The 243,793-nt window shown below is 43.8% G+C and overlaps 1 protein-coding gene and 4 long non-coding RNA genes across 8 annotated transcripts in view; 3 read left to right on the top strand and 2 right to left on the bottom strand.

Annotated features, from left to right (window-relative positions):
* Positions 1–18,814: 18,814 nt before the first annotated feature.
* Positions 18,815–34,970, bottom strand: LOC119873018. Its single transcript, XR_005362937.1, has 3 exons — positions 34,829–34,970; positions 34,006–34,163; positions 18,815–20,459 (listed from the first exon to the last, which is right to left on the bottom strand). It is a non-coding gene; the product is annotated as an uncharacterized LOC119873018 (long non-coding RNA).
* Positions 34,971–35,105: 135 nt separating this feature from the next.
* KCNK10 (potassium two pore domain channel subfamily K member 10) lies at positions 35,106–168,695 on the top strand. 2 transcript variants are annotated; one of them, XM_038545496.1, is made up of 7 exons: positions 35,106–35,338; positions 96,053–96,387; positions 114,946–115,063; positions 126,704–126,864; positions 155,465–155,651; positions 160,295–160,437; positions 162,527–168,695. In XM_038545496.1, the coding sequence occupies exons 1-7, from the start codon at positions 35,296–35,298 to the stop codon at positions 163,145–163,147; spliced, it is 1,608 nt and encodes a 535-aa protein (XP_038401424.1). In that variant the 5' UTR covers positions 35,106–35,295; the 3' UTR covers positions 163,148–168,695. The 2 variants fall into 2 exon arrangements, with proteins under 2 accessions (XP_038401424.1, XP_038401423.1); XM_038545495.1 differs by lacking the exon at positions 35,106–35,338 and adding an exon at positions 38,509–38,886.
* LOC111097134 lies at positions 157,571–175,637 on the bottom strand. 2 transcript variants are annotated; one of them, XR_005363657.1, is made up of 2 exons: positions 163,606–175,637; positions 157,571–159,514 (listed from the first exon to the last, which is right to left on the bottom strand). It is a non-coding gene; the product is annotated as an uncharacterized LOC111097134 (long non-coding RNA). The 2 variants fall into 2 exon arrangements; XR_005363658.1 differs by lacking the exon at positions 163,606–175,637 and adding an exon at positions 160,580–163,215.
* A 4,851-nt stretch (positions 175,638–180,488) lies between these two features.
* Positions 180,489–195,555, top strand: LOC111097132. Its single transcript, XR_005363654.1, has 4 exons — positions 180,489–180,557; positions 187,408–187,509; positions 190,340–190,384; positions 191,586–195,555. It is a non-coding gene; the product is annotated as an uncharacterized LOC111097132 (long non-coding RNA).
* Positions 195,556–228,316: 32,761 nt separating this feature from the next.
* The window catches only part of LOC111097133, a 19,667-nt gene continuing 4,190 nt past the window's right edge, over positions 228,317–243,793 (top strand). For both annotated transcript variants that reach the window (XR_005363656.1, XR_005363655.1), the window contains exon 1: positions 228,317–228,899. This is a non-coding gene — a long non-coding RNA (uncharacterized LOC111097133). The remainder of the gene's footprint in view (positions 228,900–243,793) is intronic.

Raw genomic sequence — 243,793 nt, 5'->3', positions numbered from 1 at the left:
TCTACCTTGTCTTCCTGTGGGAAAGGCATCCCTTGTCCTTTGGGTGATATTCTCCATCTTCCCTCCTTCTCAGACCTCTCTCTTCTCTTGCCCTTTATCACAGGAAGGGGGACTGTGACTCTGACCCGGCCAGAATTGGTCCAGCCAGCTGGCTATGGGGACTGGTTCAAAGATGGGTGCAGAAACCTAGTCAGCATCCCATCCTTTCAGTATCCTCACTGGGACCTAGCAGCTAGAGCTATTAGCACTGACTCCGTCTGCTGGGTTTGCTGAGCTGGGAGAGAGAGGTCTTGCTGCTGAACAGGTATCTTGCTCTCAGTGGAAAGCACATGTACAACAGATAAGGGGAAACAGAGAGAGAGAGAAAGAGAGAGAGAAGAAGGGAGAGGGAGAGATGGAAAGAGAGGGAAACACCCTGAAGACATTATTTGAGTCCCCCACTACAGCTCTGGTGGAAGTATTTGAACCAGACCTACCAGTTATAGGAGCCAATAAATTCTTTGCTCTCACTTGGAAGGAAAGAGTCCTAAAGGGCACATTCATAGCATTTCATGCTATAAAATTCTGGGACATCTTCTAACATCTCATCTTCTAGTATAAATTCCCAAGTAGTTATAAAAACTGCTAGCAGGATGGCAGAGGCAGGTATGTACTGATGGCATTTTTAAAAAAGACTTTATTTATTTTAAAGAGAGAAAGCAGAAGTGGTGGTGGTGGGGCAGTGGCAGAGGGAGAGGGTGAAGCAGACTGCTCACTGAGCAGGGAGCCAGACACAGGACTCCATCGCAGGACCTTGAGATCATGACCTGAGTTGAAGGCAGACACCCAACCAACTGAGCCACCCAGGTGCCCCTGACGGTATCTTTATATTCTGGAATGGCCTTCCTCTCATTTGAGGTTTTGGAATTTCATACCTTATTGCTCAGTCACAGTGTTGAATAAATTCTGATTACCCCAGAGAAAGTTATTCCTTTTGCAATTCTTTCACTCCTAATTACATCAAGAAGAAAGTCTCAGTGTGATCCTGGTATGGCTTTAGCCCATCACCTTTGCTAATCTTCCTTTTTAAACAAAGACTGACATGTAGAAGAAGGAAACTGGACCGTTTTGTTACATCATACACTAAAATAAACCAAGAATGGATGAAAGGCCTAAATGTGAGACAGGAATTCATCAAAATCCTAGAGGAGAACACAGGCAGCAACCCCTTCGATCTTGGCCACAGCAATTTCTTGCTAGACATGTCTTCAAAGGCAAGGGAAACAAAAGCAAAAATGAACTATTGTGACTTTTTTAAAAAAGATTTTATTTATTTATTCATAGACAGAGAGAGAGAGAGGCAGAGACACAGACAGAGGGAGAAGCAGACTCCATGCAGGGAGCCCGATGCGGGACTCGATCCCGGGTCTCCAGGATCACACCCCAGGCTGCAAGCTGCGCCAAACCGCTGCACCACCAGGGCTGCCCACTATTGTGACTTCATCAAGATAAAAAGCTCAGAAAAGGAAACAGGCAACAAAACTAAAAGGGAACCTACAGAATGGGAGAAGATATATGCAAATGACATATCAGATAAAGGGCTAGTATCTAAGATCTACAGAGAACTTATCAAACTCAACACCCAAAAACCAAATAATCTAGTCAAGAAATGGGCAGAAGACATAAACAGACATATCTCCAAAGAAGACATACACATGGCAACATGAAAAAGTGCTCCATAGCACTTGGCATCAGGGAAATACAATCAAAACTACAATGAGATATCACCAGACACCAGTGAGAATAGCTAAAATTAAGAAGATGGGATACAAGAAATGTTGGTGAGGATGCTAAGAAAAAGGGAACCCTCTTACAATGTTGGTGGGGATGTAAACTGGTGCAGCCATTCTGGAAAACAGTATAGAGGTTCCTCAAGGAGTTAAAAATAGAGCTACCCTATGACACCCAGCAATTGCACTACTAGGTATTTACCCCAAAGATACCAATGTAGTGAAACGATAGGACACCTGTACCCCAATGTTCACAGCAGCAATGTCCACAATAGCCAAACAGTGGAAGGAGCCCAGATGTCCATGGAGAGATGAATGGATAAAGAAGATGTGGTCTATATATACAATGGAATATTACTCAGACATCAGGAAGGTTGAATGCCTACCATTTACATCAACATGGATGGAACGTGCTGAGTGAAATAAGTCAATCAGAGAAAGACACTTATATGGTTTCATTCATATGTGGAATATAAGAAACAGTGCAGAGGGTCATAGGCTAAGGGAAGAAAAACTGAATGCAAAGACATCAGAGAACAAGACAAACCATGAGAGACTCTTAACTCTGGGAAACAAAATGAAGGTTGCTGGAGGGGAGGTGGGTGGGGGGATGGGGTAACTGGGTGACGGGCATTAAGGAGGGCACGTGATGTGATGAGCACCGGGTGTTATACACAAGTGATGAATTATTGAACACTACAATATAAACGAAATATGTACTAGGTTGGCTAACTGAATTAAAAAAAAAAGACTGAAGCTTAATCTCAGGCCATAGTATTTGAGGGCATCTTTATTTGCCTTGGTTGTGCTTATTTATGGCAATTACTACCTTCTTCCAATTATAGTTTGAGGTATAGTTTTTTTGAAAATAGTTAAAAAGTGAGTAAATTCAAAGGAAAACTATAAAGGAAACAGTCATGTTTACTGGTAACAGAATATGGCAGGAGTCGTGCAGGTGACACTTAAAAGACTGGAGTTTGGAAATCACCTGTTTAGTATAATGGTATCCCGGCTTCCACTGGGTGGGGGGAAAGGAGGGACTTGGTAGACAAGGTGGCACTCAGATTTATAGAGGCCGATGCTCTGGTGTGATTTTGATTGAGAGACAAAATGGGTTTATTAGGAAGTTTCAATTTCAAGTGGGGGTAAACACACAGAACACTTTTATTTTTCCAAGTCACTGCTTTCACTTGTGCTCTACTGAAGTCCCTTCAGTCTACTGAAGTCTACTGAAGTCACTGCTTTTCACTTGTGCTCTACTGAAGTCCCTTCCCAGTGGGATGGAAAGCTCTTCTCTTCCCCTCCTGTAGCACTGACCAGACTAGCGGGTTCTGCTGGCTGGTCATGGAGGTGCCTGGGATCAGCTTTCACACTCCCCCTCTCCCCACCTCCTTGCCCTGGCTCCTCTGTTGCTAAGGTGGAGAGGAAAAAGGAATAAGATAGACCAAGCTCTTCTTTGGTTGGATGTCTTTACTGATCTCTCCATGGATGGTCGACGTTGTTCTTCTAGCTCTTTGCCTATGAACTCAATGTGGAGGAGTGGTGGCTCCAACGGGCTATTCTGACGGTGTCTCAGTTCTAAGCAGCTTCCCTGGATGTTGGTAATATGTTGAATATTCGACTCCTAATGAACCCCACTGGCTGCGTTGGTCCCTACAGCTTTAATGCACCTGCCTCTTTGGCCCGTGCATCAGCAATTCCCAACCAGACTGTAGACCCTAGACTTACTGACTTGCAGGTGTGTGAGAAATCCTTTCTGTGCTTTTCGGGAACTGGAACCATTGAGAATGGTCCAAGGAAGGGGAGTGGCCCCTCTCTATCCGACTACCCCCGACCTTGCATTGTCTCCTTAATTTATTCCTCTCTGCATGGATCCTAGGTGCAGGTGAGCAGAGCCACTGGCTGACATAGACATGTATGTAACCAGGGAGTGGAATCAGAATTCCCCTTTTCGTAGGCACTTATAAATCCACCAATGAATTATTCTCTTGGCATCTACCTCCCTTGGTTTCCAGGAGGGGAAGCAGCACTCCTTTTCCCGATGACAGAGGAGAGGCAAGAAATGGCTTCTCTTTATAGGAAATGCCCTTCACCGAAAGGTGATGACTTCATTTTTCCCAATCTTCGTATTTTCTTATTGGTAGATGTAGTATGCTGAGTGATGGCCACTCAAAGATATCAGCTCCTAATCTCTGGATCCCATCAATGCTATTTTATAAGGAAAAGGGGTCTCTGTAGAGGTGGTGGAATGAAAGGTCTTCAGATGGGACAGTGATCCTGGATTATCCAAATGGGCCCTAAATACAATCACAAATGTCCTTATAAAAGAGAAGCAGAGAGCGGTCACACAGGTGAAGAGAAAATTATGAATATAGAAGCAGAGTTTGGAGTATGTGGTCACAAGCCAAGTGATTGTCAGCACCCACCAGAGAAGCCAGAAGGGGCAAGGAATGGGTTGTCCTCTGGAACTGCCAGGGGGAGTTGAGACCCTGCTGACACTTTGATTTTAGCTCAGTGATATTGATTTCAGACTTGAGGCCTCCAGAGCTGTCAGAGAATAAACTTTTGTTGTTTTAAACTATCAGAATTTGTTACAGCAGCCCTGGGAAACTAATACAGTGGAGTAGGACACTTTTTGCTAAAATTATGTCTCTCAATGACTATGTCCAAGACAAGCATTTCTCAGAAATAACAGTGCAAGTGTCCATCTATTTTCATTCTGATTTTGGCTCTTGATTACAATTTAGGGAGCCCAGGAAAAAAAATCCCACTAAACACTTAACATCATCCTGTTCCAAAAAGGAATATCACCATTAACTCCTAGAATGGTCATTAAAAAATAATCTTGCTTTCCAGACAACTGAAAATGTTGGTTTTCATTTATATATAACAAACAAAAGATTCTCTCACAAGTTACGAGAGAGACGACTACTTGCCTCAATGTCTGTTTTCCCTTAAAAAATAATTGCACTCCCAATTTTTGGCTGGGTCATAGGGGATCAAAATATTTCTCATCCTCCTTTGCAAGAAGCATTCATCTGTGACAACATTCTTAATGTGTAAAATAGAAGAGATGTATACATTATGCATGTGCCTGTAAAGGAGGGAGTGTGCCCTCGTCCTCTTTTTCTTTTCTTCTTCCTATTGGCTGGAATGTGGATATGATAGCAGGATCTGGGGCTGCCATCTCAGCCCATGAACTGGTCCTGGGAATGAAGTTAATGCTCACTGTAGAACATGCTAGAAAGAGCATATGTCTCTGACACTATGGAGTTTCGTACAGATCCTGGAATAGATCTCCAACCCTGGAGTTAGACCTTTATAAAAGAGAAAACTAAACTTTTGGATTTTCTCTTACTCACTGATATACGTAATCCTTTTTTTTTTTTTTTTTTCATCTCAAGTGCCCTCTTTATTTATTTATTTTTTTTTTAATTTATTTTTTTATTGGTGTTCAATTTACTAACATACAGAATAACACCCAGTGCCCGTCACCCATTCACTCCCACCCCCCGCCCTCCTCCCCTTCTACCACCCCTAGTTCGTTTCCCAGAGTTAGCAGTCTTTATGTTCTGTCTCCCTTTCTGATATTTCCCACACATTTCTTCTCCCTTCCCTTATTTTCAATCATAGTGAGGATGTTTATCATCTTCAAACTGGACTATGGGAATGGATCCTCCTAAAAGTAACTTTATTGACCACTTGGAATAGTCAGTCAATTCAGAAATGCCTACCAGAATGGCCAGAATAAAAATATAGCAGTACTTTTAGTGTAATGTATGGATGTTTTCATAATTTCTCTCTTTTTAAAAAAGATTTTATTTATTTATTCATTAGAGAGAGAGAGAGAGAGAGAGAGGCAGGCATAGACAGGGGCAGAGAGAGAAGCAGGCTCCAAGCAGGGAGCCTGATGAGGGACTTGATCCTGGGATAATTTCATAATTTCTAATCAGGGCAACTTGGGAACTCACTTTAAATAAATCAAACCTATATTCAAATTTTATATAAAGGTTACCATTTCCTCACTGTATTCTCTACTCTTGGGGTTATCCAGAATAACTGTTTTAACACTTCTGAATGCTTAGCTTATGAGAGCATGGAAACATTAGAGAATGAATATTTACGAGATCAGAATCTTTAGGCTGCACGGTCCAATTTTGTGAACTTGAACAAAGCACTTTTCTGAGCTTTGGTTTCCTAACCTTTATTTTACATTTTTTTAAAAAAGATTTTATTATTTGAGGGAAAGAGAGAGAGAATGAGAGCGTACAAGCAGGGGGAGAGTCAGAGGGAGAAGCAGACTCCTCACTGAGCAGGGAGCCCCACGAGGTGCTTGATCTTGGGACTCCAGGATCATGGCCTGAGTCAAGGGCAGATGCTTAACCGACTGAGCCACCCAGGCACCCCCCAACCTTTACTTTTTAATTTTTTTTGAAAGATTTTATTTCCTAAAGAGAGAGACAGAGAGATAGAGATAGAGATAGAGATAGAGATAGAGATAGAGATAGAGATAGAGATAAAGAGAGAGCAAGTGCATGCATGCAAGCAAGGGAAAGAGCAGAGGGAGAGAATCTTAGGCAGACTTCCTGCTGAGTGTGGAGCCCGACTTGGGGGTTCGATCTCATCACCCATGAGATCATGACCTGAGCTGAAATCAAGAGTCAGTGCTTAACCAACTGAGCTACCTGGGTGCCTCTGTTCCTAACCTTAAAGATAAAAAAGTAAAAGTGCAATAAATATTGCTTCTAGTCTTCTATGAAAAACTGAGTATTTTTAAAGTTAGCCTTTTCCTACTGTTCTGACAAAGGCCAAAACTCTAAACTTTGGAGTTATTTTAGGGCTTATGTTATCAAGCTGCTTATGGAAAATGACAGATTTAGTGTTAGTGCTTTCACTGATATTTTGTTCTTAGAAAATTATTCATGGCCTTAAATCACATTCAGGCTCTCGGATTGTTGACATTACCATCTATAAAACTTGAAGAGTTTCCAGATGAGGAAGTAAATTATTCTGCCTGGAACTTCCTTGATGGATTGGAGTGAGGCATGTTATATCAAACCTATAAGAAATTGATTTCTTTTACCCATTTCCATTAAACATGCTTTTACACATTCCTTATACCATAATTCAGTGTCTTCTAATGGTTACAGTCTAAAGTAGAAATCACAACAGCCTGCAGGGGGTGGACCGTTGACATAAATGTATGAGGACAATAGGTGCTCAGTCACTGATACTGCTACCGGGTGTAAGCACTGCTCATGCACTTTGCCTTCTCAATGACAGATATAATCAAACTCATCCCCAGGTTATGCATCATACATAAGCACTAAGTGGTAACACATGATCTTTAAGGATTGGTGGTCCATTCTGGCTGCTTATTAAGAATCTCCTGGGAAGTTTGGGAAAATACTGATGCCTTACAATCCCCCCTCAGGCCTCCACCCCAGATTCTGATTAAATTAATTTTTGGTGGGGGGCACCTGGGTAGCTCAGTTCATTGAGTGTCCACATCTTGGTCTCGGCTCAGGTCTTGATCTCAGGGTCGTGGGTTCAGGTCCTGTGTTGGGTTCCATGCTGGTCATGGAGCCATTTATTTATTTATTTATTTATTTATTTATTTATTTATTTATAATTTTTAATTTAAATTCAATTTGTCAACATATAGTATAACACCCAGTGCTCATCCCATCAAGTGCCCTCCTTAGTGCCCATCAACCAGTCACCCCATCCCTCCACCCACCTCCCCTTCTGCAACCCTTTGTTTGTTTCCCAGAGTTAGGAGTCTCTCATGGTTTGTCTTCCTCTCTGATTTTTCCTCACTCAGTTTCCCTCCTTTCCCTTAGTCTCTTTCACTATTTCTTATATTCCATGAATGAGTGAAACCATATGATGATTGACCTTCTCCTATTGACTTACTTCACTCAGCATAACTTCTGAGTTCTTCTTTATCCATTCATCTGTTGAATAATTATTTTCAGTTAAGCTTGGGCATTGGTATATTTTTCTACGTTTCCTATGGTGATTCTCAGGTGCTATAGTTCTTTATACTACGAGTAGGGTGGTATAATACATTTGCAAGTAGACTCTCACTAACTAAAGATACATATTGTAAACCTAGGGTATCCACTAAACATTTTATTTTATTTATTTATTTTTTAACTAGGTTCCATGCCCAACATGGGGCTTGAACTCACAATCTGGAGATCATGAGTCAGATGTCCTACTGACTGAGCTAGCCAGGTGTCTCACCACTAGACATTAAAAAAAAAAACAGACATAAGTAATGTCTATAGAAGTGATCAAATGGAATTCTAAGAAATAGTTAATGAACTTGACAGTAGACAGTGAAAAAGGAAAAAGAGACAAATGATGGAACAAATAGAAAAAACTAATAAGAAGGTAGATTTTAATTTTTATATCTTTTTAAAGATTTATTTATTTGAGAGAGAGAGAGAGAGAGGGAGAGAGAGAGAATATAAGCGGGAGGGGCAGAGGAAGAGGGAGAGAGGGAGTCTCAAGCAGACTCCTCACTGAATGTGGAGCCTGATGCAGGGCTCAATCCCAGGACCCTGAGATCATGACCTGAGCTGAAATCAAGAGTTGGGGGCTTAACCAACTGCACCACCCAGGCACCCCAAAAGGTAGATTTTAATCCATTTTACATGTGAGTGATCTAAACACTTAAAAGACAGATTATCAGACTGGTTAAAAAATAAGACCCAACTATATGCTTCTTTTCTGATTTCAACAAGCTGATTCTGAAATTTATATGGAAAAGTGAAGGAAATAAAATGGCTAAAAGAATTTTGTAAAATACAAAGTTGGAAGTCTCATATTACCTTATTTTATGACTTACTATAAATCTACTGTAATTAAGACAAAGTGGTGTTGGCGAAAATTTAGAACACAGATAAATGCAACAGGAGAGAGTCCAGAAATAGACTCATTCAAATATAATCACTGTATTTTTTATGAAGTTGCAAAGGCAATTCAATGTAGAAAGAATCATGTCATCTTTTCAACAAATGGTGCTGAAACAATTGATGGTTCATCTGTAAAAAAATTAACCTAGACATTTATCTCAGACCTTTTACAAAAATTAATTCAAAATAGGGATCCCTGGGTGGCGCAGTGGTTTAGCGCCTGTCTTTGGCCCAGGGTGCTATCCTGGAGACCCAGGATCGAATCCCACATCGGGCTTCCAGTGCATGGAGCCTGCTTCTCCCTCTGCCTGTATCTCTGCCTCTCTCTCTCTCTGTGTGACTATCATGAATAAATAAAAAATTAAAAAAAAAACCCAAAATGGATGATAGACCTGAGTGTAAAACCCAAAGCTATAGAACCTGTAGAAGAAAACAAAGGAGGAAACTTGCCTGATGTGGGGTTTGAGAGCATGACACCAAAAGTATGGTCCATAAAAGGAAAAATCTTGATGGATTACAATTTATTAAAATTAAAGATATTTGGTCTATAAGAGACACTTAGGAGAATGAAAAGATAAGCCACAAACTTGAAAAAAATGTTTCAAGTCACATATCTGATAATCTTTTTATATATATATATAAGTTTATTTTTTATTGGTGTTCAATTTGCCAACATACAGAATAACACCCAGTGCTCATCCCGCCAAGTGCCCACCTCAGTGCCCGTCACCCAGTCACCCCCACCCCCCGCCCAACTCCCCTTCCACCACCCCTGGTTCGTTTCCCAGAGTTACGAGTCTCTCATGTTCTGTCTCCCTTTCTGATATTTCCCACTCATCTTTCTCCTTTCCCCTTTATTCCCTTTCACTATTATTTATATTCCCCCAATGAATGAGACCATATAATGTTTGTCCTTCTCCGATTCACTTATTTCACTCAGCATAATACCCTCCAGTTCCCTCCACGTCGAAGCAAATGGTGGGTATTTGTCATTTCTAATGGCTGAGGAATATTCCATTGTATACATAGACCACATCTTCTTTATCCATTCATCTTTCGATGGACACCGAGGCTCCTTCCACAGTTTGGCTATTGTGGACATTGCTGCTATCAACATCGGGGTGCAGGTGTCCCGGCATTTCACTTTATCAGTATCTTTGGGGTAAATCCCCAGCAGTGCAATTGCTGTGTCATAGGGCAATTCTATTTTTAACTCTTTGAGGAACCTCCACACAGTTTTCCAGAGTGGCTGCACCAGTTCACATTCCCACCAACTTAATCAAGATAAAAAACAGAAACAATCAACAAAACTAAAAGACAACCTACAGAATGGGAGAAGATATTTGCAAATGACCTATCAGAAAAAGGGCTAGTATCCAAGATCTATAAAGAACTTACTAAACTCAACAGCAAAGAAACAAACAATCCAATCATGAAACGGGCAAAAGACATGAACAGAAATTTCGCAGAGAAAGACATAGACATGAGAAATGCTCCACATCACTTGCCATCAGGGAAATACAAATCAAAACCACAATGAGATACCACCTCACACCAGTGAGAATGGGGAAAATTAACAAGACAGGAAACAATAAATGTTGGGGAGGATGTAGAGAAGAGAACCCTCTTAACTCTGTTTAATAGGTATTATCCCAGTTCAAAGATGAGAATACAGAGGCACAGAGTGATTAAATGACTTTCCATAATTTAATAAGTTCCATATCTAGTGTTCTGGTCTAATGGTAAAGCATGTCTTCTTTCATTAATTAACTACCTTCTTTTTTTTAAAAAAAGATTATTTATTTGAGAGAGAGAGAGAGAGTGCACAGGGTGTAGGGGCAGAGGGAGAGGGAGAAAGAATCTCCAATAGACTCTGTGCTGAGCACAGAACTGATGTGGATCTCAAACTCATGACCGTAAGATCACAACTTGAGCTGAAACCAAGAGTTGGACACTTAACCGACTGCACCGCCCAAGCCCCACCCCAACTATCTTTTAAATCATGTTTCCCCAAACAGTTTGCAAGCTTGTTGATGGGAGTGTAAATTTCTTTTTTTTTTTTAATTCCAAGGTAGAGGTGAAGTTTGGCATCTTTGAATTCCCAGAACCTAGAAAAATGATTTCTTTAGCAAAAGTGTCCAATAAACATTCATTGATTGGGATAGCATTTCTTTCCTCAAGAATGAGAGTTCTTCATTCTCTTCACAGAGTCTTTCCCAAAGTTACAGCCATATGCTTGTGTCAAATGATCCAGTATGTTTTCCTCCATCATTCTCCAGTTCAGGGTCAGTTTTTAGGGAGCAAGCAAGGGGGAAGACAAAGGAAAGGTGATCCTTTCTATGAGAGACACACAGAAAGGCAGCCACAGCTAGCATATCCAGAATGAGCATCATCCATTCTTTCTCTGGGCTCTTAGCAAACTCTATCGGTAGGGTAGGCTCGCTGCTGTAACAGACCTCCCTCAACTCCCCACCTACATTTCAGGAGCCTGATATTATAGAGTTTATATTTTCTTTTCATAAATTCCAATCAATAGATATCGGCAGGCTTAGCTTTACACAATCATTCAAGGATCTAGCTATGGGCAGCACCATTATCCTTCAAACATGACTTCATGGTTACCTGGTCATGGACATCCAACTGGAAGATGAGGGAAATGAGAGGAGAATGACCTAAGGATATCTTCAAGGGTCAGATGCAGAAGTGGCCTACATCACTTCTGGTTATATTCCATTAGCTCTTTCTCAAGGGAGGTTGAGAAGTCTAGTTCTGGGCACAAGAAAAAGGTTATGAGTTTGGTTGTTCACATGGCTGTTGATGCCCAAACATGAAGTCATTTGTAGGGACAGGCTGGACTCAGTACTCAGCACCATAGCGGCAACTACTAAAAATAGACTTGTGACAGCCAATCCCTCCTCTTCAGCATTAGTGGAGAAAATCTCCCACTTCTTTGCTGTGCTCTGTTGTGTCATCTTCTGCTCTGCCCCGTGCATGAGCAGCTACTGACAACAAATGCATGGGAACAAATGGACATAAAAGAGAACAAAGCCGCCCTTGTTCCAACAAACCCCAGCTGTCAGGGCACATCTCTAATACCTCAAGTACTGATTCCAAGTGTTTCTTGGAAGTGATCTCTTTAAATCAAATCAAGCCAGAATGCACTTAACATTCATCATCTCCTGCTTTTATGTAGCTCAATAGTAGGAGGTCTGTGGCATCTTGTCAGGTCCTTTGTTGTTGAGCAATAACACATTTGTTTGAAAAGAAAAAAAAAGGTGGCACGTCAGAAGGAAGGGCATGATTCTATGGCAGCAAATATAATAGGCCCACTCTTCTTTCTGAGAATGGGCTGTCATTGTAGGCCCAAATATCCTTGCCCATAGCCATTGTCTCTTCTACAGAGAGGCTAGTCTTAGTGACGTAGGCCACAGTGGAGGGCTTGTCATATTCAAGAGCCTGGAAAAATCATAGGCATTGATCAAAATACATATTTTCTTGTTATATTTTAGGAGATAATTCTTCTTTTGGAGGGAACTGGATGTTCATCCACCTACCAAGTAGATGATTTGGACAAGTTACTTTATCTCTCTGCTTCAATCCCTTTAACTATAAAGTGGTATATGAATACTATCTATCATAAAAAACCACGTTATAGAACAGCTTGGATAATCTTTATAAAACACTTAGAAAAGTGTCGGGCATATTATGAACATTCAGTAATTATTAATAATATTTATTACTACTACTGTCATATTTGTTGGTAGTGGCATTGGGAGTATTTTAAAAATGCAGAGCTAAGAAGAATAGTTAGAACACTATTTGAGAAGTTTAATAACAAAGTCATAAAATTAAATGTAGGGGTACCTGGGTGGCTCAGTTGGTTAGGTGTCCAACTCTTGATCTCAGCTCAGATCTTGATCTCTGGGCCACAAATTCGAGTCCCACGTTGGGCTCCATGCTGGTTATGGAGGCTACTTAAAAAAAAAGGTAAAAAAAATTAAATGTAAAGTTGTAGTGGTGACATAAAATAATAAAGATGTTTGTTTTTTTACACTTAAATTCAATTGATTAATTGAATTCAGAGTTAGTTGTTAGGAAGTAAGAAGAAAAAAAATTAATTCAATTTTTAAAAATTTAAATTCAATTAATTAACATGTAATGCATTATTAGTTTCAGAGGTAGAGATCAGTGATTCATCAGTTTTTTTTCCCGATTTTCTTTATTTATTCATGAGAGACACACAGAAAGAGGCAGAGACATAGGCAGAGGGAGAAATATTCTCTCTGTGGGGAGCCCGATGTGGGACTCAATCCTAGACCCTGGAATCATGATCTGAGCCAAAGACAGAGATCAACCACTGAGCCACCCAGGTGCCCCCATCGGTCTTATATAATACCCAGTAAAGATGTATTGTTTGAATATAAGAAAAAATAAACATTTTCTTAGCTTAACCAAAGCACCTGAAACATTCAGTTATTACAGACATGTAGCCCAGCTTCATATACCAGATAAGGTTTACATGAATTTTACAGTGTAAATGTACACAGCTTTCCAGCTTTTTTTTTTTTTGAGGATATTTCATCTACAGAAAGCATTGAATTGCAGTTTGAATATACTTACACAAACCAAATTAAAGAGCTAAGTGAAATATAAAATGCACATTATGTGATTTCTTTGCAAGAGTGGTTATGTGGAGTCTAGGTCCTAGATGTCGTGAATGCACATCAGCACCAACTTTTGGATCTATTGGCCACAAGTGTTGACCTGTTGACCACAACCAGTCTGAATTCAGTTACCTTTTGGGTGCTGAGCTTTGGCTCACACCATACACTAGCTCTCAGAACTCAGTAACTAAGCTAGAACAGTAGTAGTTGAGAAGTCCCATTTTAAACCAACATTGAACCATAGAAAATACGAGTTACCATGTTTAGTGATTGATATCAGTAACACTAATGATGATGATAATATTTAAAACTTTTTAATTGTAATATGTATGTAAGCATCATTTTAAGATTTTTAGTTTAATTCCATTTAGTTAACATATAGTGTTTCTTGGCTTTCTTCTTTTTCTCCCCCTATGATCATTTATTTTGTTTCTTAAATTCCAAAATATGAGTGAAATCGTATGATATTTGTCTTCTGCTGACTGATTTTATTTCACTTAGCATAATACTCTCTAGTTTCATCCACATCATTACAAATGGCAAGATCTCATTCTTTTTCATGGCAAAATAATAGTTCATTGTAAATATATACCATTTTTCTTTATCCGTTTATCAGTTGATGAACATTTGGGCTAGTTCCATAATCTGGCTATTGTTGATAATGCTACTATAAACATCACCATCCCTTCAAATTCCAAAGAAGACATCCAATATGGTCAACAGACACATGAAAAGATGTTCAACATCACTCATCGTCAAGGAAATAAATGTCAAAACTACAACGAGATATCACCTCACACCAGTCAGAATGGCTAAAATTAACACAGAAAATAACAAGGGTTGGTGAAGATGCATTACACTGTTGGTGGGAATGCAAACTGATGCAGCCACTGTAGAAAACAGTATAAAGGTACCTCAAAAAGTTAAAAATAGAAGTTCCCTATGATGCAGCAACTGCACTACTAGAATGTTAAAACTGGAAGAACCTTTCAAAATCATGTAGTTCAACTGTCTCATTCAGTTTAATTATATTGCTCCTTTTCTTGGAGTTATGAATTGATGGGAGAAGACCTGCTACCATCGAAACATAATGACAACTTGTCTGCTTGACAGAAAAAGATAAAAAATAATGAGATACCAAATATTGGTAGGAGTGTGGGGAAACTATGCACATCTCTAATAAGCGTGTATTTAGATTGGCTCAAGCTCAACTTTTCCAGGGTGCAGTCCAGATGATAAGGACCCAAAATTTAAATATATATACCCGTTGACTTAGCAATCTTACATCTAGGTATTTATCCTATGGAGGTAAATGCCCAATTAAACAAAGATAAATTTGTAAAAGGATTTTCACTATAGTGTTGTTTATAAGAGCGAGATACTGGAAACACTCTTATTATTCCTAAATAGTTAATTAATAATTAAATAATTGCAGTACTTCTATGTATCAGAACTATATTAATTGATATGGAAATATTTTTGCAATGAGTTGAATGGGAAAAGCAGGTCAGAGGACATTATGTAGCATACACCTGCATTAATATGCATTTATTAAAGCATGCACATGTCTATACACAGAGATGGGAGGATGGTCACCATGATTGTAACCATTGCTCCTGGGTGATCTGGGCTGATTTTTACTTCCTTCTTAATAATCTTAAAACGTATGGATTGTGGGGCGTCTGGGTGGCTCGGTGGTTGACACCTGCCTTTGGCTCAGGGCATGATCCTGGTCCTGGGATTGTGTCCCTCATCAGGACTCCCTGCATGGAGCCTGCTTCTCCCTCTGCCTATGTCTCTGCCTCTCTCTCTGTGTGTCTCATCAATAAATAAATGAATAAAATCTTTTAAAAATGTGTGGATTGTTTACTTGAGCATGTACTGACTTTATTATCAGAAGAAAATCATAAAACTATTTTTAGTTTGAAATAAGTTAGAAAAATAAGGATCCCACCATATTTGATACTTGGGTACTTGGGTGATACTTAGGTAGTGTCACTGTGCAGAATCCAATTTTACTTTTATTATTTAACCTCACTGCCAAACCAGTTGTGCACATGGTCATAAATACAGAAGGCCCACACTCTAGTTATTTTTCCCACTTTGGTTGTATTCCCTTTTGGCGGTTTTGGGAGTTATCACTGGTCTCTTTTTGAAATAAGTCGGTGGATATATAAATACATAAATAAATAATGAAAATTATTCCTGTCTTTCCCTAATTATAAACCTTACAGCATCATGAATCCATTTTTTTCTTAAATAAAAGCAAATGGTTAGCTATCCTATAGTGTAAATATGTCCTTAAATGACAACCAAACAAAACAGATTTCCTGTCTTGTGATGAAAGAATGTTAAGGACTACCGGGCAAGATGTAGGATGTGTACTGTGTACTGGTTGCCATGGTTTTGGCTGAGGATGGGCTATTTAAGCTTATTCTTAATTTGGATAGGCATGAGTCTCAGCTTTGCAGGGTTAAAAATGGTGCAGAAGGCATGGCTGTTTTTAGATTGAATGGGAGTCTGGCTATAGTAACAGCTAAAAATAGAGGGGCTTTCTCTTTAATTAACCCCTTAGCTACCAAATTGGATAAAAAAATTAATTGCAGTGTATTCTTTTCAGAAAATACAGCTGGCAGGACACAGGGAAAGCTGACATCTAATTATATAGCATTTCTGAGCAAACATCTCAATATTTTAAAAAACTCTGATGTATGTATATGTATATGTATATGTATATGTATATGTATATGTAAAAGGCCTGTTTTAAGTTTTAAATTCAGCTAGTCAGTTCCCATGGCAGCTTTACTCTGTTGAAGGATTTCAGATTTTAACCAAAGAAACATTTTTAGCAGCTAATTTCTTTTTCCATTTGCAAATAGCACTTTGGAGTAAACAGTGGACACTTTATCCTTGTTTCTGGTGTCCGCATTATTTCATGTGGCATGTTATGCATTATTAAGAAAATGCAGATGGACTCTGCATGAAGGGCTTTGACACTGAAAATAGAAGAATTTATAAAGTCTCGATAAATAAGTGTATGCTAATTTCCACTCAAGATTTCCAACCCCTCTTTTTAGAAACCCTGGAAGCTCTTTGATGGACGCTTGGTGGTTTGGAAAGTTCATTCAAACTAGAATCAGAAAACAAAAGGCCTAGTTCCAGTCCTGTCCCTGACTTGGTTCTGGGATCTGGGGCAAATTACTTAATCTGCTTGGGCCTCACTTGCCTTTTTGTAAACTCTTCAGTTTTGAGGATACTGGGACCAGATGAATTGTCTACTTTAACAGTTTATTTCCTATTTTTAAATAGTTGAATGCATTCTTCAAATAAAACCCAGGGGCACCTGCGTGGCTTAGTTTGTTGGGTGGCCAGCTCTTGATTTCAGCTCAGGTCATGATCTCAGGGTCCTGAGATGGAGCTCTGTGTCAGCCTCTGTGCTCAGCAGGAAGCCTGCTTCAGGATTCTCTCTTCACTTTTATTATTTTCAACATTATGTGTTAGAAAAACTGTTGCCTTGGGGCACCTGGTTGGCTCAGTCCAAGTGGCTCAGAAGTCCAAGCCCCACTTTGGGCATAGAGCTTAAGAAAAAAAAAATCTGTTACCTTGATTTTCCTGTTATTTGACCTCAGTGGATACTGATGTGAGTCCTCTTCCACTGCCTATTTGTTATGAGACCTCACAGTAAAGTGATTTACTGCTCAATGCATCTCTTGCTATTTTGTCCATTTACAAATGTTTATCACTTAACTCATTGTTTCATAATTAAAAATAGTTTATATTCTTTTTGAAATTTTTTATGGCACTAGATAGCCCACGAACTCCATTATCCTGAGTAATATAGAATGTTGCTTATAAGGATCATTTGTTTGTTGTCAATGTTAATCCAGCCTCTACCTGTATTTATGCAGAATGCTTCTGCTTTTATTTACAGAGGAAGTTGCAACAGTGAGAAGAACTCTGGTTGGATCAATGACTTTTGGGCTCATGTGGAGAAAGCTGGGGAAATGAATTTTTTAAAAAGAGTTTATTTATTTATTCATGAGTGACACAGAGAGGGAGGTAGAGACACAGGCAGAGGGAGAAGCGGGCTCCCTGTGGGGAACCTGATATGGGACTCAATCCCTGGACCCCGGGATCACGACCTGAGCCGAAGGCATATGCTCAACCACTGAGCCACCCAGGCATCCCCAAATAATATTTAAAAAAATATGTATTTATTTTAGAGAGATAGAGAGCATGAGCTGGGGGAATGGCAGAGGGGGAGACAGAGAGAGAATTTCAAGCAGATTCCACACTAAATGTGGAGTCCAGTGGCAGAAGAAGGGGGAGGGGCTCAATCTCATGACCCTGAGTTCATGATCCAAACAGAAGTCAAGAGTTGGAAGCTCTAGGCGCCTGGAGAAATGAAGATTTTGTTGAAAACCTGATCATTATTCTTTTTTTTTCTGATCATTATTCTATGTGTACTAGATATGGGGCCACTGATGAGAAGTAGGAATAGAATGAAGAGGGCAGCAAATCTCAGACTTTCATTATCTCAAACAAGATTCAACAGGATCAACAATGAAGGCTTTCTCTGACTCTTGCCTTGATTTCATGTCTCTAATAGCTGTGATCTGAGTAGGAATGAAGTGTGGTGTCATCTGCAGCTAGAAATCATGAGGGGTTATGGGTGCTCTGCTGCAAAGGTAAAATAAAACCCAGTAAAAGTACTATAACTTAATAATGTGATTTTTATGAGAACAAAATATTGTGTACATCCCCAGATGCTTAAAACTAACATTTATATTGTACTTCCCAAACCATTATCGTGGTTATAAATAGTTTCTCTACAAACTATTTATAGAGACATCACATCAACCACCCACCACACGTTAAAACAGAGCACTATTTTAACACAAAGGCAACTTTACAGAACAGCAAGGGAATTGGTAGTGGAAAGAAAGGATAGGCTGGGAATGACAGGCTAGAGACTTAACTGATTTCTTCCTTTTCTATTTTTAACCTTTAAAGTGGAATATATATTCAGAGAAATGTAGGTAAGTGTCAGCTAGCTGAATTTTCAGAAACTTAACACATTCATGTAGGTTGCAGCCATATCAAGAAACAGAGTATTTAAAACCCCCAAGTCTTCTGGGCACTGTCCTCTCAAGGTTACCTGGTGTCTTGTCTTCTAATTGCACAGGTTAGTTTAGTTTGTTCTTAATTTTTGTATCAATGGAATGCTGCAGTATGCACTTTTTTGTGGCTGGTTTCTTTTCTTTCTTTTTTTTTTTTAAAGATTTTATTTATTTATTCATGAGACACACACACACACACACACACACACACAGAGAAAGAGAGAGGCAGAGACACAGGCAGAGAGAGAAGCAGGCTCCATGCAGGGAGCCCGATGTGGGATTCTATCCCGGGACTCGAGGATCACGCCCCGGGCCGAAGGCAGGCGCCAAACCATTGAGCCACCCAGGGATCCCTTGTGGCTGGTTTCTTATATTTAATTTTATGTTTGTGAGGACTCATCTGTGCTGTCTGTTCATTCTGCTACACAGATTCAAATTGTGCCACTGTAACACAATTTATTGATCCATCCCACTGCTGATGGGCCTTTTGGGAGTTTTTGGTATTTGACTGCTATGAATTGTGCTTCTAATGAACATCCTTGGTCATGTCTTTTGGGTATACTTTTAGGAGTGAAATTACTGGTATAGAAGAAGCACATGTCCACGTGAATAGGTTCTGGCACTTTTCAAAAAGGTTGTATCAAGTTATACTCTCAACAGTGGTGGGTGAGGATCCTGGTTGCTGTATATACTTTCCAACATTTGTTATTTTTCTAGTGGGTGTGTGGTGCTATTACATTATGCTTTTAATTTGCATTTTCTTGATGACAAAGAAAGTTGAGCACCTTTTCATACGTGTATTGGTTATTTGGATAGCTCCTTTGTGAGGCATGTCCGTTCAGGATCTTTGCCCAATTTTCTGCTGGTTGTTTATCTTTTTCTTATTGATTTGTGAGTGTTCTTTATATATATTGGATGATTTCTTAATTTTCTTACATACAACGTGCTTTTAAGTGTTTCGGTTTATGCTAGGTATGTTTTTCATGTTTTCAGGTATTCTTTTAAGATTTATTTATTTATTCATGAGAGACACTGGGAGAGAGGCAGAGACATAGGCAGAGGGAGAAGCAGGCTCCTTGTGGGGAGCCCGATGTGGGACTCAATCCCAGGACCCTGGGATTACAACCTGAGCTGAAGGCAGATGCTCAACCACTGAACCACCCAGGCGTTTCATCATGTTTTCAGGTATTGCTTATGCAGAATATGCATCTATACGCATCTTAGATCACTGTATATTCAGTTCTGAAAAGCTTCTAATGACACTTAGGTAGAAAAATAACCTTATTCCAGAATGAAAGTGCTGAATGCAATCAGCTACCACAAAATGCATCATCATTATTTAATGACATTTTACATTCATGATCTATTTTTTATTTTCAGCTTTTTCATATTGTTTGATTCATTGCTTAAAATTGAATATGAAGATAAGAAAGACAACCTTGTCTAATTTGCTTTGAATTTGTTAGAATAGATCATGATGTCTCATTTGGGGACGTATCTATGATGAAGTTCATAAAAAGATGAAAAATTCTGGTTTGGGTTTAAGTTTTGCAACCTACTAGTTTTTCCTATATTAGTCAAAATAGGCTTGAAATCATGATATACTTGGAAGGACATTTGCCATTTTTAGCTGTCCAGTATCCTTTTGGTGACAGCACCCAGTATCTTTTTTGGAGGGCTATCCCGATCACAGTTGGTACATATGTGTTGATTCTACCAATGGCTTCAACAGAGAGCAGTGACTCAGACTTGACCAAATGAGTACCACATTCCTCAGAGCATAGTCCGTGGTTCAAGGATGGCTATGTGACTCATTAGATCCAATGACATGTAATGAGATCAGTTCTGGGACTATGGAGGGAAAGGAAGCCTCTTCCCTGCTGGCCTTGACTTCAGGAGGATGTGAAGTAGAACTGCTGTGACCATCTTGCAACCTTGAGAAAATATTCTGTTGAGATCAGAGCCAGACCAGAAGAAGGAGAGCTAAGAGATAAAGAGAAATGGAATTGAAATACTATTTTGAGTCCCCGGATCAAGCCATGAGTGAAGTCAATAATATCTGGACTTCTCAGTAAGATGAACCAGTAAATTCCTTTTTTTTTTTTTTTGAACCAGTAAATTCCTTGTCTGCTTAAGATGGGTTGGATTTTTTTTTTTTTTTTACACTTGAGATTGAAAGAGCCTTTGCTGATGCAAATATCTTGCCCAGATGGGGTTTTCAACCTTGCGTGTACTATACAAAGTAAGGTGATGATATAGTCTTAAGCAAAGCCTTCTCTCTGAAAGGAAAACACTGTTTCAAATGATAGTTTTAAAATTTAGGTACTGGGATTTTAATATTCTTATAGGGTTTGCGTATAGAATTAAAAGTTTATTATAGTGGTAATGTTTGGTTAGGGTATATTGGGTAGAGGGAGATGGGAAAAGACAAATGTGTGTCCTGTCTATGGTGATGAAAAATCACTCTGCTTCATGAGACTGGTTCCCAGACACCTGTCCTTAGGCCTGTTCTATCAGAATTCTGGGAGAAGCTTGATGCAAATATACATTTTGGTACTCTATCCCTGGAGACCTGGATCACTACATATGGGATGATGCCTAGAACCCATCTTTTTAAACTCCAAGATTGGGGAACCAACAGGATTTCCCTCACTAATCCTGGGGCACAGATGCCCAGTCTTCTTCCAAGAATTCTGAACCAAACAAGGGAAGACACTGGGCAGAAGAAAGAGACAGGAGAGAGAGAGATGCAGAGAGGCTGTTAGAGAAACATAACTGCTAAAGGATTGAAGATTGCTGGGGTGGAGTTAGTGGAGAGAAGTGAGTACTTATGTTAATATGGTTTTTTATTATTTTATTTTTTAAAAAAGATTTTTATTTTATTCATGATAGACAGAGACAGAGACATAGGCAGAGGGAGAAGCAGGCTCCATGCAGGGAGCCTGACGTGGGACTCGATCCCGGGTCTCCAGGATCACCCCCTGGGCCGAAGGCAGGCGCCAAACCGCTGAGCCACCCAGGGATCCCCTAATATTGTTTTTTAAAATCAGAGTTTTCTATAAATGAAATAAACTGATCCGGAAATGTGAAGGTACTTGTGTATTCTTCCCTTCTTGGATACTTCACTTATAGGGAAGAGAATGAAGAGAGGTCGTTCTAGCTCTCTTTCCTGTGACATTGCTGGATCAAAATATGTCATTGTATTTTGTACACATTGCTCTTTGTATGGAGCCACAAAGAAGACATCAATTCCACTTTTATTTAGCTGTTGATACAATAGATAAGAAAACACTGATTTTTAGTCTTCTCCAGGAATTTTCTAATTCTATCGTCTATTGCCATACACATCATATATACTAAATATAATAAATAATGTAAATATAAAGGGTTTCTTCAAGGATACATGCTGATTTCAAATACAGTTTTTAAAAATATTTTATTTATTTATTTGACAGAGTGTGTGCGCACACGTAGGCAGAGCAACAGGCAGAGGGAGAGGGAGAAGCAGACTCCTCGCTGAGTGGGTGGAGGGCTCAGTGCAGAGCTCCATCCTAGGACCCTGGTATCATGACCTGAGTCAAAGGCAGACGCTTAACCAACTGAACCACCCAGGTGCCCCAAAGAGCTAACCCTTTTCTTACAGCCCTGAGAGTATTACATTATACTTGACTGTTATCACTTACATTTTAGGAAGGAGGGAAACAGAATTTGAACTATGTTTTATCTGAATCCACGTCGTAAAGATCTGTGAATATTTTTTATTTTTATTTTTTTATTTAATTCAATTTGAAAAAAAGTATTTTTTAAATTAAAATAAAGTTAAGTAAAGACAAAGTGGGGTAGAACACACTGTGGGAACTGTCTTTCTGGTGTTGCTTTTTTATATTCTGTCTCAGAATTTAAGCAAAATATGATTCTTTCCAATGTCAAAATAGAAGAGCATTTTTCTCCTAATCAAGCTCAAGTCCTTTGAACAATTGGCTTGAATCTCTCTTTGTGTGTGTGTGTGTGTGTGTGTGTGTGTGTGTGTGTACATTGCCATTTACTGACCTTCTTGATCAAACTACAATAAGAAGACTTGCACATAACCACAAGATGTGTAAATTTGACTTCCTTATCTGGCACATGAATGTATTTATTATTGTGATAATTGTGGCTACTCTGCATCTGGCAGCACAGTATTTAGCAATCTAAATAGCTATCTTAGTTACCTTACAATGGAAAAAGCATGGATTTGGAATCTCATTTGGATCCTGCTACTAATTAGCTGTTATGTTAGCAAATTGCCAAGCTACTCTGGCCCTCTGTGTCCTCCTCTATTATTAGAGGAGCTGAAATCAGTGATGCATATATAGGCATAAAAGTGAATGGGTCTGGGATTCACTTATAGACATTGACTCCCAGGAGACACAGACAAGGAAATAGTACCTTTATCTTCTGATCAGAACCCCCCAAATAAGAAAACAACTAGAGGAAAATTTATTATTTCCTAAAGACACAAGGCAAAATAAATCCTATTGGTCATCCTTGGAGAGTGCTAGGGAATCAACATCTTATTGTGAAAATTGGTACATACAGAGAAAGAGTTGAGCATCTATCCTGTCTCTCCTGTACAGTCTCTACATCAAGGTGGTCAAATAGTTTATGAGGGAAAGTTCTTTTTACAATAGTTCCAGCTAGGGGCGTCTGGATGGCTCAGTCAGTTGAGCGTCTGCCTTCGGCTCAGGTCATGATCCCAGCGTCCTGAGATTGAGCCCTATGTCTGGCTTCTTGCTCATTGAGGAGTCTGCTTCTCCCTCTCCCTATGCCCCTTTCCCCTGTTCATGCTTTCTCTCATGTGTGCTCTCTCTCTCAAATACATAAATAAAATCTTTAACCCCCCCAAATAATAGTTCCAGCTAATAAATGCAAAAAGAGAGGTAGAATTAAGATATCATAATTTTGCAACCTCAAATGGAGATTCTGGGCAATGATCATTAATTAACATAAAACAGTTGGGGGTCAAGCGAACAGGGAAGTTCATAATGGGTAGATCAGGTCAATAACTCCTGAAACCATTGGCTGATCTTTGTGTTGCACAAGAAGACATCCAGGCATTAGTGCCATGCAGTGCCATCCCAAACCCCACCTAGGAAGTATTCTCACCCAAACTATTGAAGCTGAATCTGCTCGAGATCTAATTTCTAGCTTACAGGAAACATGGGAAATACGAGCATATTGAAGACACTCAGGGATGGATTAAAATCCTGGAAGTTCTACCATGCAAATGACCTGAGCTGGTTTCTTCAATGAACAAACTAGAAGGAAAAAGAAAAGGAGAGGGAACTCATAGGTGATGAGAATTAAGATAGGTAGGAACCAAATATAGAATGCACATTTTGTTTGGATCCTGTTTCAAACAGCCAACTGAAGAAAGAAGTTGCATATGAGAAAATCAGGGGAAATTTGAATACTGACTAGATATCTGATATTATCAAGGATATGTTGTTAAGATGAAAAATGGCATTTTCTTATGTTAAATACTTTTCAAGTATTTTTGATGGAAAATATGGTGATTAGGATCTGCTTTGAAATAATCGAGTGCCAGGGTGATGGGCGAAACTAGAAATGAAAAAAAAAAGAAACTAGAAATGAAACCAATTGATTATGTGTTGATGGTTATTGAAACTGAGTTTGGGAAACATGAAGGTTCATTATATTATTCTCTCTGCTTTCATGTGTGGTTGAGGATTTCCCTGAATTAAACTTTTTTTTTTTAATAGGAAAGAGTAATGAACACTGATTAAATCGTATACTTATCATTCATACTGGTTTACAGGTTTTTGGATCTACATTTTTATAAGTTCCATGTGGCTGCCACAACACATTGACACAGCTGGGTGGATTAAAATAATAGAAAAGTATGCTCTCACACTGCTGGAGTTTAGAAGTCTAAAATCCAGCAAGGTTGTGCTCCCTCCATGGGCTCTAGGGGAGAATCCCAATTTTTGCCTCTTCCAGCTTCTAGTGGTGCTAGCATTGCTTGACTTGTAGGTGCATCACTCCAGTTCCTGCTTCCAGGGTCACATTATCTTCTTTTCTTCTTGTAATCTCCCTCTGTCTCACTCTTTTTTTTTTTAATTTTTTAAAATTTATTCATGATAATCACAGAGAGAGAGACAGAGGCAGAGACACAGGCAGAGGGAGAAGCAGGCTCCATGCACCAGGAGCCCGACGTGGGATTCGATTCCGGGTCTCCAGGATCGCGCCCTGGGCCAAAGGCAGGCGCCAAACCGCTGCGCCACCCAGGGATCCCCTCCCTCTGTCTCACTCTTATAAGGATATTTATCATTAGATTTAGGGCCCATTCAGATAGTCTTGGTTGATCCTTAATTAATTAATTATTAAAGTTTTAATTTAAATTCCAGTTAGTGAATGTACAGAGTAATATTAGTTTCATGTGTGCAATATAATGATTCAACAGTTCCGTATAACACCTGGTGTTCATCACAAGAAGTGCCCTCCTCAATCCTCATCACCTATTAAACTCATTTCCCCCACCTACCTCCCTGCAGTAACCATCAGTTTGTTCTCTATAGTTAACAGTATGTTTCTTGTTTTGCCTCTCCCATTCTCTCTCTCTCTCTGTCCCCCTTTGTTCATTTGTTTGGTTTCTTAAATTCCACATAAGAGTGAAATCCTATGGTATTTAATTATATCCGCAAACACCCTTTTCCTAAATAAGGTAATATTCACAAATTACTAAGATTAGGACGTGGATATATCTTTTTGGAGGTCACCATTCAACCCCCAACAATGATAGACTTCCATAAGAAGATTTGAGAACTGATACCCAAAAGGAGTGGTTTAGTCTTTCTTAATTTGATATTAAAGAATAATTGTCAGATGGCACCTGGCTGGCTCACTCAATATAGAGCATGTGACTCTTGATCTCGGGGTTGTAAGTTTGAGCCACATGTTAGGTATAGGGATTACTTTAAAAAATACTGTCAAAGTTATCTCTAATTCCAAAGATGTGAAGTATCCCTGATTTCTTCATTTCTACCTTAAATAGAAACTATTTTATTTTTTCATTGATTTCTATACTCTCATCTGCCATATTCTACAGTGGTCTTCTTACTATAGAAATGGATCCCTAAGAGGATAGCCTTTACTGTGGTCTTCTTACTGATGTTGCTGGCTTTCAATCTTATCTCACTTCATTCCATTCTCTATGAAAAAGCTGGAGTAAAAAAAAAAAAAAAGAAAAAAGAAAAAGCTGGAGTAATTAAAACAAAAGAAAACAAAAACTTCACAGATTTAATCATTGCTCCTTCCTTGCTCAGTACATGAAATGGTGGTCTATTGCTTCCAGAATAAAATCCAAACTCTGAACCATAGCTTCAAAGCTTGGAGTAATTCAGACCCCAACTCTTTGTTTACAATTATTTGGGGACATTCACTTTCTTGCTAATGACTGTTCACCCCCCTGACCTCCCTTAAACACGCCAAGTCAATCCACCAAATGTAATTCCTAAACTAGGTAATTTTTACCACTGGAATTCTGTTGATAATGGGGTAAATTATTGTTTCATAAATTCACTTTTTAAAAAAAAAGATTTATTTATTTATTATTTTAGAGAGAGAGAGAGGTAGAGAGCATGAGTGGAGGAGAAGAGGAGAGAGAGAATCCCAAGCAGACTCTGTGCTGAGCACAGAGCCCATGTGGGGCTCCATCTTACCACACTTGGAGCACGACCTGAGCCGAAACTAAGAGACGCTCAGCTGACTGTGCTACCAAGGTGTCCCAAATTGTTGTTTTATAACAGACACAGTAATTTATGTTGAATACAGATACATTAGAAAACATGTAAACAAAATGTAAATGATCTCCTCCCCTCCCTCATCTAAGTTTCTAAGAAGATGACATTTTGGGCTATATCCTTTCGGAATCTATGTTTAATTATCATAAGTAAAAAAAAAACAAAAAAAAAAAACAAAAAAAAACAACAAAAAAAAATTATCATAAGTAAATTACTGTATCAATTGATAACCTGCTTTTTCTATTTAACAATGAATTGGAAATCTATTTTCATGTTATATATATATAGCTTTATCATTATTTAGGCTTTTGATCCATATTTCTGCATCACCTTAAACAAAGACTTGTACCAATTTGCATTCACATCAGCAGTGCATGAACGTGCTTATTTCCCTACATCCTTGGAAATTTTTGTAATCTCTGCCAATCTGAAAGATGAAACACAGCACCCTATTTTTTCAATTTGCATTTCTTGAATGGTAGTGAGGTTGAACTTTTTTGTTTCTGATATTGCTCACCTCTAGTTCTTCATAATTGTGTAATTAAAAGTGTTCGCTTACATTAAAAAAACGAAACAGCAAACTATCTAAGGAAGAGTCATGTAAGCCACTCCGCACTGCTTTGTAGAGATCCTACCACCCTGCCCTGTGTTAGCATTCCATCAATGCTTTGAAACTGTTCATGCTTGTCTATTTGAGTGTATAGTCTGAGTTTTATTGTTTTCATTAGGGAAGTCTTTATTTTCTTCTTGTAAGATATGAGTTATGAAAAACCATTCATAGTATTTCAAGGTACGGTGTCTGATACGGTGCTGTGGATTTTCCAATGTACCGCACGCTTGCGGATTCAGTGATGCCAGAGATTGCAGCAGGACTATGTTTAACTGTCCAAGGTCCTGAAGTCTCACATATTTTTATTCTACAATCTTGTGTATTATTTTGAACTCTGAGTGACTTTCTATTACCTCATACTTCTTTTTGTCCTCTTTCAAGTATGTTTTTCTAAGGTTAGTAAATTTGGGTGTGGATCACTTGACTGAATAGAGAAATTTTACATGTGATAGAGTGCCAAATGTTTTAAGAGCTACCTAAAAAAATCACCAAAACAAATAAATGGGCTTATGGTTCTGATTGTGAAACCAAGTATCTTCAAACATAAACAAACATGACCCAAGCCACAGCTGAATAGAGACCTAATTATGAATGGAGGTTTTAAAGAAAGAGGTGAGTAGACCAGGTCCTCAGGAATATGAATAAATAGTATGGAAAAAACTAAAAAATCAGGAGTGTTATACTTATACTTAAAATTAAAAAGAACCTGTAAGATAAAAGGGAAAGGAGGAAACAACGTTTTGTTTTAATGGAAAATATGGAGAGTCAAGGAACAGGATGTGCCATTTCATGAAAAGGAATGGTGGCACTGGAAAGACATACAGTTTGTACTATTTTTAAAAAATCCAGTTCTTACCAAATACAAAGGTCAGCTGTGATCAGATATGTAGCTCATACACCATCTGTGATGGGAGGAGGAAAGTCAAACTAGACCAAGGAAGGAAGTGTCAGCATTTATTGAATGAGTGAGCACTCTATGTGGCTTTATAAAAATAGGCCCAGTACAAAGGGAAAAATAAATGAGAAAAGATAGTTCCTTTCTTCCTTAAAGAGATAGGGCAGACTCAGAAAGACAGGACTCAGAATCTGAGACTTTAACTCTTTCATTGAACAACAGCTCAGAAAGGCTAAGTGACTTGCTCAAGGTCACACAGCTTATAAATGACAGAGCTGGGAGTAGGAATTAGGAGTTCCAATCTCTATCATGGTGGTTTTTCCACTCTGACAGCTGTCAAAAGTGTAACATTCATATGAATGAGCATGCACTAATGTTAGATGCAGAAATAGGTAATAAAACGGAAGGATGATAGAGTTAATGGTATGGAAAGGAACTTTGTGTGAATTGGGGGAGACATGTCTGGTTTGATAAAAGTTTTAAGGAGGGCAATGAAGAAGACAGATGTGATGATAGATCCAAAGTTACTGAGGAGAGCCCCATAAACCATATGCAGGCATATGGGTCCAATCAGAGCAAAGGCTGGAGGAATGTGTTCAGGAAATAAAGGACAAGAGAGTCATCAGTGCTCAATTAGCTAGAATGCATCTGAAGTAAGGAGTTTCAGACAATTGAAATTTCTGATTATGTATCTTTGGTTTTCCCCCCCACAAGCTACAACCTCTTCCATGGTTGAAAATGTCTCTCAAACACATTCCATTTTCTGAAGACTTGAGGCCTGTCAGGATATCTGTGTTCCTGTCCTGACTCTGTCATGGACCAGCTGTTTGCCCTTGGGAAAATCATCTTACCTCTCAGGACTTCACTGCTGAATCTGTAAAAACAAAGGGCTCCAGTGCTAGGAGGTTTCCACTTTGCATGAAAGAATCATCTGGGTCCCTTGTTAAAGAAGTAAATCCCCAGACAACCATCTTAGATCCATTGAAACAGGACTTCCAGAAGCACTTGGACCATGGAAGCACCAGGAAAGTTTGGAAAGCTCTCACTACATGATCTCTGAAGTTGCTGCTACTAATGATTATACTCTATGATTCAGCTTTCTCACTGGAGTAAGCTCAGAATTTCTAAAGTAACTACATCTCTGTTTGATGGACTGGAGATCACTACCAATATAAACAGTGTAAGGATCTGTAGCTATGCATGAAGAAAGGGCAGAAAAATGGATAAATACACTAACCTCCAGTTACCTCTTTTGAATATAAAATTTAATAAATGAGGTCTCTGATGTTAGCTTTTAAAATTCTATTTGCCAGAAAAAATACTCTATATCCAATGTGCCTGCATTACAAATAAAAGTCTCAGCATCAAAGACAGAATATAGTAGGTGACGCTATCTCCTAAGGATTAAGTAGAAGAAAGTAAACCATCTCTGTGAATTTCACATCCTCTCAGTAGCTTTTCTAATATAATAAGTTTCCTAGCTGGTCAGAGTTAGAAGGTGATACTTTAGAATTCAGTAATATTTAATATTAATATTTTAGAATTAAATTTATTGTTTCCATCATTCATGACTCAAAAGCAATGGATATATCACTACAAAATTAAGTTAAGCTAAATGTTATGGATTTCATAAAAGAACACAGCTAGAATGTTGCAGAGCTATGATAGTTTGATCTTCTATTACTGAGAAAAATAATGAAAACAAGAGAAACTGAACACGTCCAGAAATGACAAACATAATAATAAGATAATAAATAATAATGATAGACTGCTTTAAAATTAATTTGGGGGCCCCTGGGTGGCTCAGTTGGTTAAGCATCCAACTCTTGATTTCAGTTCAGATCATGATCTCAGGGTTGTGAGATTGAGCTCCAAGTCGGGTTCCACACTCTGCCCCTCCCCTTGCTTGTGCTCACTCTTACTCTCTCATGAATAAATAAATAAATAAATAAATAAATAAATAAATAAATAAATTAAAAAATTAAGTTGAATTAATGTATGGTATAAAGTACTAAATATTTGTTTTACAAAAATTGACCTTGAATAATTGGAACCCACCATGTACTCCTCCTGCTCAATGTATCCCATCTATATATTTTATATAAGGGGCCAGAGCATGCAGTTATGAAGTTTCTGCATTGCATCAAGCTGAAGGAATGAACAGGGACTAAAGGCCAAGCCAAGTTTTGGACACACTCCTATGTTTTCTTGTATCAGTATGTCCTCCTTCACCCCACCCTCCAGCCCCAGGGGGTATCTTCTGGTTTGAACAAAGGCAGTGTCTACAAATCAAGCCGTGCCATGGTGCTTTTTCCACTGGAGGGAGTGCCATTCTCTAATTGCCATATTGACTGGCAGGAACTTTGCTTATATTATCATATAGGATAGCAGTGGCCATTTAGACTTGCAGTGACCTTGTTTATATCCTAGCAAATACAGGATTTGACCCTTCTAAGATGTTGCTGAGGGCAGATTTAATTCGGTGAGTTCTGATGAGCCAGGGTTTTAGTACGGTGCAATGAATGATGGGGTAATAATTGATGATGGCTTTCTAAAAATGTTGGATTCTTTCTAACTGAAGGTTATGGTCACAACTTTTGGAATCCAAGGATATGGCTCTTTAGAGACTCTTCGTGAAAAAATAATTCCCCATATTTGGAAAGAAATGAAAAAGCATTATCTTCCATAAAAGATACAATAATACTCCTAGAAATTACAGTTGTCAGCTTAACTTTGATTCCTGATGGAAAGAATGGTTCATATCAGTAATTATTTTTCAGGTCAGAATAGATCCATATTTCAATATGTATCAGTAACATTATATGACTATTTTAAAAATGCAATATCAGACTCTAAATATAGAAGTATTACATAAACTGGACGGAGGTCCTCTTTCTATAATCAGCATTATTAATCGACCACTGAAAGAGTAGAGCAGACCTAGCAACATAATGTGGTTGTGCAGAAGTGAGTAAGACCTGGAAAAGTCAAAGTAATTCCAACAAGACTGCTTATCTGACTACTGTAAGATGACTGCACATTTGGTTTGGTGTGACTTTAGGAACAATTATAAAGGCTTTCCCACTGCCTTTCCTGCTCACCTCTTCCCCAGTACTTCTTTTATTTGTTTGATGATGCCTGATGGTCTAAGATTAATATTCACTTTGACAGGGGGGAAGAATATAAGGAATTTCAGAAGGTGGGGAGATGCCAATGCAATGGGAAAAGGATACAGATGGTTTAGGCTGCAATTTCCAGTGAAACTGACTACTCCAGAGATCAAGATAATTTTATGTAATTTGCTCTGGGTAAGAAATGGTAATTTGATCTAGAGATGAGTGAGGGCCTGGTGTGATTTCTTGATTTCTTTCTTTCTTTCTTTCTTTCTTTCTTTCTTTCTTTCTTTCTTTCTTTCTTTCTTTCTTTCTCTTTCTTTCTTCTTTCTTTCCTTTTTTTTTTTTTTAGGATTTTATTTATTCATTTGAAAAAGAGAGAGACTGAGCAAGTGTGAGAGGGTGAGAGAGCATGAGCAGAGGGAAAGGGAGAAGGAGAAGCAAGCAGACTCCCCACTGAGCAGGGAGCTTGACATTGGGCTCAATTCCAGGACCCTAGAATTCATGACCTGAGCTGAAGGCAGTCCCTTAACCAACTAAGCCACCCAGGTGCCCCTCCTGGTTTGATTTCTACTTTCATTCCTAACTAGCCATGTTTACTTAGACAAACCATTGGCCTTTCCAAGCTCCAATTTCCCCCTTAACAAATATTTAGGTGCCTAGATTATGTCAGGCATTGTTTTAAATGAAATCATGATGATAAGTGTGCCCATCTGCTACGATTGCTATGAGGAATAAGTGACGTATTCTTAAAACATGCTTGCTATGTGCTGGCAGAGTAAGAAAAATCTGATGGCTTAAGTAATAAGAATGATCCCTTAAATCTGCAAATGCCTGCACAGTTTACAAAGCACTTTCACATCTATTGTCTCCTTAAGCAACTCTGGAGTTACAACTAGCCAGATATTTAGTACCCCATTTTGTAGATGGAAGAAACTGAGTAAAGGTTGGCACAATTCTCCTGCTTGGTTGCACTTTCTACTCAGGAGGATAGGATGACTGGCTAAAATATGCATAAGTTGGTCAAATATTTTGTACTTCTTGCTTATCTTTATTTTATAGATGGAGAAGATCAGTAAGGTTTGGAGAGATTTTGACCTTATCTTTTGGAAATTTGTAGTAAAAAAGGTGCTTTGAAGTGAGGGCACCTGGCTGGCTGGTAGAGCATGTGACTCTTGATCTTGGGGTTGTGAGTTTGAGCTCCACGTTGGGTGTACAGATTACTTAAAAATAAAATCTTTAAAATTAAAAAAGAGATGCTTTTAAGAAAAGTATGAGTTGGCCAAATTCGTGTATATATTGGTAAAGGGGTACAAAAAGTTACCTGATATGAAGAAGGTGTTGGACAATTTAATCTCTAATAGGTAAGGGTATTGTTGTTCTTCATCTTCATATAAATATTGAATATTTTTTAAAAAATTTTATTTATTTATTCACAAGAGACACAGACAGAGGGAGGCAGAGACATAGAGGGAGAAGCAGACTCCACACAGGAAGCCCAACGGGGGACTCGATCCTGGGACTCCAGGATCATACCCTGAGCCAAAGGCAGACGCTCAACGGCTGAGCCACCCAGGCGTCCCAGTATTGAATAATTTAAGGAAGGAAAAGATTTAGACCAGAAGTGAGAAAAACTCTGGCCTAAGCTAAGTATCTTAAATTTTGAAAAAGCCCATCAATACAGAGTTTGCAATCTCTTTCACTAGATCTATTTAGTATTCTTTTTTTGTATTTAGTATCTTTTCTTTAAAAAAAAATCTTTAAATTCATTTTAGTTAACATATATTGTTTTATTAGTTCCAGGGGTAGAATTTAGTGGTTTCTCATTTGCATATAGCAGTACCCGGTGCCCATTACATCAAGTGCCCTCCTTAATGCCCATCACCCAACAACTCCTCCCCACCTCCCCTCCAGCAACTCTCAGTTTGTTTCCTAGAGTTGAGAGTCTCTTGTATTTAGTATTCCTGAATGGTCATATAAATTGGAATCCTATTCAGAGGTGGAAAATTGAACCAGGAAGTATCTTGAGCTGACTTCTTCCAAATCTCGTTCTATGATTCAGCAAACATCTAGATGATTTAATGGTAGGAAAGTTCTGACACTACATTTGTTCTAACCATTTTCGACCAAACAAATATTTGCTTGACGGAAGCAAAAATGAAATGAATCTATTTCAAACATTCCCATTGGATGCGGAGACTATGTCCCACCCCATACTGAGCAAAACCTTTTCTATTGGCCAGATTGTCCCAAGCCTTTCATTGGTTGCTTGAGAGAAGCATCTGTCAATATGCTGAGACAGTAGATCCCCCTTGCAAAGAGATTTTCAACTCTTTTCAAGCTGAAAGACTTTGGGAAAAAGACTCACCCATAAATAAGTAGGTTATTGAAAACAGGCATGACTTCTACGTGCCTTAAAAGTTTGGTTCACGTTAAAACCTTCCTAGAATGACATGAAAATCTGAGCTCATTCATAATGGTGTGTACCTTACTGAATTCTTCTCCTAAAATTTAGTAAAATAATTTATGTGCTTCTCCAATCGGTGTACATATGTAAAAACACTCATTTATCCCTGAAACATGGCCTTTTGGGGGACAAGAAACAAAGAAATGTTCTTTGACTAAGGCTAGGACTAAGTCTGGGGAGAAACTTGAGTGAGCAGGGATACAACTGCCTTCTGTTCCATGGATATTGTCATTGATGCTGAATTTATAGAAGGTATTGAGTTCTTTTAATGATCTGCTGTGGTCAGGAATCAATAGAATACACTAGAATAAAATGCACTAGATAGAAATAACAAACAAATGCAATCTCTGACCGCATTTTGGTTATTACCAAACAGCACTAACTTTTCTGTGTGATTGAAAATTTTAAAAGTAAAAAAGTTCAAGGGGAAAAACAAAAATAATTCAGCTCCATCTCTTAAAAAAAAGAGTTACCTGGGATTATGTTCTGGTGGTAACTGAGAGTGAGGGAATCACCTTAAAATGTGTTTCATAAGAAGCAAGATTACAGCTTTGTATATATTTGGTAAAATGTTGGGCACGGTGCCTTACGGAAGCATAAATAATATTTTCTTAAGGACTAAAATGTAACAGAGAAACTTACAAGGGAAGAGGAATGCAGCTCCTCATTAGGAAGCACCCTCATCAGCCTGATGACGCTTTAAGTACAACTTCTTTGGAGTTCATAATACGTGGTCTTCATTCATCCGCAGAGGTTTGAGTCACCAAAATAAATCTTCAGGGTTCAGTTCACGGAGTTTGCTATTGAGCAGTAAGACATAGAACACCCTCTGCCCTTTAGCTACTGATGTGTCTCCAGCTTTTCCAAGCCCAAAGCAGAACCCGAGATTAGAGCAACATATACTTAAGGGTGTGTTTTGCAGATGCTGGTTGGGACATGAAGCCAAATGGAGGAGTGATTAAATGCGGAGAACAAAGTGGGAACTTCACTGGGGAAAACATTTCTGGGGAGGAGAAATTTTAAGTTAACTTGAATGCATAAGCTTGTCGGTCCTACCACAGAGTGGGCGCGTAAGGGGTGTGTGTGTGTGTGTGTGTGTGTGTGTGAGTGTGTGATATCTGCACAAAAGGACACGGAAACCTCTTTGCAGGTCTTTGGAAGAAAAAGACCCGGAGGTGTCCTGCGCGCGGGGGGGGGGGGGGGGCAGGGGTAATTGGAGAACATCTCAGAAGGTGGGGATTTCTTCTGGCTTTAGGGAGAAATGATGAGAGCAAAGGGAAACGTTCAAAGCAGGTTAATGAATTCATTCTGGTATCCGCGAATTCAGAGTTGAGGCTCCCCCTGCTCCGTCCTCCCGCTTCTGTTTGCCCAACCAGCTCTAAGCAGGGCTCCCCAAGCTGCTTCATCACTCCCCGCTACCCTCCGTCCAGGACCTCCCCGGCCTCCCGCCCGACTCCGCGCTCACCTCTCCGCGGGCTCAGTGGTTCGGTGCCAGCCCCCGCCCCGCGCGCCCCTGGAGAGACCGGCTCCCCGCGCCCGGGGCCCCCCTCGCCTCTCGCGCTCATCCCGGACTGCGGCGCGGGGAGGGCGCTGGGGAGCCGCCAACTCGCCGCAAACTTCCTCCCGGGAGGAGCCTGGGGCTCGCCGGCTTCCCCGAGCGCTCCCGCGCGGGGCCACCGGGCGATCGCAGAGACCCGGGCCCCCGCCGCACGCTGGCCCGCCGAGGCCCTGCGCCCTGTGCCCCCGAGCGCGCCCGGGGCTGCTGGCGGGGCTCGGCCGGTGCGGGCGGACTCGGCGCCACGACGCTTTGTTTTCCTGCCGCAGGAGCCCGGGGCGCCCCCTCTCCCCGGACTGACCCGCCCGCGGCGATAGCCATGGAAGTTGCGGCGGCACAGACGCTCCGGGAACCGCTCGGCGCGGCTTCGGGCTTGGATGTTGTGTCTCGACGCGGTCCGCTTCGTTCCTCCTCCTTGGGGTAAGTGGACTCGAGTGCGTAATAGCGAAGGGGAGGCATGACGGCGGTCACACAAAGGGCTAATGTGCTACGTTGTTTTTCTTGGGGTGGTTGGGGTGCGGGGGTGACTGTCCCTTGACACCTCTCCCCCCCCCGCACCCCCAAACCCCGCAGTGCATTCCACATACGCAGTTTAGGAGTTGGACTTGATTTCAGGCACATTAGGGGACGGGGGGCTGGGATTACTTACTTACTTAATTTTTGGTGGCTTCCAACCCCACTTGTGCTGTCCCGAGGCTGGGCAGGGAGTAAGGAAGTGGGGGAAAGAGAGAGCCCCAGGGGGTGAGGGTGGGGGATGGGGCGAGTGATTTAGCAGAGAGATCCTAAGGGCCTATGACTAGGGCAAGTCCTAAACTACCTATATCAGGTGCTCCAGACCCCTGATCCCCCTTCCTCACCCTGGTAGGTCCCTCCTCAGCCTCCCTAAGCCCCCAAATAACCATCCTGCTGATGCTTTTCTGGGGAAAGGTTCTCAATAGGGCCCAATATAACTTCTGAGGAAAACTTCCTATCTTGTCTCACAAGACCTGCTTGATACATGTTTGTTGATTGACTGAATGATGCACCCTAAGGCTACATTTCGTGCCATGGGAATTTGCCTTTGATAGTGAACTAATTCCCTGGTGGAGGCCTCAGGGCACCAGGGTAGTCCAATTTATTTTGCAAAACAGGAAGGGCTGGCATCCAGGCTAATATAGTATATACATCTTTATGACCCCAAAGAACCCATCTGACAGCTTCAGGGGCAGGTTAATGGGTTCAGGGACCAGATGAGCTCCCTTGGGTTTGACATTCTGTGTTGTGACCTTGGGTGTGTTCCTTTACCTGTCTGAGCCTTGATCTTTCCATCTGTAAAATGAGGCCACTTACAGCCTCTTCAGCATGACACAGGGAAGATAAATGGAGAGAAGGATGAGGCTGTGAGGGGCCATTTGATACATGTCAGTCTTGCTCTCCTATCCCCGGAGGCTTCGGGAGACAGGCTATCTTTCTCAGGGAGCACTTCTCTCTGACTCAGATGCAGGTAAAAACATTGCATTGCAGTGACTGGGCTGGAACCCTCCTGCCTGTGAGTGGGGGCAGAGTGTTGAGGAGAGGGCAGAGTGAAGCTTTGAAGCCTATCTTAGGAGCTTTAGGAGCAGCTCCCTTTGGGTTTTGGGGCAGAATTTGCACACATATTAGTGTCTCTGGGGACATTGCTGGAGAAGCAGAAATTCCTTGTTTGTCTCATTTCCATGTGTCATCATCCTCTCAGCCTTTTAGTAGAGGGAAACAAAGTGTGGAAATGGAGTCCCAGGGAGGGTGGCGGTCAAGTTCCTTGGGAACCTGTGTCTCCCCAAAGGGCCGAGGAGTCCAAGTAGTGCCAGGTGTGCCTGAATGGGGTCTGCAGAGAACTCAGGGTTCTAGTCCCATCAGTCTGTAGGATCAGTGACAAAGCACTTACCAACCCTTTCCACAGATGACCGTGGACCTCTGTGGGTCTTGCCCTGGGACTCAGAAACCTGGATGTGACAATGGGGGGAGGATGATGAGAAAGATGCTGCTGTAACAGGGCTCCCAGAAGACTCAAGGTGCCCTAGAGTGGCATGCATCCAGAGAACAACTGCCAGTGTAGGGCGATTAGGACCACAGAGGGCAGGCTTGGTGATGAGCCAGGTAGTCACTTCCTCCTTCCTAAGTAAGGCAATGACAAATCTAGCCGGACCTCCTGGGCGCTAGACATAAGACTCATGAAAGCAAGGTCTATATCTGTGTGGTTCTTTGCCCTATCAGCAGCACCTGGCACAGCAATGGCACTTAGAAGGGGTTCAAGAAATCCGTCGAGTGGACAGTGACTGGACAGTAATTTAAACTACTTTCTGTCCAACACTGCCTCATGCAGCTTATGCCTTCCTTTAGCAAGTATTTCTTGAACATCTACTATGTGCAAGTCTCCGTTGCTAGGAGCCCGAGTAATTTGTAAGCATCATGCATATCAGTACTTCGAGGGGCCCATTCAAGGGCATCTCAGCACCCCCTGGCTCTTCTGGAGGTCGAGGCCTCAGTGGGGGTAGGGGAAATGCGCCAGGTTCAGCGTCTCCCCGGGAACAGGTGCGGGGTCCCTTCGCACTGGCGCCTGCTGGGCCCCCGGGCTGCCGGGCTCCCGGGGCCGCTGGGTCTTGGCAACTCCTCTTCCCTCTGGAGCCGCGGCGTCTCTCCGCAGCGGCCTCCCCCACCGCGCGGCGGGTAGCCGGGGAAGGGACCGGGCTGCGCCTGGGGAGCCAGCTTCCCGGGGCGGGGAGAGCTCAGCCGACGCCGAGCGGCCCAGAACAAAAGGCTCATGGCTGGCACCGGCCTCCTCCGGGTGCGCTGGGGACGCGGGTTCGGGGCGCGGGCTGGAGTGGGAATATGAAGTGAGGGAAGCAGGGGGTGCGCGTGTGCGCCCAGGGTGGGCGCGGCGACCGGCGGGCAGCTCCGAGGCCGGGGTCTGCGGCGGGGCCGCGGCGGCCCTTCCTCCGCCTCCCGCAGCGCCTTCCAGGCAGCCAAGCGTGTCTCCGGCTGCAACTCCACCGAGCGCGCCGCGGCCGCCTCCACGCGCGCCTCCACGCCCGCCGGCCGGCCGAGCCAGTAAGTAGCGCGGCGCCCGGCTCCCGGCGCCCGGCTCCCGGCTCCCCGCCCCGGCTTCCGGCCGCCGCGCCCCGCCCCCCGCCGCCCCCCGCCGCCGCCCCGCGGGCCAGTCCGCCGCCCCGCGCCCCGCGCCCCGCGCGCCTCCGGGCCCCGCGCCCCCGCGCCCCGCGCGCTCTCCCGCCGTGGCCCCGCGTCTGCGGCGCGCCGCGGGGAGGGTCGCCCCGGCCGCGCGCTCCCCGGGTGCCGCGCCACCCCGACGTCCAATGGCTTTCGGGGGGTGGGGAGTGGGGGGCGTCGCCCGGGGCCGAGGAGCCGCGGCCGGGGTGGGGCGTGTGCGCTGTGCGCGGCCGAGCGCGGCTGACGTGCCCGCCGGAGCGCGCGCCCGGGCAGTGTGTGTGCGGGAGTGTGTGCGCACACGCCTTCGGGGGCTGGGGTGACACCGCAGTGGGTTCTCCCTCGCGCCGGCCCTCCGGCTGCTCGGCCCCCCCCGCCGGCCCTCCGGCTGCTCGGCCCCCCCCGCCGCCGCCGCGTTCGGGGAGCAGCTTGGCGCTTCGATCCTCCCGAGCTTCGCTCTGCATCCGCCCCTCGCCAGTCTTACTTTTCCTTGCACCCGGGGAGGGGGCCCGCAGCTGACCACCCCCCGCCGGCGCCGACCCCTGAGCCGTTTCCAGTCCCTCCTTAGCCAGTCCTCCCCACTCATCCTCCTCTGGGGTGCCTCCGCGAGCCGGTCCAAGGCTCCCCCATCCTTGGAAATTGTTTTGTTGGACTGCTGGACCGAGGCGTGTAAAGCTCGAGGACTTTATTATTCTTTTGATTCTTTCTATTTCCTCCCCTTCTGGGCAACGGAGCAATGAAATTTCCAATCGAGACTCCAAGAAAACAGGTGAACTGGGATCCTAAAGGTTGGTATTTCCTACTTTTGGCGGCCCTCGCCCTGCCTCCATCCCCTGCGTGCGCGCGCCTCCGTGAGTGGAAGGAGGCACTCTGGCTCCCGGCAGCGTGTGTCCTGAGGCTGGAAAATGCGCCCGGGAACCGCAGCGCGGGTGGGAGGAGGGCGGAGGCAGCGTGGGTTCCTAACCCAGATAGTGCCTGTCATTACCACATAATCATTGTCCCTCCTGGATTGTTTCAAAACCTATTTAAAGATACACCAAGCCGGCTGTTTGGCTTGAAATCACACCAAGTGTCGGTATTTGCTTTTGACTTCATGCGTGCGAGTGTGTGCGTGTGTGTATGTGTGTGTGTGTGTGTGTGTGCGTGTGTGTGTCCTTTGTTTCTGGTGATCTTTGTCTCTCTGGCAGATGGGTGGGGTGCCTCCCCCTGGACCTGGAGCTGCGCCGCCTGCCCAGGGTGTCCTCAGTGGGGAAGGTTTCCTGGCAGCAAGTGGAGAGCTCAGGATCTGCAGCCACGGTCCCTGGAGGGGGCCCTTCTTGGAGGGCATGTGGGATAATGGAGCCCACGGGGCCTTGGGAGTCTTCCCTCAGTCTTATTACCAAAGCAGGCAGCTAGTTTGGCTCAGATCGGAGTAGAAGTGGGGGGGAGGGAGGGGCTTGCGAGAAGGGTGGGGTCGGCAGGGGCTGGGGAGGGGGCGCGCAGTGTGTCCGCCTGAGCCGTGCTGTGGTTCGCAAGCTCTTATCAATGTTGGACAGTGTCCCCTTGGCGCAAGAGACAGAGCGGCTGAGGCGGATTTGTTGGAGCCGAGCTCCACCACCGTCTCCGTAATTAGCATACAGATGTTACGGTCCCTCCTGAGTGACTGGTACAGGAGCTGAACAAGTTGAAACCAAGTGTCCAGTTTTGACAAGAATGCGCTTTATCCTTGCTCTCAGCTCCTCATAAGCTGGGTCGGTCTAGGCAATACCTCTGTGTGGTATTGGGTTGAAATTTGTTTGATGTATGCTTAATGTGTGTGTGTGTGTGTGTGTGTGTGTGTGTGTTTTTACGAGTGCATTTATCCTTTTCTCCAGACCAGAAAAGATGAAACCCACTTATTTGTTGAGTAAATGTCTTATAAACTGGCTATTACATAGCATGAGTGAAGATGCGTGTTGTTACACTTTACTACAGCCCAAACCCAATCCAGTTTTGTCTGTTCATCTCTGGAAAGTGTGCCTTAGTATTTTATCTTATTTTACTTTATTTTATTTTTTATTTGATCCTTATAAAAACATATTTATTGAATACCTACTACTTAGCAAATGCTATCCCTGGAGATAGAGTCAGAACAGTATAGACAAAGCCTTCTTGGAGTTTTGTTATTATTTATTTATTTATTTATTTATTTATTTATTTATTTATTTATTTATTTATTTATTTATTTATTTATTTTTTCAGGCGCGGGGTCCACTTCTTGGAGTTTATAGTGAGGGAAACAGACCTAAATCAGTCAATGCACGGAAGAGTGCATAATTACATGTTTATGTACATTTCCCAAAAGAAAGCATCAGGGTTTTAAGAAAGTGATAGAAGAGATTGACAAGGATCAGTGAAGGTGGGTCGTCAGGGAAGGTAGTCAGACACTTGTATCAAGACCTGGAGGATATATAGCGATGATGCAGCTACTGAGGAGGTGAACTGATGCAGAAAAGGGAACAGCAAGTGCAAAGGCCCCGAGACAGAAGGAACATGTGTGTTTGAGGACCTGAAAGGCAGTTTCCATGGCTAGAATGGGAGTAAGGGAGCAGGTGTGGCTGGTGGATCCAGAGGGTCAGACCCCCAAAGCCTCCTGTTGTTGCAGGTAGGGCAGGGTTGTGCAGGTGGGGGTAGGAGTGTTGCCTTTAGCTTAAGCCACCGAAAGGTTTCAAGCTGAGGAGTGACCTGACCTGAACTCAGTTTCAAAACAAGTGCTGTTGTAGCTCTTGTGGATGTGAGGGACCAGACACCATGGTGACGTATGTAGACCAGGGCGGTGGCTGTGGGGATTCACATTGGGATCTTCGAGGGACTCTGGTCGGGAGGGAGGGCTGTGAGGCATGCCTTGGCTTTGAGAATACATTTCTGTATGATCATCATTGTGTATATTTATATCACAGGGATAAACACAGATGAATCCAACATTTTACAGCCTGACACAGTGGAGAAGTACACAAGTAGTGTCTCCAGTCATAACTGATGGTGCTAAAAATGAAAAGATTCCCGTGGAAGGACCAACATTTAATGAGAAATCATTGCATGCCAGGTGTTTTAGGCACATTATTTCATCCACTTATTTTCATGATGCTTATCCAGTGGTGTATGTGCTTGCCCCCCCCCCCCCACCTGATTGCCATCAGGATACCACTAAGCTACCTCCCGGTGAGATGCTCTGACTTCATGCACAACTGTTCTTGTAGGTGGGGGCCATGGTAGTCTTTCCTAGACCCGGGGGTGGAGGTAGGAGGAGAGTAGGGCGTGAGGGAGGAGTATCTCACACCTGTATAGAACTCTGTAAAGTGCTTTACACACATTAAAAAGCAAACGACTTATTGTTTTTTTCCTTTTTTTTTTTCAAACGGCTTATTGTTAGCTAATTCATTGCACTTTGACTAGAAGAATACATTATTTAATATTCTTTATTTAATCTTAGGAGGAAGATGCTGTCCTGATTTTACAGGTGAGGGAACTAAAGAACAAAGAGGTTGAGTAACTTGTGCAAGGTGACGCAGCTAGCAGATGGAGGGGAGGAGTGTTGGACTAGAACAGGGGTGCTTATATATTCTTTGAGTCTATCTCTTAAGTCTGTCTCTTAAGTTATTGAGATCTCTGACTCTTGTCTGGTGAGGCTCCTAGAGCTCAGGGACTGGGGAAGCTTGTTGCAAAGAGAGAGAAAAGAATAAAGAGGGGTTGGGGGGGGGAGGATGGGAGGGTGGGAATGGAGGAAGGGAAATTGAAAGAGGAGAAGGAGAGGAAGGATGCCTTTCCCACCCATTCCTTTCTCCATTAGCCCATCTGGCCAAATAGCATCTCCGCCCGTCCCTCGGGTGGCCCAGTCACTGGCCACTGGACAGACTTTAGGTCTGTTCTTTGGAGCTTTGGGTTTATACAGATCGAGTATGGTTAGCAGGGCAGAGAGGAAAGGGAGCCTAGCATGATAGTAGGAAAGGGGACTGACGGTTCTAGGGACTGGAGTAGTAACAGATTTGAACCTTCAGGTGGAGGTGCTCACACATTGTAGAAGGAAGTTGCAATTAGGATGTTTTGCTTACATCCCCATTACCTGACAATTTAGTGGCACAGAATGAAGGTGGATTGAGAGCAGATTGGTTTTGATTGCACTTGCGTGAATTAAGCGAAGCACTGTCAAGGGGTTTAGGTGCAAAAATAAGACCTAACTGTAAAATGATTATTCTCTGCTGAGCTGTGGCCTTTTTCCATATTTGTAATGCTGAGCCGGCAACAAGTAGAGTTACTGCTTCTGTAGGACCTACAGAGAAGGAGACTGGCTATGTCTTGGCTTTCATAGATGAACTTACGTGCCTTTTGAATCACTGGGATCACTTGTCCATGATTTTTTTTTTTTTTTGCTGAAAATTGGGATTGGCTTGCTGTTTTTAGATATCTTAAGGGCTTTTAAAGATTTTATATGTTCTTTAATTATTTTTTGAGAAAAAGAGAGAGTGAAGGAGGAGGAGGAGGAGAGGGAGAGGGACAAGCAGACTCCGTACTGAGCATGGAGCCCAACATGGGGCTTGGTCCCCTGATGCCAAGATCAGTACCCAGGCCAAAATCAAGAGTCAGACGCTCAACCAAATGAGCCACCCAGGTGCCCCTCCTGAGAGCTTTTAAAAATCATTAAGATCAGCAAGCAATATTCCCACACATCAAGGCAAGCAGATAAACGTGGTATCGAAAACTCTGGATTTGGAGGCGAAAGAATTAGTTTCTAGAGTGAGCCATAGCAATAATTAGCTGTGTGACTTGGGGCTGCCCATTTAACGTTTCACCTTCCTCCCAGTGACATGGCCTCTTTGACCCTATCTCTCCAACCCTCTTTCTTGGTTTGACCTTCGGGCCACTTGTCTTCCTTTTGTTCTTTCAATAGATCAAACTTGCTCCTGTCTCAGGGACTTGCACTTGTGCTTTCCACTGCTTGTGATGCGTGTCATGTGACTGGCTCCTTTCTGCCTTTGGATCTCAGCTCACATGTCACCTTTTTAGCAAGGGCTTCCTCGTCCTATCTGAAGACCTCTCCTCTTGTTACCCAGCCCTGTCACTTTCTATCATGTCACCTGCTCAGTTGTCTTCCTGCCACTTGTCGTCATCTGAAAACATCTTATTCGTGTGTCTCATGTGATGCCAGCCTCCCTCACTGGCGTGTGAACTTCATGAACAGGAGCCTTTCCTGTCTCATTGACTCTTACATACCCAGTGCTCCAGGGAGCGCCTGGCACACGGTAGGCATTCGGTAACTTTTGCTGAATGGATGGATGGGTGAGGGGTTGGAATGGTGAGGATCTCTAAGTCTTCATGTGTGAAGGAAATTCCAGCACTCCTCCACACTACAAATGGCGAAGTATAACAAAGGAGAAAGGAAGGGTATCTCTAAATAATGGGGTATTGGAAAGGACGTGGATATTCCCACTTCTTGCAAGCTCCCATCTCTCTCAAGTCTCCAACAGGCTTTTGTTTCTATTCTCCCTTTCACCAGGAGTAAAAAAGGCTGAGAGGGGTGGGTGAGGTGGGTCCTGGGGCAGGGAGGTGCTTTAGCCTGACAAAGATATGGTAGGTGTCCAGTTAGTAGTTTGGCACATATTGGCCATTGACACATAGCTCTTTGTAGGTATTTAAATTCACTTAAGAAAGAGGCAAAGCTTCAGAGTTGGAGCTGTTTTTTTTTTTAAAAGATTTTATTAAAAAAAAGATTTTGTTTATTCATGAGAGACACACAGAGAGAGGCAGAGACACAGGCAGAGTGAGAAGGAGGCTCTCTGTAGGGAGCCTGATGTGGGACTTGATCGTACAACCCTGGGATCACACCCTAAGCTGAAGGCAGATGCTCAACTGCTGAGCCACCCAGGCACTCCTGGATTTTTTTTTTAAGCTGCATTTTCAGTGCATAATTTAATGCAAAATTCCAGAGAGACCTACATTGTACATGTATAGCATCTTCCAGTTTACAGAACGCTTTTTACAAATTATCTCATTTGATCTTTAAACAGCCCTATTTTTGTTGGTATTGGAACGTTCGGTTTACTGATGGGAATAGAGAGGGGAAGTGAGTGATTTGGAGGCTCAAGGGCTGCAGACAACGGCGGGGTGGGGAGGGGGGGGCAATTCAGTCCTTTTGATGCTTCTGTCCAGGATAATTTCCCTCTCGCTTTTCACCCTTCCAGGGGCTTTGTTTATCCTGCACGCTCTCCTTGCCTCTTATCCAAAAGTGGATTCAGAAGTTTCTCTGAGAGATGTAGAGGAAAAAGGCTCTCAGTCGATCCGTGGGACCTTCACGGATGGCTGTTTTTAGCAGGTCATCCACAGACTGACACTCTAACTCAGGAGTTCAGTAGAAGACCCTTGGATTTCACTTTCGCTCTCCTGGCTAAAGAGAGATGTCTGTGTGTTGTGAATGTGAGTCGTGCTCAATGTGCAAGGTCGTTTGAGCGCTGTCTTTATTAATGTGTTTCCAAACACACATTTGTACAGCTTAGATTTTCTGGAAAGAAGATCATCTATTTTTGATTTAATATCCAACTTTCAGGAGATCAGCATTCCAAATGGGATTAATCATGTGCCAAAATCACCACAATTATCCTAGAAAGTAAAAAGGAAAGATCGTTCCAAAGATCGTCTGGGCCAAGATTTGGTTCAGGGTTCTTTTCCAGCAGTGTCTGAGGGAAGTTCACCAGCCTCTTGCCAATCCCAGCGATTGCTGGGTAGAATTAAGATGGGGGCAGGTTGAGGGGACGCCTGGGTGGCCCAGTGACTGAGCCTCTGCTTTTGGCTCGGGGCATGGTCCCGGGGTCCTGGGATCTAGTCCTGCTTTGGGCTCCCCGCAGGGAGTCTGCTTCTCCCTCTGCCTATGTCTCTGCCTCTCTCTCTGTGTCTCTCATGAATAAATAAATAAAATCTTAAAAAAAAAAAGATGCGGCAGGTTGATTTTGCTATTTTGCCCCATTTCCAAAACATCTGTGCTTTGACTCTGTATTAGTTGACTCAAGCTGTCATAACAAAATACCATAGACTGGGAGGCTTATACAAGGGAAATTTATTTTCTCAAGGATGTAGAGACTAGAAGTCCAAGATCAAGGTGAAGGTGGGGTCAGTGTCTGATGAGAGCTCTTCCCTTGGGTTCCAGATGGCCACCTTCTCGCTGCACCCTCACAGTGGGAAGAGAGAACACTCTGGTGGCTTCCCCTTCTTATGAGGGCACCAGTGCTATTGAATTAGAGTCCCACCCTCATAACCTCATTTAACCTTAATTACCCCCTTAGGGTTCTATCTTCAATACAGCCATGCTGGTAGGGAAGGTTTCAACATATGAATTTTGCAGGGGACACAATTCAGTCCCTAACAGGCTCTATATTAGCATCATAAATCAAGGCACATTCAAAAAATACAGTGTGCACTTTGCAGGAAATTGGGACACTTCTGCCAACAACAGAGATGCCGTATGAAGGGTTATGTACTATAGACACAGAGCTAGGAACCCACTGTTGGCAAGAAAAAGGTTATGGAGACAGTGGAGGCTTTTTTCACTTTTAGTCCATAGAGAACTAGAAGAGTTTAATGAAACAGAATAAAGCCATTTACTGATAGCCAATTAGGAGCTTTCCGTTTGGATAGCTTCCTTGACCGCAGCCAGGAGGTGAATTAAAGGAAGAATCTTCTGCTCTACTCTGATTCTGTTCTAAAGGGCACTTCCAAGATAATGCAGACAAATGGCTTTGGTTATGGAATCTACCTAAATGTGGCACCAGCACCACGTCAGGCAGGCGTTTTCATGGTGGTCAGCAGGGCCATCCACTTTTTAAACAAAAATTTTTTAAAAATATTTTATTTATTTGACAGAGAAAGAGGAAGAGAGATCACAAGCAGGGGGAGAGGCAGGCAGAGGGAGACGGAGAAGCAGGCTCCTCACTGAGCAGAGAGCCTGGTGTGAGGCTCAATCCCAGGACTCTAGGACCAAGACTCGAGCCGAAGGCAGACACGTAACTGACTGAGCCACCCAGGCACGCTGCGGGGCCATACACTTTTGGGTTCTGGTCCTGGGGAAATTCTTGGTGGGGACTTTACTGTTTATCTAGGTCAGGCTCATGCGTGTTACCCAGAATGGAGAAACAAAAACCTCCTACTTAATTTTGAGAGCATTTATTTGTGGTTTGCAGACAGTTTGAGATTTTTCCCCCCTCCCCTTCCTAAGTGTTTGGGACTGAGTGCTATGAATTGAAAAATGAGACCTGACGTTTGAATCCTCTGTTTAGGATTGGGGTGGTGGCAGTGACGAGTGCCAGAACCCTTGGCAAGGGGGAGCTAGTGGTCATGAGGGGAATTATGTTCTCTTTCTCCTCCATTCTCAGAGCCAGGGAGGTGGGAGAGATGGGCATAAGAAGTGGAGTGGAGGGGTAGGTAGGTAGGCAGGATTTCAGGGGATTCCATTTCCTATACTACCACTAATTTTGGTCCCATGACTTCCCCCTGCCATGGAGGGGACTTTGAAACAGAGTATAATGGTGTCGAAACTTAGGCTTTGGAGAGTTCACTGCTGCAGTACATAAATCACATCATCATAGGGAACTTTACCTCTCTCATTCCTCTCTCTCTTCCTTGTTCCTTCCTTCCTTCATCTTCCTCCCCCGCCCCCGCCTTCCTACAGACTTCTCATTTCAATCACTATCTCTTGCGCAAAGGATCCTAATTTTTTGTTGTTGTTGTTCAGCTACCCAATGTAGGGGTGGTGGTAGTTTCAGTTTAAGAAGAGATGCTCAAAGAGAGTGCAGATTTACTCAAGTGTTAGGAATCTGGAAGTCATGGTGACCTTTGCAGAATGGGATATCCCCCCCACCCCCCTTTAAAAAAATTTCTTTGTATATTTTAGAGAGAGGGAGAGAGACAGCAAACAGAGGGAGGGGCAGAGGAAGAGGGGGAGAGAGAATCTTAAGCAGGTTCCACACCCAGCATGGAGCCCAATGCATGATCTTCGGACCTTGAGATCATGACCTGAGCTGAAATCAAGAGTCAGCTGCTCAACTGACTGAGTCACCTAGGTGCACCTCTGTTTGTGTTTCTAAAACAATTTAATACCAGGAAATGGGTTTCTTTTTTCTTTTTCTTTTTTAAAGATTTTATTTATTTAAGAGAGGCACACAGAGAGAGAGAGAGAGGCAGAGATACAGGCAGAGGGAGAAGGCTCCATGTGGGGAGCCTGACGTGGGACTCCATCCTGGGTCTCCAGGATCACGCCCTGGGCTGAAGGTGGCGCTAAACCGCTGAGCCACCTGGGCTGCCCAGAAATGAGTTTCTTATGTGTAAGGATACATGTAGGTCCCCAAATATAAAATATTTTAGCGGGATAAAGACAAATAGCATAACTTATCAAATTTAATGTAGTATGAACTTGACAGTCTGAATAGAGATGTTTGGTATCAGGTGTGATATTTGACAATTTAACATTTACTCACTTTTATCATATGAGATAAGAAACCAGTATCCAAATGTTTAAGAAAAGCTGATGGGAGAAAAAGCTTAGAGATGAAAGGATTCTATCCATTGACTTATATTTTCTGTCTGCAAATTTGAGGTAATCTAATGTTATTCATTTTAACCATGAACCAACCTGAGTCAGCAACCAGATTCTACTGGTTGTGAATGCCACTTTAGGCCAAAGGCATTCATTTTTCATGTTGGAATGTGAGGCCATATGGGAAGTAGTTATGGTAGATCCGGTTCCCCATATACAACCTTAAAACTTGGTAGAAGTAAATGTATATTATATTCATTTAACTTATCTTCTGGTTAGATGCTCTTGTCTCTAACAGCGATCTTAAGGTGGAAGGATCTGGATTCTAGGGCTGGCTCTACTACTCTTATGGGAAAGGAGAGAGTTGAGATGGTGATGGCTCAGTTACCTTCATGCCTTGATATTCTTAGATATCCTGGGTTCTAATTTGAACTTGTATCACTTACTAGTGGTTGATTTTGGCAAGTAGCTTCATTTCTCCATGACTTAGTCTCATCTGTAAAGTGGAGATGATGATACCCCATACATCCTTTTTAAATTTTTTTTAATTTTTATTTATTTATTCATAGAGACACACACACACACACACAGAGGCAGAGACACAGGCAGAGGGAGAAGCAGGCTCCATGTAGGGAGCCCGACATGGGACTCGATCCCGGGCCTTCCAGGATCACACCCCAGGCTGCAGGCGGTGCTAAACTGCTGCACCAACAGGAGCTGCCCTCCTTTTTTTTTTTTTTTTTTTTTTAAAGATATTTATGTATTTATCTGAGAGAGTGAGAGTACGAGCAGGATGAGAGGGGGAGAAGGGGAGGGAGAGAGAGAAAAAATCATCAAGCAGACTCCCAATTGAACATAGAGCCTGACCATGGGGCTCGATCCCAGGACCCTGAGATCATGACCTGAGCTGAAATCAAGAGCCGGCCACTTAATCAACTGCACCACCTAAGTGCCCCAACCTGTACTTCCTTGATTCGTTATGTGAATTAAATAAAGTAATATAGGGATGCGTGGGTGGTTCAACGGTTGAGCGCCTGCCTTTTGCCCAGGGTGTGATCCTGGAGTCCTGGGATCAAGTCCCACATCAGGCTCCCTGCACGGAGCCTGCTTCCCCCTCTGCCTATATCTCTGCCTCTGTCTCTCTCTGACTCTCATAAATAAAATCTTAAAAAAAATAAAGTAATATATGCCAACTTTCAAAACATCTTGGAGCACTGCAAAGGCTCCATGAGTGTTACCTGCATTATGTTCTTTTTTTTTTTCTTGTTTTTTTTTTTTTTTTGTTTTTTTTGCATTATGTTCTTATCACGGTTTAAGGGGTCCCTTGATCTGTGAAGTTAGGAAAGACTCCAGCTCCAGCCACTTGAGAAGCATGTTTCATTTTCCAGATTGTCTGGGAGGGCAGCCTATTGCACAGTCCCCCTTCCTGGGACTCTCTTCGATTGTCAGTATTCTTACCCCAGGTTTAAGAAACCTAAGTTTGGGTCAAACCAGAGAAAAGAGTAGAGAAAAAATATATAGTTTGGAGTCATAATACTTGAGTCTGAGTTCTTGTTCTACCAATGTTATTAGTAGACAATAAATTGGGCAAGTCATTTAACCTCTTTGAGCCTAAGTTTTCTCCTGGGTAAAATAAAGATTGCAGTCAGCACCTGTTTCACAGTTGCTGAGATGATTAAATGAGTTAATAAATGTGAACGAGTTTTATAAACTGTTAAGTTCTAGACCAGCATTTCCCAAAGTGTGTTCCATAAGATACAGATTAATCTCACTAGATGCTCTGAGAAAAAATGGTTTCATGGTTGGTTTACAGAATGATGTGTGCTCTCTCATTCTTTCCTGGAGAGTGGATATTGTTGTGTAACAAAAACTTTAACATTTGGTGGCTTAAACCAATGACAAATATTATCTCATAGTTTCTGTGGATCAGGAATTTGGGAACAGCTTAGCTGGGTGGTCTGGCTCAGGAGTCATTCAGTGGTTGTGGTCGGATGTCAGCTGGGGCTGCTGTCATCCGATGGCTTGATTGGGGTTGGAGGATCAACTTCTGAGATGATGTGCTTATGTGACTTGCAGATCGCTGTCAGTTGTTGAGGGAGAGGCCACACTTCCTGCCAATATGACCCTCTATACAGGCTGTTTGAACGTCCTCCCAACATGGTGGCTGGCTTCCTCCAGACCAAGCCATTTGAGAGAGAACAAGGTAGAACTGGTGATGCCTCTTACGACCCAATCTCAGAAATTACATACTGTTACTACAACCACAGTCTTTTCATTAGATGTGAGTGACTAAATTCAGTTTATACTTGGGGTGATTAAGCTCACTTTGGAAGGGAGGAGCGCTACAGAATTTGAGGACATATTTTAAAATTACCATAAGCATTTCCCCTTCTTATTCATTGGATATATACTGAGTTCCAGGTATTCTGCTAAGTGCTTTATAGCCATTATCTCATAAAATCCTCTTTATGGTCCAAAAAAAAAACAGATGAAATTATTATCCATTTTCTGAATGAGGGGACTTAGTCCTACAGAGCTTGAGTGCACAGAGTTACATTATAGTTCTCTGGCTTGAACTAGGTCTTTCTCTTAATGCTGGAGCTCTCATGTCTACCTGTACAACTCCTCTGATAATCCTGTAGTACAGAAACCTGGTTGGTCTTGTTTAACTCTGCATTTCCCACTTACCACAGAACAGTGATCCACTGAACTCCATTTAGTCCTGTTACTCCCCACTACTCAAAATGGTGTTTTAGAAAGACAGTATGATGATGATTTATATAAAATATGAATAGATGGTCTTGTAATAGATCCCAGTATATCTACGAGTCCAAGGAGATTATTCAAATACAAAAAGCATGTATCGAGCCTGTCTTGTGTGGGCATCATGCTACATGTACATCTGTAGAACATTCACCAGGAAATGACCCGCATGATAAACTCTATTTCTTCCGAAACCAGAGGCTGTGTGACAACTCATGGGCCCGCTTCTTTTCCAGATTCCACTTCTATGACAATCCCCTTCCTTTACAGATTCAGTGCCTGAAAACCCAGCCTCCTTGGATAAAGCCAAAAGAACAGGACATCCATCCTTCAGGCTGAGCAGCAGAAATATCAGGGAATGGATGTTGGGTGTGTTTCTGGAGCAGACCTTGTGTCGGAGTGGTGTGACTGAAACAGAAGTCAGAATGTAGCTAGCATGGCAGGGAGAGCGTGCTGGGGGGCAGTGGGCCCAGCCAGCACATGGAAAAAGCCACCAGGTAGAGGGTTATTAGCACTCCCTGTCGTATTTTGAGTGAACTTTTTTTGACTACCTCATTGCTTTTCCTGCACATTCTTAAAGAGAGAACTTTCATTTCCAGGAAGCAGGATGTATTTGATGCCTTAGAGGTTCTCACATTTCCAAACACTGCATGCCTGGCTCCTTCCTGAGGCAGTTTTACATTCTGAGGAAAGTTTTAGAGCTTCTGTGCCCTGGGCAGAGGAGAGTGAATACAGTTTCTTTTGAGTGCCACCATGGGCTTTGTTGAATGTGTCACTTCCCGCACAAAATGAAAAAGAGGCCCTAGGACAGAGAGAGTGGCCCCCTCCCCCTCATCACATTCTGGAGCCGACTCTCAGGCGTCTGTAACCATAGTAACCACAGGCTGAGAATTTCTCAGGGTACCGATATGCCATTGTACTCACCTTCTGGTCCTGTGATTTTCCCCTCTATTCCTTCATCTAGGAATGACCCTCACCTCCCGCCTCCACTTACCCCTGCCAAGAGAAAGACTTTTAGAGTGATTTTATCTTCTGATTCTTGTATTTTCTGAAGCCCCATTTTCACTTCCTGGACCTACAGCTGATTCATTATGATCCAGACTGAGCCACATGCACATCATTTCCTCAGCATTTCCACTTTTACTGTGAAAGACTGATCATAAGTCATCTAGTACACATACTGTGATTATACATAGATGTGATTGTAACTGTGTGTAAGGATGGTGGCTCCTGGCACTCTTGTTTCAGATAACGCTCCTGCAGTTAGGGTGGTTTAGAACTTGGGAGTGTTTGGGTTTGTTATAAAAGGAGAGAGAAAGCCAGTGAGGCACAGTAAGGAGAGTACTGGTCTCAGGAGACCCGCAGTTTGGTGCTGGCTGGATAGGGAGGTAGGTATGGAGGCATGAGAGGGTGTGGGTGCTGGCCATGTTGTGCAGGGTATAGTGGGTTATATGAAAGACTTTGTGCTTTCTTAGAATGAGGAGAAGGCGCTGAATGGCTTGAAGTGGGAGGATGACACAATCAGGTTTGCATTTTAAAGATAATTTCAGTCACTCATACATTGAATGATTGATTCAGCAAGTCTTTATGGCGGATGCTTACTATGTCCCAGGCATGGTCTGGGGGACTCACCTGGGGGACTTTGCATCTCCTTTTAAGAATCATACGGATTTTTTTAAAGAAAGATTTTATTTATTTATTCATGAGACACACACACACAGAGGCAGAGACACAGGCAGAGGGAGAAGCAGGCTTTCTGTGGGGAGCCCGATGTGGAACTTGATTCCAGGGCCTCGGGATCACACCCTGAGCCGAAGGCAGACGCTCAACCACTGAGCCACCCAGGGGCTCCAGAATTGTAGGGATTTTTAAAAAAACATCTAGGCAGGAAAAAAAGCTTCCCTTGGTATCTTTGTTTTGTGATAACCAATTCTAAACTTCTGGCTGCAAGTGGGAGGTGTATCGTAAAACGACGGCCACTGCATTTTCAATTTCTGTTAATTAAAATAATCTTTTCCCTGGCTTTGTGACATGGCCCTTGAATCTGTCATAATTTACATATCTGAAGTCAAAGAATCAATAAACCAAAAACTATGGAATGCCTGTATTTTGTGTTTCAGACGCCTTTCAGAAGCATTTGTCTATGAATCCAGCATAATGGGCCTGAGAAAAATTGCCAGCATCCCCTCTATCCCCACTGTCACTGTGTCTGGAGTGTTGAGATGCATTGTGACATTGGGGTATTTCTCCTTTGACTATAATGGGAACCCCTGTGTCTCTGTGGCTTCAGCTCAGAAGGCTTCCCAAAAGCCTGAATTAATGAGACGCTATGATTTGCAGGTCCCTTTCTCTGGCAGGGTGAGAACACAGCTTCTATAGGAGCATGAATGCCTGCTGTCAGGCAATAATGTCTGCATTCAGACTCAGTTCTAAAGACAGGCGGAGCCGACAGCCATGGGGGGTGGGGGAGTGGGATTTGAGAAGCCCCCTAAGTCCTTGTGTACTGCTGACCTATATCAATCCTTCCCGTGATCATCAGATCGCCTGAAATCTATCAGTTAACTCTCCATCAGCAGCCTTTCGCTCATCTGCATGCTTATCCATAAACATTTATTGAGTGAGCGCCCAGAGAAACAGGGCCAGGAACCAGACACAGAAAGGGGAAAAAGACCTGAGGCTTTATATCCAGAAAAGTCAGAGTCCAGCTGCTGAGCCAGGTGCATAATCAAGTTTCGTGATATGTCACGATAAATGCACTGATAGAAATGTGGATTTAAATATCATCTCCAGGGGCACTTGGGGGGCTCAGTGGTTGAGTGTCTGCCTTCAGCTCAGGATGTGATCCTGGGGTCCCGGGATCGAGTCCTGCATCGGGCTCCCCACAGGGAGCCTGCTTCTCCCTCTGCCTGTGTCTCTGCCTCTCTCTCTGTGTCTCTCATGATGAATAAGTAAATAAAATCTATAAAAACAAAATAAAAAATCATTTCCAGAACACATCTTGTTAAAATGCAAATGTATTTCTTTGGGTAACATACGAACTCTCAATTACACATCAGGGCGGCCCAGTTAATCAAGTTTCTAAGTTTCCTCCTTTCCCAAGAAGGAATGGGACACAGGACCCAAACCCATTGATGGAGGTTGGTTTAAATTGGGGAAGGGAAAAATCAGGAGCAGGGAGGTCAGGCCTTGGGAAGGAACCACTGGGAAGTGCCTGGAGGACCCTGGAACCAAAGGCTGTGTGATGGAGGTGGGTGGGGGGGAGGCTGGGGGAGAGTAATGAAGGTGCAGAGAGGATAGGATAGGATGAGGACGCTGAAGGCAAACTTTCCCTTGTGTTAATGTTAACCACTTCACGTGAAACTCACTTCAGAGATTGGAAGGGACTTTGGTGACACATAAAGGAAAACACTGGGGTCTTTGAGAGGCCAAGTGACTTGCCTTTGACCAGACAGCAAAGAAGGACAAAGCACATCTTCGCATCCTTTTTTTTTTTTTTTTTTTTAAGATTTTATTTTTTTGTTCATGAGAGACACAGAGAGAGGCAGAGACACAGTCAGAGGGAGAAGCGGGCTCCGATGCAGCACTCGATCCCAGGACCCTGGGATCATACCCTGAGCCGAAGGGAGATGCTCAACCACTGAGCCCCGCAGGTGCCCCTACATCTTTGCATCCTTATCTGCTAACCTCCATTGTTCAACATTGCTTCTTAAGGGAATGCCAAGAGGTGCTGGGACCTGTTTTGAAACCCTTTCCCTTCCTTTGGGGAAGAATTAATGCAGAGCTAGAGCTCTGTAGAGCTTATGGCATATTAGTTCTGAGATTCCAAACTAAATATTGTAATAGTATGGGTGTGAGTGTATATTCAGCCCCCTGGGGAAGACATCCAATCATTTATTCAGTGAATATTTACTGCATGACTTCTTTGTACTCACTGCTATTCCAGGCCTGGGGGTGCAGGGGCCAGTGACACAAAATCCCTGCCCTCCCGAAACATAGCACCGGGCCCGACCTCTCAGCCTGTCTTGTAGACACTCAGGTCAACTTCCCCTGCATTGTAGAAATCTTTTTTCAGATACACATTTGACACATAAAGGCGTTTAAGCAATCTTAGGATAGGATGGAAATGAGGCCATTCTGGTGTTACACTGCTTTGCAAAAATTATTTAGTTTGATAATTTCGTAGGGAATGAATATTGATCCTGCTGAAGGAAGCAACGTCCTGTTAGAGAACTCAGTGATTTCGTTGAAGGTCTCAGATCTGCCTAATGTGTGCTGAACTTTTTTTTTTTTTAAGATTTATTTATTTTATTTTAGAAAGACAAAGAGAGGGAGAGGGGAGAGGGGCAGAGAGAGAAAGAGAGAGAGAGAGAGGGAGAGGGAGAATCGTAAGCAGGCTCCCCCTGAGCGTGGAGCCCGACACCGGGCCGGATCCCAAGACCCCAATATTAGACTCGCACTGAAATCAAGAGCCAGACACCCAAATGACTCTTGACGAAGCCATCCAGGTGCCCCTGAATGTCCATTAAGAGTCTTTGTTCACTAGGACAGTGTGGGCTGTGCATGTATCACTAGAAAATGAGGAGAGTGGGAGTCTCCCCACCCTTGATGGTGACGTGTGAGTTATCTCCGAGGAATCTCAAGAGGTCGAAATGTTAGCACCCTCTTGAGCACCCTCTCTTTCTCGTTCTCTCTCTCTCTGGCAGATGGGAACTTCTTGCTATACGTGATTTCCAAAGTGTCTAAATTTATGGATCTTCTGAATAGGGGGAAATTGGAGCTTGTGCTGGTTCTGAGCCTGGCAGTCTCTGCTACATCTGGCATGCTGGGCCGGACTGAGGCCAACAGTCAAGGACGCTGGCCTGGGTCACGAAAGCTTAAGAGGCAGCGGCCCGTTGGCCTGGCCGGGTGTCCACTGTGAACCCCGGGGCGCTGCAGGAGTCTCACTTGGGCTTAAAGGCGGGGTTGTGGCGAGGCCACGCTTGCCGTGCCAGGATTCTCAGCTGAGTAGCTGGGGGAGACCTGTACGAGCCATTTTGCCAGCAGCTACCAGAAGTTTCTATTCTATTTTAAACCGGTGCTGGTGATCGAGGGGCCCCTGCCCCATGGTACTGAGTGCTGATGAGGGTACTGAGGGCGCTCGCTGCCGCTGCTGCTGCTGGAGGTGAGGGCTGTGTGATGAGAAGCTGGGTAAGAGCCCACGTTTGGGGGATCCCTCGGTGGCACAGCGGTTTGGCGCCTGCCTTTGGCCCAGGGCGTGATCCTGGAGACCCGGGATCGAATCCCACGTCGGGCTCCCGGTGCATGAAGCCTGCTTCTCCCTCTGCCTGTGTCTCTGCCTCTCTCTCTCTCTCTCTCTCTCTCTCTCTCTCTGGGACTATCATAAATAAATAAAAAATTAAAAAAAAAAAAAAAAGAGCCCACGTTTGGGGCAGCCTGGGTGGCTCAGCGGTTTAGCGCTGCCTTCAGCCCAGGTGTGGTCCTGGAGACCTGGGATCGAGTCCCATGTCAGGCTCCCTGCATGGAATGGAGCCTGCTTCTCCCTCTGCCTCTCTCTCTTTCTCTCTCTGTGCGTGTCTCTCATGAATAAATAAATTAAATCTTTTAAAAAAAGAAAGAGCCCACGTTTTCCCTCCAGCCCTCCAGCTTGCCCCTGCCAAGCTGCTGGCTGAGGTGCTGATGAGACCCATGCCCCAGGGATGGTGGGACTTAAATGAGACAGTAGGCACGAAGGACAGGACGCAGTGCCTGGCACACAGGAGATCCATACCAGATGATGACCATGGTACTGAGCAGCCTGAGCCACTTTGCTTCTTTTTCCAGTTAATATCCCAGTGCTTAAGCCTGATGACCTGGGTGTTCCTGGCTTTTGAAGAATCTGCACATAGTGAGGGCTCCAGATCTAGTTGTTTTTTTTTTTTTTTTTTTTAAGATAACAGCTTTATGGAGATACCATTTACATAACAAAATTTACCCATCTAGAATGTACAGTTCAGTGTAGTTTTTTTGTTTTGTTTTGTTTTATTGTTGTTGTTGTCTTTTACTTTATTGACAGAGCCTTGATACCATTACCACTGTCTGATTTTTTGGAATATTTCATGACTCCAAGAAGAAACCCCATACCCATTAGCCGTCACTCCCTATTCCCCCCATTCTCTCCCAGTCCTAGGCAACCACAATCTCCTTCTGTCTCCATGGATATGTCTATTTTGGATGTTACATATATAAATGGAATCTTATAACATGTGGCTTTTTGTGACTGGCTTCTTTCACTTAGCATCATGTTTCCAAGGTTCACTCATCCTGTAGCATCCATATCTGCTCCTGAAGGAAGAAATGGGTGATCTCCTGAGACAAGGTAGTGTCAGCTTCACTTGAGGATGAGTAAACCAAAGCTGAGATGGTGTATGGAACTACTCATGGCCACCCTGCTTTAAAGTGTTTGAGCTGGGGCTTGCACCCCAGTCTGTGTGGGTGCCAGGGCCATTTGCTGGCTTGTGACTGGGCCTTTGCATCATGCTGAGCGCCACATCCAGGTAGAGGAATGTGTCTCACTAGGTGTGGGTTACCTGGCCCTTAGACCTGGCCCCTCTTCCTTCCTGGTTGAGGGAATCCCTGCTCACCGGACACCGATATTCTCCATCTGCCTCCTGGAGGAGAATCTGATTGCAGTGGCTGCATACCCACAGGTGGCTTTTGTGAATTATGTTGGTGAGTCTAGTTCTTTTTTTAAGATTTTAAATTTACGTTCAATTTAGTTAACATATATTGTACTATTAGTTTCTGGTGTAGAATTTAGTGATTCATCAGTTGCATGTAACACCCAGTGCTCATGATATCAAGTGCCCTCCTTAATGCCCATCACCTGATTATCCCTTCTCCCCACCCACCTCCCCTCTAGGAACCTTCAGTTTGTTTCCTAGAGTTCAGCACCTTTTATGGTTTGCCTCTCTATTTTAATCTTATTTTATTTTCCCTTTCTTTCCCCTGTGTTCATCTGTTTTGTTTCTTATATTCCACGTTTGAGTGAGATCATATGGTGCTTGTCTTTCTCTGACTGGCTTATTTAGCTTAGCATAATACCCACTAGTTCCATCTATGTTGTTGCAAATGGCAAGTTTTCATTCTTTTTAATGGCTGAATAATGTTCCATTGTGTGTATGTGTGTGTTTGCGTGTGTGCATGTGTATGTGTGTGTGTGTATGTTTGTGTGTGTGTATCACATCTTTATACATCATCTGTTGATGGACATCTGGGCTCTTTCCATAGTTTGGCTATTGTGGACATTGCTGCTATAAACACTGGGGTGCAGGTCCCCCTTAGAATCACTGTATTTGTATCCTTTGGATAAATACCCAGTAGTGCAATTGCTGGCTTGTAGGGTAGCTCTATTTTTAACTTTTTGAGGAATCCCCACACTGTTTTCCAGAGTGGCTGTACCAGCTTGCATTCCTGCCAACAGTGTAAGAGGGTTCCCCCTTCTCCACATCCTCTCTAACGTTTGTTGTTTCCTGTCTTGTTAATTTTAGCCATTCTGACCAGTATGAGATAGTATCTCATTGTGGTTTTGATTTGTATTTCCCTGATGCTGAGTGATATTGAGCATTTTTTTCATGTCTGTTGGCCATTTGTATGTTTTCTTTGGAGAAATGTCTGTTCATGTCTTCTGCCCATTTCTTGACTGGATTATTTGTTTTTTGGGTGTTGAGTTTGATAAGTTCTTTATAGAACTTGGCTACTAGCCCTTTATCTGATACTTCAATTGCAAATATCTTCTGCTGTTCTGTAGGCTGCCTTTTAGTTTTGTTGCCTGGTTCCTTTGCTGCACAAAACTTTTTATCTTGATGGAGTCTAGTTCTTTTGTCCATTTTTCAATGGTTGTGGCATGAACTGTGTAAGCCATAGAAATCGAGATGAAAAGAGAAGTACACTTTTCGTGTTCAAAGCCTGGAAATCCACTCACTTGATGTGATAGAAGAAATGCCTTATCTTTAATAGTAGATTGTAATTGTTCACTACGAGGTGTGAGCTGGCTCCCCTCTCCCAGCCACAGGACTTTTCCTGAGATATGAGTTGTAGTGTACATTCCTCAGTTGCTGTGACAGTGTTCGAGATGGTGGGTATAGGTGCCTGTGGAAGGGAAGACACAGCACCAGCTGGCTCTTGGGCAGGGATGTGTGTCTACATTGTATGTTCATCAGGGACCTACCTTGTTAGTGATGGTGAGTCAGCACATCCTAAGAAGTGCTAGATTCTCCAGATTTTCCAAAAATTGCTCTGTCCTGCTGTTCTCTCATGTGCTATTTTAGGGAAAAGGCCCCATTTGATCATTAAAAATGCAAATCAGGTTTTCATCTTGCTTCTGCCAAAGAAGGAAAATAACCTTATGTACTGCCTCCAGGTTCCTTTAGAAACATCATTAAACCTTATTTTGACTTAAAACTAGTGGGAATTGGTCTATGTATTAGTTCATTTGCTGAAAGTACACGAGGATCCCAGGACTTAGATAATGGTTACATGACTGTTTTGTAGATTTCTCACGGAAGTGGCCCATTCCTGGTCTCGGTTTACGTGAGGCTTTCGGTGTCAGCCCTGTACGGTGGAGCAGATGTGCCAGGGACCATCCTAATGCTTGTACTCTCACCCTTTCAGTGCAAACCAGCTGACTTCTGACTGCCATTTCTTGCGTCTTTTCCCGTTTTCTTGACATTGCCTCTTTTGCTGCTTCTGTGGAAGGCAGAAAGTGCAGGGAAATTAGCACACCCCAAGAGGATCCCTCAACCCATTACTGCTGGGAGATGGTATATAAATACGCCAGTTCCTTCAGCCTTGGGTAGGAATAACTCAGGATTGTGTTTTGCATGAGGTCTTAGTTTCTCCAATGGGAAAAATTCTCTTCTCCCTACAGTGAAAGCTACCTTGATATTACACCTTTTATTGGTTTTCTTGGCTGCTTTCCGATCTCCTCTTTTCCACCCCTGCCCTCCCGCCCCTCACCAGTGCTTTCTTCACCTCCCAAACAACTACTATACTAAAGTCCTTATCTTAGGATCAGCTCCTGGGGGAAACCACATTAAGACATATGGTAAAGCTTCATCCTTCCCTTGTTTCTCTGCCTTATTCCCCAGCCCCTAGCTGTGAGAGGATAGGGCACAGTGCCCCATGATGCCCCCACCCAGGCAGGCTAGTGGCTCTCAGGGGATACGATTTACAGCTAATCAGCAGCTTTTTCTGCAAGACGTCTTCAGCACAAATCCTGGTGTTGATGAGTAATCCATAAAGCATGAAAAGAGAGGTTAAGGCTTGATGAGACTCATCTCCGCCTCATCAAACCATTCTGTTTCCATAATTCTTCTTCTCAGAAGATGGCAAAATGGAGTATGGTTGATTCTCATTATTTGCAGAGGTTATGTTCTATAAAGTCTCTGCGAATCCAAAGTTAGTGAATACTGAACCATTGCTTCTAGGGGAAAGACAGGGTTAGGTTCCTGAGAGCCTCCGGTCACCCCATTTTCGTTCACCTGATCCATACACGACCTCGTTTTATGTGTGTGTCTGTTTAGAGACATTTTATTTAATATATATATTGTTGATCATTAACATTGAACCCCTGGCAAAAGCACCTTTTGGTGCTGGTGCCTGCTGGAGGTTTACCTAGCACACATATTTTCTCCATAAGGCAATCACAGCCTTGCACTTAGGAGCACTAGAAAGCACTTCAGCACTATGCCTGAGTGCTCTTTTAAACAGGGAAATGAGCAGCAAAAAGCAAAAATATGTGAAAAACATGGCACTAAATAGACCACGAAAAGGACACTTGCTTACAGTATCAGAGCCACAACAAGAAGGCAGAGCGTTGCTTTGTTCGACTGAGCTGGGAACATGTGTGCTGGATGACTGAAACGTCTCACTGCTCTGCACATGTCCACAAGTGACCGTGAAAGTCCTGTGAGTATTGTTTCTGGGTTACAAATATATGCTAGCAAGTAGGAGAATTTGCAAATGTAGAGTCTGCGAATAAGGGCCGATTGTCTTTTTTCACCCCGGCACAGTAAGACTTTCTTTCAATTCAGTATATTTATTAAAACACATATGGCAGGATCTGTGATGAGTTCTGAGGTGTTAATTAGATGTTCCTTGCCCTTTTAAAAAAAGTCTATTTATTTTAGGGAGAGACAGCATGAGTGGGGGGTGAGGGGAGGGCAGAGAAAGAGAGAGAGAGAGAGAGAGGATCTCAAGCTGACTCCATACTCGGTGTGGAGCCTCCAAGCAGAGCTTGATTCCAGGACCCTGAGATCATGACCGGAACCAAAGAGTTGGGAACATAACCAGCTGTGCCACCCAGGTGCCCCAGATGTTCCTTGCCCCTTAAGAAGTTTCCATTCTGGTGGCATGGGGGATTAAAACCCTGACCCTAGACAAATACATACTCCAGAAGAGAGAGACACAGTTCTGTGGAAATACGGAGGAAGGAATTGAGGGTAACTGAGGACAGAATTTTCAGTGGGGGGAGAGTTTTAGATAGGCCTTGAGAGACATTTTGAGCATCCTACATCATTGAGAATAAAGCAGGTAATTGGCCAGAACGACTTCACTTCCTGCCAGACTGCCCACGTCTATACCCAGTACCCTACCTTTGTGCCTCAGTGGACTAAGTAGGTCTGGTCCTTCCAAGTATCCTGGGGACCCCACCACTGATGCTCTTTTGGCCTCCTCCCTTCTCCCCAGCCATCACCCTCTCCCCCTCTACTGGAATTTCCCCGCTAGTGTGTGAACGTGCTTCAGTACCTTCTAGCATCCCTTGTTCCACATCCCCGGTGGCCACCAGCTAATTCCTTTATGCCCTTCACAGCCAAATGGATGGTAAGAGTTGTCTGGCGTCATGGTCATGGTCTCCACTTTTCCCGGCCCGCCTTCTTTCTAAGCCATCACCTCTTCACATGGGCTGATCTGACCGACGTTCTCAGCGGCCACTGCGTTCCCCTTTTTGTTCTTGTGTCTCAAGTATCAGGATGCTTTAGCTGCATGTAGCAGAATGTCCCATCCAAAGAAGCTTAAGCAGTAAGGACCCTCACTGTTAAGCGAGTTATCTTCTCCCTGAACGTGGGGCCTGCAGTGTTGGCTCAGCTGCTTTGCAATGCCACCGAGGACCCAGGTTTGTCCAGCTTTCCACCCCGCCTCCCTTCATCTCATTGGCCAGTGCTCCCCGAGTGGTGGCAAGAGGGCTGCAGAAGCTCCGGCAAGCATCATGTCTTCGAAACGCAGGGATGGAAGTGAAGTGGGCTTTTCCTTACATTTCTCTTTTCATCAGGGAGGACTTCCCTCACCCTCTCCCCAGAGCCCTAGAGCATAGTTCCCCTTACGACCACCCTTAAAGCAATAAGCATCAAAGGGGCGAGGTATTATCATTATTGGCTTGGACTAATTGGAAATTACTACCTGAATTTGTGACTGGGGTCTATGTTCTTTAAACATGTGGCCAATTAACCAACATATGCATGAAATTGGGTGTGTTAGCAAGGGGGGGAGGTAGACGGACGCCAGGCAGCACCAGCCTATCCTCGACATCGTGAGACCTTCCGAGCCGGACCACTTCCACCTTCTTAATGCATTTCACTTTTTTAAAAATTTTTATTTATTTATTTATGATAGTCACACAGAGAGAGAGAGAGAGAGGCAGAGACACAGGCAGAGGGAGAAGCAGGCTCCATGCACTGGGAGCCCTACGTGGGACTCGATCCCGGGTCTCCTGGGCCAAAGGCAGGTGCCAAACCACTGCGCTACCCAGGGATCCCTGCATTTCACTTTTTTTTAAAGATTTATTTATTTATCCATGAGAGACACACAGAGAGAGTCAGAGACACAGGCAGAGGGAGTAGCAGGCTTCTCACAGGGAGCCCAATGTGGGACTTGATCCCAGGACCCCAGGATCATGCCCCTAGCTGAAGGTAGACGCTCAACCACTGAGCCACCTGAGTGACCCAAAGCATTTCACTTCTGTGGCTCGCTTTGTGACATTATCTCCTTGGGGGTTTTCCTTCAATGGTCATGGCTGTTCCTCACTTTCCTGTTGGCTCCTTCTCTGGTACTCTCCTTCCAGATAGTGGCGTGCCCCAGCCCTTGGACCTGAGGTCCCTCTGGTCTCTGTCTGCAGTTCTCCCTGGGTGATGTTGGCAGCTCTAGAGCCTCCTAAGTGTGTATCTCCAAATTTGCACATCCACCTGCCCCCTTGACATTTCTGCCCATTCCAGCTCCAAACCTGCTCCTCCCTGAGATTTCTTCTTCTCAATAAAAGGCACCACCATGGATATAGTTGCTCAAACAGAAATCCAGGCATGATGCACGGGCAAATCCTTTCTTTTCTGCCCCTTGACACTTCACATCCATTCATCAATAAGTCACGCTGACTGTGACCTCTAAAACATACCCAGGTTATGTTCCTGCCACTCAAGTCTGATGTGTCCTCTTAGCTGGATGGCTGACATAGCCTTTCTATTGCTTTCCCTCCTGTTCTCCATAATCTGTTTCCAGCAGGGCAGCTAAAATTATCTTTAAACATGTAAATCAGATCCCATCATACCCGCAGCTTATAATTCTCGAATAGTGCCCCTGTCCCTTTGGCATTATTAATTCTGAGCTTCTAATGCTGGTTTGCAATGCCCCGTGTGAGAGTGTTGTTTACTTCCTTTCCAAACCTCATCTAGAATCTAGTCCTCTTTAGGCTTATTTCTTTATTTAAATAAAGATTTTATTTATTTATTTGAGAGAGACAGTGAGCATGTGCATGCCTGACCAAGGGGAAGGACAGAGGGAGAAGCAGATTCCCTGTTGAGTGGAGCCCAGAGAGTGGCTCGGTTCGATCCCAGGACCCCGGGATCATGACCTGAGCCAAAGTCAGATGCTTAACGGACTGAGCCACCCAGGCACCCTTGAATAAACCAGTCCCTTCTTATTCTAGGGCCTATGTAGGACTTTTTTTTCTCCTGGAATTTTCTCCCACCAGATCTTCTTGTGACTTGTTCCTCCTCACCTCTGACACCTCAGTCCAAATGTCACCTCCTCAGAGATGCTTTTTTGTCCATCCACTTGTGCAGGCCACACTCTGTCAGCAGACTGTTGTCGTGGTCTGCATCATGCCTGTCACTCACTGAAAATGTTCTTTTCTGTTTATTAACTTAGAGAAAACTAAATTAATAAATTTAAAACACCAAGATGACATCTTCCTGAAGTCCAGGGAAGAGGGAGTTTTAAGAAGGGGACCTTAACTGGCAATGCTAGGACTGAAGAAGATCACAATGAAGATGACGTGGTAAGGACAGTGACAACTAATGTTTATTGCTACTATTCGCTAACCCTGAGCTAGCAGAGGGGCAGGCATTTTGCATACATTATCTTATTTAATCCTGGCAGTGTCTGTTGTCGGGGAATGCCATCATCCCCATCTACAGGAGAACATTGAGGCTTAGCGAGTCAGGCACAGTGCCTAGCACACCATAGCTTTCAATTAATGTTTGCTGTGTGAGTAAATGAGTTTCACCAAGGTCCTGGAGCTGCCAAATGGTACAGTTGAGTGTCTAACACAGGTCTGAGTAAAACCAACGTCCATGTTTATGAACTGGACTGTATTTCCTCAAATGATTGAAATACTGAATTACCTCTTAACATATTGAAAAAGAGAAGTATAATGTAGGATAGGTGATTTCTTATGTATTTCGAAATCATGATAGGTAAAATTAATTTTGAGAGCAAAAGCCTCCTGAATTTTAGATTCCATCAAATCTTTTGAAGAGACAGATGAGGTGTTTTTGATGTTGTTGTTTATTTGTTTGTTTTTTTAAAAAGTAGGCTCTATACCCAGTGTGGAGCCCAGTGTGGGGCTTGAACTCACAAGAGTGAGTTTAAGACCTGAGCCGAGATTAAGAATTGGTTGCTTACCAACCGAGCCACCCAGCTGACCTGGGATAGATGAGTTCTGTAAAAGTGTTAGTGATGAACCCAGATTGAGTGGTTTCTTTGTTAATATACCTGAGGATGAATTCTTTTTTTTTTTTTTAAAGATTTATTTATTTATTCTTGAGAGACAGAGAGAGAGAGGCAGAGACACAGGCAGAGGGAGAAGCAGGCCCCACGCAGGGAGCCTGACGCGGGACCGGATTCTGGGTCTCCAGGATCAACGCCCTGGGCTGAAGGTGGTGCTAAACCCCTGAGCCACCCAGGCTGCCCCTGAGGATGAATTCTAATGATAAATCAAGTTGATTGTGCAGGAAGACTATTAAAGCTTGGTCTTTGGGATGAGTGCAGTAAGAATCCCACTTGGATGATGCTGTGGGTGAACTATCCGGAACCGAGTTCGTGTTTGACATACTAGTAGAGCACCAGTGTTAGATGTCCTCTGGATGTGTTGGTTTTGGTTTATTCCATTATGAGACACGTGCTCAGCCCTCTCGTAGGCTGATGGGGTCTTCACACAATGTTAAGGACATAGTCTTTGCCCTTGCTGAGTTCTTGCTGAGTTCACATTCTGATCAGGGTGCTGAAGCATGCCTGTGGATGAAAGCAGTGTCACAGGTAAAACCCGTTAATGGAGTGGATGAAGAATGTGCAGTACAAGATGGACTGGAATAAGAAATGGAAGGAGTGGATGGTTTTGAACTTCATTATTCAGGGGCAGGAATGTGCATGAACTAGTGGAAAGAAAGGGGAGGGAGAACGGTCTATGCACAGGCAAGATGGTGCCCATTTGCAAGATTTGCCCAAGGGGCAGAAAGGGTGGAGTCCCCATGCCCAGGAATTAGAGGAGGGCTTGGAAAGAGGATTAGAGAAATAAGAACTGTCAGTAGAGGAGGTGAGATGTGGCTGGTTGTAGGGAGCTACTTGGGGTTTCCCAGGCCTGATGTGACATGAAGGGATGTTTATAAAGGATAAATCTTGCAGTAGGTGTGGGGCATTTGGGAGCAAACCAGATTCAAACTGGAAATACTAGTTAGGGGAAGGTTTCTAAATTTCATCCTTTCCTATGCCACCTTTGCGTTAAAGGTTTGTGGCCATATTTAGAAACATCTATAACACTATTTACTTAATTTGCTTTTTTTCTTTGATTTCACTTTTAAAAACTTAAATACATTTAGTGTTGCCTTAACGATATCTACCACTATTTGGTTTCTACTTTTCTTTAAATTGACCCCTTATTTTAAACACTTAAATAAATTTAGCCTTACCCTAAGCAGTGGTATCCATGAAATCATAGGAATTCTGCACTACTTCTGCTTTGCCCAGTGCTCATTAAAATAAACGCTTGGCCATTAAAAAATGTTTCATCTGTGTGTCACCTAATGCCATCTTGTGTACCACCAGTGGTTCCTGTACTACACTCTTGGGAACACTCAGAGCATTGTTACAGCTCTCTGGTTGTGACATGACGAATGGGGTAAATGGGTTCAGCTGCATTCATTAGATACTTACTATGTGCAAACCACTGTGCCAGAGGAGATGAAAATAGGAATTATATGCAGTCTTTGCTCTTAATGGATTTGGAGTGAGGCAGTGAGAGAGCCGCACACCAATAAGAAGGTGAGTTGGAGGCTGATGAGGCCAATTCCAGCTATTGGAGTGACTTTCATTGTGTCATCAGACAGCAGCTCTGTCCTGGACAGCGGAGTGAACTCCGTCTATGGAATCAGGGCTGGTAAGTACTTTCTTAATTCCAGTTCACTTCAGCAAGTACTTGCCACATATTCCATGATGCTTTTGCAGATAAAGAAGGAGAGTATAGTGTGTTAGTGAGTAATATACCAGAAAATGAAGGATGAGATGATGGGGATGGGGGTGGGGAGGTTGGGGAGCAGAATGGGGTGAGGACCTCAAGAGAGATGCAGTGAGTGTATGTTCAGGGCTTAGGAGAGAGGATGAGTTTATAGCCAGTTCTGGAAAGGCTTTCTGGAACACCTGGCATTTCAGATGGACTCTGAAGGATGAAATGATGCAAATGGCAGTGATGCAGAGCAGGTCTAGCAGAGAGGAGGCATCCACAAGGTACCAAAGAGGGAAATGGAGGCCCTTACTTGGAAAAAGAGCAAGTGTTCAGTTGTTCTGTGGGAATGTGGGGAGATGAAGGTGGAAAAGAAGGCTGGAGTCTCACAGGCACTATAGACTGGGCCGTCCGAGCATGGATTTATTTCCATAGGAATCAGGAGCCCTTGAGAGTGGTGACATGGGACGTGTTACACTTTATGAAACCACTAATGGGTATGAATCCACATCTAGTGGATGAGGAGGAAGAACCATAAGCTGGGGACCCTTCAGGGTGATCTGGGCGATGGATAATGAGATCCTGAATGGTCACGCAACAGAGGTCTGGGCCAGAGGGACCAATGTGGGAGCGAAGAAGAAAGATCTAATTGGAGGGTCAGTGCAGAGGTCTGGGGAGTTTCCAGCCACCAGCACAGTGGAATCAGTCTTTCCTCTTAAATTACGAGGAAAGCAGTGTCATCCAGGAGATACGGGGTGCTGGGGACTGTTGATTGTATGCAGCAGAAATGAGATAATGATTGCAGTTCCAACATATGTGGGTGAGGGCGAGGAGGCGACTTACAGGTAAATTTTTTTTTTTTCTGGGAAAAAACAGAAGCAGTCCAGGCTCTGTTAACTCCTTATATTTGGTCTCCAGTATACCCATGAATAAATAGCTGTATAATTTCTGTGTAGACATGCATGTTCTAGAGGCACTTAAGTTGCATCAAAATGGACATTATTGCTCTTGACTTGTACAAGAAAGAGTACCATGTCCTGGGAATTGGCCTACAGTGTACTGTGAAAAGTCCTTGAGTGGCTTGTTTTGACCTTTAGTCCTTTCCCCTGCAAAATCCCTCTATTGAGGGACACTTACATAACAGGCTTCATCTATTCCAACTCCTTGTTTTCCACCCAACGTGGACGCGACATCTAGTAGCCGAGGATGCAATTTGACTTCTACATAAAGAGGAGTCTAAAGTGAACACTTTTAAGCAAACAGCAGATGAAGGCTTAAAATAAAAAGAGGGGGGTCTGAAAATGGACTTTCCACTGCTGGACAACCAGAAGGAGGGCCCTCCGATGCTGATGGCACTTGTCCCCCGAAATTTTCCCGGAGTCCTGTCGGCATTTACAACTCTCCCAAATCCATCTATTTTCATTTAGCCTCTGCTCGTGTAGTTCTTGTTCTTTTGTCTATCTGTTTAATATAACGCCTGACTCTATAGTACCTGAGGTGAAACACACCAATTTTAATTGCAACGAATAGGGCAAAGTAACTCTTGGGAGCCAATCCGGGCAGGAAGTGGAGGCAAATTCTTCTAGCAGGAACTTCTTGGGACTGTGACTCACTTGCCTGCACCCCCATCACCATGCAGGGATTGGTTGAGTTCCGGCAAATCTATAGCCAATTTAGTGGTACAAAAGGAGGGAGAAGGCTCCATGATGTGGATCTGCATTCCCAGTTATCAAGGACGCTAACGCTGTCTCCTCGCTAATAGGAACCCAAAGTGTGCCCTGAGGATGCTGCCAGAAGCTTCTGAAGTGGCACCTTACGTTTTATGGCCCCAGATACTGCGCACTTAAAAATAGTGTCTGCCTGAAGAGTGGCAATTAGGTAGACACTAAACTTTTGGAATCTATTACTGTATCTAGGTTTCCACTTTGCTGAAGAAGCAGCACATGTACAAGATGTTGAGAGTGAAGTTTATTCTTTTAAATGAGTTTGAGTGGAAGGTGGGGTGAAATGATATATTTAACTTTTCTCACCATTTTCCTCCTGCATCAAATTTTTTTTTTTTTTTTAACGCGACAGAACCTTGTTACAACGGTGGCCATAAGGAAAGGCATTCATTCATGTATATATTCATTTAACAAATATTGATTTACCATCTGCCAGGCTCTGTGCAGGACTCTTGCAAATAAGAATTGTGTACATTTTTAGACTGTTTCTGCAAGGGAAATGTTCTGTGGTGCTACCTGAATTCTAAGATGCATTATTTTCATTCCATACCTGAAATCAGAATATGTCTTAGCACCGATGATACATAATCATGTAAAATATTAATTTTTGGGAGCATCTAAAATAATGATGCATTTTGTAATCAGTGACATCTGAGATTTTAGAGGAAGTATGTACACAATACTGTCATTGGTGTCGTGCTTTGACCAGTATTATGGCCCCATTTGAAGTTCAGTATTAATTTTAGGTCTTTTGTCATAGGCACTGAGGTTGGTCCAGCAATGCCAGAAATCAGAGGCCCAGATGTTCAGAGCAGGGGGAAAGTTAGTCAGAAGGTAGACCAAGAGCCAGTGGTTCAAGCTTTATAGCTGGTGACAGCAGGGTGGACAGAAATTGTCTAAGGCCTCATGTCTCTGCATCTCCTCTCCCTCTCTGGTCTGTTACAGAAATTCAAAGCAGTGTGACTCTACCAGGCACGCCTGTTTCAAAAACACCGTTTTTCAGCTTTATGGAACTTTAGATATTTGTCATTGACAAATACAATTGTAATATATTTAAGTTGTAAATACACTTAAGGGGCACAGCGTTATGATTTGACATCTGTATACATTGTGGAAAGATTTCTGCCATTAAGTTAATTGAGGCATCCATCACCTCACATACTTACCTTTTTTTAAATGAGAATATGTACTACTTTATTCGTAAATTTCAGTTGTGCAAAATCGTAGGATCGACGGCAGTCACCGTGTTATATGTTAGATCCTCAGACCTTTGTCATATAGCCTTTTGCCAGCCTCTGCCTAGCTCCTCCAGCCTCTGCTCTGACAACCCACCATTCTACTCTGTTTTGAGTTTGACTTTTTTTTTTTTTTAAAGACTCCATGTATACGTGATACCATGCAATATTTCTCTTTGTCCGTCTTGCTTGTTTCACTTAATGTCATGCTTTCGTGTTTCACCCACGTTGTTGCAAATGGCAAAATAGCCTTCTCTTTAAAGGCCAAATAGCATTCCATTGTATGTATCTATATATTCATATATCTATATCTGTATTTATAAATACAGATATAAATTTATCCGTTCATCCATTGATGGGCACTTAGGTCGTTTCCATACCATGGCTGTTGGGAATAATGCTGCAGTGAACGTGATAGTACAGATATCTGTCCAAGATAGTGATTTAATTTCCTTTGGAGATATACCCAAAAGTGGGTGGGATTGCTGGGTTGGATAGTAGTTCTATTTTTACTTACTTGGGGAATCTCCATTCTGTTTTCCAAGGTGGCTGCACCAATTTACATTCACATTGTCAGTGCACAAGCGATCTCTTTTCTCCACAGCCTCAACGGCATTTGTAATCTATCGTCTTTTTGATAACAGACATTCTGACAGTGTGAGATAATATCTTATTGTGGTTTTGGGTCAAAAATGCCACTTAAAAAAACTCCAACCCTGCAAGATAAGTATTCATGGAACATCAATATTACTCTTGTTTTATGTGTGAACCTGGGGCTCAGAGAAGGTAAGTAACTTGCTCAGCCTCACACAGTAAGTGATAAAAGCAAGATTCAGCTTTGGTCCATTGATCATCAAAGTCCACTCCAGGGGATCCCTGGGTGGCTCAGCGATTTAGCGCCTGCCTTTGGCCCAGGGCGCGATCCTGGAGTCCCGGGATCAAGTCCCGCATTGGGCTCCTGGCATGGAGCCTGCCTCTCCCTCTGTCTGTGTCTCTGACTCTCTCTCTCTCTCTTTATCATAAATAAATAAAAAATCTTAAAAAAAAACAAAGTCCACTCCATTTTCAACATCTTGCAGGATATCGCACGGTCTCAGAACATGCAGGGACTTTGTGTCCAATCATGAGAGGTCCCAGAAGCCAACCAGGGTCAGAGCAGGATATGGATGATTGCAGTCACATCAAAAGCCAAAATTAGGACCAGGACGCAGAGTTCCACCAATGTCTTCAGTACTGTCCCCGTGTGCTGTAGCCCAGGTGCATGGACTGGGCAATTGGAAGGGGGAAGATGCCCTCCAGACCAGGGAAGTACCTGACAGCTTGGTGGCTTAAGTGCTGAGGCTCAAGAGTTTCTTATCTTACTCTGTCAGACCCCCACAGAACAGAAGTGCTATTGTAGCTAAGATTCCAGAAATCAGTAATGCCTATTTTAATAAAGCTCATGATCCCAAGAGCAGTTTCCTGTAGGGGTGAGCTCACAGTCTATAGCTGGGAGCTGATGAATAATTTTAATTATGTGGCTAATATCTGTGGGGGATGTTCTGCTTTCAATGGATTCCTTTTAGATTTTGATCTTGTATGTATCTCAAGGAAACTTAAAATGTTTGGTTCATTATTTAGAACCACTAAGTTATTTTACTTAGAGCTATTGAATGGACAAGAGGAATTTTACGTATTTCAAGAAAGAATCCAAGCTTTCAAACACCAAAGGTAGCTGTTCAAATGTGCGAACTAGGAAGAGCTCTAAGTTAATCACTTAACCCTTTCTGATTTCTCCTCCTGAGAGTAAGTGAACAAAGTTGATTTTTATTAATTTAGAGGAACAATCTTCTCTAAATGGTAAGAACAGTCATCTTTCTAATGATGTATGTAACAGCCACTATCACCACTGTCATCATGTCTTTGTCATCAGTAAGCATTTATTAAGCTACTTGTTCCTCTTTGCTCTATGTGAAGTGTCCTGCAAAGGGGCCTGTTCTCTGTCTTTTAAAGTTTCTAATATATGAACAAACAGATGAAGAAGCACATAAGAGAAATAGATTGAAGAGAATTAGAGTATTCTAAGTCAGAATATTGATGAAAGGACAGTGAGAAATTATAACCTATTTCAGGATACTAACTGTGATTGTATTTAAATGTTTGCTAAAGGTAGAAAGCAACATTGGTAAGACACCAAGAAGGAAAAAAGGTTGGGACAGTGTCCTTGAAGTTGTATGTTAAATTTAGGTGAAGAAAGAGAAAGCTAGTACTTTTTCAGGCCAGGAATTAATCCTAATGGCAATGCTGCTGCTGGAATTGGTGCTGTGAAGACCAATCAGAACCGCTTTGGGCCTTTGCCAAGTGGCGGTACGAGGCCATTTGTAAGTTTGGATTGATTGAGACATGAGCCTAATGGGCATAAACACTGTCCCTGGATCAGCCGATGTATCTGTTAGGGTGATTTTTATTGCAGATGACAGAAAACCTGGCCCAAATGGGATCCAGCCCAAAAGGGGATTACTGATTCTCCTAACTGAACAGTCTAGGCAGAGCTCAATCTAGGGCTCAGATGATGCATCCAGGATTGGCTATTTCTTCATTCGTCTATTTTGCGTTACTTTGTTCTTAGGCAAGTTCCTACCTGGCGGTTCTAGGATGGCTGCCAGTGGCTCTAGGGGCTTTATCCTTCCAGATTCACGTCCTTCAGGACACAGAAAGAAAGCTACATTCTCTAAGGCTCCAACAGAAGTCTTGCAGTTAAATTCTCTTGGTCCTGACTGGCTTGTCTAGGGTTGACTACTCATCCTTTAACCAATCATGGTGGGAGGTGGGGATCACATGTGCAGACTGGCTTAGCCTGGGTCATGTGCTTTACCCCTGAAGCCAGGAGTGAAGGAGAGGGAAGCCCAGCACGAGAGCTGAGATTGGGCTGGAGGAGATGTCTCTACACAAAGTCAGGCTATTGCCCCAACAGGGCTGGTTGTGAGAGAATGGATGGGGCAGGGAGAGAGAGAGTGGATGAGAATGGAGGCAGGGATCCTATTTGGGAGGTTACTGAGATAGAGGCAAGCAATCATGGTGGTGTGGGCAAGAGGCGAGGCAGTGGGAAGCTGGAAGCATTTTTTTTTTTTAAGGCTCCATAGTTGTTTTATTAAATGGGCTGGACTTTATTGGGAATGCAAACAGAATCTGGCCTTACTTCTCTTCAGCTGTGACTTTCACATTTGTTCTGGTAGGTCAACCCTGGATCGTATCCCAGAAATACCCTATAGCTTTCCCCGGCATTTTTCAAGTAAAATAAAAACAAAAACAGAAAGATGAATAATTATTTTCCAAGTATTCTAAAATCAAGGTTAATCTAAGCCCAAACACCAACCTCTGGTCTACTTTCCCTGTAGGTCAAGCCAGGCCTGAGATGCCCCAGGCCAGCAGTGGCAAGGGGAGGCCTCCTTTGTTCTTTCTTTCTAGGTCCAAACTCCTTCCCTGCTTGCTTTGCAGCTTCTGGCTTCTCCAGAGTCAGGTGGCAGGGAGAGGGATGGAGAGGAGGCCAGAATGTTCTACTTAGCATCAGCTAAGTGGTCCTTTGTGGTTCTCCTGAGCCACTTTCAGGAGCTTTTGTGAGTTCTTGGCAGCCCCCTGCAAAGATCTCTAAACTTCGCCATTGTGTGAGTGAGGCCCTCCCTGGCTAGTCCCCTATGCTTCCCCTTTTGGCTCTGCTCTTCGGTTCACCCTGACCTAGTGATCCCCCCACCTGACCTCCATGTCCATTTGGCCCATGAGAAATCACTATGTATCTCTGTACTGCCAAGCTTGGGAGGAGCAGGCCATGCTGTGGCTGCCCTCTGTGTTCATCCGGCCATTATAGGCCACTCTGTGGAACCCGTGTCTGATTTTTCCCAGGGGTGGCTTCATTGCACACTTCCAGGGGGCGCCATCTGCATATACTCTGGAATTATGCAATTAATGTAGCAGATCCGAATTCTCATACATCTTGCAGACTCTTTTCCAGAGCAGTGCAAGGCAGGCCTATGAAGCTGGCAGCTCAGCAAGCATGCAGCTGGGAGAACGAGATGCTGGGACCCCCTTCTGCAAACCACTCTGACCCCTCTGAGCAGTTTCCTTGCTGCTTCTTTGCCACTGTGCTCCCCAATGCTGTGTTTTTTCAAAGAAACGCCTGTTCTCCACTGAATTCTCTTACATGGGCTGGAAACAGCAGGTGGTTTCTGAACCAATCTGACCTTAACTTAGCAATTTCTGCATAAGTAAATGCTCAGTTTTTGGCTTCAGGGTCTCAGTAGATACATCCTGAGATAACAGGAAAAGCCCCGCTTCCCATGGCATTGTGGCAGAGAAACCCTTTTGTCAAATGAAACCTCGCAGGAAAATCCAATGTATTAAGGCAGGCAGACCCGGCGACACGTGGTGGAGGAGGTGAGGAACCAGGGCAGCTCAAGGCTGGCTCCTGGGCCCAGTTCGAGAATCATCGATCCTGGGAAAGCCAGCCCTGGTGACCCTCACAACAAAGAGTTTCCCAGTTTTTGGGGTTCTGCAGCATTGAGCTTGTTCATGACTTTTTGTTGAAAACGACAGGCCATGCAAGTCAGGTGGGAATGAAAATAATCTGGGCGCTGCCTGTTTCTGCTGCAGAGGACCACCCATCAGGCCGAGGTGATGGACTCCTCTTCAGTGCATGGTTCTCCCAGGTGAACACCCTCCTCCTGGGTTCCTGACACTGACCTGGAGGCTTCTGCACAAATTTGCTTGGTGGGTGCCTTTTTTCTGTGAATGAAAAGATCTGCCTCTGGCTCTGAAAATAGCAGCTGGACAACCTGCGGAAATAATTTTGTCATTTTCTTGTGGCCCTGTAGTTTAGGGCTTTGTTCCTTGCAGGAAAGTCAGTAAGAATTTTTATGAAAGTTTCTCTGTAAAGGTTTTTTTCTTTGCACACAGTGCTTTGCAGGTCAGTCCTACAGTATCTGTTGTTCTGCATGTTGGGTGAATTGCCTAGTTTCCTTGGGCCTTGGTTTCTCTGTCTGTAAAACTGGGGCGAGAGTGGAACCCCCACCCCGGCCTGTTGTGAGCCTTCATGTGAGCATATGTGAAATGTACGGAGCGCCTGGCACAGGGCAAGCGTCCAGGACACATCACCGATTGTGCTGGCTTCCTGTTGCTACTATAACAAATTACCATGAACTAGATGGGGCCTAAAACAAAACAGATTTATTACTGTATTGTTCTGTAGGTCAGACCTCAGAATGGCTTCATGGGGCTAAAATTAAGGTGTCAGCAAGGCTGCATTCCTTCTGGAGATTTTACGGGAGGATCCTCTCCTTGCTCTTTCCAGCTCCTGGAGGCTGTCCACATTCCTTGGTTCACGGCTGCATTGCTCTGACATTTGCTTTCATCCTCACATCTCCTTCTCTGCCTCTGACCCCCTTCCTCCCTCTTATAAGGTCCCCTGTGATTACACTGGGCCCATTCAGATAATCCAGGAGAATTCTGGATTCTACCTACCACACTGATTATTTCAAAAATTATCTTCTAAGGGGTGCCCAGGTGGCGCAGTGGGTTAAGCGTTGGGACTCTTGGTTTTGGCTCAGGTCTCAGTCTCAGCGTTATGAGATCGGCCCCGAGGGGGTTCCACACTCAGCACGGGAGTCTGCTTCACACTCTCTCTCCCTTTCCCTCTGCCCCTCCCTCCTGTGCTCTCTTTCAAATAAATAATAAATAAATCTTTTAAAAAATAAAAATGATCTTTAAGTAGCCACAGTGTGCCAGACCCTTTGCTTTGCTCTGGGAATAAAAAAAAATAAATAAGGTACAATGCTTATATCAAAATAGATAGATGATAATGATGATAGTAGTGATAATTATGGGAGTGGATATTTACTATTTACTGTATGCCAGGTATTATGCTAGGCACTTTAGATGAATAATCTTGCTGAAGTGTATCATAGCATGAAGGAAAGGTTTTATTCCTTCCCTTTTTTATTTTATTGATTGATTGATTTTATTTTTATTTATTCATAAGAGACACACAGAGAGAGAGAGAGAGGCAGAGACACAGGCAGAGGGAGAAACAGGCTCCATGCAGGAAGCCTAATGTGGGACTTGATCCCAGGTCTCCAGGATCATACTCTGGGCTGGAGGCACCACTAAACCGCTGAGCCACCCAGGCTGCCCTCCTTCCCTTTTTTTTTTTTTTTTTTTTAAATACAGACTTTATTTGAGTGAGAGAGAGAGACAGAGAGAGAGAGAGAGAGCATGAGCAAGGAAGGGCAGAGGGAGAGAGAGAAGCAGACTCCCTGCTGAGTGCAAAGCCTGACACAGGGCTTGCTTCTGGGACTCCAGGATCATGACCTGAGCCAAAGGTAGACGCTTAACAGACTGAGCCACCCAGGCAACACTTTATTCCCATTTTTTTAAAATTCCCATTTTGAAGGTAAGAACAAGTAGTTTCTCTTAAAGTCGCATAGCTAGAGACATGAGCCGAGGTCTGATTCTTGGTTCATACATTTAATTACTGGGTTATATACTGCCCCTGGAAGGTGGATGGGTATCCCTGTGGTTCTCTTCCTAATAAAGGTTGACAAGTAGCTTCAATTCAGGGCTAGAGGGCAGAGCTCCCAGGGGAGGCCAATGCTACACATCTATCTCCCATCCCGATCATGGCCCAACGCTGCCAGTTCATGGCCCTGACTATTGGGCGGATGTTGGGTGTCTTCAGGAGCATCTAAGAGTATGTGTTCATCATCCCACTGAACTGATCCACCCCAAAACCATTTGTCATTTTGCTAATGGGGTTCTGCTTCAAGCTGATGTAGCGTATGAATAGCAGAGCCCAGCGAAGTTCCTCTTTAGTGATTAATATAGAAACCACCAGGTAATTTTAAAGGGCAAAAAGAAGGTACATTCAAGTGAATCTGAGGGAAGGATTTGAATATTAAAGGCCCCATTATTCTTGATCTTTGCCAGAATTTCCTTCAGTGGAAATGGAACTTTTACATGAAGAACAGAGGTAGGGGGAAGGTTGGTTTCCAGACTATGGTGTGATGAGACTAACCCAGCGGCTGGGGGCTGGGGTGACCCGTAGCAGCTCACCTGGGCCATGTGGGATAGAGAGAGGAAGGAGAAGGTTCCAGAGGCTCTACCCAGAGTCTAGGATGGGCTGAAGTGTGCAAGTCAGTGCTGATGCCTCCCCTGTGCTGAGCAGAGAGGCATTGCCTCCTTTCAATGCATGATCATTTTAAGGCTTCTTTCCTGCTGGAGGGACAGGCTGTTTGGGGTCGGGTTTGCATTTCTACCTTTTTTGTTTCCTCCCGGGACTTCTCTTTCTCTACTCTCTTGCCTACACCCCCGAATTTAGGAGATGTTACATTTTGGATACTTTCACAGATTGGCTAGTAGAAAAATATTTGTGAAACAGATAGAGTAAGAGCATTCACACATTCTGACTTTTTCAAACAGTCTTAATTTTAAGTAATTATTTTTCAATAATGACAGTCAATTAAATCAGCCCTATGTGGGATTAAATTTTTGGGTGTTTGTAAGACTACATCTGTAAAATCCACTAATCAGAACAATTCGATGGTGTGCCATGGCTGTGTTTCCAACTTCCCTTCCTTTCTTTCTGCCCCACTTTACCCCTCCCCCTTCTTTCTTTCACTACTTATAGACAGACATTGGGGTAGATGTTGAGCTCAGAACTTGCGATACAAAGATAAATAATTACTGGGGTGTGACTGCCAGGGATTTATCATCTAGTCAAGGAATTTGTTCATTTTAGCCAACGGGATATTTATTGAACCTCTGTGATGTAGCAGACACCGATCTAAGTGCTGAGATGAAGCAATGAGCAAAATATACTAGATCAGATACTTTAGAAGCTTAGATTCCAGTGGGGATGACACGTGGTAAACAGGCAAATAAGTACAAAAGACGATTTCAGCTCGCAATAGAGTGTCAGCTATGAAGGAAGCAAAGTCAGGCAGTGGGCAGCAGAGTGGCTGCTGGCAACTGGCCTTCCTGCAGGGAGTCTCTCTGAGGAGGTGACATGGAGCCGAGCCCTGAGCATTGACAAGGAGCTACACTGCAAGGATCTGAGCAAGAATGTTCCAGCCAGAGTGAACAGCAAATGCAAAGTCCCAGAGGTGGGAATTAACTCGGAAAAACTGGAAGACTGGGTGTGGCTGGAGGGTATTGATAGGGAACTGAGGTTGAGGGACAGTAGGCAGTGGCCAAAATGAGGAGAACTAAGAGAAAGAGTTTGGATGCTCTTTGGAGTGTCATGGGGATCCTCTGGAGGCGCTTAGTCAAGGGAATGGTGGGGTTGACTTTAGGTTTTACAAAGAAGTCACGTTGCTGCTGTGTGGTGAATGGACTGGCTGGGTAGGACACTGTTGTATAGCTTGGACGCTTGGGTAGGAGGGGGGTGCAGTGGGTGCGAGGTGGGGGAGAAATCAGGATCAACTCAGGAGAGTTGTCCTTATTGGCTGCTGGATTGGCTGACATGGGCAGGGTGGAGCAGAACCACTATTGACTCTGGACTTTCCTGGATGTACAAAAGGCAGTGCCGTTCACTGAGATAGGGAAGTCTGGGGAAGAGGCACTTGCAGGGTATATGTATGGGCGAAAACAAGATTTTTCTTTATATCATGCTTGTGTTAAATTTGAGAGACTAATTGGACATCTAAGTGGAGAAATTGGGTAGACAGTTAAATTCACAAGTTCTGGGAAAAGGTCAGGGCTGGGGATGAAAATGTAGACACCATCAGTTGGTTGAACAAGGAGTGAAGCAGAATGTGGGAGGTGTACATTTGGCTTTAGAAGGACATCATTTTTGCTTCAGAAAATGTGGCAATCTAAATTATGTCAATGTTGGGGAAGGAAGGAAGCAATACTCACTGGGTGTTGACTGTGTGCCAAGCACCATGCTGGCTGCTTCACATATAGTATATTTCACAAGGCATAAGGCTTGAGAAGCATCGCTAGTGCCCTGCACAAGATTACCCATCCTGGAACCAGATCGCTAGATTCAAATCCCAACCCTGCCTCTTACTAGGGATGTGTCCTTGGGTAAGTTATTTTAGTCCTGTCTTTTGTCTGCTCATCTGTAAAATGGGGTAAAGCTAGTACCTAGTTCATAGAGTTGTTTTGATATTTGGAGGAGTTAATATGGGTAAAGTACCTGGAGTAGTGCTTGTTACATAATAAGCACTCAATAAATGATAGCAGTTTTAATGTTACTGTTTACTCTGTCTGGTACCTCAACAGATGGAAGAGGAAGGTGTGTTAGAGTATTGTTTTAGAATCTTGTTTTGATTCGTTCATTAGTCAGTATATGGGATGCTTGGGTTCAGTTCCTGGTTTTTGCCACAATTCAATTTTCTGAGCAATTCCTTTACTGTAATATAGATTAAAATCTGTTTCTGTTCCTATTGCCTATGACAAACCACCCCAACTTACTGGCACAAAGCAAGCATTTTGTACACTCATAGATTCTGTGGTTTAGGAAATTAGGCAGGACTCATTAGTGATAGTTTATCTCTGCTCTGTGATGTCTGGGGGGCCTCACCTAGGAACACTCGAAGGCTATGAATATGGATAACGAGTGGGGAGCATGAGGAGTGTGGGATCACCTGGAGCCATCCTCGCTCCTGTGATGGTAGTTATGGCTGACTCTCATTTGGGATCTTAGCTTGGCTATTGGCTAGAGCACGCTGGACCATGCTATGTGGCCTCTTCATATGGCTTAGTTTGGGCTTCCTCATAGCATGGAAGCTGGGTTCCTAGAGTGAGTGTCCCAAGAGAACCAGGAAGAAGTGTAGTGTGGTCTTTTATGAAAGCTTTGGAGGTCCCACAGTATGCCTTTTGCCTTAGTCACAAGCCTGTCCAGATTCAAAAAGAAGGATCATACTTCTACCTCATGGGAGGAATATCAGAGTCTCATGGTAAGAAGAGCACGGGACAGGAGATGTTGTTTGGAAAAAAATACAGTCAGTCTGTCTTGAGACTTAACCAGGAGGCTATTTATAGGGCCAATTGGCTTGAAGGATCCAGCGTGCTTCTAAATTTTGGACGTGCTCTGATGTGAGGGTTTCTTTTATTTATCAAAGGATTGGACTGCTTGGCCTTTGTTACGTTGGATTCAGAACTGGTAAGCTCTCATTCATTTAAGAACTCTGATGGAATACTGACGGACTCTGTGCAGGACCCTGAGCCAATCGCTGTGGAGGCAAATGGAGCTGCCGCAAGGAGCCTACAAGCCAAAAGTTGAAGATGAGTACAGTTGGCTTTCTATTAACTAGTCTCTGGAGAGGAAGAAAGCCTGTGACCATCCCTAATGATAGTTACAATAAAACCAGTCAAAACAAGACCCCACATGTTTTCAGTTAGCATTGTATTCAGCATTCAGGAACACATTTCCCATCCTATAGACCTTATCTAATGAATTAATTATTATCACAACTAGCGATTGTTAAATACTCATGACAGCCATTCTATATAGTAAGCACCTTATGGGTATGACACCATTTAATTAGCAGTGTAATCCCCTGAGGCAGGTTACTGTTTCCATTTTATGGATAAGAGAGAGTAGTAGAGTAGTAGATTAAGTGACACAAGCTGGCATTTGTGCCCACATCGTCTGCTCCCACACTGCATGCTGAAGATGACAGGGCAAGTTAGTATAAAGCTGGGTATTCCCTTTGGTGTTCTTTCTTCCAGATTCATTGTTTCCATCCGTGTTCCATGAGTCTTCTGGGTCCCACGAAGGTCTTGGACTGAGTGTAGAGATTGAGAAGGATGCAAAGCTCATATGACTTTGGACGCCTTCTCTAAATCCTAGCCCTACAGCTTGCTTTGAGTTGATATGATGCACTAGACTATACCACACTATATTATATATAATGCAATATACTATTGCATTTGTAGTTTACAGATTTGGTCTCTGAGTGGTACTACTGTCATTAACCTAATTTCAGGCTCAAGATCTCAGTCACTAGCTAAAGTTTTTTTCTGCTGACAAGATCTCTATTACCGTGTGCTGTAGAATGTAACTTTTAAAGCACCATCCATGCAAGTACAAATCCATAAAACTAAAAGTCACAGAAGAGAGAGAGGGATTATTCCATTTTTAAGACTTTTGGTTTCATTTAGATCTTACAGATTATCCTGACTGATTTATTTGGTATGTCTGTAAATATGTCCCAGACAGTGATCATACCGTGATCTTTGTTTTCAGTTTACTTTTCCATGTCAAGTTTTTTTGATAGGAAGTGATTAAAAAAATAACCTTGAAGTGTGATAATCATCCTCTTCTTGAGCAGACTGCAGAGTTTCATAGATGTATCCAGTAATTGTTCACCTGTGATGAAAGGAAATGTGAATTTTCTGGCACAAGAACAATTTTTTTTAGTTCATGCCCAAATTATAGTGATCACAGACTTGACAGAGCCGAAGTAGGCCTTAAGAGGTAGAGCCACTGTGTACAGTTGTGCAGGTTTTGTATTGTACCACTGTGGATGGATCTCCTGGGGCTGTGCAATGGGGCAGTCCTGTGGAATCATAGATTCCAGCCTCTGTTGATTCGTAAGCATGGAAGGGCTTGATGACAGGCTTCTAGGCAGTAAGAATAAGAAGATATTATGTGTCACTTCCAAAGGAATGCCTTTCTGTACCTTCAGTGCTCTCAGTTGAGGACATTTCCCAAATAGGAGTGAAAAAGGAGTTGGTTTGAGACAGCATGCAGCGGGGTGCTTAAATGGAAGATCCTGGGGAAAGATGTAGCTCACCTTCATGTCGATGGTGGAAGGATGGCTGCTTGCTGATTTGTCTTGGGGTATACCTGAAAAGCAGGTGTCTCCTGTGTCTCAGCTTTGGCTCTCCGTTCCCACCAAAGACTGCGGATTGGGATTATGGCAGGATTTATTAGTACCAAACTAATAAGAAACTCAGGTTGAATTTTTGGATGAATACAGGATTGCGGTTGGAGCTGCTCTTTCAGAGAATTTCTTGTAACAGAGCATGAAGGCAGCAGGATTTCTTGATGGCCTTTAGAATTAGACAGACACTGGGTTTGCCTTATATCCTCTAGCTGAGAGTGTTGGATGACTAGCCGATATTCAGGATATCCTTTAGGTAAAAAATAATAGGATTGACTTTTGGGATGATTTGTAATTATTACACAATAAACCTCTCCCTTGACTTTATGTATTCATTCAAATTATTTATCAAATGCCTATCATGTGCCAGGTGCTATGCTAGGCCCTGAGTGCATAAAAGTGAACCAAATGAGCAAGATCTCCGTGCTTGGAGTTGACAGTCTAATGGGGCAGGTGCTGGGGAAGATGGCTGACCAACAGTAAACCAGTACATAATATAGCCACCTGCAAAGGGAGAGAAAAAAGGAGAGTGGCTGCTTAAGGTGGCCAGGAAAGACCTCTTTGAGGCAACTTTTAAACTGAGACCCAAACGATGGGTGGGAGTCAGCCGTGAGAAGAATGGAGGGAAGAAGACCCTGTGTAAAGTGAAGGGAGGCTGGGGTGCAGGGGGTGGGGACGGGGTGTGTATGGGGGGTGAGAGTGGGAGTGGCAAGGTCTGTGAGGAGCAACGGGCAGAGTCCAGCAGAAGGGTGGTGGCCTGGGCCGATGTTGGGGTAGGGAGAAGAAGGGCCAGGGCTCGTTCTAGGTCTGTTTGGAGGTAAAAATGGCAGAACTCTGGGAGGGAGGAAGGAACAGGGAGGCTGAAGTGAGGTTGCCTCTGAGGATCTGGCCTTTTGGCTGAGCAAACTGGGTGGATGCTAATACCTTGGGAGAGGAGCCTTCTCTTTTGGCAGGTTGGCGATCAAGTACAAGTGGGACCTACCGAGTGTGAGACGCAGTTGAGATATGCCAACGAAACTGAACCACTGGTATTTGCATCTGTGAAGCTGGTAGTCAAAGCGGTTTTTTAAGGAGTTGAAATTTATTCTTGGAAGAAACAGTCTCCCCTCCCCCTACAGTCCAGGACAGTTGTTCCAGGGGAAGTCTGTCTTTCCAAATGTTTATCTCTTTTCTGACTCCAGCTTTCACCAGTGGCCATTGCGATGCTACTGTTTGGGTGAGGGGATCCTCCAGCTACCTTGGCCTTGAGCATTCCAAAGCCCACACCCTCTTGGCATACACACAGATGAAGCCTGGCCTTCTTGGGTAGTGGCTACACGGCCCTCTATATAGTCCATGAGGATGACTTTGAGATTGTCGTCATTAACTACTTGGTTCCTGTTCTGGTGGTAAGTGGCCCAGATGGTATGGTGATAACTGTGGTGACCCAGTTATCAGTGTCCCTGTAACCCCAGTGACCATCAGAGCTACCCCATTCATCAGCAGCAGGGGGCTCTGGACTCCTCCAGTGTTGGCTTGGCTTATCACCTGGGATGCAGCATGCCTGTAGCTCCTGTGGCTTTTGCACACTGATACCTGAGTTGCCTCCTGCTCGGCCTCTGTCTGCTGCTTCCCTGGGCATAAAGATCCAGGAGTCATCAGCAAGTGGGTGGCATTTAAAACCAGGGCCATGAAATAGATTAGTCATGGGGAGAATGCAGAGAAGAAAGGGTTCAGGGATGAGCCCCATGAAAATCCAATACTTACACATTTTTAGGAAAAGGAATCTGTGGACTTAAAAACACGTAGCCAGAGAAGGGTGCCCGGAGTGGCTCAGTTGGTTAAGCATCGACTCTTGATTTCAGCTGAGATCATGATCTCAGGGTTGTGAGATGGAGTCCCATGTCAGGCTCTGCACTGAGCGTGGAGCCTGCTTGAGATTCTCTCTCTCCCTCTCCCTGTGCCCCTCCCCCTACTTGCACGGGTGTGCTTTCTCCCTCTCTCACTCTTTCTCTTAAAAACAAACAAAAAACCCCTAAGACCTAACCAGAGAGAATGGAGGAAAATCTTGGGAATGTGGTGTCAAGAAACCAGAGGTGGGAGCGTTTTAAGAAGGAGCAAGGCCTCTGCGGAGTGCTGTGGGAAGCCAAGTCAAATGAGGCCATGTTGGTGTGCTCTGGATCTGTGAAGGAGCAGATGATGGAGGTCCTGGGAAGAGCAGTTGTGACAGGGAGTCAGGGATTGACACCTGGTTGTTTTTTTTTTTTTTTTTTTTTTATTTATGATAGTCACAGAGAGAGAGAGAGAGAGAGAGAGGCAGAGACATAGGCAGAGGGAGAAGCAGGCTCCATGCACCGGGAGCCTGATGTGGGATTCGATCCCGGGTCTCCAGGATCGTGCCCTGGGCCAAAGGCAGGCGCCAAACCGCTGCGCCACCCAGGGATCCCCACCTGGTTGTTTTTATATGGCTTTATGATTGGTATCACCTTGTAGTACTTGCCTACATTTTGGCCGGTTGTGTTGGATGGTTGATGGTTGTGCTACTCCTGTCCCTCTGACTTGGGGTTGCCAAGTAAAGTGTAGGACACTTAGTTAAATTTGAATTTCAGGAAAAAAAAAAAATTTAAGTATAAGTATATCCCAAATATTGCATGGGACATACTTATCCTATTTTTTTTTATCTGAAATACACATTTGTGTGTCTTGCTTTTTCTTTTTCTCTTTTCTTTTCTTTCTCTCTCTCTCTCTCTTTTTGCTGAATCTTGCAGCACACATTGAGTCACACACTTTAAAATGGTTAAAATGGTGAATTTTATGTGATGTGAATTTTAGCCGTCTCATAAATCTAGCAACCCTATCCTAACTAGATGGTCACATATGGGCAGCCTGGGTGGCTCAGCGGTTTGGCACTGCCTTCAGCCCAGGGTGTGATCCTCCAGACCCTGGGATCGAGTCCTGCGTCAGGCTCCCTGCATGGAGCCTGCTTCTCCCTCTGCCTGTGTCTCTGCACCTCTCTCCCTCTCTCTGTGTCTCTCATGAATAAATAAATAAAATCTTAAAAAAAGAAAAGAAGCTACCCTATGGTCTGCTTCTGGGTTGAGTTGCAAGGACCAATAAGAAATGCCAACCTCGAGGGACCCTTTTTTTCTGGTAATAGCTAATGCTTCTATTAAGTTCCCTTGGAGCACTTCACAGAGTACTGAGCACCTAGGTAGGCACTCATCGAATGATAGAAGCTGCATTGTGCGCCTTGAGGAACAGTGGTTTATGGTGATACGTGAATGGAAAAACTCCTGGTACCTGTGAACCATTTAGAGAATGTCAGGAAATGGATCTCCTGTGGAAGTTTCCAGGGAATTAAGTGGTGCGGCACTTTTTGGTGTTTGGAACCGAGTGCTAACTCCATGATGTACCTAATTTAGCCCTATGACTATGGAGGAAATGGCTTTGCTGAATTCAGCACCTCCCCATTATATCAGCTTAAGTGCAACTGGCATCTGAGGGGCATTAAAAATCTTTAAATGGCAGGGAACTCTTGGAAATGCCCACAGATGCCAAGATAGCTGGGTTGTGTCATTTGCCATTTTAATTGGTTATAACAATTTCTAGGCCCTTTTTCCTCCTCCTTTCGATGAAGTGAAAGAATCATAACCACAAGACTGTATTTTCAATTACCTCTTCAGAGGCAACTTCAAAGTAATTAAGCATGGGTTGAATCCAAAGCATACGACACATTAAATATCAGCTAGGATTTTTCTATGGCAATTATATTCCTTGGTTAAAGGCTGAGAACCCAAAAGTTAGGTTTAACTCTATGGAAATGCTTTTTTTTTTTTTTTTTTTTTTTTGTCCTCTTGTGTTTTTTTTCCCCTGAGCTTTGCTATTTAGAAGGACTATGGGATCCCTGGTTAACATTGGTTTACATGGCAAGCTGAACGGAGCACTTTTGTTTTGCACTATTTTATTGAGCCCTATGATGCCCCAGCATTAACTAATGTGTCTTTTGGTTGTAGGTTTCTGAGCCAGGTCCTGTGGTTCTTATAACTGGGCAGTTCCTTGAAAGGAAATATGTTTTCGATGACCGCTTAATTGCTGCTAACCCATCACATAGAGAAGTTGCCTGGGTAACAAGTGTGGGTCTGAGGATCTATCACATGGAAGAGGAAGTTAACTTTTGCAAAGGATGCCAGGAGCAGACTTCTTTCTGTACTCCCTTGTTTTATGAGCTGTTTCTTGGGGGAACAGTTTAAGGATCAGCACAGCAGCTTGGCAGATTTCCTTATGATCCAGGCAGGGATCTGTTTGCTCTCTGAGATTTCGGATGCCTTTTCTCAATCCTTGAGTGCTGGGCCTTTTCTGAATTACACGGGAGTGGAGGTGAAGATTGTTCCACCCAATTCGTCCATCTTTTTACCTGGTGAGCTTCTGGAAACCAGGGACCTGCTCCATCACCTGCTGGTGCCTGAAGTGTGATAGATAGTTGACCAACATTTGTTGATTCTGTTCCATGAACTTTAATTGAGCTCTTATTATATGCTGTGCACTGGGATTGGGACTCTGGAAGATCTAGAAGCAAGGAGTCCAGTGCAAGGGGGCATCTAGAGGAATTTACCTCCTAGCAAGAGGGATTACTGGTGAGAAGAGATGGTGGATGTTTTGGGGGTGGAGTGAGGTGTTGGTCTCTCCTATATTCAGCAGCTCATGGCTTGTTGGAAAATCTCCCCTGGAGGCTGGTTCAGCCCTGGCATTCCCCTGGCAGCAATGACTCTTGGCTTCATCAGATCCCATTTGGTTCCCCAAACCTAGGGATGCTGGCTTATTGAAGATTCCCTTTCCTATCTTTTTAGATCTGCTTCTCCAGTGTTTCAGTAAGTCTGTTGATTCATTGAAGACTTCACTAATTAGAACTATTAATAGTATTTGCAAACCCTTCTTGGTCTTTGGAGACATGGACTGGTATGTTTGCTACATCACTGTCTCCCTAGCCTCCGGAGGAACAACGTGGATGTTCTTCTTTTTCTTTTAGGTTTCTCCCTTCCTCCCTCCTGCACTCACTCCCTGCGTCTGATGGCTGCATTTGCAGCGAATCACAGAAATGTTGCTGATGTCAGCAGCGCTGATACCGCATCGGAGGAGCCACTTTAAGGGGGAAATTATCCAGAGGGTGATGCTGAAAGGCAAAGCCATTTTGTGGGGTGTTTTGTAGGAACCGTGTTCTGCCTTTGATGGATCTCATTCCGTTTTGCTACTTCGTAGGCACAGTGAAGGAAAAGCCATCTAAAATGTTTTTTTCCATCCAAATTTTTTTTTTTTGTGGGAGATTTTGGTTACTATGAAGCAAGGCAGGAGCACTGGTGGCTGTTCTGGTAGGGGGCAGGCGGCCGAGGCTGCTTGCAAAGCCCAGTGTCCTGGAGCGTTGAGACTCCACCTCAGTGACCTGGGACAAGGGCAAAATGAGGATACAGCTCCTTCTACATCAACAGTTTGTTCTTAAATATATATAAATACATACCACAGTCCATTTAGTCATACATAGAGCTTGCCCTTCAATGCTTTCCCCAGCAACATCTTTTGGAAAGTAGATAGCTACCTTTCCGCGGGATCGCCAGGGCCAATTTCAGGTGTGTGTTCAGTAAGATACACCTTTATCCTGAGCCCATTTCTGAGCCGAGAGACAGGGCAGCTGGCTGGCTGTGTGGCCGGAGAGTGGCAGCAATCCCCGAGGCTGTTCGATGTCCCAGTGGCATCCAGCAGCCTGGATGGGGTCCCTTAGCCGAGAGAAGGAGTAACACAGACATAACTGTCTCCCGGCGGCTCCAGGAAAGGACAGGAAGGAGGGGAGTTGAATTTGCTAGCTGGAGAGTGAAGTGTTGAACTTGCAATCCAAGCTGGGCAGGGGAGGAAGAAGACACAGGTGGTTATGGGGAGAGAGCTGGGTGGATGGGATGCTCAAATCTGACGTGGATTTCTTTACTGGAGCATTTCTGAGGCAGGGCCATTTCTTGTGATGATAGGCTTTGGGGTGGGGCCATAGAAAGAGGCACCTGTGGTGAAAACCGTTGGTGCTCTACCGGGCCTTCCAGATGTGTTTTCCAGGCCCTGTGGACCCCTTCTCCAGAGTCTGTATGCTTCTCCCCTTGTAGCTTGTCCCTACAAAGAATCCGTTCTCAGAAGATTTTCCTTGGGCTATTGGCCAGTGACTGACTGGGTAAGAGAAGGAAAGCCTAGCTCCCTGGCCCCAAGGTGGGAAAAATGTGAAGTCATTTATACTGCAGAGCTCCCAGGGCCTCAGGGGACAGGAGGGCTTCAGCCGGCATCACACTCCTCCTTGGTTTCCTGCCCTTCCCCTCCCTGCTTCCCCACTCCCTGTGGGCTTCTCCTGGGAGTGCTTCCTAAATAAATTGTTTGCAAACCAGTCTTTATCCTGGGATCTGCTTCTAGGGAACCCGGACTCAGTCACTGGCCAAGGTGGATTGGAGATGATGGTAATAGTGATGAAGTCAAGGAAATGGGAGGTCTGGGTATTGGATGGATTGTCTGTGGAATAATTGAACTAACTCAGGTGAAAGCAGGACCTGGATGGCAGCTTTAGGGCATCAAGGAGAGAAGTTAGTTCTACCACAGACAGCCATGGGAAGAGGAGGCAGTTGAGGAGCCAGAAGGTTTGGGTCTCAAAGGAACAGGAATTTGGGCACAAGAGCATGGAGTGTTATTTTTCTGGGACAATGTGGCCCTGACATGGTGGGCGAGGGAGATTGAACAACCTCTACCTGAATGCCACATTCAAAGGACAGTGTCCTCACGGGAAACCTGGGTGGCACCGAAGAAGGTGGAGGAAGCCTCCCTGGAGATGCTGAGAAAGTCGGGGAGGTCTTCAGCATGGTGGACCTGAAGTGTCTTTGGAAAGGTTTGGGATGGGAGGGAAGGTTGGATCAGAGCAGAGGAAGCAGAGAGTAGAAGAGGGATTAGAGCTACACTGAGGGGAATCAAAGCTACAGGGAAGCTTACATCCACTGGTTTCACTGACCTTGCACTTCTCAAAAGAACTGGTCCCATGAGCTTCCTGGTGGATGGTGGCTTGACAGCCTGGACACTGAGTGTGGACTTTGCTACTACTCCTGCCACATAGTTGGCATGTATTTGTTGAATAAGTGAATAAATGGCACATCAAGCTTCTAAATGCCCTTCCCTTTTCATCACTGTAACACATTAGTGTCCTGATCACCTTGGTATTTTATGCTGTGATAAATAAGGAAATAAGGAATTTATCAAAGTCCCTGTAGCTACTTCTGTCACCATCATTGGGTGGGATGCAGTGAACAGATTTCCTCAGGTCAGAGGGTTAGGCAGTGCATTGGGTTATGGACTTAAGCCATAGGATCTTTCCCCTGAAAGGGTTAACATGTATTTTTCAGTTTTGTTTTCTACTGTGGATCTGTAAAAAAAGAAATTGGTTCGATTGGTAAAACCGCTTCTGATCTATGTACTTGAGATAGCCGATACCCAAGGGAGTTTGCTGGGGTCAGAGGGCAGCATGTGGAGGGTGAGGCAGGGCTGAGGAAGTAAGATGGAGCCTGAGCCCGTGGGACATTGGAGGCTGTGTAAACCAGCCATGGGAGTGATTGTGGGGTTTTAAGCAGGAGCAGGATTAGAATTTAATTTAATTTATTTTTAAAGAGATTTTGTTTATTTATGAGAGGCACAGAGACCGAGGCAGAGACATAGGCAGAGGGAGAAGCAGGTTCCCTGCAAGGAGTCCGATGTGGGACTTGATCCTAGGACCCCAGGATCATGCCCTGAGCTGAAGGCAGATGCCCAACTGCTAAGCCACCCAGGCGTCCCCAGGATTGGAATTTTAGAAGGATCCATGGCTTCAGTCTGCTTGGGAAGGGTCCCCTTTGTGGAGCCCAGTGAGGAGAGGTAACTGCTTTTGACAGAACACCTGGGAACAGCAAACCTCTGTCTGGAAGGAAGGGGCTCTGACAATGGAATTTAAAACACTTGGCCCCAGGGTAAAGGAGATGTTTTGGGGACTGCAACTGCTTATATTATTTATAATTTGAAAGGTAGGGTGAAAATTCCTTTTTAAGTGCTCTACTTAATTTAAATAATGGAGGAAAAAACTTAGAGCAAGAGACAAAATATGTTATTCACAAAGCATTTTGGAACTAGACAAGGGGACCCCAGCTGTGGCTGTGTGCCTTTCGGCCTTGACCATAGAGTCACTCCACCAGCACGGTGATGTGTGGGGCCTGTTGGGGGATACACTAGGTAGGGAGCCCCAGATCTTGAAACAGGAGCAGGGCAGTGGGAAAGGCCGGGGCTGTTCCCACTGGCTCAGCATGGACGAGGAGGAGCCGTGGCCCTGGGCTCTTTCTTGTCTTCTTCAGGAGTTGAACGAATCACAAAGAGCTCTCCTTAGACTGTTTACTGTCTGAGAACCTTAACAGCTGGACTCTGGATGTCTGTCTGTGGAGGAAAATACTGTACCACTGGGAGTGCTTATACTACCAGATTCAGTGAATTCTGAAAATATTCTGTTGGGCAAGTGTGTGAAATTGATATCAGAAGTGCTGGTAAATATATGGATGGATGCAGGAATGAATTCAGGAAGGAAGCAAATTACAAGCAAGAGCAACTCAGTTGTAGGCTGTGTGCTAAGCTCCGCACTGAGGCATGAAGGGATCATAGAGGCAGGACATCTGATTATACTGGGGGAGGGTGGGCAGGCAGGGAGGACTTCCTGGAAGTGGTGACACACAAAATGAGCTTTGCAGTAGGAGGTGTTATTTTTGGCCAGATAAAGAGTGGGAAGAAGAAAGGTATCTGGGAAGCAAGAGGGCCCAGAGGGTGACATCAGCAGGGGGCTAAGCATGCAAGGGTCAGGGTGCTGCTGGGTTTGGCTGGGTCAAAGGTTGTGTATGGGGGCGTGGCAGCAGGAGAGCTGGGAGACAGGCAGGTGCGGGTCCTGGAAGGAGCCTGCGCTTGACTGAATCGCCTGTGGTGGCTTCAGAGGAGCTGAAGTACGAGGTAGATGTGCTCGGAGTCACACCTGGGAGAGCGCCACCTGGCTGCGATGTGGAGGATGGATTCCAGGGGACAGGACTGGGGGCTTTGGAAGCCATTCTGGTAAAAGAAGACAAGAGTCTGCCCTAAAGAAAGAGGCCAGGACAGATGTGAGTCAAGGTGGCAGCATGTCCTCAGCTCCTCCCTCCTCCCCTTTCAGCCTTGGTTTCCTCCTGTCTTGACTCTCTGTCTGTGAAGGTTCGCAGACATTGCCCAATGCCTTGGTCTCTTCCATTTGGTTCCAAAGCCTGGCGTTTTAAGAGACGAGGAGAGAGAAAAATCACTGAATCCAAAGGGAGAGCCTTTCCTGTGGTGGCGTTCTGGGGACGTGCATGGCTTGCTCATTTAGTGTGTGTCACCTGAGCGTCACTGCATTCTTACTAGGATGAGCTTGGCCACCTTTAAGGTACGGCCATCAGATGGAAGCTGGAAGAACAAGGTTCAGCTGGTGGGATATGTGGAAGCATACTCTCTACTCTTCCTGGAGGATGGTCATGGTGAAACCAGCTGCTGTGACTGCTGCAGGCAGGTGAGGGTCCCCCACACCCACCCTCTGCACTTGCCTGGAGTCTGTCTACATCCAGGAAGCTTTTTGGGGATGCCAGGCTCAGTGTGCACCTGGAGCTCTCTGGAAGCTCTGAGCTGCCGCTGCAGGTGGCCCTGGCCTGATTCCAGGCCTGGGAAGGCTGAGGGTTGGGGGGTGGGGATGGAGGGCAGGACTTCTCTGCTTCTTGCCAGTGTGTTGCAATCAGTTGTACTTTGCCTGGGTTGATAGGCAGAGTCACGTTGCTGTGTGACAGTGGCCCCTCTGAGATGGCCGCATTTCAGGTTTCCAAGAAACCCTGAATCCTGTGAGTGTCATTTGTTTCCAGTGGCAGGGAAGAGTGGAGGCACTTGGGGTTAGGTGTCTGAAGATGAATCCAAGGATGCCACTGCTTGCCATAGGCTGGTCAGCATCACCTCCCCAGACTTAGTGCTTCACTTGGATAGATTATGACACCTGCTCTGCACAGAAGTTTTTGTGACCATAAACTAGGCTTATGAGTGTGTGAGATCCTTGTCAACTCTCCCACTGACTTTGAAGGCAGGGATGTATCTTATTCATTTCCGGATCCCCAGCACCAAGCATGGTGCCCAGTTGACTCAAATGTTTATTGACTGGTTGTAAGAATGGGCAATGCAGTAAGTACAAGGAAGTGGGGGAAGCCTGACAACTTCAAACTGCTATGAACTCGTTTGACCAAGAAGCAGCAGATTTCTGAGCATGCTCCCATATCTCCCCATGTTTAGATAAAAGTGGAATCAGTGAACGTTTGTGAGGAAACATTATATTTACTTTTAAAATATTTTATTTATTTATTAATGAGAGACACACACAGAGAGGCAGAGACATAGGCAGAGGGACAGTCAGGCTCCCTAAAGGGAGCCTGATATGGGACTCCATCCCAGGACCCCGGGATCAGACCCTGAGCCAAAGGCAGATGCTTAACCACTGAGCCAACGCAGGTGCCCTGAGGGAACATTTTAAAACGAAAATTTGCTGAAGGGGTATTGCCCTTCCAGCCTTTCTCTTCTCATTGATTCTTGGCAATGCTTTTGGAGTTGTGAAGAATGATAGGTCATTACTTTCTGTACCCCATCCATTATTGATACATTTCAGATAAAAGGGCCCTTTCCACCAAGGGGATTTCTTTGCATCCTATTTTTCTGTTCCTATGCTCCAGAAGAGAATGGACTTTGAAGTCAGATTACTCTCATTTTAATCCTGGTTCCCCCACTTTCTGCCCCCTTGACCTCAGTTTAGTCATGAAATCTCTCTGGCTCTCAGTTTCTTTATCTGCAAAGAGAGATATGTGGCGGCCATGAGCATGCATGTGCCTTGCAGCCCTCCAATGGAGTCCTTATGGTCCACCTTCCGCAGATGAGGAAACAGAGAAATGAAGTGATGGTTTCCAGGTCAACCAGACACTCATGGATTTGGGACTGAAACTCCGGTGTTTGCTCCTGGTACTTTGGAAACTCAGGATCAGTGGATTCTCTTCAGACTCTGCTCCCAGGGACAGCCTCTTAGCAAACTGGCATCAGGAAGTGATCTGCGAAAGACCTTTGTCAGGCCCAATTCTGCTCGGCCTCAGGGATGCTAGAAGCCTTGGAAACATCCAAGATGCAAGTCAGTGAAGGAGACCTGGGTCCAGCTGACCTCCAAGTACAAGGCTGTCATCAGGCTTCCTCCTACTGTCTGGCACCTGACCCTGTGGAGGATGTTCCCTGAGTAGAATGTCAAACCCCCAAGGCTGGGAGGGGCCCTGACTTATCCCCACCACAGCACAGCAAGCACCTCATGCTGACTTGGCTAAATGCTTGTTACTGAGGGTGGTGGTGATTCTGATGAGGCTTTTGTTTATAGTCTGAAGGAGTTAACAACAACAGAAAACAAACATTTGATCTATGCCAGGCACTGTGCCAAGAAATGGAGATCCAACAATCAAAAGACAAGCTTTCAGACTCCAAGGAATTTATAAGCTGTGGGGGAGACAGGCCTGCCGAGCCTGCCTGGAGAGTCCAGGATGGCTTCCCAGAGGAGGCAGCTTTGAGCTGAGATGGAGGAGATTGGGTGTTTCCCAGGAGGTGAAGGTGGGGCAGAGGCTGCTGGCCAAAGGAACACCCATGAAGGTGTGGAGGAGGGAACAGAGCACTGCTGTGTTGGAGCATCTGCTGTTGAGTGCTGGTGGACTGCCAAGCTCTTTCCACCGAACACCACTCAATCACACTGTATGTGTGGATTGGAGGTGCCAATATCTCTTCCTTTTATTCTCCATTCATTGAATCAGTGTATTATGAGCCAGGCACTGTATAGGACACTGGGGTACAAAGGTGAGGGGATAGACTCAGGGCCTACCCTCCTGAAGCTCTAGGTCAAATGACAAGTAAACAGGCTCTATTAACAGCACAGCGCAGTGAGTGTGGGCCAAGAGAGAGCTAGTCTAGTGGGCATGTATGAGGTTCCTGTTGCTGCTGTAAATAATTGCCACAATCTTAGTGGCTTAAAGCAATACCTATTTATTATCTTGTGGTACTAGAGGTCAGAAGTTCAAAAATGTCCCATTGGACCAAAATTAAGGTGTAGGCAGGGCTGGATCCTTCTGGAGCCTCTAGAGGAGAGTCTGTTCCCTGCCTTTTCCAGCTTCTAGGAGCTGATTCCATCCTGTGGCTTGTGACCTCTGCTCCCTTCCTTACGTCTTTCTCTAACCTTCCTGCTTCCCTCTTTTAAGGACATTTGTGATTACATTGGACCCACCCAGATAACCTAGGAGAATTCTCTATCTCCAGATCCTTAACTTAATCACATTTGCAAAGTTCCTTTTGTGAATTGATGTCAGGTAGCACAGGCATAGGGCCCCGGGATTGAGGACATGAACATCTCTGGGGGCCATTATTCTGGCAACCCCAGAGGGAGCAGGGGAAAAGGGGAGGAGGTGCTTCCAGAAGTGTTTTTTAACACCAGATTTGTCAAAGGTGGGTGAGAGTGGAGGCGGGGAGGTCATGTAGGAGGCTGCTGGGTTGGTCCAGGTAAGCTGTGATGATGGCACTGAGGAGGTTGGTGGTCCTGGGAATGGTGAGAGGCACAAGGGACTGAGAAATACAGCAAGGAGGGTGAGTGAGTGGGAGGTGTGGGAGCAAGGTTGAAAGAAAGCTGCCCTACACCAGATGCACTTCAGTATCAACCAGGGCTGTAGGAACCTGCAAGTAGTGGTTTGGGGGCAGGATTAACAAGAACATGATGCCCAAGGTGCTTATTCTGATTCTGAAATCTTTCAGTGAGACATTCCAGATGGTTTGGTGTTCAGTGACTCAGGAGGAAACGTAGCATTTAATGACTTTATTTGCTAGAAAAATGTATAATAAAAGGCTGATGTTCTGCTTGGTTTTCAAAGAGAAAAGTTGATTTTGAGGCGCTAGGAGGAAAGGCAGATGTTTATAGACCTAGATTCCTTGAGGTGACCACCCTTCTGGCCAAGGGGTCATCAGGGTCATTGGTGCTTTGAACAGAGAGCGAGTGACATTCCCCTGCTTTTATTCTTCTTGAGTTTCCCAAAGCAGGGACCGAGCAATCTGCTCTGTAATCATTTGCTCCACTTAGGTAATTACCTAATACCATCTCCTAATACCTTATTTGCACAATGGCCAGGCTGCACTGTGACAGAGGCCATAATACACATTAGTATAATAAAGGCAGAGCAAAACTGAAGTTCAGTGCTGTTCACTGCTGCACGGGACAGATTTCCGAAATGCACGATAGCAGAATGTGCACAACACGACCCTGCTCTCCCTGCCATTCTGGAAAAGCCTCCAGTTTCACATATTTATTTCCAAGGTAATGCAACTGCCCTTATAGAGACCAGGGACCCTTGAGAGTTCAATGTGTTCTCAAGATGAGGTGAGGTTTCTTTTCCAATGGCTTCTTATTGGAGGAAAATAGAAGAAAAACTCTATCACTAATAGATCAGGAGTGATTACATCTAAGTCATTGCATTTTTTATTGAGAAATGCACTTAGAACCTATTTTATTATTATTTTTTCAGGGAACTGAGTTACTTGGCATAAAACATCACTCGTTGTTTCCTTCCCTCAATCCAGTTACCTGCTTTCTGTTTTTCACTTTGGTAGCCTGCTGAGACCCAAACTCTCTTTGCCGTGTTTGATTTTTGACCCGTCTGCCTGATAGCAAGTTCACCTTTCTTTCTCTTTGTTTTGTGACTACAACCTGGGATAAAAGGGACTTTGAAACCTGCTAGATGTTCATCTCTTGTCCACTCTGGGTATTCTGTGGTCCTCAGTACGTGGACCAGGTAGCTGGGCATCCGGCTCCTATTTATTTCCTCTCCAAGTTGAACAACATGTCTGTTTTTCAAATATGATGGTTTGTCCTGTGACTTACACATTGTTTCACCGAGGAGGCTGAGAGAAGGGATGAATTGTAGATCACAGAGGACCTGGCTTTCTAAATTGGTCCCTTGTGGAAAAGTATAAGAATTTCAAACTCAGTTAATACTACTCTTAAAAAAACCACCAACAACCAAAAAACAACAAACCCAGAACTCCTGTTGCTCTTTTTTAAAGAACTGAAACAGGTACCTAGCAACTGGTCAGATTCCCTCACTGCCAGTTTTGAATCCTCATGTTTGAAAGCTGGCTTGAGAAAGACATCTGTGCTTTCTTTTTTTTCTTTTTATATTAAACATTTTTTTTTACATTTGTTTTTATTTTTTATTTTTTTTTTACATTTGTTTTTATTTAAGTTCGATTTGCCAACATATAGCATAACACCCAGTGACAACTGGGCACCCAGTGAGCACATCCCATCAAGTGCCCGTCACCCAGTTACTCCATCTCTCCACCCGCCTCCTCTTCTGCAACCTTTTGTTTGTTTCCCAGAGTTAGGAGTCTCTCATAGTTTGTCTCCCTCTCTAATTTTTCCCATCAGTTCCCCTCCTTTCCCTTATAATCCCTTTCACTATTTCTTATATTCCCCATATGAGTGAGACCATATGATGATGCCCTTCTCTGGTTGACTTACTTCACTCAGCATAATACCCTCCAGTTCCATCCGCGTTGAGGCAAATGGTGGGTATTTGTCGTTTCTAATGGCTGAGTAATATCCCATTGTATATATAGACCACAGCTTCTTTATCCATTCATCTTTCGATGGACACCGAGGCTCCTTCCACAGTTTGGCTATTGTGGCCATTGCTGCTATCAACATCGGGGCGCAGGTGTCCCGGTGCTTCACTGCATCTGCATCTTTGGGGTAAATCCCCAGCAGTGCAATTGCTGGGTCGTAGGGTAGCTCTATCTTTAACTCTTTGAGGAACCTCCACACTGTTTTCCACTTTTTTACATTTAAATTCAATTTGTCAACATATAGTATAACATCCAGTGCTCATCCCATCAAGCTGTGCTTTGTTTCTGGCATGTTCTGTGTCTCATGTTTATCAACAAACTCTCTCTCCCCCTGTCCCCCCCCACCCCGCCCTGTTCTCAGTGGCCGTTCCGACAGCAGCGCCCCCCGTGTGCCAGCCCAAGGGGGCCGCTAACGGGCACCACGCGACCCCGCGCCTCTCCATCTCCTCCCGAGCCACGGTGGTAGCCAGGATGGAAGGCGCCCCCCAGGGGGGCCTGCAGACCGTCATGAAGTGGAAGACAGTCGTCGCCATCTTTGTGGTCGTCGTGGTCTACCTCGTCACGGGCGGTCTGGTGTTCCGGGCCTTGGAGCAGCCCTTCGAGAGCAGCCAGAAGAACACCATCGCCTTGGAGAAGGCGGAATTCCTGCGGGATCACATCTGCGTGAGCCCCCAGGAGCTGGAGACGCTGATCCAGGTGAGCAGGGAGCGCGCCAGCCACAGGACAGCCTGCGGGGACGAGGGCCACCTCGGCTTTTGTCCTTGGAGCTCACCGAGTTGTTGCCTCTGGTTGAGGTGCTCCTGCCGGTCGGGGAGGTCCCCTCCGGGGAGGTGACACGTGGGCTGGGACCTCCAAGAAGCCAGAGAGTGAGGCCTGTGGGGGAAGAGGGCCCCTGCGTGCAACAGCCTCGATGCTGGGAGGTTGGGATTTGCAGCACCTGCTTTTTGGGTGAGGGGGCTGGAGGCGGGTGCTGATTAACCTCCTGATTCTAAAGTCTGCGAGACCCTGGGCCAAGAGGGTTGTCCTAGAAGCCAGAGAAAGAAATGTTAAAGAAGCAGGGGTGTTTTTACCTGGGAGGCTGTTGGTGACGTGGCAGAGATATTTTGGTGGATTTACGGGGCTGCAATAATAAGGCTGGCCGTAATAGTAATAATCAGGATTGCTGTTTTTGAACACTTATTTGTATCAGGCGCTGTGCGGGGGTCCTTGCAGACCTTGGATGTTAAAGATAAAATATCCGTAAAAATATGGAGGTAGAGAAGGGCTACCACCCAGGGAAGCCAGGCAATGAAAGCAGGGGTGGGGGTGACCCAGGCAGGGGTGAACTGTGGCTGGGAGCGCCATGGGAGATGGCCCTCAGGTGGTGTGATGGGTGCAAATGAAACAGGAAGCTTCAGAAGACTGTGAAGCCCAGGGTGCCAAGTCCCAGAGGAGGAAGGGAAGTGGTTGAGGGCCCAGTTGGGGGCCTTCATCGTGCAGGGGAGGGAGGGTGGCTGCCTCGGAGCATCCTGCACATGCTCCTGAACCAGGAAGGGTAGGTCCTTTTGGAATGCGGTGACATTTATGAAGGTAAAGGAGAGTCACATCTTTCTAGGACTTCATAAGGCAGAGGGATGGAGAAGGTGGCTCCCATGACTTCGTCTGCTCTGGGGTCATCTGCATTAAATTCTAATGGCTACTACAGTCCAGGCTATTGCAGGGTTTGCAAGACTGGCCTGGCTATTTCTTTTTCTTTCTTTCTTTCTTTCCTTCTTTCTTTCTTTCTTTCTTTCTTTCTTTCTTTCTTTCTTTCTTTCTTTCTTTCTTTCTTTCTTTCTTTCTTTCCTTTCTTCCTTTCCTTTCCTTTCCTTTCCTTTCCTTTCCTTTCCTTTCCTTTCCTTTCCTTTCCTTTCCTTTCCTTTCCTTTCCTTTCCTTTCCTTTCCTTTCCTTTTTTGGTATATTTTTTATTGGAGTTCAATTTACCAACATACAGCATAACACCCAGTGCTCATCCCATCAAGTGCCCCCCTCAGTGCCCGTCACCCAATCACCCCATCCCCTGCCCACCTCCCTTTCCACTACCCCTTGTTTGCTTCCCAGAGTTAGGAGTCTCTCATGTTCTGTTTCCCTCACTGATATTTTCACTCATTTTCTCTCCTTTCCCTTTATTCCCTATCACTAATTTTTATATTCCCCAAATGAATGAGGCCATATAATGATTGTCCTTCTCCGATTGACTTACTTCACTCAGCATAATACCCTCCAGTTCCATCCACGTCGAAGCAAATGGATATTTGTCCTTTCTGATAGCTGAGGAATATTTCATTGTATATATATTGTGTGTTTCTTTCTAACGGCATTGATAAGGTAGGGGAATTCTGGGGCTCCTTATGATCTGGAACCTTCATAACAATAGTAGTCCTTTAAAGAAATTGTAATCATCTGACTTGACTCTTACATACGTAGAAATACACATTCTCCCTCCCAGGAATAAATATGACTTTATATCAGTGTTTCTGTAATTTTTACTAAAAAAGAAAACTTAAATATGTGAAAATCTAAGGGTGGTGTTTCACATTATCCTTTGTTGGATAGCTTTGTCTTTTTTTTTTTTCTTCTCCTTTTATGAGAAAATGTGATAAAATTCGTGGTGATGGGAGTGGTGTACTAATCTGTGCCAGATTTAAGGCACTAATCTATGCCTAGAATGTCATAGAAAAGTGGGGGAAACAATTCTGGAGTAAGTTTAAACGAGAACAGAATTATACATGTGGTGGTGGTACGTGGTGAGATACTTTCTATTTAGTTGCAATACATGTAATAACGTAAAAAGTGGTCTGAAGTGAATCTAGATTCATGGTTGCATTTATTTTCCTTCCTTAGACAGTGAGATCTTGAGGAAAAACATTCACATCATATCATCTTTGCATTGCTTTGCATCTAATTATTGCCCGATGGAGAAATCCTTTTGGATTGAGATATCAAACGAAATCTATAACACTGATGATGCCACTGGATATCTGAGATTCTCCATGCACTGGTTTATTTATTTCTGTATTGCCCATTCTTTGGCTCTCTTCTTCATGAAAGAGCTCTGAGGCCAGAATGGATGGGATGGGGGCATGTAATGATTCTAATTCTGGTGTTGCCATTAAAACTCCTCCCCTGCTTTGGCCCCAAAAGTTTTCTCTGTGAAACGAAGGGTGTGTGTGTGTGTGTGTGTGTGTTTGTGTGTGTGTGTGTGTGCATATGCACACGAAGACACACATATCCTTAAGATCATTTTTGTAATAATTTAAAAAAGCTATCCTTTATGAGACACCTGTTGAAATCCAGATACCTTACCCTCATTATCTCATGGAATTGTGTCAACAACCCTTCAAGTTGGCACAATTAGGCCCATTTTATAGGTGAGGAAGCTGATTCTAAAGTAGGTGGAGTACCTCTCCAACCCTCAAAGTAGCCAAGCTAGGATTCAAAGTGAGATCTGTCTGACCTGGCCCTTCCTCTCAATGAGTCTACAAGGTCTTTCAGTAGGTATTGCTTTATCATAACCTCAGCTCTCTCTTAAATGTTTGCTTTGTGTTTAACACTTTCCAGAATTTTAAGAGAGTCAAGAAACATCAGTTCCCTGCTTCATAACAGAAAGCATGTCCCTATGTCTTCTCCCTGCACCCATTGGGTGTGAATCCTGGGCTTGGGATATTTAAGATCTCCAGCCATTGTAATGTAAGGATCTATACATGTGTTTATCTATGGTCTTTTTCACAACACGGGTTAAGCAGATTTAAATACTGAATCTGTGTTCATCAAGAACCAATTAGTTATGGTTTGCCCTTCTGTTCACTGATTCCTTCATAGGATGAAAAGGCCCACCCTTCCGGACCAGGGGAGCATTCTCTGACTTCATGTGTCTGAGCAGCACTGTATATAGTGCTCATAAGAAACACCCTTTTTTGGAAGAGTTTTCAGCGTGGTATGTTCCAAGCTGGAAAAATAGTATCATTGTACCTCACCAAAGTCTGAAAGGAGAGACTGACAGGTTGAAGATGATATCAATGGTATTTATCTGGTAATGTCAGGACCCTTGGCTGGATTGAGTAAATCCCTCATAACGTAAGCTGGAAGGTGTAATTCATGTTATTAATAACAAGAACAGAGTGCCCAGAACAGCTTAACTCCCATAAAATGTATGGATAGCTTGAAAGAGCCATAGCTGGGGAAGGAGTTTCAAAAGAATTAAACCACTTTTATGGGGATGCTGTGGGACTTGGGAGAAGACCAATGGGTCACCGTCCCTGATTCAACTGTTGTTATGCAGGGAACTTTCTCATTAATGAATTCATTCATACATTCTTCAAGTTGCTATTGAGCTGTTGTATCAGGTTGTATCAGGTCACATGTGAGGTGCTGGGGATAGAAAAGAGGAGAATAAAACAGACCATGAGCAAGTTCCTAACCTCTCTCTGATCCAGTTTTGTTATCAATAAAATGCGCCTAAAATCCCTCACCCTTGGGGTGTTGAGAGGATTAAATTCTATAATTCATGAGAAGGGCTTTGAACGATGTTTGGCACGTGGTGAGTGCTAAAAAAAAAAAAAAGATCATTCCCTCTGTCGTTAATGTTTATAGTATTATTCTAACAGCTTAGAGTTTCAGGCAGTGGTTCTTTTATTTTTAAGTTTTAATTTTAATTCCAGTTAGTTAACATCCAGTGTTATATTAGTGTACAATATAGTGATTCAACAGTTCCCTACATCCCCTGGTTTGAGCAGTGGTTCTTTTTTTCCAAGCAGTGGTTCTTAATGGGGAGGAGGTTTGCCCACCGCCCCCCGGGGGGAGCATCTGACAACATCTGGAGACATTTTCAATTGTCATGACTTGAGGAGGTGCTATAGTGGAATCTGGTGAGTAGAGACCAGAGATGCTGCTAAACATCCTGCAAGGCACAGGACATCCCCCAGTACAGCAGAGAATTATCCAGTCAAATGTCACCACGGCTGAGATTGAGAAACCCCAGAAGCTATTTCCGCCCCCAGTTTTATGGTGAGATGATTGACATGCCTCACTGTATAGGTTTCCGGTGTACTGAAGAATGGTTCGAACATGTATTGTGAAGCAATTACTGCTGTGTTTGCTTGGCATCTAACTTCGAGTATAGATACAATAAAGGAAAAAAGCAAAAAGAGATAGAAAAATTTTTCCTTGTGGTGAGAACCCTCAAAATTCGCTCTCTTAACACCTTTCCTGTGTATCACACAGCTGGGTTAGCCAGAGTCATCATGCTGCACTTTACATCTCTAGTTTATGTATTTTATAACCTGAAGTTGGTCCTTTTTAAAATTTTTATTTATTTGTTTTAGAGAGAGAGAGAGAGGGTCAGAGAGAGCACATGAGTAAGGGGGAAGGGCAGAGGGAGAGGGATAAGCAGGCTCCATCCCAAGACCCTGAGATCATGACCTGAGCCCAAGATAGATGCTTAACCGACAGAGCCACCCAGGCAACCCTGAAGCTTCTACTTTTTGACTACCTTCCTCTTCCACCTCTACCTTTGGCCTCTGATCTCTTTTACTACAAATTTTTCATTTTTGTTTTTGTTTTTTTAGATTCCACATATAAGTGAGACCATACAGCATTTGTCTTTCTCTGTCTGACTTGTTTTACTTAGCCTGATGCCATCAAGGTCCATTCATGTTCCACTGTATATATGTGACAGCTTCTTCATCTACTCCTCTGTTGATGGACACTCAGGTCTTGCCTATTGTAAATAATGCTGCTATGAGCGTGAGGGTGTGTATATTTTTTTAAGTTAATGTTTTTGGTTTTTTTGGACATATTCCCAGAAGTGGAATTACTGGATCATATGGTAGTTATATTTTTAATTTTTTGAGGATCTTCCATACTGTTTTCTATAGTGGCTGCACCAGTTTGCATTCCCACCAAGAGTGCGAGAGGGTTCCCTTTTCTGCACATCCTCTCCAGCATTTGTTGTCTCCTGTCTTTTTGGTGATGATCAGAATGGAGCTATCTGAAATATGTGAAAAATGGGAGCCCTAATGAGGCAAACGGAGGTCAGGGAAGTTTCCATGGCTATTCATCTTCTTTTAGTCTCTACGACTGTTCTAGAAGGATAGTCTTTTGTGCCCATTTATAGATGAGGAAACTGAGGCAGCAGGCAGCAAAGTTACATGCTCAAAGTCACCTAGAAGATCCAGGATTTACTAAAATCCTAGAAGAACTAGGAGTTACTCCTGGGCAGTCTGGCCATGTATTGTAGGCTTTTAACCACCACACATTCAAACAGAAACACAGACCGTGGGAGGAGGTTCATGATACAGGCCGTGCATGCAGGGCATCCCAGTGGAGTGGGTGGCCTGTCGAGAGAGCTGCAGGTGATCAGTGTGGCTTGAGCTGAGAGGTATGGGGAGAGGTGCTAGATGAGGCTGGAGAGGCAAGTGGGCTGGATTTGGGAGCTGCCCCCCGAAACTTGCTTAGGAGTTGGGCTTTACGCCCCGAGAAGTGGGGAGTCATTGCAAAAGTTTACGCAACGCAGTGACATGATGAAAATTTTCTTTTGGAAAAAGAATTCTTTAGCAATGGGGACTTTGGGTTGGTGGAAGGAGAAATTGGAGGAAGGAAGAGCCACTAGAAGAACATCAGAGGTGAGAGATGCTGGGCACAGAGAAGGGGGCACATTTAAGAGAGTTCGACAAAGGAAAGTTGCAGATGACTCCTTTCCCTTCAGCAGGGATTTCTGGAGTGCTTGCTCAGTGCTCTGCACCCATTGCTTGTTCAAGCAGAGGCCCGGTGGGCAGCATTGCTGGAGATAGGCACCCAGGCTCTGCAGTTTCCCTTCCTATGTTAAATCTCTTTCCTGATTTCTGGCTGGGTGCCTTGGGAAATAGGAGAGTCACCCCAGGTCTCAGCTTCCCGCCTGTAAACAGGAGATGATGGTATTATTCATGTCCACCTGTTAGGGTGGTCTGCAGTTTAGTTACTTTTACTGTTGTGATTGCTATTATTCATTTGTTAGGGAAGGAAGAAAAAAGAAACCAGAAAGCTCCTACTAAAATATGTCCCTCCTCGAGGCCTACTGAGGGGAAAGAGAAGAAAGCTGCTAAATGCCCTTTGGGGTTTCAGTCCTAAATTTTCTAATTGACAAAATTTCTCAGTTTGCTTCTACTGTTAAAGCGTGAAGTCACCTTCACAGAAATTTCTGTGAATGCTGGCTCCGGCTGCTAACACCAGTGGGGCTGTGTCTTTATGGCTTGAGCCCGGGGAGGCAACATAGCAGTTTCCTATTCCATTTAGAGGGCTTACCATGGCCACCTAGGTCAGCATCTTTATCCCAAGCTTTGGTGGGGACGCTGATCTCTCCACAGATCTCTCTCTGTGCCAATCCCCCTCTCTTTCACTCACATTGTTGCTCATATAGTTTGGGAAACATTCCAGAAAACCTCAGAGACCCAGAAGCCTCAGGCAGCCCCCAAGGCGCAGGTCAGTGGAACAATAGGATGGCCATCAGGCCAAGGTGTAACTGAGTGAAAGGGCCTGTGTCCTCTGACTGAGGGCCTGGCTGCTGTTCATGCCCTGCTGAGGTGTGTGGATCTTCTAGTTTGATGCCCTGGGGCAAGCCACTTAACCAGAGCTGGGCCTCAGCAGTTCTACCCAGAGGGGACACATAAGAACCATCCATCTCTGCACTCTTGCCCCTGAGGCGACACGGGAGACTCTGCAGATGACTGTAACAGAGAGATTTCCTGCACAACTGTCTTAGTAATGAAAAATGGCTGCTGGTTTTTTGTTTTTGTTTTTGTTTTTTTGGTTGTTCACTTTCCTCTAGGCACTGTTCCAAGTGCTTCCATGTCTGAGCTCACTTAACCCTGGCAATAAGCTTACTACAGGTAGGTTCCATCTCTATCATTCCATTTTATGGATGAGAAAATAATTCTGAGAAGTACCTTGTGCGAGGTAAAAAACAATCAGTATATGGTTAAATGGGGATTTGAGCCTTGGGACGTCTGACTCTGAAGCCCATCGCTCTAACCATTGGGCTGTGCTTCTCACTTGCATAATTGCTGAGTTTCCCTTATAGCACATCTGGGCCTTTCCCGAAAGCTTTTACTCTGAGGAAAAGACTGGAGGGAGAAGGAAATATTTTTAAGGGTGTGTGGGCTGTCTGACCTGGTACGATAGCACTCGAAATGTGGATTGTTGTATTTTCAAGAAGGTGTCAACAAGAGGAAGGAGCATGGGTGTGAAAGTAGACTTGGTCCCTCACCCCACAGAACCTAAGGCTCCTCCTCCTAGGAAAGGATGGGACAGTCCCTCTCATTCAGAATATGGGGAGGAGGAAAGGGGATCGCCCACACAGAGCACCAGCAGAGTGCCTGACATCTACCTGGCGTGCAGGAAATAATATTTCCTTGAACTTGATTTGACAGCCACCCGATCTCAAGAACCTCTTTATCCTCACTGGGCTCTCTTGCCTCAATTGCTTATTTCCCTGTCCCTAGTACAATTGTCTTAGAAACTTCTGTTGTGGCTAGTCTTGGAGAAAGCAGTAACACGTTCATCTTCTGTAAACCTCAAAGAATAAAACCATGAGGTGGCTTCCCTCAATGATGAGGGGAGGAAACCATGCCTCAGCCTGGATGGATGATGATTTGTAGCAGTTTGTTTTTCAGGCTGTGAATGCTTAAATATTTTCAGACTTCGAAGTGTCTCCAGTGTAGCTTGTGGGATCACTTGGCTGTTTTCTCTCCAGGTAGTTGCCACATGGAAGGGCTGTAGTGTTGGATGAGGTGCCCACTAGGGGGGATATGGGAGTTTCCATTCTAAAGGCCTTGTACAATAAGGCCAGTACAACTGCAGGCAACAAGGATTCTTCTCTCATGGGAGGGCGACCCTGGGGGCAGCTGGTGTGGCACTCCTCAGAGTGAGCAGGCTACCTTGTGTCTGGAAAGTTGACTATTTTCCCCCGGCATACTTCTTTCAGACTTTGCTTTGGCGAGTTACTTCTCAGAACCCTCTTGACCTTAGCGTGGCCACTTTCTATTCATGTTAATCTCTTTATCTGAAGAAAACCTCAAGCTTTCATCTGCCTGGTGTGGGCCGGGTCTGGAATTTCCTAGAAGTATGAGCCTTTGTGTGTGTATGAGGGTCCCTTCTCATCCTGCTATGTCTCCTCTTCCTTGACTGATTCATGCCTTTTTATGTTGGTCAACAGGACCTCTGCTACTGGTTTTCATTTAATGATCTCTTGGGGATTTTTATTCTTTGCTAGCAAGTGATTAGAGTCTTAGATACTTTACTCAGTACTCTAGCATATGGATTCATTTCACTGGCTCTGCTCTTTGGGCCCGGCTCCACCATAATTTGGTGTGACATGATTTCATTTAAGATACGAGCAGCTGTATGGGAGGCTGTGTTGTGTCCTCGGTGTGGACCTTTAATGTTGTATGGTGACCAATACCGCTATTCTGCAGATAAGGGAGGGCCAGAGATCAGGAGCTTCCAAACTGTTTTCTCTAGAAGTAGGAGATGTTGGTTAATTTGCATGAGCCATGAACATTTTCCGAGGCCATGACATTTACCATTCCCTTCTACCACGCCCCAAATCCCTTACTCAATTACTCACTTAGTCACTCAATCATTCAACAAATTTACTGATTTCCTGCTGTGTGCCAACTTTAGTGCTAAGTCCTGGGGACATGATGGTGAATAAAAGGTGAACATATAGTCCCTGACCCTCTTGGAGTTTCTAGCTAGGATGACCAAACATCCCAGGTTTCATGGTTCTGGAATAATTGTTAATGGCAGCCCTTTCTCTCTCAAAATTGTTCTGATTTGAAAGATGAATTGTATGGTTACCCTACGGATAGGTAACCCTTGTGCATGTAATTGCACAAATCAGGATAAACAAAACCATGATGAATGCTGCAGAGAAGGAGCCAGGTGGTGCATCAGCAGGAGAATTGACATAGGGGGTCGGGGATTCTGGGTGGGGGAGCTGAGTGCCCAGGCCTATAGTGGAAGGACACCCAGGATGTCTGAGGACTTGAGAGAAGAGGATCATGTATGGCCAAAGGGGAGTTAGTAAGGGGAACCTGGTAGGCAATTAGCCAGGGAGCAGGTGGACAGGCCATGCAGGGCTTTATCCTGAGAGTGCTGGGAAGCTATGCTCCTTCAGGCAGCAGGGTAGTATGATCTGGTCAGTCAGCACATGGCCATTTTGGTCCCTTACATAAATCCAAAGGATGGCAAGAGTCAAGAGCTGGTTTTAAACCATTCATTCATTCAGTGATCACATTTATGGCGTGCGAACGATGGCACTCTGCTAAGTGTTGTGTTCTGGATTCCTGAACTGATTTACCTTCAGAGGGGGCCAGACTCAAGTCCTAGGGGAGGCCTTCGTGTACCCTCCATGGCAGGCAGTGCCCTGCTTGACCCCATAGCACTGACATGTGCCTCTACCCTTAGTAGACATTTTTTTTTAAAGATTTTATTTATTTATTCATGAGAGACACACACAGAGAGAGGCAGAGACACAGGCAGAGGGAGAAGCAGGCCCCACGCAGGGAGCCTGACGCGGGACCCGATCCCGGGTATCCAGGATCACACCCTGGGCCGAGGGTAGCAGTAAACCGCTGAGCCACCCGGGGTGCCCAATAGACACTATTTGAGTGAACATTATTTTTCTCATCTCTCTCTTTCCCACTTAGGTCTTCCAGATTGACTCTTTTATCCCATATATCCCTCGTGCCATATATCCCTTCTAAGCCATAGAAGATGCTTGAGTTTCGAGGACTGAATGAATAGGGTGTTTTAGATCTGTTTTGGAGACCAAGAGCCTTTTGTTTAAAACCTTTGCAGAAGCAAAGCAGAAAGTTATTTTGTTTCTGGGCAACAGAAGTTCTTTCTTTTCAGTCTGGTTGTCAAGGTACTTCTCTCAAATCAGCTTTCCGTCTAAATTTTTCTGCATGAGCAGATTCCCCTGGTGTTCTTAACCTCTGAAGCTTTACATATCTAGAAACACAATGATTGAAGGGAAGCATGGTACCCAAGGCACCGATTCAGCAGTCAGTGGAAATCCTTGCTGTGAGTCAGAGTGCAAAGCCAGCTAAGCCTTCTCCTTCCCAACCCTGAGCCATCCCTTCTTCCAAGCAGCCTTTTGTGCAAGAAGTTTAGGCCACAGCTGAGGCAGCAGGTGACCTCTGTTGAGTGCAGGGTTGGGTCTTTTGTGCCTAAGGACACAGGTCTGACAATGTGAAGTGACTCCTCCCCATTTTTACCCAGAAATCAGAGGCACTGCCCTCTCTCCAGCGAAGCAGTCATGCAGAAGATTGTTCAATGCATGCAAGATCGGGCCTGCAGCCCTTGGCCTGTCTCTACAGGCCCCCACTTCATTATTATTATTGTTTTTATCCCTGAGGCTGTGATTCCCTGACTGTTTAGTGAAGGTCTAAAGCTTTTGAGCCAGAAATTAAAGAGCTAATGGAAATTGGCATGCCTCTGGAAAAATGAAGTTGCAAATGAGGATTGTGTCCCCCACAAAAAACTCCCATAAAAATAAAACACAAAATCCAGAAATGAGCGGGGTATATGGTGTCCACATTTCTATACAAATGTACGTGTGTTTTGTTCTTATTTAAAATGAATAAAAAATCTTACTTAATGAAGTTTTGATGGTTGTCATGTGGCTTGTATGATAATTTTCCATATTTACAATAAAACATTTTCATTAACTGAATTCTTGTCTTGAAGCAGGTGCTGTGTTTGGCTCCAGTGATTAGAAAAAAATAACAAAAGACGCAAGATGCCCACTCCCTGTCCTCCAGAAGCTTCCAGGCTGGTATTAGTTTTATCACAAGCCAACACCTGCCTGGTGTTTACTGTGACCAGGCCCTGCCCTAAATACTTCATTATTTAATGTTTACAGTGATCCTTTGAGGCAGGGACAAGCAACCGAAGGGAGGAGTTAAATAACATGCCCAAGCTCAATGGAGAGGAATGGGGATAGCCACAGCTCATGGTCTTAAACAAGTGGCTTTCCTTGCTACCACTAGTTAATTCTTCGGTCGTGGTAATGTTCTAAACCTCAAATCATGGGGCGCCTGGATGGCTCAGTCATTTCGGTGACCAACTCTTGGTTTCAGCTCAGGTCATGATCTCAGGGTGGTGAGATCAAGCCCCACATCAGGCTCCATACTCAGTGGGGAGTCTGCTCCAGAATTCTCTCTCCCTCTGCCCTTCCCCTACCCCTATCCTCCACCCTTACTGGCGTGCACACATACTCTTTCTCGCTCATGCTGTCTCTCTCCCTCTCCCTCTCTCTCTCTCTCTCTCTCTCTCAAAGAAAGAAATAATCTTTAAAAAAAGACTTGATCTAAAAAATAAAAATCTATTATCACCTGGATATACACTAATGACTAATCTATCTAAATATTGTCATGTGGGATCAAGCCACATTCGAGGGGAGCCCTTTCACCTTCCAAATTGCGCCTTACAATATAGAATTAATTCTCTCTCTCTCTCTCTCTCTCTCTTTCTCTCTCTCTCTGACTACATAGAACAATGAAAAAAGAGAAATTTTAAACCATGAGGGAAGCATCAAGCCCATAAGGAATTGCCTCATCACAAGGGTTAACTGCATTATTCTGTGCACTGGCAAGTGCTCAGTAAGGATTCCTGTTCTTATTAATATTACTATATATGAAATGACAAGGTGCACCACTCAAAGCTTTACATACATTTTACATACATTACAAAATATCCCAACAAGGACACTGCAGGGAAAGGTTTCCTCACCTTATAGATGAAGACACCGAGACTCAGAGAATCTGAGTAATGTGCATAGGCTGAATGTTTGCTTCTTTATCCACAAGCTTTCTCTGTTGCAAGACTAAGTGCTGATGGGGGTTGTGCTCTCACCTCGGCACTGAAGCAGAGGCTTCTTGGAATCTGCCACAGAACTGCCTTGCCAGGGGTGGCTCCAGAATTCCTCTGATACACTCCTGCTATTGGAAATATTGGGATGTGGTCTCGCACTTGGATGTAAAATTACCCCTCCCCTGCTCTAAAATATTTATATGAGGAATGCTTCTGAAGCCGGAGAAATAAAAGGCAACTGTGGCCAACAAATTAATATCACACTTCCATTTCTTACCTGAAGCTCTTCTGCCATAGATGGGGAAGGAAGTGGGAGGACGTCCTGCCCTGTTGTTGGGGTTTTGAATCATTAGGGGTATTTGTGAGTTGTAATGAATGTGCTCTGCCAATTGTCTCTCTTGGCCTCACAGGGTTTGTGGCTTCCCTTTTGTCCATTAAGGGCTGAAAGTGTGCTCCCTTTTAATACATTTATGAAGTCACTTTTCATACCCACCCCTTCATCCTGCCTCAACCTCTTTGGCTAAATATTTACCTCGTAGACCCCCTTTGCTGACTGTGCCCTCTCGGGACTAAGAATGTGGTCAACACAGACCAGCCTTGGGTTCTCAGACGAGGCCATTTCCTTTTGTCTGTGTGGTATAAGCTATTAGTAGAGTGACCATATGCCCTGCATTCCACCTGTCTTGTGGTCCCAGCATGCTTATCACAGAGCCCCTCTTGACTCAGCAAGTGTCCTGGGTTTGACCATGGGTAAAATGATCACTCGGGCCATTAGTGTCCACGCGTATGGCTCTCATCGGCTGTGTTCATCAGCCAGTCTCAGACAAGCAGACTGATGATTGCTCTACCTTTGCTTGTTTTTCTTTTTGGTGCCATATAAGGCAACAGAGAAACAGATTATCTCACTGAGTACACAGATCATCAGAGAAAAGCCACAGACAGTTAGTGGTCCCCTGTGGGTCATCATTCATCCCACTGTAGTGCTAACACTTCTGGTGGTATCTTGCACCATCTGAAACAGTGATTTGGGCAGCTTGGCATTGCCTTATGGGATTATAGCACTGAGGAAAGCTGGTGGGGGGCCTCCAAGCCATATCTTTCCTTCCTCTCTTCCTATAGGCCTCAGACCCACCTCACTTTCAGAGTGGCTGCAGTTTCTCCATTATACCTTTCGGGTGGTCCTAACACCCCTACCCGGGGGTGGTGGTGGCAGGATGGGGGAGAGGGAGACAGACTCATTTTTATCTGTCCTCCAGTTTTACTGAGATATGATTGATATATGATATGTAAGCTTAAGGTGTATGATATATTGGTTTGGTACATTTATATATTGCAAGCTGATTACTATTATGGAGTTACATTATACCTTCATCATGTCACATAATTATAATTTCTTTTTCTTTTTTTTTTTTTGTGGTGAGTGTACTTAAGATCTGTTCTCTTAGCTGCTTTCAAGGGTGTAGTGCAGTATCACTAGCTGTGATCACAATGCTATACATTAGGTCCTCAGAACTTACTCATCTTATAAAGGAAAGTTTGTCCTCTTTGACCAACATCGCCCCATTTCTCTCACCCCCGGCCCCTGGTAGCTGCCATTCTTTTTTAGATTTTGCTTGCCATGTTCAAGTTAGCTCCCTACCTTCTTTTTTTTAAAAAAAAAAAAAAAAAAAAAGAACTGTTATATTTCTTTTTGTGGGGTTATTTTCTATTGTTTCTCTGCTTTTACAAAGAAGTAAATTGCATGGGCCTAAGTTTATTACTTTAGTTTGTTTATTTGTTTATTATTGATTTGAACATTCACTCATGGGTTGTTTCCTGGGTAGTTGGGTGAGTAATGGACGTTCCAACTGAGAGGCTGAAAAGGAAGTTCAAGGAGTGGAATTAAATGTTACAGTAATGCTCTCTTATCTAGAGTGTCTTTCCCCTGGAGCTTGAAGCTCTTACATCACATTCAGAATGATTTCTTTTTGGATCCTTCTAAGACCTCATATTGGTTGAACTTGTAAGTGAACATACAATACTCATCGGGTCTGAGATTGTGGCCTAACATCATGCTGCTGTTGGTTCTATCTGCTCCCTATAACTGATCTTTTAAGTGATGCAGTACACAGCTCAGATGCATCATTTCATTATCTATGTGCTCAGACATTTCTGATGGGCTGGCTTATCTTCACTTTCGCAGTCTGAACGCCAAGAAAAGACAAAACAACACATGAAAGCAAACACATTTAATTGTAAAATGTTTTACTTGAGCTCAATTAAGATCATTAGAAAATACTTTAAAAAATTAATAAAGTTGGAACTGTGAACTCAATCAGAAATATCCGTATTGAGTTAAAAATGATGTTATTAATTCAAGTGATAGTCTGTTTCTTTTTTTTTATAATAAATTTATTTTTTATTGGTGTTCAATTTACCAACATACAGAATAACACCCAGTGCTCATCCCGTCATATGCCCCCCTCAGTGCCCATCACTCATTCATCCCCACCCCCCGCCCTCCTCCCCTGATAGTCTGTTTCAACTGGATTTTCTCTCTGTGTGTATAGGCCAAGTTTGCCAGTTCATTTTAATTCTGGTGGTTTGCCCCAGATCTAGACAGAATAATCAAACCTGGTTCCTGGACTTGGGGATTGTCCAAACCCGAGGGCTTGGTGACTTGTTGGAGAGCTTTCTTTTTGCTTTAGGTTCCAATTCTCGTCCTGGCCCCACTATACCCTTAAGAGCCACAAAACCACTTCCTTGAGATATTTGCTCGTGTAGCCCACTCTACTGTAGATTTGGGAAAGTGATAGAGGGATTTACGTCACAGATACACATAAAGTTAAAGTTGGGTGCTGTGTGGACCTGCTCTTCAATTCCCCGGCTCTGCTATAGCTGAGTCCGAAGCTCCCATGTGTCAACGGACACTAGTTTCTCACTCTTTCCTCCTTGTCTTCTTGTTTTTCAGGGCTTTCACTCTTTATTCTGTTCCTTCCTTCTCAGGGTATAAAATCAGTCTCCATGTTTATTTACCTTTTAATTTAATTTTTAAAAAAGATTTTATTTATTTGTTTATTTGAGAGAGAGAGAGAGAGAGAGAAGAGAGAGTAAGTGAGCATGAGCAGAAGGAACGGGAGGCAGAGGGAGAGGGAGAAACAGATTCCTTGCTGAGCAAGGAGACCGACATGGGGCTCTCTGATCCCGGACCCTGGGATCATGACCAGAGCTGAAGGATGGAGCCACCTAGGCGCCCCTTTAATTTTATTTTAAATGCAGAGCAGTTAAGCTCTCACCAGCTCCAACAGCCAAATGAAGTTTGGTGCCTGCATTTACATGTTTAAGGATGTAGACTAATTAGAAACGATCCTTCGAGAGGTGTGTCTACCTACATTCTTGGGCAGTGGCTGTCTTCCTCCTCATTTCTGTCTAGAGGTGAGCATGGTGGTGGGGAGAGAGGAGTGCCACACATAGAGGAGAGGTCAAAAACCATGGCTTGGACCCAGTCCAGATTTGAATTCTGGCTTCACTTCCTGGCTATGTGGCCTAGGGCAAGTTCCTTGACTTTCCTGAGCCTGGTTCCCTTATCTCTAATGTGGGGATAATAGAACTTTCTTGCAAATTGCAGAAAGATAACACTTCTAAAGCACCTGGATAAGCGCAGGAACTCAACAAAATGTTAATTTCCCTCCCCTCTCAACCTCAACTGACAAATGCTTTCCTTGAGGGCTACATATATAAACATTAAATATTTATAATTGCATAATTCAAAAAAAAAAGCTTAAAAAGGAATCTTACTCTGGGTGTTTTTGATGAAACAAATAATCATCCCCACTTGTCTTTGCTGCAAATCTGTACTTTTAGGTACAGCTTATGACACTTATGTGCATTTCTCAGCACAGTGAGACTTGATTGAACCCCTCCAACTCTCTATGTAGCTTCAGAGACACTGGAAATATTAGGTATTGATCGTGTGATTTGAACCCAATTAAGTGGCTGAGGCTTAGAGCTGTCCCCAGGGTATTCCTTGCAGGTGGATTTGGCAGAGCTGAATAGGTAACGAGAACATAAGCACTAGTTAAGGCTTGTGCTTTGGTCTGATGGCACTCACACAGCGCAGTGAAAATGGATATTTTGCCAGCAGAAAGGACTTGCCATCTGTCTTCCTCTAAAGCAGAGCAGACCGTAGCCTCTGATGAGTAAGTGATAGTTGTCAATTAGGTCAGTTAGACATGGGCTAAGACAGCTGGTACACATCCCGTGCGGCCGGATTTTAAATCCTGGGGTGCCAGGGTTTATTTTAGAAAGAGCATCCAGTGTGGTAGCTCATATTCCTGGGGGCAGGAAAAAAATAAACTTTAACAGAAAAGATTTTTTTTTTTTCCTATGGCCCAGTCTGTTGCCTGGGGGTCTGCCAAATTGAGTCCACGGCATGTTTTGGTCTAACCTGTGAACTAAGAATGGCGTTTGCATATTTGAAGCTTTGTAAGTGGAAAAGAAAAGAAAAACATGCAACAGAAATCGTATGTGGCCCACAAAGCCTTAAATATTGACTATCTGGCCCTTGCAGAAAAAGATCACCAATGCAGAGTCAAGAGAGTTTGAAATATCTGAGGTTAAGGAAGGCAAGAGGTAATGATGATTCACTTTTTTTGGTTAACCTGACTTGTGGCAAACTGTGTGCCTGTCCTAACAAAGCTTCATGGTCGTTGTTCAGGATAAATACAATCACATTTCAGGATTTAATTGTGTCCCGTTATCTCCACATGGGGTCATCCCAACTTTGTCCAGGGACCAGTATCTCTATTTGTTGTTTCAGAAGTAGCTCATATGTCTGTCACTTCCCTCTAAAGGGCTCACCTGTCATTTCCTCATCACAGCTCACTTGCTTCAGGATTCTTCCTACACTGTCCCCTGGCCTGAGAGGAGTCAGCAGGGGCCAGCTCAGAAAGGGCTGCTCACGTATTTTCCACCTTAGTCTGCACAGGCGGAGTCCAGGCAAGGATTTTCAGCTGGGGAGTATGTGATCAAAAACAAATTAAATATACGTGGTGCAAAAGTATGAGCTCTGGGAAGCAGGTATCTGTGGGGGCTGCAGTATATGGATTGACCTCCTGGAAGGAGTGAGGCCTGGATTGGACACTGCAGGATAGGCACGATTGGGGAAGGGCATAAGCAAAGTTCCAGAGGTAGAAGGGGGTGTCTCATGGAATGTCCTTCCTCACGTTGGAGCTTTTCCAGTAGTGCGAAATGAGGTTGGATCATCAGTGTGGCCAATTTATGTGAATTGAAGGTGTATGGAATTCCAAATCCCTCAGCCAGTGAGGAGTTATTGTCACTTTTTTAAAAAAGAGCAGTGTGTGTGTGTGTGTGTGTGTGTGTGTGTCTGTGTGTCTGTGTGCTGAGGGGGCAGGGGTTGTCAAATGACAGTCATGAAATTGGTACTACTTGTTACCCTCTAACTCCGTGCTGGGCACTGAGCTGAGGGCATTACACAGACCATCTCATTTAATCCTCAAAACTCTGAAAAAAAAAAATCCTCAGAACTCTGTGGGGAGAGGTATTATCCCTGGTTTGCAAATGAGAACATTTGCATTTACAGAGGTTAAAATAACTTGTCTTCAGTTCTGAAGTTAATAGTGGGCAGAGCCTTGCTGGTCTGATCCGGGAGCCCAAGCTCTCACCTCCTGCCATTCCGAAACAAGCTGGCGTAAAACACTTTAACAAAAACAGAAAAGGGAATAATGAAAAGCAACTGAGAGCCTGCCTTCTAGGAATGACATTTTGGGTGACAATCCTTCTAGACATCTTTCTATGTATATACACAGTGATATGTATGCATTTTGCATAACCCATGCCCAGATTGCCTAAATCCTGTGCCTGCAAATTTCACATAAATGGCACCACACTAAATATTCTAGTTTTCTCCCCCATCCCCCCCTTAAACCACTTTTAAAATTTTCCTAAATGGGCATATGTTGTCACTGCACCCACATTTGTGTAACCAGTCCCCTCTGGATCATTTCAGTTTCTTTTCTTTTCCTTTTTTTCTTTTAAGATTTATTTATTTATTTGAGAGAGTGAGAGTGAGAGGGAGAGCATGTGTGAGAGCAGGGGGAAGGTGGGTGTGGAGGGTGGGGGTGGGAGGCGCAGCGGGCTAGACATAGAGAAGAGTCTCCAGCTGACTCCCTGCTGACTGCAGCGCCCAACTCAGGGTTCCAGCTCATGACCCTGAGGTCACGACCCAAGCTGAAACCAAGAGTCAGACACTCAACTAACTGAGCCACTCAGGTGCCCCAATCATTTCAGTTTCTTGAGGAAGGAAAAAATTTGAGAGCTTTTTTTTTTTTTTTTTTTTTTTAAGCTTTTTAACTGAATCTCCTGCTTTCTCGCTCTCTTTGCAGCATGCCCTTGACGCTGACAACGCAGGAGTAAGTCCGATAGGAAACTCTTCCAACAACAGCAGTCACTGGGACCTTGGAAGTGCCTTTTTCTTTGCTGGGACTGTCATCACCACCATAGGTATCCGTTCGTTTGCTAATATCTTTTCCTCTGGGGGCCAGCCAGAGAAACAGTGCTGGGTCAACCTTTGGTCCTAGAACCATGGCAGCTTGAGTGTGGAAGGAGGCTCATGGAACACGGTCAGATAACTGTGGTAGTTGTTGTAGTGGCTCTCCCTATAAGGCAAAGCAGACTAAGGGGTTTCACTTCTCAAAATGAGAGGCGAGAGAGCCTCTAGTTTGAAAGGACCTAATGAAATGGTCAGAGTGGAGAATCAAAAGATGGAGTGGCCAGTGGAGCTCAAATTCCCTTTTACAAATTGTACTTTTTACTAAGGTTGCCTATGAGAGAACCCCAGAGTTCTACAAAGTTTGTTACGAATGCAGCCAGTCTGCTCCTCCCCAGTGGTGGCCGGTCCCTACCTCCCCTGGGGCAACCACGCTTATCTCTTCTGATTGATTTTTTTGATATTCATTTCCTTGTTTTTGTTAGGGATTATTTTTTAACTTCTGATTGTGGAAGGTGAGAAATTACAGTAGTTCCCCCCCCCCCCCCCACACACACCTCACCCAACCTCATCCACACTTTTGCTCTGTGGTTTCATTCACCCTCAGTCACCTGTGGTCCAGAAGTGGATGATCTCCCTTCTGATGCATCATCAGAAGATGACTAGTGTGGCCTCATGCTAAGTCACAATGCCTGTGTCCTTCACCTCACGCCATCTCATCACGTAGGCATTTTTTCATCTCACAGCATCACAGGAAGAGGAAGAGCAAGTACGGTACAATACGGTATTTTGAGAGACATTCACAAGACTTTTATGACAGTATATTATCATAATTGTTCTATTTTGTTATTAGCTATTGTTGTTAATCTCTTCCTGTGCCTAATGTGTAAATTAAACTTTATCATAGGGATATATGTATAGGAAAAAACGTGGTATATGTAGGGTTTGGTACCATCGGTGGTTTCAGGCACCACTGGGGTCTTGGAACATATCCCCTGCAGATAAGGGGGGATGTCTGTAGTTCTCTTTCTTCCTCCCTGCCCCACCGAAGAGGGCTCTCTTCCCATCTTCCTATCTTCCCAATATAGCTTGATTAGATTAACAGTGAATGTTTGCATGATTTTGACCAGGGAAATGCTCTTTATAACTGATCCTGTAGTGATCTCTGATGACTTCTTTCCTACACTGATTTTTGTCTTACTATATCTATGTGTGTCTTTTTTTCTGATTCTTGGAGAGTTTTATATTTTTGTGTTGGGGGTTAACTTCATAATCATACATAAGAAACTTAGTTTCCCTTCTTCAAGCAGTATTTATTAGTTCCCTATCATAGGGGATGACACCTCTTCTTCTCTCCATGCAATTTTAGTTGACACCATCCTTTTAATGTTTACTTTTAAATGATTAAATATGCTTACAGTTCTATTCGGTGATTTGCTCACTTCAAATGGTAACTCTTGGCTCTCAGCTATTACATATCATGCAATCAGTGAACTTACTCAGCATCTCAACTTCTTTGGCCCTTGGGCTGTCGATGATTACTCATGGTATCACTCTGTAATGTCAGGGTATATGGTTTACATTCTGTTCTGTTACCCTGACACTTATATTTGTTTTAGTCATCGTTCCATGGTTACATATTGTCACTGTTCTTCTCTAGTCTTTCTGTGGTTTTGCCCATCATCACTTGCTCAGTGGAAACTCATCTTTAAGTAGTTGCCTTAAGAATGGCTCATGGGAGCAATGTTCCTTGAGTCTTTACATTGCTCAAAATGGCAGCCTTATTCTCAAGGGGCAGTGTTGCTGGAATCGAAATTCTTTTTTTTTTTTTTTAAGATTTTATTTATTTATTCATGAGAGACACACACACATACACACACACACAGAGGCAGAGACACAGGCAGAGGGAGAAGCAAGCTCTCTGCGGGGCACCCTATGCAGGACTCAATCCCAGGACCTGGGATCACGATCTGAGCTGAAGGCAGACGCTCAACCACTGAGCCACCCAAGTGCCCCTGGAAATGAAATGCTTGACTCACATTTTCTTTTGGAGAAAGAAAAACACATCTTCTGAGTGATAGCCCACTCTTTTCTGATATCTGTGCTGCTGTGGAGAAACCTGACACCAGCCCAGTTTTACTCCCATTTGTAAATGATTTGACCTTTTTTGTTTGGCTACTCAAAAGGTCATTTATCTTCGGTCTGATAATACTAGTAGGTTTTGTTCCTTTCAGCAAAGTGTTTTTGATTGTCATCTTTAAACATGTTCTCTGCCATATGGTTTGGTTCTGTTCTTTGGGGATTCTGACTATACGTATATTGTCACTTCTTTGCCTGTCTTCTGTGTTTGCCGTTTTGCCCTTTGCTTCTTTTTAACTCATAACATGTGACTTCCATTTTGTTCATTTTACCTTCTCTATTCCTTTCCTGTTTTTGCACAGTGCCTATTTTGCTGCGTGCTCCTTCCAATTTTATTTTCATTTTTGTGATCATCAGGGGACTTTTTTCCCTTCGTGTTTCTTTCCTGAATTCCATTAGCTCACATTCCATTTTCCCTTGTTATCTTTCTGATTCTTTCCTGATTTCTTGCTTCTATGCTTTGTGGTTTTACTGTGATGGTTCTTGGGAGTGATTACTTCATAGTTGGTCACACTTTTCATCTGGTTGGGGCAGTATTTTTCTGCTCAGTGTCTTTCATCCATTGGTGAGGTTTGCTGCTCCTTCCACAGTTTTGAAAAAAAATAGAAGCTTTATATTTATGCTGGGCTGATTTCCTTTTTAAATTCTTGATACCCAACAAACTGGATTTGCCTGATCCAGCTATCTGGCAAGTGATTCTGTGGGGCTGGAGAGAGGAGAGCCGGGAGAGGTAGGGTAACCTCCCAGGTAGTGCATTCTCAACTCTCCGCTTTTCTGTTGCCAAAGAGAGAGAGGGTTTCCTGCAAATGTGACCCATCTATGTTATTCTCTGTTTAGTCCTGCCTCTTTAATCTTTCTGGACAAGATCAAGTACAAGGGGGCTTCTGCTGCTCTCTCTCTTCACCCTGTTTTTTATACTTGGTGCAAACAAGGATATCTCTTTTGAAGTTCAGAATGAGACCCTTACCTTCATAATTGGATTTTTGCTGGCACTTTCTGGGATTTCCCACTGATGGGGTCTTTCTTCCTTCTCTGTGTTTCCTTTCTTTCTTTTCTTTTTCCCATACGGCATCCGTCTAACTCTTTTAGTAATCCTTATACATATGAGGGAAGATATCAATAAGATTCCTTTCCCAGTTCTGCTGAAAGTGAGAGTTTTCTGCCCCTCTACAAAAATATAGTCACACTGTAATAAAAATCCTCATTCTAAGGAATGGGAGACACAGCATTGAGAGAGGCCCCTCTGCCATCGAGGTGGGACAATCTCATCATTAACATCTTTTATGCTCTCTGGGAGGACCTCCCTCATCTGTTGCTCTCTGAGGTGCAGCTATGCCTTCTGGAAGTTTCTTCCCTCTCCATTACCCTTCATGACTACCTCTTTTTTTTTTTTTTTAAGGTATTTATTTATTTATTTGTGATAGTCACAGAGAGAGAGAGAGGCAGAGACACAGGCAGAGGGAGAAGCAGGCTCCATGCACCGGGAGCCCGACGTGGGATTCGATCCCGGGTCTCCAGGATCGCGCCCTGGGCCAAAGGCAGGCGCCAAACCGCTGCGCCATCCAGGGATCCCTCATGACTACCTCTTATGTGGCTGTTGGATAGTGTGCCCTCCTTGGAGGATATACATCTTTGATGATCTACTTCCTATTGGTGCAAGTTTCAGAGGCTGAGGATTGTTTTATTATTTGTTTGTTTGTTTATTTATTTATTTATTTATTTGAGAGAGAGACAGAAATAGCCACAGAGATAGTGAGAGAGAGCATGAGTGGGGTGGAGAGGGAGAAGTAGGGAGCCTGACTTGGGGCTCGATCCCAGGACTCTGAGATGATGACCTGAGCTGAAGGCAGACGCTTAACCAACTGAGCCGTCCAGGTGCCCCTAAGCATTGTTTTAGAGGCACAGGCTTTTGCTGCTGTTTTTAGACCTTGCCTTTAGGACCTGTGTTGTTTCTGCATTGGTGTGTTCAAGGATGTTGTATGCAATAAGAAAATTCGGGATGAAAGAGATTTAGCATTTCAGCTCCTAGCAAAGGAAGCAGGGTGGTCTAGAACCATTTGATATAAGGGCAAAAATTGCTATAAAACTCAATGGCACCCAGGAGCATCACTGTAGTGGCTCAGAGAAGACCAGTGTTGGGTTAAATTGTGTTCATCAGTCTGGTTACTAAGATGGAGAAATGTATTATGCATTTTAGGAGGGTTTATAGTAAAATAATTAAAACTAAGGAAGTCTGGGCCACTTCAAGAGGTGCATTTTGGAAAATGCACTCCAGTATCCAGTGTTGGATCCATGAGACATTAGTATATGTTAAAGAAGACAGAAAAAGGAAAATCCTAATTTTCTTGGTTTATAAAATGGTTAAATCAGTGATCTGTAGGATGCACTTAAAAAAACTATAGCTATGTTGGAATGCACACTGATGTTATTTATTGTGTCAACTTGTTAGGATCCCAGGGGCTTGGTTTATTCATGACCTTATATGATGGGAAGTGGTGGTTCCATCTGCCTAATGAGAAATATTTGATACGTAACATTCGCTGCCCTTTTTAACGTGTGTATGCTGGAATCTTTGAGTTTGTGTAAATCACTCTTAGTCCTTGGTTTCTGCTGCTTGGTATCCATACACTTATACACCCTCGTCTCCTGATAATAAGTTCCTGAGTGGTCCCCTTCCATATGCTTGGCCTCTAGGTCTCAGGGAATGAATCACCTTTTCTAGACCAAGAAATCTAGTGCTTTGCATGTGTCTGGTCACAGTTCTTGGTTTAGAGGTGGATGTGAGATCTAGATTAAGCCAATAAGAAACCCAGTCCCTGGGCTTTTGCTTATCCTTTGGAGGAAGTGACTTCCTCTCTTTCTCCGTGGAGGTAAATCTGGAAAGAGATAGGCCCAAGATGCTTCAGTCATGTTTTTGGCTAGAATTCAGATAAACTAAAGAAGCAGCAGAAGAAAAGCAGAGTGATAAATGGGGTTCTGCTAACATCTTTTGAACTTTGGGTGAAGCTACCCTCTAAGTGTTAGGAAATAAATGTTAAATCCCTTATTTACTGGGGGCAGTGCATTTCTGTTTTTGTTTAAGCTAGACTGCATTGGGTTTTCTGTTACCTAAAACTGAAAAAAATCTTAAGTAATACACATTAATGGGTCAGAGATCACAGAAGGTCCGTAAGTGTCCTCTGACCTCAATGGCCTGTGTCTGACCCTGCTGGCAACTGCAGTTTCAGGGGGTATCCCCCACTTTCTTTGGACAACTCACTCTTGATGTCTTCAGCGAACATCCTATAGGATGAGCCTCTGGGTTCAGGTATCTTTGTCCTAGCTGCCTGGTAGGCTCTATTGCCACTGTTGTGGGAGGCAGGACACTATGTCTTTTCTATGCATGGGATGAAGACCCTTCCTCAAAATCTGAAGGGAAGGTGCTAAACAGGAAACTACTATGAAACAAGCATACAAACAAAAACCAACCAAACAAACCCAGCCCAAATTACAAGTCCACTTTAGTATCTTTATTATCATGGCTCAGTATTAATGCTAGAGACTGGGTCCTTGTTCTATTCAATTGATAGAAGCATTATTTTCTCTCTCACTTTCTCTTTCTCTTAATTGAAAAATAATGCACTGTAAATTGAAAACCACTTAGCTGGCTAAATTTTAACTCTAGAGTGAAGGATCTTTGTAAAATCATACAGTTAGAGAATTCTAAATAAAAACTGAGCACAATGATGGTAAGAATAATGAGGGAAAGAAAAACTGTGTTTTTTTTCCCAATTATTTGGTGGTAAATTCATTCATCATATGTGGTAAAAAGGTTATAAGAAAACTCAGAGCCCATGAATTCTTTAGGTTCTTGAGAAATTTTCCACTATTTAGGAGTTAAGCAGTGGAATGGCTGGAGCAGAGGAGCTGTCTTCTCATTACTTATAAAATATCCAAACATTAGCCTGCTTACTAGAGTTCCTATAATTTGTGACATAATACTATAAACATTTCCCTGTATTACTAAGATTATTTGAAAAACATAATTTTAATTGGGTTCCATTGGATATACTACCCATACCATAGTCACATGGTTGGAGGCTTAAGTTGTTTCTATTTTGTGACAGTGTAATACCACAGTGAAAATCTTTGTGTGTCAAGTGTGGTCTTCATCTCTGGTTGTTTCCTTAGGGGGATCCCCAAGGAATTGTGGTGTCAAAGGACATGGATTTTTTAAAGTCTTGGCAAATTGCTTTCCAGAAAGACTCTCATGAGCCGCATGAGGTTATGTACTTCTCAGACACAAGAAATATGTGTTCATTATTTAGAATGTGTATAGAGAGGTCTTAGGAATAACAGTCTTTTCTGAAAAACAGTGATACGACTCAGGATCAGAGGTCCCTTTTATCTGAAAGTATCAAAGTACTTCTTTTTAAACAAGGTTTTTTATGTTCACATATACAAGAAGGCTTACAAATATGTAACAACAGGGAATATATTAAGGCACTTCTCCAAACTAGGAGCCATGTCAGAGGAAGACTAGACTCTGTTCAGTCTTTGCTTGTCCCCTTTCTCAGTAACTAATTCTGATGTGGGATAGTCCTGTTCTTGACTGTTGACTGCCAGTGGGTCCCCAGCAACGAGGGTTTCTAAGCTGGAGGAGTGATGCTCACTCCTTTGTTCAGTTGCTTTCCCACAAACCATTATTTGTAGAAGGGCAGCAAATGATGGCATTCTTACCAACTGCTATGGAATGCTGGTAGATTTTAGTCTTCAAGGCATTTTTGGATTGAGTCACTTGACTTTACTCATATTAGAGAGAGCCCCTGGTCAGGTCCCAGATAGTAGCTAGTCACTGTCACTTGCCCAGTGAGTGGCCTTAATTAAGAGTTGTACCTGCCAAAGTACTTTGCAGCTATTTCTACTTATGCAGCACCTGAACTGGATGCTAACCTGTGGCTTTGGAAATAGCAGTCATTGCAGCTAATGTTTACTGAGTCTTACTAGGTGCCAGGCACTGAGTTCCACATAATTATCTCACTTAGTCTCTCATTAAGCATATCCAGTAGGTATTATTCTTTGCCTTAGTTTACCGATGGGAAGACTGAGGCTCTAAGATGTCAAGTAACCTGGACAATATCTCATAGCTAGTAAGCAGTGGAGCCTGGCTTCCTTCACCAGGATCAGCTACATAATGTGTAGGGCCCAGTGCAAAATGAAAATGTGGTCCCTTGCTAAAAAAATGATTAAGAACATCAAACTGGCAATAGCAGATCCATCAACCAAGTATGGGGCCCTTCTTAGTGTGGGTGCACAGATTGCATCCCCTGAAAGCCACTTTAGCACCCATAGATGTTCTGATTCTAGAATGCACACTCTTCACCAAATAACAGGGTTGAATAGCACATGGTTTGGCAAAGATTTGACTTTGGCATGTGAATAGCAAATTGAAGTGTTACACATGAGCTACTCAGGCAGTCTTCTTTAAACATCAGCTTTCTCTACAAAAAGGGCCCAGCACTGTTTTCTGGCTAGAGGTGAACGCAACTAAGCCCTGCCTTGGTCCACCTTTTTGTAACAGATGATCCTTGCTGGGCTGGTCATCTGCCAAAAGTCGCTCTTCAAACTTCTTTTGCTTTCCTTAAAGCTAGTTCTTTTTCTTTTCTTTTCTTTTCTTTTCTTTTCTTTTTTTTTTTTTTTTTTAAGGATTTTATTCATTTATTCATGAGAAACACAGAGAGAGGCAGAGACACAGGCAGAGGGAGAAGCCGGCTCCCTGGGGGGAGCCTGATGCGGAACTTGATCCTGGTACCCTGGGATCATGCCCTGAGCCAAAGGTGGATGCTCGGGGCAGCCTGGGTGGCTCAGCAGTTTAGGGCCTGCCTTCAGCCCAGGGTGTGATCCTGGAGACCAGAGATCAAGTCCCACATTGGGCTCCCTGCATGGAGCCGGCTTCTCCCTCTGCCTGTGCCTCTGCCTCTCTCTCTGTCTTTCATGAATAATAAATAAAATCTTTAAAAAACGAAAAACAGAAAAATAAAGATGGATGCTCAACTACTGAGTCACCAAGGTGTCTCCCTTAAAGCCAATTCTAATGTCCTGGACTAGTTCTCCCTGACCAATTGCCTCTCTCGCTGCCATGTCACCTCATTTCATTTCCCAGATGTTGCTGCCGAAGCTGCACCAAGAGATGCCATACCCCAAACGCAGCGGTGGGCCCCTCCAACCCACTGAGCCGGTCCCAGTGACAGACATTCTGTCCCTTGTCCTAGCACTGTGGGAGAAAGGGGAGTTTCTGGAGGGAAGACAGGAACCAACCCTCTCTTTTCTCTTGGGGCTTAGTTTTCCTGGAGACGTATTGTTCACAATTGATCCCTTCCTACAGAAAACCCCGGGCAAGACGATAATTGCTAATACTTACTGAGTGCTTACTTTGTGTCATGATTTACATGTATTTAATCTCCACAGGCAACTCGTACTTTGCATGTAACCCATTTCATCTTTTTTTTTTAAAGATTTATTTATCTATTTTAGGGGCAAGAGAGGGGCAGAGGGAGAGGGAAAGAGAGAATCACAGGCAGACTCCATGCTGAGTGTGGAGCCTGACATGGGGCTCGATCCCATGGGCCTGAGATCATGCCCTGAGCTGAAACCAAGAGTCAGGTACCTCTCCAACTGAGCCACCAAGGCTCTCCTTGTTTCATCTTTAATAGTTGCAAGGCAGATACTGTCAGTAGCCCCATCTCAGAAGAGGAAAGTGAAGCAGAAAGATTAGGGAAATCCTTAAGATCTGAGAGTCAGGAAGTAGAAGTGTCAGAACAGGACGCTCTATAGTCTCTAATCTTGAGCCTATATAACCATCACTCCCTACTTCAAAGTTCTGCTAAGGATTCTGGAAGGATGGGCAGGGCAGTCTAACAGGCCCAGTAAAGTAGAGCCAAAAATCCAGGAATGTGGCCCTCCATTGCCTCAGAGCAAAGCTCCAGAATGTTAAAAGTCTAGAATGATAGGGTTGAGGGCTCCACTGGAACAGCTTTTCCATATAGTTCATCAGAGGTAAGGGACACACACACATACACACACACACACGGGTGTACACACACACAGTGCACAAACACAATGTTTCTCAAGAATGGGAATTACCATATGCCCAGTAAGAAGTGATGGCCTTAAATATATTTAAGGGCTTCTTTGAATATCAATGGATATTACTTCACTGGGGTCCTTACCCAAGAACTTTGCTTTAACTGTAGTTTAGTGTTCTACTCTGTGAAACACTGAATAAATAAGGAGCCAATGGTAATAATAATACTACTAGTAATAATACCACTTTGCATTGCTATGGTACTTTACAGTTCACTTATTTTTGCACATTATTCTTGAACCCCTCTCACACTGGGATTTGCAGAGGCTAAGTGAGCCTGGGGACAACCAGGCAGAATGAGGTGGAATTGGATTAGGAGCCTCTGCCTTCTCACTTCCTTGTCATGCTCTTTGGATGATACCAGAAAGTTCCCTGAACACAGTCCTTAGCCAGGCAGTGGGGCATATCCTCACCAAAGGCTGGCGGAAGAGTATGCACCTCTTGTCTGGGCTAATAAGATGCCTATTCAGCAGGCTCAAAGCCTCAATTTGTTTGCCTGTGCTGTTGTCTACAATATGCTTCTTTCTGAGATACTGAGACTAAAGAAAACCCACATTCTCTGACAGTGATTGGGCAACTCTGAGACAGTCGAGCAAGAGTCATAAATGTTTCTGCAGGTTCCCATCGATCTGTGTGAAGCGAAGCTGTGTAGGCACATTTATCCCCTTTTCAGTTTAAATTGGATTATTCTAGAGGGGAACACTTAGAAAAATGGTTTTGCCAAGTCTCTGAAAGCACCTGGAAAATAGTTCCAGGAGCCTTTTTTTTTTTTTTTTTTTGCAGTATTACAGTGGAAATGGTGATGAGTAAAAGGAACGCAAGATGAGGAAGGCTTGCCTGAACACTCATTTGAGAAATGGAAACTGTAATTTAGATAATTCATGATAAAAGGTTTCAATGAGTCTGACAAGAAAATTGAAAAGGAAAATAGCCAGGTGACTCATCACCCAAAGGCAGACAGCAGCCGTGAGTTCTCTAGGTTCATGGAGGGTGCAGAATGGGGCAGCGCTAACATTGTCCCTGGCTGTGCTGCGTCACTAACATGCCCACAGCCACCAACCCAGTAACTCACCCACTGCATGGATTTAGAAACAGACTCCCTGACTCCACGAGTTACCTAATACGGGATAATAGTTAGGTGACTATCCAGATGCTGGGTAGCATAACATTGCAATATTCATTGGCGGGAAACTAAATATCAAGCAATTTAGATTCTCATCTTTCTCTAAATTGTGCTAATACCATGGCCTTTTCCTCCCAGCACTACTTTTCTTAGCCCCATCCATATAGAGGAAGCCTGGTGCTCACTATACATAAGTTGCTTCCATAATCGCAGAATTCTTAAGAATGCAGGTGTTGGTGTTTTCAAGCACTATTTGAAATACATATGATAGACATGGGTATAAAAAGATTCTTTTATATTCAAACGTCCATTCCTCCAATAAACATGTGTTTAGGACCTGATAGCCCTTGATGAAAGAAGCAGGTGGGAGGAGAGGCAGGACCCAGAGGCAATGCAAAGTTCCCAGTAGAGAGAAAGAGAGCCAAGTAGAGCTAAACATCACTGTCAATGCAGGAAGAGGCACAGTCTTCCTTCCCTTTCTACTGTTTTCAGGCTTCTCAGGGTAGGGCAGTATGAACCATGAGTCCTTTCTGAATTTGTGCTAGACCATAGATCCTACCTAATGTTGATCACCCATCACCCTTTGGAGCGAAATGTTGAAGACAGCAAGTCTGTCAAGTGGAAGGGATGCTCATGGGATGAGACTGTAAAGGACAAGCTCTTTTCCAATTAAAAAAATGGCAACGGCGAACCTTCCTTGGGTGTTCAGGTCTCCCTGAACCACAGCTGTCTGAGATATTTGGTGTTTCTGAAATGAATGATACTGGTTTTCAACAGCAATGCAATTCTGGGTGATAACAAATTTCCTAAAATATAATCTAATTATACACATTAAGATCCAGGAAGCCTGGATCTCCTTAAAACTGTTTTCAGGGGGCAGCCCGGGTGGCTCAGCGGTTTAGTGCCGTCTTCAGTCCAGGGCATGATCCTGGACACCCGGGATCAAGTCCCATGTCAGGCTCCCTGCATGGAGCCTGCTTCTCCTTCTGCCTGTGTCTCTGCCTCTCTCTCTCTCTCTCTCTCTCTCTCTGTTTCTCATGAATAAATAAATAAAATCTTAAAAAAAAAAACTTTTCAGGGAGAGAATGGAAAGAAGCAATGGAACAGTGTTCTGAATGTTAGAGGCCCTTTAATGATGCTCTACTCCCTGAAGCTCATGCAGTAGGCGAGTACAGAAACCCTTCAAGAAATCTGCAGATTCTCTGGTTCAGCTCTCTGATTTCTCTCCCACCTTACCACTCTCCCTCTCTTTTTACTGTTTCTCACCAGGGTATGGGAATATTGCTCCAAGCACTGAAGGAGGCAAAATATTTTGTATTTTATATGCCATCTTTGGAATTCCACTCTTTGGTTTCTTATTGGCTGGAATTGGAGACCAACTTGGAACCATCTTTGGGAAGAGCATTGCAAGAGTGGAGAAGGTCTTTCGAGTGAGTACTGCATCTACTTAAACCCTCATCTCTGTGATCTAACTGGCTTTTTAGCCTGATGGGATCCAGAAGGAATGATCAGGGTATTATCATATCATTGTTACTTTTAGTGGAAGGGTTTAATGTTATAATTGTATTTTTTTATTTTGGCCAGTGGTAGTCACAGGTACTGTGCCTAAGCTCCCTTCTCTTTAGCAATTTCCCTCTTTACAGTGGTATTTCTGGAATCACAACACAAGAGGGTTAGCTACACATTTGCCAAAACTAGATTTTTCTGAAGATGGGAGGCATACTCAGTTCCAGCTCCAAGATGGAAGTTGGGTTTCTAAGTGTATTTGCGATAAAGTAGAGAAGTAAATCCATTTGTTTTGTTATCGGGAATTCTTCATTCCTTTTTATTTCCAACTCCAGTATCTTAGGCTGATCCTAGCTTCTGAGACCTCTTCCAGAAGCCTGCCTTGTCCAGATACTGAGTCATGCTTTGTATCTGTCTCTTTATGGCCCCACCCTCTGTCCTCTCACTTCTGAGTGCTCTCTCAGCAATAGTACACTGATGTACTAATTTATACTGAGATGTTGATGATGATTACCAATATCTTGGTGGGTTTTTCTTCCTGAGAATACTTACCTTTATTTACTAAAGATGGCATTCCTGGCCTCAGTGACAGGCTTGTGGAGCAGAAGTGATTGGCCCGGGGTTCCCAATGCCCTTTAATGAACACGTATTCATATGATTTCACAGAAAACTTGTTTGACTTATATGTCACATTGGTTCTTCTCTCTTTTTCATTATTGACCCACTTCTCGATTCTTTCAAACCTTCTTCAGGGAGTTGTTTCTGAGGATGACTTAATATTTAAAAACGACAACTTGAGACCTTTTTAGAATCTAGGAGTATGGCCACAGAGAGATCAGTGGTGAGTTCTAAAGCTGCACTTGCTTTTTCTCTCTGAGACAAGAAATCACGACTTCTCTTTAGAAGAAGGCAAGGGAGCTGCCAGGTGAGCGGTTTCAGGTTTGTTAGATTGGAAGAACAGGGCAGGAGAACTGACTTAGAGCCACCTTTTAGGAGCTTAGTGATGCTGGGTGAAGCCGGCCTCAGTTTACTCATCGGTGAAAGAGGAGGATAGAATTCAAATCCACTTTAGAACGTTTTGGTGATGATTAAATGAAATAATGTATGGAAGAGAGCTTGGCACAGGGCCAGATATGAAGAGTGCAGATCTGCTGTGTATCTGTCTTCCAAAAGAAGCCCTTATTAATAGCTGAGCCACCCATCCAGGTTTCATCTGAGGAGCTCAACGGTGCATGGATTTTCCTGGAATGTCCCACAACCTTTGCTCCCGGGTGCTGGCTTGGCCAGCTGGCTCTTTAGAGCATGAACTTGGGCCCAGTGGTCACCATGGAAACCGTCAGAGCTCAGCTTCTCTGCTTCTCAGATATTCAGGTCTCCTGAAACCGGACATGGCAACCTGTCTCCAAGAGCCATTTGGAACTTCTCAGAGGTACCCTTTTAGCCACCACCTCCTGGCCCCCTCCAAGATAGAGAGAAGTGAATCTGGTGGGTTGAACATGCAGAAGAACAGGATTCAAATGGGGAAATGGCTGATCTGGCATTTTTATTTTTATGTAGCTTCTCTAGATCTCAGTTTCCTTATTTGTAGAAAGAAAGGATTGCACTAAAAGCTTTTGAAATTCCCCCTTAGGGGAAAAAAATTCATTACTGTATTCTAAATAAAGGAAGAGATTGCTATCATTGTGATCACATCTGCTCCTGAATTGGGGGACTTAGTTTCCCCTAATGAATTTCGAACTGTCAGTGGGGAGTACTAGTCTCCTTACCTTAAAGCTGCCTCTCAGATGGATGGTTCAAAGGACTCTGGGACAGAGCCTTAAAAACCTTGCATTTCATTTTTATGCTGATGGCGCACTCAGTTCCTTGCAGCGCCATCAAAGACTGGGAGTCTTTTAGGAAGGAAACAGCAGTATATTATCGAATTGGCAGCACACGATGTATGCATTTGCAGAACATTGGAGGTGGTGTTGGAAGGGGTGATGGAGTTCCAGGAGGAGTATGAGCACTCTCCCTGAATACACAAACAACCCCTTCTGCACTTCGCTGGCTGCCTGTAGCTTTGGTGGAAAGTCTCAAAGCTCTTTGCCATTCATTTAAACTACATCTCAAAGGCCAGCTCCTCTTAGGTGATTATTTGAAAAATTGAAAATTTCATAAATCGACAAAGTGGGGGTTGTGGATTTCTAGTTCCCAGAGGGAAGATACATTCCACCTCCCCATTCAAAGATTGAGTCTTTTCCTTCATCTGCTATGTTTTCTTTCCACTGTAGGGGAGAGGGAATTTTTAGTGGAGTAAAGATAAAATATGAAATAAGCCTTCTGGGTGCCTGTGTTCTGAGATGACATGATTTGGGTCCTTCTACCACATGCCAGGGCTGAGACTCATTTTAAAGAGTTGCTGGAGGTTAATGTATTATTTAGGAATGCTTTTGGCTGTAGAGTAATATAGTATCTGCTTATTGGGGTTTATGTTGGATGAATAAATAAAACCTTCCCCCCCCCATTTTTTCCATTTTTCCCTTCTGAAATCAGAACTAATTGAGAAATAGACATAAGAATCTGATGAAGATTAAAACGTTAGCTTTACTGCTGATCCGCTGAGCAGAGGATGGAGATATGTGTGTGTGTTTTTAAAGGTTTTTAATTTATTCATTGGAGAGAGAGTGAGCAAGTGAGCAAGTGCACAAGTGGAGGTGCAGAGGGAGAGGGAGAAGCAAACTCCCTGCTGAGCAGGGAGCCTGAGTTCGGCTCGATCCCTGGACCCTGAGATCATGACCTGAGCCACCCAGATGCCTTGTAGCTTTGGTTCTGATGCTGAAAAAGACATATTAACCACTTCACCCTGAATCGGAACGATTTCCCTGCCGGAGTAATTTTCTACTGATGTGTAATACATTATCACAAGTGCAGAAGCTTAAAACAACACCCATTTGTCATATCATAGTTCTGTAGGTCAGAAGTCTGAGCGGGCTTGGCTGGGTGCTGTGCTAGGTAGAGCATGGGACTGAAATATAGGTATTGGCTTGAGCTGGGCTCTGGATCTGCAGAAGAATCTGCTTCCAAACTCATTCAGGCTTTGGCAATGGTTGTAGGACTGAGATTCCTGTTTCCTTGCTGGTTGTCAGGTGGAGGCCTTTCCCAGTTTCTTAGGAGTTGCCTGAATTCCTTGGCACATGGCCTTTCCATCTTGAAAGCCAACATGGAATTCTTGTGTTTTGTAACTCTCTGACTTTCCTTTGTCCCTCTACCACCAGCCTGAGAAAGTGCCCTGCTTTTTAAGGGCTCATGTGATTTGGTCAGTCTCACATGGATGATTTCCCTATCTTGAGGTCAGCTGTGCCATATGATTTAGTCATGGGAGTGATAGATAGCTCATCACACCAGAGGCCCTGGGGATTAGGGTGGGATATTTTCATGGGCCATTTTAGAAATTCTGTCTCTTCCAGTCATTGGCTCTCACCCCAATGAGAACGGGGTCAGCCCCACTAACCTTACTAAATCAGAGAGAGAAAAGCAAAGTATACCTCTGTGTAGCAGATGGTTTCAGATGAGATGAAGGAGCTCAGTCCCTTCTACTAAGTATACCTGTAAGTCACTTACTTGTCTGATTGAGTAGCCAGAGTGTTACATGTCCTTCCACACAGAACATGACACCAGGAAAACGGACATTGCCCCAACACTGATAAACACTGTGTTAAAAGTTCAACACTTAACTGGCATAATAAGAAGCCTGGAGGAAGGTTGTTTCAGGTTTGGTGCATCAGTTCCCTAGTAAGAAGTTTAAGATTGTGGTACCAATTCTTATGTGTAGATTGTTTTCCCCCATACCACCCAGCAATTCTTTAACACCAGCTGGATGTCTTACAGTTCAACTTGATTCTGACTCTTTTCTACCTGGAGATAGCATGAGATCCCATAGGTTATGGGCTCAGTCCCAACATGGCCCTTAACTTCAGATGCCAGTCACAAGTCCAGGTTGTTCCCTGTGCTTCCGACCGCATGGCTGTAGATCAGAGGTTCCCAGGACCTCCTCCTTATGTTCACTACATCTGCTAGAATGGCTCACAGAATCCAGGAAACCAGTTATCTCACTAGATTACAAGTTTATTACAAAGGGTAATAAAGGATGATAGGATATAAATCAACAGCCAGATGAGGACATGCATGGGGATGTCCTGAAGAAAGGAGCTTCTGTCCTTGTGGAAGTTGGGGCCTGGCCCAGTAGCACACAGAAGCTTTCTGGTTCTCCAACCTGGAAGTGCCTTGAATCCCCTCATTTTGGGGTTTTTATGGAGGTTTCATTACATAGGCATGATTGATTCAGTCATTGGCCATTGATGATGGCCAATCATCAATGTTCCAAACCTCTATATCTGGTTAGTCCCCCTGGCAATCAGCCCCATCCCTACTTAGGCAATCCAAAACTCATGTCACTGACATAACAAAAAATGCCTTTGTCACTCTCATCATAGGAAATTCCAAGGGTTTTAGGACTGTGACAGGAATGGGAGGAAGACCCAATATTTGCTTCCTGTTATAAATCACAATTTCACACACATGTATCCATGTTTTGTTCTCTTTTTCTGCACGGCTGTCCTTGGCATGTTGGCTTTTCATCCTCAGGCTGGTTACCTCATGGTTTGCAAGATGGCTGCCTCAGGACCAAATATGTTTTCATGGGACCACATTTAAGGCGACAAAAAATGTCTTTTATGGGAGAAAAATCTTTTCCAGAAGTTACCCTGCAGACTTCCCTCTGTCTCACTGACCAGAACTGGGTCATATGACCATTCCCACTTGCAAGGGGAGTTAAGAAAATGAGTATATGACAAAAGGAGAGTGGGATCGGTTGATTGAGACCAGTAGTTCTCAAAGTCTGATTCCCTGGACCACCAGCAGCAGCATTCTCTGGGAACTTGTTAGGCATGAAAACTCTTAGCAGAGTTGGGGCCCAGCAGTCTGTATCCATTAAGCTTTCTAGGTGATTCTGATACCACCTAAAGTTTCAGAGCCCTTGGCACCGAGGAATCATGCTTCATCTCTTGGCGCCGACTGCCTTGCTGTGATGAACAAACTGAGAATTCTTGTAGCAAGGAGAAGTTGGGTAAGTGATGACAGCATCTGGCTCAGGTGTCCATCAACCACTAGCCACACAGACTGCTCATAGAGAAGCTATCTTCCCTCCTGTCATAAATCAGGTTGTCTTTGGGATCATCAAATCGGTCAGGGAAGACTAATTTCTCCGGAGGTATCAAAAAACCCTAGATTTTTTTCATCCTTGCCACGGCTACTGTAAACCTGGCAACTGTCCAGGCTGAGGAAGAGATCTGGGCATTGCACCCTGGCCCTTAGGAGCTTTGGCCTTTTGGCCCATTGGCTCCAACTGGTCACTCAGCCCCACCCAACCGCAAAGGGGTTTGTTTGATCTCCAGGGAGTGATTTCCAGGATGGGAAAATGCATGACTACTAGTAATGTCTGGGATTATCTGTGGGCCTCACAAATTTGGATGCAGTTGGCCTGTGGGTCACTCTTTGGGAATCATTACTTTGTGAGACTCATTTTACATCTGAGGAATGGAGCCCATGATTTGTTAAGTGACGTGCCTAGAGCCACATAGTGAGTTGGGAGTATAGCCTGGACTTGAACCAATAATCCTGCCTTAACCTCTTCCAGGTGGGCCAAAACTATTTACTGTCAAATATATTAATCCAGGCCATGAAACCAACGTAGAGCATAAGATTTTTGAACATGTTGTGCTAATTCATGGAGATGATTTGTAAGTATTTAAATCACATAAAGTAAAAATAATTCTTCCTGGGTTTCCAGAGGGAAATCTGGGCATTTAGTAAGGAAGGATAATTATTTGGGATTAAATAATACTGACCTTGGGTTCTGAAGCAGATCTTGGAAGCGGGAAGCTTCTCTGTCCCCTGCTGTGGGCTGGCTCTTTGCTAGGCCAGGCCGACTGTCGCCTGATAGGATACTGTAGGAAAATGGTTCGATTTTGGACTGGATCCCATTTTCTTGCTCTGAGCTGGACTTGGACCTCTGGTGGGAAGCAGCTGCCTCTTTTTATCTGGCTGAACAGCAAGCTTTTTGGTATTATCTGTAAAACCAAGAGACACTCTTTTTCTTCTTTGGCCTCTTCCCCCAAGGATACAGCAGAAATGTTTATTTGCCTTTGGAGCCAAAGGAGCCTCGGTATAGTTGACAAATAATAACACATTACCCTAGGCTTATCAGTACTGTGATTGCCTGGGGACTTTAGAGTGTGTGAGCTGCTTAAGACAGGGTGATGACAGTCTCAGTCTGCTAATGATGTTCAATTAGTGGGCTAATCAATCATTTTGGATTGCAGGCAGGAGCTTCTGGTGGAAGCCAAGGACTGCTGGGGGCCTCTGCCATGTGCCTGGCATGAGTCAGGGGAAGACTTTGAAGGGCACACATGGCAGGAGCCTTCTGTTACTCACAAGTGGTCTTTGAGCTGGTAGCAATGGGGGTTAACTTGAAAGAATTATTATTTTAAGAAGATAAAAGCTCTTGTTTTGGAATCTGGGTGTTTCTGCAATTTCCAATTCTATTAGTAGTGGAAATATGCATCGAGTATTAGTTATGCACAGCAGCCTAGGAGGCAGTGGGGAGGGCGAGGTGGTGGGCTGAGAGTGTGTGTGTGTACACACGCGTATGTGTATGTGTCTGTTTGCCACTGTATCACGCCCACACTGCATTCTGGATTAAAAATTCCTGAGAAATAACTCAGTAGAATTCATGTTATGTGGATGATGGGGGTTTATTTTCATCAGAGAGAAGATCCTGGTTTTAACGTGAACAATTGCTTTCTGACTTTCCACTAGGGACTAGAAGAGGGTGGGAGGGAATCATTGTTAGAACAATTTCGAAGAAGGTAAATATTTTTAAAGCTTTATCAAGCAGGCCTCTTCTAAATGAGTTTAAGGATGTTGTCTGGCTTTAATGATAGGCCCGGATGTGAACTTGGGACAAACTCCACAAATGACATTCGCAAACCAGACTGCACATCTCCTAATGACAGGCCATGACACGGTCTGTCCATAAATGGGCCCCTTTTTTCCTCTCTTCCTGTAATGCAGGGTTTCTCAGCCTTGGCACTGTTGACATGTTGGGCTGGATTATTGTCATGCGTCCTGCCCTGTGCATTGTGGGATGTTTAGCAACATCTCTGACCTCTGCTTGCTAGATGCCAGTATCACTAGTGCCCCCAGTTATGACAGCCAACAACATCTCCAGACGTTAGTAGGTGTCCCCTCAAGGGCAAAATTGCCCCAGTTAAGAGCCACAGGTCTGCCTCACAGATCCCAAGGTGCGTGCCCTGCTCCGGCTGTATCTTCTATTTGAGTTCTAGTGTCCCTACCAACGGTCTTACCTGGTTCTTCAGGGCTGGTGCCATTCCTTTCCGGAGATCTCTTCTCTCACATGGGTCCTTAAAGAGGGCTTTAGAGATTTCATGCTCTGGGAATAAGATTGTTTCTTACCAATGAGGGAAAATGCCTGGGGACTTGACCCTGGTGATATACATAAAGATAGGTATTTTTTAGCTGGCTGGTATTTTTTATCAGGCAAACCATCTCAGCACATTAGCTAACCCTGTAGGAACTAATCGAATGTATGATTCTTCCTCTTTTTTGGCTCATCTTTGGTGTCTGTTTGGTGTTTCCTATTGCCATATGAGATCACTATAGGCTTTAACAGCTTTTAGAATGCATTTTCACTCTTTTCTATAAGCATTAAAGCTCTCAAACTCTGCCTAAAATATAACTACTTAAAATACTGCCCACAGAGTGTTTAACATTTAAACATTTTTAAGACAGCTTTAGCAAAGCCTCTCTCTCTCTTTGATCACAGGTAACTTCTGGGAATTTGACTGTTACTTAGAGGATACCAATCTTTCATGAACTTTATTCTTAGGGACCTCTGCGAGGAGCCTTGGATTTGTCATTTGTCCAGTAGGATCCGGTTGAAGTCAGGCGGATTATTATGGGACCTCAGTATCGAAGTCTAGAACTGAGTAGCTAATCTGCTTTGAGAGTTTACTGTAGGCCAGACCCTAGCTTGTGGGCTTTACCCAGAGTAAGCTGCACGACAGCCTTCCCAGAGAGACCATTACCGTCTTCTTAATTTTAGGAGATTGGAAGTGCTCAGACTGCTCTGTGACCTGCCCAAGGTCACCCAGCCAGCCTGTAAGTGACAGAGCAAGGATTCCAAAGCAGATGGCCCTGACCCAGTGTGCATGCATAGACTTAGTCTTTCCGCTATCCTTTCTTCCTTCTTTCTCTCATGAGGTAGGAATTGCATCTGATGGTTCTGAAGAGTCTCCATGAGGGATTTAGTAAGACCTGGGGACAGGTAGAGATAGCTAGTCAAAGAAGGGTTAACAGTGGCCCTGTCTTCCTCTGCTGTCCAAGGGTTTTTAGTTTTCCAAATTCATACGATCTGTCGATACTTTGAATTGGACAATAGCCTCTGATTCTTCTCTCTGCACCTGGGCCGTCTCCCTAACACGGGTTTGTTATTAGCAAACATCTCTCTCTTGGTGTTGCTTTCCCTTGGAGATTTGTCTAGGACTTAAATGCCCCCTTGCTCATGTCTGTTATGTGACTCATGCGAAGGTGAGCTCATAAATGAGGGGCTTATGCTGTCCCAATGGTGGCCGTGTTTTGGGCCCACTGCTAGAGAGAAGTTGCCAGGCAGAGAATATTCTCCACTCTCTGTTCTTCCACTTCATCGCTCCACTTCTACAGCTCCCTTGACACTGGCAACAAGAGGAACACACAGCTTGAAGCCAAGCCCCTTGGTGCTCTGAGCCAGTTGGTCTTGCCTTCAAAAGCATTCTCCTTCTCCTGGATTCATTGGTTTGTCCCAACACTCTGCTGCAGTGGTTTTGAGGATGTGGAGTTTGAGAGAACCAACACCAAGACCTTAATTCCCAGTGAGGATTTAATTCCATTCTAAACTCAGGAGATGTTATGCAAGCAGCTCTTTCTAAACAGTCATCCAGTAGAGGAAGGTCTGTGGAAAACTTTTAAGGACCGTCATTATCTGCTTGTCCATTGAACACACGATCACCTTCTACATCTCAGGGGTTTTATTAAGACATTTTATATCTTTGCACGTTGGGGCCGCCACAAGTCCAGTGATGCTTTAGATCTACCACGTGGTAACCTGTTTCTAAAACCTGTAGTTAATGAATTTATTTATTTTTATTTTTTAAATTTTTTTTAATTTTTATTTATTTATGATAGTCACAGAGAGAGAGAGAGAGAGAGAGAGAGAGAGAGAGGCAGAGACACAGGCAGAGGGAGAAGCAGGCTCCATGCACCGGGAGCCCGATGTGGGATTCGATCCCGGGTCTCCAGGATCGCGCCCTGGGCCAAAGGCAGGCGCCAAACCGCTGCGCCACCCAGGGATCCCTGTAGTTAATGAATTTAATGCAAGAATTTTATTAGGACTCACGTTTTTATTAGTATCATAAAACCACCTCAACAGGTGGATGATGATTTCCCATGTTCACCCTTCATCACCCATTTTCACAGGCTAGTTTGGTCATGCTAGAAGGCACTGATTTAATAGAATAACCCTTTGCCTTTTTATAGAACTCTTCTCTTTTTTTCTGGTTATATATTCCAATGTAAAAAAAAACTTTTTTTTTTTTTTTTTTTTAAACAGATTTAGCGTCATGCTACCTCTGTGAGTCAAGCAAGCAATAATCCACTCCGGTGTAGCTTACGACAAATTAAAATTGAGAGACCACCTTGTTGAGCTGACTTTGCCCATCACGGAGCTGGGTATATGATCAGCATGTTTATACCAGGGCAGCACTGAACGTGATTTCTAAGTGACGACATGTCAGACGTCATGGATAAATTTCTCTTTGCTTTCCTAAGAAAGGGAAATTGTTTAGAATACATCCTCCTTGAGAGGCATGCCACTGTTCGGATCCCTTGGGAAGTGACTGCACGATGGGCATAGTGTAGTCACACTGCTGAGCAGCCGCTGATAGCTCTGTGTTAAGCCAGGGCTGCCCAGATGAAATCTAGCCTAGGAAATGTGCATTCGTGTTAGAGGAAATACACTTTGTCTTTCTGGGGGAAAATGCTTTGCTTTTTGTTTTCTGTAAAGAGCTACATTTGTGCAGCATAGCATTTCTGACTTCATGTTTTTTTCACCCTGTCTTGGGAGTTTGCTGCTGAGCTTTAATCTCTTGTGAGCATAGAGCTGGGGTTCTCACCCTGTGGGCGGTGGATTCCCAGGGGCCTGAGGTGCTATTTTAAAGGATCAGAGAATTTGTTTTTGTGTTTCCAACATTGCTGGTAGACAGAATAAATAACACGCCTTTTTCACACACACACATATACACGCTACCCTTTTTCAAGTGTATGTAGAGGAATCATCATTAAGAATTCAATCAGTGGGTATGAGACGTTGTATTGTGTGGGTATTGAGGAATTTCTTTTTAATGTTTAAAAAGGATTCTTACACTCAAAAAAGTGGAGAACAAAGGAATTGAGCAACACTGGCTTTTCAGATCAGCGCTATTTCCATGTCATTCTGGGTTCTCTTTATTCCATAGAATTAACATTTTTGTCCTGGCTATAGTCACTGTTTCAAAGAGGTTTTGTTCTCATTTAAGGTAACCCCAGGAGTCAGTGGAATACTTTAGAGCCTTGCTTCAACGTTTTTCCTTATGCCAGTTTTTTTCTACTGTGGGAAATTTACCATTTAAAAATGCAGGGTTCAGTGGCATTAATTACATTCGCTTTGTTGTGCAAACATCACCACCATCCACCTCCAGAACTTTTTCATCCTCCCTAAACTGAAACCTCCTATGACCAACACTACCTCCTCATTCTCCCCTCCTCCAGCCCCCTGGCAACCATTTTTCTACTTTCCGTCTTTGGGAATTTGGCTACTCTGGAGACCTCATGTAAGTGGAATCATGCAGTACTTGCCCTTTTGTGACTGGTTTGTTTCATTAGCAGAGTGTCTTTAAGGATTCACGCATGTGTCACAATTTCCTTCCTTTTTAAGGGTGAGTGATATCGTGCCGTGTGTATATACTACACTTTTGTTTATCTATTCTTCTGTCGACAGACACTGGGTTGCTTTACCTTTTGGCTGTTGGGAATAACGCAGCTTTGAGTCAAGTACAAATATCTGTCTGAGTCCTTGTTTTCAGTTTCTTTGAGTATGTACTCAGAAGTGGAATTGCTGAGTCAGATGGTGATTCTATGTTTAATAGTTTGAGGACCTGCCAGACTGTTTTCCACAATGCTGCACAGTTCTACATTTTCACTGGCAGTGCACACGGGTTCCAATTTCTCCACATCCTCGCCAGCACTTGTTGTTTTCTGCTTTTATCTTTTTTTTTCTTTCAACTTTTGTAGACAGCAGAGACAGTATTTGGTAAATTGCCAGCCTCATGTCCTGGCTGCCCCAACAGCTGCCATTGTGTCACACTGAAGACAAAACGGAGAGGCTGTGCCTTGGGCCTCATCTCCCTCTTGCAGCTGCCCCCCCTTTGCCCCCTGCTCTCACCTCCATCTGTGTCCCTACGCTTGTCCCCATCCTGCTTCCTCAGCTCTGGCCCTGCAGCAGGGCTGCTGGCAGGGAGGGCGGCTCAACGCCAGGCCAACTGGGGCCTCTACATGTTGGTGACATCGGGTTTCCACCTGGCCTTGCTGCTGCTCTGACACTGTTTTATCTGCCTCGTAATGTTTCGTTCTCCAGCCTCCCATCACGGCTGTTCCTTCATGCCTCTCTTCCCAGGTCACTTTAATAAGCCATTATCAAATGACACCTAATGTGTTCCCAACACTGGGGTATGTGGCAATGAGCGGTGGGAGACACTCCTTCCCCAGGAAGAAACAGACATAGATAAAGACCGATGTCCATGGTGGGCTGCCTCTGAAGCCACATGCCTCAGTGCATGAGTCCCGATCTACCACTTACTAGCCATATGACCTTGGGCTATGCCCGGTTTTCTTTTTAAAAATTATTTATTTTTATTCTTTAATTTTAAATTTTTAAAATTAAGTTTTTAAAATCCAGTATAATTAACATACAGTATTATATTAGTTGCAGGTGTACAATACAGTGATTCAACACTTCCATATAACACCAGTACTCATCACCACAAGTGCTCTCCTTAATCCTCATCATCTATTTTACCCATCCCCCATCCCTCTCTCCTCTGGGAACCATGGCTTGTTCTCTATAGTTAAGAGTCTGATTCTTGGTTTGTCTCTGTCTCTGTTTTTTTTTTTCCTTTGCTTATTTGCTTTGTTTCTTAAATTCTACTTATGAGTGAAATCATATGATATTTGTCTTTCTCTGATTGACTTATTTCGCTTAGCATTGTACCTTCTAGCTTCATCCATGTTGTTGGAAATGGCAAGATTTCATTCTTTTTTATGGCTGAATAGTATTCCATGGTGTATATATGTGTATCGTGTATATATGTACACCCACATCATATCTTCTTTATCCATTCATCTATCAATGGACGCTTCAGCTGCTTCCATAATTTGGCTCTTGTAAATAATGCTGCTATAAACATTGGGGTGCATGTATCACTTCAAATTAGTGTTTTTTGTATTTTGGGAGTAAATACCCAGTAATGTGATTACTTGATTGTAGGGTAGTCCTATTATTTAAGTTTTTGAGGAACCTCCATACTGTTTTCCACAGTGGCTCTACCAGTTTGCATTCCAAGCAATAGTGCATGAAGGTTCCTATTTCTCTATATCCTTGCTAATACTTGTTTCTTGGGTTGTTGATTTTAGCCATTCTGACAGGTGTGAGGTGATATCTGTGGTTTTGACTTGCATTTCCCTTATGATGAATGAATGATGCTGAACATCTTTTCATGTGTCTGTTGGCCATCTGACTGTCTTCTTTGGAGAAATGTCTGTTCGTGTCTTCTGCCCATTTTTAAATTGGATTATTTCTTTTTTTTTTTTTGGTGCAGAATTTTATAAGTTCTTTCTATAGTTTAGGTACTGATCCTTTGTCAGATGTGTCATTAACAAATATCTGCTCCCATTCGGTAGGTTGCCTTTCAGGTTTTTTTTTTTTTCCTTTCAATTTTGTTGATTGTTTATATTCACTGAGAAGCTTATTATTTTGATAAAGTCCCAATAGTTTAATTTTGCCTTTATTTCCCATGCCTCAGGAGACCTGTCTAGAAGAATGTTGTTATGGCTAACATCAGAGAAATGACGGCCTGTGCTCTCTTCTGTGATTTTTATGGTTCCAGGTCTCACATTTAGGTCTTTAATCCATTTTCAATTTATTTTTTGTGTATGGTGGAAGAAAATGGTCCAGGATCATTCTTTTGCAGGTAGCTGTCCAGTTTTCCCAACACCGTTTGTTGACAAGACCGTCTTTTTCCCATTGGATATTCTTGTCTCCTTGTTGAAGATTAATTGACCATATAACTGTGAGTTTCTGAGTCTTTCTGTTCTATTGATCTAATCTGTCTATTTTTGTACTCATTCTTTTATTTGAAAAATGAAGTAAAAATAGTAGCTCCCTCTTTTGGTACTTAGTTGAGGCCTGAGAGCCTGCCTGATAAAGAGTTAGCACTCAGTAAGTGCTGTTTGCTGTTAGGATAAAGGCGCCATTAGCAATGGGAACCCAGAGGGGGGACTTGTGAATTCTAGCTTGTATATATGACATCACACACATCTTCAACGGTGCACCTGTCTTATATTGCATAACAGTGGGCTGTTCTTTTCAAGTAAAGCTTAAGGGCCTTGAATATAGAGCTTCTATGCCTTTCTTTTCCTGCACCCTTGCCATACCTGCTCAGTGCTAAGCACTTGGGAGGCATAAATACTTCAGTAAATACTTACTGATTGTGAATTGACTGGAGATGAAGGGGGAGATGAACCAGATTCTTTCCACCCACCCAGGGTATGCAGGCTGTGCAGCAACCCCAGCAAACCTGAACGAAGAAAGGATGCTTGCTGACACTGCCTTTAGTTCTACCCTTCTTGAGAATAGGCTTAGAGGGGCATGGGCTGGAGGAGTTTAGGGAGCAGCAGTAACAGAGGGAATCTGATGGGCGTGAGGGCTTGGGTCTGGGACAGAGCATGTCGTCAGTCATTGCCCTACAAGAAAAAGATGCCTTGGCCATGGCTCAGAGAAGGAAGAAGGCCCCTGCTGTTCTATCTGAGCAAGGGGGGAGGTTGTGCTCTGCATCCCTGGCTGCACTTAATGGGCTGCAAATGTATACGCAGATGTGTCCATCACATACCTAGATTCTAGTAAAAAGGAAATCAAAGAAAGGAAAAGAATTTATTTTAGCTACATGCTGATTGCCTCTCAGCTTGTGTGTGTTCTCACTAGATCTTTAACACAAAGGCCAGTTCATATTTTTATAAAGCATCAAAAGGTTCCTAGGCTTTCTTCCCAAAAGATACCTGGCCCCCAAATATCAGAAGGGACCCTTGAAAATGGGTTTTGCTGCTCTCACACACTGTCTCTCATGTTCAGATCCTGTGTGCTTGCCACTATGGCTCCACTGAGATGGAGCCATGTCCCTTCTGGTTGTTGTTTCCATTCCTTGGCAGAAGTGAATTATTTTCTTTTGTTTATTTTTTTAAGTAGCTTCCATGCCCACCGTGGAGCCCAGTGCAGGGCTTGAACTCACAACCCTGAGATCAAGACCTGAGCTGAGATTAAGAGTTGAATGCTTAACCAACTGACCATCCAGGTGTCCCAGCAGAGGTGAATTTTACCAGAAATATCAACAATTTAAAAAAAGATTTTATTTATTTATTCTTGAGAGAGAGGCAGAAACACAGGCAGGGGGAGAAGCAGGCTCCATGCAGGGAGCCTGACATGGGACTCGATCCTGGGTCTCCAGGATCACACCCCAGGCCGAAGGCGGTGCTAAACTGCTGGGCCACTGGGGCTGCTCAATAATCTTTCTACATGACCCTGAGGAATGTTTGAAAGGCCTCATGTTAAATTATTATTAGTAGTATTTGACTGTCTCCCTATCCCCACTCCCACACCCTAGTTACTCTTCCTGCTGAGTAGGCACAAACAAATGTGTTGGGCATCTCATACCAGGTCAACAGGACCTTCTCTCTAATTTAACACCACTTTTCAGTTTACTTTGAACAATTAGTAGTAGGGATACATAGCATGCAGTTAAAAAAAGGACAGGAATTTATGTATGTTCTTGAGGATAGAGTACAGAGAGCTTCTGTATGATTTTTAAAAAATGAATTATACTGAGTACTGTAACAGAGTTGGCACCAAAGCTAAAAAGAAAGCAAATATCAACATTTAAAATAAAATGGAGACATATAAATGCCATATGGTGTTCTTGCAGTGGTCTTACCACTTTCTTTGGCTTTCATCCTTTTTCTGACGTCGCTGTTTGTTTCTTGCCTCTGCTTTTTAAAAAAGCCTTGATTGTCCTTATCCCTTTGATTCTGTATCTCTACCAGGTATATTTCTCTTTTACCTTTCTTTGGAGCTTTGTCAACCTTTTCTCCAGGGAAGAGGGAGAAGAGGACCTGTCCAGATGGCCATATAAACATGTGACACCTGTTTCTGGGAGCCACTATAGGGGGGAGTCTGAGGGTTGATAAGATTGCCCTCTGCCTGAAAAATGGGCACATTGCTTCCTATCCTTTCTCTATTTTTTTAAATAAATTTTTTATTGGTGTTCAATTTGTCAGCATACAGAATAACACCCAGTGCTCATCCCGTCAAGTACCCACCTCAGTGCCCGCCACCCAGTCACCCCCACCCCCCGCCCACCTCCCCTTCCACCACCACATGCCTTTAGTTTTAATAATATTTCTAGAAATGTCTTGAATTCAAATTCTTCTCTCATTAGGAAAACAATGAAAAGATGAACTGACCATATTTTGTGAAAAGTTTATATCAAAATTTAAAAAAATATTGCAGTTAGTGTTCTTTCTTGGGATAATATCCTTGATGGCCGTACTTAGGGGAGAGATCTCTGCTTCCACAGGGGAACTTTAAAGGGCCTGGGTCTGCGCAGCATGTGCCGTGGTCTCATCTTCAGGTTTCTGCGTTGGGCATTTATGGTGCTTTGGACAATCCTCATCATCCTCCAGCTCTAAGGGTAAATGTCTGTTCTTCAGAGAGGTTTTTCTGACTTTTACATGAGGTAAACGCCCTGAACTCCAACAGTACCTTGTACACCCATAGAATAACATTCATCTCCCTGAATTGGGGTTACGGGTTTGGTGCCCGCTGTTCCCATCAGCCTGGGTGCTCTGGGAGGCCTAGTCTGTCTTGCCTGTTCAGCACCATCTCTAGCACAGCGCCTGGCTCCCGGAGAGCCTGTAATCCATACCTGATGAGTGAATGAATGAGCATTATCGTACATTTTGATATCGAAAGTGATCTTGAAACCAAAAGTAGCATTACGTGCAAATGTCAGTGGAAAAAAAAATGCCCCAGACTTAACCTTTGAAGCGCAATTATTTTGATGGAAAGGTGATCCAGTAGGGGAGCTGTCCGCTGAGAATGTTTAGTGCACATTGCACGTGGTATTTATGTGCTGGGGACTTTTATCTCATCAGGCAATACCTGTAGGTATAATTCTACAGACTTTTCAAGGCAACCTCAAATACAGTATACTTTTATCCAGTAGTTCTCAACCATGTAATCCCCAACACCCTCTTTTATAGCAGGTATTCATTTGTGCCCATTTACCACCTTGAAATGAATGTCATGGATAGTGCAACTGATCTACACACCTAATTTTGCAAATTTCAATACTATTTTCTAGCTACAGTATGATGGAGAGATAAAAGGTAGGTCATTTAGAATAAAATAATATGCTTCAGTAATAGGTTCTTGGTCATGAAACCGTAGAAGACCCACAGCAGCAGAGAGCCCCTTTCATCTATGTAATACAGTAACTCCAAATATGGGCCAGTTCAAGTGTGTCCTACCAGTGATGAAATTGACACAGGGGACACCCCCCCACCCCAGTGATGTGCTTTTCCAAAATGGAGAACAATTCCTGGCAGGGTTCCAACTAATCAAAATTCAACCTTCTTGCTGTTTACGTTGGAGTCCTATTCTTATAGATTTCAGCCTATATTGAAGCTATGCCAAAGAAAAATTATGTATGTATTTGCATTTAAAAGGGAGTTAAGTTTTCAGCTCAGGTAATTATAAACATGAATTTTTCCCAATAGGATAGTCAAAACTCATACTAAATTCGGGATTGTAGTCTGACTTGTGGCACTGGCTCTTGTATATAGGATGTTTGTACATTCTCACCCCCCCCCCGCCCCATCCACGGCTGCGTGCCAAGAGTGCCCTTCTGATCATTGTGACAGCCACAAACACCTCACAGAGTTACCAGTCACCTCCTAGCGTGTTATAATCTAAATGGGGTGGAAAAAAAACTTTCAGGGAGCTCCTGTGTAACTTCAGGAATACATACATGGAACATCTATCCTAGTGTAAATGGCCATGTTCAAATAGTCTAGACTCTCCTGTTAAGGCGGTTCTGTGCTGTTAATATTCTGTTCCATTCCACACATGTGTACTGTGTGCATGTGTGTGCATGTCCACCACCTTGCCTCTTTATAATATATGCCCCTATGATTCTATATTACAAAATCCTGACAGTCTTTCTCTTGCTGGATGAACAGTTTTATTTTACATCCTTCGTACGTTGGCTTACCTTAAACAATTACTCTCCTATTTTCTCTGGGTGCTAAAAAAGAGAGAGCAAGTGTAGAAAAATGCACTGCGGGGATGCCTGGGTGGCTTAGCGGTTGAGCGTTTGCCTTTGGCCCAGGGTGTGGTCCCAGGGTCCTGAGGTCTGTAGGGAGCCTGCTTCTCCCTCTGCTTGTGTCTCTGCCTCTCTCTATGTCTCTCATGAATAAATAAAATCTAAAAAAAGCACCACACTGCATATTTGATACGAGGACAGAGAGACATGCATGCTGCAAATGCAGGATGTGCAGGCCCATCGGCCAGGGAATGCACAGGGAGCAGGCCCTGCTGCCTCTCCCTCTTTCTCCTCCTTACCTTCCTCTCTCTCAGGCTTCTCTCTCCTTTCCCGTCATTACAAAGATGACACAGAGAACCTGGTCATCGTAGAGACTTTGGAAAACAGTGTCCAGAGAAGAAAATGAAGCCGCGTGAAAACCCATCATCCAAAGAGGTCTACCGTTCACACGCTGATAATTAGGCTGCTGAATCTTTGCTCCTGGCATCTTCAGCCCAAATGCTGGCTGCTGCACTGGCACTAGCAGGTCCCACTCCAGCGCCCCTTCCCAAGGTGCTCGGCCCTAGGGTGCTCGCGGGGCCTGCCACTGATGTGGGCCCATGTCTGTTCTGGCTGCGGCCTGTGTCTTCCCCACTAACTTCTCTGGGCTGCCAGTCTCTGCTCTAGCCAGGATCCTTGTGTGGGCAGCGCTGCTGGTCGCCTCCTGCAGGTGGCTGACCCTTTGCCTCAGCTGGCGGTTGCTGCTGCCCTGCTGGCCCGACCAGGAGTCTGATACTGCTCTCTCTCTGACTGCATCCCAGGAATGGTGGTGGGCCCTACCACACCACAGTTGAAACTAGCTATAATCTTTTCTTTTCTTTTCTTTTCTTTTCCTTTCCTTTCCTTTTCTTTCTTTCCTTTCCTTTTCTTTTTTTTCTTTTCTTTTCTTTCTTTTCTTTTCTTTTCTTTTCTTTTTTTCTTTTCTTTTCTTTTCTTCTTTCCTTTCCTTTCCTTTCCTTTCTTTCTTTTCTTTTCTTTTCTTTTCTTTTCTTTTCTTTTCTTTTCTTTTCTTTTCTTTCTTTTCTTTTTTTTTTCTTTTCTTTTCTCTTTTCTTCTTTCTTTTTTTTTAAGATTTTATTTGCTCATGAGAGACACACAGAGAGAGGCAGAGACACAAGCAGAGGGAGATGCAGACTCCCTGCGGGTAGCCCAATGCAGGACTTGATCCCAGGACCCCGGGATCACGCCCTGAGCCAAAGGTAGATGCTCAAACCACTGAGCAACCCAGATGTCCCACTAGCTGTAATTTCTAACAAGATTTTTCTGAAGACTGAGAAATGTCGGAGAGGATGCCCAGGCAGTCACATCACATCACATTATATTTTGGGCTGGACTTGGAGTTCAGCGTTCTCCACCTCTCATGGGGACCCCTTGGGGCCATGTCCCTGACCTGCCTGCAGAAAGTAAAGTCAGCTAATCCTGACCTCCAGGAGAGGTAGCTGCAGGCAGGCAGCTTAGCTGATTTAAGAGAAACCAACTAAAGGATAATTTAAGCAGAAAGAAATTTTTTTTTCTTTGAGGATCTCAGATATCTACTGAATCCCTGGGATGGATAGAGACCCAGACTTGGGAGGTACCTGGCCAAGAATAATGACCCAGATCATGCCATAGAACTGGTTCTGGATGATGCTCCGGCCATTTCTGACTGGCACAGACAGAAGTCGGCCGTGCTGGCCCCAGTGATTCTGGGCCCTACATGCTACTGCTAGAACCACCCTCGTGACTACCCCTGGACATGGGCTATGATACCATCATGTTGGCCACCAGCCCCAGGATGGAACCCACATGGTCCTTGGTGCTTTATAGAACACCGATGGTGTGTCCACTGCTGCCTGCCACCTCACTGCCCCCATGGAGACTTCCATCTAGTGCTGTCCAGTTCTACCTTGATTGGGGGCCAGGTTCTCTCTCCAGCCTCCCCCCTGTGCAGCATCCACGTCCCTCAGTCTCTGTTCAGGAGACTTAGGGGGAGGCAGGACTCCTGCAAGGTATGCTGGGAATCTAACCCCTTCCTCTCTGCTCCTGGCCCTCCAGACAGCAGGTTCTGCTAATGTACCTGGAAGACCCTAGGAAGAGGCAGTCCCTTCCACCCTTCTTTCCACCATTCAGCCTTCTCTCTGTCCCTGACCCTAGCCCAGTCTTACTCAGGCTGTGGAAGAGAGGAAAGTAGTTCTGCAAGCATGCCTCTGGGAATCTTTGCTCCTCACTTAGGGGTACCAGAGAGAGAGAAGAGGAAAACACACAGAAAACCATAGAAGGGATACTTCAAGACCACATCTGTCACCTGCGTCACGAGTGTCTGGGTCAGAGTCTGACTTACGTCTCCGTGGTTGGGGGAGCCTGGGCTGCATGCTTGAGTCTTTACACTGGGGAGGCTGGGAAAGTGAGTAGCTGGCATGCCTCCGCTTCTGTACTGTTCTGTTTTGCTCATCGGTGAATTTAGCTCAGTAGGTGCATGATAAATATTTACTGAATGAAAGAGTGGAAAAGTTACAGAATTCAACTCCATTCACAGCTTGGAACATTTTCTGCTAAAGAAATCTGGTCCGATCTGGATGTTTCTATCAAGTTGCCTCAATGGAGGGCTTCCCAGTTTAGAATTAGTTTCTGAGTGATTTTCTATCACTCTTCTTTAAACTGTTTCATTCTTCTTTAAACGTCTCTGTTCCCAGTCTAACTAGAAAGTGCAGGCGTATATCTTTCTGACTTCCCTCCATTTGGTTTCTATCTCCAAAACAATTTAGTGCAGGCTTGTCTGGGTAGTCTTCTTATACCTCCAGGAAAATTCTAGGCCCTCATATCACACTGCTTCATCTCTGCTTTCTATACTCCAAGTCTTTTTCTCATATGTGCTCATCCTTCTCATAAACTTTCTTATTTTTTTCTTGCTTCTCATTGCCTCTTTCTTGTCTAGTTGGCACATCTTCCCCCCATATAATTTCTTAGTGCCTATTTCATTATTCTCTCTACTTTTATGAGGGTGAGCATCCTTATGTGCTTTCATCAAAAAGGTGTTTGTCTAGAAAGAAAGGAAGACATAGTATGACTCTTGGGGAGGGGATTGCTTACCACATCCCCAGTAAGACCCAGGGATTTGCACAGGTATTGACTCAGTAGTACCCATGTGCGTTTTTAGGTATTGACCTAAATCGGGCTGATCTTGGGGTCTTTCTCCAAATATTCTAATAGGCGAGATAAATATTAAGCCTCGGAAAATTCATGCTTCTTTGTCACAAACCTTGGTTCATGGGCATGTAGAAAGGCATTCTGGGCAGCCCACTGGAAGCTCACAAGTGCCTACTCTCTGGGCTACTCATAGCTGATAATGGAGAATAGGGGACTGTGAAGGCTTTCTTCTCTCCCATACTTCCTGGGTACTCTTGGATGCTGGTTCCAGTGAATAGTGACGTGGATTAGAGATGGCCAGGAAGGATGAGGAAGAGTCAAGGTGCCTTGATAATCCGCAGCGAACATTTTACTTTACTCAGCGTGTCATATGACTGCATTATGACTGTTGCTCCCAGGTCCCTTCCTCAGCCTCAGTCTGTCTTGTCTCTGTGCAAGGTTCCTTTTCCTTTGGATAGCCCCAGCCAGTTGCCTAATTCCTTGTCTCCTTCTAGGACAGGGCCCTTGGTAGGAGGCCCATTGTAATCTCTTTCCTTTCTGCATTTATTACCTGTGTTAATTCTTGGTGTATGTGTGTGGGGGCACAGTCTAAAGAAGGTAACTCACCTTCCAATGAGGAGAACTTGCCCCATGGGATGCAGTCTAACCACTTTCTCCCCTTTATTGTGAAGTAGCTTCGTTGAGCTGTTACTAACATAAAAAAAAAATCATGGTACCAGTAGGACTGTGGGGAAGAGAATTGAGATGAAGGGGGTCTTTGAAGGAGCCAAATAAATAGCATCTCCTCTCTCCCACCCAAGGTGTGAACTGATTGAGAAGTAAGACAAAGGAGATGATCCATGGAAGCCTATTTTCTCAACGCTGGAGAACATGGCTTCTATCCAGAAAAATGAGTTTCTTAATGACAGTCTCAGAATTAGGAAAGCATGAGGCCACTTCTGGAAGGCAGCTTGTTCCTGAAAGGAGAGGACAGGAAGAGCAGAATGCTCAGTTCCTGGGTCAGAGTAAGGCTGGAGAGAGGCTGTGTTATGGCAGGGGGAGCCCCCTGCACAAGAAAGGAGCATTGGGGTGGGATCTTGTTTCCCTGGCTACCGTGGATTGGTTGGCCAGTGAACTATGACCTTGAACCTTTGTTAGCCAAGGAAGAAGAATGAGGCAGCTTCAGGTGTCTGCAGCGTTGTTACTGCAGTATTATTAGTATTGTATGCTTCTGTTTATGACGATGGGAGGGCATTTTCTGGTGGAGGCATTGTTCACTGTGCTGCCAAAATCTGGGAAAAATAAATTTAGGATTTGGATAGGAGAGCAGCTCAATGGGGGCATCTATCAGGGTTGCCAGGAGTTATTCTGCTGAGGTGGCTCATCGGGAGGCCTGCTCATCCTCCTCTCCTTTCCTATGGGCTTGCCTTCCAAACCTCAACTGAGGAGAAGGACCATTCTTCAGCTGAGGTTACATGTGGGTGTTTTCCTAATTGGTGTCGTTGCCTCTGTGTTGTTCCAATCCCTGGGACACAGTTTCTGAATGCTCAGCTAATAGAGATCCAATTACAGTTGGCACGCTTTAGTATTCCACGTACTGGACCTACGAGAATTTTTCTTTCTTCTCTCCCAGGTGATATTTTTAATCAGTGGGATATCATTGGGGCCTCACTTTACCTTCAGTGGCTAGGCCAAGGCCGGACACCATGGACAGCGCCACAAAGACTGCTTTCAGCCAGAGACTCCGAGAGGGTCCTACCCCAGCTCACCCAGTAGGCTTCCTGGGCATGAGGAAGGAACATTTCTCTGTTTAAACTACTGTGTCCCTTGCAACCAGAACAGCCCCTGAACATGTAGAAGGTCCTTAAAAATTATGTGCTGCATGAATTAACTGGTTGCATTTTGAGTACAAACTCTTGTGTTCCGAGTATTATCACCGAATGTTAAAAGCCACTCAATTTTAGAACGGAAAACTTTCAGAGATCTTAATGAAAGTGTTCCTGGAGAGGAATAGCTGAGAACTTTTGCTATTTGTATATTTTAATTTTTCTCCGTCCCAGGTGTACCTACATTGACATTTCAGTCATAAATGCAACGTAAGTGTATCTACAAAAAAAAAAAAAAGCTTTTTCAAAAACTTTGCATGGGGATACCATCAAAGCCTGGAACTAGCCAATAATGTTAGATGCTGCAGTGTGCTCAGATAAAACTTTTTTTGTGTGTGTGAATTCAGCTATTGAGCTGAATATAAACAAAATACATTTGTGTATTCCGCTTTTGAGTAGGACATTTTCCATAGGCTCCATGGAGATTTTGCTGCATGATTCTCACTAATGTGTGTTTACAGTATCTCTGCTATGGAGATTATAGGTAAATGGTGTTTACAAGCTCTCATACGTAGTTTATAGAATTGCTGGTGCTACATAGCTATTCACTGTGATGTTGAAACTATTTGTTGGAACTGGACCTTTTAAAAAGAAATCTTTGTGGGAAACATAATAATATCAGAAAATAAAGTCAGTTCTTCTGCGAGACGGTTCCTATTATCTTTCCATTTTGAGAAATTATTCTCAGTTCAATTGTATTACCATGGTGATCTGTTTGCATTTCAACAAAACCAAACCAAACCAGACCACCATAAAGTAGAGCTCTGAGTGCCTAGCTCCTGTCCTAGGATTTTTATTGCGGTATCCTTATTATTAAATAAAATCTCCAATATCCTGGCTAAAAATCACAAGAAAGACACAATTTCCTCAGCCAGACAAATAATCTGGATTGCTAATCTCAGAATTCTAAGAAATCACGTAGAAGTGAAAAGGAGAACAAACATTAGGGAGCAAAAAAGGAAATAAAAAACGAGCCTGCAAACGAATAGAAAAATACTCGTTCTGTAAAATAAGTTTGTGGAAGTAAGCAAACACAGGAAGGGTGTTTTGCTTAATGAGAGTTGTACGTTGTGGCTTAGTCCTCTGAGGTCTGAAACAAGTAAACACTTCCAGAATTGTCGGTGCATACATCCCCCTCTCCAAGGAGAGCTCTGTTTGTGAAGAGCTCTGTTTTGCTCTTTGGAATAATTGCACATATATTCCTGACAACTAAATGAACTCAACAGGAGGTGGGTTTTGAGTCCTTTGAAAATTCCTGCAGTTAGTGCCAATCGGAGGCAGGAAATAAGTTTTGCCTAATGCTATTTGCATAAGAAGGGAAAAAGAACACGTCATTTATTCTCATCAACAAAGTGTGCAAACGAGATTTGGACAGATGAGCACAACCGTTCTATCACTCCTGCCCAAATATTCTATCCAAGAGATATATATTATATCTCTTCCCAGATAACAGGTTTGTTCACCCAAGAACACATTAGCTCAGTCAGATCTGGGTTCTCACAGAGCTCTGTGCTCTGATGCTCTGCTTACCGGTAAACAAGTGGTGTGATTTTGCTTAGCAACCCCTCCATGGAGAGACAACGCACTTCTGTAAGTGGCAGGGCGGTGGGGAGGTGGGGGAGGGGGGCAAGGAAAGCAAGGTATTTGCCTCTTTGCAGCTGGTTCCTGACATCGCAAACATTATCTGCAATTCTTGACAGCCTTGGAAGGATGATGAAGAACTAGGAGGAAATTGAGAGGCAAATAAAAAAGTTTTCGAGACTGTGGGCTAAGACTGTCCAACAGCTCAACCCAGAGCCAACACAGAAGAACCAAGAGAGAATGAGGACATTTTTCTCATTAAAAAAAATGAGGTGATTATATGAGATAATGTATCCAGGAAGGGACAACCAACAGTGACTTCCTGAAGCTAAATGAAGCTTATCTTAAGCCAGACAATGAGGGAACATTCCTCAATAGCTCAGGGCAGCATTAAATCCACGATTGTTCACATCTAAGATTTGAACTTTTTTTTTTTTAAGATTTTATTTATTCATAGAGAGAGAGAGAGAGAGAGAGAGAGAGAGAGAGGCAGAGGGAGAAGCAGGCCCCATGCAGGAGCCCGATGCGGGACTTGATCCCGGGACTCCAGGATCATGCCCTGGGCCGAAGGCAGGCGCCAAACTGCTGAGCCACCCAGGGATCCCCCTAAGATTTGAACTTTTACATCAAAGATAGTCATTAACAAACCCTGAGCCCTTAGCAGGCAGTGTGTGAAGCTTTTACATGCTTATTTAATCTTCCCAACAATCCTGGGAGGTGGATTCCTGATGTCTGTTTTATAAAGGAAGAAACTGATGCCCAGAGAGGTTGAGAAAATTGCTTGAGGTCAGCCAGCCATGTCGCAGTGGGGATGCGATGTGTCTCAGGCAGTCTGTCCTTAGACTCTGAGTTCCTAAACACCATTTTACAAGTGGTAGTTTGTGCAGTTGCTGGGCTAATGGGGATGAGAATCCCAAAGATCACTGAATGGCATGTAACCTAGGTTGTGGTTCCATCTTGAAAAATTGTTCAGTGAAGGTAATCGTTTTTCGGTTTGGTTTTGTTTCTTAATATCTAGAGGGCATCAAAAACATGGGCATCCTTATACCTTACATCCACACCTCTTCCTTTTATAGCGAAGTATGGGTATACATATTTTCATGCACACACACACACACTCACAAAAGACACTTGACCTCTTAGATCTCTAAAATACCCCCAAAGATTGAATTCTCCGAGCATCCACTGAGCATCACCCTAGCATGCCTGGAAGGAGCAGCCCAGGAACACATGGGTTGGCTTGGACAGTGAGTGGTGATGAAATGTTTACCTTGCTGATAAACTCTCCAACAGATAATGCTTTTAAGACACCATTATTTCACCTTTGTTACATAGGTCTCCGCCCCCCAAACCAAATCCTGTCCTGCCATGTCCCTTCTACCCACCTGGGGGAGCCTGGGAATGTCTCCAGCTTCCTACATGTTTACAGCCCTCCTTTGCCAACCTCAGCCTCATTTGGATTGCACTTGTGTTCGCATCCTAATTTATGACTTAACAAGTGTCTCACAAACATTTAATTTCATTATGCGTTTGAGGAGGGCAGTTTATGGAGGGGGGGGAAGAATGATGTGCCCCTTGCTGGCAATTAGATTAATTTAATGAGCTTCAGTTGAAATCTCCTTTTGGGCTTTGGATTTTTATACATGCCTATGAACAAAACGAGGCTAGTCAAAAGTAAGTTGCTGGATTCTCAGAGGGGCTCAACTGTCCTGACCAAGTCCTGGTAGGATATTCAGGCAGGCTGGAAATTCGTGGAATGGGTAAGACATCCCTGCGGTTCTCAGGTGATTTACCTCGTCATGATACTTTTCACGAAAAAAATAATTGGAATTCTCATTGGCAGTCTCAGCAATATCAGCACATTATCACTTTTTTTTTTTTCAGATGGCTTTTCTGAGAAGATGAGGAGGGAGGGGACTGTATGAAAGCATGGATCACATAATTTTCCCCATTCTCACTTTATATACTTGAGTGCCCTTTTGGGAGTTAGAGCACATGGCTGCTTTTCAGAAAGGAGGATTGTATTTCCTTAGGTTTTCCTGTGTATTTTTAGGGAATGTGTGTTGACCTTAGAATGGGAGTGTATATAGTGCTGAATTAGGTTCATGCAAATAAATGTTCTCCACTATTACTGTCTTTATTCGTTGCACTGAGCCCTCCATTTTGCCGTGTTGACTGTACGTGGGACCGAGACCCCAGTCAGGTGGGGCTGAATGCTTCCAAGGCATGAATAGAGCAGCTGCCCGCCTTTCCCCCTTTTTCAGCTCCCTCATCCCTGGAAATTTCCAGTGAACAAGCAGCGTTGATGTTTGTCTTACAGTTGAGGAAGACAGGATAGACAGGAGAGAACCTTAGTTACCTTTTTGGCTGGCATTTCCGTGGTTGATCCAACTAGTTTACCTTAGAAAACTCTCTCTTGGGACACCTGGGTGGCTCAGTGGTTGAGCATCTGCCTTTGGCTCAGGGTGTGATCCCAGAGTCCCGGGATCAAGTCCCACATCGGGCTTCCTGCATGGAGCCTGCTTCTCCCTCTGCCTATGTCTCTGCCTCTCTCTCTCTCATGAATAAATACATAAAATCTTTAAAAAAAAAAACTCTCTCTTGATCATCTCTGTCCTGGGGAGACGTGGCGGGGAGGTCACTGCTTATGTCCAAAGCTCAGGAATTCCTGGACAGATTGCACAGTAACAATTTTCTTTATTCTCACTCTTCCTTTCTAGAAGGGAAGCAGGACAGCCTGTCCTTCATGGGGGTTAGTCTGGTTGATTTTGTTATGGGGGAGGTAGGTGGGGGTGAGGACTCTGGTGACTTTGTGTGAGCTGGAAAATTGTTGAGTAACTTGAAGCTTGGTTCCATCAGTAAGCGCTGGACTGGGAGTTAATCACATCAGAGTTTTAATCTTGGCTTTGCTTCTAATTAGCAAAATCATTTTATGCTGGTCCCTCAACCCCTCTTGGCTTCTGTTGGAGTGTATGAATGCTAAGGTCTCTTGCGCTCTGAGGTTCTCTGCCTTCTAATTTCCAGGAGGCAATGAAGAGAAAACCGAGCACATGGTGAGGATTTCCTATATCCAGTGCCCCACATGTGGTATATTTTTGCAGAGAGTCAGTCCAGGTGATGTGGAAAGGCCCATTCATGCTGGTGTTACATGGTTTTGGTTGGGTGATGATGGTAGGGCCCCCTGATGACAATTTATGTGTCAGTCCCGGGAGCTTTGAGAAAACCTTAAGGATCATTCAGCTCAGAGACCATGCCGGTGTTGGGTTGCGTGCATTCAAGGGCAATGCCAGGGATACTTCTGATCCACATCTGGACTCTTTTGGCACCATTCCTTTGGGTGACATCTAATTTCCAATCTAAGTTGGGGGGGAAGGTGAAGAAGCTTGGATCTGTCTCAAGTGGGTATGTGGGTGGCTATGTTTTTCTTGTCACCTGAACATTTTAGTTTGTTTCAGGTCAGCAGTTTTTTTCCCCAACACCTTCCCTTTGGTACAAGGGAAACTAAGTGCCAGGTCCATCCTTGCCACTGTGGAAAGAGCTCCAAACCGGTGCCCTCCTAGAGGAGGGTCAATAATATGACATGAGGAATGGCAGCAAGCCCTCCTTGGGGGAATAATTACATTTGTACTAGTGAGGAAGTTAGAATCAGCATTTGGGCTGCAGTCATGGAACCATGAAAAGGACATTCAAGGCATGACCTATGCAAGGTTTCTTTCTTTTTTAAAAAAGATTTTATTTTATAGAGAAAGAGAGCATGAGCCAGGGGGAGAGACAGAGGGAGAAGCAGACTCCCTGCTGAGCAGGGAGCCTGACACAGGGCTCGATCCTAGGACCCTGAGATCATGACTTGAGCCAAAGGCAGATGCTCAACTGACTGAGCCATCCAAGAGCCCTCTAAGCAGGATTTCATAACCTGGAGTACATGAACAGGCTTCACTGGGTCTATGAGCCACCTGGAACATCTGGAAACTTCTGTATGTGCATTTTTGTAGGAGAATCATCAGATTCTCCCAAAGCTTCCTGTGACTGGCAAAAGGTGAAAAGCCACTGACGTAATACATTCTTCTTGTGCCTCTGTCTTCTGAATCCAGGGTGATGAAGCTGACTTGCCTATCTTTCTCCTTTGCTGTTCCCAGAAAAAACAAGTGAGCCAGACCAAGATCCGGGTCATCTCAACCATCCTGTTCATCTTGGCCGGCTGTATTGTATTTGTGACGATCCCCGCTGTCATTTTCAAATATATTGAGGGGTGGACCGCCTTGGAGTCCATTTACTTTGTGGTAGTCACTCTCACCACGGTGGGCTTTGGTGATTTTGTGGCAGGTAAGCACCCTGGGCATCCCAGTCACCAGGGCCCCAGTGGGGAACATGTTCTGCTGGTAATGCTTTTCAAAACCATGAGAAACCATGTTGTGGGAGAAGCAAATGAAAATGGCTCAGTGTCACTGCTGCTGTGCACGGACTCATTTCAAGCCCATGGTCCCACATAATGTAAAAAGCAGCAGATTCAGCTATGAAATGAAAGCCAGCCTCTTCCTCCCCAGGATGCTCATTGCCCTTTTCATCATATGAATTATTCAAGAGTGAAATGAATTTCTCATTGAATGTTGGACTTCTGATTTGCATTGACTCCTTGAATCAATTGATAAAGGCTATATTAGCAAGTGGCAAGTATGAAACTCTGGAGAGATTAGCATAGAGCATGGCCTGCAGCGACCTGTGGGTTAGGGTTCCTGAGGCTCTCCAGGGGAGGGCTGTGGTCCCTGCAAAAGTTACCCTGGGTGCGCCCCGACACAAGACTGAGGACTCAGCTGACTACTGGGAGCTGAGAACTATACCAAGGGAGTACAATATTATAACAGATTCTGCATGGGTGTCTATAGAAGCTATAATCTTCACTGTGAAAATAAATACCAGTGAACTAAGTTTATAGAAGCAAAGGAAAACCACCATTCATCTCATCTAGGGAGAGGGAGCTTGAATGAAATGAGATCTGGCTTTTTACCTGTATGGCTTTCCCAGAGTGTGGTGGGAAGGCTGGAAGAGAAGAATACCATCCTTCTCTTTCCTGAGAGATAGTTCTAGGGGGTCAGACAGTTGATCGTTTTCTACTCCGAGAAGTGAACGCTTTGATAAAAACTCTGTCCTAAGCTCGAAATCTTTGGGTGATATGTTTGCGTGCACATACAAGTTCTTGACCACCTGGTTAAGCAGCAGCCTGAGCTCTCAGGCTGACCGTCCTTTATTTGGCACACGATGTTGGCAGCGCCTTGGTTTCTTCATGGAGTATGGTGCTCACAAGGTAGACAAGGATCTGGAAATCTGGAAAACCGGACATTCTGGAGGGGATAGTAAAGGCTCTTCAAAAGGTGCATGGGTGCCTTCCACATTCATTCTGATGATGCTAACCATCGGGGTGGTCTCCCAGCTGTCCCAACTGGGCAGATGGAAGACTGAAGTCCAGTTTGTAAAAAGAGCAGTTTTTTTTTTTCCTTCTTCTTCTTTTTAAAAAATTACCTAAGGACTAAGCACTGCAAAGTCGAAGCGATTAAAAAAGCGGGGGTTTCTGGGACCCCAGCCCAGTCTTTCCTTATACACAGTGCTCAGCCAACTCAGATGGCACCAGGAGTCACCTGGTAGCATCTGGTGATAGGCCTAAAGCTCTGGAGGGAGACCACAGAGAACTCTTGGGACTATTTCACAAACATTTTCAAGTTCTCCTGGAGCATAGTTTGCACTGGGTTGTGCTTCATAGTGCTGTGCGTCAGCCCTGGGCTCTCAGCTGGACTGTTAGAGGACACTTAGGACAAGCCCTTCTCTCTAAACACCTGCTTGACTCAGTCTGTTACTCTGTTAATGTGGGGCACAATTTGAGGAACTTTGGAATATAAAATTTAAAAATGTATTTAGTGATCAGTAAAGAGTTTAAGTTTTTTTCTTTTTTTTTTTTTTTTAAAGATTTTACTTATTTATTCATGAGAGACACAGAGAGAGAGAGAGGCAGAGACACAGGTAGAGGGAGAAGCAGGCTCCATGCATGGAGCCCGATGTGGGACTCGATCCTGGGTCTCCAGGATCACGCCCTGGGCTGAAGGCAGACGCTCAACCGCCGAGCCACCCAGACATCCCAAGAGTTTAAATTTTTAATTGGAATTTATGTTATTTGTTTACATATCATCATACAATGTAAGAAGATGCAGGGAAGCTTGTCACTAAAAAAACGCCATTTGACAGTACCATAATTGAATATTTTAAATTTTAATGTTACACATTGCAATGTTATCTTATAAAACAAAAACTGTTATAGTCTATTCTAATTAGAGTCAGCGTATTAAATATCTACTGTCTGCTTTTGTTAATGTTATTGAATCCAGGCCTTCATGTTAATTGAAAAGTCAATATGAATCTGTAAAATAATATGAATTACATTTTATAATACAGCATTGATTGAAGGACCAAAAAATTAAAAAAAAAATAAAAGGAGCCCCAGATTTAATGCACATGGATGTTCTCTGTTGGCCTTTGCGTTGGGACTTCATTTAGAGCTTTATTAAAAATGTCAGAAAAGGTAGCATTGGTTTATTTAGATCTTAAATGAATATGGTTGGCCAACCTAAAATGATTTTGCGTATGGTGCTTCTAAATGAAAAAGTTAAAGGTAACCCGGGAAAGAACACGTGTGATTTATTTAACCTTGTGACGCATAAATGCATGGGAAGTGGGTCCCTGCTCTTCATTGTGGATGAGAGAGAAGAAAGGACATCCGTGTTCTTTACCTTTTAGTCTACGGGGACCTCCCTTGTCAGGGAGCACTGCCCAGTTGGTGCACTGCTCCTCCCTGGGTGGTGGTGGGGGGGGGTCAAGGAGAAAATGAGAGGGGACACTGGTGCTTCAAGGGCTACTGCCAATGATTTTAATTGATTATTCCTCCCTATTACCATGGATTGAGAGCACATAGTACATACTGGCACTTGACCTTATCTTTACTTACCTAGCAAGGGTGTGACCTCCACAGTCGTAGGCCTTGCACTGTTTTAAGGCCCTTATTTCCCACCGACTGCAGAGCCTTATTTCATTTGTCCTGAGGTCTCCATGGACAGGTGTCTTTTATAATTCACAGTGCTGACTGCAATTAGACCAGACCCCTTTGAAGCTCGGGTTTCCAGGGCTTACACAGATTAGTCTCAAGAAGGCATGCCTTAAAGTTTGTCACAACCTCTGGGGCAATGCTCTAAGAGCAGTAGGGAAGGATACCCCGATTGTTAACAAAGGTACATTAACAAGAGTCCATGGTTGCTGCATCAACCCTTCTAGAAATATAATTGGAACGCTGATCACTGTACAGGATTAAGTCCTGGTTGATTTAGTGGCCGACTCACGTTAGGACAGCCTTAACAACATCACAGCATTTTGATATCCTTGAGATCACACACAGAACTCTGAATTCCAGACAAGCATAGGGAAGGAGGCCAAAGGGTGTTTTTTTGCGTTGTTCGCTCGCGCCCCCTAGTGACAAGCTTCTTTGGGTGGTGGTGACTGGCTAAGGTAAATCTTTCCTCTTGGCCCCAAGGGGGAAAGCTCACCGTTCTCTGTCTGGCTCAGTGCAGAGACAGAATGAACCTCAAAAACCACTTACTGTTGCAGGAACTCCGGTAGGATCCTCGAGGAGGCTTCGAGGGGAGGGGGAAGAGTTGCCTAAAAGGAAAAATAACAAAGGCAGCTAAATCAGACCCAAGGGGGCTGGCCACACAGCCCATTAGCAATGTCTGGCATTCTAATTTTAAGAAAGTGGCAGTGGCCTGGAGACCTTGTGGGCGGCCCTGGTCCTGCTCAGCGTAGGGTTGGTCTCACCGAGAGGAGCCACAGGCCACAGTGCCTGCCCAGCTGCCTTTGGGAGGCATTACCGATCCCATAAGAGCTAAGTGTGGATTCAGTGGTGCTAGATGAGGGTCCAACCACGACCCAGTGGGAAAGACTAGTAATCACTCATCACGTAGCCCCGTAATGACCCATACGTTACTAATGCCGGTTGTCTTAGAAATGACTGCGCACCTGCCTCACTGGGCAGTAGGGTCTTACACAGTGAGAGCCAGGCTGACAGCAGTTACGTCCTCACATCCTTAGGAGAGGGGGCCGGGCTGGGAACCTGTCTTGTATGACTACCTTTGGCAGCGCCTGTAGGAGGGCTAGAAGAAATAGGCTAATTATTTGCAGTAAATGACTGTTTTTTCCAGTGGAATGGCCGGTCAATGCAATCGGGCAGCTGGCCAATTTGGTTTGATGGATTTCTACTGTAATCCCTACATATAAAGGGATTGGACTAGCCGGCCTTTTAGTTCTGGCACGGCGATTCTAATTACTCAGTCTAATTGACCTTTTGGATTAGCATCATGTAAATACCATCCCTCAGTTAACGGTAAATCACTACTGCTAGGTTCAAAGGCTCAAGAATGCCATTAGGTCTAATTTTACTTTCACACATCCACTCTGCTCCTAATCAATGCATGTATTGAGGAGGAAATAGTTCCAAGAATTCCAAGCCACTGGGGAGTATCGATCTCTCATTTTTATTACATTTAAAGAAGTTTAAGAAGACAGTTGGTGGCTGGGCCTCCTCCCTTGTCCTCTAGCTCATCATTCATTGTTAAGCCTGGGTTGAGAAGAGGTGGACCAAATCGGCCACTGACACTTTTTTGTTATGGGTCTTTGGTTCGTGGGCATTGTTCTGGGCATTACAGTGCATGACCTAGAATCCAAGAAGTTAAGCCACAAGTCAGGCTCCTTTAGGGGAGGGACACATCTTTTCCTTGCCCTTCCTTCCCTGTCACGCCCTTGTATACAGCAGGCCTAACAGATGAGTGTCAGGTGGTGATGGGATGACATCTCTGCTACATGGACCAGAATATGTTTGTTCTGCAAAGACCGTATGCTAGACCCTGGTTGAAGTAACGTTTGGTTGTTTTCAGGGGGAAACGCTGGCATCAATTACCGGGAGTGGTATAAGCCCCTAGTGTGGTTTTGGATCCTTGTTGGCCTTGCCTACTTTGCAGCTGTCCTCAGTATGATCGGAGATTGGCTACGGGTTCTGTCCAAAAAGACAAAAGAAGAGGTAGGACCCCTTCCAAATTCTATAAATGTTTCTGAGATCAGATGAACTCATGTCAAGAACTGCCTATCTCTATTCCGTGGGCTGGAGGGTTTCTTCTTATTACATGGAGGCCCCCTACGGCTTTCTCTTTTTGAATCATTACCTAAAAGCCAAGTTCAGTGGGAAAGTGGTTATTTCTGGATCCTTTTTCGGCAGGTGAGAACATCTAGTGACTCATCAGCCCACAGATCCTGGAAGGACTAGTAAACAACGACTTTTAATTTTTATTTTTAGGAGAGAGAGAGAGAGAGCGTTAGTGGTGGAGCCAGGGGGTGGGGTGGGGGTGGGTGTGCAGAGGGAGAGGGAGAGAGGGAATATCAAGCTGACTCTCTGATGAGTACAGAGCCCCACGTGGGGCTGGATCCCAGGACCCTGAGATCACATGACCTGAGCTGAAACCAAGAGTTGGATGCTTAAGTGACTGAGCCACCCAGGTGCCCCAGAATGACTTATTTTTAAGGAATGAAATTAAAAGGGGGAAAAATAGCAATAGTCAGAAGAGGTAGACTGTAGTTGAGGGAGGTGTGCAGATACGTGGGAAAGACTTAGAAAGTTTACAAAAAGCTTAGGAAAGATGGGCCTGTCCATCGGGTCTTGGGGTCTGTATGGGAATGCAGTACGATATTAAGACTCCTTCTCGATTTTCTGAGACCCAAGTCCTTCACCAGCTGTGAGGAAGCAAACACACCTTTACCACCCCCCTGGTTGTCAGATCTATAGAAACAAATCTACCCCTCTGTGTGGGGGCAGGCAGTCTTTACTCCTTCCTATAAACATGCATGAAAATCTACACAAAAGCAAGAAAAGGAAGAGAGAAGAGGGGAAGGTAGATTTTGTGATTTAAAAAAAAAATCCATGTAGTTCTTCTAGGAAGAGAGGAAAATAACTGAAAAGGAGGACAAGAGAAGCAACAGTGAGCGCTAACGAGTGGAAGAGAGATAAAAACCCCAAAGAAATAAAAAGAGGAACAGCCTCCTGAAGGACAACTGTTCACTTGCCCAAAGATAGACATTCTGTAGAAAGGGCACCAGGACAAAGTTGCTGAATGGAAAATTTCCTGTATGGTTTCCAGGCCCAAATGTTAATTTTCCTGGCTTGTGGAAACACTGGCAATGCAATCCTGTCAGTGTACTCCCCAGGCTGATGCCCCACGTGGCTAACTGACCTGCTCTAGTGAAAGGAAAAGTAGCCACGTAAATATCCACTTTCCTCAATGCAAAAATGCAAACTTGTGGGTTCCTCATCTGCGTAGAAAAGCCGGGGACTAGGGCTATTTGCATTGCTGAATGAGAGCCAAGAAATTTGGTATCCCTCCTCATGCATTCCGAGGAAGAACGTTCTGTGGGCTTTCACAGAACCCGACTAGGGAAGTTTGATTACCAGGAGCCCTGGAGGGTGTTCCTAAAGCAGGGTAAGCCCGATAGCACTTGACCATGGTGCGGCCAGGGTGAGCAACACTCCCAGTGTGGCCGGGACTGCAGGGCTGCCTAGGACACAGGGCATTCTGTTTCACCACTGGGACAGTCCCAGTCCCACTGGCACAGGTTGGTCACCCTGCCCAGACAGCAGCATTGGAGGCACAGAGAGGGGCCAAGGTGCCCGGAGGGGGTGGGGGGGCATGTCTTTGCCTCCCTAACACTGAGAACTCTGTGAGCTAGATGGGATCACCTCCAGTTAGGTGGCAGGAATGAGGCCATACCACTAAAAAGGGGATGGGCGCATGATGGGAACCCAAGCCTGTCCAACTCCAGAGAGCGGCCTCTCCACCCGCACAATGCCCTCCTCACAAGCCCCTGCACCTTGGGCTCCTGGCGGCTTCTCTAGCACCTGTGCTCCCTGAGTCACCCGAGCCGGGCGCCCAATCGAGATAGATGTTTAGGGCACAGGTAGCTCGTGCTCCCCCAGCTCCTGGCCTCCCTGGAGCCAGCCTCTCCCTCCCGGCCAGGGACACCCAAGGGCTGTGGGCGCTGGGGTGGGGTAGGTTGGGGGGGGTCCCCTGAAGCGGAGACAACGTTCTCAGTGTGTTGTTGCCCTTCTGTCCCCCGGCCAGGTGGGCGAAATCAAGGCCCATGCGGCCGAGTGGAAGGCCAACGTGACGGCCGAGTTCCGGGAGACGCGGCGGCGGCTCAGCGTGGAGATCCACGACAAGCTGCAGCGCGCGGCCACCATCCGCAGCATGGAGCGCCGCCGCCTGGGCCTGGACCAGAGGGCCCACTCGCTGGACATGCTGTCGCCGGAGAAGCGCTCCGTCTTCGCCGCCCTGGACACAGGCCGCTTCAAGGCCTCGTCCCAGGAGAGCATCAACAACCGGCCCAACAACCTGCGCCTGAAGGGCTCGGAGCAGCTGAACAAGCACGGGCAGGGGGCCTCCGAGGACAACATCATCAACAAGTTCGGGTCCACCTCCAGGCTCACCAAGAGGAAAAACAAGGACATCAAAAAGACCTTGCCCGAGGACGTTCACAAAATCTACAAGACCTTCCGGAACTACTCCCTGGACGAGGAGAAGAAGGAGGAGGAGACGGAGAAGATGTGCAACTCGGACCACTCGAGCACCGCCGCGCTGACCGAGTGCATCCAGCAGCAGGCCGGGGTGGAGAACGGATCGGTCCCCACGGACACCAAAGACAGGGCACTCGAGAACAACGCATTACTTGAAGACAGAAACTAAATGCCGAGGACCTCGGACCCGACCAAGCGTTGTGGTTGGTTTGGTTTTTTTTTTATATTCACCCTGAGACACGTGCCTTAAACAGACTTCTCGATAGTCCGAAATTACATAGCATTGAAGAATATATTTCACTGTGCCATAAACGACTTGAGAAAGATTGCTCTGCCAAAAGGAATCCAAGGACAAGGGCCGCACTTCCGACAGTGGCCGCAGGACACCCAGGGAGTGTTGGCACACGCAGGAGGTCGTGGCCACCGAGTGAAGGGCAGGTGCGGGTCGGGGCCGCGCCCCCCTGTGCAGTGCCGCGCCGGCCCCGGCATGTAGAAAGGGCAGCTATTCCTTAGACCAGCCTTCTGAAAGGAGCAGGTGTGTCTTCTACATGGAGCCTCGTTCCCCGAAACTACCGTTAGAGATATGTGCACACACAGAAGAGGGGTGGAGGGGGTCTGAACAAGTACCTGTGATGAGGCTGAGAGCCGACCTTGTGGTAGGTCGTGCTGAGCTGGAATTTTGATAGCGAACCACTCAGTGCGTATCCAGTCTTTCTAAGCTCCAAGTGAATGTCCGTGGGACCCGCGAGCACGTGGAATTTGTGGGAAACAGATCAGAGCACACGTATTAAAAGGTGCAATTGCTTTCCTCATTACAAAAGAGAGAAAAAAATCACAAATGCATCACACTGTGGATATCACCTTAACCAATGACAGAAGCCTAATGAATTTCATCTGTCGGCGAACGACAAATGAACTTGCAAGCATTGGCGAAAACTCAACCTCATTCGCTGCATGGTTACAGGCAAAAAAAAAAAAAAAAAAAAATCATGCATTTTCCTCAGTGGGTGCAGTGGTGAAAATAAACTGGTTTTGAAATGTCCATGTTCACTTTCCTAGTGGAACTCTGGTTATAGGTTGTTTTGATAAGAGGGGGAAAAATACCAAAACGATTGCCTTGCATGATGCCAGTGGCTTACTGTTCTGTCTAGCTGATCCTAAATTTTTATAAAAATAGACATCCTGCATGTCTGAGACATACCAAGGAGGACCATGGCATCATTCCATCTCAGGGCTTTTTGTCCCTTTGGGTGTCTTAAAGGTAGACGTAGTGGCGAGGTCCCATCTTGCTATCTCCAAACAAAAGAAAGAATCCCCCAACCAACTCTTTCTTGTACAAGAAAATTGAATTGTTTTCATTGCTTGCAGCTTAAGTGCCATTAATGCCATTTAAAAACTAATGCTTAAAAGAAGTATTTACAACATTCCACTTTTATGTTTGGGTGTTCCTTATTTGGAAAGCATCACTTCTTTTCCTTGCTATTTTGTCTTGCACCTGCTACTCACTAACGGAACACCTGTGTGATGGTTCCACAGGCCAACAGTGCAACACGATTGTTCCATGAGGGTTTGGGTGGTCAGTGAAGGAAAGTGGGGGAGTGGCCAGTCATCAGTTTGGAGAAGAAGATTTTTAGTAGATTTTTTTTTTTTTTAATCAGAAAGGACAAAATATGTGTGGGGCTCACCATCCTCTGTGCGCCTCAGCCCGTTGCATAATTGGCTATTTGTGGTCCCGATGCAGCCGTTTGGACCACATGCTCTTAAGCATTTGGACCTGGCAACCCCAAACCCCAGGAAGTTGCTGGTTATGGGCCTCCCAGGCTCAGCGCCACCTTTTGGGGATTCACGTGGCTAACACGCACAGAGTGGACTTATCAAGAGATCACAGAACTAGCAGAGACTTCCCGAAATCATCTGATGCTTTCTGACTTCTGGGGAAAATCATACCTACCACATCCTTGACCACTGGTACCAGGGCAGACCTCTTTCTGCCCATTTCCCAAAAATGCACAGTTCTCCCTTGCCTGGAGGCACATGCAGCTCCACCTTCCCCTACCCCAAAATTTTAAGCTCTAGCTAAAGTTCTGGCATTGCTTTTGGGAAGGAGCCAAATAAGAATCAACTTTCATGAGGCCCTTCCTGTCAATGGTCCATTTGGGCTCATGCCTCCCAGGGGCTGGGGCTGGTGCTCACTGGCAACATCCTGTGTCCACGTATGAACAGACATGGAAATGACGTTAATGCAGGTGTGGGCACTGGCTCTTACTGTGAGGGTCTTTCCAGCCTGACAAAATGTGTTTTACTTGGTAGAGATCTGGAACTTCATTCTTCTGACAAGTTAAAAAAACCTCCCTGATTAAACTACCCATTGATCTCATTCATTTGCATTTCCACCCTGTAGTCCTCGTGACCTTCTTTATAGTAGTGTGTTAAAATCCCAGACCCTACAGACGACTCTGGCAAAGAGGCTTCCCTGTCATTTATCCAATGGTTTCCACGGGCCAGGCACTGGATCAGGCACTTTATGGGCATTAGCTCACTGAAACCTCATAGCAACGCTCTACGGGAAGTGTTTGCAAACCCATTATATACAGATGAGGATGCGGAGGCTCAGGGAAGCGGAGTAACCTACCCACTGGCACACAGCAAGAAGGTGGTATAGAGGTGGTATTCAAAGGCCGTCTGACCAAAGTCTGCTTTTGACTTTGCTCTAGTGTCCATGTCATGCACTCTTGTGAATGTGTGTGTGTCTGTGCGTGTTTGTGTGCGTTGTGTGTCTTTCTAGTTTCACGGACACGGCATACAGAGGCGGGGAGAAGATCTCTATGGCCAGGAGGGTACGTCGAGGTCTCTGTGTAAACGTGACCTACAGTGTTGCCCTTCCAGATGCTTATACATTATTTTTGGTTTGGGTTTCGAGAATGCTGTGTGTGGCACACTTTCTGTATTGTTAAAAATGCCCTTTGAAAGCACTCTTTTGCACTTTACTTGCTTACCTTGCAGGAACTCCGTATACAGCAGGAATAAAACAATTCAAAGCACTAAGCTGCACATTCTACCAGATGGAACAGCTGTTGGTGTGTGCATAGACGCTTCCCCAAATGAGGCGAATCACAGTAATACGGACGGATCAAAAATAGCCCTTGGCAGAGAGTGGGAAAATATCCAATATAACCTGTTCCCTGAGTACAGAGGGGGCCAAAGCCCTGAGGAATAGAATCAAAGAAGAGCCCTCCCTCTGTGGAGCTTGATCCACTAGTTATGTGGGCAGTATTGGACAAGCTATAACATACTCTCCAAGGGAGAAGCTGAGAGGGAGTAAGAGCTTAGTGTGTCCGAGCTAAGATTTGGGGGGAGGCCAGTTGTTACGAAGTTGCTTGAATGAGTTACCCTTTTAAGATGTGACAATTAGTATGCAGCAAAACTGCTACAAATTCTAAACACATCAGCACAGCCCTGCCCTGCCCTTCCGACCTGTGCTCCCTACCCTGCCATAAACTTGGAATAAATGCCTTGATTTTGCACATGGGAAGAGCACATGTTCTGTATCTTCAGTGGGCAGTGTCTTTTGCTTCACCTGGTAATTGGGTACTGATCCTTCCTTCCGTAATAGATCTGGAGGGTTACTGCTGATGGCCAGGGGGACAGTTTGGGAGACTATAGCTCCATACCCAGTCCTAACCCAACAGTGAACCCTAAGAACTTAATCACTTTTGGGGTAGGGCCCTAATGGGTGTGCAGGTCGGGGTGTCCTTGACCTGCAAGTGAGGCGACTGGGACTATTTTTCTGGGCTCCCCTGTCCCAGCCTGTGATCGTGGGTACCTCGGATCTTGCGCTTCTCTGTTACCTCATCAGTGCATTGAGGGCTTTGAACACAGGTAATCATCAAGGCTCCTTTGAGTTCTGCGGTTCTCTGACCAAACATCCCCTGGCCTCTGAGTTCGTTATATTTATGAAGAACCGTAGTAGCTGGTTTTGTGAATACCGACTAATGGGCTCCCCTCATTTTAGGCTAAGAGGAGAGCTTAGTCTCCTGCCCTTTGGGATTTGTTTTCTGGGTAATCGATGGAGACCCAGTTGTGTTTGGGACCCTGGTGTCCAAATTAGAATGGTGCCCTGTGTAGGCTCACTCTATCCTCTCATAGCACACGGTCACCCGGAAGGCTCAGGCTACATGAGCATTTTTTGCATGGTGTTAAGACTATTTAAAGAATTTTAAGCTCTTCTCTATTTGCAGTCAGTTGTAGTAAAGGTTCCCTTTGATTACTTCATGAATTCAAATACTATAGACAGATCTCTCTTTCTCTCTCTGTCTCTCTTATACACACACACACACACACACACACACACACACACTGGAAATAAGAGGCTTTGGGTTCTATGGGGACCATTTGATGTTGAAAGTCCTATCGTGCTAGACATTAGCAAACCACCCCTTTGCCCCCTTCTGAGAGGACATCATTTCCTGGCTGAATCAATGCTGCTCATCTATTTGTGTGCTTGGTTTTGGGTATTACTGAGAATGTGGCCACAATTTGAGTGGGACAGATTTATTTAGACTCATTGGATTGGGTAATGAGTAATTGGGAATGTATCCCATGTATACTGCAGTTTCCAAACCATAGGAAAGGCATAGGAAAACAGACAAATGTGCAGAGACTCTCGAAAAAATGAGGAAAACCCCCCCAATATTGCATTTCCTGTCTCTGCTTTCTGCATCCCGCTAATGTTTCAAGTGGAAGTTTATGATTTCTGTTATGGTGCAACTGTGTGCAAGGACAGTGGCTGTGTCAGCGGAGGGAGCTTTCACTGGCATAGTATAAGAGCTAGTTAGCAATGGCCTTAAAAAATAAAAGTGGGAACTCTCAGAAACAAAGGTGACTTGAGTTTGGCATTGTAGATGCTGATAATTCTGCATATGGAAATTTTGGAATAAATAACATGTTGATTACATGGCTATAAATACAGCCCTGCACCCTGTCCTTGTACCATAAACCAGCAGCGTTGTACTTCACCAACTTGTCCGCCATCCCTGTAAACCTCGGTCCTCCCATGGCAGTCCCTAGGTCACATGACATCAGTGCAGTGGCAAAGAGGAGAAATAAGAAGTATCTCTGGTTTTACTGAAAGTGATGATCATTTTCACAGGTGCCTAAGAGATTTGAAATCTACCTTCTGTTCCCAGTTCTTAAGTGAAAAATCTCAAATCGTTCCCTGTGTATTTAAAAAAAAAATCCTTGAGAGGACTCACTCCGTAGATACAGCAGACCAATGTTACAGAAGGTGATTGGAAAACCTCTCCTTTGCCATCAGGGCGCCGAGCTTGAAGGGAGAAGGTGCAATGGTGCCTAGAAACGATATGCAAACCAACCCACATGCCAGCCTCCAGCCTCTTCCCCGTCCCAGACTCCAGACTCCTAGGCAGGGACCCCAGTGATGACGATAAACTCACGTGTGGAGGTGTTTTACCTGTTTTTCTCTCTGTAGGATTTCATGGTGCTTTAAAAAAAAAAAAAGGCATTTTACAGAAAATAATGTGGGGTGGGGGGAGGAGGGAATTTCGTAATGTTCTTAGGAAAAGTATAAGAGCAAATTTGCTTGTAACGTTTCAATGAGCTCTGCTGCTATTGTCTTTATTTGATGATGATGATGATGTAACTTTTTTTTTTTTTCAATGATGCAGAAAATTGCAACAAAGACCTTCTGGAAGATCTGATCCAATGTCTCTCCTGTTTTCCTTTCTTTTGTGGGGCCAAGCATGGTTCACAGTGGCTTGGGTGGTGGCTACACTCAGGTCTTCTGGCTGAGCACACCCACTTACATGCAGGCATCAGCACCAGACTAGAGCCTAAGCAAACCCATTGTCTTGCAGGTTGAGGAGCCCACCCTGGGTTTGAAGCAGGTTATAAACTCCTCAGGGCAGGAATTAGCCTTTTTCATCTCCATTTCCAGCACCTAGTGCTGTGCTTGATATAATAGAGACACTCAAATTATTGGTGGAGTAATTTTAATACCATTTCATAGCACATTTTCATCCTCTGAGGCAGATTTAATCTTTTCATGACTTGGAAGTCATTTGGAGCCAAGGCTGGTTAAATAAGCAAATTTATACCACTCCTAAAGTATCGTCTTGGTCAAAACCCAGTTTACCTATGAAGTAATGAGTTTGATCTGTATTTTACAAAGAACTCCAAAATTTACAGTGATCGTCATTGAAATAACTAGACTGTAAGGATGACTACTCTGAAGGATAGCTCTCAGTCAGATGTTTGGTGATGGGATTTATTTTTTAAAGATTTTATTTATTTATTCATGATAGACACACAGAGAGAGACAGAGAGAGAGAGACAGAGACAGAGACACAGGCAGAGAGAGAAGCAGGCTCCATGCCAGGAGCCCGACGTGGGACTCGATCCTGGGACTCTAGGATCACGCCCTGGGCCAAAGGCAGGCGCTGAACTGCTGAGCCACCCAGGGATCTCTGCAATTTTTGTTTTAAAACCAATCTTATTACTGTAGATATATCTTGACTCTCTGTGAATCTAGGAAATAAGGGCCTGTGCTTTGTGAGGATGTCAAATATATGGCAAATGTGCCACCACTCCTAACTCTTGTACCCAAGGCAGCTCTCTTAATCACAGAGTCACTTCCCTATTAACCCAAGTACATTCTTAGAGTCTTTTTAAAATTTATTTATCAGAGAGAGAGAGAGAGAGAGAGAGAAGCAAAGACTCAGGCAAAGTTGGAGAAGCAGGCTCCATACAGGGAGCCCGACATGGGACTCGATCCTGGGTCTCCAGGACCACAACCCAGGCCAAAAGCGGCGCTAAACCGCTGAGCCACCGGGGCTAACCCCTCTTAGAATCTATTTTAAGACTATACTCAAGGTTAGTAGCTTTCAAAATATTGGTCCAGTGACCCTTGTAGGTCCTCAAGATTCTTTCATGGGATCATGAGGTCAGAACTATTTCCAGAACAATGCTGAGACATTATCTGCCTTTTAAACTTGTTCCTTTATGAAGGCATAGCATTTAGAACTGAGTAGCATTAGTTACTGAGAGGACAGGGGCAAGGTAATATGATACCTTTTGTTGAACATTAAAGAATTTTCCAAAATTCTTGTAAATGGACATGTGTTTCCTAGAGAAGCCCAAAGTACCCAGATAAAATATTTCTCTGGTCCTGCCCAGCTGTTTTGTGGGGATCCAGCCCCTCAAATTCCTCTCCAGTTAGCCCTAAGAATCCCAGAGGCATCTCACAGGTGCTCAATTTCATGGCCACCATGCTGTGGGAATCGGTTTTCTGGAAGCCTCTCTGCCCCTCCAGGACTGGAATTGATGGCTTTCCAATGATTTCCCTGGTGACAGCTGTCACTCCATTGTTGCAATTGTCCATCTTCCCTGTATCCAGAGATCCTAGAGGGACATCTTGTTCCCTCATTGTTTTCATGGGCCTGGCATAGTGCACAGAACATGGTAGAAGCTCAAAAGACATTTGTTGGATAAACAGCCAACCAAAACCATCGTGTTGAGTAAGGAGCCTCTGTGGACTGTAGGAACAGAGGAAGAGAACCCAAATGTGGGGTGAGCTTGAGGGAAGGTTGGGCGGATTCAGTGTGAGAGGGAATCCTAGGGCACAGGGTAGCAGTCCAGACAAAAACGGCAAGTATATTGGAAGATTTCTGCATACAGAACACTGACTCCAAAGACAGCTTTTACCTGATTACCTCCATGGCCTTACATCAATCACAGGAGCCAGAGCAGTGTAAACACCTTAATATAAAACTATTCCAGGATTGGTGCTAGGGTATACCTGGCCATACGAATTTGAGATGGCACATAAGTCAACATCCATCCATTGCCTTTGTGGGAAATATTTTAAATTTTTAGTGAGTGGTTCTTAGAAATAAATTAAAAAATGCACTAAAAGAATCTAAAGCTATATACATATACACAAATATATATAATGTCTCTCATAAACTGTTTGAAAGAGTTGTGTTTAATAAATGAATTTTAAAGGTCATTAATTATTACATGGAATCACTTAAGATAAATAAGGATTTTTTCCTCACTTGGAACATGATAACATTAAAATATTTTCCAATAGAGCAATCTGTGTTATCTATAAACCACCTACATCAATGGCTGTTTTGAGTGATTTGCAAATACCTGAGGCAAAGAACCTGTAAGACTTCAGAAGATATAAGTTTGTTTTGAAATGAAGAGCCTTGGAGAACTCCACCATTCTGGAATGAACAGATTAGTTGCAAATGTTAAGAAATTTGCAAATGTTAAGAAATAAGAAATACATATAATGCTAACATAATTTCTGGGTGTACATTTCAGTATTTTAGGTAGGACATTAATGTATGCCTTAAAAGAACATTGTTCTAGGGATCCCTGGGTGGCTCAGCAGTTTGGCCTTTGGCCCCGGGTGCGATCCTGGAGTCCCGGGATCAAGTCCCGCATCGGGCTCCCAGCATGGGGCCTGCTCCTCCCTCTGCCTGCGTCTCTGCCTCCTTCTCTCTTTGTGTCTATCATGAATAAATCTTAAAAAAACAAAACAAAGCAAAAAAACATTGTTATTTACTTGTCAGATTCCAAAGGAAAAAGAAAAGTGATAGGTTGTCCCATTATTCGTATAAGTGAATACGAATCCAAAATAATTTCACCACCGAATTATTGTTGAGGGGAGGAAAGGGAAGAAACACCAGTGGTGATGGTAACAGACTAAGATTGCAGATTGCATCCATCTATCCATCCATCCATTTACCAACATTTATGGAGCCTCTTTGGTACGAGGTCCTGGGAGAGTGGCAGGGGATGGCAAAGCCATAGTCCCTGCCCTCACCGATCTCACATTGTACAGTTAGGCAGCCCTGCACAATGTTTCTCTGGGTGGTAAAATCCTGCAATCCCATTGGAGGAAGAGCAATAGTAGGACAGCATGTGATTTGGTTCAAAAGCACAGGGGGGCTAGGAATTCAGAGAGCATGAGGATCAGTGGGCACCATGGCAGTCAAAGCAGGGTTTCTGCAAGAGGCATCATCTTAAAGAAAATAGATTAAGACTGGTTAGGGAGCAGGGGTGTGTGAATGGCTCCAAAGTGTAATTCTGTGTGAGAATATTTAAGATCAATCCATTTGTCTGAGCACATCACAAATAAATCCTTGCTAGGGATTACTTTGTTATAAGGCATTTCCTTTTAAGGGTGAAATGCCTTATAATGACTCAAATAAATCACAAATGCTAAGCCAAACTCAAAAGATGAACAGAAGAGAAGTGCCATTGGCCCCCAATTACAACAGGAATCGTAACTCCTTCTGATAGCCCACATGTGACTCAAGCACATGCAGTACCTTCGCTTCTCTTCCGTGTGTTTTCCCTCCCTCTAGTCTCATATCAAGCAGATCTTAGGTTCTGGCTTCATTTCCTCAAGGGAGGAACATAATGGCAAGAATATTCCCACCTCTTTGGTTCAAGAGCCAGGCCCACGAGAGGATTTCATTTGACAGAAGCACAGCGGCTTGGAGCACACTGATGGGAAAAGGACTTCCCCAAGTCAGAGGATATGGTCTTAGGTTGGGGACAGAGTCTGGGGTCCTTTGTACAGCCCCCTAAAGAGAAAGGACAGACAGCATGATGAGCATCATCCGAGAAGCCCTTGGGTAGCCCTGCCAGAGGGGCCAGGGGCACCGGAGGAAGCGATGCAGGAAAGCCCAGCCCAAACCACCAACCAGACTAGAATTTCCCTCACTACTTGAAAGGGTATTAGGTTGCTTTACAGAAAAAATAAAGAACTTCACCATTTCTTGCATACCTGAACTTTTTTTCTGTCTTAAATGACTTTTCTTGATTTGAACCTATAACATCTTGTTTCTTAGGCAGGAACAGAAGATCAGTTTTCTCCTTGATTTGTGAAAGATTCCTATTCTAGAAACACTTGGTTTGTGTCTGAGCAGTGCCTTCAACCGGACAATCTCTTTTTGAGGAAGGGATGGGTTGGTAGTTTCCTGTAACTAGAGACCAGGAACACCCTCAGCTGAACTACTTTTTATCTTCTTCCAGCCTCAGCAGTGAGGAGGTGGGGCCCAGCAGAGTTTATTTGCCTGAGGGAGTAGGAGGGATGAGGGCAGCAGTGGGGGTCCCTCCAGGGGGAGAGAGAGAGATCCAATCGGCCCCATGGCCAAACTAGGTCATAGGACTGAACTCCAGACTCGCCCAGGCCTGGCTACCCTCTGGGCACCCAGACACATACTCATGCCTGCCCCTGGGCTCTCTCCCTTCACTAGCTCAGCCCTGTGGGATCTGGGGTCCAAAATCAATTCTTGCCAATCTGAGGAAGGACTCCCCCCCCCCCCCCCCGGAAAATAGGCATGTGTGCATCTGAGAGGGGCCCACCTCCTCAGTCATCTCAGGAGCTCTTAGACGAAAGAACATGATCACGAAAAGCTGACTGCATATTCTCAACGGGGCTGGAGGATCACTGTGTGGTACAAACATGGTTTTGTCTCTCCCTGAGTTTTCCTTTTCCTTTTCCTCTGTCTACCTTCTGCATGCCCCCATCCCCACCTCAATTCAAGTAAAAGAAGGATGTGACTGCAAAGGAAGAAAAAGTAACCTAGCATTTCCCTGGCTATTTATTTTCTCAGAAGTCCGAATGCTTGGTGGATGGTGATGGAAAAATGAGAACTGGTAAAGGAGAAAAGATAGGGGATCCAGGCAAAAATGTCTTCCAGAAGCTAAGAGGTGAAATAATCTCCCTAGAGGAGAGATGCTCCTCAGAGCATCTGGAAGCAGGTAGAACCAGAGGCTCTTCTTCTCCTGGAGGGCAAGGATCCCACGAGGGTAATATTCTGCATGTCCTGGTGCAGAGTCAGGGCACATGAGCCAAAACTACTGGACAATGAGTATAGGAGATAAGGGAATCCCCACATAGATGATCCTGCCTAGTCTGAGGTACAGAGGCCTGCCAGGAAGCTAAAGGTAGTCTTGGATTTGGGGAAGGCCAGCCCTGAACAGGTGAGAGCTTTCAGAAAAATGATCTTAGCAACAATCAAAAGCAAGAAGAGGTAGCCTGAGGTTATAGAAGGACCTCAAAGGGACCTGAACTGAAGGGATTAGGGAGGGCCTTCCAATGGGAAGATAAGCGGGTCAGCTCGAGGAGACTGTTTTCTCCCTGGATGTCTATGGCAGCCCCTGTGCCATGCTCCACAAGAGGAAGAAAAGGTTGCTGGGACAGAGGAGGTTTTCCTAGAATGGCTTTTCCTAGGGTCCAACCAAATACTCAAGACAGCACAATGCATCCCCATATGGATGCCTGCAAAAGTGCACAGTGTGCTTGACTCTGGCCAGGGGATTTTTGGTTGCAAGGCCATACGTTGAAAATGCTAGGCTTCAACTCAGTACATCTCAAGACAGTGTCAGGGTGGAGGGGTCCATCAGTATGAAACTCATTGCCAAGGCCCAGCACTAGGCTGGATGCTGGATCTCAGCACAAACAGTTGCCATCTGTCGAAGGGGAGGTGAGCATCTAGAAATATCAGGGGTCTTCACCAAAGTTACAAAGCAGGTGTCCTGCCCCAAGTTCTTTCCTGGGGGGAAGTTTATTGGAGAGGATCAGCAGATAAAGGGAGCAGGAAAGTGTAAAATGAGAATCCTCGTTTAACAAAAATGATGTTCAGGCTTAACAGTGGTGAGGATCTCCCCCATTTCTGTATCTTTAAGCTCAGGATTCTGGGCCTTTTCTCTGACAAGAGACCCAGAAGAAGTCCCGAAGGCCATTAGAACAAAACAAGAGGTCATGACCTTTCACAAAAGATTTAAAAAAAAAAAGAGGCTAGAATACTCCAGGGCTACCATATAGGAAGCTCTTAACTATGTGCTAGGTACATGCACACACAGTTAATGATTTTATTATTAATAGTTATGTACAATATTTAATACTAAGTGTTTCTGTCCTCTTATTCTATGTGGTTATCTGTACAGAAGAAGAGAATTGATTAAGTGGAAAAAATATACAACTCAGAATTTGACTAGTCCCTTTCTCTAGGGGGTATGATTTCTCCTTTCCAATTTATTTTCCATTTCTTTATGTTTTAACACTAAAAGAAACTAAAGAGTCTTTCAGTCATTCTTGGCTCGTCAGACTCATCGAGAAGGTTAAGCTTGACTGTCTCCTTTTTTTTTACCATAACACAAATGCAAGTCCTGTTTGCTAAGGTGGGCAGACAACTGTAGTGATGCGCCCAAGGTCACACCTTGAGGGAAGACAGGATTGGGACAGAAAATAGATACGTGCTCAGCTCTAGATTCCACATTCTTCTTATTGGCGCTTCCCTGCCATGAAGCGTCCAATCCAAACATGACAATTACATCACAGTAGAGGGAACAGGGAGGGGCTCCAGTAGATACCACTGCTTTGTCATCAATGGTACCAGATAGCCTAGGGTAACTCATCTCTCTCCAGAGTCACTTGGGGGAGTCTCTTAAGGCTGGGATTCTGACTTCCAGGAATCGAGGACTGTTCCTCCCCAGTGGCTGGAGGATGAGCAACCATCTGTGATTGGAGCCCCATCCAGAGCTCCCCTTCCCTTGTGTCTCAGTTAAAGCACAGTTACCCTCCAGGGTCGAGCAATAGCAATGCCTTGTAATGACTGTACCTGAATATTAACAGCACCCACCCCCCCAGCCCCATCCAGCTCAGTGAAAAGATAAGTCAGAGCTCGATATAAGTTATAGGCTGTCCATCCGTAATATCACTAGGGAAAGCCAGAGAGTTCACCACCTATCAGGAAATGTGGTAGGCTGTCCAGGTTACATATGAGGTACGAGTGTGTAGTGGAAAATACAAGGTAGTGTCTTCACCTTCCTCTTTTTCTGTCTCCCTCTCTTGTTCCCTGAGTCCCATCCTCCTTGAAGCAGTTATGAACGGGGTGGGGGGGGGGAGGGGGTCTATTGGAGGGATGTGGGTGGGCTTCATCCTTATGGGGACTTTTTGGAATCCTTCCCCTAGGCTACACCTGCTCTCCTCCTCATCCTGGATGGTTTCTCTTCACCAGATGTGGCTCCTGGGGAGGAGGATGGAGGGCACTGGCCATTACCCCACCTCTACCTTCTGCCCAGTTCTCCTTGCCTGCAGAGTCTGCTAAAGCTGGGCAACTGGCCTTCAGCAAGAAGTTCCTCCTGCAGTTTGGGGGGTTTGGTTGTAGGCCATGCTGTTGTTTCTATCCATGTTTCCTACGGACCCTTTCATGTCTTACAGGATTCTATTCAAAAATACCTCTTGGCATTTAGAAGTCATTTCTCACATTGGAAGACCCCACTTCCTCCTGGCTTTAGGAGGCCAGGAAAGCTGGTGTGGGGAATGTTTGGGAGTAGGGTATATTAATAGTATTTGTGTGCCTTGGAGTAGTTTCTGTGCTTTGCAAAAGTTTACAGTTTTGTTTGTTTTTTTTTAAAAGGTCCATCCCATGAACTTCACGGGGTCTGGGAGGGTAGGTGGTGGTGGTAGTGCATCAGTGGGCAAGGTATGGGACGAGACTCCAGACCCAAGCAGACAGAGCCTGTGCCTTTCTTTAGGCAGGGCGGTGACAAGCAGTGACATTGCAGCCCATTGCCCTGTGGAGCACAGCAGCAGTATCCAGGGGCCCCATTTCCTGGGGCCATGTGGGCCAGGAAAACCTTCCCGGCCAGTCACAGGATAGTTACTACAAAAAGTGGCTTGCCTCTTCTTGCCATCATTTCTCCCTTCATTGCTGCCAAATGGGAGGCTCCTCTCTGTTCTGCCCAGAGCCCTGCATCATGGGGACTGGTTTCTGCCACCACCCCCACTTCGGAGGATGCCTTCATGCGGTCCAGATCATCATTTCTCTCTCTCTTTTTTTAAAGATTTTATTTATTCATGAGAGACAGAGAGAGAGAGGCAGAGACACAGGCAGAGGGAGAAGCAGGCTCCATGCAGGGAGCCGATGCGGGACTCGACCCCGGGTCTCCAGGATCATGACCTAGGCTGAAGGCAGCGCTAAACCGCTGAGCCACCCGGGCTGCCCTCATCATTCCTCTTTACTCCCAAACTCTTTTCCAGGAGTCATCTTAGTCCAGTTGTTCTGAGTGTGACGAAACTCCAGGGAGAGATCGCCCATTACCCAGAGGGTGAAGATGGCAGCAAGAGCCACAAAGCAGTATTTCTCTGGCCCTGCCTGCAGCTGCCCGGGGAAGTCCCCTGCCCTGAGTTTCTCTCACATCTGCATCTCAGGAGTCCCCCCCCGCCCCGACTCTGTCATGCAGTACTCATCATTTCCTCTTCGGCTGCTGGGCTGTGTGAGGGCTCTGGGCTGCTGCCAACAATCAAACTGGCAGGCAGGCCATGGAAGATGCTAGAAGGTCCTGGGGCTGGCCCTTAACTATGTATATCCAAGAGAGGGTCCTGAGAGGTGCTTGTGCCAAAGGCACTGAAACCATGTCTATCAAGCCCGCTGCTGTCCACACGAGCTTAAATAACTAGGGTGGAGTCACATATGTTGTGTGTATATCAGCAGGGCCCAGGGATGGATGTGTTTCTTCTTTTATGTTATGGTAACTGTCTTTCTCTGGAACTTCAATCTTCACTTTCTTTTCATAGGTTGGACCTTGTAAGAACCCAGGGGAGGAGAATGCCCACCCTTCCCTAGGACAGGGAGAAGGGATATGGGGACCTAGTTCCAGTGCCCCTTACTGGGAAGGAAGGGAATGAGTCGGTGGGTCTGAATCATGATCCCAATTAGAGGCTTACTGCCATTTCTCCAAACCATATTCAAAGATAGAGAGCTGCCAATAGAGGGGTAGAGAATCTCGAAGTCACTTATTCCAACGTTCCATACAGAGCCTACGTTCTCACTACAGTAATCCTGAGAGATGGCCCTCCAGCTGCTAGTTGTACGTCTCCAACGAGTTGGGAGGGATCCAGAAGGCAATACAACATTCCTGATGTGGCACCCGTACTTGTACATCAGGCTCTCCTTGGTTTTCTTGAAACAGAAATCACTGTCTCCCAACACACCCTGAGTCCCTAGAAATAGATTTCAGGGACATCTCCTTGCCTTTTGATGCCCCCAGCTGACTCAGACCCATCTCTGGCAGTTGACACTTTCTGGTGGCACGATGTCCAGGCTTCCAGCATATGGGAGCTGGCATGCCACTAAAGTGACAAAGGGGAGTAAGACAGAAACAAGATACGAGGAGAAAAAGGCACAAAATATGCACCTACCAAGGGGCTGGAGGGAAGAATTAACAAACAAGAGTGGCTTCAAACTTTGTTTTCCATCTTCTAAAGGACATCTGGGTTTCAGGTGTGGAGAGAAGATGATCACTCATTCATCCCTTCACCCGACAAACATTTATTGAATGCCTACTGTGTGTGGGGCATGGTGCTCAAAGGCGGGGGATCCAGTGATGGATCTGCCCAGAGGACCTTGTTATCTTGTTGAGGGTGAAATCCATGAAGCCGACAAACATCATAGAATGTGGCCAGTGCAATGACAGTGGCATGCCCAGGGTGGGGGTTCCCAGCCACCACCTAGCAGTGGAAATGAGCAAGGAGGGGTCATGGCAGACTTTGGGAAGAGGTCTGAGTAGCAGTTGGCCTGGGAAGGTGAGGGCTCCCAGCAGAACTGAGAGCAAAAGTGCAGAAAAGCTTGGGTTGGGATGAGCCACAGGGTTGCTGTTAGAATGGAAAGACCAAAATGGGAATGTGGAGGGGCCAGGCCCATGATGGACCTCAAGTACCATGTTGAGAGCCTTGGACTTTATCCTCCAGGCTGTGGGGGAGCATGGCGGGTCTATGAGGAAGGATGAGGCCCGAAAAACAAATTCAGTTACAACCTTGTCTAGGAACACAAACCTGCATGAAGGAAGAGCACCATGGATTTAGAAGGTGCTTCCAGTCCTTTCAGGCAGGGAAAGAAAGTATTCGCACATCTGAGCATCTTGTTAAAGGGACTTCATCATCCAGCTAGAAAACAGCGGCCATGAGATCCGAATCAAGTTATTTAAGAACTTTGATTCAGCGTCTTCTCCTTTCTCAAAAATGAATTTAACACAATTTTCTGTTGTTGTTGTTGTTGTTGTTTAAATCTGTGGACTTGAGATGGGGGCTATTGTCCCTTTCAGTTCTGATTTCATCTGTATCTGCATATATGTCCTTCCTTCTCTTCCACCTTTTCCTGCCTGCCTTCCTTTCTCCTGTGTCCCTCTCTCCATTCTTCCCTGTTTCCCTCCCCACTTCCCTCCCTCTCTCACCCCATTTCCCTTCCTTCTTTATGAACTGCCCACTAATAAACTCAGGCAAAAACTCACTAGGAATTCTTCCTACTGTGGCCTGCATGCCTCTACTTAAGGCACAGAGCAGTTTCCCTAAATCATTCATCCTTAGATGAGGCCAACCAGGCTGAGCTCCATTGGTAAAAAGAGAAGAGAGGGAGTGGAGTGGAAATATGCCTCAAGTTGAGAACTAGCCCTCCTCTTCATAGAATTATGTTATGGAGGGCTCCAGTGTGGGGCAAATATGGATCAGAGTTTTGTGGTGTAGACCATTAATCAAAAGGTAATTGGAGGAAGACTCTCAAACTTGGCTCATCTCGCAACACAATGTCTGCTTCCATCAATCAGCAGAATGGTCTTTCTTGGAGAAAACATTGGTTTCATTAGCAATACAGAGATCTGGGGGTGGGGTTGGAACAGTGAGGCTGCCTTCCAAGGTCAAGCTTTCACTCCTACTTTTATCTTCCAACTTGCAATTTCATTCTTGTCTATTTTGTCAGGGCCAAGAATGAGTGGTCATAGGGATTTGCCAGCCACAGAAGATCCTAAAAGGCAGAGTCCCATAATGTCAGAGCTGGAAAGGGCCTTAGAGATGAAGATGAGCTTCATAGTCATTCAAGATGCTTTTAGGGAATACCTGTTTGCCAGGCTTTGTGCTAGCTTATAGTCCTGGCACTCAAGGGAATAAAGATTAGAGCACACTGTTCTCTGTTCCCCTCCTGAGGATTTCCCTTTTTGTCTTGGCCACTATGGACCTTTTGAACCTCTTTTCCATTGAGCTGAGCCCCCCTGAATTTTTCAGAAATTCTACCATATTTTCTGGATCTTAAATCCAGATCTTTAGCTGTCTACGTGAGACAGGTCTTCTGCTCATTTAAAATTGTTTCATCTGTGTCTGTATATAGGTTTTCCAGTTGTCTTTCCCTCTCTCCCTCCCTCCCTCTCTTCTTCCCTCCCTCCCTCCCATATTCATTGGCTGCTTACTATGTGCCAGGTTTGGGCACTGAGATAATTGAAGTGGCTTATAATCAAGTGGGAAATGAACAAGAAAATGAGTAGTGATTATGGAAGAAGAGTCATGTGTTCATTGGAATGTGAAAGCAATCAAAGTCTGAAGCCCCCCAAAGTCTCCTCCCCCCAGATTTGAGGGTGGTGGTAGTACCTTGCCTTCATGAAGGTTCCATTCAGTTAAACTGTCCTTTGGCCTGTTCCTCTTAACACTTGCATCCCTTCAGAGACACAGCCAGACAGTACTGGCTTCTCTCCCTATGTGTCTGAAGGTACCTTAAATCTCAAGGTTAAGAATAATTGGGTTGTATGGAGAAAGGGACATTGGGTCATGGGAAGGCACTGGGCAATATTCTACCAAGTTTTTGAATTTATTAGGTTTTGTGATATTTTTTCTTCTTTCTATTCATATTCATAGCCAGAAGCTTGTCAGACTTCTCATTTTCCCTTCTCTCCACCTTGCAATTTCTCTTCTCTCCAGGATCCTTCTTTTATTTCTCTCATGCCTTAGGGACAATGACTTTGGAGAGAGTGGTTTAGGCTTCAGTCTTGACTTTGGCACTTACTAGCTTTGTGATCTTGGGCAAATTAACCTTGTTTGGCATGTATTTCCTCTTCTTTAAAACAGGAATGAGAATACCTCACCAGATTATTGTGAGCTTAAATTGACTATTATATGCAAATCCCTTGTACTTGCTGACACCTGTAAGCACTCAATAAATACTAGGTTTTCTTCCTTAGAGACACAGCTTATTTCTAAAGTAAAGGCTTGCACTTGTGCCCTCAATAATCCCATTCTTTCTGGATTTTCCCATTCTTTCCTCCTCTCTCTTGCATCTTCAACCTTTCTAACTTCTTGAGACCCTTTTCTATATGAAGGCACCCAGACTTAGTGGTTACCTTCTTGTGACTTGGAAGTTGTGGGAAAGGATCAGTCGGGCAATGAAATACCTGTACATTCTTTAGAAAACTTGGACCCAGAGATGGTTAGAAAAGGACTTGATTGCTCTGGGTCCATTTGCCCATCCATGAGATAAGGCCATGAGTGTGGGTAAGAGCCTTCCACTGGAACATGTGGAACAAGAAGAGGAGAACCTTAGGGCATGCCAAAGGAAGAAGCAAAACTGGCAGAAGTTAGTAAAGCAGGAGTGGGGGGAGAGAAACAGAAGAGTGGGATCACAGAAACCAGAGCCAGGGCTAGAAGAGGGTGAGGGATTTTTGAGAAAGAAGGAGTAAAGCATTCATGTAAGATAGGGTCTGAAAAGTATCCACTGAGCCTGGGACTGTCATTTAGGAGGTGACCTATAACCTTTGCCAGAACATTTTCAGTAGTGAGGGAGAGTGAGGAGCTTGGATGTAGTGAGCTAATAAAGGAGGCAGTGAAGGAGGCAATAGAGTTGATTTCTTTGGCAAACTTGGCAGGGAATCTGAAGCAATTGCACAAGAAGATGGAAGATCAGTGGAAACTGCTTTTTCCACAAGTATGGATGGTAGCCCTGTGGCACATTTTAAAGCTGAACAAAGGGAACCTGAGGAGAAGGGTTGAGCAGAGGAGAGAGGAAGCACTGGGGGCAGACAGGGGCTTGAGCCAGAAAGAGGGGAGAGAGAGGCTGGATGTCGAGCATTGGTGAGGGATTGCTTCAAACATGAGAATGGATTACATTCTCCGAAGGAAATGAAATGAAGGTGGACACATGTTTGGACACATTCATAGGTACGGGGGGTCTTGCCTGACCTTTTTGAGGGCTGTATTTTCCTCTGTGAAGTAGGATGCAAGACCATCTGCTGAGGGCAGGGAATTGGAGATGCAATGGGGGATTTGGTAAGAGTGGTGAAGTTTGGAATAGCCGTGGTAGGATTTGAAAAGGTTGTTATGGGACACTGAAGTCCCAGGAAAAGCTGCAGACCCTGCGTGGTGACTTCTCAAGCAGTGCTCAGCAGCACAGGGGTTGAGGCATAGAAGGGGGAGAATGTTTGGACAGATCCAAGGTTGGCAATAGGGCAGATGGTCCTGGAAGAGAAGGGGCTAGGACATTGAGGATGTTGGGAGGGGTGGGGAAGGATTCACTATGAGTCTCACTATAAATCTTTCCAGAACTGGAAGAGAAGCCACAAAGAGGGGTTTGGCTGGGAGGGAAGAGGGGAGTACAGGATCAATGAGACTGAAGAGCTGGTATAAGGCCAGGGAAGAATTAAGAGTTGGATGGAGAGTGGGAGATGTTCGCCAGGACTTGGGATTTAACATTTCGAAGATGGTGCTATTTTTGGGGTTGGCAAGGTCCACACAGAAGCTCTGACTGTTGGAGAGGTAGAGTTCAGACTTTCCAGGTCTTTATTGAGCTTGCTTATTGTTCAAGCCAGTACTTAACTATACTTGTTTGCATCTTGAAGGAGAAATCCACTTGCCCAAGAAATCTTTTGTAGTGGAGAGTCAGGGTATCCAAAATGCTTTCCCTTCACATTCAGGGATTCTGAGGATGAGTCCCTTTGTCTTTCTCTCTTCTCTTCCTATTATAATACTGACAAAATTTTTAAAAATGTTTACCCTGACAATTAAAGGAAGTTACAGACATTGCATACGTGAGAATACTTTCATTTACCTTAATTCTTAGATTCTTTCCCAGCTGGGCAGGTCCAAGTTTTGGCTTCTGGCTATTGTTGTCTAGGACAATACAGAGAATATCCTTTAAGTGCAAGCACAATCTTTCACATGGGTGCCAGAGGTTGGCTTCTTACCTGCCAGAGTTGCTGTGTGGTTTGCCCCCATCCTGTCCCTGGGACAGTGATTCATAGCTGGGTTCTCAGGTTTGGCACCTCTTTCAGGGGATCTGCTGTTTCCTGCAAGCAGTCCCTGCAGAGGAAGTATGCATTTTTGTTCACATTTCCCCTTTTGGCCTTTTGCTCTTTCCCTGAAGCTTGCAAATTGGGAAGGCAGAGGAATTGTAAATGAGTTCTGAATCTGGGTCAAGCAGAATCCAAATCCAGACACCATGGAGCTTCTGTGATTCTTCCATAAATAACTTTCCCTTCCTAGCATGGTAGGACGTTCCCTCAACTCAGAGTTGGACAAGTCATGTGGGCCTCAGAGTCCTCTGTGACCTGAGAGTATGGGTGTATGATTCCTTGTATCCTTGATGAACTATGGTATAGGGATATCTGAGCACACCAATATACTTTTATCCATCTCATGTAAGGGGAAATCACAGAGGAGTGGGCATCTTTGATAGACTCAAGAGCAGGTACAGATGCTTCACGAAGAAGGCAGTAAATGTATCCTCCCCAGGCATCCTTAGTTCATGTGTGTCCTGTAATCATAAAACATTGGAAATTAGGAATGAAGGAGTCTCATTACTGTGACCTGTTGAATGAATCTGCTCTGTGGCTCATGTGTTTATACAGTTGCATTTCTAGTGTTGAATGCAGAGAGGGCCTAGTTACTGGTTTTCTGATGGCTTCAGCCAGTGACAATCACCTACGGAGGCACCAGAAAAATGATCTCCTTTTCATCTGAAAAATCCTTCCCCCTTTTCTCAACATTTTATATTCCAAGATAAAATAGTTTAGAAAAATCAACCCCTCTGTTTCAGTTTTGTTCTGTTTCTGGAGTTGTTTTGGTGTCTGTTTTTTTCTTTTTCCTTTTTCTTTTTCTTCTTTTTTTTTTTTTGGCTTCAGTAGGGTAAGCATATGGTAATCAGCTTTTTTCATCCTTTTAGCTTCTGGAAGGACCTTGAATATGTCTTCTCCTATATGTCACTTTATGTCTCTCCTGTGCTGTCCCCTCCCTTTTTTGTCCACATTTTGCTGAATGTCCAGGGCACAAAAAGTACTGGAATTCCTTCATGATATGCCCTGCTCAGGGTTAAGTTCTTTACCACCACATTAAATTTCACTTACCTTGGATCACCATGAGGCAAAACTGATTTTAGTGAATTTTTTCAACCAATGGGATACAGAAGATGCCAGAGCCAGAAAAGTCAAGGTTCTTGCTACCCAAAATATGGACCATGGTCTGGTCACATTGTGAACATCATGTAGGAGTTCCTTAGAAATTCCAGATCACAGGTCCCAGCCCAGACTAAAGGATCTGCATTTTACGAAGGTCCCCAGGCGATTATACATATGTTAAAGTTTAGAAAGCCCTAAAATGGCATGGTAAGAGAAGCTCATTGGCTCAAATAGTGTTTTTCACCCAATCTGATTTACGACTACCAGGGTTAGAATACCTCAGAGGCTGTTGGCCTTTGTTTTTTGTTTTTTAGTTCAGAGGGAGAGAAATGGAGACTATTGGGAATCTCTTGAAGGACAAAGGAAAAGAATCTTGGAGATACTGACATTGTGGGAATTTGTCCCACCTGCTTGGTGTCCCAGTCTGCCATCTTGCTGCCAATGTTTTGTGAACTTGGATGGCACTCCATTCCAAGAAAAGAAAATGTGTAGGTAGGAAACATCTATGGCAGCTTTAGTTTCTATCCTGATTTATAGATGCTGAATGCAGCCTAATAATGGTAATTACCAATGGGTTTTCAGGATGAGGAGGAGAAACCTGTTTTGATAAGTCTTATTAATTACATGTTAGCTATTCATTTTGGATGGCAGAGTTAGGGAAGCCATTCAGAGAAATAATATTAGTGTGTTTTTTGGCATTATGGCTGCAGGCAGGACATTATCTATCTATGGTGGTCTACTGAGGGCTTGGGGAAGTGGTGATCTGGGATAGATACCACTCTGCTTTTCAGCAAGAAACTCTGCTTCTCTTCTGTGTTGCATGGTGGTGTGCTGAGATGCATTAATTGTAACTGCTTATGATTCAGAAGGTGAGGACACAAGCGATCCATCTTCTAAATGAAACCCACATCACTCTGGCAGCCATAAACTCAGACAGTCCTTGTTGGTGACTAAGTGTCTGGGGGCATGTGAGAGCATACAAACACCTTGGATTGAATATTTGAAATTACTATTTGTCTTATTTTCAAAACATCCATGTTCATTTTATGGGGATCCATCACTCCCCTTCCCACTCCCCACTCTAGCTCGATGAGTTTAATCACTTGCAGAAATACCTGCATTAATATGTGGGATACTGCCCACATTGCTGGTAGTGGAGGACTGGTAACAGGTCTAAATTAACCAGGAACTTCTTTTATCGCTTTCTATCGCCAAATTGCTTACAAAGAGAAGGACAAAGGGGGTGGGGGTGACTGGGTGACGGGCACTGAGGTGGGCACTTGACGGGATGAGCACTGGATGTTATTCTGTATGTTGGCAAATTGAACACCAATAAAAAATTTTTAAAATAAAATTTTAAAAAAATATAGCATTTCTAAAAGGTGTCAGCACCATCTCACTGCTGTTCGCATTGGCAACTTCCTACTGCTAGAGGATGTAGAGCATACTTTTGTAAGCTTGCTTATTACCTGTGTATCATCTTTTTCCAGGTGTATGCTCAGATAGTCACCCTTTGTTAATTATCTGTGTTCTTATTAAGTTACAAGGGTTTTTTGGTGGAGATTAAATAAAAAATAGTTTGAATGTCAAAAAAAAAAAAAAAAGGGGAAGGACAAAAGACTCAGGAATCTCCACTAATCAAAACTATAATCCTTAGGTCTTATCTTATCCCACATACTTACACAGTTTCAAAAAAATCACAGTTCTTTTGTTACTTTAAAAGTACATGCTCAGTATTGAATTTGAGTAGTTATCAGGGGAAGAAAAGCAAGAAAAATCCATCTGCAGTCATGTCTATGCAGAAATAACAATATATTTTGGTTTATATTTAGCTTCTCCTCCTCCCAGATTTATCTATAAATGTATATAAATGCATGTAATACTTACAGTGTTCTAATAAAAATGTTACCATACTACCCTCTTGCCTGCTTTTGTATTTAGCAATGCATTATATTTTCTCACATTAATACCTCTTTCTATGATGTTTAATGGCTGCACCCTATGCAGTTTAGATTCTCCAGGAAATGGGGATAACAGCAGGTATTGGTCTAACTGAAATAGGGAACAAGAAGCGAAAAGGCTGTTAGTTCCAGGAGCATTGAATTTCACTAAATTCATTTCGACTGATAAATCATATGACTGAATGGCAATTTGGTTTCTTGTTTTTATATCTTGTTATGACTACATATGTAAAGTTGCACACACTTGACTCCATCTATCATTTTTGGAAATGATTTGGGCCTCCAGACGTTTTCTTGTTCCCAAGATTCTCAGATGTCTCAACCTCCATCTGCTCTCCATCTGCTTCTTGAAGTACCTGATGGCTGCATATGCAAAGCCTAAATTACGTAAATTGGTACGGAGTAGGGAGATGAACTAGCCAGGGAGAAAAAGAACTAGTTCTTCTTTATCTTGGTTTGTAGAAATGGGTTGCCCTTTTCTTGTTGCCTGAATTTATTTTGGATGACAGTCTATAGGTGATTCTGAAAGTTTGGGACTTTACGACAGTTAAGATATAAGACACTCTCCCTGAGTGTAGTTGATATCATGACTCTGCCTAACTGAATATGAACGTGGCTGCTAATTTCCCATTGGGGGATCTTCAAAGTACTTGGCCATACACATCATGACCCCACCCCGTCCACTCTTATTTCATGGTGCTTGCCTACAATAATCTTACAAACCATGGGTCCATTCACTTCTGGGAGACTAACTCCTCTGGCTCTGCAGAAATCCTTGGCAGACTTCCTCTTCCATTAGGACCCTCCTTCTTTTTTCTTCCCCCTTCCTAAAACCCACCTGTCCTTACTCAAGACTCAGATCCCCCATGTAGTCCTACAGCCTTCCAGACTTTCACGAAGCTTACCTCCACAAATGGGCACCCCCCAGCTAGTATTCCTTTTAGGCATTAGTTGTTTTATTATGTGTTTATCTGTACATACTTGGTTATATGTCTATGAGAAGCAGCAACCTTTTTCCATGTACAAGTCAGATTTCCCCTAAGTGGACAAAAAAGTTTTAGGATATATTTCTTTTGCTTTTATTTCATAGAAGCCACCTAAAAACTTCACAAATCACATTAACCTCATAAAGACAAGAATGGATTCTAAACATTTTGATTCAGCCATGATTGACCACAAAATGAATTAGGGTCTCTCTGTTTTCTTATGTCCTCAGAAAGACTTGTACCCTTCGCTTCAACTGTAGGGTCCAATCATAATGAAAATGGATGCATGTGGGCAAGTGGAGAGAGAATAACACACAAAACACAGAAATAATGTGAGTTGGTGAAGGAAGAATCCAGATGATTGAGAAACCGTGGGGCTGAAAGCAAAAGTCTGCCCCTCTCCATTCCCTCCCACCGTCCTCTTTCTCCTTAGGTTTTCTATACGGTTTTTGTATCTACTTCAGCAGTGCATAATTTTACATGCATCTTAAATTTTAGTCGATGCCTTCAGGGACAATTTGTGTAAAGGGAAATTTGCCCATGGGTATTCCATAACCCAGAGAAACTCTGGAGAGCTAAACTGTAAGATGTTAACAAGCAGGGTCATGCTATTTATTTCCTGGTGTTCCCAATCATGCTGGGTGCTAAGTCCTTATGCGGAGTAACTGCCCAATGTAATGGACTGAAGCCTCTGAAATGATAGGGCAGGAAGGTCTCTGTTTCCATCAAGCCGACTGTGATAGAAGTATATATACCTACATGTCCTGCCAGATACAAACCTACATAAGACACACAGTTCTCTCAGGAATTTCTGCCTTCTTTGGGAAGATGGGCCTGGGGGAAATTCTCTGGGAGATCCTGGCTAGCAGAGGCTCCCTTATAAGAGCAGGAACATAGGGCCAAGCCCCCTTGGCAACCTTGCCAAACTCAGTCTTGTGGTTGTGCTGGCTGTGGGACTAGCCCTTGACAAGATGGATGGATTACCACATATGGGTGGATGGCTAGGGCCTTCTTACTCTAAGGGATTAGGGCAGAAAGGAATTCATGCTGGGAGTATAGACATTCATGATAGACAGTGGAGAAAGAGAAGAATCCAGAGGCCCAAGCAAGAAAACTCGAGGTCCTTTGGCTTTAGAGAGAGGGAAATTCTTTTCTGTCTTCCAAGTGTTGACAACCTCAAACTTCTTGTTAGTGCCAATGCTCTGTGGATGCAAGAAATTGGCATCTGCATGTAAGATGCTCCCCATCCCCTGTATCCAGGTCTCTGCTGACAGCATCCCCTCTAGCAGAGTACTTGGATACCTCTCTTTCCAGCTTCTTCCTCACCCCATTTTTTAGTGGATAGTACTTCTCAATAATTCTTTCTGTGAATTTGAATCACTATCTAGATCTACTCTCCCCCATGCAAATGCAGACAAATAGTGGAACTTTGGAAATAAAAGAGACCTTCCTGTGTCTCAGATGTACTCTTCTGACCTTAGAGATGTTCAGAGACTCCCTTGAGATTACACCTGATACCAATACTTCCAAGGGGCGAGGAGGACCAGGACAGGCCTCTTTTCCCTACTGCCTGAGCACATCGGAGTGAGAGTTTTCCCAATGGAATTCTCTGGACTCACATTGGATCAAAGTACAGGCAGATGGGTAACTTGCTGACTTTGACAGTATGGGGTTCATCTGAATGGTTTAGATGTTTATCCAAATTATTTGGAATGCTCTTCACTCAGAATTTTAGGTGGAGGATACCTACCCTCACACACCTGCCCTTCCGCTCCTTTCAGAAACTCTTCCTGGCTAAGAAGAGTCAGCCCCCTCCCCCTGTATTTTCTGAAGGTCACAGGATAGATGTTACAGAGCAGAGCAACTAAGGACATTTGTTCTCAGGCCCTCCTTTCCTAAACTGTGACTGTCCAGAGAGCAGCAGGTTCCCATTCTTCACGAGGTTGCTGAAACTGCAAGCAGTGCTTCCACCTGCTTCTTTCCCCTGTGGTTCTCCATCACCTATGGGTCAACTCTTCACCCCTGGGTACAGTCACCATGTGGCTTTGGCCCTGCCTGTAGCCCCGGTTCTCGGGCTTCAGTCTTAGGGAAGAAATTTCTTACACGTTCCAAATACGTACTGCTGTTTTTTACCTGCTGGGACTTTGTACTTGTTTTCCTTTGGCTTGAAATGACCCACCGAATTTTCTGACTCTAGAAATCCCCCCCTCTACTCCCACTCCCCCTTTGAGGATGAATTCAGACATTTCTTCTACAGGGAAGACTTTTCTGATTCTGTTTTCTGCTACTTGATGCATATAGTTTTATGGTCATTATGATTTGTTTGTGTTTGTCCCTCCTCGGAGCCGAGGAAGGAACTCCCCAAGGATAGGGCCTTGTTTCATTTTTATACCCACCTGCTCCCAAGAAAAACCCAGTTGCTCAATCAGTACTTGTGGAATTGACTTACATAAGGTCTCCGCACAGCTTGTTTCCTTTCTGACATTAACCTGTGACAGGTTTACCCAAGAAGAACCCAGACCAGGGCCCCTCGCTGCGTGATGGGCTGATGACCCAAACAGGTTCACTCTCCCGATTTCCATGACCCCTTCAACTTCCTCGGGCCTTCACAAAGGTCTAAAACTGTGCTCCCACTCTGCCTACTGCCAAAGGAATAAGGAAAGGATTCGGTATTTTGGTTAACTCATTCTCCTTCCGGGAGAAGAGGGGGTATTGATCTAGCTCAGCTGAGACAAAGCTTCACAGTGGTCTGAAGCCAGGGAGCTCCGGGGCTGTTAGACTAGCTCATGGGGCACCTGCGGGGTATGGAGTATTTTGCTGGGGAAGGGTTGACGCCCACACTTCCCATTTGCTAGATGGAGGCCTGGAGTCCTCTACATACCTTGGTATCCGAGGATGGAGTTGAACTTGACATTCTGGAGATGAAAACAGAAATGCGAAGCTCATTCCTAACCGCCATCTCCCCCAAATTAGGAAGTGATCCTCATGTCAAAGGATAAAGGGAAGCAGTCTGGATAGCTGGAAAGAAGGAGAGAGGTGGAAAGACACTTTCCCTGAGGGCCCCCTCTCTGCTTGACACTCAGCCATGCCCCCTGACATGCATTGTATACTTTAATTCTTGTAAGGACTTTGCCAGGTAGAAAAATTATTTCCATTTTACAGATGCAGAAACTGATGCTCAGAGAGAAACAGATGGGCTTGCCTTAGGTAAGCACGCTGGTAAGCGGCAAAGTCCCAGACTCCCTGGCACCAGAAAGTATGTGGGTTTTGTTTTGTTTTGTTTTGTTTTTTTGTTTTTTTGCACATTTTCATGTTGCTTCTGTGTCCTAAGGAAGTAAAAGTAGCATGTTGGGCTGTGGGGTTGGAGGAAGCCAAGGGACATTCTGGAGAAAGAATCCGAGTTTTCGTAGAGCAACATGGGTCTTTCAGTTTTTCCTAACACTTACAATCATATTTCTGCCCTGAATCCCATGGGATTGATCCTGCCTCAATGGATCAGGAGTATTTAGAAATGATGACAGAACTGATTCAGAATACAGCCGGGGTAGGCCTGGTAAAGAAAAAAAAAATATATCAAGATTTCAGAAATACAAGTAGTATATATTTCCTGTGGAAAAAGTAATAAAAGTTGGCCTTGACCTGGTGGCTTTCAGCTTCAGACAGCCTGTGCAGTCGCTAGGCAGCCTGTCAAATATTTCGGATGGAGCATTAGAACGACGAGAATGGATGATTGTTTGTGTAATATTGCCCCACAAACTCTGAGGGAACGTTGTCATTAGTCATTCATTGAATGATTGATGGATTTCCTTTTGTATTTCCTCCATTTACTAAGCCTGGGGGAAGATACAGTGCTCGAGGCAATGAAAGTCTTTATAATCAACTGCCCCCCCCACACACAGGAAAGCTGCACAGAAGGGGGGCCCTCAGGGGTTCCCCGCTCTGGTTCTCATTGGTTTTCGGGCGGGTAGAATGACAGAAGGAAGTGGGGACAGGGAACATTTCTCCACGAGTGACCTTGAACCGAGGGAAGGAGAGTGTGATGGGATGCTGGTGCCCGCCTGGGAAGCGAACTCGGGGTAGGAGAAGTGGAGCCTCCAGACCAGGCCTCTGGCTAAGCCTGCGTGTAACTGGTTGCTCTCCGGGCAGATGTGGTGACGTGGAGGTGAGAAGGTCCCCGTAAGACTCCTGAGTCCCCTGGTTGGTAACTCAGGCCCTGTGTCCCCCTGCTTCCCGGGCCAGTCGCTCTCCCTCTGGTGACTAAATCACCAGGCTGGGGCCCCCATTCCAGGGTCTCAGGCCTTCCCCAGCGTACCCAAGGGTTTTCTGTGAGCCTGGGGTTTCTCTAGTTCTTTCCTCTCTCCCTTTTCCTGAACTGGCCTAATTCTTTCACCTTCTTTTGCTTTTTTAGGGTTTTTTTTGCCCTGCCCTCCGTCAGCCCAGAATGAAACGCTGCTACTTCTCTGTGTACCTGAAGGGAAGGCCTGGGGTTAGTGGGAGAGATTTTAGCACAGCAGGCATTACGACTGGATGTTATTCATTAGCCGTCCTGGGCTGTGTGGATGTTTTCACAGGCCCCCTCTCTTCCTAGGTCCCCTCGCCTCACCCACATTGCTGCTGACCTCACGGCCTCCCCATTTCTTCTGAGATCCCAGGCCCCTCACTGCAGCCTCTGCAGACAGCTCCAAGGCTCTGCTTGTGTTATTGAACGAAGCAGTTGAGTTCTATTTGGCTTAATCCATACCCACCCAGACCAGCTTAGTCAGTGGCCTCATGTCTCACATCCTAAGGGCCCGTCAGTCAAATGGATATTTCAGTAGAAAAAACCATCCGCGGGATCATGGGGCTTCCCCAGAAGTCAGAAGCAGTCGAAACTTCTGATTGTTTTCCATAGAAATTGTTTCCTTCCCCCAATGTGGAACGTGGGTATGATAGAGAGAGGGGGAGGTTGGATAGGGGCTGGAGGAGCCTGCACCCAACTCCCTGCTCTGCTCATACCTGAGGAGCCTGCGAATTCCCTGTGTTAGGTCTTCTGCGGGATTTACTACCTTTGCCCCGGGGAGAGGCCGGTAGCTTGGTGGTTGAGTGTGCTACCTACTGAATGAATAGGCCGCTTGGGAAATTTCATGGAATTGACGGTTCAAGACTGAGTTCAACACAACCTTGGGCGAGTACTTGATGAGCAGGAAAATGGGCTTTCAAACACAGTGGTCTCCCCTTGATAGTTATGACCCTTTCTATGACGAGTTTCCTTCCTTCTCCGGGCTTCAGGCTGCACAACCCTGACACTGCCTCCTGCACCCCCAGCTACATTCCATCCACCATGAGGCATTGAGATGCCTTTTGACATGAACTATGTTCTCCCTGAAGGCAGGGCCTCGGCAGCAGAGAACTCCCCCTTGGGTAAAGGGGAATAAAGCAAAGGGCCAAGGAGTTTTGGCTTTGTTTTTCTTCTTTATGGCCTGGTCCACTTCTGCATCTATGGCCAGCCTTCCTCTGCAGTAGCAGTAGCCTTACTTTTCCTCCTATTTCATCATCTATGAAATCTACCACATGCAAGACAGGTCCTCCTACCTTCCTCCCTCCCTCTCTTCTTCCTACCTACCCCTCCAGGGTAAACAGGCTGCTCAATTTGCCACCCAAACAGGATTTGGTTTAGTTTAGCAAGATGTCTAGCTTGTAGAGACAATGATTATCCCTGCCTGAAGACTACCGTGCATTGACCTGGAGGGGCCAACATCAAGAATGAGCCCGATTGTCTTTTTGTGTAGTAGCATTGACAAACAGAACCATGGGAAGGGGACAGGGTTTTTGTCTGCTCAACTCTACCTGCAGAACAAATGGCTAAAAATCAAACCCAGGGCTGAGCTAGAGATTCTGCCCCCTGTCTCTGTGGCAAGTATCACACACAGTATTTGTTGATTATCAGTTCATTGAACCATATACATGGTTTCCTTTCCTGAGAAATAACTACAAGGATTGAATTCCTGGTGGTTCACAGACTGTTTTAAGGACATTGGTGTCCTGTCTCTTGATTCTTTTCCAGGCCCCCTTAAAAGCCCCAATTCTTATAAAACACTCCTGTTTCAATCACCTTGCACAGACTTTCCTTGCAGTGTTCTCCTTCAGAAACCAGCTATTTAGGTTTATGATGAATAAACAAAAGCATCCACTAGCATGGACTAGTGAAGGCTGTTTGGGTTTCGAGTGGTCTTTGGGTGAAGAAGGGCTCTGTTGCCTTTGAGGAAACGCTTGGCTTTTGGGACCCAAGCTTTCCCACCCATGAAAAATCAGAGCTCTAAGGCACAGGCCAGATACCTGGAGAGTGCTGTATCAATTAATATTTGTGTAAGTTTGGGTTCAAATAACTTTAGAAGTTATGTTTCAATACATGTGGAGGCCCATGGGGCTTGTGAAAGCTCTGGAAGGGACAGTGGTTGTTGTCATGCTCTGGCTGTGCCAGTCCAAAATGGAGAATCTGCAGTGCATTGACTCAGACTTGGCACAGCCAGACACCATCCTTAGGTCCTGCAGTTCTGGATGCTCATTCTTCCCTCCCTTTCTGCCTCCTTGACAAAGGTAGAAAGTAGATGGTGCATGACTTTGTTGTTGAGTGAAAGGTGAGCACTGCCATGATCCAAAGGTGAAGACATAATCAGGTCTGAGGGTTTGTTTCACACAGATCTTTGTCACCTTCATTCTATAAAATCTCAGAGGCCGGTAGCTTGGTGGTTGAGTGTGCTACTCACTGGAGAGGACCAGTGTTTTCAGTGGTGGAATAAAGAGTTAGAATGTGTCATCTCTTCTACTCTCTTTTCCTCACCAAGCATTACCCCTTTTCCTTCTCAGTCTTTCTGGGTGTGTACTTGGATTTTGATTGAAGAGATGGGGAGGGCAAGGAGCAAAAGAGAACTGAAACAAAGAGACTAGAAAGAGAGAGGAAGTTGGGTGACAGGATGCCTTCTGGAAAGAGTTGGGGCGTGCTGACAGGTATCATGTGATATCTGCCTTCCTGGGGAAACAACCTCATCACTCCATGAGATGGGTGAGCCCTGTGATGGACCCAAGTCCATCCTGTCCAATTACCAACAACAGTCCCTAGTTAATCAGGGAACTCACATCCAGATGGATCTGTTCATGGATGGTTTCCGAGAAGGAAAGAAAGACCGTGAGGTCCTCAAGGGAATATGCAGATCCGGACCAGGGACAGTGTTCCAGGGGCTACAGCATCCTTCTTGCTCCACAGGAGGAAGTAGTCCTGTAAGATAAAGCAGCAAGTCCAGAAAATATCTCACAATAGGTGTCCTGCAGGCCATCCTGAGCCACTAAGGCCAAGTGGAAAAGAAGCAATTGTCAGGGTGAGGTCCAGCTTGCTGGATGTGGAGAATGCAAGGGAAGGGGAAGCCCCTCCTTGGTTATTGCTTTCCTCAAGATGGCAAGGAGCATCTGAACATTTGCTCTATGAGGGCCAGGCCTTCATCTTCCATCGAGAAAAAAGAAAATTGTTTCAGCACAATACTCAGTTTCTTTGGTTTCAGAAATTTCAAATAGCAAAACGGGGGAACATTTATTGCCTGAAGTGATGGCCAAAATGCCCTTCTTTGCCCTGAAATAATCCAAGCATCTGAAAAACTTATAAATATGATAACTCTTCTAGAAACTTTCATGGGCAGACTGAGGATGTGAGAGGTGGAAAGTGAGGGAGTTTATTAGTTAGACCTCGGGACAGTGGGGGCGGGGGGATGCTCTCCATGGCCAAAGTTAGAGTATTTTTAACAAGGGCAAGGACTGAGGTAACATGTGAAGCAAGAACTGAATATGTCATTAAGCCAGAGAAGGTGATTCATCTGGAACTTGGCTGAAATCAAGAGCCAAAGGAAGCCAAAGGAAGAAGGGGGAAAATACATAGTCAGATCTTAATAGGATGAAGCAGAAGAGTGGTCCTGGATGACGAATCACTAGTGGAATACTCTTGTTTGCAATAGTCTTCTACATGCATCTGCCAAGGAATATATAGGAACATTTAGTTACATCAATGGGACAAGGGAGACACCCCTTTCCCAACTTTTGAATCCCTCCTAGTGGCATTCAATAGAAATTTCCTAGATTCCCTGATGAAAAAGTGTACTGGAGGTGGAAAATGGAGATACCAAGAAACAGCTCTTCTGGTCTGTGCCTTTCCTGATAGAAGTAGGTACCAAAGCTGGCCATGGTGTCCATGGGGACAGATGGTTCTCCAGTGATGAACCCTGGGACCCCAAGCAGGGTCATCAAAATGTGTGGGCAGTGAGCAGGAGCTGGATAAGTCAGCCACAGAGGTACCCAGGGGAAGATGGGGCAATTGCCTGTGAAGGGGGGGGAGGTTGACAGAACTGGAAGGCTATGGGGTTATGTTCTTGGTTATCTTAAACGGCTCCTGCCAGTGATTTTTCCAATTTTGGCACAAGAAAATGGTGTATTTTACATTTTCTATGGAAAACTAGAGGGTGACTCTGAAATCTCCCTTATAGTAGTAGAATTTAACATCCCTTGGGATCTCTATGAACATTGATGAAAATAGTTTTTTTTTTCTTTTCAGAAAGAAGGAAAAACATTGCATACAATTTCAGTATGTTTATGGTTCCCTTGATGCCAACCCATGGATACTGATTTGAGAGTCATTGCCTTTTACTTTTTTTTTTTTTTTGCACACCAGAGGTTGTGTTGAAATCCTCCTTTAAGGTATTGGCTAGGTACCAAAGTGATGCCAGGAACATTGATGTTATTGAACTTATGTCTTAGGGGATGTTCAGAGAGGAGGAATGCTGTGCACTGTGAGCTTCCCATTCATGGAAAACTGGTTTTGTTCTTTTTGGGGCATGTATCAAGAGCCTATTTATTCCCCCAGAAAACATGCCATCTGCCCACTGCAACTGTGGTGTAGGACAATGGTTGGCTGGATGTCTTTAACAGCTACTCACATCTGAAATACCTATTGGATGCTAGAGATGGAGATGTACTAGCCGCATGATGAAGGGAATTGGAGAATCCTGGGTAGTAGTGCCTGGTATGAATGCACCAGCAAGGGAAACTCTGATAAAATGGATTGAAGAAGAATTACCTCTTACCTGGCCCTGGGCTGCTGCATGAGTTAGGGAAGACAAAGCTGAGAGGAATACCTCCAAAAATGTTACAACACTTAGACCCAGGACAATAAATGTACCAAATTCATGACTAGGAAAGATGGACTATGATAACCAGATAATGCCAAGAGTAAGGACTTTGGTGAGCGGTCAGTAAGAGGATCACCTCCTACAGTGTCCTGGGTGTCGGGAGGAACCAATTCAGGAACTCTATGGATACATTCAGTTAGACAGTTTAGTACTTCACACTTGAAATAATTTGATCTCTTCCCCCCCTCAAAGAAATAATTTGATCCCAATTTATCAAAAAGAGGCTTTTTATGATCCTATAGGGAAACTCCATTTGAGATGTCAGTGACTGCAGTTTTCCAATGCCTGGAATCTCTTCCAGTTTCTTGCCCCATCAGACAAACCCTGTGCCATTGCATATACGCTCTGCCCACCTTCTGCTGGTGAGGATGCTCTCAGAGCCTTCTGCTTTAATACTCTTCTCACTCCTGCCAGGGAGTGGGTGTTATCTATATAGACTCTCTGAGGATTCTCAGAGAAGCTTGAGAAGCTCCCCTCTGATCTATCTAATGAAGGACTTTACACAGAGAGTGCAGATATAGCTATAAAAGGCCCAAGTTAGAGGCTATCTCTACTGGGAACTATCAATGGGTGCCATTTTTTTCCACCCCTCAAATCAGGACACAGGGACTCTCATGTGTAAGAGATGGTCCAGGAGATGCAGTTTGGATGAGAAAGTGTTGAAATATTGTTTGGCTGTACAACGGGACGGAATATTTGAAATCAGGACTGTTCTGGAAAGTCCAGCATTGTGGAGTCCCATGCCCTGGTCCTGGTGCCCCTCCAGATCTCCTCCCTGTGAAATAGACTCTCCTGAACTCAGTTCCCTGTTTACTCTCATAAGGTACTGGGACAAACTACACACAATACTCCAAAACCTGTTTACACTCACGGTTAAATGCAAGTTCTCTATATGTTGTTGGTGTTCAGTGATTAAGAACTTTAAAAGATTTTTGGTACTTACTGTTTGGATAAATTATAAAATGCCCTTCCTTGTTCTTCCTCTTTTCTTTTCCATAGGCTGTGAACTTTGTTGCTTGCGAAACATGAGTCATTACCATTGGAATATTATTTAAGGAGACATGTGTCAATGCCACTCCAAAAATGGCACAAGTTTAGACCATCACTTCAAAGGGTGCTATGTTACACGTCAGAATTAGTGCCACTGGACAACTGGCTTTCTATGAAACATGATCGAAGTAGGGAGTGGTCAGAAGGGCTGGGGTTGTGCTGGACATCTTATCACCAACATCACCAGTAGGGTGGGATAGTTTCTGGAGTTCTAAGCTCAGCAACAGATCCCCACAGCTGAGGTTCAGCTAGGTGGGCAGAGCTTTCCTCAGAGGCCCAGCAAACTCTCATCATGAAGGTGGATCTAGGTCATGGAATATCAGGGTGTATAGAGAAGTACAGGTAGGCTGGCTATTAATCGATAAAACAGCTCATTCATCCATCCAAAGTTCTTTCAATTGACATGTATTTTGTTTCTTCTCTGTGCTAGGCACTGTATTTGCACTGAAGTTGTATAGAAATGGTTGAAATGTTATCCCTGCCTATAAGGAGGTCTACTAGAGATGGCACTCAAGTTGAAGCAGAATTACAATGGAATACAAACACACTATCCTAGAGACAAACTACATGGGAGCTCTTCAACCTTAGGGCAAAGCCCTTCGCCTTGCTGGGGTGGGGACAGTCAGGAAAAGCATCCAAAAGAGGAGGTTTCTGCTCTAGATCTGGATCTGGCCCAACAGAGCATGCTAGGAGAATGGCGTGGAGATCCACTTTCCAGCAGAGGGAGCCCACTGCCGGGTCCTACGATCCTGACTTGACTGTGTTTAGGGCTAGGGCTTCTGTCAGTTGGGGGATTGGAAAATCAGAACAGCCAATCTAGAGAATCAGACTGGAGAACCAGAAAGGGACCTTGGAATACAGAGTATAAGGCAGAAACCCAGTTTTATGATGTAGGGCACACAGATCTGGGTTTGGGAACCCCACTCTGCAAGAACCCTGATTGCTCTGGTATTAGAATGGACAATTGAAATGCCCTGAGGGGATGTGTGGGAGCTCAGGAAACAGTCCTGGGGCTTGGAGGTTGAGATGTCAGCTAGAGTGGTCCCAGGCACAGGGCTGTACCTTGCCACCATGGATAGGCACCACTCCCCTGTCACTTGAGAGGCAAGAAATCTAAAGCTAAGCCCTGCCAGATGGGTGAAGTCAGAAGGGCAAGAGGGGAGGACTGAAATGATTCAACCATTTCTTTCCTCAGGTCAGCCTTGGTCTGGAGCTAGTCTAGGCTGTGAGGTACTGGCCTTGGATAGACCCGTCTGTGTTGGGGAAAATGGGGAACTGGTGTGAGGGTCTGGATGCACTAAGAGATTCGTTACGCTAATGTTCTGTGAAGCTATGAGGTTTTCTGGTTGAGAATTGGGCCGTCTAAAAACAATACATGTACAAATGCATGCTTTATGCTGTTGTAGAGACTGATGACAAAGTCAAGCAGGGACAGAAGGAAGACTTGTCAGGGTTCATCCCATTAAACTTGCATAGGGGGCAAACCCTCTGTCCATCTGACCCCAGGATGTCCCTGACCCTTGCTGCACCCTTCTCAGGATGCGTCCTGGAGAGACAGAAGCCAGGAGGCTATCTTTGAATCTACAACTCTGTACCTTTTAATCTAGATTCCCATAGACCCACCTCATTCAGGGAGTTCTTTACTACCTGTACCTTATGCATGTGGCAGTCTGGCAGTGGCCTGAGACCTAGATCCAGAGCCTTGGCTTAAGAGAACTAAATCTTTGAATTCCAGTTTCTGGTCCTAAATGCTCTTTGATCTGCCTCTATACTCGCGTCCCTCTTGGGAGCATGTGGTTCTGGACCCCAGCTTGGCCAAATCTGTCTTGATTCACACTGTGTTCTTGCTTATAGCTTCATCAGTGGTATGTCTCAAAGCCAAAGTTAAATCTTTTCTAGAGGGAGATAGTGATATTCCTGGCACAATATTATATACCTGGCCTACATGAGTAACTTCCAGGGAAGAGAATTTTAAGAATAATAACTGCCTTTTGGGTGAGATTTAAAACTCAGGGCCAGAGCACTTCTTTTAAAACCATGGATATGTTTTCTAAGCATTGAGGCACAGACAACTTGTTGGTTCATGAAGTCTAAAAACATTTGGCCTATTGGTTCAGATGTAACTGATATGCAACAGTATTTCTCTTCATGTTTGGAGACTCCTGTGGTGGTTCGCTTCATTCCTGTTTTCTTGCAGTCATTTCCCTACAGGCCACAGGTTATGCAGTTGAGCATTTTTAAAGAAATCAAAACCATGTCCAATACTTCTGTCATATGATTGTTCTTTTATCCTTATTCTTTAATTGACCCCAAATCTTTCCTTTCAGACGATATTGGCCCTACATGGCAGAGATGCCCACAAAACGCTGAATTAAACAAGAAAGGCTCTTGGGCTCTGATAAGCTCTAGGGATAAATTTCTTTCCACTGGCAGACCATGGTCTTTTGGGTTATTTGATTACATAGGCTGAATATATATTTATATAAATATTTCAGTCCCAAACTTCAAAAGTGGTAAAACATTATGGCGAAAAACAGGGAGGTTTATAATTGCTGTTTTGCAGCAGCTCTGTTTTAAAACACATTTTGTGATTCCAATTCAATAGTAAGAAAAAATACTCAAGAAATTCATTAATTTTATTTTGAGGGAAGAGAAATTAGTGTTTTTTTTCTTTGAATATGCAGAGTGCAGACCAGTTCAGCAGATGTGTGATACTGATGAACTAATATGGTTAGTATTAGTATTGGTATAAAGCTTTCTCTATGGACATCCTGTAATGCCAAGGGCCGCTGGATTGATCCCTGTCTTACGCTGGCAGCCCCAGGGAATGTGAGGAATAGATAGGACATCTATATTTAAAATTGTATTTAAGGTATATTTAGCCTGTAACAGAGACACTTGAAGAAGAGCTTTCCCTGGAGATTAATTGCCAGCTGGTGTTGAGGATACTTTGGGCTCCCAAGCACCTCTGGGTGGGCTTTTAGTTCCAGGAAATGGCTAGTGTCTTAATCATGACTTCACCTGCTAAAATAGAATTTATATTTGAGAATCTTTATTTAATGTGGTTTCTCTCGTGGATGCCAGTCGGTCTGTCTTATTTGGAGAGGAATAAAACAGCTGGCACAATCTCACTGGGGTGGTAAAGGACACTTTGTGAGGGCTATTTTCATTCTTTCTGAGCCCCTGAATGGAGAAGAAGCCCCAGCTCAGAGTAATGAGTTTCCTTGGAACTTCCTAGCAGTTCATGGAAGGGCTTCTCCTGTGGAAGGGAAATTGTTTCTGAAAAATTCACTTGTTGAAATTTTCAGGTATGGAGATGTTTATTTGTGGGGAGATGTTACCTAAATGTTAAAAAAAGAAAAAAAAGTCCCAACAACCATAAAATCCAGAAAACAAAAAATGTAGGTATGACTCCTGGTTTCCACAGACAAGGCTCTTACCTTCATAAACGATGAGATGGATCAAGCTGGCTTTAATTGTAGAATGTCACAGGGCTCTTGAAGAACACCAGAGCTAATAGCAGAAGGAAAGCCATTAGTCCCCAAATGAGGCCTGCGTTTCTTTGTCCTTCTCAGTAAGTGCCACCAGCACTTCCACACTGATTGTTTACCGTTGGAATCCGTTCTGATTGGTTGGTGCCCATATCAAGTACCAGTTGTTAAATATTTTGGACATCAGCTCCACTTAGCTAAGAACAGAATTGTGGAAGGAATAGCATCTTAAAGGATGTGGATGGGTCAGAGGTGACACTCTCAGATGGGAACAGTCCCAGTTCTGATAGCACTCAATGAGAGCAGGATAGGATGTTGAGGGGGGAATTGACTGGACCAGCCAAACTGGGCACCATAAATTTGAGTATTTAAAAACCTTTCTTAAAAGGTCCATATGTGTAAAGCACATTGACACATGAAACACAGGGAACCAAGAGTGGCCTGGAAAGGGAGACCAGGCCAAGTTTCCAGAGCTGGGGAACAGTGAGGCCAGGAGAGTGCCCAGGTGAGCCAATGAATGGAGCTGGAATGTGAATGGCTTGCATCAAGTGGTCACTAGTCAGTCAGGGTGGAGCTGCCCTCCTTGGAGGCACTGGGTGGTGGTAGGCACAGCCTGAGTGTCCTGCCATCTCAGCTGGTCCTCCTTTCTGATAACAATACTAGGGAGCTGGCTCAAGCTGGAATATGTCACCCTTAGGCCCAGACTGAGGCTCAGCTGTCTCCCTCCTGCTCATCACATCCTTCTCATGGCCCCCATTACTTGTCTGAGTGTTCAGAATGGACCCCAGTTTGTGATTCATATGTTTTGTCTATGCGGGACTAGGAAAAGAGAAGATGGGACTTGCCTTATGTTGTGGTTATGAAGTATCATTGTTAGTCTACTTTCAATAGCCTGATGTGTGAGAAAATTCAAGCATGTGCATATTTGGGTTTTTCCTATTAGATTCACCATGTTACCCATAGATAATGTAATAGAATTTCTGGAAACAATCTGTGTTTGGCTTTAGGATGCACTATGTGGCTTTTTCCTGGAGTAGATTAACCATCTACTTCTCTTTTGGGCAGTGATATCTCCCCAGATTTTATTCCTTGATGTCACACCAACACAAGGGGTAGGTGAGCCACCTCTAAACTGAGCCTGGATGAAATGAATGTTTTCCTCTCAATAAATCACAAGGGGGTAACTGAGAGTGGATGCTATTCATTAAGTTCCCTTTTATCGCTTACCTTTTGGTATGTCTTAGGTTGACTACTTCTGATGATGTTCTTTGGGGTTAGAAGAAAAATTTCATGTTTAATGAGCTAACATATGCTACTGGTTACAGATTTTCATTTTTTTTTCATGTATGTAGCCAGTTTTCATTAATATGGTGCTTTATGGAAGTAAAGTCTTGAAGACTCATACAGTTGTCTGAAAGCCTCTTGAAAATTTGGTTGGTGTTCCTTTGGGGAAAAGATAGTCACCCTCCTGTAGAGAGGTCAAAGTACATAGGGCTGGGGCTGGACTCATGACTCTGAGCAGAGGGTCAGTGCTAAGGACCCCTTGGCATTAGCCCAAGACAAGTCTAGTAGATGGGAGGTGAGATGGGGAGGTGAGTGTTTGAAGCAGACACCTCACCCTGTCACCTCATCCATCTTGTGACTTTTTTTTTTTTTATCTTGGTAGAGGTAGACCTACCTCATTCACCAAGAGGTGGAATCTGTGTAAAAGGCCTATGAAAAGAGATTTTCTCTCTGTACAGGAATTTCAACTAAAGCCTTAAAGTTTGGGGGCAGTGGGTGAAATAAATAACTCCACATTTATTCAGAATTTACCAAGAGAAACAAGACTGTCCTTTGAACATCTGCACCCATTATCCAAATTCTTTCTTATAAGTTGGAAGATTGGTATTTATTGAATGAACTATTTTGAAGGGAATTTGTAGGGGTAAAGCTGCTATGGGTTTTCTCCTTGGAGAATGGAAAAGAAGAGAGAAGAGGGTATTTCTCTCATTCTTTAGCCAAATGAAGGAGGGTCCCATAAAACCACCAGAACTTTGCACAGACTTTGGTGTTGTCTGCTAGAAGGGGGGACCATGTCACATTTCCTGGCTGAATGCCAGCCAGGGATCAGAAACTCATTAGCTTTCCTATAGGAGCACAGAGTTCTCTAGAAAGCTTGACACCTGTCCTGAAGAAGTCTAAAGGTGAGGAGTTGGCTGGGGCAGCTCACAGCACTAGGGTCGAGAAGGCCAAGTTCGGTGGCTGAGTAGGCTATATTTGTAGTTTTTAAGGGATAAGAGTGCATCCCCAAGGCATCAGGCAAATGTGTAAAAGGATCCAGGCCCAAGCTGTCTTAAAAGGATGGATGTCTAAGGAGGCTATCTGTAGTGGTAAGGGGACCTCAGAGGCAATACTGCCAGGGCAGGAGCTGATGGGGCAGGGGTCATGGGAGCTCACCCAGGGGAATAACTGTTTGGGTTGTGGGGATGGTGTCACAAGCTGGTCTCCTGGGTGGTCTTCAACATGGCCATAACTGTTGCCCATAAAATAAAACCAGTATTTATATGATGGAGGCACTTTAAGAGCCAGGAGAGCACTGAAAACAGCACCAATTAAGTAATTTTTTTTTTTTTTTTTACCTTTTCCCTTTCATCCCTCTTGTACCTGGAGAACCCAGAAACAGGCATTGGGCTGAGTGAGGTGGAATAGGATGTATTGCAAACAGAGAAAGCCAGATAATAACCACTTCCCAAGATGCTGATTCTCAAACCTGAAATCAAACCTCAGCTTGGTGGAGAAAGAAGTATTAATTGGATCAGGTTAAAGTTTTGATTTAGAATGGTCTGGACCGGGTGTATTAGTTCCTGAAGACAGGGCTGTTGTTTAATGGCTGAAATTGACTTGAGAATGATAGAATCTGCCCCAAGCATTGGCAGGAGAAAAAAAACTGTTTTTTGATTATATCGTACCCAGTCAAACCGTGTACAAGCCTCATGAAAATCTTAGTTTTCTGAGTAACATTGGCTTTATTCTAAAGATCTACCAAGATAGTGTTAGTTTCAGGAACAAAATGTTTATCTCCACACTGGATATTGAAGGGAAGGCAAGAAGTCACCTGAGGGCAACAAAAGCATAATGTTATCCAAGGAAAAATTACCATGGGGAAGATCCATCCCAGACCATTCTGTCTTTTCCAAAGCCAGGAGAAGACTCTTTGGGCTCTGGCTGGATTTTTTCCCCAAGATAGTTTTAGCCCCACTCCATGGACCTACATGGTTTCCTTCCTTCCTATTGGGGTGAATAATATAATTCTTGCTGAGCCTAGTTTCTCTACAGAAAGGACTAACTTTGAAGAGTTAAAAAGGTCAAATTGAGTTCTTATGGAAAGCCATAAGCCAATGATGCCTTTGGGAATTTTTCTGACATCTTTCACTTAAAACCCCTGAGAAGAATGTAGAAAACTCTTTTATTATCTGTATTCATATGAAGAGTCAAACATAGGCAAGATTTTGTCTCATTTGCTCGAAAGCATTTTCTTTCTTCTTAGAGGTTCCTTTAGGAGTCTTAGAATTAAGCACAAACAAGAAATAAGGAAGCCTCAACGGCTTCGTCTATGAATGACAGATCAATAATCATTTATGCTAATGGTCTTGGATGGGTCTCTTCCTTTCCTACAACTTGTTCTAGTTGACCATATCTCAACCTGAAGACCATTTTCTTTGGTGTATGCTGGGGGCTATATGTTAAAGTCTCAAGAGCATATTTTCCAGAGACTAGTGAGGCATTGCAAAGGTCCCCAAGCACTTACTGGAGTTGTTTCTTCCACAGATGACAAAGCATTGCTTGATTCATATTTCCTCTTTGCAGAAGCAGATACAAGAGCAACAGATGGTCAGGGTTTCAGATGTGAGGGATCCTGGGTTCTCTTTCCAGCTCAGCCATGGACTTTGAACAAAGCCCAAGGCTCAAAGCCGAATACATGGCCAAGTAATTTTTTTTTTTTTATTGCCAAGTAATTTAAAGCCAGAGGGCGCTATTACACAGAGGACATTAGAGCCTTTTTGGAAGCTGTGCTTCTGTTGGCTTTTGTTTTGGAAGAGGCCAGCTCCTAATACCCAACTTCTAGTTTAAAGGATCTTTTCCTTAATTTCAAACTCAACCCCTAAAATCTGACTTTTGTTCATTTCATTTTTTTCCTTCTGGACCTAGTCAGATTTCTCATTATTATTAACACAATATTTTAAATTACTCTTAAGTTGAATTAAACTTTTTTTTTGGTGGTATGGAAAAAGCATGGGAAATTTGCTCCTGGATTCCCAAAGCAGAAAAAGTTAGCAATTGGAGGAACCACAGCAATGTGTGCCTAGTAAAGACAGTGGATGAAGGTCATTGGGCATCTTGATGGGAAGTCTCTGGGTTTATAGGAACCATAGGATAAAAACTTAGTTTTTTTGTAATTGGAGTTTCTTGACTGAGGATTCAGCTGTTTTTTTCCTTACTCTGCAGAAAACTCAACCTTGGTTGTAAGAGGCTGGGTTGGCCTACTGATCCCTAGATTTGACTTCAATTGATTATGAAAGTTCCTACAAAAAGTGACCCTTGTTTGGCCTAATTTAATACAATTCCCTTACTTTCAAAGGCAGGGACTTAGGGCTATTACTTTTGTTTTTAACAATGAGGGGGAAGTCAAAACACATGGCCTTAGTGAGATCTTTTGAGCAGAGATGGCCAAGAAACCAGGGGTCATTGAAGATAGCTGCCAACCTGGATTCATGATGAACTCCCCACATCTCTTTGTTGGAATCAAAATCTTGCCCCTACTCTGAAGCTTGCTTGGTCAGCTGACAATTTTCTTAGATATTTTTGTTCTTCTGAGAGGCCAGACACTTGACTGGCATGTCCTCAGACACTCACTGGGATAGTCCACTTTAAATAATAGACCACCTGGATTCACTGTACTGTTGGCTTTCCAAATGCCAATTGTCATGCTCTCTGGGAGCTTCTTCCCAACAGGATTTATAGCTAGTTAAAATATTCCCTGGATTCATTATGTCCTTCTGAGGACTGTCTTAGCTGCTGGCTGTGGCTTCTCATCTCTTGTTAGAGGTCTCTTGACTCCTACAATCACTCAGTTCTTTTCATTTTCATTATGCTAGGCTTCTTCGTTCCCACTAGCCCATGCCTGAGGTAGACAGTATGCCTTGATGTCACTTCCATCAGAGTAGTGGTATGCAGGGATACATACAGAAGGAAATGTTTGGAGAACTTCAGAAATTTTTCTATTGGGATGGTCTTTATTGCCGGGAATCATAAGTCCGTGGAGAGACAGAACTTTAGGTTTTTGGATTAGATACTTTTGAGGCCATCCTATACAGTTATGAAATAACCAATCAGTACAATTAACCACTCCTTTGGCAGGAAACACATAAATATAATCATGCTCTAAATAGTCTGGTTACAGTGTTACCTGTTTTCTGTCCGCAAAGAGAAGGCATTTAGTGACATCTCAAAATAACACTCTTTGGCATAGATTTTAAGAGCTTACAATTAATTCAGTGCAATGCCACTGAACAAATATTCATTAGGTTTCTACTCTGAGCTAGGAATTATGCTGAACGTTTTATGGGACTCAAGGATGAATGAGGTGGGATGATAAGATACAGTGAAAATAAATTAAAAGACCTCAAAAGCTTCATAAGAAATTGAATTGACCTGAGGGGAAAATATGTGTAAGGGGAAAAACTGTAGAAGAATTCTTGTACAGAAGGACAAGAATAAATATTCCCTGTGAACCTCTTTCTTAGGTCATACCTCAGTGAGCAGCAGTGATGCTGAGAAGGACAAAAAAAGAAATCTCCAAAAGCAGAGGGGAGGAGCTATAGTCGATGTGGGAGCATCAGGCACCAGGGAAATGTCTGAAGTAGGGAAGCAAATAGGGGTACAGTTTTTGTTCAAGATGGTGGATTGGACATACATGTCTAATGTTGGTCCCTCCTGAAACAGCTTTAGAAACTTAGTCATGTGACATTTAAGGGCATAAATCTGTAAATATGGGGAATATGCCGCCTCTAATATATGCAGAGCTCCTAAGAAAGAACATGGAGGGCTATACCATATATTTAAATATTTAAAAGTTATAAATCAAGCTAACAAACTGTTAGAGTTTATCCTCTGGCCTTGACAAATGCACTCTCATAATGACAACATTGAACATATATGTGCGTATTAATACCAAATAACTGCAGATAGTGCAAGTAAAAATTCATTTTACTTTTGTCAAAGCTGTAACTGGCTTTGGGAAGAGGCAGTGGTGCACATGCACAGGCATGAGCATGGCAACACACGTCCTGCACCATTCTCAGTCCTTGCATGGAGTCCTTCTTGATCACCCCTTAGAGGTAGGGTATACACATTTGAAGTTCAGCCTGCTGGACTGACTGAGGAAGAAACTCTGGCAGGCCCTACGCATGTCCTGTAGACTACTTGGAAAGGGAATGTGGGGGTCCCATATACCAAGAGTGTGATCTCAAAGGGGAATGGTAAAGACCCTGGGTGGGCATACCTCTTGCTTTAAAGCATCTTTGCCTCCTTGGGATGGAAGGGGCTCTGCTCAGTTAACTCACCCACAGTAACAAGATTTCTGAAACTGGAAAACAAAACAGATAAGCAGTAACTGACTGATCAGACACCAGTAGAGAAAGAGACTGGTTTAACTACAAAAGTCCTCAAAAAACTCTTAAATTGGGAGGAGGGTGGTAGTTCAGGGACCTCTGGAAGTGTGCATTTCCCATAAAAAAGAAGGGTTGAATGCTGTTTAAGAAGTGATGAGATTCCTAGATTCTCACTCTTCCATACTTTTGGGGTAATCACTCTTCCCTCACCCAGGAAAGAAACTAAATTTATTATTTGTAAAGGGGATAAAAGAGTCTGTGGACCAGGAACAGCCAGACATAATTGAAGGCAGGGTACCAAATTGAAAATACAGAGGTTTAACCAAAATATGTCTGTGGAAACAGAGACCGCACTTCTACTTCCAGCCATCTTTGTCCATTCTGTTTAGGAATACTGGCATCCAAGCAGAAAATTGGAAGATATCTGGAAAATTCAGTGGGATCTTCACAGTAAATATGCCCCCTTAATCGGCACAGAGCTTCTAGTCTATGGGAATAGGCACACAACAATTAGCAGAAGTCTGAAGACTTGTAATGATAAAAGCAATAAAATAAAAGCATTCTGGAGGAAACTGTGTGTGAAAAAAACTTCAAATGAGTAATAGCCTCAAAGAAAGTTTTCAGAAAAGATCTAGCACTCATGCATGAAGAACAGGCTGCCATAAAATAGTATTCTGAGAATATGGGAAGGTTTCTGAAAATTAAAAACTTGATGCTAAAAAAGAAAATCCATAAAGGGCCAGAAGAGAACATTGAAAAATTGCTTCAAAGAGTAGAACAAAATGGCAAGAATATGAAAATTAGGAGAGAAAATAAAATAATAAAACTAGCTCAGATGGTCTAATATCTGAATATAGGCATTCAAAAAGGACAATAATAGAGTGATAGAATATAATCCACTAAATAATGTCAATAAAAGTTCCCCAAATGGAAAGACATGAGTTTTCAGACTGAAATGCTCAGTGTCCAGAAATATGAATATTAGATCCATGCTGAGCAACCCATGTGTAATTTATCTGAAATCACTGGAGAACCAAGGAGAAAATTCTACAAATTTCTAGGGAGACACACACACACACACACACACACACACACACACACACACACAGAGAAAGAGAGAGGGGAGAGAGAGACACAGAGAGAGAGAGAGATAATAACAAGCCCCTCCCCACTCCAATGAAAAGCACATCCCATGCAAACGAATCACAATGACCAGATCCTTCTCAAAAGGAACAGGAACACTGGAAGCTAGAACATACTGGAGAAATAGCTACAAAATTCTGAAGGAAATAAAAATTTCCAATAAAAAATTTTGTACCCAGACATTCTATTTATGAATGTGAGACAAGAATAAATAAATTTTCAGACATGTAAGGTCCTCAAAATTTTACCTCTCTATATAGCCCTTCTTAACGTGGGAGGGGTGGAGGCAAAGCACCAAGAAATCAGAGGACACATTGTGTGGGAAACAGTGCTATGTGTGCCCTCTTCCCAGCACATAGGAAGACTACATATCCCAGCATCCCTTGTAGTTATATGGGAGCCCTATGATTGAATTCTGGCCAATGCAACATGGGAAGAAGTGATGTAACGTCCCCACCCCAAAATCAGGTCTAGGCCCAGCAGGTCTGGATATAAAAATACCAGAATGAAATATCAGAAAGGGAGACAGAACATAAAGAGTCCTAACTCTGGGAAACGAACTAGGGGTGGTGGAAGGGGAGGAGGGCGGGGGGTGGGGGTCAATAAGTGATGGGCACTGAGGGGGGGCACTTGACGGGATGAGCACTGGGTGTTATTCTGTATGTTGGCAAATTGGCAAATTGAACACCAATAAAAAATAAATTTATTATTAAGAAAAAAGAAGGGGAGGTGGGTTCAGGATAGGGTAACTGGGTGATGGGCAGTGAATGGTCACTTGATGGGATGAGCACTGGGGGTTATACTATGTGTTTGCAAATCGAACTTAAATAAAAACAAATGTAAAATAAAAAAAAAAAATACCAGAACGACCTTCTGTTCTTTCTTTTCCTTCTGTGGTCACTTTGAGGCCTTGTGTTCCAGATGGCTCTCTATGAGGTAAAGAGCCACCTGATTTGCATTGGACTGTGACATGAGCAAGAAATAAAGAATTATTAAGTTGAGTCATGGGGATTTAGAGTTTGTCTTTGTAGCAACTAGTGTTGCATTCTCACTCTCATAGAAAGTGGGTACTGATGTCACAGAAAGTTAAAACTATGTGGCATTTGGTTCATGGCTTGGTGATTAGCAAAAGAACTAATGCCAGAAATTAAGAAATGGGGACCCAAGTTATGTGGCAGCAAACATTTGATAAAACCTATCACTTGCTGGGATGTCAGAGCTAGCAGCCCAAGGAGAGCTGGTCGCAAAGAAAGTGTTTGGGGGAGTCAGCCACTGAGATTCATTTGGCAAGGTATCATGAGTGATATAGTCTTTGGGAATAATTGGCTAGTGTTAAAGGAGAAATCAAAGGGAATAAGGGGATACAGAAATTTGGGTCCCCAAAATCGTCTTCTTGTAAAGCACAAAAGGGAAGAGACATAAACTTACAGTAAAACTTTTCGATAAAGTGTCTTGGGCATGATGGCCACATCCCCACATGATAACCAAACTCAGTGTGGTGGTTGTTGACCTGGGGGGAAAATCAGGCAGAGAGGAGGAGGCAATGAATGGGTTGTCTATCTAGAAGGCACAACTATGTTTAGGAAAGAACTTTGTGTACACTCATTGCCTATGAATCTGATCAAAAGCAAATACCCCAGAAATAGGCTTCTGAGGGAACTGTATTGCCAAAGAAACCATGAATTTGATTCACACCCTCTGCCCCCATCCCTGAAAAATCTTGAACGGTTTGAAAATGGAAACAATCCCAGCAGCTCAACTTCCGCAACCAGATAAAGAGGCTTCAGAGGCCCTGTACACTTTCTTCCTGAAGGGACATGCTTGCCAGCACTCTGGTCAGATGTGACCAAGGAGAATAAAAAGGAGAATCTTTCAGAAAGCAGAGAAAAGGGCATCAGAGCACAGCTGAAGGAGTTCCTTCTAGAGGTAGAATAGGGGCCCATTCAGGACGTTGCCCTACTCCCAGGGGTTGGGGTTTCCAGGTGCCCACAGGATTTCTGAACTTCTCCAGGGCAGTGATTGTCTGAGGTCTACTGTTCTTCAACTTTTTGGGTGCTTTTTGTCTCAAAGCTACCCTTTTATTTGGGTGTTTATGCAAACGGTGGTTTTTGTTTTTACTTCATAGTTGTCAGACCAAAGAGGGTCAGAACCAGTGGAGATTACTGCTTTGTGGCCTTTTGTCCACATATTGGAAGAACAATAAAATGGTTTGGTGATCAGCTGGCCAGACATAACGCTAGACATCTTCCATACCATTTCTTCTTCCTGGAACAACAGGCAGGCTACCTGCCCTAATCCCCCTTATTGTCATAAGTGGGGGATTCCTGTGACTGAGTTCTGGCCATGGGGAAGTGAGCAGAGGTGATGTAAACCGTTTCCAGGCCTGGCTCTAAACAACACCATACGCATTCCTCCAATTTTCTATTCCCCTTCGTGGGTGACTTCGGAGGCACATGCCTGACATGGGATAGTTAGAAGAATGCAGCCCGTGCATGGTAGGCATGGCCACAGCCTCAACTGAATGACTGTGTGAGTTGACTGAGCGAACGTGAGAACCCACATGTATTCTGCAAAGCTCTGAAAGGTCAAGGTTTGTGTTTGCCAGCTCTTGTTCCTCTAACATGCAGGCAGCCCTGGAGTGGGAGATGCAACATGGCAGCAAAGTGTGTAAAATACCCAGCATAAACGGTGTGCATCTCCCTGAGGGGGCCCCCCCCTCAAGCTGGCTGGGGCAGGTCTGAAGGCTCTGAGAGAGGCTCTTCCATCAGACAAAACTAATGGGATATCTGGTGCAAGTGCTATTCAGGGGCCTTAGGACTCTGCCGGACAATTTGAGTTTGAATTGCTGGTGAGAACACAGAAATGAAGGGCTGTGAACAATTTCACTGCAGGAGAAAAGCACAATTTTTGTTTCTGAAAAGAAAAAAAAAGTTAAGGTTTGTTACACGTCTCACTGATGAAGTAGCACATGATTTGATAGGTATCGACGCGACATGTTGAGCAAAAGGAGAGAGGGGTGGAAGGTGTGCAAGGTGTTGCTGAGTGAAGAAGGAAGGAGGAGACCTATTTTTCATATGGGGAAGCCAGTAGATGATGGCCAAAACTCCCAAGTAAAGGCATGGCAATAATTGCATGTTATTCAGAGATGTGCATGTTTCCACACCCAAAGCATGGATTCAAAACAATCCTTTCAGAAATACTGTCATGTCAGAGAGGAGGAAGAATTTTAAATCAAACCATTTCCAAAGGTTAATTTTGGGTGACAGTCACCTTCACAGGAGCCATTCTTCAGGCAGGCTATTAAGTGAAATGTGCCTGGTTGTAGTACAGGTAAAAAAAAACCCTGACATTAAATGACTCATTTCTACATTGTCCCATTTTTTTTTTTCTCATACAACGTGTGACCTGCACAGTGGCTAAAAATGATGCTCCTAGCCACAAGTTCTTCTGTGATAAACTAAACCCCCAAATCACAACTTTTTTTCCCCCTTTGTCTGCAAACAATGTGGCCAAACTAGTCGTGGTGTATCAGCATGTACGCACGATTTCTGCTCTGGAGCATTTATTTTCCAGTTTGCTTTCTCTTTCTACTTTTATTAATAAGCCAAGGGTCAACAAATTATGGTCCAACTACCCTCTCTGGCCCATCCCTTCTTTCTGGGTGGCCTGTGAGCTCCGAGTGGTTTCACATTTACCTCTCCTCCATTCATAGATACAAGGCAATAAAGGTGATAAACCAGAATCAGACATTTTTAAATGAAGAGGCCCCAGGGATTTTGTCTGGAACTGTATAGAGCAGATGCTAATCAATTAACTTCTCAAAGACAGTTTTGTTCATTGTTTATTGCCAGTGTCTAGTATAGCGCCTGTTGCAGAGTGATAATAAAGCTCGTGGGCTCGTCACCTAAGCGTCCGACACATAATAAGTTGTTGGTGAATGCGTGCATGCATGTATGAATGAAGAACTGGATGAGCGATAAATAGGTATCACCAAGCCCATGTGACATGTGAACTATGGAGGGGGATGGAGTATAGAGAGCGAGTCTTAGAATCCTTAAAATGGCATCAGAATAAAATATTTTATGATGACAGTACTAATAGACAGTTATCAGTTGAATTGTGTGATTACAGACCAGTGCCTTCACATTGTGGTACTCAGATCCCTGGGCGTCTCTATCCTGGCATTAGAGAGCTGTTCTTTCCCATTTTCTCCTCTCCATAGCCCATCTTCCACTTCCCCTAAGAAAGGTAGACACTTTGCCTTTTCCAGTTCTTGCTGTGACCCATGGCTTTGGGTTATACCTCCTGTCCCCAACCGTAGCCAGGGCTTAGCCAATTTGAAATACCGACTTGATATCAGAAAGGGAGCCAGAACGTGAAAGACTCCTAACTCTGGGAAACGAACTAGGGGTGGTGGAAGGGGAGGTGTGGGGGGGTGACTGGGTGACGGGCACTGGTGGGCACTTGACGGGATGAGCACTGGGTGTTATTCTATATGTTGACAAATTGAACACCAATAAAAAAATAAATTTATTAAAAAAAAGAAATACCGACTTGAGGGAAGAGTCTTTCAATCAGTGAAGTCAAGGACCACCCCCAAATCTTCCTCTCCTTTTATGTCTTGTACATATTTCTGTTAAAGATGAGGCATGGCATCAGACGTGGGGGATATTTAGGCCGCTACTGTTGTCTTCTGAAATCAGAAACACATTAACTGCAAGCTGGGGGGCGGGGCTGACTTGCATTTAATTACCTACTCTTTTACCCCTGTTACCAAGAAATGCTATAGCTCTTGAGAATTTGATGAAGGCAAAGCAAAGAGAATATTGGTAAGAAATAATAAAAGGTAAAAATGGTTCTCTCCCTCAGTGCCCTTCCCCACCAGATTTCACAGAAGGCATCCTTTACAGGTGTTCGCCATGCTTATCCCCAGGAAAAGTCATTACCTATAAGAAAAGCACCTATGAATGGCCCCAGTAGAAGAGATTAGTGGGTGGTTAATTTAAAAAATATAACTGAAATATTTTCAGTAACTATCAAATCTTCAAGTTACCTTGGATAAAGCCTGTGCATAAAGTTTGTATGTTTCCTTTTAGTTTAAAACTGCATTATAATCCTAGCATGCTTGTCTCATTTTACCTTATGAAATGTTTAATTTTGTCCTGATGTAGAGACATGGTGATGGAACCATGGTGAAAAGTTGATGAGCCACATGGTCTTCTGTGGAATAGGATTTTCTCTCTGTTTACATCAATCATGTTGGATCACGAGGTCTAATGCAATTAATGGTACTACCTCTTAATCTCATACATTATTCCTATTTAATTTTTCCTATAATGTACTTTCTATATTGAGAATATTCAGTCTTTCTATAAAAGGCAAGACAACAAATGGGATGAATACAACTCACAAGAAGTGCAAGACATAGCAAGGAAGCTGGTAGCTGATGAGATTCGGGCAAATTGATAGGACATGTTTGGGATGGATAACGGGCAAACAAATAGTTTGTGAAGCACATGCAGAATTTGAGTGTGTTAAATACAGATAGTAAGTAACCTTAAAGATGTGTTGAAGATGGAATAGATGGAATGTGTCATTGAACAAATGAGTGTGAAGACCAAGTTATAACTATGAGGATGCCACTTCTGGGCATCATGAAATTGGCCATCCACACTGGAAGTTCCCAGTTGGGTCCTAATTCTGGCCCCACATGTACTCTGCCTAAGAAACTCAGTCAAAGCCCAGAGCTGTGGAGCAGGCTAACTGCCAGGCTGTCGCTGTGGCCAGGCATCCCTGTCCTGAGTCTCTCAGGTGGAGCTTGGTGTTTATACTGGCTCCCGGCACCGTATGCTGAGCACTCTGTTCAAACCTCAACTCTGGTTTTCACAATCCCACCATCAGTGGGGGCATATTGGCACAGGAAAGACAGGACGTGAATATTGTGTGAGCCAAGATTTAGGCAGTGTTGTCCCATCCAGAGCTCCAGGACGTCTGTCCTGGGTCCTGGGCACTAGGGCCTTTCTTCCTCGGCCCCTTCTTCCTCCAAGAAATATTAAAAATTATATTTTACTACTACATTGAAAGGAAGACTAGTATAATCTAGGCTGGATTATACTTTTTTTTCCCCCCTTCTGATTTTAAAAGAAATTTAAAAAGTTTTGTGGGCCTCCAAATGTCATGTCTATTACTAAATCGCCTGATGGAGAAGTTCATCTGATTGTATCCTATGCTCAGTGTGTTAGCTTACCCCATCTCTTTCTCTTGCTTCTTGCTGTGTTTCAAGTTGATGAAATAACCTCTGTGATTTAAATATTTTAATTTGGTTGGTGAACCTTTCTGTTCTGTGACCCTTGAGATAGCTTTCCTGAGAACATAGTTGGAAACTACCATTTTGTCAAGGTAATTCCCTTCATGACATTCCCCAAAAAGCCTAAAACCTGCATTTGGTATACACATGCCTATCCACCTGCTTCTTCTCCCAGGCTTTCTTCACAAAGAACTTATTTTTAACCATATGTTAAATTTTGAGCTATTACAAGTTAAATAATGAAAAACAGCAAATAGATTTATGCTTGGTTTTACAACTTATAAAAATTCATAAGTTAATGAATCTATGTAGTTTTAATCTTGACAACTTTTAGTAGTATATCTTACAGTATTGTAAGCTTACTATTGTGATTTGTGTCTTTTTTTAGCAGATTGTTATTTCAGCAAATAACTCATGGATTTATTTGGATAACTAATTAAGTCAGAGTTGTTTTTTGTTTTCCTGACAGTAAGTCTGATTTGATTGATTAACTTGATAAGGAGGACTGGCTTTGCTGACTAGGTTATGTGGTAGATATATTCCATAAATTGAATGAGCTAAACATGGAACTCCAAGGCTTTGACTGTATATATATTTTATGTATATCACATATTTCTATATAATCAGAAAAGCATATTAAAATTGACATTTATTTTCACAGCGTTTTCCCAGGATGTTGTACTAAATAAGATAACTAAAACGCCCCCAAAACCCATGTAAAAAAGTGGTATCAATTGTGGTCTATACCGCTTCCTTCCCCACACTTGGCCGTGACCCAGCTTCAGTGTCTCTGTGGGAGGAAGAATGACCCCCAAAGATGTCCACACCCTAATCCCTAGAAACTGTGAATATGTTACATTACAGGGCAAAAGGGACTTAGTAGATTTAATTAAGGTTACAGACCTTACAATGGGAAAATGGGGAGATTATTCTGGATTATTCAGGTGGGACCTATCTAATCACACAAGCCTTTAAAAGCAGTGAACTTTCTCCAGCTGGAGACAAAAGAATGTGACCAAAGAAGAAAGAGGAATTTGAAGCGTGAGAAGCATGTTACTCACTATTGCTGGCTTTAAAGATGAAGAGAACCATAATCAAGGCTCTAGAAGCTGAGAACAACCTCTGGCTGACAGCCACAAATGATACAAGGATCTCAGTCCTACAAGCAAAAGTAACTGAATTCTCCAACAACCTGAATGAGTCTGGAAGCCCATGCTCTCTGAGAGCCTCCACAGAATTGCTGAAGCTGGCCAACACTTTGATTTGGGCCTTAAGATCTGGGAGGAGAAGAGCCAGGTGAGCTCATCCTACCTATTGAACTGAGACATAGCAGATTTGTGTTGCTTTAGGACACTAAATTGGTGGTCATTTGTTACAGCAGCAATGGAAAATGAATATATGCCCTCCTAGCTTTCAAGAGAGTGCCTTGGCTGCAGCTGGCCTGTTTGCTTATTAATTTTCTATTGTATTTTCCTCTGGGAAAGTGATCCTTACAGAGAAAAATGTGACTATTTCAATCTCACCGTCATATTGTTTTACTCTAGTGGCATTTATTTGGAATGGAACCTAATTTAAAAAGATTATTTTTAAAAGCCCTTTTATCTGTCTATCTATCCATCCATCCATTTGTCTATTTACTTTAGTGATCCAGGTGACTAGGCAGGGTCATCACGAAGAGGCTGCCTGTCTTCTAGAAGATCAGTGGCTATGGCTCTGAAAAATGACTCCCTTGGTGCTGTACTCAAAGTAATTTAACAGGGGACTAGTTTCTTCACAAGGGAAGGGAGGAGTGAGACATTAGATTATTAAACAAACTTAGCTCCTAGCAGGTTACACATATTTCAGATTCCAGAAGAATATTCAAGAATTCTTGACTTCAGGTTTAAATTTCATTCTTTTTTTAAAGATTTTATTTATTTACTCATGAGAGAGAGAGGCAGAGACACAGGCAGAGACACAGGCAGAGGGAGAAGCAGGCTCCATGCAGGGAGCCCAACGTGGGACTCGATCCCGGGACTCCAAGATCACACCCTGGGCCGAAGGCAGGTGCTAAACTGCTGAGCCACCCAGGGATCCCTGAATTTCATTCTTGAGTACATTGTTGGTCCATGGTGGGAGGGAGGATTTGTGAGTAGTTCCTGTTTTATCCAATTCATTCCAGGCTCCTCCATGGTCCTATGCCCTGTGTCCTGGGTCTGGTGGGCAGTCTATTATGTTCAGTCCTCTTGCAGTATACTGGGAAACTATCTTTCATCTTGGACCCCTGCTTCTGCCCTAGCTAACTCTTCTATTTATTTCCTTGGTCCCAGGATCCTACCTCAGAATTCCAGGAGTTTTCCTAAGTCACTCAGTTCTACCATTTTCTCCTCTGGAAGAGAATGAAGTGGTGTAATGGTGAATGGGTGAGGAGTGAGGGGTAAAATCTTCAGATCCTTCAGGTAGAGCAGTGGGGCAAGCAGCCCTTGGATATGGACAATGTGAAACTCCCCTTTGCATAGTTCCAATGAATTATTCCCAAAGATTCTCCTACCGTATTGAGCTGAATTGCCAAAATCTACTTAAGGTATTCTAGCTTTGTTACATGTCATGACCCAAGACAAGAACTGGGGAGTAGAGAACAGAACTATGAGAGGTTAATGGAACTTGGAGACAGAGAGGCTGTGTGGAAAGAGAAGAACAGTGATCTTCAGTTAACAGATGCAGTCAGCCCATGACAACCCCACAGGGAGAAAGCTGGAGGGACAAATGCTCTGACTTTACTCTTCTTCCTCTCTCTGGTCTAGAGTAGCTATACTCCACAGAAGTTAGAGAGAAAGCCAACCCTCTCATGTGGTCTACCTGCGGCAGCTTTGCAAGGCACAGAACAGCTTGGAGAGTGGATCTGGAGATAAAATGGAGCAAATCCAGTAGCTCTGAATAGTTTGGGGACTAGAGACTGCCATAACCCCACTTTGGCTCCCTTGCTAGGGTTTCAGAGACCTACAGAATAGGGATGCAGTAGTAGCTATGCTTTTAGGGATCTAAAACCCTTACTGTAGAGTGCTAGGTCTGAAGGAGCTGACAAATGGCATCACAAGTAATGGTCCTGGGGCACTGAGAGGATCCTGATAACTACCTTAGTTCTCAGAGGACATGTCTAGTGTTATGTCAGTGAGAACTCTGTTCTCATTTATGACTATGGCACTCAGGTCTCCTGAAAACTGTGCGTGTGTGTGTGTGTGCACGCGCTTGTGCACACACGCACATGCCTACCCACAGTACTTACCACTGGGAAGTCAAGGTGTGGAGTATATAAGACACCTTTTAGGATTATTGCCTTATGCATAAAGATTCCTTTTACTCTGGGAACAGCCCTGCATATATAGGGGTTGGTATCTCAGTAGCTACATAAATACTAATGACACTGCCCCTTCATTACAGTTGTGTGATTCAAGAATGGGTATTTGGCCTATGCCAAGCCAGCTTGAATCCTTTCCTAGTATCTTTCTAAATGGACTCTAAAAAATAAGCCTTCTAGTCTGAGGATAAGAAGACATTGCTAAGTGGGACATTCAGCAACTGTAGGATGCCTTATTTCCTGTCATGCAAGAAGTCATCCACTTTGAGAAGAAACGAGGTCTACCCATGAGAAGCAGAGGCAATACATAGAGGAAGTCCAGGAAATGCCTTGTTCTGATTGCTCTTGAATTTCAGCTGCACCTCTGCCCTTGGCCATTTAATTGTTTAATCCTTTAATAATGTAAGTTACCTCACTATTTTTCCAATAAAGATCTTTTGTGTGCGTGTGGGGGTCAAGCCTTACTTAAACTGGGTTTCTAACAGAGCCCTCTCTAATAGAGTTGATAGAGTTGATAGTTCATACTAATTCCACCACATGGAGAAGAGATTGCAGTAAGAATAAAAAATGGAGGGAAGTCAAAAGCCAGAGAGATCCTTATGGATTTAGCTGGGGGTAGGGGTGGGGTTAAGATGAGAAACCTGACTAAAGCTTTAATCAGAAGGATGGGGAGGATTCTTTTTTTTTTTAATTTTTATTTATTTATGATAGTCACACACACACACACAGAGGCAGAGACATAGGCAGAGGGAGAAGCAGGCTCCATGCACTGGGAGCCCGACGTGGGATTCGATCCCGGGTCTCTAGGATCGCGCCCTGGGCCAAAGGCAGGCGCTCAACCGCTGCGCCACCCAGGGTTCCCGGAGGATTCTTTGTTGCAGAATATTCCAGGCAGGGAGAACAGCATGTGCAAAAGGGTGGTGGTCCCAATGGTGAAGATATATTGACGGGGAAAAGTAAGGCTTGGAGGAAAAATGTGTGTAGGGGAAGCCAAAATAGAAAAAGAGCTTCACTGTTGAGAACTTTGAATACCAGGCTGAGGAGTCTGCACTTTTTGAACAGGCAAGTGTTATCACAGAAGCTATATTTTAGGAATATGGACCCGGTAGTGTGCTGGGTGCACTGAATGGTATAAGAAGTGGTATTAAATGCAGCCATTCTTATATGGCCAGAGGCATAAACTGTAGTGTGAGAAGCTGGAATGGAGAGGAAGGAAGCAGTGTCTCATGTCTGTATCCTTCACGTTACTTCCTGGAGTGTCTGGCATCTTGCGAGTGCTCATCAAATTCTTATTAATAAGGAATTCTGGTCAAGTCCTGTTATTATCCACAGTATCATCCTATGTTATATCTCAGTATGTTAGATTAAAATTTTAAAATAAACTATATTAAATCATTGAGGACACTTGGTCTGATTATTTCAGGTGTCACTGAATTTCAGTGTAATCGGGGGGTAAATTAACTAGAGAAATACCTGCGCTTGATTGCTGTAAACGAATCATTTCCCTTTAGGATGGCAGAAAGGAATCAGTCGCTGGAGGAAGGTTTGTCCCATGTGTTTATTAGAAACTTACTTTCCTTGCACCTTTGAAATCTATTTGGGCCATTTGATTCAAGAATCATCATTTTGTTAGAAAATACAAGGTCTTCAGTCACTTAAAATGTAAATTGGTGTTCTACAACCACTTATTGGTCTGGTGAATAAAATATGAAATTTTATGTATAGGGAGAATGGCCAGAGCAAACAGCATTAGTAATGACGCAGGAAGATGGAATATTAAAATGCCTTATATGGGATGCTTGGGTGGCTCAGTGGTTGTGCGTCTGCCTTTGGCTCTGGTTGTGATCCCAGGGTCCTGAGGTAGAGTCCCGTATCGGGCTCCCTGCAGGGAGCCTGCTTCCCCCTTGGCCTATGTCTCTGCCTCTTTCTCTGTGTCTCTAGTGAATGAGTGAATAAAATCTTTTAAAAAATGCCTTATATATTCCACGAATCTCGTCTGAAGTGCTATGCTGTCAGTACTTTGTTAACCTCTTTCCTTGTATTATAGAACACATGCCACCCTCCCCCTATGTGTGTGTGTCTTCCTAACTTTGCATTCACTGATGTCTTACTGGTATTTTGAAATTCCGGGATTAGGGCACAGTATAAATTGGGTCCTTTATTTATATTCTTGGCTGTCTAGACCCAGGCACTGGCAAACCATGGCCTGCGGGCCTTCAATCTGTTTTTGTAAATTAGGTCTTAGCGGAATGCAGACCCATCTATTTTATTTACAAATGATCTAGCACTGCTTTCAGGGCAGACAAGGGCAGAGCTGAATAAGTTGCAAGAGAAAGTGTGTGGCTCACAAGCTTAAAATATTTACTGTGCATCCTTTTAAGAATGCTGATCTCTGGTCTAGACTCAAAAAGTAATGAGGAAAATGCTAATAATCAAGATTAAATGTAAAAGAGCCCTGTGTTTATGGCTGTTTCATTGTGAAAGACATAAAGTACTGAGGGAACATGACTTCAACATTCAAAAACTGTCACGCTGTTGAGCACAGGAGTTGCTCACTGGTGAATGAAGTTCTGACATATGTCCTTGCTGTTTCTCTACTCTTGAATAGAAATGGAAGTATCATGACCATGTTGGAATGACATTCAATCATCAGTTGTGGCCATTGGTTGCCTATGGGTATAAATGTTCAGCCAATCAAGGAAAGCATTCTGCGAGAATCAGTTGAGCCTATGAAATTGACAGTCCCAAAAGACCCAGTCCCAAAAGACCATATATTTTTAGGTTTCGTCAATGTGAAATGTTCAGAATAGGCGAGCCCCCAGAGACACTAAGTAGATGACCTGAATAAAGCTCTTCAGTTCAGGGGTGTTCTTAGGACAGAGCTGCACAACCATCCCCAGGATCTAATTTTATTATTTAAAAAAATTTTTTTTTATTGGAGTTCAATTTGCCAACATATAGCATAGCACCCAGTGCTCATCCTGCCAAGTGCCCCCCTCAGTGCCCATCACCCAGTCACCCCAACCCCCCGCCCACTTCCCCTTCCTTTACCCCTTGTTCATTTCCCAGAGTTAGGTGTCTCTCATGTTTTGTCACCCTCACTAATATTTTCACTCATTTTCTCTCCTTTCCCTTTATTCCCTTTCACTAATTTTTATATTCCCCAAATGAATGAGACCATATGATGCTTGTCCTTTTCCGATTGACTTATTTCACTCAGCATAATACCCTCCAGTTCCATCCACATCAAAGCAAATGGGGGTATTTGTCGTTTCTAATGGCTGAGTAATATCCCATTGTATATATAGACCACAGCTTCTTTATCCATTCATCTTTCATTGGACACCAAGGCTCCTTCCACAGTTTGGCTATTATGGACATTGCTGCTATAAACATCGGGGTGCAGGTGTCCTGGCATTTCACTGCACCCAGGATCTAATTTTAGAACTTTCTTACTGCCTTCAAAAAGAAACCTATACATTTTAACATCCCTCTACCCTAGAGCTAGGCAATCAATAGTGTTTTTAGTCTAGTACAGAGCTGTGTAATTCTGTAAAAAAACAATATATTATTATTTATAAGATATGGTATACGTACTCTTTATAATTTATAATAAAGCTATAATGTGTTCATATATGGTTTTTAAAATTTATTTTTTTGAGAGCCAGTTGTTAAATGCTTGCCAGCATACCACTGGACAGATCTGTGTAAGTTTAAGTAGGTCATTTAGCCTCTTTCAGCCTCGGTGTCCACATTGTATTGTGTTATAGTAAGAAGCTCCCTGCTTTCTCCACTAGACAAGGGATCAGCAGTTTCTTTTTCTAGAAAGAGTCAGATAGTAGACATCTTTGGCTTTGTGGGCTAGCATGTGGTTCCTCTCACAACTACTAAAACTCTGCCATCGTAGCATGAAAGCAGCCATAGATAATGTATAAATGAATGGGTATGGTTGTGTCCAATAAAATTTTATTTAAAAAAACAAGCAGCAGGCTGGGTTTGATGATGAGCTCTAGTTTGTTGAATCTCTGTGCTGGGTTTTATACTTCTTGAGAGTGGGAACTATATCTTGATCAAACTCGTATCCTTAGAATTTGGCACAGTTCCTGGCACACATGGCAAGAAATCAATAAATAGATGTAAACAGAAGCCAGCAATGAAAATGAAGGAATGAATACTACTTGAAACAACACGGCTGGTCCTCACAGAATGTTGAACAAAGGAAGCCAGAGACAAAAGAACGCCTGCTGTCTGGATCCATTTCTGTAAAGTTCAAAAGCAGGAAAAACTGAGCTCCTGCTTCGTCATGATGGGATAACAGATTGAATTGACCCTCCCATCTCATGCAACTGAGAAATAGCAGCATGTATGATTTGATGATGCCTGACCTTGGGCCCCAGGCAGCACTGGTCTGTGGTCCTTGACAGAAGGGAAAGGGGTGAGCCCTACGCTCACAGTGTACTGCCTGGGTTCAGTTTCTAGAGTGCAGCACCAGAAGGAAGGAACCCAAACCCCACCTGACAGTCTCCCTGAGAGATGGAGACAGGAACAGGAATCGGGGAGCACCAACATGGCTGTAATTTGGAGAGAAAGGAAGGAAACAATGCTCCAGAGAGCTGCAGAGAAGGCCTTTGTGTTTTTAGTTGAGTGCTAATCCACATGTGAGTGAGGAGACACACCATCTGACCCAGCAGTTCCCCTCCTGGGCTGCTATTAATGCCAGGGCACAAGTTTTCTGAGGATGTGGGTTTTCCCTTAGACACATACCTACAGTGGTGTCACTGAATCAACTGGTAACTGTAGGCTCAACATCATCTTGAGGAACCACTAACCTATTTTTCAAAGTGGCTCTTTTGATTTACAGTCTTACAAGTAGAACAAGGGGACTCCCAATGTCTCTGCATCCTTGTCAGCACTTGCTACTGTCTGTCTACTTGATGGTGGTCATGCTTGTGGGCATGATGTGATCTATCATTGGGGCTTTGATGTATACTTGATTTTTTTTATTTCCCTGGTGGATAAGGATGTTGAGCAATGTTTTATAGGTGTATTGGCCCTATGTATATTTTCTTGGATGGCCGTCTATTTTTAAAATAAAGTTTTATCAAAATATAGACTTGTCTTTTTGTTTACACACCGTCTATGGCTGTTTCTGTGTTGCAAACACAAAAGCTGAATAGTTGTGAGAGACCATCTGGACTATAGGGCCGAAAATCCTTCTTGGTGGTTCTTTACATAAAAAGTTTCCTGACCCCTGCCCTAGACCAGAGGCCTGAGCAATTCTAAGGTTTCAAACTATTTCAGTTTTCTAGTGACTGAATTATTTTTTGGAACGAAGCATTATCAGTGCTATAAACTGGAACATCCTAGGCAAAGTAGGATAGTTGGTCACCCTGGCCATTGCATGATACATGTTTGCTGAATGAATAAACAAAACAACTGCTTGCCACTTTGAAAGCAAGCATCATGGAAAGATATTTCTAAAACATGAAAGATTTTTGCCTAGGGTTTTCTCTTCCTGAATTGGAGGGGAGGATCTTCTAGAGCACCAGGAAAAAAAGAGCTAAAGAAGAAACCACAAAAGAGGTAAACCAGAGGCCACCCCAGAGAGTCACAGTAGTCCTGACATATTGAGAGCTCGGACCCAAGCTCTGTGGTTCAGTTGTGTCCTTGGCCTTGACTCATAGATTAGCTTTTCTATTGCTACTACAATTACCACAAACTTAGTCATTTAAAGTGAGACCCAGGAGGAAGTTCTTTAGGAATGGCAAGAATAAGGGCCTCTGAAAATCCCATCTATAAAAGCAAAGGGGACCCTGGCAAAAATTGCCAAAATTAACTTTTTCAGAACTCTGTAAAATTAACCAAAGGCTTGCAATGGTCTGAGGTGAATTAATTCAAGAATACCAGCTGAATCTTAGCATAAACAGTGAACTTAGGGCATTTTAAAGTGCCCTACTCCCATCTCCCATCCCAAGCTTCACAGAAGCTTTGAAAACCAACAGCCTTGCCACTGTTGTCACTGGGAATAGCAGCAGCCTCACCTCCACTCGAGGCAACTGAAAAGGTTTGGAGGTTTCCAAGAGTCTCCAGAGAATTGTCAGTATTTGGCCTGTCTGGCAGCTTCCTGAAAACAAAAAAACAAAAAACAAAGAAACCCAACCCAACATATTTGAATAGAACATTCCTCTAAAGAAGGTACAGAAATGGCCCAAAGCCCATGAAGAGATGCTCAGCATCATTAGTCAGTAGTGAAATGCAAGTCAAAACCACGAGGAAATACTACTCCACACCCATTAGGATAGTTATAATAAAAAAAAGACAATAACAAGTGGTGGCAAGGATATAGGCAAACTACAACCCTCCTGCATTACTGACAGGATGGTAAAATGTTGCAGCCACTTCAGGAAAAACAGTTTGGTAGTACCTCAAAATGATACATGTAGAATTACTCCTTGACTCAGCAGTTCTGATCTAGGTATATACCCTAAGAGGAATGAGAACGCATGTCCACAGAAAACTTGTACACAAATAAGAATAGCAGCAATATTCATGATAACTAAAAAGTGGGAAAATCCAGATGTCCATTAAGTGATGATTGGACAAACAAAATGTGATATACTTATACAATGGAATATTATTCAGTCATAAAAGGAGTGAAATCCTGATACATGCTACCACGGTTAGAGCCTTGAAAATAATATGCTAAATGTAAGCAACCAAATATGAGAGGCCACATACTGTATGATTCCATTGATATGAAATATCCAGAATAGGCAAATTCATGGAAATGAAGTACATTAGTGGTTTTCAGGGACTGGAAGGATGGAGAGGATCTGCTAATGGGTACAGAATTTCTTTTTGGGGTGGTAAAAAATGTTCTGAAATTAGATGGTTCTGTGGTTGCCCATCTCTGTGTATACTGAAAACTACTGAATTTACACTTTAAAATGGTGAATTTTATAGTAAGACAAAGTGTCAATAAAGCTGATACAATAGTATGCATTTATCAGCTCATAGTCCTGGGGCCGAATTCTGGCGTGGATGCCTGGGTTCCAGCCCAAAAGGAGGTGGTGGTTGGCTGTGTTCTCACCTGGAGCGCAGAGTGCTCTCCCAAATTCATTCCATTTGTTAGCAGAATCCAAGGTCTTGCAGCTGCAGAACTGAGGTCCCTGTTGGCTTGCTGGCTGCTGGCAGGGGCCTTCTCACCACTTTTGGCATTTTCAGGCCGGCAATGGTGCTTGATAGAATACTTCTTGAGCTACCAGCTGGGGAAACTCTGCTTGGAAAGGGCTCACAAGACTTGATGAGTTTCTGTCTTAAGGTCCAGGGACTTGGCACTTGAAGTTTTAATTACACCTGTAAAATGCCTTCAAGGCAGTACCAGTGTTCCTGTTTGAAGAGTAATCAAGAGAGGCATGTGTGTGTGATCTTTAGGATTCTGCTCACCACAGCCCATATCTATGGTTATTGTGCTAGAGGTGGAGCGACTGTGATTTTCATTTACCTCAACTTTTCATGTTACTGAAATTCTGTCCAGTATTTTGCTTTCTCCCACTGGCTTCAGGACCATCTGTCAGGAGTAGTTCACATGAATGTCTGGTGCTATTTTGCTCCAACCTTGGATCAGTGCCTTAATATGAGTTGAAATGCCTTTGTAAGAAGGTCCAGTGGGGGGCCACTGGTGGTGGATTTCCAGGCCGTGTGGCCTGTGGTGACTGCAGCTGTCCTGGGCTTCTCCTCTGGGGAAAGACAAGCTGGGGAGGAGTAGAATCAAGCCCCGTCTATGCAGCCTTGACCCAGTGTCTTGTGCGTGCCATTCCAAGTGGTTCTGAAATCACCTTTCCCTATTTTCCTCATTCGGATCCCTGCCATTTCAGGCTGATGAAAACCCCAGTCTTAGCCTCTACAGAACTAAGTGTTCACCATGGTACTGTGAAGGTCGTTTGGGGGCACTGGTGGGGGTGTAGTAACTCATGATAAGAAGCATCACGTGGAAATAGAAGAGAAGTTACATTTTCTAGTACAGAATCCAGTGAGGATGAACCAAATGCCTAGGTACTCTGTTTTGTTTTTTTGTTTCACTAAAAGGACACTGGCAATACGTGATAAGTAAATACTAGTGGAATGAGGAACCTGAGTGAAGGATATTTTGAGGGCACGAATGTGCCTAGTCTGTGAGAGTCAAAGGCCAATTTAGGGACACCTGGGTGGCTCAGCAGTTGAGCATCTGCCTTCAGCTCAGGGTGTGATCCTGGGATCCGGGATCGAGTCCCACAATGGGCTCCTTGCAGGAAGCCTGCTTCTCCCTCTGCCTGTGTCTCTGCCTCTCTCTCTCTGTGTCTCTCATGAATAAATAAAATCTTAAAAAAAAAGACCAATTTACTTTAAATTTTTTTTTTGTGGAATCAAAATACAGTCTCCTCCTGTTTGTTTTTTTTAAATTTTATTTTATTTATTCATGAGAGACACAGAGAGAGAGAGGCAGAGACATAGGCAGAGGGAGAAGCAGGCTCCATGAAGGGAGCCTGATGTGGGACTCGATCCCAGGACTCCAGGATCACGACCTGAGCCAAAGCTGGATGCTTAACTACTGAGCCACCCAGGCGTCCCTCTCCTCCTGTTTATGACTAATAGTGGATATCCTGATTCCTGGGCTACCACAGTCCCTAATTCTGCAGAAGGTAGGGCACCACACATCAATTCTATTCCCTTTGGAGCCTGAGAAAGATGATTGATAGGTGGGCTGGCCGCTCTCTGGGTTCTCATTCCCAAAGCCTAATCTCTCCATATGGATGCTGAACAGCCCTCGTGCAATCTGAGTGAGGCTCCCAATGAACGTTTTCTTACTCAGAATAATCAAATTTTGAGAACGTGCTTCAGGAAAGAGCTGTCACACTACATTATGTTAGCCCCGTGACTTGCATGGAAATTGTCAGATAACTCAATTGCAGTAGTCCAATCATTCACAGGCATAATTTAGTTCACTTCGAGTTAATGATTAATAAAATGTCCTATTTGGGACCATGGAAGGCAAGCAAGGAACCATGCAGTACCCCATGGTTCATAGGAGCTGCAGAAGCAGAGTGCTCGGAGTAGAATAGGCATCCAGACTGTAATACTTATGCTTAAATTATATACAGAAATCTCACAGAGGAAGACATAGAAATGGCAAACAAGCACATGAGAAAATGCTCCGCATCACTTGCCATCAGGGAAATACAAATCAAAACCACAATGAGATACCACCTCATACCAGTGAGAATGGGGAAAATTAACAAGGCAGGAAACAACAAATGTTGGAGAGGATGTGGAGAAAAGGGAACCCTCATACACTGTTGGTGGGAATGTGAACTGGTGCAGCCACTCTGGAAAACTGTTTGGAGGCTCCTCAAAGATCTGCCCTACGACCCAGCAATTGCACTGCTGGGGATTTACCCCAAAGATACAGATGCAGTGAAATGCTGGGACACCTGCACCCCAATGTTTATAGCAGCAATGTCCACAATAGCCAAACTGTGGAAGGAGCCTTGGTGTCCATTGAAAGATGAATGGATAAAGAAGCTGTGATCTATGTATAAAATGGAATATTCCTCAGCCATTAGAAACGACAAATACCCACCATTTGCTTCGACGTGGTTGGAACTGGAGGGTATTATGCTAAGTGAAGTAAGTCAATCGGAGAAGGACAAACATTATATGGTCTCATTCATTTGGGGAATACAAAAAATAGTGAAAGGGAATAAAGGGGAAAGGAGAAGAAATGAGTGGGAAATATCAGAAAGCGAGACACAACATGAGAGACTCCTAACTCTGGGAAACGAACTAGGGGTGGTAGAAAGGGAGGTGGGCGGGGGGTGGGGGTGACTGGGTGACGGGCACTGAGGTGGGCACTTGGCGGGATGAGCACTGGGTGTTATTCTGTATGTTGGCAAACTGAACACCAATAAAAAATAAATTTATAAAAAAATTATATAATGCTCCATAGTTCCCAGAGCCATCTCACTTATAGTCTGTCTTAATTCTCAGGGCAATTTATAAGGTCGATATTATTATTATCATCTTTATTTATACATGAAGATACTAAGGATCAGAGGCGGTGCCTCATTCAGTGTCACTTGGCTGCTCTGTGATAAAGTAGGATGGGAAGCTGAATTCAACCCCCCACCCCCCAAAAAAAAGTTACGTTCAACTGCTAATTCCCAGCATCTCACAATATGACCTTATTTGGAAATAGGTTTGTTTGTTGCAGGTTTAATTAGTTAAGATGAGACCATAGATGGGCCCTTAATGCAATATGAATGGTGTTCTTATAGGAAGAGAAGAGAGACACAGAGGGCACATGACCATGTAGAGACACAGAGACACAGGTAGAAGTCCAGGTGAAGATGGAGGCAGAGACCAGAGTGATGCCTATACAAGCCAAGGAATGCCAAGGATTGCTGGATATCACCAGAAGCTAGGACCAGTACGCAACAGATTCTCCATCATAGCCCTTAGAAGGAATCTGCTTGGACTCACGAACCTCCAGAATGGTAAAAAAATTACTGTTGTTTTAAGCTACCCGACTTTTAGTACTTGGTAATGTCAGCCCTAGGAAACTAATATAGATCATAAGAATAATAAAAATTTCCATTTGTAGTGCCCTGAATATGGTCCAGATATCTTACGCATACTATCTTGGAGTCTTTTAGGAACTCTTCAAGGTATACTGTTACCAGTACCAGTGAGCTTTTTGTGACTCAAGGGAGTCAAATAACTAGAGACGGTGGAGTTGGGATTTAGTGCCAGGCCTGAATTTAAAACTGTGCTATGTCCAAGATGCTCCCGAGCCATGAGAGTATCCAAAATGTTTGCAGTAGTGTTGGGGGAGCATCCCTCAACCCTTTGGGATTGCTCCTTTATTATGGGTCTCCCAGCGGACTACTAACTCAGTTTGAACTCCACCGTGCTCATTTGCATCCTTTTGTTATACATAATCACGAAACAGTGCCTGACCTGAAGAAAAAACTCAGTATTTGTTCTTTGATGAACCTGTTACAGTGCATCAAACTTACAAAGGATTTTCACATTGACTCTTACTAGACTGTTTAAAAAAATAACTTGAAGGTTGCTTAAAATGTATACCTGTATTTTTCCTTTCTAATTTTTAAAAAAAGACTTTATTTATTTGAGAGAAGGAGACAGAATGAGAGAGAGAGAGAGAGCATGAGCAGGGGAAAGGGGCAGAGGGAAAGGGAGCAGGGAGCCCGATGTGGGACTGGATCCCATGACCCTGGGGATCATGACCAGAGCCAAAGGCAGATGCTTAACTGACTGAGCCACCCAGGTGTCCTGCTTTTTAATTTTTTTAAAAAAGATTTTGTTATGTTATACCTAACCAGCTAGTAAGCTTCCAGAAGGTAATGAATGGTTTCTTGTCTTTCTCCTTGGAGGATACTGGTTCTTGCATGGTTTCACTGGATGTTGACTTATGATCTTGAAAAGATGGCCCAGACCATTCTGAAAATGGTTGTAAAGAATGAATTGGATAATCTCTACATAAGAATCAAGGATAGAATTCCCAATTTTTATCTCCTAAATTGTAGAAACCATTGCCAATGCTTCCTGAGTATTGCCGTGAACCATTTAATATTCTTTCTTTCCTTTACTAGACTGTGCGTTGAGCATGGTCATTACCATTCCCTTTGTTCTCTTGTAGTTCCTGAGGTCCAGAGTATTCTCATAGGCCAGGACTGCCTTTCCAGGACTCATGTTCTCATCAAATGATGGTGTTTGGTGTTCACGGGTGATCACTAATTTCCAACCAGTTTTAGTTTTCATGATCTTTTTGTCTGATATAGATCTCTCAGGCAGCTTATGCAGAGTTGAGATAGGGAAATTTAAATGGACCAGTTCAGATTTTCAGTGATACAGGAGATGTTCAGCATAATACCACTGAGTAAAAAAATAAATGGGTAAAAATATGTGCAATGTGACTCCAGTTCTCTATATTTCTTTCTGCTACTTATAGATGTATGACTTTGGACAAGTTACTTTTCCTCCATGAGCCTCAGTTTTATTAAGTGTGCACAATAGTATGTACCTCACAAGGTTAATGTGAGAGTTAAGGGCGATGCATTTGATGATCTTTTACAAACTTTGATGAGTTACACCTTGTATTAGTTTACTAGGGCTACCATAACAAGAATCACAGACTGAGTGGCTTAAACAACAGAAATTTGGTTTCACTCACAGTCCTGGATGCTGAAAGTCCAAGATCAAGGTGTCACAGTCACAGGATTGTTTCTTTTGAGAACTCTCTCCTTGGCTTGCAAGTGGCCACCTTTTCCCAGTGTCCTCTCGTGATTTCTCTCTGTGTGTCTGTGTCATAATCTCTCTCTCTCTCTTTTTCTCTCTCTCTCTCTCTCTTTTTTTGAGAGAGAATGTGCATGCACAAGCCAGGGGTGGGAGTAGTGGGGAGGGGCAGGGAGAGAGAGAGAGAGAGAGAGAGAGAGAATCTTAAGCAGGCTCCATGTTCAGCTTGAACTCACCACCCTGAGATTACAACCTGAGTTGAAACCAAGAGTTGGACACTCAACTGACTGAGCCACCCAGGTACCCCTAACCTCCTCTTTTTATAAGAAAACCAGTTGTGTAGGATTGGGGCCCACCCTAATGACCTCATTTGACTTAGTTACTTTTATAAAGGCCCTATCTTCTGATACTGTCACATCCTGAGGTATTGGGGGTTAGGACTTCAACATATGAATGTTGGGAGGACACATCAGACCATAAACGTATCTCCAGCCCACTTCCATGGGGCTCTTGCATTCTTCTTCCAACACCTGCAGAAACTGGTTCCTTCTGCCTGGAACATCAGATCTACCTCTTTGGTAGGTCCAGTGTCCAGCCCTTCCTTTTTTCTACAGGCCAAATGTAGAAATCTTTAGGAAGTATTTTTGGATCCCAACCTTAAGGAATTCATCTCTTTCTTAGGTCCCCTGAGCTCTCTGCTTGACTCTGTATCAGAGTACTGCTGTACCTTATTTATGTCTGCATCCCCGTAGGCCTAAGATCTTGCACATAGTAAGTGTTCAGGAAATAACCTGGTGAACCACACCAAATACAAGTTAGTTAAACTGATGCTTTCCCTTTGACTAAGCTGAGAAACCCCTTCATTTAACTGGTAACGGAGCACTCTGAGGGGGACAGATCAGAGGAATGAGCATGATTCCAATGAGCCATTAAGACATATGGAATTAATAAGTTTATTGATCTTCCTTCCTGTATATTTCATGCTTAAGAAATCTTTTTTTAGGGCATGTTTGAGGCAGCCTAACACTTATGGATGTTAACATGAATGTTAAGTGGCTTTCCTGATTTATAGATAGACTTTGAATTTTTAATCAATATAAGAAAAGCTATTCTACCCAGGAAGTCTGGAATATCATGTGGAGTGATTATTTAAACTGCTTGTGTAGGAGGATAAATAGTGCAAAAAAAGAAAGTATGCTGTGAGAATTTGCAGAGATTAAACAGGGCTTTGTTTTTAAATGTATGGAATGTGCACACACACACACACACACACACATATATTTTTTTGTCCTAACAATTTAAATCAGGATCCTGATGATTATGGCACAACCAAATGAGGGTCTGTGTGGAATTATTCTCACTTCAGGGACATTCTCTTACTCACACCACCTCAGTTGCAAACACGTGAGCTTTTATGAAATCTTAAGCATAAAGTGTGCCTCACACACTTTGCTTTTCCAGGCAACTATCGGTACAAACCTGAAACAACACCAAGCCAGGTAATAGATAATCTTTTTAAAATAATATTTATTTATTTGAGAGAGAGAGAGAGAGAGGGAGAGAGAGGAGAGAGAGCGCAAGCGAGCAGGGGGAGGGGCAAAGGGAGAAGGAGAGAGAAACTTAAGCAGACTCTGCACTGAGCAAGGAGCTGGACACAGGCTCATTCTCACAACCCTTAAAATCGTGACCTGAGCCAAAACCAAAGGTGGGATGCTTAACCAACTGAGTCACCCAGATGCTCCAATAGATAATCTGTCAATAGCTCAAGCAATGAAAGGTCTACCACTCTTGTGCATAGTCTGGAGAATTCTGTGTTTTACAGCAATTGCATGTGCAAAGGCCCTAAAGCATGAAACATGAAGCACCATGTTATTGGAAAAAATAACAGTGTTCAGAGTTGTTAGAGAATAAGTGTCAAGATGAAAAGAATAGAAGATAAGGTGGCCAGGAACCAGCACATGCAGACTGTTCAGTCCATGTTGGGAGCTAAGAGTTTGTCTACAGACAGTAAGGAGCTTGTTGAATATTTTTGAAGAGAGAAAGGTATGGCCAGACTGCCTTTGGTTTAAGTAGAGGAAAAGAGGCAAGCTGGTGAGGGAGGAAGCAGGGAAGCCAGATAGGAGATGAGGTCAATACTACAAGGTGTCCACCCATATCCATTTTCCTTTCTTGTAGGAAGATTGAAATTTTTACCTGAACATAAGGCTGCCCAGAATGAACTTTACATTTCCCAGCCATCTCCTTACAGTGAGGGGAGGCCAGGTGGCTAATCTTGCCCAATAGGATGTGAGTGTAACTTACATGTGAAAACTCTGGGTCCTGCCTCAAAGGAAAGAGATCTACCCTCGCATTTCCCATTTCACCCTACTTTCTTCCTGAATTCAGGCTTGATGATGAGCTATCTTGAGCTGTGCAGATGACAATTGCATTTAAAGACGGTAGTGCAACAAAATGGAAGATATCAGAGCCCCTGCAGAGGAAAAGGCCCCATCCCAGCCCAGGTCATTATATGGCAGAGAAAAACAGTTCTATCTTGTTTGAAGCCATTGTGACTTTCTGCCTAGATGAAAGATGACCCGAGGCAGGGGCAGAAGGAATGGAATAGAGACAACAGATTTGAGAAGAGGTGTTGGACTCATTCACAGGAAGTAGGAGATAAGAGAAAGGTGTCAACTGTGCCCCCCACGTACCTTTGCTTGAAAGCTAGGTGAATGGTGAAGTCATCAAACAAAGAGAACAGAGGAGAAATTATATTACTTCTAAAGATGTAGAAGTGTGCTGGAAAAGATCCTAATTTTCTGTTCACGTGTGCATCCATTCTAATTCATTTTACTAAATTTGCATAAGGAATTTGTGTAAGGAACAAAGGATTTTTTTAAAGTTGTCCATTACCAGTAAAGTTGTTTTTTTTTTAAACAGTGGATATCTTATCAATAGATGAATGGATAAAGAAGATGTGTGTGTGTGTGTGTGTGTGTGTGTGAGAGAGAGAGAGAGAGAGAGAGAGAGAGAGAAAGATTGGAATATTATTCAGCCTTATAAAAAGAGAAGTCTTGCCATTTGCAACAACATGGATAGATCTAAAGAGTATAGGGCTAAGCAAGATAAGCCAGTCAGAGAAAGACAAATACCATATGTTTTCACTCATATATGGAATTTAAGAAACAAAACAAAAGAACAAAGGAAAAAAGAGAGAAGAGAGAGAAACTAAAAAAAAACCTCTTAACTCTGGAGAACAAACAGATGGTCACCAGGGGGAAGGTGGGTGGGGCATGAGTGAAATAGGTTATGGGGATGAATAGTACACTTATCACAATAAGTGCTGGGTAATGTTTCGAAGTGTTGGGTCACCACGTTGTACACGTGAAACTAATGTAGAACTGCATATCAACTGCACTGAAATTAAAATTTTTTAAAATTTAAAAATGGTAGACATCTCAGCTGTAGAAAGGGTAGATCCCTTTCCTTTGAGGTAGGACCCAGAGTTTTCACATGTAAGTTACACTCACATCCCATTAGGCAAGATTAGCCACCTGGCCTCCCCTCACTGTAAGGAGATGGCTGGGAAATGTAAAGTTCATTCTGGGCAGCCTTATGTCCAGGTAAAAATTTCAATCTTTATATAAGAAGGGAAAATGGACATGGGTGGACACCTTGTAGTATTGACCTCATCTCCTATCTGGCTTCCCTGCTTCCTCCCTCACTTAAACCAAAGGCAGTCTGGCCATACCTTTCTCTCTTCAAAAATATTCAAAAAGCTCCTTACTGTCTGTAGACAAACTCTTAGCTCCCAACATGGACTGAATAGTTTTCATGTGCTGGTTCCTGGCCACCTTATCTTCTATTCCTTTTATCTTGGCACTTATTCTCTAACAACTCTGAACACTGTTATTTTTTCCATGAATAACATGGTGTTCCATGCTTTAGGGCCTTTGCACATGCGATTTCTTCTTTTAGGGATTTCTTCTTCTACCTGACAAATTTCTAGTTGACTTTGGAAACCATTCTCAGAGGGTCACTTCAATGAGGGAGTCTTTATTAACCTCCCATTTCACACCCTTAAACCAAGAAAATTAATTGGTACCGCCTTACACCTCAAATTGTACTGTTCAATTGTTGCCCTTAATATAGTATGTAGTCACCTATCACCTCTTTTATCCTTTGAATATTATCAGATTCACCTTATATCCTCAGAGCCCAGCACAATGCTCACTACAAAGCAGTTCAATAACTGCTTGTTTACTCTTGATTGAATGATAACCTCAGTCCTTGCTTAGCACTTTTAACCTTCTATATGAAGTCTTCTTTTAATAAAAGCTACTATCAAGTTCTTACTCTGTTTGAGGTATACTTACCTTCATGTTAGAATATCAGCATACTTATCTAATCTTTATAAATAGTCTTGTGAGGTTGACATTATTATGTTCATTTTATAGATGGAAAAGTGAAGCACAGAGAATTTGAGCAACCCACTTCATTTCTTTCTTAATTTTATTGACTGTAGGGAAAGTGGAGGGTGGAAGAAAATAGAGTAGGATTTTGTGTGGTATGATATGCTGGAAAGTATGTTGGACTGGCAGCTACTGGACTCCTGTGTAATTCCGTAATTGATTAGTGTGAGTGACCAGGGATATGCTACTTCCCCTCTCTGGGCTTTGGTTTTCTCATCCATAATAAGAGGGGTTGGCTCAATGATCTCTAAATTTCTTTCCAGATCTAAAAGTCAGTGATTTTCTTACTTTTCTAGTATAACAAGTTGAAATTTAACCCTCCTCCACACCAATATGCTACATTCACACTGCTGTGATTTTGCTAAAAATGGACATTTTCTAAATGTTAAAACAGTCCATGGTAGAGAATAGTTCAGATCCAAAAAAGCCAGCTCTGCCAAAGGATTAACATCAAAGTAAAGTCCTCGATCCCACTCAGTTATCAAATCTTCCCAGAATGGAGGATGTGACTTGGCATTGCTTTCACTGGAGCTTCTTAAAAGAGTACATCCAGATATATTTAACCACCAAATAAATTTGGATCCGGGAGTATTGCAATTGAAATGTAGCTACAAATATACCCCGGATTCTCTCTGTGACATGAGTCCACAGTGTAGGGAATTCTATACAACTCCTCTGTGTGTTGACAGTTTTTCTGTGTGTCTCTTCTTGCCTTATATCAGGAATTTTGAAAAGGTCTGTAATACAATCTCCCCAGTTCCCCACCTGGGTTCTGAAACAATGAAAACAAGATGAACTCGTTTACCAGGTGGAGATAAGTACGTCACCTTTGTGGCATCCAAGATGATATTGGAGAAAACGGGTTCTACTGGTGGCCAAGGCAATCATCTAATACTAATCCCCAGAATCAGGCAGATACAGACTCAGCCCTACTAGATTAGGATGGCCTTTTCCTGGCAAGTGTGTAAATTAAGCATCCTCAGTTGTTCCTTACAATCTCACTATGGCAGAGACTGCCATAATTATCAGCTGAATCTCTTCTTCCCTTCCTCTATAGTGATACAACCCCCACTTTTCAGGGGGGCAGAGTGGCTCCTCAGAATAAAGACTACATTCCCCAATATCCCTTGCAGCTGGGTGTGACCTGTCACCTGGTTCAAGGGGGTGAGAAATGGGGTAAGAGGAAGTGTGCTAATTTCTAGGAATAGTGATTATCTGAGCTTCTCTCTCCCAGTTTTCCTCATCCCTTCTGCCAAGATTATGTAATGGGAGTGTCCATTTGGACCAGGAAATGGAAACTGAATTTGAAGGAAAGCATGCAAACTAGAAGGAGCTTGGTGGGGAGTGCCCTGGAGACATAATAGGAGCTCTGGACTACTATTTATCTCATACTTTATGTATGGGAGAGAGATGACCTTTATCTTGTTTAAGCCATTATTTTGAATTTCCTGTCACTTAAGGCTGAGCCCAATTCTTACTGATATACTCTCCAATTGGATAAGTCATTCCATCTCCTTGGGCGCTAAGCCAGGAAAATGGGTGATTAAGGGGTAGGGAACAGCCCAGAGTGTTACACCAATTGATGTCCCTCCACATGGGAGGGCATGTTAGGGAGTAGGGAAGGAGAGATCTCCCCTCTCCTTGACAAGTTTATTCATTCAACAAACAAACACTGCTTGCCAGGTGTCAAGTACTCTAAGCACTTTCAACCATTAATTTATTTAATCCTCATAGCAATCCTATGAGGTACCTATTAATAATATCCCTACTTTACAGATATAGAAACAGAGGCACAGAGAGGTTAGCTAACTTGCTTCAGGTCACATTGTTTGGAAGCCATGGAGCTTGGAAGCCGACCCAGCTCTAGAGCAGTCTAGCTCTAGAGCTCATGCCCCTCACCACTACACTAGGAGCTTTCTTTTGAGAGACAGGAACAAAGACACTCTTATGTTATCTCAAGTTTAAGTGATGTTTGTTTTTAGGATAAGTGGGGAGGTCTGGAAAATAAAGAATATCCCTGGGGTCACCTGAGATGCCTTGTCTGGTTATCCCTTTGGCAGGACAGGTCCATGACTCAGTTGCTCTCCATCACTACTTCTCATTCTTCAGCCCTACTCCTGCACTCAGCTACTAGCTGTTCTGACTCAATTTCTTTCTGCCACATGATAGCTTCTTATACAAGCCCTCTACTGCCTGTGACTTCCGCCTTTTGCCTTCTTTCTCTGCACACATGTCTACCTACTCTATCATCCAGGAGCAGTATGGTCTCCATTAAAAGGGTTGATGGGATCAGCCAGTTACCCTCCATCACTGAATGTCCAGGTAGGTAAGGTGTTCACATCAGTGACTGTCTTTGGATGGTCTGTCCGGTGCCCCCCTTTCCAGGTCACCAAGAGTGCTGCAGGCTATGCCACCGCCTTCAAGGACTCTCTGCCACACAGTTCTGCATTCAGTTTCTTAGAGCTGGAGATATGCCCAGCAGGGAATTTGGACATGCTGTCCTCATTAGCTTTGTTAGTCTTGTGCTTTATATCCTACAAATGAAGCCAATGACATAAATGGAATATTTAACTTTTGCTTTTTTCCCCTACATCTTATCAAAAGAAGACAGAATGAATTTTAATTACTTACTAGTAATTTAGTCACTACTGGTGGACTACTTTTTAAAACAAAAGCTAAGATTTTTGACAATAATCTTTATATCTACCTTAGTTTTCTACTGCTGCATTAATAATTACCACAAACTTAGCAGTTTAAAACAACATCTATATTTTATGTCACGATTGTGTGGGGCAGGAATATGGGTATAACTTAGCTGATTCTTCTGCTCTAGGTCTTATAAGTCTTAGATCATGGACAAGCTGGGATCTCACCTGGAAGCTTGACAAGGGAAAAAATCAATTTCCTCGAGGCTATGAAATTCATGGAAGCTTGTTTCTCCAAACCTAGCAAAGGAGAGAAAGATTGTCTGCTGCTTTGAGCCTCTGACCCTAAATCCTCTTAAAGGACTCACTTGATTAGGTCAGGCCCACCAGGGTAATATCCCTTTTGATTACTTAAAGTCAACTGTTAGGGATTTTAATTATATCTTCAAAACCCCTTCATCTTTGCCATGTAACATAACCTGATCACAGTTGTGACAGCCTGTCACCTTTTGCCGTGTTGTGTTGGTTAGAAGCAAGTTGTAGGTCCCACTCACACTTAAGGGGAGGGGATTATGTAATGCTGGGGATCACTGGGAGTCATTTTAGAATTCTGCCTACCACACTGCCTAGATGGAATCCTTCCAATATCCCATGCACCTGGCTCTCTCCCTCCAAAATCTGTCATTCTGTTGCTTCCCTTTTTCTGTAGATTTATTTACTTTCCGAGACTTGCTTTATTTGTTGCTTACTATTATGTTACTAAGATTCATTCATGTTGGTATGTGTTTTTATAATCCCTTCACTTTTAACTGCTACATAATATTCCATGAAATGAATTTTTTTTTTCATAATATACTCATTTGCTCTCACATTAACAGGCATTTGGCTTAATTTTAGATTCTTTGCTACTGCAAACAAGGCTGGTGTGAACATTTTTTATGGAGGCTGAGAAAATTAAGGCCATTCCACCTCAAGTTTAGTGTTAGCACAAGTATAGCCATCTCAGGCCCCTGTGAATAAGAGCTGAACTTTATAGGAAAAACCACAGAACACCCTTGACAGAGAGTCCCATATTAGAATAAAAGCAGAGCTCAAAACGTCCTTGACAGAGACAGAAAGTCCTGTATTGGAATGAACACAGAGCTTAAGAAATTCCTCCATGCCTTCTGAAAACCCCCTAGACCAGCCCATAAAAACCCAGCTGTAACCCCCCTCGGGGTCCAAGTCCCTGCTCCGCTGTGTTGGGTATACTTGGACCCAAACTCGAGCTTATTAATAAACCCTCATGTACTTGCATTGGTGTTGGCTCCTTGGTGGTTTTCTCGGATTCGCAATCTTGGGCACAACATTTTTATAGATATGTAAGACTATATTTTGAGAATATATGTAGCAGTAGAATTTCTGGGTCATGAGACATGACTGTTCAACTTTAGTAGCTAATGTCAGCTTTTCCAAACTCATATTTCCATCAGCAGTGTTTGATAGATCTCATGGCTCTATTCAACCCCAATACTTGTCATAGATGGATTTTTTACATTTTTGTCCACGAAAGGCATGGAAATGGGTGCCTCATTCTGTCCTTGATTTGCATTTCTCTCCATGCTAATAAAGTTTAATGTCATTTATATGGTCACTAGTCATGTGTTTACTCTTCTTTTTTTTATGTGTTTACTCTTCTATGAAATACTCCACACGTCTTTATTCGTTTTTCTGTCAAGTTATTTGCATTACTTCAATTTTATTTATAAACATTCTTTGTACATATTCAGCTTACTTTTCTTATCAGAAACATGAAGGAGTTAGAATGGCTTCTGAGTTCCTTCATCTGTAAGTTAATAGTTGGTGCCATGCTTACTTCTCAAATCTGATGCAAAGATCACATGGAAGAATGCATGTGAAAGTACTCTGCACACTAAAAATGAGGTAATTACTTGTCTTAGGGTGATATAGACCTGATAACTGGTAAATACAGAAACATTCAAATTTGAACTGAGACGCAGTGTAGTGCACTGATGAAGCACACAGACTTGTGCCCCAGATTGTCTGGGTCCAAACCTTGACTCTGGTTGCTAACAGTGTGATCATATGTGACTTCTGTGCCTTATTATTATTATTTTTTTTTGAGAGAGAGAGAGAGAGAGAGAGAGAAGAGGAGCAGAGGGAGAGGGAGAGAGAGAATCTTAAGCAGGCTCCACACTCAGTACAGAGCCTGGTGCAGGGCTTGATCTCATGACCCTGGGATTGTGACCTGAGCCGAAATCAAGAGTTGGACACTTGACCAACTGAGCCACTCAGGTGCCCCAACTTCTGTAACTTCTGTCTCAGTTTCCTTAGGTATCAAATGGAAATGATCATAATGACCTGACAGGGATTTTGAAGGATTACATAAATATAGCTAACATTGAGAACAGTGTCCAGCGTATCATAAGCACTATGTTAATATTTGCTGAGAGCATTATTTGACCTGGATTTTTAGGTCCTGCTGGATGCTAGGGCAGTGCTCTGCTTAGCAAATTGGGGAGAATCACTTTCATACATCCCCATATGTATATACTATTTCAATCTTGACTCATTTCTAGTAAGTCAAAGTGAACGATTTTTTTTCTTTCATGGATAACTCTTTGAGCAGTGAGTTAGCAGCTGATGGAAAAATATTAAGTTGGGCCACTGAAATACACGTGTAACAACATAATACAAATGATGTATATGTCATATATATCACTTAATTCTGTCTCTGAGCTCTTCTCCAGCTAACAGCCCATGATTCCATAAAGAATGTTGGATTATTTTTTCCTCAGGCTGCCCAAAGTTGGACAGCAAGGCATGATGGAACTTAAATATCACTGCCTTGTTAAGTCTGAAATCATATTCTGAAGCAATAGTCATTGTGTAAGTAAAATAGACTGCCAATTATTTGAATAAAGAGAAGTAATATTGTCCCATATTAGCTATCTTTCTTTCCCTGTTAATAAAATTCCTTTGTTCCCATTTGTTCACCTCTCCTTTGTTCTGCTGGGCCTTTCTTAAGACTGCTGAATCCATAGATGCTTTTATCCAAAGCAGACAGACAGAACGAGTCTGATTCTTCTAGCGAATATATTTTTAGCATCAATTAAAGCTCATGTCGCCTGCTTTTCTGAGCAACTGGCATCCTGCATCGTTCAGAACCACCTGCACTCAGCCTTCAGGGAACTGGACTGCTTTGCTAATGGGTGAGCTATCAAAAAGAAGCATAAACACTGCAGGTTGTAAGCTGGAGAAGGTAGCTAATTATGCTAAACAGGAATATTAATAATGCAAGATGTGCAAACAAAAACACTCTTACCAATTTCAAGGCATGATTCCTCTTCTCCTTTTCCTCACTCCCCACCCTCCAATCATCTGAAGGACGTGATAACAACAGAAAGTGGGTCTTCTCCAGCAGACACTGATCCTGAAAAGCAAGAGATGACATCGACAAGGAAATCACCCATCGTGAAAAGAGAAACACCATGTTTGCTTCCCTCAGAGCTAGACTTTTATGAAGGATTTGGAAACAATGGGAGTGTGCTAACTGGGAGCAACTGGGAGACTTTCTCATAGAGACTGAGGACAAAGGTCAGGGATATTGTCAGGTCTTGTCACAGATATTCTGGGCCACTCCTCTCCAGCCAGAGCAGAGGAAAGCTTGGCATGTGGGCAGGTAAGAGTTGGATCCAGTGGGAGGAACAACTCTTCTCTCCTGCTCTCCCAAGTAAAGATATTTGAATAGGTATTCTCAGGAGGCACTGTCAGCTGATACAAACGGGGTCTCCTCGACCAAGCCCCCAGATGAGTCTTAATATGTCATTGGAAGGCATTGTCATTATCCACCACTGTGTCATCAACCACTCTGAAACTTACTGGCTCTAAGTAATTTATTATTATCTGCCATGGTTCTGTTCATTGACAAGGCTCAGCTTGGCAGTTCTTGCTTGGCATCTCTCATGCAGCTGCCATTAAATTGTTGCTAGGGCTGGAGTCATCAGAAGGCTCAAATGGGCTGTGTTTCCAGAATATCTTCCTCACTTGCAGGTCTGATACCTCCCTCCCCGGCTGAGCAATCTGGATTTCCTACATGGCCGCTCAGGACTTCAAGAAAAAGGAGGCAGCCCCAGCATAGCATCACTCTGCCATATTCTATTAGTTAAAGCAGTTAAAGACCAACTCAGATTCAGTAGAATGGAGTGGCATGTGGCTCCAAAGAAGGAAGGAATTAATGGTGCCATCTTTGGAGACAAGGTACCACAGCAGGTACATATACCCTGGGAAGTCTCCCAGGAAGCCTACGATTTGGGAAGCACAGAAACCTTAGGTGCTGAACCTGGCAGTGTCCTTCCTGTTTAACTACTATCTATCCCTCTCCCCAAGATACCATTCTAAGGCCTTGTTATTAAATTAGGTCTCTCGTATGCATTTCATTTATCACAGTTTGTAATAGCTGTGATATTGATTATCGATTTAATGTATGTCTCTGACACTGAGCTGAAGACCCCATGAAGGCAGGCAGTCCTGCTTGTGCTGACTCCCTGCGCTAAGCACATTATAAGCTCTCAGTAAAAGCTTAGGAAATAATTGCAGTGGGAGAATGAATGGATGTGCGGTGAACATATCTGGTCTTCCCGTTTGGCTCCAGGGATTCATGCAGAGTTTCCCTAAAAAGGAATTAATGCCCTTGCATTAATGTGTGATGTTTTAAAACCAATATTTACTGAATACCACGTGGGTTCTAGACACCATCCTGGACTGGGGGTAGAACCCAGGGCAATAAGGTAGAAGTGAATTCTGCCCTCAGAGAATCCACGGTCTAGTAGGAGGACAAACACACTACTACAATCCAAGAGTGAAGTGCTAGGATGGCGGAGGGCAGTGTTCATTATGTGTGTTGTGTTCTCTCTCTCTCTCCCCCTCACACACACGCACACATATACGTGGAATCCTATATGTTATTTCAGGGCCAATTGGTTACTCCTCGTTTAGATGCTGTAGAATAAAACACTGCATTTATTTGTTTATTTACTTATAAAATTTATTTGAGAGCAGGAGAGTGAGCGCGAGTGAGGGAGGGGCAGAAGGAGAGGGAGAAAAGAATCTCAAGCAGATCCCCTAGTGATCATGGAGCCTGATGGCAGAGCTCTGTCTCCCAGCCCTGAGACTGTGATCTGGGCTGAAATCAGGAGTTGGATGTTCAACAGACTGAGCCACCTAGGTGCTCCAAAACATACTGCATTTATATTTGCAGTGATATTATTTTGGGTTTATTTAGAATGACTAGGGAATGCCCTTCTTTGATGAGAAAATTAAAAATAAACTTGCTACATTTTAGATGTTCATAATAATGGAAAGCTAGAGTTCATGTTAGAAAAGCTGAGCTCTACATGGGGCTGAAAAGTTCCTAACACGTTCCTAACATCAAAGCTTGAGTTTAAGGTTTTTCACTTTTGAACCTGTTTGCATTTTGGATCATGCAAGCTAAATTTACCTTTGAATCTTCTCTGTTCGTAGTCCACAAGTATTTATCTAAATGTGAATAAAATACAGAGCAGTTGCAAAATTGCCAGAAATGCTGAAGTTTTATCGTGTTAGGTCAGCTGCCCAGCACACTTTCAGAACAATAGTGAACTTCTAACTTGGTAGCATGGGGAACATGGATTTTGTTCTCAATATTAAAAGATTAGAGGGTTTTGAGTGGAAGAGAGACATGGTCATTTTTACGTTTTAAAGAGATACTCTGGTTTCTGAGTGGAGTTATTCAGTGATAGCAGTTTAAGAATAAAGCAAGAAGACCAGTCAAGAAGCTTCTGCAATCAGCCAGATTCAGAGCAAGATTCTGGTAACAGTGGAGACCAGAAGTGAGTCTATAATAAGAAGGGACTTAAAATCCTGTCCTATTTGCATTTCTAAAAGCTAAAGGGGGCTTAGATGTTTGGGAATATGAGAGGTGCCTTCAAATATGAGATGGGCTGTCATGTCAAAGATGGATTACAACTATTCTGAGTCCCCAGAAGGCAGGGCCAT

The sequence above is a fragment of the Canis lupus genome, chromosome 8 (assembly GCF_011100685.1).
Source record: "Canis lupus familiaris isolate Mischka breed German Shepherd chromosome 8, alternate assembly UU_Cfam_GSD_1.0, whole genome shotgun sequence".
In the NCBI taxonomy this organism is placed as follows: domain Eukaryota; kingdom Metazoa; phylum Chordata; class Mammalia; order Carnivora; family Canidae; genus Canis; species Canis lupus.
The sequence above is the reverse complement of the archived record's forward strand: the minus strand, read 5'-3'. Positions and strand labels throughout refer to the sequence as shown.

What these genes read in the sequence shown, in the direction of transcription:
- KCNK10 (XM_038545495.1), top strand. Translation starts at nt 38,835, where the DNA reads ATGAAATTTCCAATCGAGACTCCAAGAAAACAGGTGAACTGGGATCCT. An exon ending in GGTGAACTGGGATCCTAAAG is followed by an intron (nt 38,887 to 96,052) that starts GTTGGTATTTCC and finishes CCCTGTTCTCAG; the next exon opens with TGGCCGTTCCGACAGCAGCG. An exon ending in AGCTGGAGACGCTGATCCAG is followed by an intron (nt 96,388 to 114,945) that starts GTGAGCAGGGAG and finishes CTCTCTTTGCAG; the next exon opens with CATGCCCTTGACGCTGACAA.